General features: G+C 43.0%; 6 protein-coding genes across 24 annotated transcripts in view; 1 reads left to right on the top strand and 5 right to left on the bottom strand.

Annotated features, from left to right (window-relative positions):
* jam2a (junctional adhesion molecule 2a) overlaps window positions 1–9,270 on the bottom strand; it is a 10,112-nt gene extending 842 nt beyond the window's left edge. Inside the window, 11 exon segments of the mRNA XM_051065972.1 lie at window positions 192–225; window positions 778–849; window positions 1,772–1,787; window positions 1,941–2,048; window positions 2,524–2,626; window positions 2,738–2,925; window positions 3,011–3,160; window positions 3,743–3,853; window positions 3,996–4,061; window positions 8,726–8,819; window positions 8,821–9,270. Of these exon segments, the coding sequence (XP_050921929.1) occupies window positions 192–225; window positions 778–849; window positions 1,772–1,787; window positions 1,941–2,048; window positions 2,524–2,626; window positions 2,738–2,925; window positions 3,011–3,160; window positions 3,743–3,853; window positions 3,996–4,061; window positions 8,726–8,819; window positions 8,821–8,883 (1,005 nt within the window). The 5' untranslated portion in view covers window positions 8,884–9,270.
* A 2,781-nt stretch (window positions 9,271–12,051) lies between these two features.
* On the bottom strand, window positions 12,052–19,929 carry mrpl39 (mitochondrial ribosomal protein L39). Of its 2 annotated transcripts, none has more exons than XM_018660900.2 (10): window positions 19,739–19,929; window positions 18,408–18,614; window positions 18,110–18,249; window positions 17,094–17,193; window positions 16,672–16,739; window positions 16,125–16,237; window positions 15,880–15,945; window positions 15,609–15,762; window positions 14,975–15,022; window positions 12,052–12,239 (listed from the first exon to the last, which is right to left on the bottom strand). In XM_018660900.2, exons 1-10 carry the CDS (start codon window positions 19,773–19,775, stop codon window positions 12,147–12,149), a joined length of 1,026 nt encoding a protein of 341 aa, XP_018516416.1. In that variant the 5' UTR covers window positions 19,776–19,929; the 3' UTR covers window positions 12,052–12,146. The 2 variants fall into 2 exon arrangements, with proteins under 2 accessions (XP_018516416.1, XP_018516417.1); XM_018660901.2 differs by lacking the exon at window positions 19,739–19,929 and adding an exon at window positions 19,425–19,557.
* An 809-nt stretch (window positions 19,930–20,738) lies between these two features.
* Window positions 20,739–34,828, bottom strand: LOC108872959 (ras-related protein Rap-2a). Its single transcript, XM_018660905.2, has 2 exons — window positions 32,831–34,828; window positions 20,739–21,961 (listed from the first exon to the last, which is right to left on the bottom strand). Exons 1-2 carry the CDS (start codon window positions 33,142–33,144, stop codon window positions 21,724–21,726), a joined length of 552 nt encoding a protein of 183 aa, XP_018516421.1. The 5' UTR covers window positions 33,145–34,828; the 3' UTR covers window positions 20,739–21,723.
* A 171-nt stretch (window positions 34,829–34,999) lies between these two features.
* mbnl2 (muscleblind-like splicing regulator 2) lies at window positions 35,000–85,483 on the bottom strand. Of its 17 annotated transcripts, none has more exons than XM_051065963.1 (10): window positions 85,213–85,481; window positions 74,614–75,516; window positions 53,762–53,926; window positions 52,602–52,805; window positions 50,380–50,640; window positions 46,895–46,948; window positions 46,313–46,463; window positions 44,374–44,409; window positions 43,099–43,193; window positions 35,000–38,911 (listed from the first exon to the last, which is right to left on the bottom strand). In XM_051065963.1, the coding sequence occupies exons 2-10, from the start codon at window positions 74,785–74,787 to the stop codon at window positions 38,897–38,899; spliced, it is 1,155 nt and encodes a 384-aa protein (XP_050921920.1). In that variant the 5' UTR covers window positions 74,788–75,516; window positions 85,213–85,481; the 3' UTR covers window positions 35,000–38,896. The 17 variants fall into 17 exon arrangements, with proteins under 17 accessions (XP_050921920.1, XP_050921924.1, XP_050921917.1 ...); XM_051065967.1 differs by having other exon boundaries at window positions 43,099–43,151; XM_051065960.1 differs by lacking the exon at window positions 43,099–43,193 and having other exon boundaries at window positions 74,614–74,853; window positions 75,304–75,516.
* Window positions 85,484–100,957: 15,474 nt separating this feature from the next.
* Window positions 100,958–106,103, bottom strand: LOC108872946 (zona pellucida sperm-binding protein 3). The gene is made up of 11 exons (XM_018660875.2): window positions 105,599–106,103; window positions 105,398–105,500; window positions 104,821–104,939; window positions 104,626–104,744; window positions 104,332–104,435; window positions 103,448–103,625; window positions 103,109–103,226; window positions 102,159–102,250; window positions 101,862–101,959; window positions 101,239–101,379; window positions 100,958–101,110 (listed from the first exon to the last, which is right to left on the bottom strand). Exons 1-11 carry the CDS (start codon window positions 106,007–106,009, stop codon window positions 100,983–100,985), a joined length of 1,611 nt encoding a protein of 536 aa, XP_018516391.1. The 5' UTR covers window positions 106,010–106,103; the 3' UTR covers window positions 100,958–100,982.
* Window positions 106,104–132,462: 26,359 nt separating this feature from the next.
* On the top strand, window positions 132,463–274,171 carry pard3ba (par-3 family cell polarity regulator beta a). 2 transcript variants are annotated; one of them, XM_018660981.2, is made up of 24 exons: window positions 132,463–132,913; window positions 140,525–140,626; window positions 158,454–158,631; window positions 167,691–167,794; window positions 173,203–173,285; window positions 177,642–177,728; window positions 177,968–178,093; window positions 178,960–179,405; window positions 180,999–181,138; window positions 181,682–181,810; window positions 190,119–190,304; window positions 193,540–193,701; window positions 194,897–194,974; window positions 200,910–201,042; window positions 202,316–202,466; window positions 203,588–203,685; window positions 207,443–207,487; window positions 218,732–218,947; window positions 219,693–219,894; window positions 235,633–235,743; window positions 236,065–236,355; window positions 246,089–246,200; window positions 260,985–261,061; window positions 272,806–274,171. In XM_018660981.2, exons 1-24 carry the CDS (start codon window positions 132,797–132,799, stop codon window positions 273,203–273,205), a joined length of 3,774 nt encoding a protein of 1,257 aa, XP_018516497.1. In that variant the 5' UTR covers window positions 132,463–132,796; the 3' UTR covers window positions 273,206–274,171. The 2 variants fall into 2 exon arrangements, with proteins under 2 accessions (XP_018516497.1, XP_018516496.1); XM_018660980.2 differs by having other exon boundaries at window positions 193,540–193,710.
* The last annotated feature ends 14,187 nt before the right edge of the window (window positions 274,172–288,358 follow it).

Raw genomic sequence — 288,358 nt, 5'->3', positions numbered from 1 at the left:
TTCTATTGGTTTCAGAATTCTGGCCTCCTCACTGACGCCCTGAAGCGACTGCCTTTCAATGATTTCATCCAACAGAGCAACATTCATTAGGTAAGTGTGACACGCTTGTGCTCTAATCAGCATTTTGCCCTTGTCACCACTCCAGTACTCAACAGGAGTAGGAGACGTAGGGAGGAAAAAAAAAGACTTACTTCTTGGGGCGGGGGGATGTAGTTGACATTGGACCTGAAAGACAAAGGCATTGTAAGTGCATCGGACAGTTTGACACAGTCACAGAGCAAAGAAGAAACTCGAGGCAGACAGCTGTATCCTGAGTCATATCTTGCCCTGCATAAATAATGCACAGCATACACGGCAAACCTCCCTTTGGGTAAAAAGGAAAGTCTGAGCAGTGTTTAAGATGGGATATTTGGGGGGGAAAAAAAAAAAAAAAACTGTCACTCATGTTTCCTATTCTCTTCTAGATCAGTCTGACTTCAGGAAATCCCAGCAGTCCATCCAGAAACAGGTAAATACAAGCCCTGTAAAGCTGCAATTTGTACGCGGGCTGTAGAGAATCTATTAGATTCTCGATCCACAAAGTTTGACTGCTCACTAATGGACACTGTTGTTTTGTGGTTTTACAGGTTGCGATGTGCTGAAGTGTCTCCAAGTTGGGTGCCTGACAGGATAGCGTCCCACAACTGTCCTTGTAAGTATTGAGTAGCTTATAGACTGAAATCATTCCAAATGTTATTTGCTGTCATGTGTCTGTTGCCTCATCTATATCACACTCACGTTTCATCTGTTCTGTGCAGGGTTTGGCTGCTGATGTGGGCTGCACCATGACACTGGGAGATCCAAAAGGACCTGCGGGGGTCATTAGTTTTGAAAAAAATGTCGACAACACAGTGCGACTTGGAACTCACTGCACACCATGCTTTTGTGAGGTAAGGGTAATTGTAGTGATGCAGTGTGCTGTAAGACTTAAGTTTGTATTGTACATTTGCTTTGTATTAAAGGGCACGAAGAAGTCAATGTTTGAAGTGTAACTTTATTCAGACATGCAACAATGTTATGGTGAGCCACACATGCCAACAACAAACAACAACAACAACAACAACAACAACAACAACAACAACAACAACAACAACAACAACAAACAACAACAACAACAACAACAACAACAACAACAACAACAACAACAACAAACAACAACAACAACAACAACAACAACAACAACAACAACAACAACAACAACAACAACAACAACAACAACAACAACAAACAACAACAACAACAACAACAACAACAACAACAACAACAACAACAACAACAACAACAACAACAACAACAACAACAACAACAACAACAACAACAACAACAACAACAACAACAACAACAACAACAACAACAACAACAACAACAACAACAACAACAACAACAACAACAACAACAACAACAACAACAACAACAACAACAACAACAAACAACAACAACAACAACAACAACAACAACAACAACAACAACAACAACAACAACAACAACAACAACAACAACAACAACAACAACAACAACAACAACAACAACAACAACAACAACAACAACAACAACAACAACAACAACAACAACAACAACAACAACAACAACAACAACAACAATACTTATACTTATACTTATACTTATACTTATACTTATACTTATACTTATACTTATACTTATACTTATACTTATACTTATACTTATACTTATACTTATACTTATAATGTTAATGCAATCACAGAGCTCTTACCTTCCTCTGTGTCCTGCTGACAGATGACCCACGAAGACCATGAAAGAGGAGAGACGGGGGGGGGGGGGGAAAGTCAGTCACTTTTTTGGACACAATCAAAATGAGGTCTCTATCAATTGATGTGAGAACACACAGACATTATTACATTGAATGAAAAAGATGAACTTACGGCTGAAGAAACCGTTGCGGTGTAAGACGAGCCCTCCGCAGCCGCAGATCACGACGACCAGGCAGACCACTACCACCGCTGCCACTATTGCTGTGATGTTGATGTCCTCTGTGAATAGGAAAAGGACAAGTTGTGATGCATTTCCCATATAAAGTGGTAAACGCTCAATAAACACTTCAAATGGGAAAATCGCTAAACATCAACACAAGTGGCAGGGCCATATTTAATGCATCTCATTCTAATGCCTCTCTCTGTACTCTAGCAATATTTCCTATGATTTATTAAGTACATAAAATGCTTGCTTGCATTAACCTAGGCCACCTTATATAATTTATTGCTAAGCTGAAGGCCTGGCCTGGCCATACACAACTGTGTCGTTTTATACCGTGTAATTTGTCCTGAATTGTCACACTTTAAATACTTTGTGAAGGTGTTTCACATTTTGAGAGGCAGGGTGAAGTAAATTTAGTGTGCTCTTCCTCTCCACTGCACCTCTGATTTTCTCCTGTGCTGAAAGCTGTGGGGGAAGGCTAGGCAGGATGAAGTGTGGAGGGGACAGAAAAAAAAAAGCATGCACACACACCTATTGTCATGTGCTTGCCCTCGCACGTCTTCGCCGGCCCCACCCCGTTCGATGCCCGGCAGCTGTACCGACCCGTGTCCTCTTTGGCTACAGCTTTGAACTCCTGCAGAAGACACGGAGAAGAACAAGAAAACTTTATTAACTGTTATTAGAAACCCTGCTTTGTTCAAATGTCCTTGACTGATTCTAAGATTTGCCTTATCTTCTCTCTCACCAGCACTCCTGTGTACGAGTTGATGAAATAGGTGGCGTTGGCATATCGGGGCTGGCTGATTGGCTGGCTGTCCTTGAACCAGGAATAAGTAGCCGGCGGAATGCTCTGCTGGTCCCTACAGCGCAGCTGCACCACAGAGCCCGTCACTGCGGAACTGGGGATCTCGCAGGACGGGGTGTGGGGGGGCACTAGATTAAAGGAGGAAGCGAGAATTAGACACGCTTATGAGAAACATTGCCACTCTTTTTCCATCACACGTGTTCTCAGACGTACCCAGGACTTTGAGCGTCACGTTGGTCTCGCCGAGGCTGACAGAGTCAAGAGGAGCGCTGATCTCGCAGCGGTACTCCCCGGCGTCCTCCTGAGTCACCCTATGCAGCGTCACCGTGGCCCCTTCGATGCTCGCCCGGCCTTCAAAGGGACCTAGAGGGACAGAACAAAAGGTCAGGAAGGAGGGAAATGTCTTCTCTTGCTGATGGCTACAGCCAATATGACTAGACTGTTATGTGATTAACGCAACTTCAAGTTTTTGTTTGTGACAAAATAAGACAGCTGGTGTGTTTTAGGCCTCTGCCAGGGTACAGGTACAGTTACAGCGTGCTGCCTCAGAGCATCCTAACTGGTTAATGTGGCAGAGACACAATACAATTTGTGGCCTCACATTGTGAAGGCAGTAACTCTCTATTTAGGTCACCTTTTAAGCTGCGAGGTGGAGCTGCCAATGAAGAGGAGGCGACAGGTCAGAGGCACCTCAAAGCCTTGACGCATTTGACAAAAATGTAGCAGAAACTGCCCACGTGAAAGCTACCGCTACGTTCGTTATTTATCTCACCCATTAAATCCCCACTCCAAACCACAAAAGGTGAAAGATCCAGGATGAAAGACGGGTTAAGATTTTACACCTTGACTCAGGGTGGTGTTTTCTCCAGCTGGTGCTGCAAGCTGATTAAAACAAATGCCCTGTTTGTCACCTGGGGGATAAAGAGAGACAGGCGGCTTTCTCACCTCTGAAGTGTCCATCAAAGTACACAAAAGAGACATCTTTCCCCTTCTTCTTCCACTCGATGCGGGGGTTCGAGTCTCGCTCTGTGTGGAACATGCAGGACAGTATTGCATCTAGAAATGGGGGGAGAATGTGACAAGGGAGTTATTTATGGCACGAAAACCTTCTGTACTGTGTTTTAACTGCTCAGTCTATTTATAGCCTTCTTGTTTATTCTGTCAGGAAGAAGCACGTGGCTGCTTTTTCCCACCTCACCTGAGAACTCGCGCACCTCCACCTTGTGGTTCTTGGTCGATACTGTGACGGGAACAGAGGAAGAACCTGGTGACAGAGGAGATTGGGGGGTGGGGGGGTGAGTGTGGTTAAAAATGCAATATCTCTTGTCATCCGTTAGGGGGCGAGGTCATTTGGGCAAACTGCTCACCAACTGCAAGAGGAGAATGCTTAATGGCCATCTTTAGTCTCTCTTGCTCTACTGTCTGACGCTTCCTAGAGCAGATCTGAGGCAAAGGAAGGATTACTCCCTCCTCTGCTTTAATCCCACCGGGGGAGTTAAGGAGCAGCCCGCCGTATGTTTGTTTAAGCGCAGGTTAGGACAAGGTCACCGGCAGCCTGTCCAGATTAACCTGATGTATGAGGGGCATTAGCGAGAGGCAGACGGCAAGGCATCCTTCTTTGTTTCACCCCCCCAACAGACTGTCTGTGTATCAGCGATAACCTCATCCAAACAGGAAGAGGAAACGGCCTTTCCTGCCCTCTGATTGGTTTAAGGGGCAGATTATTGTCTGGTTGTCCTGTTTTTAAGCACAGGTGAAGGTTACCTGAGGGAGAGATGGGTTAGAAACAAACACATTAAATGCTCTCGCGCAGAGAGCCTGACATCTCCAGAAAGTCTGTAAATTAAGAAAAGGGAACATTTTAAAATTACGCGATAAATGTTGAATGGACCTCAGGGATACTGACTCAGAACATTAAGGGCGATGAAAAACTTTGAGAGAACTTCCAAACTTTCCACAACAAGCTTAATAAACGTGTCACCTTCGCGCACACGCATTTACCCACCGTTGTTTCTGGAAATGGAACAACACAGATTAAAATCTCACAAGCGAACAAAGGGGGAGAGAGATAAAAGGTAGTCAGATTCCAGTTTGTCAGTAACTTCCTGAGCGCACCCATTGTTACTGCATTGCTACGAGTTGCGGAAGAATGACGAGCAGGCCGGGACAAAGGGCAGGAAGTGTGAAAAAGAACAGGAAGGCCGTCATGTTGGATGGCCATTCAAACTGTGGAGTTCACGAGCAGACCCAAAGGTTTCCACGACAGCTGCTATTTTTGATTTGCCTGTACAATAATAATGTCATCTGCCAAATGCAGCATAAAGAACGCCCAGGTTTTTTTAAAAGCTTCTCTTCGAGTTGGCTCGATTTACACCAGCTTCGCTCGGTCAAACTTTGAGCTAAGTGAATTAAAACTGCACGCGCTCTCCCTCCAGACGCCCTCTCTTCCCCTCGCCTTGCCGTGCGTCGACTTGCGGCACTGTAACAGGATTATCGTGGCAGCCTTGGATTGCGTACCTCGACACCCTCCAAAGAGCATTGTCTCGCTAAAGGATGAACAAGGCGAGGGAGGAAGATACAATGAGATTAAAAAGAGGACAAGAAGAAGCGACAAAGGAGAGATGAGCAGGGCCCTAAGAATAGAATACAAATGAAATGGAGTGGAGGAGAGTGAGGCGGGGGGGGCGAGAGACCCGCAGAAGCATGAATAAAAGAGAGAGTGGGATTGAAGGCAAGGGAGATCCTCTCAGACAGTGGAACTGTGAATGGGAGAAGCTCTTGTCACAGTAGTGTGAGACCAGGCCTGCCGCCACCTTGAAGGGTGTCTCTTTGAGAAAAAGGAAATGTAACAGGGCTGACAACATGCCTGCACTTAACCGCTGCAACTGACTGACACACACGCACGCACATAAAAGCACACACGCATCAAAAAAATGAGCAAAGAGGCCCTGCGCGCAAGGTCCCACTGCCCACTCGTCTCGCTTCGCTACTATGAGCGCTGTCAGCTTCAATGGCCTCAATTAACTACAAAGGCGTCGAGGCAGATGACGAACACATGGCCCGTTCGGATCGCTTCACGACTGCGTGGTGGCTAATGTTCACACGGTGTAACGCTTTCCAAATAAAAGGCCTGCTGTCCGAGAAGGCAGCAAGAGATGTTAATCACATTTAGAGACAAATGTCTCGTAAGCGAAAGCTGACACGCGGAGCACTGGGATGTCACTTCGGTGTTGTTGCTTGGTTTTCCGTATCTATACTGCCCACTAAATACAGTACGTGGATTTAAACAACACATACGCAGCTGTATAAATATGCACGAGACCTCCAAATGTCAAATATAAGCCTACAAGACTTATACCCTAAGGCTGGATGATGGGCGATCGTAGGAGCCCATGGGCACTCTTGACTAATCTCAAGAATTAATTGCGTTGACCTGAGTGACAAGCAAGAGGACTGGTTGATCGAACTCACGCTGACAGGTGAGTTCGTAACAGAACAGACCGAACGTGTAAATAACACAGACTCTGTACTGAATAGAAGAAACAGACAGCGCTTGTGGCCGAAAGCTGCCTGTTCCAGCCTTGAGATGTAGATCTCGGGGAAAATGTTGTTCATTTTAAAGGGGGCATTTGTGACTTTTTTGTGGCAATGGTTGCCCAGAAGCTTCAGCCACTGTCTGGTTTACAACACAAAGGGTTAGACTACATCCACTGAGCAGCGCTACTTCTTCGGGGCAATCTGGACGCAACGGTGCGTTGCTATCGGAAAGTGACGGGACAGGCTGGCCCCTAACCCTAACCCTAGCTCTTGGACACTAAGTAAACAGTTAAAGCTCATGTTGGCTATGTAGCGATAGCAAAACTTACAAATGGCTCCCTTGAGCCTCATTGTGGTCAAGATGTCTACCGGCCGACTGGAGGCCAACGCTGGCGTACTCTTGGCTGTAAAGACCGATCGTGAGCCGGACCTGGCCCGCGCGCGGCATAGCTGTCAGATTTGATCAGGTGCCAGTAGTGTGGACCGATTTGGCCTAACAAGCAGCACCCAGGTCAGAGTTGGGATGTGGAATAAGCCCAAGATTCTGGTGCATCTCCCATCAGGATGCTGGACTTAGGCCACCGGCAGGCAAAACATTCTAGCCAAATACCTAATCAAGTTGCGTAACATTACTTTTGTTAGGTTTAACGCACTGAACAGTATGAGTATGAATCACAAACTGAACTCTTCATGTGTCTTGCCACAGCAGGCATTTGGTGGTCCTCCAATACAGCATCAGATATGGCCACTGTGCTAATTATCATGCTTCTGCTAGGGAGCTTGTTGTGCCTCTGACAGACAGAGACATGTAAGACAAAGGCGTCAACACAGACAAGCAGACACAAACACGCACGCACACATCTTGTGCGTGGCACCAACATCAAGCAAACACTGCGACAGCTTAAACTCACAGAGGGACGGCCACCCCCTTGCCTGAGCAAAAATAGAAAGATGGCACGCTCGCTCCTTGGCACGCAGCTTTACTCTCATTACGTGGTCCGTACAGAGTGTTACAGAGACTGGGGTGGGTGTTGCCAGGGCTGTGCCGAGGTCAAAAGCACAGCGCAGTCATAATTAAGGCACTTATTCAAATTAACAGGGAACAAATGAAAGAGGAAGGAAGATGGACCCATAGGAAATGTCCTGTCTGGCTGTGTGTATAGATAACGTGGACAGCACACACGTTTCAAGGCTGTGGGGGCACAGAGAAAAACAGGGCGAGGAGGGGGTGAGTGTGTGTCCTCTGTTTGAACAAAGCCTCTCTGTATGACTGTAACCCTGTGAGCAACAGCTGTCTCAGTCAGACACGGTGTATGTGTGTTTGTGAGAGAGACTGGATGGGGGATGTTGGCTTTCTTACCATCAGACCCACCCAAAACATTTCCTCCTGGACATTTCTCTTAAACAATACAGTCCACAGGCGTGTAAGGGAGCATATAAGATGCTGCTCCCCTCAACTGTTAACATCTATCAATGGGCCGATGAGTGATTTCTGTCAGGTTGTCCACAGTGGGACTGGAGACACACACACACAAACCTCTGTGAACCCGTGACCTGGTGGGCTTGACAGGTGGCAAAATGTGGACAACACAGAGTAAAATGTGCGTCACTCACTCTCACTGTCTCATCACATCCATCTAACACTGCTACTGCTGCTCCCCTGGTGTCCTAACAGCACTTATCCTGCTCTCTTTTCCCACATGTCACACAAGTTTCCGTGCAGGGTAATCCGGGAATGTTATGTGTATTTTCCTGTTTTGTTCGCAACCTTTTGCTCTCCTGCTACGAAAACACCTCATCACGACAGAAAACAGTTTGAAGTTTCTGGTGGTATTCCAACAGCTGACCTCACGCGCGGCTCTAAAACCTCCTCTGCCAAAACGGGCGGCCACCCGCCACCACTGTGCCGCCTACACCCTTTTAGGTGGCGGCCTGCCAAGTACAACTTTTGGGCCAACTTGTAGGAACCCAGCCTGGCTGCAGCCTTCAACCCACTCTCACGGAGGGGCTTTAACTAACACTCCACAACAAAATACAACCAGAAAACAGATCCCTTTGCTTTATATACTGAACTTTAACATTTATAATAAGCAACTCAAACTTCCAATGGACATATTTTTCAACCAACAAGAAGAACAAGAAGAACAACTAAGCTCTAAAGAGTCAACAGTAGTGAATTAAAAGTAAGAAACTTTTTGCAGATTCTGGGACAACCACGAGCAGTAACTGTAAGAAATCAAACACCATAAATAAAAAGTAACAAGATCTGTTCAAATATATTAAAGCTCAAACTCAAATCAGCCGTTTCCCGAGTGTAATCTGAAAAAAAACAACACATACAAACAGCAAATGTTGGTTGTTCTGAATGAATAGTTTCAATTTGCCACTTACATTGCATCAGTAAAATAACAATAGGAAGATACAGTGACGTCCCCTCCATTATTGTCCACAACTCTGGCTGAGTCTTGTCTTCCCTGGACGCAGCGAGGAGGCAGATCCCGAGCCTCAGCTTTCTTCTCGCACTTGTTCGCAACTCTCCTATAATTCATCCAGCTTCCAGGGAATAAACTGCTCTCCGGGGGGGGGGGGGCGAGGAATGCGACCGGACCGGCCCGGCGCGGAGCTGAGCGATACTACACGGAACGGAGTGGCTGGCGGGCGAGCTGATGAGCGGGACGCGCGGACGGGGTTGGGGGGGGCTAATAGGCTACAGAGGAACCGGTGTCCCGGGCTGATAAGAAGTCTGGGCTGGGGTGGACGGCGTGCCTCGGTTGCTACGAAAGGTAGCGGATGAACGTCCTCTCTCCCTCTGGTTGTGCGATTTTTCGGCGCTGAGTGAGGTGGAGATGGAGATGGAGGTGGAGGGGAGGGCGGGGTGTGCTTTCAGAGGAAGAGAGCGGCGGAGCGCCGAGAGCGCAGCGCCGTGTCCAAGACGCGCACTGCACTGCCAAATGGCCACATAACGGGAGTCAACTGGGTTTGGCAACAAGGTGTGACAAACGTCATACCTTAGCTGGAGCGAGACCCGGTATGACCCCAGGGGTTTTTTCGGTATTACTGGAGGGCACCGATTGAGCCCAGATGTTGTTTTGACTGACATCTGGAGCATTAAGCCCACAGTTCATCACTGCATGTAAACACTAGTTGTCTCCTTGTGAATCTGGCCATACAGTATGCCTGTATTCCACCATCTCAAATTTTAAAGAACAAAAAATTGACAAAAACACGTTTAGCCTTGGATCAAAATGAGGTGCTTAGAGCAAAAAACATCAGAGGTGCAGTCCACAAGAATTAAAGGCTCACGAGATGAAGCTAAGGCTCGACACGCTCTCAAGGCCAAAAACAGAAAATGTATTCAGCGCCTGATCTGTCTCCCGATAAATGTGGGAGACTAATGATAATTGCTTGCAAAGAAATGGATTCCGTATCTGGTCGTGGGAGGAAGAAGAAGTTATTCGCTGAACAGTTATCACAATTGTTCCAGGAGCAGATAATACGTGAAGAGATGTGAAGCCGTGGGTGTGTTTTGGGCAGATCTTAGACACGTGTTTTTTGTGTATCCAGGTGTGATGGTGATTCCTTAATTTCTTGATTATTTCTCAACCTATGGATGCCTTTTGATATTTTTCCTTATTTTGTGTTATTGTTATTTTTACCATGTATTTCTTTAAGGTATGGACTGCAGTGGACACTTTGATATATTTGTGGTTGCTGCTATTTGGTTTGACTTTGTATCCGGATGACGCACAACTTGTCCATTATACATGTTGAAGATGGGTGTAGTCATAAAATGTGGAATTGTGACCAAAAAAAGCACATGAATCTGTGCTTTCAGGGATTTCAAATGAGAAGGAGCTCAGTGCTGATTAATGGGAGTTATGGCAGACTAATTGTTGAATTACTTCAGCACAGAGATAAGTGAAACACACCACCAACCGTTTCATTAACCCAAGTCCTGCACATCAGTGACTCCCAAGTCAATTATTATTGACTAAGCAAGCGCTGGACTGAACGCTGGGTTGGCCGCATCAACACCTGACGAATTCTTTCACTTCTTCTGATATGAAATAAAATGAGGGAGCCTCTGGGGTAAACGCACTGCAGGCCTAGTGCCGCACGAGCTCTTTGGTATAAAGTTGAGAACAGAAACACATTATAAATTCATTTCTACGGAATGCATTATTCCAGAGTGTTTTAGTAGCTATTCAAGTTTAATCACATTTGAGCAGCAGCGTCACAGACGCAGCAGTCGTTCCTGAACATCTTTCAAGCGCTACGGCTGCGAGGAATTTGGGGCAGTGATTCAAACATCTCAATCTGCGCCGGTGGTGTGTCTGGCTGCGAGGCCGGGGCATATGTGCTTGGGTGTGTCTCACGCGTTGTCGGTGTGTGTTGGGGTGGGGGGTGGTGGTGGTATTGGGATGCTTGAGTGGGAGCAACAGCTGCAGGTCAGCTAACTTTTCTGACCTGAGGGTTTGCTCAAACTTCAGTGGTCTGCTGATGCTGACTGATGGAGTTAAAGTGTGATTACGTGCAGGGAAAAAAGTACACATTACAACACAGTATCTGAACAGAAAAAGGTTTCACACTCCCTTTTATGCTACCTGCCTGTCACTTTCCTTGTTCATCTAAAGGCTGGCAGGTCAAACAGGGATCTGGAACATAAACATGGGGGAGGGGAAAGGTCTGCGGGAGCCGCTCAGTTTTCTTTATGTCGTTGGTGGTCATTAAACATTAGCAGCTGTCCGTTACCACCTGTACGACGACACAAATGGTGAGCGTGACATCAAAACTAATGGTTGACACTAATGCTTTGCAAATTGTTGAAAGAACAGTCAGACGTTTTGGGAAACACACTTATTCGCTGGAACTAGGAGTCGGTTAGCATAAAGACTGGAAACACAGAGAGACAGCCAACGCAACAGACATTCAGACATTTAAAAACAATGATCATTGGGCAATTATGTGTTGTAACTATTTCTTGGGTAACGGTGCCTGGGTGAAAGGCCTAGGTCTAATTATGTAGCTTATAAAGATGTGAGAAAGCAGAAAAAAGAACGCTGACGGTGTCAATTGTGTATTTTTAGTCTGAATTAACAGTGAGATATCAAAGATATTCAGCGTACTATCACTCAAGGTTAAAAAAGCCATAAACAAATCCCAAAGAGTGTATATTTAGAAAGTGGTACAAAACAATTTTAGCCTGTGAGTCAAGGTTGCAATTGCAGCATCTCAATACACTAAAGATGTACAGTAGCAGGGATGTGGTAAGAAGAGCAAGGGGTGATCTCTGGCAGAAACTGTTGCCACTAACGTGTCAAAAAGAAACCTTGAATCCTCAGGCTCGCTCACACTTTCTCCCACTTGCCTCCGAACACACTCTGAGGATTGAGAGCCACCTGTTTGTCGAGTGACAGACGCAACAGCTGCACTGCTGCCTGACCTTCAGCCAACACACACTCGCGCCGTTTTTTTTCTTAAGCAAACTGCTGACGTGCACACAAACGCGTCGACACATTTCCTTTTTCACTCCTACGTATCCACAATCAGCTGAACAGTTAGAAACCCGGGCGGCCCCACCCCCCACTCAAGGAAGTGTTCAAATCTTTCTTTTAACACACACAAGAGAGACATCTGTGTTTTGTATAATAACGGGGTCAAGATAAATGATTCCCTTCAATGTGTTACGCTTTCTAGAAGAAAGAGATAAGTGGAAGTGATTTGTCACATATTTTTACACATTTATTGAACAAATAACACAATCAGATACATGGCAAAGTGTGTATGTGTGTGTGTGTGTGTGTGTGGAAGGTTACACAGAGGTTGTTACTGGCTGGTCGGAGGTGGAGTCGGGAAGAGCAGGCGGAGAGGGTGGAGTTGCTACCTCTGGTCTCGGCACCTCCACCTGTGGAAAAAACAAGAGAAAATCCACGCGTTAATCAGTTAAACAGTTATTTTAATCGTCGTTACGCCCTCTCTCAAACCTCTCTTTTGTCTTTCCTGGCTTACAAATTAAAGGCAGAGATGTTAGAGGGGTGTGGGGGCACGATGATCCCCACAGGGAAAATTTGGGAGAATCTGTTTGCAGTGTGGGCGGCCGCGTTTGAGCGCCAGCTGGAGGCAGATGGGGGACATGCTTCCCTACTGCCTGCAGCCGGCTCAAAAACGCGCCCGCCCACGCCTCGCTGCTTTAATAAACCTGTTTCTGGTGAGGTCTGTACGGTGGCACAAAAGAACACACACTGAATTACACAGTGGACAAGAAAACACAATTTTAACTATTTAACTTTAACAGTTCAATGCATTTCAACATCACAGGCTTAAAAACAGAAAGCTGAATAAATAGCTATTTAAAACTGTCTCATACTGTACAGAACTGCATTAGATTGTGAGGTGTTGCTGTTATTCTGTTGAGTCCCTAGATCTAAACAAGCTGGGGAAACGCGTTATATGTAATCCAGTTTTAAAAACTGCTGACGCAGTAAGGCATTTTGCAACTTTGAAACATCTTATTCAACTTCTGGGAAAACAAACATTCTCTCTTTTTTGTGCAAACTAACAGTGTTTCTCTATTCAGTCACTTCATTAAGATGAACCAGCTGTGCTGATATTCAAAACTGTTACGCTTCTTTGATATTTCTCTCTCTCTTCTAAACTTACTTGGAGTAGGAAGCAAACTCTGTAATTATAAGTTTACACACTGACTGCATGGTTCAATTTGGGCCTACTGTTCACACCATACTTTCGCACGCGGTTTTCTTGGACAATTTATTGCTGACATTTTGGAATGGCTACACTTCTGGTTTGTTTATGACCCGTCTGATTGTCCGACTGCTGAGGTTTCTTGCCCAGTTGAACTGTGAAATTATATAACAGTTTACACACTGCCTGCACGGTTAATTTCGGCCTACCGTTCATACCGCACTTTCCCTCCCTCAGTATTGGTATTTTACTGATACTCCATACATACTTAATAATTACAGTGTGCTGCGTGGGTTGAGATCTAAAGCGTTACCAGACGTTTTTGGAATACAGCGTTTGAATAGGTGACATCGCAGCAGGCTTTTCAAATTAAGTTTATTTACTCCAGGTTCAGGGTGCACAATACAAGAATGTAGCTTTTAAAAGTTCAGAACAAATTCACCAATAATGGGTTTCAACACGTGCGGGCAGAATGTTAATCTTCCTCTGCGATTTCAGTCGAACGATGGCCGATACGAGAGCAAGGCTCAAGCTGTAATAACCTAAAACTTTCCTGTGTGAAAACTCTCATATGAAATAAATATGAGCCCCAGTTACAAAGTGTGTTTTCAATCCAGCCCCCGTGGCTGATTGATACTGCAGCTTGATGTCTGCCACAAGACAGACAGTTATCTGAAAACGCAACACTCTGCATGACAAGACAAACCAGCCTGCGGTTTTATAAGAAGATTGAAAACATTCATGTAAGTTTGAATGATCTCTGTCTGCCAGAGTGTGCTGTGCTTTCAGGGGAAAGCACTAGGCTTGGTTTTCCTACACGTACTGCAAACGCTGCTGTATAAATGTCCTTCAGATGGGTTCTACGTCCGTTGGGGTTTATTGCTCCTCTCCTAATCAGTAGTCGCGATGTTCGGTAAACACGTGGGACGAAAGGGACAAGACAGCTGCCCTCTGTACACATTGTGTGCGCGCTCAACGTGGCAAACGCTATCGTGTCAGGTGATATGGAAGAGTGTCCTCTCAGGCCATAAAACTGATGTCCAGTCGCCGCTGCAGCAGCTCTGCATGCTAATTCTGTGCTTGTAAAAACTCCAGAAAGACACGATCCAAATATTCTACACTTTTAATGTCGTTCCAACTCTGACGTCCATACTTTTGTTTTAAATAAAGTGCTGTTTCAATTCCCTGAATAACTGAATCCCTGAAAATAAAATGTAGGCCACAGAGCACAGTATGTCATCAGTTGCCAAATCAAGTGTGTCTATTAATGAGTACATCTTTCTTTTTTTTTTTTATTACGCAATCAGTGATGCACAGAGGATGCCAGAAAGGCTGCAGCAAAATATATTTCGCCTAGATGGCTCCATCCAAAATTAACTCGTAGCCTAGTTTGAATTTGAAGAATTTATGCTTCTCCTTTAGAGCCTGAGTCAAACTTGGTTATGCTCAGACAGAGCGGATTCAACTTTGCATCAATCACAGCGTCTAGAATAAGAGCCTTGAACCTGGAGAGATTTAAAAATACTTCTTCCTTGGATCTTGAGTTAGTATCTGTGTCTTTGATGTCGAGTTCAGAAAACAGCGGTTTGTCCTTCATGAGGAGGATGAGACCTGCGTTTTACTGAAGACTACAGCCCACGCTGCATCTCCTCTCTGTTTTTTGCCAAAATATAAATGCAAAGCAATAAAAATAGCCGTGTTAAATCCTAACCTCTGGCTACTTTGTACAATCTGAAGCGATGGCTGCAGCCAGGGAGCGGGGCTGGCTGAATGTGGAACAGACAGTAATTTGGACAAGTTTCCAGCATCTAGACCGGACCAATGCCCCAAAACGCTAACAGCCCTCCCTCTGTGAGCTGGCCTCGGCGCTTCAGCTTTGATGCCGCTGCTGTTGGATGAGTGTGTGTGGTAGAAAACTGAGATATTTGTTTTTCTTACCAGTTTCTCTGCCCGCTGCCTCAGTTTCCTCCAGACTGTGTGGTGTGCCTGCAGAGAGAAAGAGAAAACGTGACTTGGAGGCACATGTAGAGACCAATAAAGAACTTTTACTGCACCACACACTTCTGTGTGATAATGAAAGCACAAGCACTGATATTAGAACAACCATTAAACGTCACATATGGCCTATTTTTTGTGTCAGGCAACATTGATTTTAGTAATAATCTCAAAGGAAACCACCGCAGAAACCACTGCGTCACTTTGTGTTTGTAAAATAAACTGACTTTTTTCAGTGACAATGAAATCTGTATCTTCTTAAACTGAAGGTGACAGCAGATGGCATTTAAACTACTGTTCACCTTTAAATTTGACCTTTTTTTTTTTAATCACAGACACCTAGGTATAATCATAGTCTTCCATAAAAATCTAGATCACTGTGGGACAAAATTTGGTCCCTGCCCAATAAAACTCATGATCAAACTGAGTCATGAGTTTTTTCAGTAGACTGTCACGTAGGCAGACAAAAGGATGAGGAAAAAAAGAGGAAAAAACCAAACACAGAGTGCGTCAGCTGAACTTCCTGAGCAATTCCCAAGAACCGTTATGTCATCTTATTCCACACGCACGTCCCTACCTGCAGCTGCAGAGGCAGGGAGAGGCCCTGTGCGCGACGGCGGAGGCCCCAGGGTCCCTGTCCCAGGCTGTGGAGGGCCGTCACCTCATACTGGGAGCACAGGCCTGTCCTGGCCACCAGAGGGCCCCCACTCAGCAGCACATGATCACCACATCTACAAAAAAAGGTATGCGGTTATGGGAAGTTAGGCGAGAGATACATACATACATATGTGTGATAAGAAACTGACACTACGCTAGTTCTAAAACAAAACGTATGGATGTTATGTCACCTGTAAAGCATCACTGTGCCTTTGGGACTTTGTGCTGCCTTCTGTTCCACCTCTTCCTGTTTAAACCTGGAGGAGACAGAGAGATTTCAATGCTGTGTTCGACAACAGCGTGTTTAAAAAGGTTATACTGGGGAGGGAGAAAGAGAAGAACGCGCAGAAAGAAAGACAGTAGGCCTGAGGTATGAAGCAAGTACAAAGAGCAGTGAAAAGAGATGAACAGTACTGAGCAAGACCAGTGAGTTTACCTGCTGTGTGAAAAGACCTCCAGCGCCACAGAGGGCGCCACTTCCAGAGGCTCCCAGATCAGGTCCTGGTGGATCAGCTGCTGGGCCCCTCGCGTCAGAGAGCGCAACGATTCCTGGAGAGAAAAACAGCCGCGCTGCTTTGCAAACACATTTCTCATACACACGCATAAGACCAGGTAGATTAAGACATTTAAGAGTCCCGGAATCAAAGATTAAAAAAAACAACAAAAGCTCTGAGTCATTCCTCCTCTGCAACTGCTGGAGACAAAGCTTCACTTCAAAGGTGATAACAAAAATTCACACTGCAATACATCACCAGCTTTCTATCTTTCTCACACATAAATGCATGTAAATAAATACACAAACTTATATAAGAGATACTTTAAAAACTCATCTACATGCAGACACTCCTATTTTTGGCCCTAATACCGACAGACTGATTAGACGAGGTTTAGAAGAAGACGTTAGTGCAACAAGACGGCCGCAACTATTTAGGCCAAACGATGACTGCAGAAGCTTAACTGAGCTTTTGACTGTGCGCACACACCTCAGAGGGAGTCCACGAATCCAGCTGAGGGTCGAGTGCCACGTCACAGCAGAAAGCTCCTAAAGTGACTGCAGGGAAAACACATGAAGTGGAAACAAATTAGCACAACACAACAGCATCTCAAAAACGCTTATTTTTCAATTACGTAAACAAAAAACAAAAATACCTGCCAGGAGTTAATGTCTAAACAATAACATTTAAATAATGTTTCAATGTCTATTGAAACAGTAACACAATATTTTTCATTATGTTGCTTTTAGTCTGAGAACAGGCCAGACCGCACACTACATCCACCTGAGGCTTTCAGTTCAGTCTGAAAAAGGTCCTGGCAGCGTAGCGACCAACTCTGACTGATTTACTGAACAAAGACAAATTCTACAGTTCTCTGACGTCTGCTCTGATTTGAAGAGGAACTCCTCTACCTGGCACCTCTGGTGTACTGAGCAGCTCCACAGTATAATCGTCCTTGAAGGCAGTCTCCAGCACCTGACCCAGCAGGGCAGCACAGGACCGCCAATAGGCCTGAGAGGACGAGACAAGAGGACTTAATTATTGTCCAAACAGGTTAAAACAGATTTTTACATAAACATAAACACAAAAATGTAGTTTTTGCATACTCTATTCCTTTTTGTCTTTTGTCTAAATAATGCATAGCTTTACCTTTTCATGATGAAATAAAACAATCTCAGGAGGTAAAATAACACTGGTTGACTAACAAACTTAAGATAAGCGGTCACATATGGATGTTGTTTCCTGTTAAGCAGAGACAAATCTAACAAATGTTGATAACAAATGATCAACAGTATACTGATTGCAAGAATACATACGAGAAGGAACTTAGGTATGGACTTAACACGAAGGGGCTTTAAAGAAGCATTTCTAATCTTCTGCATGTGTATTTGTTGAAACTGAGACTGGACAGACAAATGGACAGTTTCAGTCAGTTTCCTAGTTCATATGGGATGTCATACCATGTGAATTTATGATGCAGATGGTGGCCTAAACACCTTTTACTGCATTCATCCATATATGCTTGGATTTCAGCCATGTAGCACAGATGCTCCACTCCAGAACGACTGTATTTCAGGTGCATTTCAACAGGACACATGCTGTGTGTTTTTCCATCAGTTACCAAGACTTTTCGTAACTAAATCAGAAGATTTTTATTACCCAAAAACCCAATTCCCTCCTGGCTGGTTGATGTTTTCAGATCAGACATTTCTATTTCTTACATTACTGTTAAGTGGCCACGCTATCTTAAAACACACTACAATGTACAGGCATGTGGAGGAAACTGTAAAATATGGCAATTACCTAATTCTAAAATTCCCTTATTAAATTTTTTGACTTTTTTTTTTTTAAATGTTTTATTTCTCAAATAAACTGAAGATAAATACACGCAACCAGCAATTCTATTAAACAAAAGAACAATTTGTACCTGGTTGACCAGCGTTGGGTCGCTGTCTTTAAACGTGAGCAGGGTAAGTGAGCACGACTGCGTGAGGGGCTGGTGGAGAGGCCATAGTTCCCCATCTACCAGGGCCAGAGCTGAGTTGGTCACGTGATGCTCTGTCAAGTCTAAGGGAAGAACAAAAGACTTAATTTACATAAGTGCAAAACAATTCATTTATAATTAAACATTTAGCTATACTTTATCAATATATGCAAATGGAACTGAGGCATTTCACTTGTCACAAATTGAGGACCGTGTTTACATAAGAACACTTTTCACTCACGTCTGGCGCAGCTCAGTGGAGTAGACATCCCTCTGTTCATGATGAGCAGCATACCATCCAGCCCCGGGCCCCGCACGGACACCTCTATCTTCTCGATGCGAGGGTACAGAGCTCTCTGCCTGGCCTGCTCTCTGGAGAAGACGGCGTTGCGCTGGCTGCGGACCTCAGCCACTGGTGGACGCGCAGCAGCTGCAGCAGATGCATAGCCTGCGCAGGAGAGGGGAGGGGGTCCCAGGAACCAAAATGAACCAAACAGGCAGCAGAGGATTCACTAATGTCTGAATATATAATGTTTGTATAGATTCCCAGCAAAGGAACAGACACAAGCTCAAAACTATGACACCTGTTTAATTGTCACTATTTTCTCGAGGGGGCCTTTTACTCATTTTACATGTAGATACAGCTGTATAGTAGTAGTTGCAGATGCCACCATATCAATGTCAATAGGGTTCTGGGCTTGAGGCAGCAGGTTGGAAATCTGTATTTTTGGGGTGTGGAGTTTGAAAGATGTGGGAACTTATGGGCACCAAACAAGGTACTAAGTTGCGTTATGGGAAATGTAGGCTCCAGTGTTTTCAGACGTATTAGGGGCCAAAAGGGATATGTAATTGCTTCAACTTCCTAATTAATGTCACCAGCCTATATCATTGTACCACACACTGAATAGAAAGGTCAACCATCAAGAGAAACGAAGTGCATTCACAACCTTGTTTAGCTAATTTTGGGGACATGATGTGTGTAAATCTTTATTACTGTCACGCTATCAAAGGTCAAGCTAGTGATAGCCTGGTAGTTAAGTTGAAGTTGAGGCTTTGTGGATAATTTTACTGCACATTTAAACAACAGTTTACGTTGGTTAACGTATTTAACACCGGAAATATCGGAGAACACTTCTAAGATAAATACGAAATTACGAAGCAGCTAACTCGAAGTGTGTTAACTTAGCGACATTTGGGACCAAAATCCCTGAGTTTATAAATCATATAATTTTCAAATCTTAACCAACTTCTACACTACCTTAGCTGGGGAACAGAGCGTTTTCGAGGCAGATATTTTCACATGTCGCAGCAGGAAAATGCACAGGTGCGTTTAGTCTCGTTAATTAGCGGAGCTCCAGGTGTTGTGTGCCAGCTCATCAAGAATAGCTAACACTTAAAAGTTAATGAAAATAAAGATTATTTATTACAAACGTTCTTTCCCGCTGTGTCAAGGCAAAATGTGAAACATTTCTTTTACCACACTGATACAATGTGAAGCTACAAACTGTCATTGCAACCTCGCTACCTCACATGCTAATACTACCCGGTTAACGTTGGCTAACAGCTACTTACGGCGCTGGAAAACTTGACACAGGGTCCTAGTCGCCATGGTGACAAATATTTCTACAGCTACATAAAAAAAAAACAAACTAAAATGGATACAGAAGCTCAACTGGATAAATGTCTGCTACAAAATCCAGTGAGTGAAGGACGCCATGCCTGCTTCGTGTGCAACGGTTTTTTCGTCCGGACGGAAACCACAGTCAGAGGGTGAAAAGTTCCACGTGACCTACAAAATTAACTGCGGATTCTAGTTTATAACAGCAGGGGGCGCTGTTGGTAGTCATTTCAATGGGGATTATGTAAAGGAAACCCTGCAATAATTGTTGTATTTTGCAGAAAGAAAAAAAATCGTGATGTGTATCACCACCGTTTTCATCAAGACAGTTCCTAACAACATATCACTGAATAATACTTCTTTATATTACTATAGGCACTTCTAATAAAGTTTTCATATTTATGGTGTGCCTCCTCAATTTATTTCTGAATTACCTCAGTCTCTTTTCTTTTCTTCGTAAGTGTTGAAAGACTGCTGCTCTTATGCTAATTGGATGGAATCCAAAATTATGATCTTGGCTCTAAAGTCTCACATGTCCCCAATTTCATCCTCTAATGGACTCTAATGGCACTCAGAATTTAACAAATGCTTGTTGGATTTTTCAGGACCAGAATCAGCACTAAGTGTTGGCACTAATGGCTGGAGTGGGAGCAGCGGGACACCGGGCCAGAGAACACAACCGCAGGACCAAAACATCATAAATCATCTCGACGCAGGCCAGAGATGGAGCCAGATTGCTGCTAAATAGCAAAGCTGAAAGGCTGTTTTCACAATGACTGCATATCTCGTGACCTACGGAGGTCAAAGTGAAATGAGCGAGGTGACTTCAAAGTTGTAAATGGCATTTAGGAGGCAAATGCTTTTGTAAAACAACTCAAATTAAGGGAAGTAAAAGGAGTTTCTTTCCCTCGAGATTCAACGAATGATTGTACAACAAGAAAAAAGCGTGACACATTTGTGCATAAAGATTTATTTTTGTTGAAAATAAGTGTTTCTGACATTGAACCGCTAACATATCTGACGTGATTTAAGATAAATGAACTACACACTGACACTGATGTTCACTTCATACAATGTAACAAGGCATTTGTATCATCTGTAAGGTGTAAAGACAGTTGTCTGATTGACTGATTGACTGATAGGTTGATTGACTGATGGTGTCTCTTTGGGTGAGATTGATTGTACTCAGTGTCAGCGTGACAGCACAACTTCATGCACACATCATCCACAGTATGTCAACATTTGGGATCTTCTGAATGAATTTCCCCAAAGGTGCAGTTTCCTTTTTAGACATTCGTTCATCTGTTCATTCATTCGTAGTTAGGTGGGCCTGCATTTTAACCGACTTCTTCACAGTGGTGACATCCCCTCAGATACTCGGTGATTGGTCTTGCACTGTCAAAAAAGTCTCGAAAGTGCTAAAGGAAAAACACAAGCAGAAGAAAACGGGACCGATAACACTGCTGAGCGCACTGCCATCCCTGCTTAGACCTATGGCTGGTTTCCCAAAAGCATTTAGCGCTATGATCCGCTTTGTCAATGGCTTTTGAGATGGTTTTGGCACCGTGCTGCCTTTGGGAAACCCCGAAAATTCAATCTCGTTAATCAAGGAGGGTGGTGATAGACGTGGGAGGTCAAGTGTTGTTTTTTTTTTTCTTTGAAGGGAAAATCCACCTTTGTCGGAGGAGCGATGAATGTTAAATTTCCCTTAATCTGCGCTGTATGCTTCTGCTACGTGATTTCCTACATTTCCCAGAATGCTTCTTAACCAACTCAAAGGCCTGAACTGTTAGACGCAGAAAGCAGGTAGAAATAGTGAAAGCAAAAGTGGATGTTTGCTTTAAACCCCTCCATCTTCAATCTATCTAACATGAATTAATCTGCATTCTAATCTCTACCCTCCTCCCATCCATCACCCCTCCAGCAGACCGATCGACTGCTACTGTATGCTGCAGGCGGGGCAGCAGGTCTCTCTCCGGTCCGGCAGAGGGCAGAAGTCCATCTGCCGGACGATCTCGGCGAAAAGCTCATCCACCATGGTCTTGCTCTTGGCCGATGTCTCCATGAAAGGGCAGCCCCAGTCCTCGGCCAGCGCCTGGCCCTCGCTGGGGGACACTTCCCTCTCCTCCTCCAGGTCCACCTTGTTACCCACGAGCACCACCGGCACCTGCTGGTACCTGGAAATAAGAAAGAGAAGACATATCAGAGGAGTGTACGTCTGAAATTTGCTGCCTTCTCCCCCGCTGGGTGTGTTTTGTTACAGCCTGAGACTACAGGAACTTCCTGATATCTAAGGGAGTAAATGGGAGAGAAAAACTCAGTGACAGCCAGTGTGCGTGTGTGCATTGTTGGCCTACATACTGTATTTGTTAGATGCTGAAACAATAAGGGTTTGAACAATGCACAATGGAGCGGGAGGAGGGGGATAAACACAGCTACGTTCAGTCCCAGCTTCCCAGGAGGCCTCCATCACTCCCTGGGTGTCTAATATCAGTAGGCGGTCCCATTAGAAAACTGTCACTTTAAAATCAAAAGAAAAACACCTCTTTTGATGCTCTATTTATTCCTGGATACATTATACATGTGTTAGCGAGGCATGCGAGCTGTACAGTTAATGGTTTCCAATTCTTGTTTAAAATCGGTAGCTCTCCACTTTGCATCATTTCCATCATGCACTAAGCATGTCTTAACGGATCAAAAGCTTTCTTCCCCAGCGTGTGGCTGACGATCCCAGTCCTCTTCCCTGTGAGCCATCAATACAAGGAAACCAGGCTGGGGAGAGTAATGGAACAGGTTATTGAATAATTGAATAAAGCTAATGTGCTGCTCTCACATGGGGGGGACGTGAACGTTGGCCTCGAACCTTGGAAACAACCATTTTTTACTTCATATTTAGATTTGGCTACTGCGTGCTACTACATTTAAAACTCTACAGTGCTTTAGTTGACACAGAGACTTTCATCCCAAAATATCATCAGAGCATCTATTTATTTTGAGGAAGAGCAAACACCCGCAGTTCAGTAATAAGAAACTTAAACTCTCTGATTCACTCACATACACACATGAAGTGAGGTGAAGTTTTTTCTCAATTGGTGTTTTCATGACAAAGTTAGCAACTATGGAGCATTTAGCACCAAAGATATATCAGATACGTTTTCTCAGGAGCTGGTGGAGACCAAAAACAGAGCTAAAAAGAGAGCTAATGCTGGACTTAGACTCATCAGGTGGCCAGAAATACAACTCGAAATAAATGTTAATGTTGCTTCATAACTGCTGGATGTATAAGTAAGCAACTGTTAGTTAAAAGGTTTACAATGATGAGTCGAAGCTGTGTTAACGGCTTGTTTCCACTGCCCCCAAGTGGCCAAAAGAAATTTGTTATCGCAGGTTTAATACAACAACATACACTGATATTTTGGACGTTGGTTTGGACGGAAATGGTTTTCTGGCCCACAGCCCTGATCTCAACTCCAGCCAACACCTTTGGGTTGAACTCCAACGCCAATTGCAAGCTAAACCTTATCACGCAGCACCAGACAGGTTTTTTTTTCTCTTGTGGGAAAACCTTTCCAGAAGGGTGGGGGGGTGTTATAGCGGCAGATTAATGCCCATAGTTTTGGAATCAGACGCTTATAGGTGTAGTCTTTGGGTGTCCGCACAGTTTTAACCAAGTAGTGTTCGTCTTCTTGTAACTCAAGATCCCACTTTGTCCAGTACAATATACTGTATTTCATTTCAGTTATTCACCCTTCATGTTTTCTCTGATTAAATAACTGCAGAATGTCAATTACAGAGGGTATATATTCTCACTACAGGTAATGGCACAGACCATCTAATAGCCTCCACCATCAGTCATTCGTAAATGCATTCCGAGCCCGGCTTATCGATCTGCTGGTGCTATTGAGAAATGGGCTCTTATCTACAAATTGGTGGCCTGCTGCCACGCTGCTCAGCTGGGAGAAGAACTGAGGCGTGGAAAAGAGCTGGCAACCATCTCACTGAGCTAAAGAGGGCCAGAGAGCTGGAGGCAATGAGTGCAGGAAGCAGAGAGGTGGAGAAATGAGCATGGAGAGCGTCCTATAGAGGGAGGACCCGGTATGAAGGGGCACAGAAGCACCTGCTGGACCCGCTGAAGGACACTTCAGTGGGACAGCGAGAGCCTACAAGTTTCGAGGGTGCTGCTCTGCGGCTGAGCTTGACCTCTGACCCCCCTCTAGAGGAATTCAGCACAGAGGGAAAGCTTCCCAAAAAGTGCAAATGATTAAATATCATGTCAGCGATTTCTGCCCTAATTGGTCGACGAACACGACCGACTGTCAAGCAGGGAAAACTTGCTCACAAAGGCTCAAATGTCTTCCCTGCAGCTTGACATTTTCCCTCACAGCCACCGCACTTCACAACACACACACACACACACACACACACACACACACACACACACACACACACACACACATACATACACACACACATACATACAAACAGCAGCTGACCTCAGCAGGACAAACATCTCGCATGGCCTGTGTGTTTGGAAAGCTGGAGTCTAGGGGGTGTGAAGTGTGAACAAGGAGAGCACCATGCAGACAAATGCAAACTGACAGCCTTGCAGGAGAAACTCTATATATAACTACAAAGACGCAGGGAGAGCCAGCGTCTCTAGGGCGGGGTGGGAGTTTGTGTAGAGATCGTTTGTTGCGGCATCAAACTACCGCTCGCTCCTCGCCAGATGGGGAGAAACTGAACCTGCTCTACACAGCACGAGGAAAAGTCGCCCCACAGGGATTTATAGACTGATATCGTGTATCATTGAAGAATATGTCAGTCAAGTCAGTGTTTGGGGTTAAACATGGGGTGCTCAGCATCTCTTATGACTGAAATGTTCTTTTTTTCACCTTTTTTTTTTACTCTGTCATCTTTTGGATAAGAAATAAAATTCTAATTTATGCAGTTGAAGAGGATTTTCCAGTTCTTTGTCAGCTGTTTTTTTCTTTATTTCTGTAAGTTGATTTACTTGGTAGAATTTCCATTTTCTACAACTATGTACCTCCATTTTGGAGGAAAACATTGTACTTTTTACTCCATTAAACTTCTTAACAGTACAGTATGCAGAATTAGCTCAGTCACGACCAGCTACAACATTACAATACTGTTTACATAAATAAAAACTATGTGTACTATGAAAATGGTCACTCATGGAAACAAACCCACAGCTCTGTGCTGCTTTAAAAACTACCCCTTTAGCCTTTTGCAGCTTGTTGTTTTGGTTTTATGGCCCACTGCTGCTTGGTTGACACTAACTGCTCTCATCAGCTTCACCTGTCACAGCAGCAGGCGACAAAAAAGCTCTGATAAACCCACTGTTCCCCACCTGAACAGCACCAAATTAGAGACAGACAAAGCCAAACATTTAGCATTTTACTAGGGAGTTGGTGGAGACAAAAACAAAACAAACAAAGCTAAAAGGAGAGTAATTACAGGGCCTGAATACGTCAGGTGGCTAGAAACATGACCTCAAATAAATGCTAATGCTGCTTCACGTCTGCCAGATGTGTAAATTAGCAACTGTTTGTTAGCGTGTTCACCGAATCAAGTTAAAAGGTGTTAATAAGCCAATGTTGTGTTTTCATCTTGTTCTGCTGCCCCCAAGTGGCCAAAAATGGCAACTTTAAGTCCTTTATGGTAATAATACAAGACATAAAGTCAATGGTATGAATACTTACTTTCACCAAACCGAGTCCTCGCTGTTATACCCATATTCACAGTAAAATGTGCCCTCGTGGCTGTTGTGGCTTTTCAACTATTGGTTACCAGTGTTTATACTCTGCCTGTAGTGTTTTTACTGTATGAATATAAAGCAGGGGAAAATGAGAAACATTTCTAACTTGTTATTGGTCCAACACCAGAGTTGGCAACCGTGCACCATGGGAATTATCAGCACACTTGGAATGTGTTTGGATTGCTTGGCTGAAACCACCAGCTGTATGAATATGCAGCTTTTTGTTCTCAAAATGCAGTGGGAGAGAAGTCGCGTTGGATTTATGGGACAGAAAACAGCAGGTGGCTGACAGCTTATGAAATTATACAGAGATGTGGATATTAAAATCTGTAGTGATTCCTAAAATATTGCCGTAAAAAAACTCTCAGAATGATACATGTGCTCAGCTGCAGTACTTTAACACTGCAAAATGCTGAGCTCTGCTGTTTTGATGCCATCATCTGCACCCCCCAAATGTGAAAATCCACAGCTCGAAATGCTGCATCCTCCTAATGCATGTGAAACCTTGAATAACATTTGGCCATTAGAGCACACAGAAAGTAGTTACTGTCATTTGCCTCTGCAGGGTGTTATTCCAGCTGCTGGGAAAAAGGCAAACACACAAACCCTCCCACATACGGAGGATCAGTGTTTAGAACTCACAAAAAAAGATGGCCTCAACATTTTCCACTTATCCTCAGGCTACAACAGCCTTATTAAGGCTACCTGCTGCGCTAAATAGCTACAGTGACTTCACTCACCTATTTTCACGAGCCCCACAGCACCGACAAACACGCACACAAATTACAAAAGATCAGTCGGGCATCTCCAAGGCGAAGCCCTCCAACCCTGCAGCCGCCTCTGCTCTCTGCATCTGCTGTTAATTAGCAGTTGGAGCAGCTACATTGTGTGACACAGCTTAACGCGTGTATCTGCTTGTATGACCAGAAAGAAAAATCACAGAACCTATAGCGCCTACACTGTGTTAACTCCCAGAGGGTGTTACTGCTGGAGAACAAAGCTTCTAGAGCCCAGCTAATGTTTCTGTGGCGCCTTGGCATCCCGGCTACATGAAGAAGAAAGCGAGGAAACAAAATAACTGACCGCAAACATTCCTCTGATAAACAGACAAAGAGAGGGCCTGCATAGCAGATGGAGAAGTTTTTTTCTTTTTTATGATGAAACCCCTAGCTTCATCTTTAATGGTGCAGCCCAACTCCTCCACATTATCTCATTTTCTTTACTTCAGATGCAAACACTGTATAGGGAGTATGGCAGTAAAGTCCTCATTAGTTTTATTATTCCCGCTGTTGTAAGCAGTTAAAGAAAGACAAAAATCCAAAGAGAGATAAAAAGGTGAGTTTTGCACTGGTTTCACAAAAAATAACACACTCAAATGGGATTTTGACAAAACTTAAATGTTATTAATGTTCTAAAATGTATTCCCTAGTGTGTTTTAAGTGGAGATTGGGAATTAAAGATTTCTCCGCAGAGAGAAATGCTATCCTAACTTCTGATTTATCACTTTTGGCAAGGATCTCAGACAGGATGAGAATTTTATTTGGCCAATGTGTATGGATCTGCACTGTCTTGTTGAAAGATGGTGTTGTTTCTTACCAAATATACCTTTAAAAACTGCATTACTTTTAATATTTTAAATCTTGCATTATTGCTAAGTGGCTGTCTTCTTCTTCCTTACCTTTCCTGCCGTTTTGCTACATTTCTTGGCACATTATCACCACCCACTCTGAAACTGGCAGCAGGAATGTGTCAAATCGAGCAAAATACAAACAAAACAATCATTAAAATATCTCTCCATAGCATTTCTAGAGGTTAAAAAACTCAACAAGGTGACTTTAAATTTTGTCACGTCAACCGACCAAATACTGTATAATGATTTTAAGAGTTATCTCTGTAAGTCAGCTTACAACAGCTTGGACCGCTGCCATTTCCATCGCAATTTTTTGTCACCATTTACCATTTGGCTCTGGAGAGGAGGAAGACAAACTCGTCATTCTTTTTTCCCTACAAAGCTCTCATTGATTTGATTGTTTTTCCAACCAAACCAACGTTTTCACCACACCAAGCCTACTTCATGTGCTGAGAAAGAAAAAAAAAACAAACTGGAGCTGTGAGCAGCAATGTTAGACTGCAAACTAATTGTGCAGTTGTGCAGAAAATACAGCCACTTCTGTCCTCTGAAAAACTCTGTCAACTTCCTGTTATACCAAAATACATTTCTAACTGATGTTGTCACTCTCTAAATGTCCCCTTGGGATCTGGAATCTACAAGTGATATTCATCTTCATGTGGGAAACCCCAGATACAGATCAAAGTAAAGCAGTTTTTTCCTATAAGGGCTCCTGAGGGGTTGATGGAGGGGATGAGAAACATGCTAGGTAAAAAGAACACTTCTGACTTTCCTCTGATCTTTGCTTTTTATAGTGATATATTTACCTTTCTTGTCTTCTGAAAAAGTCTGGGATAGGAACACACCTCTTTGGCTGAACTACTTGCAACTCAGTGACATATTCACCCTGTGATAAAGGGGTGGCAAGAAAACATTACGTCACTTTTAACACCTCGAAAAGGCTGGGAATGACTGTCCTAGTGCACATTAGGTTGGACAGGAACAACACACAGATGTGTTTTCAGATACTTGAGAGCAGCTACATGTCAGTTCTGAATGTGATAAATGGCAGTCTGGTGAAAACACTTACAGGAGCATAGTGCGGTAAATATGTTAAGTCCAAGCACTTTACGCACCAACAACGAGCACTTTGCTGGTGGCTCCCCTTAGCTCACATTTTCAACCAAGCAGGCTGCTTTAACAACTCTCTTCTTCCTGATGGCAAACACTAAAAGCCTGAGGTCAGGAAGTTGCTTTATGCCCACACCAAATTGCCCCCTGGGAAACGTAGTTTTGGTCTCTCCACCCTATTCCCACTCAGCAGTGCGTGATGCTCACCGCCTGCTATTAGACACAGCATCAGTGCAGCGTGAAAACGCAGCTCGAGCACTTTGAACGTGCCTCCTCCTCCTGGGCCGACAGAACTCTAAACCTTTACATGCGGGCGAGGGGAATATTGGACTACACCCAGATGTTGTTTTCACTGATAGCAATTGGCATGGGGTTTATATGGTGAGTTTGTGAGGTGCTGGCATCTATGGAGAGTAAAACAGATGGTGTATTTTTGCACAAATATGCACAAATTGTACACAAATATAATGAAAAGCAAAATGTGATCACAGCAGAACATCTAATACAGGTTCCCTTTAACATTACTCTGCTTAATGAAAAATAATGATTAATAATAATGATTATTTGAGCAATTAACAATCAATTTAGTATAGCAGGGTTGTTCTTATTAAGCTCGTATCAACTGCCCAAAACTATTAAAAGCGTTACATGTGGAGTTAAATTCATTTGCACAGTAAGGTCGATCACACTTGGGACAAAAGTGCTGACATTTATGACGGGGTAAATGCTAACCATGTTAGAAGAACAGGTTGACATTTTGTGAAATACACTTAAGTGCTTTGTTCAAGACATATGTAGCTGGAGCTAGCTGTTGGTTAGCTTAGCTTAGCAGAAAGACTGGAAACAGGGGGAAGCAGCTTGCCTTACTATTTCCTTGCCAAGAAACAGTCTGGCACATAACCCCTAGTAAAACAGGGCATTGTCATATTTACTCTTTTGTTTTTGTACAGATTGTTGATGCTCGTAGGCAGAATTAGTTTCCTTTGGACAGGACCATGCTAACTGTTTCCCCTTTATGGTAGGCTAAGCTAACTGGCTGTTTGCTACATATCCATCATACAGACATATCGGTGGTTTTAATCTCATATAACTGTCGGCAAGACAGCTAATTAGCACATTTCCCAAATATTTCAACTATTTTCCTGCTTCTCTCCACACCTCCTGCCTGGAAGTCAACACAGTGGAGCTGTATGTGGACTCCTGCACAGCAGGGTTAGCCATCGCAGCAGGAGACGATGGCCTCGGAGCCACCTGCACCACACACGACACAGTAACATATAGGATCTCGCTTCTTTCCTATGCTTCCCCCACAAAGAGCCCTGCATAAGCATTCTGGTTTATATGACTCCCTAATGGAGGCCTGATGTCTTCTTGGCTTCCAACCCAACACAATCCCATTAAGTTCTAGTGAGTGGGCACATGCTATATCTCTTTGTGGTTCTCGTTGCTGCTGCTGCCGCTGCTGTTGCTGGATCAGCAAGAAGTTTGGGAGGAGGGAGGCTGATCTCCTGGAGACGGCTAATGGAGACCAGGAGTTGATTGTGTTGCTCGTTTTATTAAAGACGGGCACTGAGTGGATGCGGTCTGCATGTGTTTAAATGGCCTATTCTTTCTATCCTCAAATGAACTGACATTACACGCATGTGTTTTCACTGTGCGGGAATTCTTGAAGCCATGTGTGACAATACAATTTGTTAAATGAGCTGTACAAGCTAAAGCATAATAATATGCAGCAAAGACTGAGAAAGGAAGAAAAATGTTTTAGTTTAACCAATGAATGAGGCCGAGGCGTCAATTTAAATGTGAGCATAGACGTTACAGCGCCGAAAGTAGTTGAAGTGTAAACACTAAAGGGAGAAAAAGGAGATGAAAGCACTAACGACTGAAAGCAACTCAACTGGTGTTTGAAAGGCAGATGAAGTGTGTATGTAATGTAAGCACATCAATTAGATTTTGTAGATAAATTATTAACATTCAAAAATTGAATTAATTTGATACATTAACCCTCTTCTCCAAATTTAAAATGTGTATGCTACACTATTTGGCACTCGCTGCAATCATTTGCAATTAAAGTGCTGCCTTGGCCTAATGAGGAACTGATGAGTAATTGATCGCAGAATTGTGACACCATTTCAGAGAGAGAGAGTTTTTATTTTGTTAAAAGCTCATGGATGTCGCAAACTAGCTCAGACTATAAATGTGGTGGTACGTGGCATTGTTTTATGTGTGTATGTATATATGTCTGTTTCCTGTATTTTTCCATGGACACGCTGTCTGTTTGGCAAACACAGCAAGTCAAACTGAGTGAGCGAGGTTATTATTGTACACTTATGTAGATAATAGCAAATGGAAATAGCTCAAATACTGTTATTCTTAGTGTGATAATATTTTTTTTCTGAAAACTATTGCTGCTGCAGAGTCCAAGAGTGATATCTTGAAATTACTTCAAAAAGTCCAAAGTCCAAAAATATTCAATTTAAGGTTACATAACAGAGAAAAGCACCAAATCCTCAAAGTTGAGAGGCTGTAACCAGAGCAGGTTTGGTATATTTTGCTTGGCAAGAAACCAAAGATAATGACCTAATTATCGAACTTTCTGTCCAGACTTATGAATGTATTCTTAAGATGCTTGTATAGTAATCAATGACAGGAACTTTTGTGAGACGATAACATGGGTTTCGGTCACTGTATGTGTTTAAGAGCATTTCCTTACTTGCACATACAGTAACAATCCCTACTTCAAACGCAGAGCAGTGTGAAATAAAAGTATGAATTATTTATAGATATACACTTGAGGACAGCAGTGGCTGGCGCAGTGTAGGCAGCTGCTTTGGGTGGCGGCTGACTAGAGGCGACAGAACGCAGTTTTACCCGTCATTATATTATTCATTTCAAAGGAGTTCCCTCGTGCATTCGTCCCTGCCGTGCCTCGTCAGCCGTGACGCTCTCCTGCTTCCCCTCGGCCTGTGACGTCTGTGCCACGGGAGCATTCGCCTCACTCCGGGAGATGGAGCTGGAAAGCACTGCACCAAACTCCGCAGAGTCAATTATAAATTATTATAACACGGTGTGCAGTTAGGTAAATAAATGTGGCACGGCCTTGTCGTGTGAGGTTGACAAGTGTACTTTCTCAGCTGCACCAGAGAGACAAGGGGCAATTTTTCCTAAATTACACATGAGCCATCACATGATTTTTTCCTAATGAAGTCCGTATTCTTTTTATTTTTGAATACGACGACCCAGACCAACTTCAGATCTGATTCTGCCGCACTAATCTGCAGCTGTGTGCTCACATTTTTTCCTAAGTACTAAAACTGAATTATCCTTTAAATTTGTCACAAATGTGGAGAGAATGCAGACTCTCCTCACAGTGGCTGTGAACTGCGGTCATTTCAGTGTGAGTGAGAAAATACTCCAGGACCAGAAAACACATTGTATTCCAGATACTTTGAGGATCTGGGAGTTTGTTGTGGGGCCCTGAAGGGTCAAGCATGTCCTCGTAGAACACCCGTGTAACCTTATAGAAAATCAAATGCACCCTTCAATACTTACTTGATCCTTTTTAGTGTTTTATGTTGAAGTATTCTGGATTTTATTTTGAAAGCTGACAGTAGAGAGATGAGGCTATGGCATGCAACACAGGTCCCCAGCTGGACTTAAACTGTGGATGCTGTGGTCACATGGTCACAATAAAAAATGAAAAATGAAATTTAACAGCATAAATCAGAGACATAAATGTCTCAACACAAGTGATTTCTAAAGCAAACATTCCTTGGCGTTTGTCAGTGGTGTGACTTCATCATATTTGTCCTGCAGTGTCTTGACATGGCACCAAAACTATCCCATGACATCAACTCAAGCCCTCATCATGTTAATTGTTAACTAAAAGATTCTCGACTTGCAGCCTGCAGTCAGTCAGTCAGTGTCATTAAAGAAATTAAGAAAGGCTCAAAGCCAACAAAAACCAATATGTCACTACCAGAAAGGAAAGATCACAGCTTTTCTTCCACCCTCACTCTCTCCAGGCCATGAGATGAGCTCAGTGGATTTGTTGAGTAATGGACCGAACTGATCAAAGCCGTCCAGGGTTAGTCATGTGTGAGAGACAGGGAATATCAAACCCAGCGGAGAGTTCAGCGGGTTGATATATGGCAGGTGAGCCGCAGCTGGGCTCTTTATGAAGAACATATGAGCCGGTTCTCACGAGGAGGAGTGGAGGAGAACGAGGGAGAGGAGGGAGAGGAGAGGATGAGAGTTTGGAAGAAGAAGAAAAAAAAAACAGACTGTTTTTGGTGCTTTCCAAATTGACTATTACGGGCTCTTGAAGGGTTCCAGGGTGCACTCCAGAAAGATTAGGAACACTTAACTGCACTGACATTTCATGATTAAATGAAAGCGAAATAACTTCACAACCAACTGATGGGGTTTGGGATGTGACTATTTCAGGGGCCTAAAACATTACCAATCACCTCCCGTCTATTGCATCAGACTACAATGGTGGTTTATACACGAACGTGGACTGTATCTCACCTTTTGACCCTGATGATCTGGTCTCTCATGGGCTTGATGTCCTGAAAACTTTGCTGATTGACCAGACTGTAGACCAGGATGAAGCCTTGGCCGTTCCTGATGTAAAGGTCCCTCATTGAGGCGAACTGCTCGGTGCCGGCCGTGTCGAGGATCTCCAGCACCGACGGCGAGGAGTCCACCTCGATCTCCTTCCTGTAGAAATCTTCAATGGTGGGGTCGTACTTCTCTATAAATGTCCCGGTGACAAACTGGACCGTCAGCGCGGACTTCCCCACCCCGCCGCTGCCCAGCACCACCACCTTGTACTCCCGCATTAGCGCTCCCGTGGAGTTAAATCCGGCATGCAGAAAATAAAGTCTTCAGCAGCGGATAAAACAAACGCATCCCCGTGCACAGGAGCCTGGACTCAGACTACGGGCATGGCACAGTAACAGCCTCCGGTAAATGAGATGCTCTTGCAGTTATAGGCGGGCAAACTGAGATGATGCTGGAGCATTTAGCCCTGAGATGCACGGCCACAGCCTCTACTGAAATATTCCCACGCTATCTCGAAGGGACACCATTCCAGAGGCATCCATAATGCAATAAGGCGTCGATGTGGTAAAAATAAGATTGGCTATAATTAGAAACAACTACACGGCACATCTTTTTGTGTGCCGACAAAACAGGAGGCTAGCACTACATTTCTCTGCACAGTGGGGTACAGTGGAGTTAAAGGCAAACAGCCTATTTATCCTTAAGGAGACAACAGTGCTGGGAATCCACGCCTCTGGAATCGGTGCATGCACTGGATGCTACTATTTCCTGGAATGTATGGGAGGTGATTAGTGCCACACAGAACCAAACAAAGAGAATCACCATGGAAGTAAAATAAAAAACATTAACTAATAAACTAATTAAAAGAATAATAGTAAAAGACATAAGCATTAAAGCATCTTATTTTTTTAAGTAAGATATCAAATGACAAAAATTACACAGGAAAACTATGCTACAAAACCATACACATTTGAAGCATGTCCCAAGTATGCTAGCAAAGATTGTAATTTGAGTTCAAATCACAACTTGGCACTGGTTAGTGAGTGGTCATGGTCATGGTCATGGCTAAACGACACCAATGTTGACAAATCTGGACCAGTGTCCTGTGTTCGAGTGTCACCCACTCATCCACCCTAACCTCCACCCTCTGTGAGCTATGTGGGTCTGTAATAAGGTCATGCTATTTCTTCCTTTGCTCCCGATCGACAGGAGTCATACTCGCTATGGCTGCTAGCTAGAGGTCTTTGTCACTCAAGCGTAAACGTGTTGTTTTTGGGTATTTGCCGACTCGGCTAATGATGTCATTTTTCTTGGGAGGATAGTCTCTGCAGTTGCCGTGGAAACTAGGTTAGGCATCCATTAGATGATGGGAGTTGTTCCAGACAAGTCTCCTGCATCTGCACACCAGCAAGGTCATTAGGAGTCTCTACACGCCTTCGCCTGGAGATTTTAGTCATTGTTTTCTTGAGCAAAAGGGTTATATTTTTCTGTTAAGTTGTGTGATTAGTCAGTTGGGAGGTTTGAAAAATGAAAACAGAATTAGAGCAGCGATCTTCAAAATGTGCAACCATGTGTCTGCAAATCTGCTGTTGTATTGTCTATATCCTAATCAGGATCATAAATACTTTATAAACATACAGAACAATGAAAGGGTGAGAAACACAGTGTTCATTAATCTCATCTGGCATTTCTAGGAGCGCTGAAGTTAAATGATAACGGTGGATTTACACACCGCAGCTGTTCGTTAATAAGATAATGTTCAACATAGTGAAGAAAATGACAAACGCAGTGGCTAAACCTGTAACAGGCAAGTGGACAGACATTTACGTTGTGGTATTAATGACCCCTCATATGTTTTTTTTAACTTAACTTCATAAAATGCCTCACTGCAGTGACAGGAAATGACATAGAAAATAAATATTGGGCAACGTTTACTTGTCCCAGTCTTTAGTTCTTATCACCATGTTTATCATCTGTGGCAAAAACGTAAGTCTGAAAGACTTAAATACAAGCAGGATTTAAATCCTGCCATATATCTTTGTGTATTTGAGTTTTCAGATGCACATTTCCATATAAATGATATAAAATGCTATTCCTATATGTTACATAAATAAAAGGTCCAGACATAAAACATTCCTTTGATTTTCTTTATTTCTTTCTTTCAATAGATTTTACACTATCTTGCTGGAACCAAAGAAACATTTGACTATAGAAACATAAAATAGCACAAAATATATGCAAAAAGAATACATTTAAAAATGATTACATTGAAACTATAAATTCGATGAGGGTCTTCTTATCAATTTATCTTAATGTTTTTACTTTGTTGGTAGGGTATGCTGCAACAAACGATGGCACAAGCAGTCACAATTCACAACCTGCAGTCTCCAGTGTAGTGCCCTCTGCTGGCTAAAGCTGTGAATTACACACTCTGAACGGTTCCATTGTAAGGCAATGGGACGAAAAGATCTCACTACAGATTTGGGAGACCGGAAGTAAATATTGGTGACTGTTCACTCCGTTGCAGTCACCCCTTTTGGCCTTGTGATGCGCACGTGAAAACCTTAAAAAATGATTTAGATATAAAGATATATATTTGAAATGAAACTGAGGAGGGATTTGAGAAGAGAGACCCGTTCAAGTCTCTTTAATAAATTTTCATAAGAGCTCTTAAAAACATAAAACCTTAAGCACGATGGACTCAAGATAAGGCAAAGTGTTTGGATAAGCTGAGTCTGCTCAGTCTGACCAACTGCTCAGAAAGTGCTTACATTTTTCTTTTTACCATCGGTCAATCATTGCCAACACATTTCAAAAAACATTACATTTCAAGAGGATTCCATACACAAGGGCATCGTGGGTCACCAAATGAGGACATTTTGTGTACAGACTTTTTTTTCACTAGAAACATTCAGTACGTTATCATTTAGTAAGAAAAGAAAATATTGTTTTCCCATGCAACATGTTGAATTAAAGTTATTTACCGGTAGTATCTGCTTTTGATTGATAAACAGATTTACTGTACTAGCAGGAAATGAAAAACAGATCACATCTTTAAACAATATGAAAAGTGCAATCCTTAACTCTAGTGATACATACGCCTCGAATAAAATGTCTCAGTGTGGAACCTAAAGGTCCTTTGTCAGGGGAAGAGTTGTACATCTCAACTTATTAATTTATAGATTATTTAGTTCTTATATATATTTATATATAATCTATGTAACATTGATGACTTTAAATCTATTGAAGTGTTACAGTCACAGCACTATAGAGGCTGTTATTTGCTAATGAAAATATTAGGTCATTGTCATAATCTCAGTGAAGAATAAGAAATGTTCATATCTTCTTTACAATCTACCTTGTGTACAGTGTTCTAGCAAAAAGAAACAAAAATCAACTTAACAATGTCATTTACAAAAATACCGAACTTTAGTAATTGCAACATTTGGTTGCCACAGCAACAACTTAATATTGTTATGAAATACTATTATACTAGTGTGAAAAGTACATCTTTTTTGAAATTTTCTTCTCTTTTTTTGGTAAAATGTCATCTATACAATAAACATTTTTTTCCAACAACACAAGCAACTCTATAACTATGCTCATTACTGCAACACCGTGATCTTTTTATCGATGAGAAGGCAAGAAAGATCCAGTAGCTTTCTGTTGGTGGGTCGACTTTGAAACCCCACCCCTCAGACATGTGCGACTTCTCATACGCTGACCTGACAGGTTAGACCTTGAAATGACCAACCGTGCAGAATGTAGCACAGCTCAATAAATTACATTCATTTCAAAATAGAATAGTTTACAACATTGTTTCTGACTAAAATTTGACCAAGAGTAACATAAGATAAATTACAACAAAATAGAACTTTTACCACCATCCACAAATATTACATACAAATCATAATGCATGTGAAGACAATCATAGTGAGTGAAACCAAAATGTGAAACCAGAGTGATGAAGCACTCTTGTTCCAAAAGGTATGATTGTGGATTGTCAATGTTAATCAAGCACCATGAAATTACATCAGAATTTTGAAAAAATGGAAAATAAGATTTAGTATCATGAGTTAAAAGTCGTAAAATGCAAAAACTGAAGAGGGATGGGCTAAAATAATAAAATAACCTTTTATGATCTTGCCTAAAAAAAACAAATGATTGTTCTGGGAGGTGGAGGTGGAGGTGGTTGAGGAGTTTTGGGGGGATTCAAACATACCTTGATAGTAGACAACACAAAATTTAAATAACTTTGAATACATTTCTAGAACCATGAATAGAAACTCTCAAAATAAGAGACACTTTACATACATTACACAGTTTACAATACATTTTTTTTTCTCACTCACGTTCCTCATGTAAACTACTCAAACCATGGTAGGAAACAATGGTACACCATGAAAGTCACCAAACATTCTACAAAGCTATTTTTGATTTGTCGTTTCTTTAACTTCTTTTTGTTTCGATAAAGTCACTTGTGATGTTAATGAACTGTTGCCGGAAAACTGTTTCCGGTAACGATTCGCAAAATGTGATGTCTTTTCCAAAAAGTCCACGTAGCTTCTGACAGCCAGTGTGTTGTGTCTGTGACTTTTAGTGATACACTCTGGATGCATGTGTTGTTGATGAGCATTTTTTAGGCACTTCTACAGTTTTCTAAAATGGAACAGGATTATCGGTGATAGTAGGGTTGGACAGGACAACCGACGGTCACAGATAGCCCTCCAGTCAAAGTTCAAGTTATCTTTTTGCTTGACGAGCGTCGTCAAATGCACCGTTTTTTTTTTTGTTTGTTTGTTTTGTTTTGTTTTTTTTGTTTGTTTAGTCTTAGCACTTAAATCCCTCATCCAACCCCTCAAAAGAAATCTCCTACCAGGCCTGGTGTTGTCGTCACCTGCTAGACCTTGCTTCAAGTCCCAGTCTGCCGGCAGACCATCAGTCTCCAGATACAAACACACATGCACACACACACACACAAGGCTTGGTATGTCTGGAACGAACCCTCAAGCTTTGTAAAGCCCTTGGCACAGACCCGAGCCTTTAGGCTTTACGGTAATGGCCACGACTATCTTCTGTCAACACTGGGCACTGTCTTCCCCTGTCCCGACTGCATGCAAAAATCCGTGCACAATCTATCCCGCCGCTCCTCCTAAACAAAAACCTGAACCCAGCACCACGACAAATAGAGGGTACGTTCTGAGCAGTTTTCGCAATGGCAAAAGAGAAAGGAAAGAATTTATCTGGGTGTTAAAATGTGGTCCTGCTTCCCGGCAGGTTGATTCCATCGACCTCTTCCAAGCCGTAACTTTGGCAAGATGTTTCCGGAGGTGAAAAAGTTGGCAGGGAGGTGAGGGGGTGGGAGGGGGAGGATAAGTTTCATCATGGCATCTTAATAGCATCTGGGGCAGATGAGGGTCACAGAGGAACCCTCACAGTAGGGGTGGGGGGCAGTCACATTCAGAAAACATGAGCCATGTCTGCCCCAAGGACATTCAACTTTGCAGAGAGAAAAAGCAAAAGACCGCGAGACGAAACCCCTCTTGAAAGCGCTGAGTGCGTTGGTGTGGTTGTGCACGGGTTTTCTGTGACTCTTCCTGTTTTCCCACTTCCACATTAAGCACTATATTTCTCATATAGTGCAAATCAAGCATCTTTTTTTACGAACCAAAGGGATGAACGTTGTGCAGAGGTTTTTAGAATAAATATGAAAGAGGGGAGATCCACGGTACTTTGGGAGAACAGTTGTTAAAATGACCTCTATAGTGTGTCTGCTATGTATGTAGTACTATACATAAGAATATTTTTGACTTTTTCATGTTAATAGTTTTTTTCTAGCAATACATACAGGATATATCTTTTTTGTGTGTGTGTTACACCGGCACTGCAGTTCTTACGGTTAAATTGAAGTGTTACACTCTTAGCATGCAGGTTGCTGGACCTCTATGGGAGAGGTAAGGTAGTATTTACACAGGGGCTGTTTTGGGTTTCCTAGTGCAGCTTCGTGACACTCCGTTCCCTTCCTGACACTTACTTCAGGATGATCTGGAGGAGAGAGACAGAGAGATGGAAAGAAGAAAAGGAAGGGGAGACAAATTTAGTTTACCTGTTAGAGAGACACTTTATTTACTTACATGTATAATGTAAAGTAATATACAGGGTTACAATCTGCATTACCACAAGTGTGTGACATTTCAACTGATTTTGGTTAATGGAAACGTGTGAGTATACGTAACGTAAGTAGACGAAACTGATGCTTTTGTTGTGTTTGGCGTCTCCTTAAGGTCTGGGTCAAATAATATTTGCCATTTTCCTGCCTATTTAAGACCTCAGTATGCTTCAAACAAATGTGCAGTCATTTCTGTAACTTTTTAAAACACAAAATCCAAAGTAAGCAGAATTCCAATCTTTCTAAGGATGTTTTCAAACCTACAGTTTGTTTCCATTGGTCTGAACGAGGGGATGAGTTGGTTCACTTTGTGCTGTGCTTTCCTGTTGATTTGGTTTCTTTTCACACGGAAAGAAATTCAAGCGATGCATCGTTAAAAGCCACATGAGAATGTTTATTCCACACTGAGGAAGATGCTGTCTGCCCATTTATGAAGAAGGCAGTGTACTTTGTAAGTAGTTCTGATGAGACCTTGATTCCTTCTCCAGTTAGCTGTTGGCAAGGATTTTGCTAGTGACGATGGCAGCTATTTAGCTCAAACTTGCAGAGAACGGCTTGTAGTTGAATTAGAGGTTGGACTTAGTATGCAACTGGACTGAGACAACTTCATCTAAAAGCTTCAATCGACCAGACTGCAGATATGAAAATGTCCTAAAGCTCTCTTTGTACGTTCTTCACATATCTGCTTCAGTATTTCTTTAATATGTACGACCTTGAACGCCTTCGAAGAAACGCAAATTAGTATTTGTAGAGAAATTGGGGATGCGGTATGAAGCAGCAAGGAGAAATCTATGACCACATGCTTTTTGCAACAAATAAGGCCATTTAATAAAAGTTACAAAGACCTTTGCTTTTGGTCAGACAACACATGATATAGCCTAGTTGGTTTGAAGCATACTGAGATCTTTAGGCCTTTGATAGGAGGGCTTTACCACAACAACCACGTCCCAGAAAGCTGAGACAATCACAGGTAAATATTTGTCAATCAACGTCTGTCTTGTTGAGTTGTGGCAATACCACCTGTCTGGCATTTCATGCTGAAAAGAGGAAAAACTTTGTCTAATAGCATTTCACCCAGGTCTGGTCACCTCTGTGTGTACTCTCCCTTTAGGAGATAAAGACTATTCCACCACACAACAAAGAGAGAGAGAGAGAGAAAGAAAAAGAAGAAGAGGAGGAGAGAGGTTTTCTATAGAGGGGAAGACAGGTAGAAGAGCTGCTGGCTGGTATCATGTGGTTGCCACTGGCAGCAAGCCAACGCAGAACAAAGCCGCATGGTGCTTGTTAACGGACAATAGACAGCCAGCAAAGGACAGAAGCCACTGGTCACATCGCACATCACAGAAGGTCACCACAGGTGGAGAGGGCGTGATGTGCAGGGCCTGAGAGGACAGTCCGTTCCATAGTGGAGTATGGAAATAGGAGCAGAGTAAATATACGTATTATTGGTGTGCCAGACGGGTGGGATCATACAGACAGGACGGTACATCCCTCCCGTCTGGTACCACAGGTGGATAAAAACAAACTCCAAGAATTGTCTGCAGGTCCTATTTGTCTAAGATTTGGTGCAGCGATACTTGGCAAGCATGTTTCAGCCCAGAGCAAGTCAGGAAGATAGCACTTAATTAAATGTGATTAAGTGTGCGTTACAGACTGATGGTGGAGGTTTGAACTTTTTTTTTTTTTTTACAAATTAATATCAGATATTATTCTAATTACGCTGGATCTTAGTGACCCGGTCTGTTAATTTTAATAACTGTGATAAGAATAATGACAGGTTTCCTCCACAGGGGTTGAAGAGATTGAACTCTTGGTCTTCTAGCTGAAGAGCTACTCAAAATAACAATCTCTAATTCTATTCAACTCTAACAAGTCATCTTCCCATCACTTCAGTAACCAGGACTGTTCACATAGACCCTGTAGAGTATGTAATGTAAGGCCACATTCAGACAGTAGAGGGCACTGCGACTTTACAATCTCCATGAAAAGCAGTGACGTTACCAGACACCCCAGCTCCGTTAGCACATGGTTAATATGGGCCGGGACATGGAATGATGTGATTGGTTACTGCTTGTCATGTCACAGTGACAGTTCAGAGGGTCATGAGTTGACCAGACTCTGAACCTATCAACATGTCTGGAATATCCTGTCCCTCCGTGCATGTGCATTATCCTCTTTTTATTTCATTTTATCTGAAGAAACAGATGCCTACCACTGGCAGGTTTAATTCTTTTGGCTCAGGATACGATAGAGGTATATCATTTCTAACATTATGATGTCCAGTTAATTCTCCAGTTCTGTCCAACTTGTTTTGCAGCTCAAACAGTGACATCAGCTGCATGTGGCCATAAATGAAATCAGAATAAAATCATGGCCTGGGTGTTTATCCTGAAAAACCATACGATGGGGATGACTGTACTAAATGAGGCATGTACTGTATGCAGTACAGCTGGATATTATACAGTTAAGCGTTAACTGTGTCCTAGCTGGTGGGATCTTAATGCAGGGCGAGGAGGGGGGAGAAAGAAAGAGAGGAGGAGGGGTGGGGTGTGGGGGGCAGACGGAGACAGACAGCGAGGGGCTGACGTCAGTGTTTCTCTGGCTCCTTGTCCCACATGCATCTTTAAAGAGCAGCTCTGCTTCCTGCTGCTACTGCTGCTGCATGCCAATTACAGGAAGAGACAGTGACTCACAGGAAGTGCATACACTGCCGGCCTATGAGGGGCAATAAAGCACAAGGTACTGGGGTTGGATCTCTGGTTAATGATGGAAGGGGTATCACTGAGAAATGATTAATCTTCTTCTTTTAATTATACTCCAAACCGGATATACAAACTGGTTTTAAAGGTATTCTTAGACACTTAAATTGTCACTCTCTAACTTAAGCTGGTATTCATATATTTTCTCTGGACACAGATGCAGTAAGATGAAAGAATAAAAGAAAAGCAGTGAGAAGAGGAAGTACAAAAAGCTGGAAAATTAGGATACTGGTCCCTGTTACTGGCACAAGCCAACTAATAATTACTTTGTTTTAAACAGTAAATTTTAAACTGCACATTTATTTGCACTTCCTTACAAAAAGCAAAGAAACACATACAAAGAGACTTTGATGAACGTCCTCATACTACACGCTCTGTTGTGGATGACTTTGCACTTGTTGGCAAGTTACATTTCCACTTTTATCTGTGTGTCCTCAAGGCACCTCTATACAGGACTACCAGTAAATGATTGCCAGCTGCGTGAGGCCAGGGTGCCAGCATTGTGCTGAAATTTCCAGGTTTAAAATGGGGCACACATGCGTCACTCTGGCATTCAAACCTGGCCCCGCTTCCCTGGCTCCTGCTGACACACGGCAACAGGAGAGCCGCCGATCAGAGGCCATTTTTAGACAACTTCTGTGATCAGTTTTCCTGTCTCTGTCTCTCCCTGACCAAGCCCGGCTCGTAACTCACATTTATTCTCCCTTTTATCCTACTAGTGGTAAAAAGGTAAAAAGGTGAAACTGGGAGGAGTGGAAACAGGAAAAGGTCCAACATGGTGGCTGTTATGAATCAGCTGCAAGTGCTGGAGAAACTGTCTGTGTGTATTTGCTTGAATGTGTGTGTTTGCATAGCACACAAGCAGTACAGATGATGCCCCTACTGCAGATGGAGAGGCTTATTTGACAACAACAAGAAAAGTGGAAAATAAAACTTAAAACAGAACATGCAAAACAAAACCAGGAAGTAGTGCAACACAACACAACTACTATTTTGCAAATGTGGGAGCTCTGAAGAAGTGCTTGTTTGGGAGCCCCTAATGGGGCTGTTTTACAAGTAATGCGATACACTGCGCTGGCACCGGCTCGCTCAGGTAGCCCCCTCTGCTTTCGATTCTCTGGAAAACGCCCACTTACAGGCTTTTCATGCTGGTGTGAGCTTGCCCAGTGCAGGCGCGAGGATGGATGGGGAGGGGCTGGGCGTGGGCTATGGCTCAGCTGCAGGTTATTGCAGCTCACTATTAGAAGGCAGTACTTATTCAGAGCTCCAGGGACTGATGAAAGAAAGCTTTAAAAGGAGCAAACCTGATTGGCTGGTGCTGTTGCTGCGTAGGGGACACTTGTGGCAGGAGTTGTTGCTGCAGAGACAGTAGCAGGCGTAGCACTGTACATCATTGGGACTTTGTTTTGAGGGTGGGAGAGGGGAGTCGGGGGTGGGGGTAAGAGGGGAGGGGGGTAGGGGAGAGGGAGGAGGAGGAATGGGGGAGAGGGGAAGGAGGTGGTAGCAATGGACAGGTAGGTGGAGCGTTATGGTAACCATGGCAACAGTTGTGGTGTGTGTGTGTCGACGGTATTCGTTTGTTGTTGTTGTTGTTGTTGTTGTTGTTGTTGATGGTGGTGGTGGTGGTGGCGGCGGATGTTACAGAGAGCCAGCAAGCCATCGTTAGGGTTACACCGGCAGATGGCATGCAACCATTCACAATGCAAAGCAAGGAGGACAGAAAGAAAGAAAGAAAAAGAGAGCATGGGAGAAAAAAAAAAAACAAGAGGAGAGAAGCTGATTACAATCACAAGTAAGGAAATTTATACGGAAAATCAGTTTGCTGTTTTTCCCAGAGAAGTTAAGGGGCACAAGACACCAATTACAATGAATCAATGACATTTTTGGCAGCAGGGATGGGAATTTTATTTTTTTTAATCCATGTGGGCTGACAAGATGAACAGAAGGAGGATGCCAAAACCCAGGCGACTACTTCACTGTGAACACCAAAAACATGCAACTCTCATGGATTGCGGTAATACTGTGTTGAAAATCTTAGTCTTTATTTCACTGATGTGGAACCTGCTGTTAAGCTGACTGGGACTTTTTGTAATTCCCATCCCTTTTTTTTTGCAAGAGACAAAAGCTCCAGTTACATGTAATTTCTCTGGGAAACTGATTTAAATTTCCTGATCAACACAGCACAGCAAACAGACAGTAGCTATCCTACGACTTAAGAACAAACAGATCAGTCTGCAGTACTTTATCTACGCTAACATTTTAATCATTAACAGTCATTAGCAAGAAAGTCAGTAGGGAAACAAGAACTGAAAGTCACAACTCTTTCAGGTGACACAAAATGGACATGAAAAGTAAATGTGTTTCATATCATATCTCAGCCTAGAGAAATGGACAGTTTAATGAGAATTTCCTAGAGCACATTTTAAAAAGTTTCATCACTGCCTGTCACAGGAGGTGATGCGGTGACCTTTTGTCTCACCTGCAAGGGTTGCAGATATTGCCCACTCATCCCACCCCCCCACACTCCCACCTACATCAAACAGTGTGTGCGAGAGAGCAAAGGGAAGGTCGGGACCTACCAAGACTGCTAGCAGGAGTCATGCACAAGACTGACCCTGTTGTGTTCATGCAGAGAAAGACAGAGAGAGGGGGGGAGGGAGACAGAGAGGGAGAGAGAGGAGGAAATAAATGGGTTAATTGAGAGGGAGGAGAACAACAAGGTTATACCAGACAAAAAAAAAAAAAAAAAAAAGAGACTTGAGGACAGCTCAGGTGCTACTGTTACTAGTGGTGCTGTCAGCCAGGTATGAATGCAGTAAACAGTAGCAAGCAGAGGAAGTCCCTTCATCAATTATGGTATTAGTGCGAAAGTACTGTTTATATACAGCTGCAGCTAATAGCTGTAGTTATACATTATGAGGCTGTGGCCAGGTGTAGCATGTAGCAAAGCTGGTTCTGTGAGTTCACTGGTTATTGTTTGCAGACGTGAATGAGGGAGATGACGAATAATGAGTTACCTATTTGCTTCATGCTTACTTTATATTACATGTCATTCTGTTTCTCCATATTTCGTTTCTCAGTTTCACTAACTCGACCATGTCGATATCTGAGATCCGGATATAGCTGCTACACGTTTTCCACTGGTCCTCGAGCAGCCAAGCTCAGCTTTTAACACTTGTTTGGATCCAAAAATTCTTAAAATACTCCCAAGTGTTTGCTTTCCCATAACTTTTTTTAGCTTTTCTGTGGCCACAAAACTATCTGCAACTAAGTATATTTATATGCACGTACTATAAACAAATGAGGAAAAATAATTTAACAAAATCTAAATGTGTAATTTTTAGAAAAAATGAGGGAAGACTAAATAGGAGAGGAGAGATGACAGAGCCACAGAGCAGCATCATGCAGGGTCAGTACAATGATGTGCACAGGCTTCCATCCAGAGCTGAGTAAAATGGCGATGGGTGGAGTTTACTGCAAGTTGTCATCACAGATTTATTACAGTAAACTTTAAATGCTCTCTTATGTGTAATGTATTTGGCACACATTAAACATAATACAGAAACCCCACCCATCTGAAATGCTGCAGATTAGTGAGGAAAAAAACTGCAAACTTTGACCCAAGGCTACTTCCCACAGATACGAAGGGAGAGAGGGATGAGGGGCTGTCAGGCATCTCACACCACACGGAAACGAAAAGAGCAGGTAGAAAAGAAGAGCGAGGGATAGGAGTCTCATCTTCATGAGTCACAAATGTGGCTACAGGCTACTGTATTAGCTGCGGTTAACTCGTTTAGCAGGTGACCTGAGGGGGCTTGAGTTTCTGTGTGAGGAGTGCGCAGAGTGTGTGTTTTGTTTGGGGGCAAAGAACTGAAGAGGAATAAGGGAGCAGACCTGAATTAATCTGAGAAAATTGGAACAAAATTGCTTTTTTAAAATGGATTTTTTTCTCCCCAATATCGATGCCACTCAAGACAGATTAAATACACACTGAATAGGCTGCGTTTACTCAAAAAATAAAGCCATTATTTTCTTTTAAAGGTTTACAGTTCTTCTTTATTTTATTCTTATCCTCAAATTGGACGCTAAACAAAGTTACAGAGCCTTTGTGTTGGAAACAACCGGGCTTGTTTTGCTCTTTTGTATGCTCGGGTCTTGGACTGACAGGTGTATCATATTCAGGTGGTAATCTATCATATCTTTTATTGTTCTGATCAAAGCCTGCGCTGCCCTTCCACCTGGCAGCAATTACGTGTTTATACACACCAACAATGCATACCTCTTTATGTGTGTCACTCGAACTAATCCCTTTCAAAAGAAAAAGCAGGACTTCACAGATGTAACTGATCATGAGAGAATCTCTCTTTCTAACATGTGAAACCAAAAAGATATGTTTGTGATAGATAAAGGGTTAGCTGAGCACGTTCAGTGAGCGTATCTGTGTGCTCGCATGCTCGGCATACCTACAAGGGCTTCTATCTGCATCTGTGTGCCGTGTGTATCGCTGGGAGCTCTTACCTGTGGGAAAGAAAGCGGGCTGCTGGAGCTGTGCGTTGGCCAGCGCCTGCTGGTAGTGCAAAACACTGGGGTTGAACAGGGAGCTCGCTCCGTTGCTCTTCTCAAGTGCTGGTCTCTTTGGTAGGGGCTGGAGGACGCCGTGGGGGAACGCCTAGCCACCGGAAAACACACACACAACAAAAGACACAGCAGATTGGCACTGGATACTTACACAAGTCAACACTGGTATTTTCTACATCTGTTATTTGTCTATGCACAGCACAACAAGGCAAAAATGGAAACTTGCTGTAACTATCACAAGGACAATGAGAAACTACACCATAGCAAGGCAATCATCAACAGCACATTAAAGAAAACAGTGTGATAACTGGAATTATTTTAACATTACATTGTAGTTTGTTCATTTAATTAACGTACAGTACAATCTAGAATTGCCACTGGTGATCATAAATGATAAATATTTATACTTTAAAGAGTTTTACAGGGTTTCACAAAAACAAAAGAGCCAACTTAAATTTTGTGAGTGGCTACAGTACAATTAAAGAAGCTACATGCAAAGCAAAAGGTGAAAGGTCAAAGTACCAGGTCTACAGTTGCCTCGAGGGGTCGCTTCATTGCTTTGGCAGTCGACTGAGTCTTTAATTAGCAGGCAGCGAGCACATGATGGCAGTGGGCCAATGGGATTCAAGCGTATTAACATACAGGTAACAGCAAGCAGAGGTGCGTCATGGGGGACAGCATTGCATTGTGGATAGGTGAGAAGGAAAAAAACAAAAACAAAAATAATCTGAATGCAAGTATACCACATACAAAACAATAGGCATGCACATAAACAAAAAATTGTTTTGTTTACTTTAAAGAAACATTGCTACTTTTTGAATTAGTACAAAAGCAAAAAAAAGCATCTACATTAACCTTTGGTTAAAAAAGCAAGATTCTACGATGTACTTCAAAACTACTGGGAGAGCATTTAGTAGTAACGTCAACTATTTCTGAACAAATCAACTTATTTAACATCTACGCAAGAACAAAATGCAGTAAAGTAAACACAACTGATTCAGACTACAAATACTGGGCTGACACTTTATGTGAGATCTGAACACAGGTTCACTACAGATTTCTAAGTAGGATACTACAGTCCTACACACACAGTAATTACAGTGCTCCTGGATTACTCTGCTTGATGGTGTGAGGTGCTTTTGGGCCTGAAAATTGTCTAAAACACCCACAACAGATTGGGATGTGAGTGAGCTCTGGTCAAAGCCCCTCAAATTATTCACCTCGGCCCTCACTACTGGCACCGACATCTGGACACGTTTGTGTGATCAGATTTCAAACTATAGATAAACACTATTACTAGCAAGAGGCTGTTGAGGTGCTGTCACCCGATAAGTCGTCGAGACAATGCTAACGAGAAGGAGTTTAACAATCAGATCTTTTTCTGTAGTGGTGTCAATTCAACTCTAATTGAAAAAATGAGACAAATCCTAAACTAAATCTGCGTCATGAGGGCATGTGGCCTGTTAGTGTGATCGATGAACTTGGGGAGGTGACACAATGTGAGGCGCGGTTATAGTTCAATCACAGAATGTGGAGCTCTGTTTATTCTTACATTCCTTCTAAATAAAACAAAAAACGTCTGAAAATCTAGAAGCAATTAAACCGCAAAAACATTAGTGTAAAGAGGTAATAATACAGCTTTATTTCAAGTTGTTGCTTTGGTTAATTTAATAAAAACGACCTTACATTTGGTGTCACTGCTGAGAGGAAAAAAAGATGACATGGATGTGATGAGCACAGCACTTAAGGGGTCCATGCACAAGCCTCTTGCTTTCGTGTATGTGGATTTTATAATAGCATATAACGGTATATATTCTATTAAAGACTGACAATGCGCTGTAGTGTTAACAGACTTAAACATCGTGGTTAGTTAAAATGGAAGATGGACTAATAAAGTGACATGAAAAGCAAAGATGACTGCATTCGACTTGCAATGAGGAAGAAGATCACAGCATGGCAAGCAACACGTAATGTGGCACAGTAAAACAACATAATCTCAATAATAGGATATTCTTACTGTAACTGTATCTGTTAATGTGTAACCTTATCTACAGTCCACTTTAGCCTATTTGCTTTAGATTAAAAAAAAGTGAATTATGGATAATGATATTACCTATTTGCAGCAGTGCAGCAATACAGGTTTTATGGGTCTCTGCTTCAATAAAAGTGCTTCAGCTTTAGGCTAAGAGCTAAAAGAAAATTGGATTAAAGGTGCTGACTAAACAAGTCATTGTCCTAAGGTTAACCCTCCTCACCTCTAGCACAGCTTGTAACCGCTGATGGTACGCTGGGAATTGGGTCATAAAGTTGATAAACTGGGGCATATGAGCGCACAGGAGGAGTATGAAACATTGGATTCTGAGGAGAACAAAACACTAGCAACATAAACTAAATCTTCCTTGATGATGCATTGTGTACCTTATGGAGAAGTTGTTGAGCTAAGGTACTTGGTGTACCATTAAGAAAACAGTGCTGACAGGTAAAGATCAGGTTATATTGCCTTGGGGGCTCACTTTTATTTATACATGTTTTAATTCCTCGTTTTTTCCTGCTTTAATGCAGCTGCTACCAGACGAAACTAACCTGCGCTCACGGTCACCTTATCATCCACACTGTGGACTCGTGGAGGAAGGACAGGTAGAGCAAGCAGCGATGGAGCCAGCCAATGAGAGAGGTAGGTGCAACGCGTAAAGCATGCCCATGCCATGGAGGAAACAAGTCAGTCAGCACACTGGCGCAGTACAAGGTGTGTGCGAGTGCAGCAGCCAAAAGGACCATTCAAAAGAAAGCCACTCAAGAGCCTGGAGGAAGGTGGGGCACAGCCAAGACACACTGCCAAACCCCTTCTCGCTGTCTGTCTGTCTGCCTGCATTTCCCTCTGTCTGTCTACCTGCCTGTCTCTTCCTCAGCCTGTTGGGGGATTTTTCCAACTAAAGGCAAAGGAGGGTAAACCCCCACCCGTGATGTTACATCCTCATCCATCCCTGATTCAATTTGCACTGATCTGCAGAGAGCCGCACTTATCATTGAGAGCAGGGGGGGTGGTGGGATGGGGGGTGAGCCAGCACATTGTCTCTGTATGAACCAAGGGCATTGGAAAATAAAAAGCGTACTGCAGTGAGATAATAACAGATTGTTCTTGCGGCATTATACTGATGCATTTAGGTCTCACTAAACCCTGTTTATTGTATACAATGGCCTCACTTTGGGATGACTGTAGTTGGTGAATTGTACACTGGAGTCCACTAGAATAAACCAGCAGAGATGAGTATGTTTTTTTTTTTTGTTTTACAGTAATAAAGCAGTGCTCCACATTTTATGTTACTGTATGTGGGTGTCATCATCAACAGCATGTGTTTACATGTTGTGTTACTCAAGATGATTTGTCATGATGTGATGTGTATACAGTTAGCCTGTGTGTGCTTATGTGTATTTTAACTGGTGTTTAATTACTCAAAAGTGATCATTTAAAAACAACAAAAACAAAGCACAGTAACTCCAAAAAACAGGAATTGTTATTGTGTTTTATAGAAAGTGTAAGGCTGTGCAGCTAACTGCTACAGTGCAACATACAACAGTCTGTGCTTTGTATAAAGTTAGATAGCCCTGCCTGGGCACAGCAGCTTTGTATCAGAACCCCTGTGCTAGTATTTTAATTTTATTTCAGTGTGAATAATACTTTATCTATTGTGTTTACTTGCTCTTCCACAACTGTAAAACCTCCAATAATAACTTGTTTATTTGAAGCCCTATAAAAGCCTCCCATGACATTATAATAGGCTAAGCTCTTACTGGAGGGTTGAAGGTATCCTGTATACAGGTGCTATAAAATGGCCTTATTGTCCCATCCAGACCTTACAAGTTCTTGCTCTGAAAGTACTCTAAGCAAGCAGAAACCTTGCGAGATTTACTTGGTTACTACAAGGACAAGTATGTTTGTGTGTCTCCTGCTCTACCACTGTGTAGGTACAAAGTACAGTGGTTAGGCTGTAGTGCTGTGCTCTCACCATGGCTGCAGCTGTGGCAGCGGCTTGCGCAGCCACAGCTGTCTGGTTGGCCTGGTGTTGGGCGGCCTTAATCTTGGCCTGCAGGTGGGCCGGGGGGTGGAAGTACTTGCACTTCTCGCGGGAGCAGCGGCTCTTGATGTAGTCCATGCAGACGGTGACCGTGTTGTCGCTGGTGTCGATCATGGGGCTGTCGCTCGGGTGCGCGAAGCGGCAGTCGGTCTCGCCCCGAGCGCAGTTGCCCCGCTGGAACTCGCGGCACACCTGGGAGCAGGAGAGGCGGGTGGATGAACACACACGCACAGATACACGAGCACGCAGACGTACGAGCGCACAGATGTGGACAGACACACAGATGTGAGCATGCAAAAAGAGAAAACAAAGAAATACACACTGAAACATACTGTGAATGCGTGAGCTTTCAGGAAGCAACATCAGTCAGAATCACTGTATTCACCAAAAACAGCAAAATATTCATTGCACTGACTGAATCCAATTCCATTTATTTCTTATCATCCTCTGACTGTACTGCATGATCACCCAACTAGCACAGTAACTCAGACAGGCATCAAAAATCTTGATGACAATGTTAGATTTCTTGATAATATTTGACGTTTTGGTGTATGACTGTTTTGAAAATGAGAACCCTTATACATATTTTATTACAAGCCCTCAGGCCTTTTCACACCAAGTCTGACATTTTTGTAAAATAAACATATTATGTTAAAACATATATACGTTTCACACACAGTCTCCTGAAAAACTTTATATTCTTAAAGATGAGAAGCCAGTTCATTCTCTACACTCCTCTTTTGTGTGAAGTACCATAAAATTTTCATTGCCGCTGTTATGCAAAAGGAGTAGACTGACAAGCAGGACAGCAGGTTCATAACTAAAAGATAACAAATGGCATAAAAAGTAAAGACAGCTTGTGACAACCTGAATGGACATTTGGTTTGTTATCAGTCTCTGTTGATACATATTCTACTCTCCATCAATCTCTATTTAGAGTGGAGGAGGTTAAAAGAACACATACATCAGGAGAAAAATAAACTATGTGATATTAAAAGCAGGCAGAGGCTTGGAAAAAAACCCAATATAAACATATCCACAACAGAGAAAGAGGTATGTTCAAAGGTTTTACTTTATTCTGCTGCAAATCTTTTCTGAGGGGAAAAAAAGAAACCAGACTTGTGTGAAACGTTCATGTGCATAAAAATTGAACTTTTTTTTTTTTTTAATAACAGACTATAAATTAGCCTAAATTAGACTCGGTATGAAAAAGCCTTAACACAATGTAACAAAACTACAACGTGTGTCACTGTGGAATCACTGAACCAGTCAGTGTTCAACTGCTCAAAGTCCTAGGCAGAATCACAGGGGGATCTGCTTTTGACTAGCACGCACACACACACACACACACACACACACACACACACACACACACACACACACACACACACACACATAACAATCACATGCAACATTAAAGCAACACATACACATATGCAAAAACACTGGTGCATACACACACGTGTGCACACACATGCTGGCAGTGTGTGGGAGTGTATACGTGTCTCAGAGGGATACTGTTTCATTAGAGCCAACTTCATTCAGTTGCTAAGTGATAGCACTCCGAGAGAAAAACACATACAGGCACACACCTACGCATCACCTCCAGGTATTGGGGAGATTATTGTTTATCTTTATAAATGTAGTAGAAAAAAAACTCCCCTCTTGTGCACTGTTTCACAATCATCAAGCTATTCCCATTCAGAGTAGTTTGGCAAACTAAACAACATGGAGATGGTTGAAGTAATTGTCCCAGTCTAACTGCAGATGTCTGGCCAAGTACTAGTTTGTGTTGAGCTAATCACAGTTTTTTCACATCATATTTCTGATACAAGCCTTATTTATTTCTGTAACTGTTTACACAATCAGGTAAGTATCTCCTGTGGTAACCAAGGAGAAACTACACATACTGTATAATTGTAACTACTATATCAAAACTATTATATCCATGAACTTGACTGGTAAATTCTCTGTAGACATAAATGATACTCATTAGCACCACATATCTATTGCATCTCTCTCACAACCATAATCACAGTAAGATGTTACCATAATTACACTTCATGACCTCAAAGAGAACATTAGCTATGATTAGCTGTCATGCTCGTTGTGTCTGAGAGACAAAGGGGGAGGACTGTGATTGGGTGGGTCACCTCCAGCTTGTCGGTACGCAGCAGTTTCTGGCTGGAGGAAGAGCCGGCGGTCACGGAGACAGGCGGGCTGCCGGGGACGATAACGGGGGTGCTGGGCAGGATGTCGGTGGGCACCAGGCCCATGCTGTGGGACATGGGAGTCAGGTAGGGTGTGTAGCTCAGACCTGCGCTGGAGCCCAGGCCCTGGCTGACTGGAAACGTCTGCTGTAGATGGAAAAGAAAACCAATGTTTATTTGAGCAGCTCCTTTAATGTTGTCTTTAATATATTCTAAATTTCTTGTCTTGTTTTAGCTATTTTTCTAATCTTAATTAAAATGGTCAGGATAGGAATGAAAGATATTGTAGAAAAACAAAGTAAAATGTAAAATAATGGATGTAGGGACAGCAAAAAGGGGGGGCGAAAGGCAGGAAGAGGGTATAGAGATGGAGAAGAGGGAGAAAAAAATAGAGGAAGGAGACACTGGAGACAAATGAACGCAGAGTGGTGGGTGAGAAAGATGAGAGGGAGAGCTGGGGGAACAGAGAGGAATAGGTTTATGAGAAAAAAAAAGTGGAGCGAGAGAGGGAAGTGAGGGTAGAAACAAGAGAGGAGTGTTTTTTTTTTTTAACCTCTATGTATCCTGGGAAGATTTTGCTGAGCGTGCATGTTCTTTTGCAAGCTACGCCTAGCCTTACGTCGATGCAGTTAAACACGTTTGCACCTGGCAGCTGCCCAGTGCAACCACAGTCTACCGCTGACTGCTGAGCAACTCCCAGAGAGCAGCTGGAGAGTCTTGTGCTTTGCTCAAGGGCATTTCGACAACAATTGTGAGAAGAAATTCACGAGGTCCTAGCTTGAAATGCAATCTGAGAACAGGCTGATAAGGGAGGATGGATGACAGAAAAGTATCCATTAGAAGCCTGTATAAATGTACTGTAACAGACTGCATATTTTCTAAATGAATCACGCCCCGCCTAGAAGTTAAAGATGATACCAACACCACAACACTGAGCGAAATTATATTGGCATGAGTAACTTCATGTGTTTTTTTAAGATTTTTAAGATTTTAACAGGAGTAGAGACAAATTTTTTACAGTGCAACATAACAACGCCGCTATTTTCGCAGTGAGTCATGCTGGATTGCCAGTCAATTCCCATGGCAGCGAAGCCAGCACTAACCACAGGTTGCATGGTGGTGCCGGGGATCATGAACTGCATCTGCTGAGCCAACATGGCCGCCGCTGTCTTCTGCTGGATCAGGTTGTTTCGCCCGTTGATCTCCAGTTGGGTCTTCAGGTGAGCGGGTGGGTGGAGGTATTTGCAGTTCTCTCGCGTGCAACGGCCCTGAGCGATGATAACACAAGGTGGAGAGGGGGGAGAGAGGGAGAGAGAGACAAATAGGGTCATTAACAGTCTTGTCTGAAAACTTGAAGTCTCTGATCAACAGAATGAATTGAAAGCAGCGATCTTTTGATAATAAACCTGACTGTGAGCAGGTTGTGTGTCTGCCTGAGGACGTGGCAGATACGTGGGCATTGATTTCAACACAGACTCCAAAACATCGAGTGCTTGAAGGCAGCATACATATTCATACTTAGAGAGTGTGAAACATATAAAATTATGAGAGCTACACATTGAGGAATGCTTGTGCTCGTCCGGTGGGGGTAGCGAGTAGCTCTCGGCTCTGAGTAGAAACATTGTTATGAAAGATGATTATCAATTTCTGACTTTGCTAGCTTGTTAATTCTGGCAGGTCTTGGTCTTACCTGCACCATGGACACTCTGAAAAGCCTGTGTTCATTGCAGACATGGAAATGAGGAAGGTAATTGTAGACAAAGGCTAGAGTGGTAGTTCTGAGTCTAGCTATCTAGCCATCATGACTAAATCTCTGTAGCTTTTTGATGGACGGGTCATCCAGTACTCTCTGTGGAAATGCAAATGCAGGGACGGTGGGGTCGGACTTACTGAGACCCTGGTGGATGAAGGCAATTACACTGTCAACCCAGAGGCTAATGGCAAACACAATAATCCAATATGGATCCTCACTGCAGAGCTTATTGCGAGGAGAGTGGGTGGAAGAAAGGAGGGAGGTCAGGAGGGAGTGACAAAGTGAAGGGTAGAATACAGCGGTGGGGACGATGGAAAGGAAAGGTTAAGGAGAGGAATGGTGGAAAAGATGTGGGCAGAGTGGAGTAATATGAATTAGCACAGAGCGGAAAGGGGGAGATAACCGAAGGAGGGCCGAGAAGACAGAGGGGGAGGACGTGACATGGCGGCACGTCTTGGTGAGTGTGAAAGAGGGCAGAGGGAAGTGAGCTAAATTAGACCCAGTCTGACACGAGGAGGTCCAAACACCCCTTAACTCCATGACACAGAAGAGCCACATCACAGTGGCCTGATTAAGTTCCTCTTCCACAGAAAACTGACAGCTCTGCCACCACAAAGTGAGTGGCTATGACCGAGTTTAATAACTCAAATGCTATTTCAAGTCCTGAATCGAACAGACCAAATGACAACATGTCACCAGACAGACACTTACATATGTCTCATATACTGTGGATGCAGTGACCTGTCTTGTATTTGACAGGATGTGGGACCTTGGCTGTATGGTGCAGAGATTTGAGGCAACTGACAATGAACCAGAAGCTCAAGTCAAGCAGGAGGATATATCAATAATATATCAATATCCTGATATGATTGTAACTATTGTCTCAACAGTTGCTTATATTGTGTGTTAATATGTTCGAAAGCACACACACACACTAAAACAACAAAATATTGATATTGATAGTCATGGTGAAATATTTAGTGGTATTTGGTTTCGTCAGTACAGCAAGTTGAACCAAACTTCTGGAGGCATCCAGTAAAAGAAAAAAAAAACATCAATAAAACAATACATTATTCTTATTCTCTATTCTTAGTAAAGCACATAACTGGAACACATCCCATGAGTCATGATGCAAATGAACAAAAGTATGATATGGATTATTTCTGTTAACAAAAAGGCTTGAAAGCCCAAAGTGTTACTCAACGTGCTACAGGAATTTGAAGTAGCTACTCAACCAGTTCACCTCTATACGGCCACGCTGACAGCTTTGCTTTTCTACGTTAAGTGGGCAGGCGAATGGAGAAGAACTTTTAATCAAGCACAGCTGAAGGTATAAGCTTGGCTCCCAGTGTAAATAACCAGTAATCTTCGAATCTCATCAAAGGAAAAACTAATAAAACCGAACAATCCTTTTCTCCTTGACAGATATTAAAGACGCCCCACAGAGAATCAAAACCACTGTTGGTATTGTCAGGATTACTCTTCTTTCAACTGATTTAAAGCTGCCTCAAGGGATATTACATCTGTAGACACGACACGCTTCTTTGCTATTGTTGGTTTCACACTGATAAACACATAGATATGTTTTCCTTGTGAGAGACATACGCTGGTGGCACAGGTATCAGATAACGGGTTCGACATTCACATAGACACTGGAGCGGCTCTGTAATGGTGAGAGTCACGAGTCAGACAGGACTGACCTCCACACCCCGCTGTTAACGCTGCAGCGAGCCACTCATAACCACCCCCCCTTAAGCCCACCCCACCCACACACACACACACACACACACACACACACACAAACACACACACACCCTCCTTTGCAGTTCACATGCACAAAATCACACCTGCCCACACATATGCATACTAAAATCGCAGGATCACAACAAGCACCGCCCACACACACATGCACACCGACACAAGCATACATGCGCACAGAAACACGCACTGATGCACACAAACACGCTAACAGATCTGCTAAGCCCCGTCCAGACCAGAGGAATAATGTTAGCTCTGAGCCCCGCAACCAAAAACCTCAGAGGTATCAGTACTAATTGGAGCTTTATGCACTGCCTCCAACACTGGCAAAAGGTGTGTGTGTGTGCTATATGTGTGTCTTGTGTATCTGCATCCATGAGGGAGAGAGAATGCGTAGGCAGGTGTAACAGTGCATGTGTGTGTGCAGGAGAAACTGTGTGGGCGGGTGTGACTCTGTGTGTGTCAGAGAAAGGGAGCTGGTGCTGAAGCTGTGCTCTGGACGGCGTCCCAAACTGAGTCTGCGGGGAAGCGCAGCGTCACCATAGCGCCCTGCGGAGATCACAGACTCGGACGGACACAAATAAAGGCGCACGCACGCACGCACGCACGCACGCACACACACACACACACACACACACACACACACACACACACACACACACTCCACAGACCCTCGCTACTCACTCTGTCAGTTATGCAGACTTTAAGTGAAGCCATTAAGTCCCTTCTTGCTCCATATTCAGTTCATCTACAGCCTGTGAGGGACACATGCTTTTTGCAATTGCTCATCATTATTCCCCATTTAAAGTGATGAGGTAAATGGTGGTGAAGCTACTTGGGAGAGTGTTTCATAACGCACAGGCGCTGTCGCACTAAGTGCAGGCCTTGGACTCGTAAAACCTTCTCCTTTCATCCTGTCAAACTTTGTTTGAGAGCCTTTTCTCGCTGATGTATTCATGATCTATCACAGCATTGTGCCTGGTCTTCGCATAAATTAGGTTTGATTTGTCTTCTGTCTTCTTTTGTGTCTAGTTTGGAGGTGGAAGAAGCACATAAATGAAGTACCTTCGCTAGAGCTGTCATGCTAATGGAAATTCCAACACTATTTAAAAACTGTGAAAAAATTCAATGCAGCATCCAATTATATAAACAATAATTATTGCAGTAATCAGAATGACTTCAAAAGGTCATATACACATACAGAGGTGTCCACACATCTACAATGCTGTTGAAATCTGAAATTGTAACATGTCACACTGTGATTTGCCCTGTTTGTTCATTAGTGCTAATACTGAAGTCAAACTTTTCAGCACTGGTGTGTGTGTGTGGGTGTGTGTTGCTACAAAGGCCACAGGAAAACCACTGGCTTGTGGGCACCTTTTCATGGTATCCAGTTTTCTTGACAGAGCCATGATCACTAGTAGGTACAGGTAAGAAGATGAAATACAAGCCAGGAAGATGAGTTTGAGGACACCAAATCAGACACTAAGGTACAGAGTATGAACATGCTTTCCAAGACTTAGCTTCATTTAGACTCCTGGCAGTCTCAGTGCCTAATAGTGAAGAGGATATGGATTGCTATAAATATGGCTAAAGCACATCTAAATGGCTGATGCCCTTTGGGGGATGTTAAAATGGTAAAACACAAAAGAGGAGATCAGTTCATTTAGAGGAGTTCCAGCTTAGTTTAGACTGGAGATATGAGGTCAGGTAGTCCAAGGCTATATTCTGTGATAATCCTCTTCTGGAAAAAGGCGTTCCAGGCATTCACAGCTGTCATCAAGTAACAATGTTGATAAAAAAGCTACACCCCCGCGCACACAGAAAAATAATGACACATTCATTAAACTCAGGGAAGTGTTAATTTATTGGAACTGTGCACAGCAGTTAAAAAGCTTTCACCCACATCACGTCTCTCTGATTAGCTCCGAGTAAGGGTGAAAATCTAACATCTGCTTGATGGCAGAAGTAATTCTTGCTTTAATAAAACATGGTACAGCCAACTGCAAAAACTGCCTAGTGATGGCTATACATAGCAATTACAGTACATTTGAAGCATGCGATTAATGCTAATGATCGTCAATGAGTGGTCCAGGCTGCAGTTTGAGATAACATTTCCCTGCCACACTTGTGGATTCAAGGCACATAAGATGAGGTAAGCTTTGTGGAGACGCAGCACAGCATCACATATAAAAAAGAGAAGTGCTTATGGCTCATGGTTTAAGCAGTGAGGTTGTCCACCGACGCCACAATGACTGTGCTAAAAGGCAGCTTGCGTGGCTGATGACAATGCTGTGCCATCATCTGGTTTCAGACCTCTATCTTTTTGAGAGGGTGGCAGACACACACACACACACACACACACACAAACACCCACGCACACACACACATGCAGAGTGAGCGCTCTGTGCCTTCTGTCTAAGCCACCCACTCGGAGCAGAGCAGAAATCCATTCATTGCGGGCATTGCCTCCGAGCAGCCGTCTATGAAAAGGATCTTTGAAAGCACCAAGGCACCTCTGTGATTCACGCACCAGCCGCCGGTGTGTAGCCATAGCTACACGGTGAAATTATACCTTTCAGTAGGGTCGCTCACATGGCAACCTCTTATTGTAGCCTGCACCGTTGCCCTTGTGTGTATGAAATGCTATGATCCATGCTTTGGGATATACTAATAACTGCTTTGATTCAGATTGGATAATTATCTCCTTGCGTCGCAGTGAAAAACGAACAACGGCGGAGGAGAGATCAAAGATAAATTATCGGTTGTTTTCACTTGACACAGATCCTCAGTCCAAGAGCTTAAAAAATGAGACATTACTGCTGGCACGTTCTTCAAATCCCCACGGCCATCGCCAACAAGAACCCACTGATTGTTTGCCAAGATTCCATATAGTAGTAATATCAATAAAAATGTGTTCCACATTAGGGTTGATCCAGGGGGGGAGGGGATAAAGGCAGCTAATTTCATAAACAGATTAGGATTACATTCACCCCTCCCACTGAGACTCCTTCAATTGTTTTTAGTTCTTGTAATTGGGGCCCATTAATTACATCTAGCAACCTTTTCTGGAGGAAAACGTCTTCATTTTTTAATCAAATTTTTCCTTTTACCAACACTGTACAGAGACTTTTATTTTGCCATGCGCATTCCTTGATATTGGCTGCCACTGATATTGATGATATGTGAACCTTATTCTGCTGCTTTTAGTCAATTTGGATCATATGCTAGATGTCAGTTAGTCCATTAATATTATGGAAAAACAATCAATTAATGTTTAAGTTTGTTGAATATCTTTGCATTTTGAGCTATTAATTGGGATTAAACAAGCAGTCAACTTGGGCACTGATTTTTCCCCCGACATTCATAGCCTAAATCGCGACTATATTAATCAAAAAATAATCTACAGATTAATCTATAATGAAAATATTCGCTAGGCGCAACCTTCAGCTATTTATTCTTGTTGTCATGCTTGGCATCAAACAGAAGAAAAACTCATTTCTCTCAGCACTCCGCTGATCATGCTCCAAATCAGACACAGGCACACAATGTTCAGCTGACAAAACTTTAGCGAAAGGAGAGAAAAAACAAGGCAAACATTTACCGCAGTAAACACACAGGCATGAGAACACAAAAAACCCAATTCACCCAAACAAAGTGGCGGGTTCGGTTGCTGAGGAGGGTACAGCATTTCTCCTGCCCAAACACGACAGAGCTATCGCGCTGCAACACTCCAGCTACTGCCCACAGATACACGGAGGGAGGGCTAAACAGACAGAGAAACACTTCAAGGGAAAACATCCTTTCACCATATACATTTTAAACTCACAGTGACCTACTTCTTTCTTTGTACTTTTGTTCTCATCTAATAATCTTTTCTGTGTCTGCTTTGGATGTCTGGATATCTTTCCACTGTCAACAGACGTCATTTAAGAATGAAAAAATTCATAATGGCAACCAGACACAGATGGACAAGGAGTATCTGGCTATCTTGTGAGTCAGCTGTACCCTGTGAGTGCCTGATTCATTGCTAATGTTAAAATTATTTACTACTGTTGCCCCCCCAAAGCTGTGATAAATCCCTTAAAGCAAGAAAAATCTGCCTGAAAGTGAAATCAAAAGCATTTTCCCTGCAATTCCTACAACGGTTACTAATGCAATTACAGCAGGATAATCAATATATTGAAACAAGAGCTATTATTAACTTACAACCCCTCCTGGAACTGGCCCTGAGTCTTAGAGACATAATTAGCCCCACCCTCCATGAAATAACATAAATTCACAGGGAACACTGGCCCAAATGGTCCATGTATAACTGGCATTAGCATCCCCTGCCTGGGCTTTACCCTGCCAGCTTCATCAGCGGCAGAAACCCTTTTCCCCGACCCCCCACCTCCTTCATCAGTCCGGCTGAATGGTCAGAGTGATGACTGTTGTGTGTCTGTGGGTGGCACAGACACAGAGAGCCAGTCTTCCACCCCCTCGGCAGAATAGCGCTTCAGTTGTGGGCCCCTCCGTTCACCACTGTAACATTTGCATTTTGCCCTCAATGGGCGCTCTATCCTCGGGCCTGCTGGAGACAGAGAGTGGCTGCCTATAGGCTGCAGTCGACAGAAGAGCTGTAAATGTCCTCGTAAAGGCAACTGGAAACGCGCCTTTATATTACACCCCCGTGGTTCCAATCGCCCTTAATAGGGAAGCTAGCGCCCTGGTGCTTATCCAAGATGGATACACTCGAAATGAGCCATTGCTTTTCTTTCCCACATCAACACTTCAACCCAGGAAACAATATTGATGATTTACGTAGTGTCGAATCTAGGGAATCTGGGATGTGTGTGTGCATGCGTTCCTCCATTAGGCCTCCTTTTCTTCAGCGGCACAGAGAAGCTGGGAGGGCTTTACATGTCTGATCCCCCGTGATGTCTTTCTAACGCTAGCACAGCACTCAGTGACGTGAATGGTGGCAGTGTGACTGGCAGTATTGGCAGACTGCGATCCAGAAAAACCAATCAGGGAGGGAGATAATGGGAAAAACAGCTTAAAAGATGTAGAATCAGCACTACACAGTGCAGTGGCTACTTGTGACAGCTGACTGCACCATCAAGGCTTTGGCAGTGGAACCCTAAAGGTCAGAGAAATGGGATTGTGAGTACAAGTGTTGCTGGTCCAAACCTTCAGGCAGATCTAGCTGATTCTAGTAAAAAACACAGCATGCTGTAAATTCCAAGTAAAATACCCACATAGGCAACTACTGCAGATCTTGTTTGTAGTGCTAAAATTTGACTGGTACAGCATATCCCAAAGCATCTAGTTTTTGGATGGCTGTACCCTACAGAGGCACTGTAAAAAAAAAAAATCTTCTTCCCCCCCTGTTTATCCGATTGTCCTTCTCAGTGCAGAGAGGAGGAGGGCCTCTGTGAGAAACTGACACTAATTTTTCTGACACGAAGCCTGTGATATGTGTAATCCCCTTAGAGCATAGTCGAAGAACCTGTTGTATCCCTGCTGACCAGCGAAGGAGGGGAGAGGACGGTGGGGGTAGGGGGGGACAGACGCTTACTCGTTCTCCTTGTCTTTCAGTGTCCCCTCATATCTCTTTCTGTTCTATCTCCCTCCCTGCCTTGTCCTCACAGTGTGGCATTTACATCCTGCCATTAACGCTATGTCATTTGCATTGTTGAGAAACATGCACGACTCATGCTCGTCCTGTAGCTGGGTGTTTTGTTTACAGATATTTGTGGCTATAAATATCCAAATAAGAGAATTTCTTGGCCCACATCACCTACTGGAGCTGATCCTGAAATCATCACTTTCAGGAAGTTATGCCTCACCTCCACAATCCGAAAAGAAGAAACATAAAAATTGGCTTTTCCATTTTCACTACTTTTTTTTTTTATCTTAACATTTTAGTTTTGACCCCAAATCCTCTGCATATTATGCCTCTCCATTGGAGGTCGCTATTAAAAAGAACTAGTCTTCTTGTTGATAATGTCTGCCTCTTTTTCCCTCCTTTCTCAGTTTCCTCTGAAAGAATCTCTTTTCCAGGGGCACTAACAGCTGGTTATGGGTCAGCCTGTAACAGGTCACAAGGAAACCACTTTGGTGAAAGCCCCTCAGCTACGAGACACCAGCAGGACGGGCACTCCAGTGCTCAGAAGACCGAAAAAACAGCACAACCAATGATCCCAGCACCCGGTAGAGTAGCGAGGCGATGGATGCACATGGACAGGGCTTCCCTTCATCCTCACACACACAGAATGCTCCCTCTTAAGGATCCTGTTTTGTTTTTTGGGGCTCTAATGGATCCGTTTGGACTAATGGATCTGTTTGAAGCTGCGAGGCTCCAGGACACCAGGAAACACTGAAAATCCATTATAAAATGATAGCCAAAGGCTTTTTGCTTACATTTGGGCTGGTAATGGAGAACAGGAATCAATGGTGAACAGTGGATAAGAACAAGTCATTTAAATGTAAAACCGTGGTGGTGCTTCATCTCATATTTCCTTCCCAGCTCTGATTAGACTGTGATCAGCTATATTTGGCCTAGCTATTAAACTACAGTACAATTAACAATAATGTGAGTGAATACAAACAAGAAAATACCCTTAGTGCAAAGGACAGAGACCAGGTAATTTGGAAACAATAGTCTACACACACACACACCCACACACCCAGACACACACACACCCACACACACACACACACACACACACACACACACACAGACACACATAAGACTATGTTGCCTCAGCAGTAATTAAGTGCCTTTGTTTCTCCAGCTGTAATCCCACAGATGGAGGAGTGGTACTGCTGCTGACACGCCTGAGATTACCCAAGGAGAGAGAGAGGAGGAGAGCTAGGGAAGAGATACACACAGACGGGGGGAGAGTGGGATAAAGGTGAGATAAAAATGTGTTTTTTCCCTCGCTTGTTTGTCCTGGGATGCTCGGATCACAGGAATCTTTCTCCCACAGGCTGCTAAAGCAAACACTCCCACCTCCGATGTAAGACGGGTAATAAAGTGCTGATCGTGTGTCCACACCCAAGTATCTAAAGCAATGACTGTGTCCATTTATCTTGTTTTATATAACATCATTTTAACATTTCATTAAAAACCACTTCGTCAACAGAGAGGGCACTCTGTAAAAAGCCACTCTTCATTAAGTTCCTTAAAGTGATTTTATATACTAGTGTGCCTAAATTGTCTGCAGGGTGCACAAGATATTCTTTTAAGAGCTGTGATACATGCTTAGTGCAGGTTATGAAACAACTTTTTGTTCATCTGTCACAGCAGTTGACGGATTTCAACAAAGGAGCTTTCATGCAGTCGTGCAGTAGAAAAAAGGCAAAGGCAATTTAAAAGTACAAGCCAAAAAATAAGGTTATCAGCTTTCAGGTGAATGCTGTGGTAACTACCCACACTGGATGTGCGTGTTTCATTGCTATAAAAGATTTTTTCTTTTCAGGGAGGTGATGGTCAAAGTGCGTCTGCGGTGGCACTGCTGTGGGGCACCTGCAGAGTCCAGGTCCCCGCTGCTAATCCAACTGGAGGCTGGAGCCCTGCTTCGGTTAATCTGATCATCTGTGACCTGCTGAGACATGAAACCCACCCTCTAGAGCTCCTCTAATCTGCGCACACACACACACACACACACACACACACACATCCACATAAACACATTTAGGGGTGCAGGCATGCAGCTGACAGGTACGCACATAAACACCCATGACACATGCGTACAGCATATTTGAAGTGAAGCAACTGTCTCGCTTTCCCACACTTCTACAAATACACACCCTCAAGAAAGGCTCAGCTATGACAATGCCACCTCTCAGGCTGTTGATAGGTGAGTCATAGCTAAAAGACTGAGGCATTAGCCTGCTTTCACAAGCTGTCACTTCCCTATGCTGAGAAGATAGATCTTGCCAGCTTTACACCGATATGACAGCAGGCTTACAGCCAACTTTAACTAGCCACAACTGAAAGATTTCATAGAAATAGGTTACATGATGTTGATGCCCTAGTTTGAAAGGAACTGTGCCACAGCCCCAAGAGGAAGCAGCAGAAAGCCAGTGGGCCTTATTTTAATTTCCTAATTTTACATTTGTTCACAGATACCTCAATTTCAATCACTCTCCAGCGATCAAAGTCGCCACAGCTCTGCGGCGTTCCAAAAATAACACGAATCCACTACAAATGCTAATGAGAGAAATTAAACAAAACAATGCGAGAAACTAAAGGAAAAAAGGCTAGCCTACATCTTCTTTCCCCCGCTGACACTATCGACCGCGTGTCAGAGCGTGTTGAGGAGTTGTGTAAATCCATAAAACAGATAAAGGAGGATAATGAGATGGAAGGGAGAGAGCAGATCTATTCATCAAAGCCTCTTTCTAACACACTCAGCAGATAGGGGCAGAAATGTTGTATGGCTGCTTACTCTCCAGTTTGGAGATTAAAGCTTTGGTTGCTGAAAAAAAAAAAAGAAAAAAGTTGAGAGGTACAGGTTTATAATTCAAACGACACAGATTCTGGAAAGCTCAGTTACTCAACTAAGAAATTACAAGCACACTAGTATTCCAGTTATGAATCTTATCTTGTATCTTTGATCATATTCCAGATATAACACCTCACAGTTATTAAAATCCCTGTCTACGGTTTTTAAACAGGCTTGTGCAATTTCATTTTGCTATATGCAACCGAAGGGGAATAAGGTGCACCGTGGCCTGGATCGGCATGTTGTTTGTTGGTTGTGATGATGAGGCCTCCAAGGACGCTCGCTCCCAGTGGGCTGAAGAGACTCTAAACCCACATGGAGATGATGAAAACAGTCCTCATAAGGTTGAGAACACTGAGGTAGAGAGGGCTGAATGAGTGCTCATACTTGGTTATTGTAATAAGTGCCCTTTGGTCAAAGATGAGATCAATAAACCAGGATACAGTGATTCAAACACTCTTTGAGCTGCAGGGTGTGTTTTATCCTTAAATCGTCTGATGCAGGTAAACATATTGATCACACTGTTCACCCATCTCATCATCCTGTTCTTTTTCCTGTTTTCTCTAAGGTAAGCCACGGCTCTGTGGAGTGAATGAGTCAAAAAGGCAGAGAGAGAAAGAGGAAGACTGAGTCCCAGTCATAGCTATGGAAATGCAAACAGAACAGGATTAAGGAACATTTTTTTGAAGCAACATCTGTTTGTTGATCAACCATGAAATACCTTTTTTGGTCAGAAGAAAGCAAGAATCACTGACTACCAGTATTAAGTGTGTCTGAGCCATGCAGACATTACACCTGACGTTTTTCCTGCCTTGGTTGTTTTAATGGTTTGCAACAGCAAATGCAGTGCCAAATTATGCCCCCCATTGGTGCCACTTCTCTTTCCCTCTCATCCTCCTCTCCCTCCTCTCCTCTTCATTCCCTCGCCCGCCATGGGTCCTCCCCCGCTCTGTGATGGTGCGCTCTGCCAATTAGTGTCCCCCACCTGTCGCCGCGGGTCACTGGTGCAGGCATCTGCTGGGTGCGAAATTGGCCATCTCACTTTCGTCCATGAACTTTGCATGGCCCCCCCTGCCGGGCCCAAACACACACATAGATACACTGCCATGACCTGAAGTTGACCTTAATGGTATGGCCACCCCGTGTGGTAGGGGGAAAGGGGGGAGGGGTGTGACACAAGTAATACCTCTAGCTTGGACTGGGCATTAAAAACTGTCCCTACTGGAATAGTACACATTACCATGCATGCTTCAACAGCTTGTATTCTTATTCTCAGTGACGACGTCACCATGTTCCCAGATCTCGGAAATAACCTTGGTGAGTACAGTGTTATTATTCCTTGCAGCCAAAGCTACACAAATAACATCTAAGTATCCTTTAATAACAGACATCAAGTTTTATAGTTGTTGTGGGAATTTATACTGAGCTCAGCTAAACAATAGAGGCATCAATAGAGCATCATTTAAGAAGTGGTATCAAATCGGAATTAGCAGAGCCTGTATTGTTGTGAATGTATGAAAAACATTTACAACAATACCCAGCTTTCCCTCTAACTAGACAGCTGTAAGCCTTTCATTCACTAATACAAGAGCCATTTACACTGACTCCAAGACTTTGATCCAGACAAGCTCTATCAAATTACTCCAATTTGGAACAGCTACGCTGTAGCCTATTAAGCCTGATGTTTTTTGAGGAAAGTTAGACTGTAATAACCTCATGGCACCGACTGCAACGGCAAGTATTGTTTTGGGTAATCAGTCATTTTATGCCAGACACACCTACATTATCTTATCAGTCAATAATCAAATGAGATAAATGACTGCCTCTTCATTATGTGTATGGTGAGGGAGTAGATCAGAATTTAAAGTTAGTGCTCAGGAGGAAAGCACCAGCTTTTAAGAGCTATTTTTTGCAACGGTGGTCTCCATTCAGCTCGTCAGTACCTGCAGCACGGCAGACAGCATAGGGAGCATTTCGCAAGGAATTATGGCAGGTCCCGCTTTTATAGCGCAGTCCATCACTGCCACTCGTCAAGCCTGAATGGGATATGAGTCAGAGCACTTCTAAAAGAAAGAAAGAGTTCACATAATGCACACTCCATTGTCACTTCCACATGCTTTTTAGCAGGCAAGCCCATGTCAATCACTGTCAGTGCAGTTTATACTCCTCACTTTATTAACACAGAATAATTTTGATACTGACATACCGACATACTGTATAGTCTTAGATGTTTTCGGCACTGACACGTCCTCACAGGGGACTTGGATGTCATGCTAGGCCTGGTTCACAACAGCCTGTTTGACACAGACCAATAGTCATTTAGACAAAAAAGTGGAGGGAACCCATTCTGGTGTAGGGCCCCTAAAGATTGCATTTCTGTTGCCTCATTAGATGGAGCCAATTAAGAAGATCTCTGTCTCATTATAAAGGCTGGCCCCTGGGAGACAGCTGGGCCTGTCTGTCTAACTGTTTGTAGCTCCCTAGGTGTGTGTGTGTGAGTGTGTGTATGTGTGTGTGAGAGCTGGGGGTGGCTGGCTGGGAATTGTGGAGCATCCTGAGCTGTGTGTCTTTGTACGTTTGTCCATTTTATAATCAGAGGAGAATTAAAAGAAGCCTGGGGAGCAGTCAAGACATTTCCTAAGCAACTATTAATTTCTATGTTTAATATGGGCCAAAGCAAACGCCATATGCTACTCTACACTGGCAATATGACAGACATATAGTGGCAAGTAGTAGTAGTACTCTCTAGGCCTTCAAAGGGAAAAAAAACACAAGGCTTGAGCTTATTGTTTTACAAAAATGATGCATTTTTTAATGCAAGGTGGAATTCGTCTGAAAAAAAGCAGACAAATGAATGCTCCTCTCAGTAGAAATTAGATTAGAACAACCTGAGTATGTCTCTGATGAGTGATGATGAAACTACTATCAATAATTAATGAGACCAATACTAAAGGTCAAGCACACAGCAAGCCTCCTGCCTGACTCGCCATAGATCTGCCTTCAGTTTTACTGCAGAGGTGCTCACAACAGCAGTGACTACTGCAGCAGTAAGGGAGTTTGAGTCCAGCTGGCTTTGAAATCACCAAATGTGAGGATGGCATTGATTCTGCAGCACTGATTTAAGTTGCTGTTTTTTTACAGAGAGAGACAAAAAAAATTGCAGAGAATCTTGTACTTTATCAGCACTGTAGGCAGCAGAGCGAGATGGGAAAAAAAGGATGACTCAGAGGTAGTGGGTGGATTGAGACCAGGTGAGACACTGGTACAGCAGATGGGCAGATTTTCAGGGCTCAGTCTCTTCATCATGTTGCGGGCGGCTCATTGGGTGACAAACACCTACTTTTCAATCTGATATTAGACAACAGTAGTGCCATACATTTTCTGTTTTATAGAGTAGAACAAATGGAGTGAAAGTTCAAACCTGGACCTCCATTATAAGATTAAACAAAGGCTGCAAATTAGCAAAACTGCTGCAGCATCTCTGATCAATACACTGAAAGGGCTGGTATTCTGTTACTAAACCTATGTTTTGACTTGCATGACATGAGTCATTCAATATTATTAGCATGGGAAATGTAACACAGTTGTACATTTTTGTACACACACACACACACACACACACACACATATATATATATATATACACGTAATAACAATGATCTCTAAATGCAGTTTAACATGTAAGTTAACGCCTGATATTTTGGTCTATTAAAGCTAAACTCTGCTTGTTCTCCTCTTTCTGATGTCTAGAATTTTCTCCCTTGATGTTAGACACAAAAGTGCCTTCGCATCTAGCACTACGCAACTATTTTCAGTTGGCTCTGTGTAGTATTTTAGTTTGGTTGCCCACGTTAAAGAGCAAAAAATGTTCACCAAAATCCCTGTTGGTAGAGGACAACATTTGCTACCAAAACAGAGTCTAAACATTGTGAACCAGCCGCACAGACGGCACTCCCAAGTGAATAAACTGAGGTTTCACACATTCTCAATAAAGCAGTTTAAAAGACAAAAACAAGAAATATACAAAAGGAGTATTATGGTAGTGCTGCGTTTTCCTGTAATATTTGAATATTCTAAGAATTGTGTCGACAGTTGTTTTTGACCAGCTCTGCAGCTAGACCCAGAGGGCGACAGTGAAATGTGGGGATCACAGCAGACTCTCTCACTCCCACACACATACACATACAGACACACAGATGTGGGTCAGAGCAGTGGCCCAATTAAAATGTCAACCCTACAGCATCAACCTCTCTGATCAACAGCAGCACAGCGCAGTACTGCAGTGACACCAATAACCTTTGTAAATGTTTATCACAGGTTAAATCAGTTTATACAAAATGATACGATATGACAACACATGACCTGTCAAAGTGATCAGACTAATAAGAAATACTAAATATGGAACGTGAAAGTCTGACAGAGAAAAAATATGAAATATGAATGGCAATTTAGTGATGAAACTCAGCTCTTCATGGCTCAAGAGCAACTATTACAAATGATGTTGACACACTGGTCTATTACTGAGGTTCAATGGTGGTTAACATGCTTTCATTTAGACAGCATAAATGTTTTTGTGGTTTTTCTTATTGGTGTGACAAATTTCCAGTGACTACATAGGACTGACTGACTAACTGGGCCTGGGTCATGAGACTTTTAACAGTGATTTAACTTCCTCCTCCTCCTCTCTTATCTCTTCCTATCCCCGACCTTTTTTCAGATCAGTTAGACTGGGGCTGTAGTGGGTGAAATCACATGGATCAAATGAAATTTGGAACGGTTTGAACTGAGAGGACAGCGAGCGTGCGTGTGTCTGCGTACGAGGAGGCCTGTGTGAGGAATGGTAGCGGTGGGGGTCTCCCAGGGGCTCATCAAAGCATGCCGCGTCCACTGCAGCCCCTCACGTTAAGCTCAAGTCAGTGCCTCATTGTGTCTGTGTGAATGACCCTGGGGGAACACCAACTCCCCGCTGCGCCGCATACATTCCCCTCCACGTTTGCTCTGCCCAGGGTGTGGCCCAGTTCGAGAGGATTACGCAGAGGAATGCGGCCGAGCCCATCTTTTAAAACAAGAGAGGAGAAGGGGGCTGAGGCCATGGGCATAAAGTTCATGTGCGCTGAGGCTTCCTAAAGATCAAAAAAAAAAATGCAAATGCAATAAGCCCTGAGGGAGGAAGTTACAGTTAAGTCGGAGGAATCTCTCAACTTTAAAAAAGCGGCCTTTGGTAACCATTAGCATTTCACTTCACTGTCTGGTGTCTGTCTGGAGTGGCGGCTACAGAGTAACAAATTAACTCAAGGTCAAAGACACTTTCCCACTGAGTCACAATACACTGACAGTTATTTAAAATATGTTGCTCTGACTCCCTGCTTGGCTAGATCTGCCACCTGCAGACAGGAAAACCCTCTTGCCCCCACCTTTATTTCTTTACACCATTGGCTGAATCACTGCTTCTCAATTTCATTATTCGCTAAGCCATTCAAATATTACCACCTTCCCTTCTTTCCATGTTCCCTCGCTTCTTTATTTACTAGTTTCAGCCATCCCACGACCCCAAAAAACACTTTTGCTCTTTTGAAGCAGAGTCCGGATTAAGATGTTCTTACCAAGAGAGGGAAACCAGGGCACCTCGCCCCCAGGGAGACTGCACAGAGTCTGTGATACAAATGAGAAAACACCACACACCTGAAAGTAGCTTCTATTGTTTCTCCGGCTTCACCACTTTCTCTTTGACACACCGCAACATGATGGAATGTGATAGTGCCAGGATGGACCAGACTATCCCCCACCTCTCAGACTATTGAAGCTCAGTCAGGCGTGGAGGTCACCTGGTAAAAACTGACTGGTGCAAAGAAAAACGTGGAGAACAAAATTTAAACAGCCCATCTTATCAAGCATCTGATCTGCTCTGTAAAGAAACCTTGACACATTCGTGTGTCTAAAAACTCTCTCTACTATGTGACGTGATTTGAATGACAATCCCTCCATGAGCTGCTTATTTTTAGTCTCATTTTCTGCTTTATTTACAATCTTCCTACGTGTATTATGTCATATTTATGTGATGACAAGCAGTCACAAACATAAACTGAGACAAACACTCTGGACGTGAGCAGTCCTGTACTGCAGAGGGAAGAAATATAACCCAGCCGGCTTGGTCAGAGACAGCACTAAAGAGAAAGAACTGGAAAAGTGGTTAAATAAGCATTAACAAAAGGCCACTGTCAGAGGCACGGCCAATGTGACATCATCACATGACTGGTATGATTGCATTTACTCCATTACCGTAGGTATTCTCGCTCCTTTTCCACAGCCCCCTTCACCACTCATCCCAGGTTTCTATGATCACAGTGCAACAAGTATCAAAGAGCTTAAATTAAATGGCTTCAACCATGACACATCATCTGCTGGAGACTCAGTGCTGCCTGTATTGATCATCTGACACCTTCTGCATTAAACAATGTCTAATTAACTCATGATAATATATTTCTACATTCAAACCATCTCCCTGTATGGAGGTCACTTAATGTTGCCAGAACTACAATCTACTTCCTGACATTTAAATGCCACATTGTGCCTGGCAGCCACCGTACCTGTCTGCACATGTTTGCTTTGCATGCAATTTCCCTAATTCAAAAGATAAAGCAGAGACAACCCTCAAATGTATTAGAAAGTCACAAAATAAACATACCCGAACACTACTGATTTGGACTACTCTAGAGCAGAGCTGCACGATGACAGGCTCCATTGAAAAACTGTTGACATATCTGTACAATTCCCACTGCTCCTCCTGTTGTTGAGGTCACCACTGTCAAATTTTCATGTCATATCTCAATGGAAATGGATGATACCTGGTAAGCTGTCTCATGTCTACCAACCAAATGTGACTACAGCATTAGTTGGACAGAGATGAAGCAGCTTGTCCTATTTTGAGAGATGACAAATGTAGCATAGAGAGACTATTTCTAAAGCCTTCAGTGCGGAGCAGGGGCACAAAAAATAATCCCCCAGACATTACAGTATAGAAACACTGAAAGCAGCACAGTGGAGTTAGGATGCTGTAAGCCTTATGATCGAGAAACAAGAATGATTCCGTGTCATCATTCGTCCCAGGCAAAGCGCGCAAACAGAAAATGCAAAACCGGGTACTTCAGTTGCCGTTGTCTTCTCAGGTCATTCGTCTGCTCCAGACGAATGGAACTTGTGCAAATGACTGTTTGGCTACCTCCCAACCGTTTGACTGTTTGGCTACCTCCCTACACCTATCTTTGTCCTTATCAGAAATCTGAAAGGCCTGGTTGTTCTCTGGGTCTCATCAGTAAGGATGTATGCACACACAGGAGCAATAACTGAATTATGCTCTCAAATGTAATTCATACCCAAAAATATATGAGGCGCTTATCTCCCCTCTACTTCTTGCCACCAGCAATGACAGCAGCCTCTCTGAGTAGTACCACTGCATTGTGTTTAAAATTAATAACACCTTTTAAAAGCTGCGTTGCAGAAGATGATTGCCAAGAGTTTGCCCGTTGGAGACACCTGTAATTTACATAATCTCATCTAAACGATTTTCTTTTTAAATGTGCAGCCCAAACACTCAGGAAATCATGGGCCAAAAATCTAACTCACAAGTGATTATGTGGCTCTTCTTGGCACAGCGTACTTCCAAAATAAACCTCTCTGTGAAGACGAGAAGGAAATTCTTTTATTTTGGCAGTGGGCAGGAAAATTTGAGACCTTGCTATATGGGAGTTCAGCAAGGAGCCAATGTCATCACAGGGGTGTTTTTACAGACTCAGTCTGAAAACAACAACCAGAACGGTCAAATTCTCCTCTGAATCGGCATGTTTGCCTGACAAGTGCAACCACAGGGTTACTCCGCTCCTCTCCTGAGCCATACCTTTCACGTGTTTATGAAAAGAACCCCTTCTGATCATTGGCCAAGTCACGCCTGGCAGCACACAACCCATGGCATGATAACCCTATCAGATGAGAAGACCCTGGAAGACGATACGGGCGTAATTGGGTGGAAATCAGCCTGCCGTGGAGCAAAACACTTTTCCTAATGCATAATAAAGCATTCATTCTCTTAGCTGTCACGAGGAGAGTCTTTGTGAGAGAGGGGGCGAGTTGGAGTTAAAAGTACAGAGAATCCTGTATTCTCGTTTTGTCACTGGGTCGGGTGGTGAAAACAGGGGGTTGGGGGAGGGGGAGAGAAAGAGAAGCTGCAGTTACCGTAGGGATGCGTCTATCTATATATTTAACAATTTAGCTGACTAAGTTGCCTGGCGCAACCTTTAATGGCACCAACAAAATTCCTAGATCAAATCAAATCATGAAAGGGATAACTGTTTGGAGTTTTCAAGGACCTGCAAAATCATGTCAAGTGCAAGGGGCCTTTCCTTGCATGGTTCAACAATAAATCGATTCCGATTGGAGTCAGCTGTTTGCTCATTAAACCATTATGGTATAACAGCTCGCAAACACTGGCAGCTGGGAAGGAACGTCACTCAGTGGTTGACTGCGAGCAATAACTCAGCAAGCCATACCATGAGTTAAGTCTTATTCGAGAAAACAGCTGATACATAAACGCAGCTTGTTTTCATAGTGTTGGGCAACTTGTAATGAAGAGGGATTTTACACACTCTGGAAACCTTGACATGTCTTACAGGAGGGATAAGGTCACAAGTCTTCACAGACAACCTTGAAAACTGTGAAATTCACTCTCAACACCCTGTGCTGCTGTACATGTGAAATGCAGCTACAGTGTATACTTAAAAAAAGACAACCTCCTCACAGTTACAGTGTTCTGCTCTAGTTTCTGTGGCTATTTATCATTGTCACAGCTGTTTTTTTATTGTTTTTTTTCCACTCAGCTTGAAAATAATAGGTTGCTCTTGGATGCAGTCATCTTATTTGCAGCATGTGGGGGCTTGTGTGAAGCGACCTTGTTATAATTGGGGAGACTTTTAAAGTGTTAGTTGTGTTAAACTAATTTAAGATATTTTATCACTATGAAAAAGCAAACTGTGCAATAATAAATGTATTGAGCTTACCAATATAACAGCAACATAACTCCTGATAAGAGGGGTCAATAGATTAACTACAGGCCTTTATGAAGAAATAAATACTTCTGCATGGCATTAAGTACTCATATCAACCCAATGTAGGCGATAATAACAAGACTATCCATTTAAAATTAAGATTCTGGTCTTTGTTCAATAAAAAAGCACATTAACCACATCTTGAAGAGGTGATGTCTCTACCTATTCTTGGATCTGTGAGAAACACACATTACAAAACAAGCTCTGGCTGCTGATGTTGTTTGTTGCTTGTGTGTAACAGCTGACATGCACCCAGGAATAGAAGCCCTGGAACGACTTAAGGCGATCAGATGTTCCCCCACAAGTAAAGATGATGGACAAGGCATGGTAACATTAGAAGAACTTACCGTATAAAAAACCAAATACACACATGTACTTACACACACACCTGTGGTGACAGTGAACATGACAACAGACCTCTCTGGCCTTTAGCTTCATAGGTCAGAACAGTCCTCTAACGACAGCACAGCATGGAGACCTGACACACATGCTAATTTGAGCAGACAACCTACACCCACCAACCATTAGGAACCACAAAGCTGTAACATTTTACGTTAGCTGCTATATTGGTACTGCAGAGATGTAATCCAATTACTCATATGTGCTTTACATCATTTGACAGTTCCAGGTTGTGGCTGTGTAGAGAGAAATAAACTAGCAAGTAGAAACCATGGTGATTTCTGCAGTGTTACTTGTACACCAGGAAATCATGGCAACAAATTACCCTCATGAAAAGGTATAAATGGTAGGTACAGATTCTACAATCAATTTGGATTTAACACTAAGTAGAGTAAAATTCGTAACGTCCCAACAGACCACATCAGTTACCTTTAGTATTTAAAGGTCCTTACCTTTAACGAGTCAAAACAGGCGATCACCCTTCCGTTCTCCACCTGGCAACTTTTGGGTGGGTGGGCAAATTTGCATTCCTCATCACTGCGTGAACAAGTCCCTCTCTGAAACTGCCGGCACACTTCCAGGGTCAGCCATTTTGTGTCCCGTATCGAGGCAATGTTTAGAGCCATGTCAGCAGAGCTGGCTGTGGAGCTGGGGTGGAGTGGAGCCACTTGGTGTAAGGAGGAGTTTATCCTCTGAGGAGATGTTTCAGTGTTCCAATAAAAAAAACAAAACACACAACAACTAAAACTAATGGAACATGTAGCTATAAATGATCTGCTTCAGGTCAGTGGATGACGTTTGTCCTTGCGGACAGGAAAGTGGAGGTAATGGACTGGCAAAGTCTCTGTGACTGGAGCATGGGACTGCACTGCTGTTGCAGAGTTTGTCAGTCAAACAGCTAATTGTTCATCAATCAGTAAGTCTCAGGTGCAGACCTCTGACAGGGCAGAGGGGGCATGCTCGAAGACAAGCTCTACTGGTTGTACCAATGTCCCCAAAATGTCCTTAGTGTGAATGATGATATCTGTGTAGAGGGGTGGATGATTGGGAGCAAAAGTGGTGCTATTTTGAGGTGCAATGGCACAGTTTAGGACAGTTTTAATAAAGTTTGTGGCTTTCTAGTGTTTAAATGTCTTCAGTACCTACTCTCTCTGAGCTTTTGCACCTTGGCCAGCAGTGCAGTAGCTCCACCTCTTCACTTCCCGCACAGGTAAGGATGACCCGAGAGGTCAGGGGTGTTTGCTTCTGAGCTATATCCTGTCACGACTGCAGAGGGAGAAATCTGGAGCTCTTTAGAAACGCCCTGGGATCTTCAAGTAGGGATGTTGTCTCACAAGGCACTTTCTGTCAGCGATCTGAAATGGAGAAGAGAAAGAGACAGAAAGAGAGACAAGAAATAAAAGATTGAGGTTATTTTCAGAGTGAGAAAATTGCTTGCTAAATATGAGGAGCAACCATTTATCTAATAGGATTCAGCAGGCATTAACAGTGTTTGTGCATGCACGTCAATCTGAATTTGGGTGCATACTGCCCCAGAGGGGTGCAAGCTCTAAAGGGTATGGGGCTGATGAACCAGAGAAAAGGCAGTTGTGAGGTTATTCAGAAGCCACTTGAGTTTAAGTCCCCCAGTAACTGCTGTGTGTGATTGTGCGGGGTGACTACAAGCCCACTGGCTCTCCAACATATTGCATACAAAGCGGTGAATGGCAAAAGCCTCTGTGCTATGAGACAGTGGACAAGAGCATCGACTCAGAACAGAGATAGAAAAAAGCCCCAGGGTGCAACCCGCCCTGTAGAGCCATGCACGGAGGGATGGTGCAGCCAATAGAAAACCGCGCAGCGCAGCACTATTCCGGGCAGCCGTCCAGCAGCCAGAGAGGGACCGAGACAGATGCATATGCCAGTGCCAGACACGATTATGACGCTGCCCAGTGTCCTGCAATATTCACTGGTCTCCCACCGTCCAAATTAGATACCGGCTCATTGACAGCGGCCTGTCAATTTACATTCATGGGGGAATGTGTGTATATGCGTCTTGCCTTGTCCTGTAAAGGCACTGTTCTCTCTGTCTGGTTGTTGCCGTCTAGGGAGGGGGAGGGGGGAACAATTGGAGGAGCAACAATCTGAGGAAGTGACCTTTAGTTGAGCGTACGAGATCCATTACTAAGCTACTGCGCAGGGAGCTCTTTCCTTGGCACATCTGGAAATGTTTTTCTGCTAACTGGGGGCGGGAAAAGGGGGCTGAGGACACCAGACCGAGGGAGGACATGGAGAAGGGTTGTAAAAACCTACAACTCTGGTTAAAAGATCCCCCCTCTATGGAAAACACCAAGAAACTGTTAAATACCATGAGAACAATATCTTGAACAGCCTCTAAAGGCATATGACAAGCTCCACTTGGTGTTAATGAAGGCGAGTTGAGACTTGTAGTTGAAATATCTATGCTACAATTAAGGGAAGGAGAATTCCCTGCACAGGCAGAAACCCTTACACAGCTGTCATATGGGTGAACAGTCGTTCAGGTCTACTCAGATCAGGGTTGAGCACAGTATTTTTATCCTGCTGTCCAGCAGACCTAAACATCTTCCTTCATCTTGGTCTGTAAGTTGAACTTGTGCTCTTTAATTGGAGACTTGTGAATTCTGTTTGTAGTTTTGTTTGAAGTCTGAAATTTCAAACGGAGAAATTCAAAAAGCAAAAGCGGCATAAGGATCAGACTATGTATCCAAAAAGAATACATGGCCAAAATCTTCCAGACTGTGCCTGTTTTTTTGTCATTGTTGACAGGTAAACTTTCCACCAGAAAGATGCTTCCCCTTGAAATCACCCACCAGCCTTACACCGTTCCAAGCCTATGAATCCAGAGCATTGTCTAGCTAATCATATTGTCCCACTTTAGTGCTGATCATGTGAAATGAGATGAGAAGCTTCCTCGCCCGATCGTACTGACGCCCAGGCTCCACTCTCCAAGGCAGGATTTAATTTCACACCATCTCCCCAGGGAGAGAGCCAATCGCTGCAGAAGAGACAGTCAGGTAAGAATCATGTCAGATCTGACCTTTAACAATTAATCCCTTCTTATTTTTAGAAGCCATAAGAAGTCTGTGATCAAGCTAACCTACTTTGTCAGAATGTGTGAAGGGACGACGGCGCCATTTCTCTATAAACTGACTTGGCCACAAATGGAGCAAGTTGTGCTAAAATGGTCGGAGAGCACAGACATCAGTCACTCCACAGAAAGTGGAGATTTACAGTACTAAAAGCTTTCATATTATCGAGTAGGCCGACAGTGTGGATAAGGGGTTGGCTGGGGTCATCTGAAAAGCTTGTGAGGGACTCAACAGGCTGCATTCACACAATGTTTGTCATGATAGATATTCAAAACAAATGGTGTGGACTGAAGATCAAAAGGACCCTCATGTGGGTGCTGGCATGATAAAAATCATGCAGGAACATGACCACACATCTGTTCCCACATATTACTGTATGTTTGTGCTGTATGCCAAGAGATTTTAACTGCTGGCCAAGCCAATATTCTTATTATGGGTGCTATGATGCACAAAATCGGCATTGAAACTAGACTCAAAGCGATTCTTCAATTAACTGATTAGACAATAAATAAAAATGGATAAATGTCAAATCTTCTAAGAATATTGTGACATAAATACTTTATTAAGTGTTTCTGGCATTAAAAAAAACTTCAGTAATTTATATGCTAAAAGCTATAAACTGTCAATAGATTAATCAATACTGGAGAATTATCATAAGCCGCAGTAGATTTCAAAGAGCAAAAACTTGAGGACGAGGACCATTTATAATTTACAGTTTGTTACATGTGCTTCACCCAACTAGCTTTAAAGAGATGGATGTGCTTGCCATAGCATGTGTATCTGGAGCTCGCCTCTAGAAACACAGCACAGCTCCTGCTGGAAAGCAAACTGCCATCCTGGGGGGAAAACTGTTACCTCTGTCCTGTAACAACATCCCATCCTAAGAGCATGAGAAACTCGCAGTGGAAGAAAACTGTTTTGAAATAATGACTGCTTTGGAAAACTGAGGTTAGAGGCAGCGCATGCAGTTTTTGGTTTAGTCTGGTTCGACGTGTCCTTGGACGGCGTGGCTCTGGCTTGGGTTAGGCTAGCTTAGCTTCTGCTACATGCAACCTGGCTTAGTTTACACTAAGCTTAGCAGTCACGCTTCGAGGACAATGCAACTGATATGAAGGGGCAGAAAGACAGATGGTTGGCAAGAACAGACCATACAGCACCCTATGTTTTTCCCTCAGAGATTAGCCCTCCTGTTTACCCTCATGGCTGAACCAGGCTCTGTTTCTGCAGTTTTGAGGATAAAAATGTGAAGATTAGCATTTTACACAAATAGAGCCTGAGTGAAGGGCTAGTCTTGACAAAACAGGAATATACTGTGTTTCAAAGGTATTATAATGAAAGAGGAGGTATACTAGAAGCCCTGGGTTTATGGATGTTAATAACACCGTTCACTGAATCTTTAATCCTAACAGTGTCATCCTTTATGTTTTCAGCAAGTCAGCACCACATGTTGAATGAAACCTAAAAAGCCAAATCCTGCACATCAGTATATATCCCATTTATCTTTAAATCCTGAGTTCCTGCAAGAAGGCCATGTCCCCTCTGTGTCTTCAGTACAAACAGTGGACAGACAGGGTGACCTGATAAAGCAGGGCAGAGATGTGAAGAAAAGAACCACAGTACTAGACTTTATGGATTACTGACGCTTACTAAGGCCAGCTGGCAGGGGCATTATCTTGGTCAGTCTGCTTAATTGAATGAGAGTCAGCGGGACTGGGGCGTCTCGAGTGAAAGTCATTGGCTTGACCTCTGAATACCACGTATGTAACCCATTAGTCTGGTATCTGTGTGCTCTGGCTGTGTGGTGCAGTTTATCTTAGCTGCTTGTATTTGTTCAGCACAGACGATAAGCTACCTGGTTTCCATTGGTCGTGAGCCTTGGGACAACGTTTGCTGTGGCATCAGCCAGGTGTTGCCAGTAAAATAAAACAGAAATACAAATGACTATGACAGACAAGCGCATGAGCAGGGTACCTGAGTGGCTACATTTCCATTTATTACCATTTTATGCTGGCAAACCACAGTTGTGTGGTCATTTGCATGGTCGAGAGGAACAAGTGGTCAATGTTTTTCAAGGCTGTGGAGAGAGGGCCTCATTGTAGAGGGGAAATAGGAAAATGTTGAGTTTCCAGTGAGTAATGGAAAATGAGTGAGCCTCATAGTGCAGGTTTTATCAAAATGTCCTCCATCCCTAACAAACCTAACCTAGCTTTCAGTGTGACATCACCAGCTTGCTCACATGCAAAATGTTCCTTTGTATCTTCCAGAGAGGATCAGAGCAGGGCTACAATACAGCCTCCTGCAGCCTAATTCGTATTTAATACTATAGACTAGCTGTGATGCTTATGAAATTGTCTTTGGCATAAGCTACAGCTCCTCGAGTTCAATATTATCAAGTACCATTAGCGATAAGGACGAGTGAGTGAGCTCAGCAGAGGCTGTACCAGGACTAAGCTACTGTTCAGAGGCAACGCAAGAAGCATTTCACAGAGTCAGCAGATAGGTGTGCCCCATATCATAATAGCCTTAACTAAACCACAGTGACCCAAATGGCCCTGCTTATGATATAGGACCAGGCTTTCCTCTCCTGATCAGTGCCCCATTTCGTAACACAGAGCACACGATGTACCTTTTCCATCAAGCACTAAAACAGGCAGCAGAAAGCCTCAGCATCTTTGATTGATATCAACCCCTGCACTCAGTAAATGGACTTGTTTTCCTGTGTAAGTGTTCTTGTCTTCTCCCTGCTTAGCCACAGGACTCAGGCAAGTCATCAGCTAATTACAGTACAGTTGGCAGCCAGAGGTGAACGGTGCTGTTCAGATAAACATGATGATTAACAGGATACTCCAGCTTACTGAATGTAAAAGTCTGAAGAGAAAATTGTAGATGCCTTATAGGTTCAGTGTTACTGTTGTGATAAGTTCCACTGACACTTTATACTCTGTATCCAAAAATCATGGATAGAAAATACTAGATTAGATTCAAGCTCTCGTGCATTGAAATATTAAGTATTACACATCAAATGAATGGAAATCTTAAGCCTTCAAATTACAGCACTTGAAAACATAAGAGCTGAATGATTCAGCAAACTCACCCTTGTGTCACAGAGCAATCAGTCTCCTTCTTTCATGCAGAAGATGTCTGAAAAACCTACTAACCACTAAATCCTTTTAATACCATCTCGAGGTACAATTTGCATGAGAGTCAATTTCGGAGAAGGGGATATCTGGCGGACAGGGTCTTGTGGTAAGGACTTGGTGCTTGTCTGAGACTTATCCTATTCTTTTCTCAACAGGAAGGGCTGAGCTGATGTTCCATTTTAGAAAACACCCACTTCCCCTTGATCCATGGCCAGACGTATGACACCACCCGTGGCCTTTTCCATGCGGCCGACAATGTTCACTGCTTGAGCGCGCCAACACGAGCAACTAACACAAAGCTAAATCTAGATAGGCAGCGGAAAGCTAGGGACACGTCAACCATGCCCAATCTAACTCGAAAGGTTAATTATGATGTGGGCCTTATTAGAACTGTGAAGTTCCAGCTCATTCAGTCCATCGGCTATTTATGTCCATCTACATAAAGAGTGTTGAAACATCAGATCCTGCTCAGTACAAACAACCTTTGCCTCTAGCTAGCCCTTGTTATTTGGAAAATTTGCACCCTAAGAGTTACAAGGAAAAAGTTTGTGAGAGCCACACAAAGCAAGCAGTGACGGGGCAGCTGCCACACAACACGACAAGTTTTTCTCTAGAGAGTGAAAAATACGTTGCCCATGTGGCAAAAAACAGAGCTCCTGACATTCGCACTGAGGAGGGAGCAAGTCAACTGCTGTGATAATGCCTCTCCCCTGAGGAGTCGAAAGAGAAAGTCCATTACAGCGCTGGAAACTGCAATAAGAATAGTTACTGCGTGGCTGCAAGCTCCCATTGCTCTTTTGCATTTATCCCACTCTGTCTATATTTTCTTCCCTCGTTTTCAGCTTCACGCGCTTTCTCTCGCACAGATAAAACATTCCCTCTCCTCCCTCCCCACCCAGACTGGTATGCAGCACACTGCAGCAAAACTCCAGAAAAAATCTTTAAAAAAAAAAGAGAGAGAGAGAAAAGGCCAGCCAATATGACGGTTCTTTCCCACCTCATTTCACTGGGTCCCGTAGCTCTGCTGTGTGCCTCTCTGTGTCTGCTGTCCCGGGCATAGGAGGCACCCGGTGCTTCTGTGACACTGAGCTACAACGCAGCTCTCCCTTCAGCCTCAGCGACTGGAGTTAATGACCATGTGAAGTGTTGTCATTCCTCGCGAGCTGCCGACTGCTGCAGCCGGAGGTCCATGCCTAGACAGGGATTTTCTCTCGATGTCTCTCTCTCTCTCTCTCTCTCTCTCTCTCTCTCTCTCTCTCTCCTCCTCCTCTCAACCACGGAGCAAGCGAGCGAGGCAGGCAAGCAGGCAGGAAGCAGAAGAGTGTCTACTCCAACTATCTGGCTGAAACACTTCCAGCCAACCCACCCCCCCACATACACACATGCACACACACCCCTAAAGCCAACCCCTTCCTGTCCACCAGCTTGTGACAAGGCCCTGCCCCTTAACAGCTCCGACCAATGGAAGGACTGCTTCTCTGAAGCTCAGCTCTCCATTGGAACGGAGAAGCCTAACTGAAGGGACAAAACTGCACTTACAGTAACAACCTCTGAATGCTGAGCTTAAAGGTATTTCCCCAATTTCATGCCCTGTTAAACGAGCTATCACATTATTTATTCTTTCTATTCTTCTTCCATTCTTCTCCTCTACTTAAATTCACATCAGCGACACATGAACTGTTTCCTAATGAGCTCAAAAATATGATTTCTATTTGTCAAACAACAAAGTAATACCAGTAAGCAATAATCAAGGAGTTGCTGCAGTGGCATAATGAAGATCAGCCCTGTCCTTGTCTATGTTCTATCATCACATTTAACACCATCCCCCCAGGAAACGGGAGCAGCACACCACCTCTCCCCCTCCCAACTCCTCTACCTCCCCTCAGCATCCGTCCTCTAAACTCATCTCCCCCGCCATCCAGACACCCCTCTCTCCCCCCTTCTCTCACATATCTTGTCTTCTCCTTCCCTGACCTCTCCTCACCCCTCACCTGTACCCCCCCCCAGTCTGTGTAAGTTACTATATCTTTCAAGCTCTATTTCAATCTAATTCCTTAGTTTACTGGACTGGAAAATTGCACAGTAGTGAACATTTCTGTTATTGTTATTGCATCAGAATGTGCTTGAAAAAAAATTAAAAAGACGGGTTGTGACTGGGGTTTGGAAGTCTTGGTCTGTCTCCTACCCCACCCATCCTCTCTCCCCTCTCCTCCACCCAGCTGATGACATACTGGTTGGCATCATATGAGCCGTGAAACCGGAGCGTCACAGAACTGATGAGTCAGAGATCCAGCTTCATGACTTTTCGATCCAGATTCAATAGAACAGCTGTACCGTCTGTCTCTCTCTCTCTGTCTGTCTCTCTCTCTTGCTCTCTCTCTCTCTCTGCCTCTGTCTCATACAAAGGCCTGTGAATGACGCGGCAGCCTGGGTGTTTCGTTGACATCAGTGAGGCTAAACATGAATTACAGCTCAGTGATAAACAAACCTATTTATTGTCTGATTATGCTTTGGTAGCTATATATAATCTGATGCTCCACAGGCAATAGATTTGTCAAATGTTTTTGGGGAAGATGGGGGTTGGGGGGGGGTTAATCTCACTAGCATGAAAAATTGTCTACCTCAGCAAATGACACTGAATACAGACATCATCTTAGGCATCAGGGCACCTGTAGGGAAATAACACAGTCAAGCGCTCTGTCATTAGATTAACCATGAACAGGCGGGCGGGAGGTAGCAGCCTTTGTCAAAAAGAAAGTGTCAATTTACACCTTTCGTCAATGTATTCTCACTACACTATATCATGTAAACAATGGAAGAGAGATGCTCCTATACAGCAGCAGCTAAATATTACAGCAGGAGGAAACTTGACTTGTATGATTGCAAAAAACGGCTCAATATCTTGTCATTCATCCACAACAATAGCAATTGTACAGGTCAGGCCGCGCCATCACTGCTGATGGATGAGACTTATCAATCCCTCATTTGGCTGCAACTTCTCAGTAACCACGTTACTGAATAACTGTCAATAACTGTATAACAAGCCCTGCTTGTTGTAGCTAATTTCCACCGGCAGACCTCAGATAGCCTACCTCCTAAATAGATTTGTCCGACAGGAAAACAAACAAAAGCCTGGCAGACAAACAAGCTGAGCCACTTCCTTCCCACATGGTATCCCCTCCCCTCTTATTATCCCTGTCCTGTTTGACCCCAAATGGCTTGGCTCACTCACACACAACCAGATTTAGGATTCTGTGGCCCAAAGCAACTTCATTATCAAACACAAAAGGAGTATTTTGAAACAATGGCTAATTACAGCAAATGAGGACTGACAGGTGAAAACTGTGTTTGAAAATGCACCCCTGCCCAGCACAGGATATTTTATGTATTCTCTGTTATTACCACTGGATAGTTTAACATGATAGAGTGAGAGAGAGGGAAAAAAAACAGGGCTCAGAAATAGGGCACCGAAGACAGATCAATGAAAAGGCAGCTGTCTTTTTCTATTATTAGCCGTAATCAAATATCAAGCGGGAGAGAGTTGGGCTTCCTTCCGTTTGTAGCTCATTCTGGTAAGTCTGTCGCACACTAAGTCCACATGATGATTGAGAACAAGCAAGTACTGAATGGATGCGTAGGCAAGTGGTCAACCAGCGTGTTTTGGAGCAGGTTCAAGGCTGTGTATTGAGGCTGTTCAAAAGTAAAGATAAACAAAGAGAAGAACGCTGGATACTCTGCCTTAAAATTCCTGCTGGCTTAGAATCAAACATTATCTATTTTCTATAGGATAATCTGATGCCAATTTGACCCTATATTAACACTGTTGGCTAATTTTTTTGTACTTCTAATTATACTAAGCCTGTTTCCTTACAATTATAGTGTCCAGTGGATTGTTGTGTCTTCCTCCACCATTGCTGTAATGGCCTTAATGAACACAATATATTCCACATAAATGGCAAGCCAAGGTCCACTTTACAGTATTGTACTGATAGCTCATTTGAACTTAATGCCCGCTGCTTGCCTCACTGAGCTTCCACTGGTGCAATTCTGCTCTGAGATGCCAATTTGTATTTACAGAAGGACAAATTACTGTACATGACCTCGCAGCTAGCCTGATAAAAACTTATTAACCTTACCCAGGTGTAAAGGCTATTGCTCAGCCAGTCAGCAGTGGATGAAAATGTGGCTCATCTTATGTCTCATTAGAGCTGCTTTATTTTTTCTCGTACACAGCAATTAAATCTAACAACCCATTAATCAAGGTGCCTTGGTAGTTATTGTGTTTATACATTTGCATTTGAAAGTAATTACATACCACAGTTAGTTCGTTGTAGACTGTTATATGCATGCACCCTATGACAATGATGCCAACGTCATTGGTTAATACTGGTGACTGCCCATCATATGTGCGATTAATAAGTAGTTACCATCAAATCACAGCCCCAACAGATTTCTATAGGTCATTAGCTACTTCACTAACAGCAAACAGCATGCCCCAGAAAGCATTACGCTGAACCATGTAGGAGAGACACGGGACCACGACGACGTAACGCATACTGATTTAATTGTTGTTTTTATGGAGCAGCTTTCACTTGTTTTCACTAGCAACCTAGGCAGTGATTAGGAACTAGCATAGCAAACCAGCCATCAGCGAACAATGTTACAACAACATGAGGAACATTTTCAGGCACCTCTACTGACCACAACAGCCGCTATATTCACCTTAACCGCCGTAACAAGTGGGTAAAGAAATGCCAGAGCCAAGGGGCGCTAGCTGCTAAGCTAACTACCTGCAGCTTACCTGATGACGAACCTGTCACATCCAGCTGCACTTCAGCCGCCGCCGCCGCCGCTTCTCGAGAGCGCTATTTCGGTTGGTTGGAGCAGGGAACCACGGTTCGGCAACAGGACGGCAAAGAAAAATGGACTTCGAATGAGACCTTTCACTATTTCTTTTCAGCAGCAAACTTTTCCACTTTCGAAATGTATTTCACTGAAATGCTGAAGCACGCTATCACTCACTACACGCTAGCTCGCTAACTACTTTTAAGGCTAGGGTAGGAAGCAACAAGCGATTTTGACAGTTCGAGGAAATGTTGAATGAGCTTCGCTAGGGGGTTAGTACGAAGGTCTAAACGGTAATAACGCATTTATTATGAAATATTTGAGCTACTTTAAACTGAAACTAAAAGATAAATTATCTCCAGTTATAATATATCGCTACATGTCGTTCATTTAAATCAAGGAATTCTACTTCTTTTCGATAAACAACACATTTCACACCCTACAGTAAACGTGGTACAGTCCAGAGGAACCAAGGGTAAAGGGAGGGGGGTGCTTGTTACCTAGGAAACAACAGTGAATCTCCCTCGGGGAAAAGATGTGGCCACTGATTTATGAACCGGTGCCTGTCTGTCTGTCAAACTAGCCTGCCATCGACAAGATGAAAACATTAAAGACATTTGACAAAATCTATTGTGATGTAGTCTGTGAGATACTGCAGGTCTATGCAGGTTCTAACACTTTTATGTGACCTATGTACAGTAAGTCAGGATATCCTAGATAGTATACTGGTATATTTATATTATTCTAATCAAGAGGTAATGATGCAAGAGTGATTCATTGATTTGACAAAGATATTTTTTGTGAATATACAAGTAGATTTATTCTTTGACACAATCTAAACCAGCCATAACACAGAGGATATGTCTTAATATTTATAACAATCATAACACAAATATATTGTGATGTCTTGATTTACTGTATGTTGTTATTGCTATTTCAAACTTGTCAAAACAAATGTAACAGCAAAAATGACAGAAAAGAGATTTAATTAGATATTTTTGCTAATCATACACTGTAAATCAGCACGTTGTCACCACTTGATGCTTTGCACAGGAGCATGAATTTTGCAGCCTAATTGCATACAGCTGGGCTGGATTTAGCAGCCTGTGACATACAGAGACCCGTTGTCAGCAAGGAGCGCAACGAGTCAACAAGGAGCAAGTCACAAATATCCCCGGAATGAGCAGAGAGGCACAAATTTAGCCCCACTGACTGCTGCCCACGCCATGTGCTGCCTATTGAGCGCATGAACAATGAACATAGCCATCATAGACTGCTCTGCCAGGGCCAAGGCCTGCTTCAGTGGAATACTACTGGAAATGAAGGCATCACCAGTCTGTGAGGACACGGGCCTTTGGCAGTGTCAGGGATGAAGGTGTTATTAAGTCAAAGGGGGATGCTGTAAATTATACTGTCTCATCAAGCACAACAGTTTGAAGCACAGACATTTATGGACTCAGTTTACCATTTATCATGTTGAAATTCAAAAATGGAGAATTAACCTGGTGAAGGTAACTGCTGACATATGTTATTGTCACCTCTCGTCTGACTCGGTCATAACGTAATTCATTGTGACATTTGACACCCATTATACTGGTGTCTGCGTCAAAGTTCATATTTACTAAACATGAGCTCAGGCAGACCAACAGAAAAGGTCTTGAAGAGAACCAATAAAGAAAAAAATCATTTAGTTTTTTCCTATATTATCCCAGCCTGCATATGCTCCTCTTTCGTAGCATTTATTAATCGAAAAATGTCAGAACCATTAGTCATTTTTTATCTTTCTATATAGGATGCAAGTCTTTCCGCCGAATACAGCAAGTGGAAAAGTAAAATCCAACACAGCCAAAGGCAGCACCAGAGCTATGGAGGAAAAACAGTATTTTCAAGACGTAAGTGATTATGAAAAACTGCTCACACAGGTCAAGCTCATCCCCCCAAGGCCTAACGTATTGATCCCAATGCAGAGGAGGCATTTGTAAAAACGCTGCTGCCGGCATACTTCTCTAAAAGTCCCTGAACGCCCACACACTTGCAAACAACAAATGCACAAGCGCACACTGGTGCTCACACTCATAAAAAAAAAACACACACACACTCAAATACATACAGAACAAGCAGCGAGAAAATATCAATTTAACAAGACATTTTCTTTATTTGACTTGTTTGAAGTGAAGTTTGAGACTTATGCGCTGAGGTAGGCGTAGGGTTGAAGCAGTTTCTTCCTTGTTTTATGCAAGGCAAGGCAATTAAGTTGGAAGACTGTGTTTTGAGTACAAATAGCATACTTATTTTGGACATGATTTCTAAAAAGTTCATCTAGAAACAGGTGGCAGTGTCTGGAAGGACACACAGATCCTCTCTGCTTCTGCAGAATCATAACGAGCCTTAAAACAAGTTGATTTGCATAGGGAACAAATACACTTACTGTCATCTCAACGGCAAAGTGATCACTTCTTTAGAGGAAAATGCAATTTTAGGTCTGAATACCACACTTATAACTGATGAGGATGGATATAAGAGAGTCACAAGCACAAAAAATATTTAAAAATTACAGACACAAGCAAGGGAAAACGAACCAAAGCAGATGTCTGTGTGTGCGTTGTGCTCATTAATGGGCTTTGACTGTGCATTTGTTGCAGTAGCAGTCTGCAGAGTGGACCTCAGGATCAGCTGAGGGGGCGTCAGGCAGAAAAACAACCGCAGCATCTACAGAACACTGCCGGTGGTTTCTCTCAAAACGCAGAATGAAGAGGTCACAATAGGAAACAGTTTGCCCCCGCAGACAGGAGACAGTAAACAGACATGCAGGTGGGCAAATGCATGACATATACACACATGCAGTGGGGGCTAACGCTTTGACTCTGAGGCAGTTTTTGCATACACACACACACCTACACACAGTGGGCAAAGCTCTCACGTCAAGGACAGTATTGATCTTGGAATTCTCTGTACACTAAATGAGAACACACCTGATTATGAAAGCTTTTAACCCAAATGCTTAATGCAGCGCAGGTTTAATGGAAAGAGCTTACGGCTGACACAAAGCTCAGTAGAGAGGGAGGGAGAGAGAGCATGTGCATGTGTGTGTGTGTGTGTGTGTGTGTGACCACTTTTGCTGTGGTTCAGTCAATTTGATTGATTGTGGGGAGATCACCTGGGCATTTTTTACTCCCACCCTGACTTTGATGAGCATTTTACTAATCACAAGGCCTAAGTAATGATGGATTGAAGATGGTCCTGCTGTCATTAAACAAACTGATCCCCAAATACACGCATGCTGCACCCGGGTGAGCTTATTTAAAATGCTGAGAGGATCCGTTTTTAGGCAGACTCATTTGTCCGCCGAGAAAAGACTAGTTATGCATCATCATAAATCATCTGCTGCAGCTATTTGTTCATATTGCTTCATCCATTCCACCAGGATCCATATCAGCATAAAGGAAGATACTATATAATCCATACTGGATCATACATGAGTCAATTCAAAAGGGGCAATTGTATAAAAATGTATCTGCTGTTCAGAAATAAGAATGTTGTGTTTTTTCGGTAGCGTACACTGGGGTTTTAGATTACTTTCATTACAAAAGCTGCCTGCTGTGAAAACAAACATAATATGAGACTGAACCACAACAGTGAAGTTGCAGATCAGTCAGCTAGACAGTGACCTCTTTTCACACTGTCATATTGTTTTCCCATTGTCATTGGATGTATTGTTATTATTAAAAAAAAAAGAAGCCATAGACAGGAGCTTGTTAGCTTAGCTTAGCTTAAAGACTGGAAACAGAGGGAAACTGCTAGCCTGGCTGTGTCCACCTTCCAGCACCTCTTAGAGTAACAAGATGGACAGAGGAGATGCTAAGTCCAATATTCACTCTCTTCAGCTCTGTTTTGTCCTCCACCAAATCCTGACAGGAATATCTGGCTTATTAGCTGCTAAGTGCTCCACCAGCTAGTCACTAACATGGTGTGTTGTTTGGCACAACATCAGGTAATGTATAGTTGGCTCATCAGAGATAATTCTTAGGCATTTGATCTGGTATCACTGGTATTGTGACAATCTTGATTAATGCTTTAGCTTTATATGCAGTAAATGTAACAAACTTAGTTTCTTCCTCGACAGACAGTGGGTTATTTAAAACTCGAACCCTGTGACATCCATCCATTAGCTGTACCCACTTATCTACAAGGGCCATGGGGGCTCGAGTCTGTCCCAGCTGACATCAGGTGAGAGGTGGGGTATGCCAGCAGACATGTAGAGACAGATAACCATGCACGCTCGTATTCACACCTATGGGCAATTTAAAGTTGCCAATTAACCTAACCTGCATGTCTTAGACCTGTGGGAGGAAGCCCACACAGGCACGAGGAGAACATAACTGCAGCGCAGTCAGAGACACGTGTTTTACGTGTTTTTTAAATCATCTAATAAATTCATTCATTTAACATTCAAATTCCTCACATAAAGCCTCCGACCAGCTCCTTCGTTTGAACCCACAACCTGGGTGAGGTGACAGTACTAACCACTGCACCGCCATGCTGCCCATCCCCAACACAGAGATAATATAACACATACAAATGATGCATGCTCTACCTGTGCAAGTTCATTAACAAAATACAGGGTGTAGATTTTAGGGAAAACATATATCAGTGTTTCAGAAATATTTGTTCCATGTGTGTCCTAACTTTTAAAATGTTATAACTACATTTACTTGTGTAGTTTTAATCATTTAGTTTGAGTTGTTACTGCCATTTCAAACAGGTACCTCCTTCATAAACTCACAGTAATAATGAGAGGAGGCTTTGCATTAATTTTTACTCCTATGTTTTAGGTGTTTTGCAATTTCAATATACAATAATAAATGGTGGCATTTCAGAAAAGAAAACATACTGGTAATAATTGTGGGAGATGAGAATCTTGGAAATGTCAGGAGAAATGGCATATTACCATGACAACACAGCTATTGTCTTGTCAAGGTTGCAGCGAGTGGAGTTCAGCTGCGACAAAACGTGACCCTGGTTGTTGTTCTCCATCAAGGAGAATTGAAATAAATCTTCTGTTTTCTGTGAGCCCATTATTCACCAGTTAAAACTGAATTGACTCGTTCCCTGAAGTAGCACAGGCCAGAAATCAATGTGGCGTCATCAGCTTCTCCCTCTACGGCCCAAAGTGCTTCCAAATACAGTAAAGGAATTTATATTATTCATGAGCTGCGGGTTCACACAAGGCCAGTGGCTCAGCCCAGACTCCTTAATGGCTGAACCGCCCTTCATCATGGCCGAACCCGCCCTGTGATCCCGACTTGGCAGTCACTTAGCCCAAAGGATTGAGACTCCTTTGAAATATTCAATAATGCATTAAGGATCAGAGAGAAGTCAGCTAATTACGTTCACACACACATACACTCACTCTCTCTGTCTCTCTCTCTCACACACAAACACTCATAAACACATAGTGAATTTGGAGGTAGTAATTAAGTATTTTGCATTCTGACAAGCTGTAATGATGTGAGGATTTTTGTGAATGAAAAATGAATGAGCACTTGGATATAGCCTGCGGTGACACGTTATTCAATGTTTGTGTCTTCCAGTGTGTCTGTGTCAAGGCTGGTGGATGTAAAAATGTTTGTGTATACGTGTTTGTGTGTATGTGTTTCCCTCGGTGTATGAGACAATAATAACCTATCTCAAGGCGACCCATCAGCTTGAAATATTGATGCCTCTGCTGCAAGGCTGCTGGCTGCTGCAGCAGGTTACAAGGACACTTCCAATGCCTCATAGAAGAGCAGGCAACCCCCTCCATTAGTAAAAAAGATGCTGACCTCCTAGACTGTGTAACCATGGATGTCCCTGTTCCGTCCTGGCCTGTCTCTGGTTCTGTCTGACCGTCTGGCTTCTTCAAGAGTACAGTGGGAAAATATGACTAAATTGAAAGTTTAGTCATTCCATTTCATTTTAGGCTGATGGTGCGTTCAGGTGCTCTTCAAAAAATTGGAAATTTTACACAGGAAGATGAATAGGCTTATCAACAAAGATAGAAGATGATGGTGCAGCCTATAATGGCATGTCTTCAAAATATAAACAAAACTAAAATAAAGCCCCCAAAAACAACAACAACAACAAACAAATACAAACACAATCCTGCCTTTACCATTTAGAACAATGCCCTATACACTGCACTAACTCCACATCCTCCTTTAAAGGTGCTATATGTATGTTCTGCTGTTGCCAACATTAGCATTTACAGCTGTTTACCAATCTAGAAGAACCTTTGCAAATTCAGCATCAAACTTCATTCCTTTACTCTGCAAAAGCTGTCTCCAGCAGTGGAAAGCAACACTAAAGTTAACTATTGTGAGGCCTAAAGATGGGCTAATAATGCAGGTGCCATTTTGCCCCCCCCTCCCTTTTTTGGAGAAGTCTGGTTTGTAAAGCAGCTTCTAATAGATTGACAACATGATGCACATAACACTGACATGGAAATCCTCAGAATTAACCACAATCCAGTGATTATGTGAGCTGAGAAGAGCAATAAACACACAAATGCCAGTCTTATTTCCTGACTTTCATGTCTTCTCGCTCTGTTTTTCCACACTCCATCCAGCTCAGTGGATCAAACATGGCATTCAAACATTCACTCTGCTGCTAACTGAATCGCTCACACCATATTTTCTCTGTAATTATCGATTTCTAAGTGGCCTTGCAAGCATCATCAGTCAGATCCTCCTTCAAGTACAGCAATTATTATATTACTGTAACCATGGTGATTTATTTGCTGTGTGATTTGCAGTGGAAATGTATTTAGGGATGAGAGTGGGCGGAGGATCAGCGAGTGTGCATTTGTGAGTGAGTGTGTTTGTGCACGAGTTCGGTGCCAAGGGCTAAATCAATTAAATACCTTGCCAACACACCCTTGCACACTCGCATACATGCAGTATATGCCTTGACCTCTGAGCTATCGGCACTGACCTGACTATAATCCAAATAAGACAGTTGAAGAATACTCATTGAGGGCCTGGCTGTGCTCAGTATTCAACATGCTGTAAAACAATAATGTAATTGCTATTGCCAGGTATTTAATTTAGAAGTAAAGGTTAAGTTGTTTTTTTCTGCTAATAAAAGCAGCTCTGTTTATTCAAGTATAGACAAACACTCAGATATTGAAATGCTCTTACTGAATTATTCTGTTAAATTCTCTGCTTTTATTCTGTTAAATGTTCTGCATCACTGGTGCAAAAGCTGTCAACCATTGCAGTTGGTAAACTCCAATAATGGCTTGACTGCTCCACCTAGTGGCCATGGCTGGTAGAGCAATTTGGGCCTGTAAGTCTGATTCTCCAGCCACACAGCGCATGTGAGAGCTCTCAACTGTGATTTTAGAATAAAGAGAAGTCAGTGTTACATATTTTCAATAGCTGACAGCCTAAACTTATATCCACTGTGCTCATGTTATGCACACACAACACCTTTACAACTTGATGAATGATAACTGAGGCAATAAAGGCTGAGATGTCTGGATCACTAGTGTCTAGCATAAGTCAAACTTCAAAAATACCTGTCATAAAACACACAAGACATAAAAAACACACAAAAGCACAGCTAACAAAAAGCACAACGCCAAATATTATATTAAACAACATTAATGTGTCCTACCATAGACTGCCACAAGAGTGCAGCATAGGGAAGGGAAAAGCTTCCATCTTGCACAGTCATAGTAGAAAGAAAAAGGATGTAAGACAGAAACAAACTTAACCATTTTAGTATGGCTGACATGACTGGCAGCACATCAATGGATATTAACAGCTCTATAGTTTTATCTATAGCTATATTTCATGAGGCCAATAGGGAGGATGAAGCAACACTGTCATTTTATGTAACAGTTTCATCTTGGTGATACATGTGACTTGAAGATGATCCTTTCTGTATCGTCCTCAGAGGTCACATGTTGCTGAAAAATGCCAATTTTAGCAAAAATAAAAATGCACACAATGAAATAAACAATCAATAAAAAGGTCTCTTTTAAAGAATATACAGTCCTTTTCTGTTAACATCCACTATTTACACAATGACAAAAACTAGATGACCCCTCACTCAAGCTACCAGGTTAGAGATCTCGCCTCCTGGATCCCCTCCTATCATCCAAAATACCTCATCTGTGTTTGATTGAACATGCCTGATAAGCTATGCGAAAGTCCCCTTTAGTAGTTTATTTACTTCTCTTGGCTGCAGGTGGCAATGTTGCTCTGTGAGAAACCTGAACAACACACTGTACTGTACAGCCTTCCCTTTGTGAGCTTTTTTTTTTTTGCTTCTTTTGTTCTTTTGATGAATGGAAAAACCTGTATAATAGAGACTTTATAGAGGAACACATCATCAAAGGCTAACAGTGATTACTCCTGACAAATTGCTCCTGCCCTGTGTGGACTAGAAATAATAACCGTGAAATAACTCACAAGAAATGTTGGAAATTTGGAATTTATCAAGATGTATATATATATTTGTCTTTGTGCATTATTTCTAAGCCATGCGTCCAGGGTGTTACAGTGTTTGTTGATAAAACAAAGTAAATCTAAGGCTCTCAGGTGCATGAAAACATTATAAATCATCAGAGTTTAATACCAAGCTCTGTGTTCTTGAAATTGGGTTACAGATAAATCTAGTGCCCCCTGCCCACAGCATCTACAGGTGTCAAAACAGACACAAAAAATGCACATGGGTGTGATATAGGAAGGCAATGGTGGTGGGATGAGTAATGGCAAATATATCTTGCAAAACAGGTTTAAAGGCTGACAGCGCGGAAAATCCCGTTTTCTTTCTTCCTTACGTGGAAATTTCTGCAACATTCTGGGATTTATCGACCGCTGAAAGATATAGGCCCCGGCGCCGAAGATAAGCAGGAAAGAGGGATCATGTATGGATGGTGTGGTGGGGACACACACACATCTCACGCACATGGAGGGAAATGACTCTCCGGGGATTGAAAACCAGGAGGATGGATTGGAGAGAAAAACAGGATTCTGTCTCTGTATGAGGCAAAGGCAAACCAAAATAGAGGTGCTGACAGCTTCCTCCATCCAGACCCGGTGGGAGCGCTTATCCAGTTTTGCGTTGTGAGATAAGAGGGGGATTTATTTATTCAGGTTGATAGCTCTGGCACACTTTGAATGATAAAGGAGTGTGTTTGCATGCTGTGTGCTCATCCACTTTCTGTGTGCCAATCAGGATTAAAGGTCGTGGTCTGTAGGACAAATATGTGTGTATTAGAATCTATACATGAGAGGTGTGAGTGTCTAGATTTTTATGATCCCTTTGTCTGTGGCCTTGTTCCTCTTTTATGTGTCTGAGAGCTGCGATCAAACATTGTTCAGCACATTCCCATAAATGCACATGAAAAACACAAGTCCACATCAAACACTAAGGACAGAACATTTTCATCCATTGTCTACCGAAAAAACCCACATCTAAAGCTGGAATAAACGGAAGGAGGGGGGGTGGCCTTTTGTTGTGGTTATCCTCCTGGTAGTTAAAAGGAAGGTGTTGGGTTCACTATGGGATGGATATTGATGTTATTTCAGTCAGAAAAGACATCTGTTCTGCAGTAAGTCACATCCGTGTTAACTTCCCTGGTGCAGATGCTTCCCAGCATGGTGATTTATTTGTCTCATACGGTGGGTGTTTGGGTCGGAGAGGTTCCACACGGCGCTGTTGGCACAGCTGATGAGGAACCATGGGAGCGCAGGCCTCCAAGAAACACTTTATTTTCATTTTGGGAGCTGTTGCGTTTGGCTCATGAGGACACATCTACATACGGTTAAGAAGAATGCTGTTTTGGAACAAGTTAACTTGTGAGAAAGGGAACCGCAGCTTTGAGAAAAGGCTTCAGTGAATTAATCCTTCCTGAGCTCTCTGAATTTTTGCAATCTTTAGCTGTGAAAGGTCGTCCAGAGGTAGAACACTGACATTATAAGATCTGCAGGCAGACAGCAGTTTTCTTATGAATCAAATCCAGTATGCACTGAGGCCAAATCAATGTTTTTCTAGGTGTTTTTTCATGCACAGTGGTTCAGCTTTGTTCTCATTTCTCAAGCATTAGTCCCACACCAAAGAGCACCTTCCATTACTAACAGCATGCATCATATGTAATATAGAAATAGGCTGCCCAGAGTTTTTCTGTTTGCTACTGTATCCAGTTTCTTTAGCACACCTTCATGAAGGGCTAGATAATATGGCCACAATCATCCAGAGGGAGGCCTGTGCTCCCATGAATCAAGGGCAAATGGCCTTGGTTGTAGATACTTGAAGATGATGTCATTAATGTCACTTTGTTCACTGACATTAATGGACTTGATAATGACCCAGAGAGGTTAAATAAGAGGTGAAATGTCTGCAAGCATTCACAGCTCAGCCCAGTTGAGCTTGAAGACTGCAAAAACCTCATAGATCTCATTACATTACTGCCAGCATGGAGTTTGAAAGATGTAGGTAGTCACCAGACAGGGAAAGTCCAATGAACGAATGCTAAAAATCTTGACTCAAAGGCTCACTTTCAAGTTTTCTCTATCACACTTACTTCAACTGCCATCTGCTGAGGAAAACCATGACATACAAATAAAAGTATGCCAAAAAATTTTGTTCATTCCTGACCTTGGAATTAGAATTATGGACCTTGTTTCAAGGTCCACTTACTAGCTTTAGCTGGAGCAGCTAAGAGCTCTGGGAAAAGCAGTAAGTGGACCTTTAGTTGCGATTATTTTGTAAAACAAGATTCTTCCTTTAAAATGCAATGAGTCATGTTCCATTGTTACACATTACATCAGATACAGCTCTTCAAAAATAACAAAAACATTAACAAAGTAATTTTAATAGTTTTTGATTCATTTGGAAAACAGAATTTTGCAAAAATATAATTTTATGTTAAAGTCATCACAGCAAATATGATACCTGAATAAAGTCTGTAAGCAATAGTGGTGAATTACTGTCCTGCTCTACCTACATGACAGGTTGGTGACTTCTGCTACACAGAACAATATGATTCCATCAAGTTTTAAAAAGGAAAGAGGCTGGTAACCAAACAAAGGTCTGTCTGTCAGCTCCACAGGTGGCCCCATGAGGCCCCCAGAACCTAGATGAAAAACAAATCTCACAATAGCATCAACTGGAAAACAGTGGAGATCAGACAGAGCATGGCAGCCCCCATAGGAGGTGTTTGGGGATGCGGTATGGGGGTGGTGGGGGTGTGAGGGTGTGGCTGCACAGGTCAAGCTACCGCCTTCCTCTCTCCTCCTCTGGGAGGGACCCCAGTGTCTGTTACAACAGGAAGAGACTGAAGGTCAAAGCACAGACCTATTGTCTTCCTGCCTGTGTGACAGACGCCTGTCTATCTTACTTTACTGTCTGTCTAACGCACACACATACACACACCTCAACGCATGTGGTGTAGAAGAGAAAGAGAGGTAGGAAAGAGAGCGATAAATGGATCTATCTATCTATCTATCTATCTATCTATCTATCTATCTATCTATCTATCTATCTATATCTTGAATATTTTGAGTTTGAACTATGAAATGAAAACATGAAACTAAATTGAAAATTTGACATAAGACTAGATGAAAAGTCAAAGGATCTCATAAGACTTAAGGAGTCATCATCTGGTTACAATCAATGTCTGTTTTTGTTGCAGGTCTGTTGAATTACATCATCCCAGTATTTCTATTTCTCTGACCAATCATTGTTCAACTTTTGCAGTCATCAATGAAACATCACCCAGCACTGCTGTTAGCTCAAATACATGCAAGCACACATTCCTGGAGGATTACTTTGTAACATGGGCAGCATCATTCTACTGTTTACTTTGCAATCATGGAGCAGAGAATGCTTCTCCAGAGGTGTAAAATCCTGTCTGGTTGTATTATACAGCACCATGTAGCGTTTTGACATTTAATAAGCCTAATGGATGTGTTACTCAAGCTGGCCTTGAGCTTTTTGCTTTTAATGCAGGGCTATTTCAGGTCTGAGGCTGGTGTAAAGTCTACTTAAATGTACAGGTATATATCAAAATAATGTAAGTGAAAAGATGATAAGATAATAGAGAAACAGAGATGAACAGATTGCAGACCAAGAGTTCCACAGGGAGGCAGGAACTTATTTGACTGGAAGCCAGCAGGGGTTGGTGGCGCACAATCAGACAAGCAGACAGATCTACAGCCCTACAGTCACCGTCACTCCTCAGACTATTATCTCGCCCCCATAAAACCCTCAACAGTACAACTTCATAGGCATTTCCTCCCTGTGAAAGACACACGTGGCCTCTTTGATAAGATAAACTGCAGAAAATAAAGACACGGCAAAGCGTAGCCTCTTTTAGTTTCTCCAGCCAAACAATTCAAACGTCTATTTCAGCAGATAAGGTTGTGCAGACAGACCGCCCCACCCCTGAAACCTCAGAGACACACACTCGTCCCTTTGTGCCCTGATAAAGGAGACCGGTGGATGCATGTAATCAGCATATTATTGATAGTCTTAATGAGAAAGGCTCTGAGTCACTGAAGCCATTAGCCAGGATAAAAGAGGCTTAATTGTTTTGTGTGCGCGTGTGGGTGCACGTGTGTGTGTTTTACGGCGCGCACATGTGCCTGGGCTAAGACCAGGCTAATTAAATCCATTTCCTTCGTTAGCAACTTTTTTCTCTCTTAATTAAGAGGGTTAATTATGGGCCTGGACAGAGGTCACATGCATGTTTGTGTGCATGTGCTTTCTCCAGATCAGACCCTTATGTATTATTACAATCTGTATCAGAGGCGTATAATAACACAATGAGCATTCATAGCTTAAATTAAACAGGCTTCGATATTTATTTAAATTCAAAGGAGTGAATATTTCAAGTCGGATAGTAAGCCTATCAAGTGAATGATAGAGTTGTCTGCCTTGAATTTCAAAAGCTCAGAGTAATAACATAGCACCATCTCTTTATAATGGTCCCCCATGTCTGTCTTTGTTAAAAAAAGAAGCACATAAATCCAGTCTCCAGTTGAAAATAACAGCAGTTTTCTTGTCTCCAGGAGGAATCCACATGTTGTGGTTTCTTGTCCAAAGCGTCAACCAACAGGTCTGGTGTTAATACCAACTTCTGTCATCACCACCAGTGTGTGGTACGAGTGGACGTCTGCTGCATACCAATGGTGTGGAACAATATTTCCCAGCACGCTCCATCTACAGCAATAATATCGTTAAGGCTGCCAGACATGAGAGGACTCTCCCTGCCTGCCACTGGACACACACCATTACTTTTGATGGTCTGTGTGTGTGTGCGTGTGTGTGTGTGTGTGTGTGTGTGTGTTCGCTGTGTGTATATGAGTGTGTGCTCGCGCCCTCAGGGTCACACATCCTGTCGGGGAAAATGGCTGATTCAGGACTCTGCCATTTTGCTTGTCAACTTGGGTCCATGCTGCCATAACTGTTAGACATCTGTGGGCGGGCGATCATCTCCAGTGTGATGATGATGATGATGATCCTCCATGGCCATAACAAGACATTAACACCTTTTACACTCTGTTGGCTCCTTGTAAAGCTGCAGGCAAGTTTTGGATGTAAGAGAAAAACAGACTAGTCTTAGCTGCCTGCATCTGAAGGTTGGGACAGAGAAAAGTGCTTTAACCCCTCTGAGTGAAACATTGCAGATCATTTGCAAAAAAATAAAAATGTGTGGTAAATTGCACAGGGGAATAGCTAAAGTTTATTTTCCCTTTGATGATATGATACTGAGGCCTCACAGGTGTCCGAGTCCACCTCTTACCCTAGTGCCCCCTTGATTTCCTTTAGTATGAAGGTAACATATTTGTGAGTCTGTGTACTGTGCCATCTCTTCAAATATATGTCTTTGTAATTATCACCTCTACAGAGTGTTTTAGCATCTTTCAGTTTATTGTCTTGGTTTTACAGCCTGCACACATTCAGTCTCACTGCTCTTATCAACATCAGTGCCAGCTGCAGCAGGCAGCTGTTTTGATCAAAAAAGCTTTTGTAAACCTGCCGTACACTACTTCCCCAGCACCAAATAGCTAAAAGACAATGTTAGGAACTAACTTGTTCATGTATTGGAGCATTTAGCAGATGTTTCCCTCTGGTGTTGGTGGAGAGCAAAACAGAGCAAAAAGGTGAGTACATATTAGAGATTCATCAGATGGCCATAAACACAACTAATGAATGCATGACAACATATCAATGTAAACCCAAAAAATCAATTAATATTGCTTTGTACCGATGTGTTCACCAGTGTATGGAACAGAAACAGCAAATTGTGCTTCCTCATACTGCAAGAGTAACCCATTTGGACATCACCTAGCAAGCAATAATTTCTTGTTCTCTTCTCTTTGTTGTCCTCTGTTTGTTCTCCTCTATCTAAAAACCACAAAAAGGTCCTTTCTCCACATCCTCAGTGAGGGAGAGGTTTGTGGGTGTGTGTCTATCACTGTGCCTTTGAGTGTGCATGCTTGTCGCTGTCATGTGTCCTGCTGGTGCATCATTAGGTATGGCTTTTTATTAGCCTCTGGTGTGTTGGAGATGGGAGGGGGTCAGCATCACTCCGGTAGTAAACTAGCGCAGCCGTCAGCCCTGCACACGGGAACAAACACCCCATTAAACCGAGGCCTCCACATATTACTGTAATAAAAGCCCCTGCTCTTGCCTTTATGGGCTTTTTAATTATGTCTATTCGTCTTCCTGGGCTTGTGAGCAACAGTTCATGATGAGCCCCATTTCACGAATACTCCGCCACTGGCAGAAAGCTGGAGGGGGTGAATTAAAGGGAGTAGCCGAAAATGGCCCGAAGCTAAAATATGACTATTGTTACTGGGATGGTACTTTATGTTTCACCTCGCAGTGTGGAGCCAACGTCGCCGCTTTTCATCTCTTCTGTTTTTTTTTTTTGTTGAGCAGTTTCTTTGTTTTACGTGTGGATTAGTATAAAGATGGTAAAATCTCACACAGCTCAAGTGAATTACATGGCAGCTCAGTAGTAATGGTGTGTATTAAATTATCTCCCCGAGTTCAGGGCAATGGCTGGACTAGCTGCAGGCACCCTAAACATTAACCAAACAAATCATCCATGCATGAATTAAGCATAAAGGGAAACACTGTGGGTCATTTTATACATTGTACACTTGCCTTTCTTGTCATGTGCATGTACAGTACTTATATATTCACGCTAATATGTGTATAGAGAGGTCACACAGAGGCCACCCCCACCTGGCCCCCTATTTTAAATGTTCTAGACACACCCCTGCTGTTTTGAAAACCATATTTAATGAGACATTTCTTGCATCATGCCTTAAAAAAAAAAAAAAGTCTAAAACCCTGCCTGGCATTAAAACATGTGGACTGATAGAGCAATATACAGCGCCTTGTGTACACAGCATACACTTTATGACCAGGTCATTTTCTGCAAGGCTGGACATCACAGTTTAACCCCTCTTTAACCCTAGCAAGCAAACAGAACACCCGAGGCAACAGACTGTACTACCAAATAGAGCCATCTTCTGCAGAGAAATACTGTAAGTTTAACTCTAAAAACAGTCCACAGAGGTTGAGAATATCTTGTTGGGTGAAGTCAAGTTTGAGGTGGTCGATTTCAGCTGTGGAAGAAAAAACCAAAACAGTGTTCCTTTGGTTGTATACAAAAGAGAAAGAAAGAAAAATAAGGCTGGGTTATAAATGTTTTATTGTCTTAAATCAGGTACAGACAGTGTGTCCAGAGGGTTTGTGTAGTCTGCTGCAACTGATGGCACCCATGAAAACTAGTAACACAACAGCCAGCACTGCACCCACTCCACACAGCAGGGCTATCGACGGATAAGAGGCTAAGGGAGGAGGAGGAAAAATGTTATCGGTTCTATTCGTTACAGCGTTTAGCATCAGTAATTAAGAGACAACAAAACAAGAAACAGAAAAAGTGAATTTGTGTGAGAACCACCACTGGTGTCTTAACCTGCTCGATTCACTCCATGTGTTTGGACCAGGGAGGCCGGCCTCGGAGGAAGCTCGAACGTGACGGTCAGCTCCTCTTGTAGGATGTTCTCCTCCAGCAGCAGGATGGGGCCCAGAGCAGCCATCCCCTCCCACTGCAGAGCTAAAGGAAGACCAACGGGGGGAGAGGATGGAGGTGGGAAAAAAAAAACAACTACTCTGCATTTAGCCAGCTGAGTCAACCATTCACGATACGACTGATTGGTTGGACAATTAAAAGGGATTAGCTCAAAATCAAATCCTCCTAAGATGCATAAACTGAGTGTGTGCCAAATGAAAGCAAGTAAGCTTGTCTAAACATGGGGGGAACCTCTGCTTGTCTATTAGTCTGGGGATGATTTTATTTCACCGTTTGGGGTTCTTTTCTAACATAATTGGTGAGGTTTGCTACAAAAGATAACAACGATAAAAAAGCCAAACGCACATAAAAATAATTTTTTTGTGACCGATTTTTAATACCTACTAAACGTAAAAGCTGATCTCATAAAGGCATGGGGGAAGGTATCAAAATATCACCCCCTGGGTTATTATCAAAAGCTCAGGATCCATCTGAGTGTGATGTTGTGTTGTCTTTGTAAACTGTACCAGCATCTGCTTCTGTAAGGCTTCTTTTCCACCTCTGCTCACTGCAGTTGTTTTCACAGCAGCTACACACCTCATTGTCTCCACCTGATGCCACCCATCTGTCCAGAGCCAAAGGATTTACTCTGTTAGAGAGGCTGAGCAAAGCTTCTGATAGCATTAAAGTCAGGGTAATGCAGGAAAAAAAAACAAAAAAAACAAACAACTTTTGCTTGTTACAGGATTAGAGATGAGTTCTTGCAAATATCATTTAAACAGACCAGGAAATCAAACACCTATCGAGTACAGGGGGGAACTAACCTGTCAGCTTCGGTCAGGAATGAACACGCTTTGTGTTGCGAGTCGATGGGAACGGAGACTGTTGTCGCTTTCAGATGACATGTGATATAGAGCTATGAAGTTACATACATTAAAGGACATTTAGATACAGTACGTACAGACTTAATCATGGATCGCTACAACTCAAAATATCACATGTGGCATCTCATCAGTGTAACTTGACGTATTTTGTAACAAAGGAACAGGAACCCACCTAGGCCCATTGAAAGATGTGATCCAACACCTCAAGTCGGGCAAAGTTACATATATCTGAGAGGGAATTTAAGCTGAAATGGTTTCACTTTGCATCCTTTTACAATAAGGCTAGTCTATGGTCTACTGCTGAAAATATAGTAGTATATGATATCCCTTTTTCCTTTCCTTTCGGGTCCAATGTATGCTTATATAACCATTAGATGTATATTTATACGAGTTCTGTCTTTTGTATAATACCTGCATACTGCACCTCAATTAAAGGCACTGACAGATTTTAAAGCCGTCAGTTGCATTTGGGAGTAGAACTTCCTGTTTGGCTGAGATTCATCCTAAGCACTAATATACGATGCACCAAGGCTTTTCCGAGTTGACACCGGCTCATATTAATGGATATTTTGGCTTCCTTGGTCTACTGAGTTTAATGTTACCTGAGAGGGCACTCATTTCCTCAGTTGGAGAGTATTCTGAGGATAGCACGGCCTTCAAACAACACCTCAAAATGTATATATTACGTGCCAACTTAGCACGTAAGAGACCGGGGAAAAAAAAGGTTAAAGACACTTTAACTGCTGCAAAACACACCTTTCTCGTGTTACCAGATGGCTCAAAGAAAATCTGCCTTAAAAGTCAAATATCTGACTACATGATACACAATCTGTAAATTTAAAACTGTATTAAAAAAAAAAAAAAACCCATCTTGCACTAGCTGTACTTACCGAATTCCTGTGATCTTGGTGGAACCTGAAGGCTTTCAGCATGAGGTGAAGTTTATCCTCCTGGCGCCTCTGCATGAAGTAAGACTTGGCTCCTGTCAGCTTAGCATCAGTTAAACACCTTATATGGCAAAATACAGGCACAGGATTCATATTCATAAACACAGAACCAGCCACACATTCCAACTCTTTACAGGACAATAAATGCTTTTATATGATATGCAACTGTATTTTTCAAACATATAATCTTGATTGTTATGGCTACCTGTCTCTTTTTGGCAAACACACTCACTTTAGAATTAATTTCTGGCCTGTTCAAATTCCTAATCCCCAGCTTCTCACCCATGGTTGCTGATGAAGGGGTATCTGGGTTGGGAACTGGGGTCTGGGCTCGCCGTGGCCACGCAGCTGTCCACGTAGACCCTCAACGGTACGTGGTGACCCCGGAGCACCGCCGCCTCGATGTGCATCACGTCACTCAGGAAGTAAACACTGGACGGCCTCTGCAACTGCCAGTCCTCTAATCAAATACAGGAGGAAAAACATATAAGTGGAAAAGTAATGCTGGGGCCATCAATCGGATTAGAAGGAACCTAAATGATGCCCATGGGGGGAGAGCAGGTCAGGGCAGCAGCAGAGAGTAGGATATAGATACTGAAACAATAGGAGAAAAGTACTTTAAAGAAGGGAATAAAAGGATTACATCATCATGAATCTGGATCTGCGCCTGCAAAAACTCATTTAAAACTTTTGTAATTTCCTTCATCCAGTCCATGCAAATCTTACAATAAGTAAATCACAGGAGATGTGGTGAGGTTCAGTTAGGGCCAACGTTTTCAGATGAATGGTTTGGTGCAGTCGCTGTCTGCAGCACGTAGCTTGGAATTAATTAGAAAACATAATCAGCTGTTTATTGATCGCTTTATTGTGCTGGTGACCCTGCTGGGTCAGCTGCAGCACTACGAGGCATGTAATTTCAGCTCATCACCATGCATCAAAAGTTGGACTCCTGTTTATCAAGTCGCTGTTTAGCATCTTTAACAGTCACGGCAAAAGTCTGCAAAGGCCTTGAGTGATTGCAATTACGCCCCTTCGCTGGGGAAATTAGCCAAGCCGCCTGCCGCAAAGCAGAGTTTGTGTGTGTTTTTATTTCCCCACCACCATCACCATCACCACCGCAGAATATCAGCTCTAGGTTTGTTGCTTTTCATTTGACGTGTCCCCACCTGTCATGAGACGCAGGGAGAAGCGCAGCTGCTGTTCCGCCGGCGCGACGGAGGCAAACTGCTTCCAGGTAGGCCTCACGGCGTTGCTGCTCACGTAATGCCTCCTGTGAGGACAATTAAAGGAAGGGCGGGCATTTCGCTAGAGAGGGGGGCTCATTGAGGAAGAAGAATGTGTGCAGCAGAGGCAGGATAACATAACACAGAGGTAAACATGACAATAACAAGGTGTCTGTAGGTCTTTTGTTGAGAGAACGGAATTACAAGCTGCAGAAATGCCAAATAATAAGGCTTTACCTTTGATAGTGGCATTCAATTACCACCTCAGCAGGGTTAGTCTTTAGAATGAAGGTGTTGCCGATGGGTGTTGGAGAGTACAGCAGGGAGAAGGAGTAGATGAGGGCTTCTTTGGTCATCTAAAGAGAGCAGAAGACAGTTAAAGCGGCTTCAAATACACAAAAACGGATGGACAGGAAGCAGAAAGCCACACACGGTCATTGTGCTACCACAGCCCTGTAACTCAGTCTGGAACTGCAGGATGTGGTCAGCAGCGTCCAGGGCGGCGCAGCCTCCTAAGGTCAGATCACTCGGGCGGATCAACTGACCGTTCCCTAAGAACAAAGAGGAAAAGGCACAGCTTAAATCGAGACCATTACCTGGGACCATTTCTTTTCCCCCGGCCCAGTCAATAACACTCACAGGCAAGTGGAGGTTCAGCTACAGGACAAATAAAAAGGTTTCTTAATGCGTCGCTGTAAAGTCAGCGTTTGAGCACCGAGAAGCCCCCTTCTCTCGGAGTGAAGAAATAAGAGGAAACATAGTATTGATCGGCAAGTCCATAGTCTGTGCCATTTGCAGTAATCAGCGCTGAGTGTCCCATCTTCACCGTTCCATTCAATTTTCCAATTCAGGCCTCTGACTTCGCCCTTTCTTTTTCAGACATCAGAGCAAAAGACATGCTAAATGGATCTGTGCTGGTGCCATCCCCTCCCTCCCAAACACACACACACACACACACACACACACACACACGGTTGATCAATTTAAATAACTAACTGGCAGCCATTACCTAGGAAGTTCTGTTTGACCTCTACGGTGACTTCTGCCTCATCACAGCGCACAGCCACGCTGTCAGCCGGCACAGGCACCCTCTGCTCTAACTTCAACAGCACCTAGAAAGTCATTCACACTCATTTACACTGAACTTAATGGGTGCATAGATCAAAAATACTGCATAGAAATCATAGAGATAAGAAAGTTTTTATAGTACTTTTGATTCCTGCTTGACAGGTGGGTTCAGATCTGGGCCTTTTATCAGCTCCTTCTGAGCAAGGATGGCTTCCCTCGGCTCCAGCTGCTCCGAGGTCAGCTCTCTGGCCTCTGATCCCTCAGGGGTTTGAAAAGGTCGCACCTGCTCCGCAAGAGGCCCGGCTGGTTTCTGCCTGAGCCGGTAGCTCCTGAGCCGGTAGCTGACGGGAGAGTGGACCGGATGACTTTCCTCCGTCCGGTTTGACTGATGATCCTCTGCCTGCAGCTGGGAGCTCGCTGTCACTTGCTCTCGGGGGGTTTGGATCAGAGTCTCATTGGTGCTAGAGTTAAACAAGTTTTGTGAGGCAACACAAAGATTTCCACATGAGAAGAGAAGTACAAACCCTAACAAAACTGCTTCTCTGAGCCCCATTACAACAGTTTTCAGGGAGAACTGCTGCTTGTCTTTTGACCAAAACTCAGGAATGGGAACTTGGCTCTGACTCCACCTACTCCTAATGACTTGATTGGTTTCCAGCCTAGAGGATTCAGTCTTCAAAGCTTTCCTCTCCTGTCTTGCTGATGGCTGCCTTTGGAGCCTTTATAGCCTTTAATTAAAATAATCGTGTACATTTCTAGTGTGGAAAACACTGGAAAAAGCAGACGTATTGCAGATTCCTTAAATGTTTTAAGGGTAATCACTGCCATCTGCCAAATCTCCAGTTGTCACAATGGTAATGCACAAAGACTTTTATAAACAGAAAGTGGCCCTACCCTCACAGTGAGTGGCTTTCACTGCCCTCATGAGACAAATCAATCAAAACTCTGCAGGGTTTTTTTTGCACGTGTTTTTGTACGTGGTCTTGAATGTCAAGGCGATGCGGTCAAACAGTTCGACAGAGTTCAACAGAGCTGCTCATAAAAACTGAGATTTATGATCATCTGTGAGACTTCACAAATGTCACCACCACCAAATGTATATGAGTGTGTGCGTGACATGAGACAGGAAGCGAGGGGCGTGTCTTGAACCTGTGCCAGCAGGCGTGTCAATCACACATTTGGGTTGAGATGCCCTGTTTTTCTTTTATTCGACCTGTTATAAATCTGACACTGTTGAGACATCCAGTAATGACAGCACAGAGGTGTTTGAGGTCTGCTTAACCTCTCAATCTCTTAATTTTTTCACTCAAAACTCAACTTAGTTTTTTTAAAGTAGGACATACACTCTATATATTGTAGATGTGCTTGCTCTGACACTGAAACTACAGTATATGATGCTATTGGGTGAAATAGCCAAGATTTTTAGCCTCAGTTGTAAATATTCTAGATGGACTGTGCATCATTTTTATGTACTTTTCAAAATTCAGTCTGATATAATTATATATATATATATATATATATATATATATATATATATATATATATATATATATATAAACATTTGGATCTCCACAAGAATTTAAAGCTGGTGTTAGATAGATTTTTTTTATGTTAGATAAATTTTGTTTTGTTTTCGCAAAGTGTGCAGAGCATAAATACATGCACACAGTGCATGAAACAAATGTTCATCAGTTCTTTCCAACTTTCCTACTTTGTGTGTTGAACCACATTTAATCATTAGAAATACATTCTAACTCCATAAAAGACTCACTATCTTTCTAATTCAGCTGGGAACTGTAGTTCTTAGTAAATGTTACTCTAGTGAAGTAATAGTGTGTTGGATAGGCACTATTTACAGTGGTGGATGAATACACATTAGGTGTATTTCCATCAGGAGGATGGTGTATGTGGGACTCAACATGTTTATGTTAATGAGGAACTTGTCATCCAGTTTTAAATAAAAATAATAATTAAGTTAAATAAAATAATAAAAGAAAGCCAGTGTGGGAATACTGTGTGCAAACTTGTAACTTCCCCCCTCAACTCTCTCTGTTTAAATTTCATATGGAAAAATTGTGACTTTTCCTTTTAGTTTCTGCTTAATTTCTTTGAATGATATTTCTGTTATTCATTTTACAGACATAAAATAAATTAACCCTAAAAACATAAAAATCATCATTTCTCATCATTTACATCCATACTTGTGGAACTTTTTCCGGTAAGAGCATATGAGTAAAAGCAATAATAAGATTTCATTGAGAGAAACTCCTGTTCTAAACGCTAAATGAGCTTAAATCACTTCCCCTTGATACAGACACACTAATCTAGGCTGACCTGCAGGAATACATTACAGCTCTTCCTCTCTGTCAGGATCTCCCCTGCAGACTCCCCAACAGAGAGGCTGCTATTGTCAGGAACTGGCTTTTATCTTCTGCTGATCAGCTGCAAAACAAAGAGAGGTGTGTGTGTGTGTGTGTGTGTGTTTTAGTTCAGAAGGCTGGAGCGAAATCAGTCCATCCCTGCCAGTCAGGCGCCCCCCTCTGCTGCTGATCTCTAACTTGGTTAGTGGCCTCTAATTTGGCCCCTGGAGGGCCCTAATGTGGGACCCATGGGGGTTTCTGAAAGGGGCCTGGCAGCTTCTACCTCCACTCCCACACACACACACACACACTCCCGCCACTCCCATCAGCTTCTGTTTCCTATAATCCAAGGATAGGATGATGCAGGTAAATAGACAGATCCTCTGTTTAGACAATAACTACACACACACACACACACACACACATTCTACCTCCACCAGATGGAAAATTGTCAACCAGGATGGCACACCGACGACGCAGATGCTCAGTGACAGTAAAAAACACACATGCGTGCATAAATACACACACACACGTCCCTCATCAGGTTTTGCTGACAGCACAAAGTCATGGAAACAGCTCGATTTGGCCCTCACCGCACTGCGCCATACGGATTACGGTTATGGAGGCTCATTAAAAACATGTAGTGGGAGATGGATTAGTTATAGCCTGCTGTTGTGGTGGGCGAGCAGCGTTCAAGATCAGCGGATTTCTATGCGTTTTGTCAGCGTGCACACAGCACTGAATGGATTTGCGTGGGACAGGGAGATATTTCTGAGGGAAATTTTTGCCTTCCAACATGTACTGCCATGTGTTTTTAAAGGTTGGCATCAGTTCTGGTGCCACTGCTTAAAACCATCTCGGTACAATTTTTAAAAGAGAGCAAATATGTGGATCTGTCAGGAGGGTGAAGCTGAAGCTGGAGATGAAATATGGGTTAGCAAAAAGAAGCAGGAGAATAAGTGTGAGAGTGAGAAGAGAAAGTGAGAAGGCCTTGAAGAAGGAGCAGTTATGTGGGGGGAGGGAAGGGAATGTGCAAACAAAGGAGGGAAAGAGGAAAAATATGGTTGGGGTCAGTGAACCTCGGGGTGAGGGATAACAGACAGCAGCCCGGCTGGTGCTCGGCCAGTCCCGGTGGGAGCGACGTGAAATAACAGCACGCCGGGTCCTTTGATTCATGGCCCATCGGCGGCCATTTCCAACACTTCTCCGCCACACACATTCTGTTCGCACGCGCTCACTGGGACACGGACACACACACCCGGGAACATGCACTAACACACACACAAGCACAGGCACAAGCCCACATACAGTACAAAGGAAACTCACACAAACACACACGCAGAGAGAGCTAATGGACTGTTATTAAAGACATGTATCACACCACGTCACCTACTGACCACACACATAGCCACACACACACACATCTGCACATTACTTACACACACACACACACACACATCAGTGGGGTAATGATCTCCCAGCACTGCAATAACAGCTGATGTATCACTGAGCAAAAAGCAGCAGTGGCATGGCAAGGCGACAGTGTCACGCTCCGACTCTGGAGTTCTGACATGAGCCAAAAAACTATTTTCAGGCCGCTCATGCTCCACACACGGCTGACCTCATTTTTATCACAACATTCATGACATTTCTCATGAAGGGATCCTTGTCTCGCTCAATAGGCCTGCGAATGGCCTTTGTCATGGTATAAAGGTCCTCAGCGCTTAGTTGATTGACAGGTGTCATTGCCCCATGTAGGGGAACAATACAGCAGCAGGAGAATCGGGAGTTGACCTTTAGTCTCCTACTCCGCCCTACGTCCTGAGTCCTGAAGTTTCTCTCAAGGGAGCTACTTGATTTTTTCCTGTTATCTGATTGGATTTGTGTGCTATGGAAGAGCGCAACTGATGATATTTAGCTGTTTGTTACCTGTATAACTTTTCTTATTTCTTGTATTGTGAAATCTGCAAACTCTCAGATGTCATGTGTCATAACAATAAAGAGCTTGAATCTCTATGCCATGAGTGGCAGTGCATATTTTTATGTTTAAACTTAAAGGGGCTATTTGTAAGTTTACTCTGCCACTGAGCGTGATTTCTTGCTAAGAGCTTCAGCCATAGCTGCGTTTACTAGACGAGAAGTTAGAATACAAAAAATTGGTATTGCTTTCCACTGCTGGAGACAAAAGGTAGCAAATAAGACAGACATGGGTGTAACAAACTATCCAGACAGTAACACAACACAACACAAAAGACTTTGGAACAGGTGTATGTTAACAGGAGAACAAAATATAGACATTGAATATTTCTATGTGTTTCTGTGCATGTGTGTAAATGTGTTGTGTGTTCCTGTGTAATTTTCTAGCCATGCTGAGTACAAAGAGTGTCTCTTTATGTCCTTATTTACAGTCTTTCTTCACTCAAAAATGTGTTTTGCTTATTGTCACTTCACTTGCATGTTTGAGCTTCACTGTGCATAATTACATATGTGTAGGAGTCTAACACTAGACCTGTTTTCACACTCATCTGCTGACAGAGAAAAGTTTTTCTGTGCATCTTAAATCTCAGTTAGATATGAGCAGAATTTTGTGACACTGCAACATACACAAACGTGACGTAGAAACTAGAAACCTTTCCAGGAAAGTAGGAGATATCTTGAGTCCAGTAGGTAAATGTTTGAAACTTAAAAAGAACATTTTGCTAAAAATCAACTTTTTTTTTTAGCAGCAAACATTAATGTCCCAGATTTCAAAGGCAGAACTGACCCCATTATCACAAACGTTACAGCAGATTTCAGTGGAGACAGTGAGTCATGGGTAAAAAATGTTTCAAGACATTAAAATGTCTGTCAAACCACTCCCATTGCCAATAAATTTCTAAATAGTCTACCTCCAGTGGAGCTTTGGAGCTATCAGGAGGCAATTGCACAACGCAGAGGTAGTTATGTAGCCAAGGAAATATTAACATACTGAACATGAGAGTCAAACATCATAAATTTTGACATGCTTGTTTTGACTCTGACTTTCCATGCAGCACAGTCCATTTCTACTGTCTCCAGCTGGAGTGGTTTGGGAAGTTTCTTTGGATGTTTTATGATATTTTCACACATTCTTGAACTTTGTTTGACATGATTTTGATGTTTAGCACCTTTGGAAACCATTGCAGCTGCTGTTAATTTGGAAAGGGATGGCATAAGCTTTGTCTTTTCAGAGCCACCTTTCAAGCCTGGTTAGATTTTTGGTGGAGTATTCCTTTAAAATATCCAGACATTCATTCTATTGTAATACTCTCTCAGAGAGGGAATCTGAAGCGTTCCATGTTTGCATAATGTCACTTCAAAATGCCTGCTGTAGAATAACATATATGAATTATTCCTCTATATGACCTTTAGGCGCCTCACTTATAAATGCAGGAGGTGACAGGAAACAAATGATCTGAGCACATTATGGTACTATGTGGTGGGTGCTTTTAACCAAAGTGCTTCACAGTGCCACATGAACGTGGGTGGCCCCACTGGGAATCAAACAGTGCTAACAGTGTTAGTTCCATGCCCTACTCACGACCTCATTGACACTGTTTTATTCCAGTGTTTATGTCCTCACAGTGTATTTTAAATGATAGGCTCCCATTATAGTAAAGGACATAAATGGTGTGTTTGTGCGAATGAGGGCAACATGGAAACCTGTCTTCCTTACATGGGCATATACTGTAATATGTACACGCAGTCACACACACACATGAAAGTCTCGCAGCCCCCTCTTCTCTCACTGTCTCCTGAATCTTTCTCAGTTATGCTGCAATTCAAGCCTTTTGTTTAATAAACAATTTGTCAGTGATGTATCGAACGCCAGCTCTAATTTGATTGCCTGTGAAATGTGTATGGAGGTGGCTGTCTGCTCTCCCTCTCTCTGCCTCTGCACAACCACCAGTGATATTCTACCCTCTCTCTCCCCTGCAGGTGTGTGTGTGTGTGTGTGTGTGTGTGTGTTTGCCGTGTCGGCTGCACGCACTTGTGTGTCTGCGTGTGCACAGATGAGGATGGAAGAGCCGATCCTTAAGGGTTTGCAATTACATCTAAACGGCATAATCGGACATGATGGATGGCTGTTGCCTTTCCACAATGTCTAGACCTCAGCTCCACCAGCGCAACAAGGTTATAGGAGAGTGGGAAATGATGAAAGATTTAATAGTTTTGTTCTGCTTCTCTCTGACCTGAGTCCCTTTTTTCTCCCTTGAAGTCCCCCTCTGGTGACCTCAGCAACATTTGGACATTTTCATCACAGACAAATCGGCTCGTTTTCTGAGCAAAATGGCCTGAATAACTTAATTCTGCCATTTTACAGCAAATAGGGAGAGGTTTAGATGATATTTAATATCTTGTTTTTTATTGTTTTGTGGTTTAATCTTCTTTTTTTTCCCCTCTAGAAAGGAAATAGTTCAAGAATTAACTTTGAGTTGCAAACATATCAAATATTAACCAGACTAATTTGGCAATCAAAAGCTTGAAAATGGGCTAAAATGACCCATTGCATATCATACTGTGAGTCCCTGAATTGGTTTTTGTCAGTAGGTGGCACTGTGGGACCAAAAGTTCACCCCCACAGCACCTGCTTAAGGCTGCAGCAGTTTAGATAAGAACAAACCACAAGTACAACCCGGTAAGTACAGGGTGGTAGGTACAATGAGGTGTGTTGTCCTGGTTCTCGAAGCTTGGCTCCTTCTCATCCCCGCTCAGTGGCTCTTCAGTGCTGAGCCAGGAGGAGACAGAAAGACACGGTTTACTCCAGGCCTGGAAGATGCCAAAAAGGATCAGTTTGGGATCTGAGGTAAGATGTTAAACGGGCAGAATAATTGGGAGAGGTTCTTGCAATTATAAAGGGCGACTGCCTTCTTTGACTGGCCAGGTGTTTTAATTGAAATGAGAGCAGCCGCCATGCAAGAGCGTGATTACAGCATGCATGGGAAATACTCATCTGTGGCAGTGTAGCTGCTGAAAGCTAGTGACTGTAAAGTAGATGCAGACACAGAACTTGTCTGTGCTGTCAACAAGCTGAGTGGTAAATAAAAAAGGAGAGGTAGCTTTGTCAGCCATGCCTCGTAATTACCCAGATGGCCCGTGTGTGTGTGTGTGTGTGGCAAGAAAAAATGAAAAACTGTGGCGGGCGAAGCAGCTGGTAAATCTGAGGCAAAGACGGGAGGTTGTCAGACACGGAAAACAGACATCTTTCTCGCAGAGGCAGCGATGAATGAGGTCGGTCAGGAGCTGTCGCCACTCTTGTTGTCACCAACGAAGAAGACAGGAAGGGGAGATATTGCAGAGAGGCGGCAACCACACTCCTTCCTTGCTTCCTGTCAAATGAATCTTTGATTGTGCTTGTTCATCTCGGCAAAGTGACATCACCAAGCTGGCTCCCCCACCCCCCTACCCCCCGAGAGCCTCATTACCCACAATCCCAGAGGTTGACGAAGATGTTGTCATCACCTGAAACGCCGCCATTTCTCTGTCTCCCCTCCTCTCTCTTTCTCTCTCTCTCTATCTTCCCGCTCTCTTCCTCTCTCCTTCCTCGTCTTTCTGCTTGGCTGATCAGGCAGGCGAAGCTGTCGCTCGGGAGCATCACACAGATGTTCAGTCAGGAAAGAAAAAAGAAAAGAGAAACCAAACAACACAAAAATAGACATGATCCCTGGTAGAAATACACATTTCACGTCTTGGGTGAGGCTGTTGTTGTTGTCACCGCTGATGCGTGACACAAGAGAAGAGAAGAGAGAAGAGTGAGAGAAGAGAGTCCGACTCTCATTCTCCTCTGATCAACAGGCCCCTCGTGCAGCTGAGCCCACCTCAAATCACTTGAAAAGAGTTCTAACCCGGCCTCCGAACCTGCCACGATTGCCTCCTATACCTGCAGGCCAGCAACTGTTTATCTCAGTCCTCTGATCAGATCAATATGTTCCAAGACACGACTGTCATCCACTTGATTTAGAGATGAGAAAGACGTGCGTGAGGCAATGTGTAGATGGAAAAAGAGGTTGCCTCAATCGGATCATTTCAACATTTCAGCGAAGGGGCTGCGAGGAGGAAGTTCTCTACAGGCAGTTGTTGTGAACATGTGCAAAAGTCCAGTCACACACATGCACTAGCCCCCCCCTCCTGTCTGACCTGCTAGTATTTATCTTAAAGGTTAGTTTAGCATTAAAAGCTAGCAGCTCCCCCTCTGCGGCAGCCTCTGCAGCCCGTCCATTAAAATGCAAACACCCACGCCAACATGATCATCGAAAACACGGCAGAAACAAACGACTTTGTGAAATAGCCGCCGGCAGAGAAATCATTCTCGCCCTAATGTCGGCAGCTCGCAGCTCTGACAGTGAAAAACAGAGCAGAGAAGAAAAGTAGTTTCACCCCCCACCTCCCCCTCCTCGACTCTCCCTGTGACATTCTGAGAGATATTTACCTTGTAAAGATCTTGACATTTCGCTGTGCGCTCTAATAACATCCTGAAATATGAATAAGAGTGCATAGAGTGGAGAGGAGCCCCGCGGAGCTTTTGTTAACAGGTATTGATTGATGCTGAGGGGGGGTGAGGAAGGAAGAAGCAGGGTCCACGTAAGGGCCACAGGGAGCCACTCTTCACTGATCGTCTGTTAACCTTGTCAAAAGATCTCGCCTTGCTACCTCACGCTGGCCGGGGGGGGGGGGGGGGCTTCCACCAGTGGTCATCACCGAGTCTGTGATTTCCTTATCAAAGCAAAAATCCAGCCCAGAGCATAATTCGTGTCAGGCCGATGATGTTAGACAGCTGAATCAATATTTGGATGCAACAGCTAGCAGCAGCAGTGACGTTATTGGTGTGAGACAGGAGCAACTAACTGAAATCTTTGGAGAAAAGGCTGATGGCTCTTTCATCTGCACAGGTCAACCACTTTAAAAGCAGTATGAACTGATTATTCAAACAGCAAGGGGCTCATTACTGCAGCAAAAAATGCGATTTCTTATGCTTATATAAGAACCCCGCATTGACACGATTAGACTTGTTGTGCTTATCAGCAGTCGTTTTATGTTGTGGTGATTTGACATACACTTTGATTATAGGTTTTCACTGTCAATCTGTCTTCAAAGCAAACCAAATGGCCTTTTCACGGAGCAACATTTTGAAGTGAATTGAGCTAAATTGAATTGGTTTTGAATTGAGTTTATCTGAGAGCCAGACGCCAGTGTCTGATGGCATCAGGAGGTCAAACCAGGAAATGACAGACCTTTGTTTGACTATGAAATTATTTGCCACTGTCCTCAAACATTGTGCTCTTGATTATATTCAGGACAATTGTGGAACTGCTCATAACTTGAAAATAGAGTTCTGTACCTCTTATATTAGTTTTATTTGGACAAAGTTTGTACCTGTTTTGAAAGTTTGTCAGGTCTGTGTTTCCAGGCTTGAAAGTCTGAGCATTTAATTTTCTATCCTAAAACTTTACAGATTTGCCATTCAGTTTCAATAAACTTAATATTGCAAGCTGTAAGGCAGGAAATCATGCAAGGGTGACATTTGATATAGAAATAGCCGTAATTGTGTAACATTAGCTAAAGATAACACAGATCATGCTCACACATATACGCAGGCAGCTACATGAGGCTGTATTATTTACTGAAGTGCTTTGAGCTAAATGCTCACACCAGCATGCTAAAATGCTGCAGTAACAATGACAACATGCTGATGTTTAGCAAGTATAATATTTACCCACTTTACAATGTTCATCACCTCAGTTTAGCGTGTTAGCATGCTAAATCTTGCCAATTAGCACTCAACACAAAGTACAGCTGAGGATGTATTTATGTCTAATGCACTAATGCAATTAGTTTTGCAGGGATTTGGCCATAAAGCAAAGTAGTGGTTAATAGAAATTTGGACCTGGTGAGAAATTAAAAATTTAATTTCATTATAAGTCAATAATTCCATTAAGAAAATACACTCTGGGCACCAAGAACAAGATTTTGTGTGGGAACGGGAGTAGGTTGACCTCAGGTCTCCCCACTGGAGCGGATATAGGGTACCTATACCTGCATTAGGTGGTGAGGCTTTTATTTTCACTTTTGGTTGTATTTAGAATTCTAATTTTTAGAACAATCTTTTGGTTATATTTATTTCTTATCTTATTATGATACTAATACTGGTATTTGGTGTCTGGCTCAATGGCACTTCAACAGAACAGATTCCTGCTGTTGAGTGAGCGCAGGGCTTGAACTAATACGCACTGCAGTCCAACTCTAACAGCTGATCTTACTGTGATCAAGAAGAACCGCAGGGAATTCAAAACGAGTGCATACATTACTGTATTTTATTCAAAACCTCCAGGAGCTCAAGATGAGTGCATACATTATTATATTTTACTTTAATGACATGTAATTTGTTGCTCACAGTAGCTCCGGTTAATTTCTCCTTCCATGACACAAAAAAGCAGTTTGAGGTAATTACAAGAGATTGTTTTTAATGGAAGATAAATGGCTTACTGCAGGCTACAACTGAATCAATACTTTACTACAGTTTGAAACAGTGCTGCATCATTTGCTGAAATTACCACCATTGATTGGTTGCTATCAGTCATTTTAATTCAATTTTAAATGACTGTAAGGAAAGATGAAAACTGACTGGGACATTTCTTTGTTTTACTGTATATTGCTTTTCTTCTGAGGGATGTTGGAGAGGTGCAACAGAAAAACAAAGTAAATTTCCTCCCTGAAGCAACACTGAATAAACCAGAGAAATAAGTGAGCTTCAATTTAGTTTTATCCACTGTAATGCAATGACAATAGTGTTTGTTTTTTGTGTTGTCTTTGAAGTCTGTTCGGGTTTGATTTGCTATACTGCAGCTGGATGTGTCAAAAACTGCCTTAATTAACAGATGAGTCCGCTCAGCTGAACAATTTCTGCATAGCTCATTATCTGTCAGAAGTTCTACCATGCAGGCTAAAAACTGTGAGAGTGGGTTGGTCGGGTATGAGGTCAAACACTTAAGTCAAACGCTGTGCTAATGAGCTTGAATCATGCCACTGACCACCCACACGCTGTTGACTCTCAAGCACTTATTGATTTTTTTTGGCATGGACTAGCTGTTCCTCCTCTGCCCACTCAACGACCTCCCATACTCATCTTTTCCTTGATCGTTCTCTTATCTTCTAATGCGCTCGCTGACCTTTCTCTCTTTCAACTCTAAACTTTCTCGAACGTGACAGGTCTTTGATTTCTTGAGTTGAGAGGACAGCAGACAAGCCAAAAAAGCTGCTGATTCTGTCCTTGGCACCAACAATGTGTTCAGTGTCAATCTAGGATCACCTGGAGGGCAGCTGCTCTTACCACTGTATTGCTGAGGTAATCAAGCAAAGCACTGACTGTTCCACTGGAGCCTGAGTGACAGTATGAACGCTGACCTCTGGTCAAATGCATATTTGTGGAGTGGATGGCATTTACAGTGCAGGCTAACTGTAATTTACATGCAGTCAGATAAAACTGTATAGCTCAGTCTAGAGTGTAATGTGTCTTAGCATGATTTATTGGACAGTTCCTGATGCACCTATGATAACCTGGGTTCAGTGACTCATGCTTAAGTATTTCTCAAATATTTACTGAATTGTTTTTGTTGCCTGACTGTAAACCTTAAAGGTGCTACATGTATGTTTTTGCTGTTGCTACATAGCCATTGTTGGCATTAATAGCTGTTTACTTACAGGTCTAGGGGAAACGTTGTGAGTTCAAACTTCATTCCTTTACTCACCAAGAGTAAACAGCTGCTAATACTAATATTGGCTATGTAGCGATAGCAAAAACATACATATAGCACCTTTAAAGTGTTGTTATTATCCTTTGCTAATGCGATGTATAATACAATATAATGTTTGTGTTAGTTGTGTATGTCTTACATGTATAATGTTATACATAGAACATTTATATTGAATATATTTTCATTATAAAAACTTCTTAAACTTGTTAGCATATAACTTTGTCAACTCCCCTATTTCATGTTATTATCTGTCACTGGACCTTGTGGATGTATGTTTGTGTGTGTGTGTGTGTGTTTATGTTTATGATGCGTGTTGCTCTGACAGTCTTATTTACAGGCCATTGGTGTGTTTAATGGAGCCGATGAAGCAATGATCGCTCATCCAGTCCGTTTACCTTTTCTGCCTGGGCCTAATACTACCAGCCATCTCTTAACGCACACACACACACACACATATACACACACACATTTGACATCTATGTGATGCAAGAAGATGGTCACACATATACCCTAAAGTCTACCCACACGTACGCACACACAAATCCTGCTTTATAGGGGATAATCCAATGACAGCCAATTTGCTGGAAGGATATACTTTTTTTTATTTCATTCTTTATTTATCCATTGCTTCTGCTTTTACAAGGCAATTTGTTAGGTGGCCAGCTGGAGGAGGGAAGTATTAACCTAGACTTCCATTACCATGCCTCGCCCCCTCTCCTCCCACTCTCCCCCATCCCCTGCATCCCCCCTCGCCCGCTCATCCTTTTAAGATTAAACCGGCCCCCCAAAAAAGGGGGTCCAGTGTAATCATGAAAGTGTCAAATTTTAGCTGAGAGAAGAGGAAACGGTGGCTCTGGGGTCACTCTAAAATTCTCCACTCTTCACTCTCACTGCTATTCTTTTTTTTTTTTCTCTATCTCTCTCTCTGCCACTCTCACCCACCCACACTCTCTCTATCTCTTTATCTCCTTACCCTCCCTCCCTCGCTTCTGTTCTTTATTTATTTATCTGCATTGCTTCTCTTTGCTCTTGTTACTCATCATTTTTCTCTTGATTTGTCCTCTTTTTCCTGTCTGTCTTCCCGTCTCTCTGTCTTCCCCTCCATTCCTCTCCAGTCTTGTTATGCCTCCTCCTCCTCTCCCTCTCCCCTCTCCCCCTCTCCCCCCCCTCTGTGACAGTGGTTCAATAAGCAGTGCCTCCAGAGTGGTCTTGCTCAGTCAGTGGCCAATTACCCAGTCACACTGCCTGTCCTCTGGGACGGACAGGATTAGCAGGATCTGTCGTTTGACCAGACACACACACTCACACACACATACACACACACTCAGCCTTGGACACCTGTCACTTAGACATGGACAGACAACCTGTGGGTTCTTTTTTGTCTGTTTTTTTCTGAAAAAAAAAAAAAAAAAAAAAAAAAAGCTCAGGCTCTACCATCTTTTTCTCCAACGGGCAATTTGACAGGCCAGTGAAGAGAGACACAGAGAGGCTGTGGAGAGGGGGAAATGTATGCTGCATCAAATGCATAAAAGCACAGTACAAGCTCCACTGGTGCAGGCGGTCAGTGTGTAGTGTGGTAACCAGTAGAGCAACACTGAGGGATCAGGCCTCACCTGGAGCGGGGTTTTTTTGCTTAAGGGCAGCTAGCTCAGGGCAACTTGAATTTGCAACTTGATGGCCACTGCAGTGCAGCCAGTGAAAGCAGCAACAGGAAGCTAATGTCACTCACCCACCCCAAGGTTCAGCTTCTTCCCTGTTTTAAGCATTTCACTTCTGCACAGCCCTTTCACTGTCGGGATGTCGGCTGTACACACTCGTGAACATCGAACACTGAACAACCACAATCATATACTTAGCTTCATGCTGGGTTCACTCACATTACAGTGACGTGACAGCAGTTGATAGTTGACAACAACTTATTTGCGTTTAGGGAAAGATCATGGTTTGTTTTAAAGTAAATATATAATCAAGGTTAGGAGACCTGTGTTGTCATGGTTACTATAGTAAGGTTCAGGAACCAGTGTTCACTGATGGTTGGGAATGGGAAACAAACAGTGGCCACGTATCCAAAGTTTGTTAGACTCATCCACCCCCCCCGACCTCCTCTCTCTACTGTTGCTACACCTGTCAGGCTCTCCATGCTTTCTATGGTGTTTACAAGATGACACTTTATAATATAGTCTGTGATTTACAGTGTAACTCCTCATAGTCATATTTTCTTTCACTGTACTCACATTTGAGTACCAGTAAGAATTTATTAGTGATTCAGGCAACAAAATTACACTGCAGTAGCACGTTTACCGCTCCAAGTTCGTGGTGATTTTTGAAACAATGGCTCTCTGATTTCACACAGAAATAAGCAAAAGCAGGCTTCTCATCTCTAGCCAACTACTTTGGCTCTCGTAAGCAGAGATGATGCCTGTTAGTGAGTAATCAGTGTCACTGTAATGCAGGGAAACCTTAACGCCACAAAATGAGATATCTAAATGACTCAGGATACCAGCTCTGGTTTGTCATTTACGTTCACTATACCAGTGACAGTCAACCACTGCCCAAACAGATGAAACCCACACTTTGGAATTCACGCTGTATAATGTGCATCCAATTAAAGTACATTGGGTTAATTCAACAGTAATTACTGCATGTGGTTCACAGGGTGCACTTACTGTAAGTGAAGAAACTGGATCTACTGTAAGAGTTTGGAATGAATACACCCTGCATATCTAACCATGGAGATTGTCCTGAGCACTGAAATATAACACGCTGTTTGTTTGACAGAAAGTAATTCTAACAGGGGAGTAACAGGGATGTTTTTTCTGGGAAGAGATGATCCCACTGAATTGAATTAAAGCCTATTCATCCCCATTGTACTGGGTTGGAGGTGGAAGATGGATATCTCAAAACCTGGACAAATAACGCCAAAACTATCTGCACTAGACACCAGAGGTAAATGTATTTTTTAAAAATGTATTTTTTAAAAATGTATTTTATTGCCAAGGGTGCAAATGTTTTTTAATGAATGACAACTATAAGCTATTCATGTCCTGTAGAAAGTGTGGTATCTCCTTTTTATCTGAAAGAGGACTGTTTCTTTGAATAATAGTCCATGCTTTTGTGGTTGATACAATACCAAAGGCCATTCTTCATCACAGATATAATCGCTGTCCTGTCTCCAGTATGAACCGGGGCTTTAGTCAGGGCTCACGCATTATTCATGCGTCTAAACCTTCCCAAAAACAACACTTATGATTATTGTAACTCTTTGTTTCCAGTAAAGAAGAATTGCCAGCTTGGCTGTGGCTTAACAACCTCTGCAACCCACACAGATCCTCCGGTGGGTCCGTCATTCAAGCATGTGCTGCACAGCCAAGATTTGTTCAAACCCGCTGAACTTCATTTTGAATTCTAGTCAAGATCCTGAAATTTCCAATGATACCAAACATGTCACACTGAATTACAGTGAAGAGTGTGTACAATGATCCGCAAGACGAGCAGAATTTTCCATTTTACCAGACATGTGTACGTTGGTCTCCGGGGTTTTTAATATTTCACTAACCTTTTTGTGATATGCAGCACATACAGAAAATGTTTTTCTAACTTTGAGGGGAAACTGAAAACTATTTTCAGCCAGTTGAGCTTGTCCAGACCCTGGCGGGACTGTTTGGCGCTGAAAACATGGCTGGCATGGTGACTTCTTGGCTCCCTGAGGTGAAGGTCAGAGTCAAGTTTGTCCTCTTTGGACCTGATCGTCTCAGCGCTGTGAGAACACAGTTTCGGGTCCATTGGTTCTTTGAATGTCAGTACTTTCTGCACTGTTTGAGAGCTGAACAATAACAGCAGTATGATGTGGCATGAAGGGCTTGATGGGATGGGAAAATTCCTGTTTTGCGACTTTGGTCTGACTGAAATATCTCAACAGATACTGGATGGAATCCCATGAAATTTTGCACAGAAACTCATGGCCCCCAGAGTTTGTCTCCTACTGATATTGATGATCTTTTAACAATTCTTCCATCAGCACCACCAGCAGATAAAACTTGAAATATCACAACATCCTCTTGATGGATTAGCCATTTTCCCAAGTTTGAAAATAGATTGGTTGTCCTGCACCTCCTGGTATGAAGCCAAGATGGCAACCACTGAAGGTGAGAAGTGTCCAACATTTCACACTTTTTGACCATTGCATGTTGCCATAATTGTCAGTGTGAATGCACATATTAACTCATAATGTCATTGTTGTAATGTAATGTAATTGCTAGCTGCTAACTATCTGTCTTTCTGAATCAAAGAAACAGAGATGTAAAATTGTAGAGACTGTTCAGAGATTTGTCTGTCCTTCCCTTTTCTTTCCACCCTGCCCTCCCACAATGAAGTGACACACATTCCTGAGTCGCTCAGTCGCCTGAAAACCTTCCAGGATTTTTTTTTCTTCTTTCCCTCTCTCAGGCTGTTCGCTGACACGGTGAGAAATGAGGCTGGAAATGATCTGAGGAAGAGCCGGATTCCTTCCTCTGTTTCACAATCCCTCTGTGGGGCTTTTTGAACTCGCCAGCGTCCAAGGTCGGCTTATCCAGCCACTTCAAAGGACGCTGGAGACCGCGTGTTACATCAGGGCTGCGGTGACCACTTACGTGCTCCCTACACGGGTGGAAACAGAGAGGAATGTCCTGTAATCTCGGCCCTGCAGAGAGAGGCTTTCAAGTAAGGCCTGGCGCGTTCCCTCTCTGGTTAGGGGTGGTGGTGGGGTACTCGCAGGATTTCCAGCAGGTAAGTGGCACCCCGCCTTTTGTCGCCTCAAGGATCTTATAGAGAGGTCTTACAAATCCCTAAGGTTCAGTGAACTGTGGTGAGGGTGTTCTGGGATGTTTTTTTGTCTGTGTGTGGAGCAAGGGTGGGTGGATTTCACTTTCAACTCGAGCTTGTTTTCCTTAGACTTCAAGAACTTGATGTTCTATAAAAGCATTATCATTGTCTGTGAGAATAAAGCAGTGTCTCTACTGTTTGAATTTCACTACCAATTTACCATTTGAATCAAATGAATTTAGAAGTAAATTGCACCCATCTCAGGTCTACACAATAGTTGGATATTAGGCAGACAGAAAGATGGGATCAATATTAGCTATTTCTACTATTATGGGATTTAAAGTGTACTTTTACTGAAGTCCTCACTCTTAAATCACTCTGTCACCTAGTGAAAAAGGCACAACAGTTGCATCTGACAACCTCTCATCTATAATCAGTTTATTGCCCACAAGAAAAAAATGCAGTGCTCCTTACAGCAGCGAATAGGAGCCAAACAGCCTCAAAATTACTGTCATTCCCTACCTCTCCTCCAAAAAGCTCTTTTTGATATTGACTGAATCAAAGAGGCGTCTCTGAGTAATTAAGTAAATTATGGCTCGGCAGAATTGTAGACTTGCTTGAGAAACTACGGCGTATGGATTCCTCTCTAATTACAAAGCAGGGCTGGACAGAAATAGCTCTTCCTTTCATCCTCAACCTTGGTGTAGTCTAGATGAAGGAGCTGTAAGCCTGGACTTAGCCCCCGTGATCGACCTGAGAGCCGAGAGACAGGGCCGCGAGTTTATTTCCATGCTCTGGCTGCTTCACTCCATTCATATTTATACAATTTCCTTGGGAAAGTGCAGTTTGGATTTAGTGAGATGAGGAAAAGAAGACAGAAGACGTTCTATTATTGAATTAATGGAGATACATGTACCCAGGATTAGAGGAAATTGATAGTCAAGAGGGAACTTGTGGCCTTGACTTTAAGGCCTTGCCCTCATTTTTAAAAATTATTTGAATTTCTCACATTTCATTGATTTAGTTTTTAGATTTTATTTCCCCACATGAAGAGCTAAATTCAAGTTTCAAAGCCCCCTTCATGCTGCTGATGGAGAAATACAGGCTCCTTTATTCACTTATTTATCTCTATCATTCTGAATAAGGTCAAAGTTAGATATATATTCAGTCTGAGCGGTCAAATATATTTCTTTTCCTCCCTTCAACAGTATCCGCTCATAAAAACTAAAGCATGAGCCATGTTTTTATGGTTATGTCCTGGCACTCACAGCACTCTACTGAAGTTACAGTTCAGGAAAGATCATTGTTAAATATTGAAAGTATTGAAAAAACCAACACCAAGTTGAAACACAAGACAGGAAAGGTTTACTTTTTAAATATTTAACAAAAACCACAATCTGTCCTTATCCTCGACCAGTTTTTTAAAAGTTAAACAGAAAAAAAAAAAACTTGTCTTCTGTCTGATACAAGAATTTCCTTCAGAATACATTTGCAAATTAATTGTAGCATATAAAAGTGATTTCTAACTCCCTACCAGGTTGCTGAAACCCCCAAAGAATACAGAACTCAGTGTCCTCAGTAGCTTTGGTCCTGAACAAAATGTCCCTGAGGAGATTATTTGCAGAAAAGCATAAATAACAAACTTAATACATCAAAAAGACAAACTGATTAATTAATAAGCACAAATTCACATGTAAATTCAATCAATATGTTCATTTTGATTCACTTCCCCATTAAATTAGCTTCACAGTGTATGAGCCTCTTTGGTATTAAATAACCAGAATCAGGGAAATACTGTATGTAAATCAACTCCCCCCTAAAAGCAGGGCGCCAATCAAATAGTGCGGTCTCCATAGCAACAGTTATCCCAAATCAAATGGTGGAGCATCTAGTTATGTTGCTGCTGCTGGGTGGTGTCTGTCAAAACCACACAGTCATTACCTGTACCCCTTCCTTTTGTATCACAGGCAATCACAGCCTATTCACAGCCTGCAGAAAGCAGGGCGCCTTTTCTCTCCCAGAAAGTGATCGAGCCTGGATTTTGAAAGAAACCCAGCGTGACGCTTTCCTTGTGACAAGTTCAGACCGCTTTCTTCCCCCCTCCCCACCTTCTCCTCGTCATTGATCGGGAGGGCCCCTTTCACCACACCGAGCGGCTCCCCTCGCCACAGAATCAGGTCCAGGCTGGTCAAGTGAATAACAGCCTCTGTCTCGCAATCAAGCACTGCAGCTAGTCGGCTCTGTAACGATGGTAGAGGCACCCTCATCACCAAAATCTTCACTTATGGAGAAAAATTCAAATTGGGGGCATTTAGGTTAAAAGGAGTTTCATCGCTCCATACTGTGCCAGCTGAAGGGATACAAAAGTAATTTCTCCACTCCCTGATCCTCCATCTTCCCCCCAGAAGTACGAGGCAGCGCAAAAGTTCCAATAACCTGTATAACAGGGGTGATGGAGCTCACTTTTTTGAGCAAGACATTTTTCTCACCGTGTCATTTTTGCCTTGTTGAACTGCTCCTTTCTCGGACACTTACACCCATTCCTCAGTCTCCAGCACAGCCTGAGCTTCAGCCGGCATGATGGGAACATCTTGTAGATGCTCAAAGCCAGGCTTTTCTCCGACCCATTTCTGCATGCAAATCAAAGTTGGATCAATCTGGGATTGTCTGATGAACTAATTATGCAGTAATTGTTCTGGTCTAGACCACTGATCCATTGTATGAGAGCGGCTCTTTGTGTCTTTCCAGTGCTGATTGAGAACGATAATTGGGTTTTTTGATTGGCAGAGGGGCAATTTTGATCTCTCTTTTCTTCTTTGCCCCTGCACATGTACATGCAGAGAGAGACACACACACACACCCTCCTCCCTTCCCACACTTGCTTCCTACCCAACCCACCCTCTATTCATCCTGTATTGAATGCCAGAGACAAATCCATCCTGCAAGCGGAACTGTAAGCTGGTATGGAAACCTTTAAACAGGTTACTGTGGGTTAAGTGGTGAGGCAGGGCTGCTATGCATTTACAATTAGTGCATTTGCATAACTTAATTGAGTATGTTTGGTCCATGGATTGTCATTAGTTCTCCCATCACAGCCAGCACATGCAGGGAAGTGTTGTGATGACAGTGTCCTCGCACACCTACGCCCACAAAGGAGAACCAGTGGACATGCATGCATGCACAAACACAACACAGCAGCTCAGTGTGTCTGGGTTTTATGTCTCCTTTTCTCTCCTCTGCTGACTTAACCTCCCTATGTTCCTCTCAGTATCAGCCCAGTCATAATCACCATTACCCACAATCCATACAATTTGAGCAGGGTCACATAACAGCAACAGAACTTGACCGTGGCTCTTTGAAGCCAGGTCAGCCAAAACAAATGTCTGACCCTGTGGAGAAGGTAATGATACCTGATAATGAGGGTGGTGTTATTACAGTGAAGTCTTTCTCAACTTTTTAACCCTCTGACCTTTGACCTCTGCGGCATGAACCAATTGAACAGCTCCTCCTGCTTGTAATAAAATCCAGGTTGTTTGGGGTTCAGTGTTGTCACCAGCAACTAAAGCTTGAGGCCAAGCTTAAAGGGTCAGTTCACCCAAATCACACATTTTCTCATTTACCTCTTGTAGTATGTAGCCATGCAGAGAGTTTCTGTTTAATTGCAAATCTTCCACTGCCCCAATGGAACTTCACTTCTTGTGCTCAAAGAATAGAAAAATTCGTTTTGGAAAAATTCATGTAAACAAAGACTGGTCCAATTTTCCACTTGAACTGCTTTTATTTATTAATTTATTTTATCATTTACGTACAGCATTTTGGAGTACAAATAGTCTGCAAGAATGATTATTTTGAAAGGCTTTAAAGGTATGATATGTAGGTTTTTGCTATTTACCCTCAATCCAACATGAGAGGATAAAGACATCCTGACACAATACTTACGATCTGCATACCTACATGTGTCAGAAATTGGTGACAAGTAATGGTATGGTCTGGACAGAAATCCAGTCCAGTACCCTTAAGTCTTCTAGCTGCCTAATGGTAAACATACTCCAACCTCAATCTCAATTCAAGTGTTTTTATTGCGTACAGTAACACTAACTATGCTCCGTACCAGTGAGTACTGTCTCAATTCAATTTGCTTTTGCCCAGGAAAATGTCCCTAAAAGTATTTGAATGGCAGCAGAAATCTCTGCAGTGGACACATCATGACCTCAGCAGCTTAAATGGAAACACGGCTATTTACTTGTTACAGTAGGTGATTTAGATGAAGTGACCGTTCAGAAGCAGAACTACATAAACAACAGTGTGTAATTCTGGTTATGCAGGAGGTGATCATGGAAATAGCCAATGAAAATGTGGTGGTGCCTGCTGTAAATAGAAATGTGCTCTTGGTCAAATTACCAGGTTGAACAAGCACAGAAGATAAGTTCATAAGGCAGGGCGGCGTAGATGAGCTACAGGATGTGAGTCAGACTGAAAAGAATGACATCACCGGGACATTTATGTGCTGCAGACAGAGAAAAAGGTGCCATTTTAGAGCCATTAAACTATTTAGATATGTAGCCTCCCCATCGCTGCCCCCTCTCCTGTGCTCTCTCTTTCATTTCCCCTGTAAGCACTTAAGTCTCACTCGGCCCCCCCTCCTCACTTCACCTTTCCCAACCATTGCCTCTGCCTTGTTTGCTTTTGTTGCAAATGTAGCACCATAATTGTCCAAATCAGTGTTCGGCAGTCTCTCTCGTTGTGATTAGGCGGAAAATTAGGTTATGCGGCAGTTGCCATGGTTTCAAGGCAGCGGATTTCTTAAAAAAGATCTCCCGCCAAGCCAGAGATTGGCACGGTATAATGAACTTAAATTAAAGCAACTTTTGTCTCAATGTAGATTTTAATTACCCGGCGACTGTCTCTGACAGAAGGAACGAGGAAGAAAAGGGGAAGAAAACGGAGAACAAGTGAGGGGAGGGTGAAAGAACGGGTAGAAAACAGGGTTTATGTGCCAGAGCGCTAATTTGATCCATTAAGGGATGTGTGTGTGTGTGAGAGAGAGTGTGTGATGTGCTACCTGACTAGTGAATATAAAGTCTCATTCTCACCCATCAAGAAGCATGGTGCAAAGGGCGAGAGTTGTGTCTTGTTAAACTCCAGGCTTCAGCTGAGAAAAATCTAATTAGTCTAATTAGGTGTGTGCAACAGTCAAAGATGGAATGACTTCTCCTTTGTGGCTTCCTCGTGGAGAAAAGTGAGAAAATATGTTTCTTCTGTGAAAAGAGTGTGAAAATATGTGAAGATGCGTTGCTGTAATCGACAAATCCACATCCTACCTCTGACTGTGATCACCTGTAGCCTGATTTCTTCCTTCCTAACCTGCTCTATGATCTTTTATGCTGCTGCAAATACAACAACTCACTCCTGGTTTCTGGCCAATCGAGATGCTCCAAGAGTAAATGATTAAGAGAAAACCTAACTCATCTGCTCACATAACAGGATACATTCAGTCAGCCTCTGGCACTTCAACAGCAGGTTTCCTTGGAGTGTTCGATCAAAGAAGAGGATGCATTTCTTCAAATATGTGTGTGGCATTTAACAGCCGAGGGCTCTGTATACACCATCCAAAAAAAATGTCATACAACCACACACACACACACAAACACACACCAGTGGTTAGATCACAGATGTTTCTAATGTATTACAGGGATGGTGACATGCAACTGAACTTGTACAACACGCAAAGGATGAAGTCTTCATCTTAGATTTTGGGAATATACTGCAACTGAAGCTCTTATTTTGAAGGGCTTAGAATGTATATGGTAGGATAGGACTTCCTGATTTGACAGCATCAGTAAGGGTCCACACTTTTTTTTTTTTTTACATAAAATCAAAACATGGCCTACAATACATATTTATTCAGTTCCTGGCTTACCATGGCCTTTCCAAACATTTCATTGTGTGCCCCACAAAATAAAAGCCTGATAAGCTTTTCTCAGTTTTCTGGCTTTATCTCACACTGGAGGTCCTTGTGTGTAAAAGCTAGAAACTCTATGTGACCGGGGGATTCATCCAAAAAAATCCAGCAGGGCGTTTTCAAGTGCTACATAAATCACACAGGGTAAACTCGGACTAGACGCTGCATCTGAATGAGAGGCAGTGCAAAAAAATCACTGTGTGTTGCTGCTGTTAGACTGCCTGCCTATGCAATGGTCGGCTGTAAACCAGTGCATTCTGGGAATGATAAAGTGTGGATGAAATGCATTTAACATCCTAAATTGATAATAGGTAAAGGTGTAAGAGTATCCAAAGGTGGAGTTTCCCTTTTAAAATCCTTGCTCTAATCTGTGTTAAACATGGGTGGATGGCAGATTGACTGACATACAGTTGACATCTGAGCTGGAAATACCTTATAGGGCTCTGTATGTTCACTATGTTGGTTTATAGGATTGAAGTACATCAAAGCCTCAAACTTCCTCTTCCTCTTACTTTTACAATTCTGCACACTTCTCCTTATACTGTACCTGTAGTAGGAAGTGGACTGCCAGCAGAGCTTCACAAAGATCCTCCTAAGTTGTAGAAGTGTAATAAGCTCCAAAGTACAATATGTACTATGTGTGTCCATAGATCATGGTGCCTGATGATAGCTGTTTTGCTTTGAATAACTGTGATTATTCCAGACAACAATTCGTGTAACTTTGGCAACACTTGTAATTCACAGGCGAGCGCCTTTAGCTATTCGATTGGAGCTTTTCAGCAGTGGCACACAAAAGAAATGCAATTTTGCAGCATGAATATTATACCTGAGGTCTGAAATGAAATCCTCATGCTGAATGAAAGTCATATTTTGTGATTGCGAACGCTATCTCTCCTGCCCTACTTGCACAGCTACACACACACACACACACACACTAACAGAGCAGGTTTTTATGAGTAATCCTCGCTACTGATTCAGGGCCTGTAATTGTAAGCAGCGCAGCAGGAAGTGAAGCAAGTCTCTGCTATTGACCGGCTTCAGTCTCACACTGAGCTAAAACACAGGGGTGGTGGCATTGCTGCTGAGAACATGTCAATTTTGCTCTTTAGAAAAGGGGCACTGCTTGAAGACTGAAAGCAAATCAACACAGCTATCGACCCAGACAAGCCAACCCTGTAAATTGCACTCAGAGAGACGAACAAAACAACAAAAACCATCACTGGGCTTTTATTGATGGGCAACACTTTGGGTAGCAGGCCTCACTTCCAGACGAGGATAAGATTGAAAAGACTCAAAAGAGAGATTTGATAGAGCGTTCGAGCACAGACTGTATGCACTTGTAGGAGCAGATTAGCTCAGAGACGACTGTAAACCTGAGCTTTTTAAATCCAGATAAACATCAGCAACAAACTCCTCACAACTCTCAGCCCTGCTTCTGCATCACATATTGCTCAACACTGGTACAAGTTAGGGCGTGGTAAAGAGCATGCCGCTCTGTTAAAAAAGGAAGTGACATCAGTAGAGTCAACAACTGACAGCTGTTATGCAAACACTGCAGAGCAGCATTGTTGTCAAACTTGTCTCTGCTCAGGTCAAGACAACAGCCCAGATAAAATCAAATTCTCACTGCGAGCATGTGTGTTCTGTTACAACACTTGACATCTCTGACACTGACATCTCGTTGTTGTGTTCTTTCACATGGTACGACAAGGAGACTCTGTCGTGTCATGTCCAAAAAAGTCCATTGTTTTTCTCAAACATAAACGGGAACTGTGCAGACAGGTAGCCACCTTCAACAAACAGAAAAGCTTCTCTATGCAGCCAAAACCCTGTGTGTTAGTGTGCCTGGGTGTGTGTACATGAATGCCTATTAGAGTGCTGAAGCAAGTAGTTTAATACATCTGTGGGAAAATATTCTGAACTCAAGCATCACTTACACTTCTTCAGAAGTCTGTGAACATGAGAACAAAAATCTGTCAGTCATTCACATTCGGTGCCAGAGACCTTATCTAAACAGCTAGATCTCCCCTCATCTGACCTCTGACACGACCTTTCACTAACACAGGCTGTGTGACGTGTCAAAAGCACTGGAAAAGGTGAGTAAACCTTGAGTCTTGATTTTGTTGTCATTTGAGCCACAAACAAATACAACTTCTTCTACTACTTCTTCAAGATAAAAAAAGAAAATAAAAACGTGTCTAGTTCAGATGTGTACCATATTACCACAACATTCAGGATCTGGTTGGTCTGTTTTTGTTGCATTTCCTGTGTAAAGCCAATACTCCCCCAAAATAATCTTAGAGAAGAAGAAAAGAAAAAAATAGAAAAAGAGAATAAAAGCCTGATTGCACTGAGAGTGTTGTGTGTTCTCCTGCACAAGCACTCCATTCACAATTAGGACTCACCAACATCATACAAATTTTTTTTTACATTTTTTCAGTCTCTACACCTGCTGTTGTAAAGAATGCATTTACCTCAGACAAGAGTGTGCCGTTTACTGGTGCCACTTTGCATGATTTTTGGGTTATGAAGTCCTCCAAACTTTCAAATTTTCCACCGGCAATCTCATGTTGCCACTTGGAGCTGCTGAAGTTGCAGAGTGCAGCTCTGAGGAAGTGACTGAGTATATGCATCGTCTGAACCAGCTGAGAACAGGTGAGTGTGGTAAGTAAAGACAACAGCTAAGCTGTCTCTGTTCTCAGCTTCCAGCTGGTTTAAATAATGCTATATAGAAACACATTTTCTGCTGCTGACTGACTGTGACTGTGAGCCAAGTGCTGGCAACAACAAAGTTGCAGTGACTGATGAGTCAGCAGCTGCCATAATCACACTGGGGGAACATAACCAGCATCAGTATACTCTCAATGGCTCTACAAACACAGTGTTAAACCAGGTATGAAATTATGTTCTGTCTTAAAAATCAGAGCCCAGGGATTATGGATGAAGGATGCAGTCACTGTGGGATTTGCTAATTAGGGATCATCTCTTTCTCCTTTTCCATCTCTCTATCTTGCTTTCTGTCCTCTTATGTTGCCCCCCCCAAAAAAAGGTACTCACCTTGTCTTTTGGATATGAGACGAATGAGAAGAAACAAGAGGCACAGGAGGTCGTCAGCCCTCCATTGTCCCGTTCGGTACATTTCGGATGAATTACAGTGGCAGTGGAAATAATTGCTTGTCCCAATTATGAATCCATCTGCCGCAGTGGCTTTATGATTTGATGGGGAGGAAATTCCTGAGAGCAAAGCCAAACAATGCGCAGGAATAAGGCACAGGAGCGTGTCAGCAGCCATTAATATCCATAAAGGCAATTTCATAACACACCTAATGACATAAAATGACAGACAATAACGATTAGGTAATTAGTATGTGAGATGTGTGTGAGAGTATAGGTGTGGTGGTCTGGTGTGTGTGTGTGTGTGTGTGTGTGTGTGTGTGTGTGTGTGTGTGTGTGTGTGTGTGTGTGCAGAGGGATTAAAGTAAGGGAGGGAGTGAGACTCATATTTCTCTACAAATTCATGTTTACCTCATAGTCATTCTGTTTCTTATGAAATAATATGGCTTTATAGGAGAACACAGGCACACAAAATAAGGCATTTAGAAGAATCAGTCATGATGGAGCCATAGGACTCAAATATATCTATCTATCTATCTATCTATCTATCTATATATATATATATATATATATATATATATATATGAATTTTAATTAGAGAATTAGAAAATGATATGAGCTCAACTGCAAGTTTTAGTCACTTACTTACTAATAATATTTCAAATACATATTGGTTTAAACATAAATGTCAAATAAAAAACAGCTGAAAGTATTATTGATTTTGATTATTTATTTATTGAAATTAGTAAAATGAGTTGTAATAACTATATCACCTGTATATAAAATATATATATTTATAATATTATAAATAGAATTGTTTAACATATGTGACAACTACATTAGCTATTAAAACTATATGAAACTTTATAGTAGATAATGAAATAGACATTAATAAAGCTAAATAAAGTATTATTACCACTGGAGTGGTTGGAGTCAGTGGGAATGTAGTTTCCTGGAGTGCCAGACTCGCTGTGATTTCTTCCGGGTTCCTGTCTCAGTTTGTTTTGTTTGGGTGGATCAGCGGACAGCTCAACATGACACAAAGTCACACTCCGCGGCCGTAATTACCGCTTTTCCTTCGACTTACCTGCCGGCTCGGCTGAAAATAAGATGTTCTCTGAGGTTTTACACTACAGTTTATCTCGGTAAAGGCAGAGAAGCGACTTCACCGTGATTTCATCCTGACCTGAGACACCTGTTGCTCCAGTTTCGACAGTCAGGTGCCACTTTCTTCAACACGGGAGCAACTCCGGGTCGAGAGACAACCGAAACTTGGATTTATCTCTTAATTCTTCGTCCTAATTTATCTGAATTTGTATCTGGTATCTAGTATGAAAGTCACAGTGACTTTCGGGGACACCGCGGTGGTGGTTCCCTGTAAACCTGCCTGGACCGTTCGGGACTTAGTCGACCAAGCCACGCGGAGGTACCGCAGGATTTTGGAGCAGGTAAACACTCTTTAAAAACCCGTCATTTAGCTCATTACCTCGGGACTTTACTATTACACGTTGTTCCTACAGCTAATGTTATTTCATTCCACTCATTCTTCACATTTTGTGAGAGCTAGCTAACCATAACTTGGCTGAGGTGTGGGTCACGTGACGTATTTAATTGCGTGATGATTTTAGTAATATTAAGCTAGCTGCTAGCTTAAACGAGACAGGAGGGGTGTTATTTTTTGCCTTGAAATAATGATTTATTATGTCTAAATAACTGAATAGAGTTTGGTTTACAAAACTTTTACGTATCATGTAACTCCAAGTTTTATTCATTAAGAGTTTGACTCCCATTTAAGGGTTTTCTTAAGGGCCTGAAACTTTTTAATGTAGATGGGTTGACCTTAACTTTTAGAGGTGGTAAAATTTCCTATATATAGTCAGTAAAACGTATTATTTATTGATTAAACTTATTTATATTAAAGCATTAATACACCTTAAACATTTAAAATCTGTCATAAAATAGGTAATGAGAATGTACCTTGCATTTGTGGGTTTGTTTTATTGTGGAGGTGCAGCCACAATTGAGTGTTATTGAAAGTAAGCATTTCCCCTGTCAACATAAGTGGCTGATGATTTATTAAATGAGAGAAAAGGAACTAATGTTCTGCACAGTAAGAAATACATTACAATGGATGGGCCTGCTTGCCTCAATAGACCACAATGCAGTGCAGCCATAGCACATTTTGGATTATGAGTGTGGGGTGTGACTGTCACATGCCTCAGCTCCAAAAACGTGATCACAAAATGTCCACTGGCATGCACTGAACACCCCCCAAACCAGACTCATAATAACACCTGGGGTAATAAGAGTTAAGGAACCACTGTTGCAGAGTGTTGTTTCCCTGTGACTTGTGTTGCCATGAATGTCCCACATGTACACAAAGATATGAGCCCCCTCCTCCTCCAGCTTTCTGCTCCCTAATGTTGTAATCACTTGAACATTAATCATTCTGCCAAACTGACCTTTTATTAATCAGCAGCGTTGTATGTGAATGCTGTCCCAGCGTGATAGGGTGCTGATGTGTGTTTGGTCTCTGCGAGGGTGTGAGTGGCGCTGGCTGCATCCTTGGCTGTCTACCTATACAATGGCTCCCTGTTTAAGCTCTGGTATCTCAGCGGGCAGGTGGAAGTTTACTGTTTGATGTCCTCAGTGTGGCCACAGTCGGGGACGTGCGTGGTGGACAGGAGGCTTTGTCCCGTGAGTGATTGGGGATTAGGATTGGTGACAGGCCTCGGTCTTATCGGTTGGCTGGTCCCCCTCCCCACTCAGCCCGCCCACGCACCCTCCTCCCCTGAGGTGAGCAGAGAGGCTGGCTTGCGGGGATGCGAGAGGCCGCAGAAGCAGGGATGGAGGGGAATGGCTGGGTGGCTAGATGGATTGCTTCCACTCTCACACACACACACACACACACACACACACACTCACTCACAGAGGAGCTCATCTTGCTCAGTGTCCCCTGAGCTGTCACGCCTCTGCTTCACTGACAGCCACAGCCATGCTCACTCTGCCCAGCGGCCCCTGTTGATTCTCACTGAGACGCTGGTGGTGCACAAGCTGACGTAGGCTAAATGTGAGCGTGTGATTAAAATGCACCCAAGCCTTGATTGCTTTTCACAGGGCATATTAATTAGGAGCTGTTACCAGACGCTGACTCAGCAGTCCGTTGCCTTCTCTTAATAGAGGCAGAGCATCACGAGGACTGTCCAGCTCTGACTAAATAGATCTGACCGGACGAGCCGGGTACTCCTGCCAGCAGAGTCCACTTATCGCCCACATTAGCCACACATTTCTCCACTCACCGCTGACAGCAGGGACACTGTCAAAAACCTGGGTTTAATCACTGAGCTGGTGTGTTTGTGTGTGTTGGTTTATGGCCATGCGCGCGGCGAACAGGATTCTGCACAGTCTCACCGTGCATCGCAGCGATGGCATGTAGACCCGCTTAATTAGCAGTTTATTTTAATGTGATCTCAGCTGTGACTCTGTACATGTTCAGCCGCCCTCCTCTCCTCTGTTGAGAAAACAGTTATGTTAACTGACAAAGCCTCTCACTAACTGCACGCAGAAAATTACTTCTCATTATATGGTGTGTATGAGTGTATACGTGTGATCAAAGATTTTCCCATTAGTTTCCACACATTGTGTGAGCACTGCTAATACAGGATGTGATGAAGAAAGTAGAGGATTGTGGGAGTTGTGTAAAGATTTGCACCTTAGGTGTTATTGAAGTTATTGAAAATTAAATAAATGAAATCTTAACTTACTTCCATCTGTCATCCATATAATTACACAATAAACAATGAGGCTTGATTTGTAGAAAGTTATTGCCTGTTTCTATAAAAATGAGCATCTCCTTTAGGGCTGCAACACACTTATTTATCATTTGAGATTTAGTGTATAGGAATGCAAACAAATAGAGAACCTGTTTATCTCAGTTTCCTTAAATGAAATCTCACATAACTTGTCTGATGGAGGAAAAGGTCCAAAGTTGCATGAGAGAGGAGTCTTAATAAGAGCTGACTGACCTCCGTTTCTCTCGATTACAGTATTAGTGTAGGCTTTTAGCCTGGGGGACCAGCATGTAGAGTGCGAGTAATGTGCGTTCTCAGGGGAAATCGCCAGGTACTGTAGCTGTCTCTCTCTATCTCATGGTCTGTTTGTACAGGTTCAGTTCAGATTACAGCCCCTATTCTGACTCTGTGCTGACACCTGACAGCACCCTAAACAAGCTGAGAGCACTTAGCGTTTCTTCTCATGTATGTAGGAGTGAGAGGAGTTGTCCAGTGTGGGTTGGTGCATCAGAGCTCAGCTATGCAAAAGGTATTTTTAAAGTTTAATGTAACTGTTCAATCCTGCTGTTTCTCCTCCTTAGGGTGTTTGTGGTATTGGAATCCAGATCATGTCAGCTGTCAGATGTGTTGAGGGAAATAGTCATAGTTACCTTTATCAATCCCTGAAGGGAAATACTCCTCCAGTTCAAAGAACTATATAGCTACATCTCACCATCCTGAGACTAGAGGGTGTTTGTGTTTGGCTGAAGGGCACTTTAGCAGGACAGACACCTGCTGGCATGTGAGTTTAAACTTGGGCATCCCAGACATCTTGACATTAAAAAGCAGATGTGATTGTGTATCAGTTCTCTGAAAACATTTTTAGAATGGAAATGTCATTGTCTGGTTTCAGTGTGTGTAGCATGTTCAGCAAGAATAGATCAAATTAACTTATAAGCAGTATATAAACATTCAAGATGATAAATAGATGGTGAATTAGTGCTGGTAAACTCCATTTGTTCTTTTATTTGTCTATCATAAGTTCCTCAACTGTAGGAATATGCATTTGTAAATTGGCAGAATGGCCCTTTATCGTTCATTTTAACATTATTTAAAAAGTGAATACAGTTCTGGTCACAATTTTTTAATCATCAAATGTAAGAGACCCAAATCTAAAATTTTAGTTTATTAAATAAATGTATGTAAAAAATGAAATGCTAATTTATTATACTATATTAGTGGTTTATATGCTGCTTATAAATGCTGAAATACAGATGATGCAAATAAAGTTCAATATTAGGGATGCACCAATTCAACTTTTGTCACATTCCAATACCTCAGCCCAGGATTTCTGCAGATATCAAGTACTGATCTGAAGCCAGTGCTCTCTTTTCCCCCAAATTTAACTTCTGTATTTGTCAGGGCATGGAAGTTATTGGGCTCAGTTGTATTCAGGGTGATGTGAACTGTGAGCAGCCTGCCTGACCTAATGATTGTAACTGAATAGCGGGAACACAATTGTGTAACAGTAACAGTAAAAAAGTGGGTCTGTTATGTCATTGTGACATTGGATCACTGCATCCCTACGTAATATACTTCTGTTGTGCTCAGGAGTAATTTGGCACCTGATTGCAGTAGAATGTAGGCGACTGCAAAGGTCAAGTTGTCTCTGTTTCTTGCTCTCCACAGCTTTCCTCTCTCTTTCCTCTCACTCACGCTGATGGACCCAACTCAAAGACAGCTCCTCATCGACTTGTTCATTCAAGACAATTTTTTTTTGTCACAGCTAAATCCACACCGTCCTCCTGCAGCTGTGTAATTACACATTCTTCAGAGGATCAAAGTGTGAAATAGCAGCCCCAACCACCTCCACCACTGCCACAGCTTCAGTGAATTTAGCTTCACTAATCGCCCTGGTGCTTCACCGTGCTAAAGTGGTGTAGTGTTTGCTCACCGGAGAGGGGGGAGAGGGAGAAGAAGGAGTGATATCGCTTTAAATGGCAGGGGGACTTAATAGTGTAATTTGCAGGGAATTTACTCCTCTAACTGTCACGGTAATTCTCCTTTGCTGTTGACTGACTGACTCCTGAGTCCTTTTGTTTTTCACTTCATGGGAAGAGTTCAGGATACAAAGGGGAATTACCAGGGATTGACAATGAGGGACTTCAGAAGAGGTTTTTTTATTCTTGTCTTTCCCCTGTATAGATTACTTTCCCTCTGAAGTGTCATACATTCACCCCTTTTCATCATAAGGTAGAAAGTAAGGAAAGTGTGTTTCCTAGAGGAAAAAAAGCACAAGCATGTCAGATGTGCTTAAGCACGGCCTGCAGAGGTGACGCTAATTAACACTCGGGCATTGTTGTGCTCTAATCCACTGATGTGAATTAAATCCCTCACCCCAAAAATCACACTCGTGCCGCTTATTTTATTAAGGTGTGTGTCTTAATGCTGGTGATGTGATGTAAGCACAGAAAGAGCCAATTACCACCCTTCCCTTGTTTGCTGTTCCTATCATATTCAAATGCACACACATACACACTCTCTCTCACATAACGTCAGTCAGAGCCAGAAGAATGCCGGCAGTCGTTCAGGTTGGACCAGTTTTTCTGGCGAGGTGTAAATGCTTCAGCCCTGATGTCTTGGCTACACCTGGGCTCCGCCGGTTTCAACATCTCCATCCAACATGTGCTGCCCTGTAGTAAACAATTCAAAATAAAGCACAAGAAATGATCAATAAACACGCCAGGGACTGCTACGACATGCTAGCAGCCATCTTTACTGGCGCTGATCACAGTGTAAGTAACGTTAGCCTAGCTATCAGGTTACATAAAGTAGTCTACGGAACAGATGTCCTACACTGTTTCTGTCGTTCTCACGACCCTGGACTTGCATGTTGTAGTGGTCCTTTGAGATTATTCCACTTCCCTTTAACTAAGATTCACAGTCTGCATGTTGAGTATGCAGGCAGGATTTGACATAACAAGGACACTGATGTGAAAGCACATGCTTATGATCAGATTATCCAGATAATGTTTCCAGATCTAGATTACATGTTAATTCTAGTTGTAAACAGGGCCATGAGTTAAAGTTAACTTACTTCCCAGCATGTATCGTGTTTGGTTTGAAATTCTAATTTGCAGGAAGTCATTGTGAAGGTTTGTTATATGTCCTTTTTTTACATTTCTCAGATGAGTCACTTGCTCGCTGATCAAAATTGAAACAATGCAAACTATGAAGAACTACGAGAGAGGATGGCCCTCACTTACATTTCACACTGAATCTTTTTACTCTGACAGGATGCTTTTGGGTTCTGGCTCATTGGATTGCATGCCTGTTTGCATATCACACAATGCCGTTGCATTGTGTGAAAACTGCAGTGTATTTGTATGCTAGTTGTAGTTGCAGGATTACTTGCTGCTCTGTCTATCAGAGCCCTGGTGTTGGTATTATGGGCACTTCTGAAGAAAGGGAAGTTCTGGCTTTATTCCTGTGATTGAAATCCCAGGCTCTCCCAACCATTTGTTTTAAGAGAATGGACTTGGCCCATTGTGAAAGGCAGACACCCTCTTTTTTTGTGGCCCATAATTCACATTCGGATGCAGCGAAGCAAGAGCAAGCCCATTCACAACAGGGCTCAGTGATACAGCAGAAGCTGCTTGCTGGGTCTTAGCCAAACTCATTCCAGCCTCTGAGGCTTATAGCCTATAGCTGTTAATTTAACTGGTAATGTAGTCTTGTGTTTCTCTGGACAGATTGCTTATTGGTATGGGCAGGTCTTATTGGGCCATTTTCTACTGCACACATTGTTAGAAAAGATAAGGCTTGTCAAAGATTTATTTTTTAAGTCCAGGAATTCCCTTTAATGTGGAAAAACAGCAGATATTTAATCCATCCAGAAGGTTAGAATTACATCCTGTTTCAATTTGTGTTCATAATTTAGGTAATTTAGCATCACCACAATCGATGTGAATACTGGGTCACAAAAAGGGGAAGGTGCTATTGTTTGTGTACTTCTCATTTGCTTTTGTTGGGTAAACAGTGCACAGATTTCAGATTGCAGCTCAGTCGAAAGTCCTTGTTCGCCGTGTCAATGGATGAAGCACCAGGCCAAGCGTGTTTCCTGCTCTGTGGGGTGTGTTCACTTCACTTTGACCTCTGTCTTCATGGTGACAGTGAAACTGGCCTGGAATGTGCCCACCACCGCTCCCCTGCAGAGCAGCAAAACTGGAAAAGTTCCTATTCCTCCTCCACCTCACTCTCACATTCTTCAGTACAAACTGTACTTTTAAAACCAAGTGTTGTGCATGTACAGTGTAATGTAGGTCATGTCAAACAAAGAGGGATACCTGCTGTGATGCGTGGATAAATGTGCGATTATTATGTTGAGTGACTGTCAGTATTTTGTCACACATAGTTGCTGTAAACACGGCTTTCATAGTGGAATAAATAGCTTAGCTGAGTTACTTTTTTTGACATACTTCACACTGAGACAGTGACTAAAATCTTCAAACCTTGGTCTGTTATAGGCAGAAAAGGTTGAGTGAGAAGGTCAAGTATTTTTTGTAATGCTGCAAGTTTGTGCCAAGACATTGTTACTGTGCACACAACTGGGGTATTTCTTGGCAGTCACTTTTATGACAGTTTTTACAAGCATTGTGTGATAAATATAGCTATTGTTTCTATTGTGGTTGTACACATGTTGCACTAATAACTGCTAATTAGCCCCCTCAGGACTTCCTGGAATTTAAAGTTTCTTTAACATTTGTTAAAATGTCTGTTTGTGGTCTTACTGTCAGTATAATACCTTTGTAATTAACCACGGTTTAGATTAATTTATGTGTTACTGTGACATTATGGCTGCCTCACTTCTGATGTTTGTCATAATTTATTACAGAATGAACAGTTAAAGATTGAGCTAGACTGTGAGCTGATTGGTTGGTCAAACTGGTTGGTTGTTGCAGCTGTTTTAATTGCAGGTATTTGCTGTTGCTACAAAGCCAACATTAGCATTAACAGCCCACTAGTTGAGAAGAAACATTGTGACTTAAGCATGAGTGGTAGAAAGCAATTCTAACCTCTTGTCTTGGCTGCAGTTAATGCTAATGTTGGCTTTGTAGCAAAAACTTGGTTGGTTAATTGCAGAGGATTCTGATAATTTATTATATGAATGGATTTTTAGAATCGTTACGTCTGTAAATATCCTGTATATTAGTAATTCAGACTGTTATTTTATTTTCCAATCTCAATGCAAATGCAGTTATTTTTGCTAACTTGTGTCTTTGCGTCCAGGATGGGGAGAGTGCAGTGAAAACCCACCACTTGGAGTACACTGAAGGAGGGATCCTTGACATGGACGACCTGCTGAGTGATCTAGTGGAAGACAGAGACAAGGTGAGGAGGGGTTGGGTGGACATGTGTATGTGTGGTGCGCTGTGCTTTGTTGTTATTTTCTTTGATTCAGCTTAATTTATCTAGGCTCACATAGTTCTGTCCTTAACATGAAGGCATGTTGACATACTGTACGATAGATAGCTATGGTGAGCAGTAAATTACAGCAGGGAATCCATCATTCTTAGCCATGCTTAGAGTCTGGTAGGGGATTTGTTTTGACTGCCTACTAAAGTCTCCAGCCTGGCAGGATGACAGGGTGTCCAATAAACAAGGTATTTGTAAATCCAAACCTTGGTTAGCTTGTCACTGGTTGTTAGGAGTTTAAACCAACTGAATGTGACAAAAACATTTTTTCCGCTATGGTTCTGACCAAAGAAAATAAAGTCTGATTGCATTTTAATTTGCTCCATACATGCACGGAAGGGAAGTCAACTTATTTCCTCCCCTCCTCTCCTCTTCCCAAACCTCCCTCCCTCCCTCCGGTACCTCAGGAAGCAAAGCAGCAGGAGTGGTGACGGCGCTGTGTGATTTAGCTGTCATGTTCATTTGTACTGAGACAGATAAAAAGGACACCATTTCAGATCTAAAACAAATCAGCCATGTGAGGGAAGTTCCGAAACAGCAGTGATGTAACTTTGCAGGAGATGGATTGGGAGTTGAAGGTTTTTTTGTTTTTTTTTGATATACACACACAAACACACACACACACACATGCATACAGACGGTGGCCCAATTTCTATAAAGAATAAATTTCATTCCTCTTGCTAATTTCCCATAATGCATTCCTAAGATGTGCTAATAAACAGCCCCGAAATCCATATTCATAAGCCCCTGGCCCAGACGAATGATGAATTACCAACACTTAGTCAGCAAGAAGGCCAAATGAAATGGAAATGGAATATTCAGCCGACCCTGTACCATGCAATAACAATCAGTGTTTTAAGCTGCATGAACAATAGAGTGTGTGCGTGTGTGTGTGCAGCATCACGACGACCGCAAGTTTGGCAAAATACTCTTTGTGGAAAAAGGGGGACAGAACTAAATAATAGATGTGTAAACTCAGTGGGAATCTTCAATGGCGGGGGGAAAAATGTTTTTGCAATCACAGAGAACAGAGGCCTCATTTTCCCGGATGATGGATTTATAATCATAAGATCTGCATCTTATTTGTGCTTAAGTGGGTGAGTCATAGATTTTAATGACTCATTTTTCCAAACCTTAACCCGCTTTCTCTCAGCCTCCTCAAAGTGATGATGAAGTGTCACAGATCAAATCCCACTCTGGCATTTGATCAGATTCTTTTCACTAACAAGTTAACCTGACGTCGGCTCTCTTCTCCAAACCGCAGTGACTTTTTTTTTTTTGGTGATTACGGGCTCTGCTGAGCAGACGCTTTACTCGAACCATGCAGGAACTGTCCTATTTACCTTTGTTTCTTTACTCTCGCCACTTTCACCCAATTCTCCAAACGCCCTCGCTGCTTTCATCTCGCTTCTCATTTTATTCTTTTGTTTTTGCAGCTGATGAAAAGATAGCAGACGGAATAGGACGAGAGCACATGATCTTCATAACGTGCCAGTCATCCGACTTATCTCCGGGCTTCCAAACAGTGTCGGCTCTCATAGATTAATGAGCTGTGCCTGGCATTCTTGATTAGTCTGACTTCCTTTTGTTTGTCTACGTTTTTATTACCTCGCCGCAGCCGACAGATTCTATCTTTAATGCTTTTCTTTTTGTTCTGTTATTGTGGCTGATGCTGTTTCACCATCAATCATACTGGAGTGGTCCCATTGTGAGGGCCCTCCACTGCACAGCATGGGCCCTGTGTTAGCCACGGATGCTAATGAGAGATAATGGCTAGCTATTTGTACGCCTAGTGGTTAACTTAGCCGCGAGTCCAGACCTCTTTATCTGGACCAGTCCCTGACTATTATTCAACACACACACACACACACACACACACAGTAATACACACACACCTCTGCTGTCCCTGCTGCCTGCGCCAAACCACAGGAAAGCAAGTTGTGTAGCATGTTAGCATTAGCGTGCACGGAAGTGGCGCCACTGGTGGTTGATGAGGGCGGAGATGAGGGAGCGGCTGTGATTTGATTACAGTTCTGCCCCCCGCATCTGTGACATGTGCGCACACACATACACACCAACATGCAAACACGCTCCGTTCATTAGCCCCCCATCTCGAGACACCGGCCACCAGCCTCCTCATGAATATTAATACCAATCTGATGAATGTGCAGAAGGCCATGGGGTTTTGGCTTAGGTGTGACCACGTATTCACAGTGCACACTCACAGACAAAGGACCGCAGTATAAAGAGACCTCTGCAGGTCATGGTTCAGTCAATCATACTCTATGAAGCTTCCCTCTTCTTTGACTCTTTCCACTGGGTTTCTTACATGTGCATGTGTGCCCTGCAGCTCTCAGATGACAGTTGGAGGCATGGCAGTTGGAGTCATTGACCTGTCAGATACCCCACTACTTTGTTAATGGTGAAGAGAAGTGGGCAGACACAAAAGCCTTTCGATCTCTCCCTCTTTTGTCACACTGCGCCGGTCAAATCACTGCACTTTAGAGAGTAGTTAACCTGTTTTTTCCTCTTTATCCTCCATCAGTCCATGTCTGTCTTTTTCAGTCATGTAGTTGTTCATTCACACATGTGGCGCGATGAAGTATCTCGATTTGTCAGGTATTGATTCAGCCAAAAACTATCTGTTGTTTTTTCTTTCCCCTTTAGGGCTGTTGAATTTGGTATTTGGTACCAATACTACTGAAATTTCACAACTCTCAATTCCACACACACACACAGGCCTCTTTGTAGTAAGCGTGCAAGCAGTAGATTCACTTAACTAACATGATGAGCAATAGTGTGAAAATATTAATTAAAAATGTTATATTTTGACAGCCTGAAAAGTAATGCTGTAGGCCAGCTTTATAAAGTGAGATCACTTTATAAATCACCACGTCTTGTGGTTAGATAAGTTTGAAGTGCTTCCTCCTTTCATTTGAAGTGCTCTGTAACAGTACACTGCCATTTGTTTTTTTTAGAACTTCCTCCTGATGATTCACCTCAAACGCAGCAACTCTTGTTGTGTTTTTTCTACAAGTTGCCTCGCACCTGTTGCTCCTCCTGCACTTGCCACCACCATTTCATGTGTTGATATTCTTACTGTGTCTGCCTTCCTTTTTCTTCTTCCTTTTGTGTTCGATGTCAGACGATAACACTTTTAGGGTTATAATGCTGCCTTGTCAGTCTCGGAAAAATGACCTACATCTCCTGTACCTATGACATCTGTGGCACTGTAGAAAAACAAGCACCGTATAGCTTTCCTTTCCTTTCCTTTCTTTTCCTCTTAAGTTCCCCATCTCGCCCCCGCTCCTCCATCTCCTCCCTCTCCCTCTTTTCAAAAGCAGTTATTAGCAGATGTAGTGCTTTACCTCTACACATTCGCTCATTTACCGCTGCCGGAGCTGTCATTTTCTCCCATTCACAGTCCTTTGGGATGCTGCATTAGCCGCGGCCATTACTCCCATACGTCTCCACGGTACACAGGAGCTGTCTGGCAGGCTGTCCAATGCCTGCATTCCATTAGCATACAAGCAATACACCAGGTTCCTGTTAGCGAGCCCTCCCATATATACACACACATACACACATATGTATAATACGAGAGCTGAGGTTTTGGAGCGATGTTACTTTGTCCAAAATGATGCTAGGTGCCACAAAAACGAAACTCCATATAGATCCTGCTTGATTATACGTCTCTCATCATTCCTGTCCTTCACCCACATGCAGCTGAAATTTGAATGTTTAACATGTGTGACTGTCCTCTCGTCATGCCGATCGCCTCCAGAATGGGAATTAAACTCAGGGAGCATAACATCTCCTCATAAGTGGACTGTCACTCCTCATTCCATGTGCACGAACACACATACACATTACCCAACGCGGACCTTGTTTTCCAGGGGAAAAACACATAAAAACTCAACCTTCCATCCAGTGCAGCCAATGAGAAATCTAATTTCATGGGAAATTTAATTAAAAAAAATGGGAATGATTTCCTTCATCTCTCTTTAATTAGCCCTTTTTAATCACTACGCCTACAGGGCCCCCATGAACCTCCTGTGCAGTCTCTGGTTGCCTGAATGTAAATGGTAAGGGTGCAACATCCCAGCTGATCTCACTCCGAAATGTCAATTGCTTGATTACGAGGCCATCTCCCATCATCCATCTCTCCTGCTTGCATGTCACAGTGGAGGATGCTATGCTAGAAAATGAATCTGTCACCTGGAAATGTTATGATATTTAAAGTAGGTCTGTGGTCATGGGCATCTTTTATATCTGAACTGACTATCTAGAAAATGACAATTTCTTTGGGGAACATGTAAGGAATCATTCACACTCTTCAGTTTGCAGATTAAAGAGATATGCATGAAGGTCTTGTGTTTCTAAGATATATAATGAGTCATGAAAAAAGTTATGATGTCCACTCGAGAGTGTAGCTGCAAAGTTTTTACATGATGCCATACTTATGTTAATTTAGCTCTGGTCAAGCTAAACCTGACATACATCTGTTATTGCTAAAGCTAATTGATTGACCTGGAAAGTTTTGATAAAATTAGTATGTCAGGTTTAGCTTGACCAGAGCTAAATTTTTGACGTTGACACCGATATCAATATTTGAAAGTTCGAAAAATATGATAGATTGTTTAGAGACGCTATTTTGAAATGACCTCAAACATGTATTCTGTATTTCTGTGCAATACTTTCTCTCTTGCTTACATATATGTCGATCTGTATCAGCGTATTCATCAGTCAGGTTGGATTATTTAATTTAGTGCAGCCAATAAAAGTAATCATGTAGTCTAGAGGCCCCTGGCAACAATATTTAGATGAAGGCATGATGGTTTTGTTTGTATCTCTCGCTCTATTTACACACATGAAAATGTATGGTACACTCATGAGCTCCTTTCGACTCCAGAGTGTGTTAATGCAAATGTTTATTGTATGCAAGTTACTTTATACAAATGATCAGCAACTGATATTGGTAACATGCCAAGAAAAGGCAGGTAAGGAGAAAACAACTAATCTCCATACTGTTTGACCATGTGACAGTGTGTCTGTATCAAAAAAAGAAAAGCTGTTATGAACTTATTTTCAAAAGTGTCTTGTGGAAAAACATATTCTCTCAAACTAAGGTATTAAGAAAAATTAAATTGGCAGCTAGTAATGAAAAATATCAAACTTTAGAAACTTCCAGTGGCTGATGTAAACAATGAGATTTCAGATAATTGGTTTCAGAAATGGTTTGTAATAAAGGAAATGCATTTAACATTTAATTTGTTCAAGCTCAACGATGAAAACAATACAAGAAGCAGAAACTTTAAGTTGGAAGAGCCTTTTGTAAGCCTGCATCATCTCAACACAAATTGATATCAGTCATGTATGCTTAACAGTCATAAGCTTCAGATCTCAAAACTCACAATGAAGTGAAATAATGCTGTTGTAAATTTATTTCCACGAGTTCCAGGAGAACTCTGCTCTAAGTTATGTCGGGTGATTTGCCGGAAGTCATTTATTAGATGTCAGATGTCAGCCCCTCTGACAGGCGACAATAAGGCATTACTTAAAACGTGCTAACCCCGCCAGAGAATAAGTTCAGTGAATGGGACGTGATTGCGAGGCACCGACGTGCTGATTAGCCTTTGACGCTCCGTGACACCTCGCTCCCTCACCTCCATTCCCCTCATTCAGTGTCAGAGCCGTGTTTGATTGGCATCTGAATAGTCACATAACTCTGCACACTGTCTGAATGGCCAGTGATGAGCAGGAGCATGAGGTTCAAGTGCGTTGATTAGAAAATGTCATGCATGCCAGCCTAATCATAATCTATACCCTCTTCACATTCTAATCATGATCCATACATGCTTACCTGTGAAGATGGAGTGCTTTCAACACCATGTCTGTCATACACATTTGAATATTGATTAGAAACCTTGCATGGATTCTTAACACAACCAGGGTATAAAGTAAATCAGCTGCAGTTCACCTGTAGCTACTCATCATGTTCCCTCTTTTGTGTGCTTAATTGATTTTAGTCTTCCTTTTTTTTCTACAAAAACAACATTTATTTCGTAAGGTCGCCATCACTGCTGAAGCCCAGAGGCTCCAGACATGTTGAACATTGTAGATTTGATTGTCTGAAACTAAATTGCATAATGGAAAATGAGTATTTTAAATGTTCAGTGTGAAGGTTCTGTTTTTCAGTCTTGGCTCCAGTATTCTCTTGATTTGAAATCATATTTCGAAAATGTTGTTTGTCCATTTTGCAAGAGTGCTGTTTCAAAATTATACAACAAACTATGTTGATTTGAGACGCATGATTCAGACGTGGACTCTCTACCTGATGAAGGTCATGCACACCAAAAAGTCACAAATAAGTATACCAGACAGGTTGAGTTTTTCACTTTGTTTGTGTTATGCTGCCCTCTGATATAAGTCATTTATTTCTTAAAACATGAAGTTTAAAGGATAGCTCAGGTAAATCTTGGTGTACCCAGCAACCACAACCAGCTGCTCAAGTGTAATCCAACTTGGTATTTGTCCATGCCAAAGAGCATCCTTTAAAGTGCTTGTTTTTGCCACTGACAGGCTTAGATTGGTTTTATAAGTGTGTGACAACATTATGGATAGGATTCCTACAGAGATAGACCTTTTAGAGTAAGATCCTTTTGTTTAATCAGAAACATCACTATATATCACTACCAGAATCCATTGACACATACAACAACATAAATGAACTAACAGATCCAGGCAGCCGTTGCCCAGCAGCTCCCCATGTTCTGCTCGATTTTTTTTTTTCAAAGGAGTCTGGTAGTGTTTTTGCTCAATACTGCACTGCACTGTCCCTATCAGTCATTTACACCCAAAAAGTTGTCCTATAAGACTTGGGGCCTAGCTGTGACTTTCACAGGTGGGTCAAGATAATGTATGTATGCTTTTTCAGTGTAAACTTCATAAAGATAGGATTTGTTCCAGACCTGTTGTATTGCTGTTGCCACGTCCGCACCCTGTATTTATTATTCATTCCTCAATGACACCTTAATATTCAAATCTTCAGTAAACATACAGTATATTGAATAAAGTTAGATTATCTCAGTGTCAGGCTGTTACCTGCAGATCAGATCAGATCAGACCGGAGCGGCTGAATGTTTTGCCCGGCGGGATTCGGTCACTTGAGCTGATTTGATCATATCTCATCAGTCCCGACCTTGATTCAACCCCCCCACCCCACCCCTTTCAATCTGAGCATCACAACAGCTCTTCATCTGATTATATTCAATTAACAATACCCCCTACACACACTCACACACACACATTCACCAGAGCCTGTTTGATTGTAATTACGATGAGAGAACTCGAGGAAGGCTTAAGGAGAGCTAATTCTTGCTGTGCCTGTCTTTTCATTTAGCTGCACGCATGTTGAGTTTTCTCATAAAGTTGCACTTTGGAATTTTAATTCCTTTAGATGATCCATTGCTCTACCTTTTGACTTTGAATGATGGCACCTCTCCAAAGTGATTTATCAGTTCACTGAAGCAAAAGAGCGGGATTCAGTCAGGATAAGGCCTGTATCTGTTTTCTTTGCATAGGTATGTGTGACTTATAGAGGCGAGGTTAGGTCATGACACCCTCAGATCGCGTCCTATGGTGCCTCTCCTTCTGTTAATCACACCGACTCTGTGTTGCCCTCTGTGTCACCATCACACCACCCATTAGCTCCTAATGGAGCGAGACAGTCAGCTGTAACCTGACCCGCCTGCGCCTGCTGCTCTGGCAGGAGTTACCTGGGGGGCGGGGGGAGTGACCATGCAGAGGCCAGAGGGCACTGTGCTACATGGACTCACTTTTCTCATGACACGTGTGCATAATCAGTGTGGTAGGTGAAGACGAGACATGAGGATGTGGCGGAGGTGTTCTTTGTCATGGTCTGTGTGTCAAATTATGTGTGTAATCCAGTGCTGCAGCTACATGACTTGAAACATGAATTTCTGCATGAAAAGTAGTTGCATTCAGATTCGGTTACATGTATTGCTGTGAAGCTTCAGCTCGTGTTGTGTTTGTTGTCAGTATTAGCTTTATCAGTTAACAGCGATTTTGGCAGAGCAGCCTGCAGAGGAGCTAATCACATCCAGCTAATGATCTATTATAGATCAACTTGTTTACAGCAAATCTACTCTCTGACCTAACCAGCCTCACGCCATCTGTTTTCCTAGATGACATTGCCCCAGACTAGAGTATATGTGTGTGTGTTGTCTCGAGGGTGTGTGAAAGTGTGGGGTGTCTGCTCACAGAGTCTCCACTCACTCCAACTGCTAATAACTCAAATCAGCAGAAAGTCACACTCCCGGACGTGTGTGTGCACACGTGCATGTTAGTGTGTAGCAGTGTGTCCTCTCACAGCAACAAGAGGATAAATGCTTGTAATACTGAATCCAACTCATTTACGTTAAATATTTAATGATATCTGGTGCAATTACACAGCTGAAACCGCATCTGTGTCCATCGTGTTGCATGCATGCATGCAAACACACACATTATTATTGTTATTATTCTTTTTTCCCTGCCTCTCACCCCCATCACCTAAATGATTGGCTTAATGAATGGTGCTCAGTGGATGGTAATGTGTCTGAATAGGCAACTCGAATTATTAGCCAACACCCATCTGATATAGGAGAGACATATGGAAAGGAGGAGTGGCTGTTTCACACGCACATGTAGAGTTTTAGATTTAAAATGAATCTGCTTTAAAAGGAAAATGATTGATAGTACTTTTTAAAATACAAGTAACAAGTTAACTACCAAAAAGCATCTTTTAAAAAGAGAAATGCTTCAGTATACATATATGAGATATCTGTTTTCAGTTTAATTTTACAGAAAGGTAGTGGGAGTTCCAGCCCTCCGACATTCATATATATATGGATGGATGGTGCTGTCAGGTGGTGTTTTGTTCTTGTGGGTCTTGCAGACGTGTAATGCAGTACAAATCCCCTCCAGGCTTTGATGTTGAGTCAATAACTATATAATAAGGTGTGTTGGTGGGAACACGTATGTTGATGGGTGTTAAAAAAAAAAAAAAAAAAAAAAACTGCAGGTGAGGCTTTTTTCCCCTTCAAAACACCTTCAGGCTGTGAGTGATGCTGGCTCTCCATGGCAACGGCAAGTACTGAACGTCAGTAATGCATAGTTCATATATATATATGCTGTATATCAGCAAGCTCTTCTGTGAGGGAAACTATAATGTTTACCCCTAAAGAAGCAATCTGAGCTGAGGAATAGTACTTTCAGGGCATGGAAGCACTATGACCCAGAAATGGAAAATCACAGAAAAGAATTTACATCATGGCCACAGTGGAAAACCAATTACATTATTAATAATTTATTGAATAATAATAATGAAAAAGACAGATTTTCCCTTAACCATGCTAAACATCATCGTAAAGCCATGCCCACACAAAGAGCAGGGCAAAAAGGCAGAAAGAAAGAGGTGACATATAGTATGAAAGCCTAATGTTAAAGAGAGGGCAGATGGAGGGGAATGGAGGAGGTGGAGGAGGAGGTGGAGGGAGGGGCAGCCTGTGGAGGAGAGAGCCACAGGTGAGAGGGCGGCAGCCTCGCAGCTCTGAGTTAATCACTCCTTCTATTTCTCTGTCAGATCCCGGGAGGAAGCAGGGAGGCAGGGAGGAGGGGGAGGGAGGGATGTTGGAGGGAGCAGCTGGCCCTGTGACGGCCACCGGGAAAAGAAAGCTGATTATTAGACTCTGGCTCTGACTGCCGGAAAACGTGTGATTCCTCTCTGTGTTTGTGTGAATATGGGAATGTGTGTTTGTGCGTATTTATACACATTTATGAAAAAGAGGTTATGACTTTCTGTGCGCCAAAGGAGTTCATGTCCCTCTGCGTGTTTGCAAGCGAAAGAGTGAGTATGTACTCTGAGTGTGTGTGTATCAGTGTGTCATGTCCACAGATGCGGAACAGGACCAGTGTAACCACCACCAATGTGTTTGCACTGCAGGAATGATGAACGAGCCAGTTTGATATTTGTGTTGCCGGCCTGAGAAATACGAGGCCTGGAGCTCTCCTGTCACCCACATCCCTCCTTCTCCTCATCCCTCTTTCTCCCTCTCTCAGGCCTCTCGGGCATGTGTGATTTATGAAGAGTTTACCCTCTCCCTTTATGAGTGTGCATAAATAATAATGTGGCCCGTCACTGAGCATAGCCAGCACCGCAATACCTCAGCTGGTGGCTCGCTTTGTGTATGTATGTGTGTGTGTTAATGGGTGTGTGTACTCTCAGCGGGCGCATATGTGCTCCATCACTGTGGCTGATGCGACAGATGTGTGTGTGTGTGTGTGTGTGTGTGAACACAGTGAGAGAGAGAGAGAGGAGAGAGAGAGGAGAATGATAACTCAAACCTTTTACCTTTTTGGTAAATACATATCTAAAAATGTTTCTTTTCTCCACAACCTTTGTCCAAGTTTTTTCTTTGCCTATGTGTGTCAGTGTGTGGTCTGTTGGTGTAGGTAGACTATAGTTCAGTGTTATCCTTGTAATATTTAACTCTTTTCCTGGGAAAACTGAGATTTATCCCCACTGCCTGACCAGTCAGTGCTGATTCAATCTTACATATGAGGTGTGATCAAAAAATTCGACATGTTTTTGCAATCGTTTGCAGGTGCATATTTATGATCTCACCCTCCACCTGATGCATGTTGATCTGCATTCTAATATGTGAATGGAGGTATGAGTGTCTCATTGAGCCACTTTTACCTGGCTGGATTTGCTCTCCACTTCATTCACACTTATTTACATAAAATGTTTTGCCACACAGCTGAAAGTCACCATTTTAGTATGAGATGTAACTAGAAGAACTTATGTGTGTTCTTACAACAGTTGTATGGTAGCATTGATGAAGTTTGGAGACGATGTCAACTGCATGTTTCATTTTAGTAAGGATTTCCAGGATCAAAATTTTTGGCATGAGACCATAATGTCGCTTTTATATTCCCAGTGATTCTGATCTCATCCTGGTCCTGATGTAAATCCTGATGTAATGAGGATTTGCCACTGCAAAGCTTGTGTTAATATGTGACACGGTAGTAAAGGCTTGGTAACTAAAATCGAGTTAGGTTTGACCCAGCTGGAAATTACTGTATAACCTGCGTCATTACTTCTCCTGGTGGATTCCTTATCTATCTTATGATTTAATATGGTGTCCCATTGTACTTTGTATAATATCTGGAGAGATCCCGTTGTGTCAGGAAGGAGATTCAAAATGAAACAAGGTTGGACAATGATGTGCTTTTTTAAATTCAAGATTCCTCTATGCTATTTTTACATTTTAGTAGCATGAGATCTGGGTCATCATTTGCTAAATTTGCATGATGTAAATGCTTAGACCGCTGCACCAACAGAGAGAGGAATTTACTGTAGTGTGCCTCTGTTTAGATCAGTCTGTCAGAAGCATCAAAGAGATGTTATGTTCAATGTGGAAGTACTAGCTGCTATTTGGAACTACTGGCTTCTCTTCAAACAGAAAGAAAGAAAGATTTAGAGGTTCAAGTAGCGATGTCTCAGTATATGATTAATTATTTTTAAGGAGTCCCTTACCACCAGCAGACAAGTTGGAGTGTGCATCTGTTTGTGTGCTTCAGTTCATGAGTGGGAGACAGTGTGTGCCTCTCATCGCCCTCCTTTGTGTCTTTGTGGTTGCTTCTCTGATCTTATACACTGCCTGTGTGTGCAATCATTTGAGTGTGTTTGTGTGTGCAGGCCCAGAGCCAGGTGTGTGTGTTCCTGAGAGGTAATCCCCCACATCTGGTAGTGTGCTGTATAGATTCAGGCTGGAATAGAAGCAGGATTAGCCCTGCTCTCACCGGTAATACAACCAATTTTCTACTAGTTTAAATAACACAGGCCAAACATTCCTCTGATGGCTCCTGTGGTGCCCTGAAAATGTGTGTATTTGTGTTTGTGTAGTCTGAGTGTGTACAGTATGTGCTCTTGAACATGGATTAGTTTTTGGTACATGCCTTGTGCATGTGGATGTATTGTTGTATTGGATGTTTGCATGCAGTCTTGTTTGTAGTATGTGCACAGTGAGTAGGTGCTTCTCTGTGAATTGTTAGGCATTTATTATATATATATATATGTATATATATATATATATAACATATAAACAATGTTATCACATTGAGACCTTTCCAAACAGCCCCAGTTATCTTAATTGTCAAATGGCAAGTGTCTTTCTCAAAATCGATCTTTTGTCTGTGATATTTGTACGTTTTTGCTGTGGCTACATAGGCTATGTTAGCATTAACAGCTGTTTACTTACCAAGAGCTTCAGCCAGATATTAATTTATAAAATCTATCATCTCTAATCCTTGTAGTATTTCTCTTGGTATGAACTGAATATGACACATTGATAATATACAGTAATGTATGTTTCTCACATTATCCAACCTGCAGCTGCAACCTCCGTATCACTGCTCTCCTACTGAAGAGTATCACTAATTACAATTACCTGCTAGTCGATTTAAAAGGGCAAAAAACTGTCTACACCTTGTTTCATATTGATTGCCATTGCTCACATGATGCCATGGATATCAAGAGCCAAATTTCTGCTCAGTCAGGGTGAGATACTTTACCTCACCCCTCTGTACCTGTGCACTGTCAATATTCATCACGCTTTACAGCCGTGGAGAAACTCATTCTCTACACATCACGTCTCGCTCTTTGTTGAGCAGCATCTAATTCACATATGGAGGGGGAATTTCTGCGAACGCTCGACTTTCAAGAATCTTCACACCTCAGCCGCGTGAGATTCAGAGAATGGAAAAACAACACCAGATACACAAATGCACAGTTAGGAGCCATATGGAGAAAGAATTTGCTTTTGTGCACAGTTTCCGTCAGTTGACCGTAAACTACAGTTTGAATCCTTTCAGCTATGGTGCGATCATAAATATATACATATAAGTCAGATTGTCAGGTAGTGCAGGCTTTCATTTTCTGCAGTCAAGTCAAGACACTGCGAGTAGGAGGTTTATTCTCTGTGATTCACATTTTAGCAGTTGAAAAAGCAGATGTCTAAAATAGTCTTTGTAAACCTGTACTTTAGTGAACAAAGTGTGTGAGTCAGAAGCTTCCTCTCCCTGTATGTGTGTACTGTATATTATGATTGTGTGTGTGAGAGAGAGAGATGATTGGGTTACCATACTACTGTCAGGATGCCGTGCGCTCCTTCTGAATTATGCATTTCTCGTTCAAAGAAAGAATGAAGAATAGCATGAGAGGGAGAAAACGGAGAAGAGGGGGGCAGTCATAAGATAAATGACAACAGCACAAAAGCAGAGCATCTCAATAGACTGGTACCACACACACATGCACGCACACACAGACACACACAGCAGTGGTAGACAGGGAAGAGAGAGGAGAAGAAAAATGGGTTGATTAGTACCAACGGATGAAATAGGGAAGTGTGTATGTTTGTTTGTAAGGTTGTATGTGTGTGTGTGTTCCTGATTCTTATGTAAAGGCTAGAGGCTTGAGTGGTACCAGTGTGCAGTAGTGTTTGACCAAAGCAAGGTGGCACTGTTCATCCTCTAACTGCGAAAAGTGTGTATGTTAGATTGTGTCCACAGTTGTGTTTTTGTGGTGTGTATTTTTAAATAATGCCTTTATACAGCATGTGAACACAACTAATTGCATATATTTATGTGTGTATCTGTGTGTGTGTGTGTATTCCCATATTTATCATACTGCCCCCCCACCCCCTTGTGTGTTCCGTACAGGACGTGCCGCATTTGGCTAATTAATTCTTAGCAAGTACATCAATTATTAAAAACACTCAACTGTTCCATCTGTGACTTCCACCATGTAAACACCATATACTGTTTACAGCAGCTGGGATAATTTCATATCCTGAATATTAAAAATTCAAAAGTGGTAACCATGATTTTAAACTATGTGTCTGATTGGCTGACACAGCCTGTGTGTAGCAGTAATCATAATAATGTGTAAGTGTATTGATCACAGTAAAGAAATCCTGTTTTTCTTGCCCTCTTGTAGCAGGGAGGTCAAAGGTCAAGCTTAGATACAGCACAGTCAGTGTAATGCACAAGGTCACTTCATCAGGGAGGAGGGTTGCTGTTGTGAACTATGCCTTTAAAGCACCCTGCTGAATGAAAAGAGACATTTTAATAATCAGAATGTCTTGCCTTAGCAGTGACAGTGATATTGTGTTTCTAGTGCAGTTTGACATTACATCATGAAACTAACTAACTAACTAACTGTCAATATTCTCCCAGCTTGCACTGACTGTCCTCAAATAATTGTTGAAATGCATTCTTGGAAATGTAGATTACTTCCATTTGAGCAAAGTCATTTAAATCTACTTTGGTGAAGTAGACAGTCGATTGATGTAAAGTGGTTAAAACAAAAAGGAAATCACAAGGCTTGATACAGTCTGAATAAGAGCACCAGGTTTTCAAAATAAAGCATAAAAATGTGTTAAAATAATTTAGAATATGTGTGGGTAGGTGTATGCTTGCTTTTCTATGAAATTGAGTAAATTAAGTGTGTGTTTGTCAGCTGTAGGCCACATATATTGCAATATTTTATACCTCTGAGCTCTAGGCAGTGTGTATGGACAGGAATACACACAGACACAGTGTTTATCTCTCTCTCTGCTTCACGCATGGTATTGTATATGGCTTTCATGTATGTCATGATAATCGCTTTGGCTGTGCAACACAGACACACACACACAAATACGTAGTCCTCCCAGCTAGTCTGGTCACGTTGGATACACACGCCACGTTGTGATTTACAGACGATTGTAACATGACAATATAAAGGGTTCGGCGATTTGTATTTGGCCCGGGTATCAGTGTGTGTTTGTGAGCATGCGCTCGTTTGTGTGTGTTATGGAAATGAGACAAAGGGGTCACATTATTCAGCAGTAGTTGACATGCAGGCTCCCCAGGTCCATATCAATATCCCCCCACGGCCACAGCAGGAAAAATAAGGCGATTTGTTTCCAAGAATACTAATCACAGTCAGGAGGGACTGAGAGAAACCTGTGTGTTAAGAAAATACACTGTAACTATTCAAGGTATTGTTTTTCATCCTGGGGCCTGGAGTCCTCCAGAAGAGCATGTTGGTGCTGTATTTGAAGGACTGAATTTCAAACCACTTGGTGCTTTTGGAAAGTAACCTTTTCCCAAGTTTCCTTTCCTGGTATTTTACAGTATCAGTGATTGTTATCTCTTCTGCAAGCTATGGCTGACTGATAGCTTGAACATAATCTGTAACGTCTGAAAACCTTTTGTAGTACATTAAAGGTGCTGTATGTTTTTGCTATTGCTACATGGCCAAAGTTAGCATTAAAGGCTGTTAATTTATTTACTAGCTTTTGGACTGAGATGCCTGGATGCCACAGTGACTCACGATTGTCTCTTGAGTGATAAAGTGGTATTATGAGACAGGACAGGCTGGTGCTAGCTGGTTAGCATGCTGACTTCAATGGAAGAGAAGAAGAGATAGAAATAGGAGCAAAACAACAGTTAAAATTTTAAACAAAGCTTTTCCATAATTATGAGGGAAAAACTTGCACAATATAAAAGGATTAGATTACTTAAATATGGAAAAATGACCAGATGACACACACAAAAAAACTCCATACAATTTCACTTAACCCTGTGTGGTATCTAGCCATACTGTATTGCTTTGTACTCTAACTCCAGCTTGTCAGAAAGTGACTCTTGCTTAAAGTAATGGAATCAGTGAAGATCCGCCAACAGCATTTTAACATGCTGACACATTTTTTCTCACCTCAGTTTGACCCTCATCAGCACCCATCAGCTGTCAACTATGTTGGCACCCTGTTAGTCTGCATGAGCCTGGGTCCGTTCAACACTTACCAGTTTAATTTTTCATTTAAAGAATTGATTTTGTCCGGCAAATTGTGCTTTTTATTTGATTTTGGACTAAATGTAGACGCCCCTGATCAGATTTAACTTTGATCAAATAGGGTTAAGTCAATGGTTATGGGTTATGTAAAGGATATGATAAATAGAAAGTCCTCATGTAATACAGTGCCTCAAAAAGTCAGCTTTTCTATGCTCCAGCTTGTTCCAAATGAAGTAATACATGATTCATTTTGTTGACACTTTGTGTTTGATTGAGTGATGAGTGGAAGCAGCAGGGCGGCCTTCATCAGCATCACTCCCCGCCTGTGTCAGCCATAAAAAATAAACTCCCCGAAAAGCAAATCATCATCACCCCTCCACACATTAAAAGAAGTTGTTGTTGTTCAAAACGAATAAATCGTTTCTGAGGGTAGCTCGCCGCGGTGTCTTCGTACGCGCTCACCGGCTCATCGGCGTGCATGCTCGCCCATCACATTACGCTCCGAGACTTCTTCTTTTGATTGATGCTGTCAGCGAGTTTGGAGAAAGAGACGGCGGCTCGGGAGGGAGGGAGATAAGAAGAGAAAGAGGAAAGCAGATAAAGAAGAGAGAAAGAGCTCGAGAAGCATCCATCAAGCGGCGCAATCAGATTGTTTTCCTGGCGTTCGGTCTTTTCTCTCTCTTCTCTGCATCTGCCAGCCCCTCGATTCCTCATCTTTTCTTTTCACTCACTCTCTATAATGCTCACACACACACATTCTCACACACACACAAACGCAGTAGATGTATCTCCTTTGCATGTCGTCGGCCAGGTGTCATGAGGATATTGAATCACGGGAGGTTGAGGTGAGAGGCGGCGTCACAGTGTGATGGATGATGCATATCTCGCCTCCTTCTCCGAGCTTATTGTTTACACACACTTACACACACACACACACACACACACACACACACACACACACACACACACTTAGCTTCTGCACACCTTTGTTGTTAATTGACGTCCTCCACTCGTCTGTTGTTTTATTTCCATCCCTTGTTCCATTGCGGTTATTGCTTTTCATTAAGTGGTCATTTCCTTCGCCAGTGCCGTCTAATGAGAGCGTCACGCCGCCACGCGCCCATTTATCAAACCATGAAGCGATGGCACGGCCCTGCAGTCAACACACACACACACACACACACACACACACACACACACACACACACTCACTCACACATTCCCCTATGCTCTATCTGCCATCATGTCCCTGTCTCAATTAGGATTGTTTGTCGTTCTCCTGCCCTCCATCCCCTGTTCATTTGGCTGCCCCCTTCTCTTCCTGTCGTCTCATTGTGGCAGCCGTGTCATTGTGTTTGACAGCTTCTCATTCTCGTGTCAGATCTCATTTGACTGCTAATTTCATACATACACACCTCGCCTCGCCTTGCTGTGCATGTTAGCTCCTACAAACCGGCCCTCCGCTCCATCGCCGGTCAGATTTTCTCCTTTGTTCAGAGAGAAATAAGTTACTGTGTCCCTGAAGCGGCATCTGCCGGTGTGTTATGCACTGTAAGAGGGAGATGAGCTGTGAATGAGCTGTGAATCCAGCTCTGTTTGCTTTCACACACACACATCTGCACACTTGGCAGAATATTGCAGGTTGCATCCCCACTGTTGGCAAGATAAATCACATAAAAGCCTCACTGTGATCATGGCTCAGCGGAGACACTATATAACCTGGCAGCTTGTTTCCAGCTTCTTCATATGCCAGAAGTCAGAGCAAATCTCCATTTCAGATCAAGTGCACATGCTTAATATTTTAGGACACACTTGTGACTCTGTGTGTGTCTCTTCCAGCTGGTTGCTGTGTTCGATGAAGGCCAGCGCATGAGGACAGACAGTCCCAGAGAGACGGCGTCCAACGGCTACTCCAGCGCCGCCCCCAGTCCCGAACCACTCCACTACTATCCCCATCTGCAGTACCAGGAACCAGGCAGAGGAGAGATTGAAGTCAACGAGGCTATCCTCAAAGCCAGTATGTCACATCTTTAATAAATGTTTTCTTATGCGTGCGTTTGTCAGATAAAGAGTCCAGCTTCATCTCAAGAAAGTAGCTCAATGACAGCAGATTTTAAAAGATTCAGTATCCCCCCTATTTTTGATACAAAATATTATATTTCAGTTATAAATCTAAGAGAAGTTTCTGCAACAAACACCTAAGAAACTAAAGCAATGCTCAATCAACACTTTCACATTTTTTATGTGTGTGAAAAAGTGAATGTCGGTGAGGCAGCAGGAGGTGAGTGTGTGTGCGTAGGTGTGTGACTGTAAGTGAGAGAGAGAGAATCAGAAAATACATTTCTGGAACAGCTGTAAGCTGAGCCCAGTGTGTAAAAAAGAGATTTCTTCTTGTAACTTCATGGCGTGTGAAAACAGATGCAGTGTTGACGCAGCGTTCTCTCCTGTCGTCCTCACTTAACGTTCTTTACTAAGTTTGTTCTTGTTTTCACACGTTGCTCAGGCTGAGAGCCACCGAGGCAACGCTTGGGGGTATTTTTTATACTCAGAGATTTAAGTATAGGCTATTTAACTGGGGCATTAAAGACTTTCACTGAACATCATGATGAATTTGATATTAATAAGCGCCATGCTGCTCCTTGATTTTGTCTTTATTCTTCCTACTGACAAAAGCTTCCCTCTGTGCACCATTAAGGTGATGGATTTATACATGGTGTAGTGCTCTACTGCCAATCACTGTCTCTCTGACAGTGAGATAGTGTAGCCATGACAGTGCTGTGAGACCTCTGGATGGACAACAAGCACACAGGTAGGAGAGAGAAGAGAGGGATGATAAATGAAGTTGCAAAAAATGAGAAAAGTTGACCCTGATCAAAGACGACTGCTGACTTAACTTAGTTCAGAATATCTTCAGGATTATGTCATTTCTCCCACTGAAAGGTAGAATTGGGGGGGGGGGGGTAAAATTATATACATGGTTGCAGATCTCATTGAATGCATTGAAACCTCCTAATTTCAGAAATGTGTGGTTGCTAATTTGAGGAAAAAAGCTGCCAGAAAACAGATTTTTTTAAGACGCAAAGCTTTCATCCTGCTGCTCTGCATTTTTTCACCCTCTTCTCTGTTTTCCCTCTCATCCACCATCACCATCCTTGTCTCAACAGTTTTACATTTTCTCTCATTCTTCTACTCTCTCTCTCTTTTTTTAAAGCCCGCCTCCTCCCTGTTCTGTGTTTGCCTTGCATTTGCATTTATATTTTTGATATTTAGCTGTTGTTATCCAGAGCAGTGTTAACCCGAGAGCAACAGCTTGAAATTCCAGTGTCAGGGAGTTTTGTTTACGAAGTGTGTTCATGCCCCAACGGCCAAATACATGTAACAAATTGTTCCTTGTTCTTTATGTTTCATAGAGAAGTATTGTCTTTGTCTGGTGAACTCCTGCAGGGAAATTCTGTGTTTGCTTGTGAGGTCTGGGGTCAGCGTAAAAAAAAAAAAAAAAAAAAGGTTGGTTCAGTAACTTGATGGAGGTCCATTCAGCAGAGGACAAGAGCAGGTGGTAAAAGGTAAGTGAGAATGACAGTTTGACAAACAGTGTATGTGCAGATGGTGATATATAAATGTGCCTTTTAAGTGAGCCAAGAGTGGCATTTTTACTTTTTTGCAGTCAGGAAATAGAGTGAACAAGTTAGTGGGTCATGGTGCATCTCCAGAGGGAGACATCATCACAGTCAGTCAGAAGCCTAAGGGAGCCTCTGGGGAAATGTCTGCTCTGTCTGGGCTGCAGCCTGTTCTAGTATAGATACATTTTACTGTAAATAATCTAGATCCTGATTTTTATCTATACATTGTTTTTTTCTATTCCAGTGCTTTCCATTTATCAGTTTTTAATGACGAAAGAAAGATGTAGGACATGATAAAAGATTAAATGAGCCTGGATCCGTCTAATCGCTGGGCTGTTACCCTTTTTATTTTCCTCTCTCCATCTGTTGGCTGTAGAGAAACAGTGTGACACCCCCATACGCACATACACACACCTGCCCTTTGCCATCGCTTTCTCCCTCTGCCCACTTTTGCCCTGCACCCCATTATCTGCCGCCTCCCCACTCCGGCCAGCCATTTCTGCCCCACTCAACTGTTCAGCTTCAACCACCTGCCGTCCACAGGCTCAGCACCCGGGCCCCCGAGACCCTGACCCCCCACCCCCAAAAGATACCTCCTGTATCCACACCCTCCCATCCTGTCCTGCTCTCCCAGTCTCTGCATGGCTTCCACCTCTAACTAGATTAGCACAGTAGCCTGTTAGCATGCTCAGGGTCCAGCCGAGCGTGAATGGACTAATTCTAGCCCCCCACCCACCACCACCACACACACCCGTTCCACCCTGTCTTTAACCCAGTGGGACCTCTTCCTACCCCCACCCCCCAACCCGCTCCCCAGCCCTGTTGAACCCTGACTAACTTAGTTATGATGTGACCCTGTGACGCCCCTCACATAGAGCCAGACCGATGCAATAAGGCTGCTTTTGTCATCCGGACGTGCATGCACACACACACACACACACACAAATACATATGACAAAAGAACCCCAGCATGCAAGTTAAACAACTCTACACACTCGAAGCAGTCACCCGTCCACTGCTGGGAAGGTCTTAGGGGAGTGTGTGTCTGTGTGTGTTTGCTCTCCCCTTCGCTATAACAAGATTGGTTGTTAACTGGCTGTTACATCACATCTTGTATGCAGACCATTTGTAGTAACATCAGTTATTGAAGTCGCTGAGAAAGTGATGGGTTGTCAGACCCAACAGAGAGATGTTGAATTCACAAGAATCTATTTTTTTAGTGCTGAAATTTCAAGATATATTATATAGCCCTTTATATGTATATCTTTTAATCCTCTTTATCTTTTTCTCGTAATGATTAGCATTCATGCATGCTGATAATTTTACCCTCATAACCTGATGAACCTCTTTGTCTTCTCAGTCAAACCATAAGGCTTCATACACAGAATGCCTGAATTAGCACAACTTACTCTTTCAAGTGCCGGCACTTTCTCTAGGGTCTGTCAAGGACAAACATCCGTTCATTCTCTTTGAATTATATAGATCTTGCCTGATGACTAGCTAATTAGAGCTTGTTTTTCAGTATCAAAAGAAATGGGATTATTAATTCAGGACGACTTCCCATGATGCATACTGAGATGTGAGGAAATGTAGGCATGAAAGGAGGGCAGCTCAGGTGTAGTTTACAGGTAACTCACTGACTCCATGGCAACCTTATACTGTACTCCCTGTTTACATCACCTACACCACGATGGGATGATGGCAAAAACTCCACCTATTCCACTCCAATGGAAAAAAGAAAAATCATCAGGAATGGCAAAATACCAATACTTTTTTAACATTACTGAAGCACAGAATGCCCCATCAACAAAATCCTTACATCCTTAGAACATTGCCACTCTCCTCTATCTGCTCGTATAAGCATCTGCTAGAAATCTGACTGCTTTAAACTTGCACAAAACCTTTTGTTTCCCTAAAACATGTGCAGTAACACTGACATGCCAAATGACAGAATGTGGCTGAGACGTGTAGTGACAGTTCCATTAGCAGAAAACAGGGATAAACAAGATTATGTTAAAGCAATGCAGGCTGGTCGAATACTGTAATGAAGCTGTCAGGTTACCATAGGCAAAACCTATGTAAACATAACCTGTTTAACTGTTGTTACTGTTACTATATGGTGCTCATGTGCCAACAAAAGTGAGAGTTAAATAGATGCAGTGTGACTAGCAGCTGTGGGATAATAAGAGGTGTCACATAGGCAACAACACATCCTCTCAGACATTAACCGATTTATCAACAAATCATGTAAACTGGGGTTACTGTGAGAATTAGGTTACTTTAATACTTTAATCAGACTATTACCTTAATCTGATTATTAACAATAATCTGGTTATAGTGTGCATGTAGCCGCACTGAGTGGTGGAGGACAGGACAAGAAGTAATTCAGTAATCAGTCAGGCTTCAAAGTGTTTGTGTGTCAGGTGGGGCCGCTTGTTTGAACAGGGTGATTGGACTTCACACTGCCCCAGTGGGATGATTAGACCTGCATTGATCTGCTGCTACACTGACACACACACACACACACACACACACACACACACACACTTCTAGGAAGAGAGTCCTTATCGCATCATCCCATGAGCAGCCTGAGCCTGAGCTGCTCTATTGATTGCCAGAGAAACAAGACCACCCTGGCCCATGGCATGAACACATACACACACTCTAAAGTGTAAATATAAATACACACAGAAGCAAACAACACCGTCTCTGTTGGTAATAGATGTACATACAGCACATATGCTTGCACATGCAAACTCAAAGTCAAACAAAGGCACACACTCTGATAAATGTGACACACATACAGTACGTACACACACACAGTCGCACACATTCAGCCAGAAACATGATGCATCCTTGTTTTCATCCTGCCCCGACAGTGAACTAGCACTGCAGCATCATAGAACTTTCTCAGAACTGAAAACAAGAGGAAATTCTTAAAATAAACCACTGTGTTCTCAGAATTGCATAAGCAGCCTAGTTAGGCAGAGAGCCACAGATGGAGAGTCAGAAGCAGATAAACACAGAGCTGGCAAAGTTCACAAGGCCTCTCCAGGTCTCTCCAATTACACAAATCTCAAGGGAAAGATAAGTGAAGAGCATAACTTGGGTGTGTTTCAATGTGTTACCATTTGTTTTTCCTGGCATTGAAGTGGCCACTGAGATGAGTTTAGTGGGTGGGGTCTATTTAAAGTTGCAGGGTACCTTGTGGTTGTGGGTGCACAGTTGCGTTAAATTGGCTAACCTAAAATACATCTCGAGTTTTAGTGCTTCCACCTCTTCTCCACCCTTTTGGCAGGAGACTGCATGTTTAAGTCAGAAAATGTCTGTGATCTTAAAATAAATGAAAACTCAGCTCAAATTTCACAGAGGGCATGAGTGATGTTCAGCTCCTGAGGGCTACAGATGCCACGCTGCTGTTTCAAGACTGACTTTTAGACCATGTCTCTCTCCATTCCACAGAAGGTTTTGATTTGATTTAAATCATCTGATCAAATGTGTTTCAGATCAGAAACAATTTGGTTGAATAGATTCAGTAACATGTACTTTAAAGTAAATGATTTCTTCACTGTGAATGTGTAATATTTCATTTTTAAGGATTCTGTCTGCAACAGAAGTGTTTCTAATTACTAGGTTTTCATAAGTGGGAACTCTGACCTTAATGCTGCAAAGCCTCAGGACGCTTGTTTGATGAGAGATCATTTTATCCAAGGAAATCTCATGCTCATTTCTCGCTGTGTAAAAACTGGCACAAACAGGAGCAAACCCAGTGTTACATCTCATCCCATTATTTAATGAACACTAATTAATGATTAATCAACGCTAGCAATTAATAGTGCTGTAATCATGGAGATACTGTGTACATTACATGGGACCAGAGTTTTGATTAAAGGTGCTATATACAGGGTCTTGCTATCACTACACAGCTAACATTAGCATTAACCACTGTTCACTTCACCAGCTAGCCCCAGCCTATCCTTTCTTATAACACCAGTTTGCGATAGTGAGTCATCACAGCAGCCTTTCTAGCCTCAGTCCAACATGAGAGGATGAAGAAGTAGAGCTGCTCAGGGGGCATATTCTAACCTCTTATTTCTTGCCTCTTGGTAGGTAAACAGATGTTAATGCCAATGGTGGCAATGTAGTGAAAATAAAAACTTCCATGTAGCACCTTTAAAGTAGGCTAAATTTGTTGAGTTCACAAGGCAGTGAATTGAACTAAACAGAATCAGGTAGGATTTGTTTGAACCCAAGATGGTCTGTGCCATCACTGATCCTTATGCGGGTTTAATTCTACCAAAAGGACACATTTGACCATCTAATCGTGTGATTGATCAGATGAAAGCTGCAGCAGGCTGTGGTGTTTACCATAGCTGCATTAGCTAATTAAGAAATAGAAAGGTCTCATAGTGAAGCTGAAGTCATTGATATGGAAGAGCAGTGCAGACACATTAGTGCAGCCACTTGGTGTATTTATGATTTAGAATTAATTTTTTTTGCTTAAATTACCCCGTCATTGTAGCAGGGATTGTTCACCATGGGCCCGTTTCAACAAATTTGCAACATGCATGCTGAGATTTGGCAACATGAAATGATCTCCTTTTGTGTTCATTGTGACAGGTTTCAGTTATTAAAACAACAGCACACTTACAACTGATGCATGAGTACTCAAGAGCTCTATAGGCCTCACAAATGTATCTGTGTTTATCTATGTTCATTACTAAAGCCCCTCTCCACCAGCCCAGTCACCCTTAATTAGTAATTCCTCAGAGGCAATCTTGTTTATGACCATCCAAACGGTGGCTGACCTGAGAGAGCTCCAACTGTCACTCTCATCAATATCCCTAACCCTCTGTGACACTGCTTGACCCTACAGAGGTCACCTCAGGTCAGAGGTCAAAGCTAGTGACCCTCGGGTTCCTTCACATAGCTGGGCTGGGCTCCGGGGTCTAAGTGGTGGGAGGATTGATGGAGGCAGATTTGACTCCGATGGATAAACGGAGGAGGATTTATGGGGCTGACCGCTGGGTAATGGACCCTGACTGTGACCATGGAGCGGCCTTGGTCTCTCCAGAAAGCTGCGTCATTGACATTGTGGTTGAGGTGATGTAGCCTATATGTGTGGAGCTTATTTTGAAAATCCATTATTGCTATTCTGGAAATAAGCCATTGCTTACAGTTCATCATTCAGTGTCTGTAAAATCCAGTCTTCAAAAGTCCTCTCGTTAGGTTCAGCTGTCCTTGCACTAGTAAAGGTATTTTGGTACTTAATGTACTTTTTGTCCTCGTGGTTTGAAGACAAAAGAGCAGGTGTCAGCTTTTTTTCTACACGGTGGGAAAAGTATTACCTTAGCAGACCTGGCTTAAAACAAATTTGCAAGTGTTCACCTTTTAAAAATCTGATACATGCTTTTTGTTCAGTGTGTGCGTGTATTTTTATCTGCATTCACTTTCCATGAATGCACCAGACAGGTGGGTACAAGGGAAAGAGGGCAAACAACCATCCATTAAAGTTTACTGCTTTCTATCCATGGCCTTCTAAACTTGTAAAATTGTACCATGTGTGAGTCTGGAAAATATAAAGAAGTACAAATCGTGCTTTATGACATTACACGGTTGCTGTGAATGCCTTTAAAAATTCACTTTGTGTTTAGTCTGAACACACCTTAACAAAAGACTAATTTAACATGGTTGCAAAGTATCTGCAGAAAGTGTGTGACCTATTTTAGATGCACACAGATGCCATTGATAAGTTGGAGCGCTGTCTGCTGTAATTTTCTGATGCCTTGTTTACCTGTTCTGAGATGTTTCTGTGTTAAATCAAAGCAGATTTCATTAATGCAAATCATACTCTTTTCTCTGGAGTTCCTGCCTAACACTTCAACATGAAGTCTGCTTTTCTAAATAGAATAAATTGCACCACATTGTGTTTATTTCCTCAGTGACATGAAAAATAAGAACCTGGAAGCTGGAGGAAAAAACAGACAAAAACTTGAACCCTAATTAAAAGAAACCAGCATTTTGTGGAACTTTTCAACACCTTTAAATTCCCCACATAAGTGTAAGTGAGTCAGCATTGTGTCTAACACTCACTGTTGTTAAGGGTAGAGAGAAAGGGGAGGATAAGACTGGGATTTATGATAATTGATAAAAATGATTTGAGAAACCCGGACTCATCATCGGATGACCGAACATGTGGTTCGGTGTGTTTGAGGCCGAAAAGGATATTTGTGTGTGTCTGAGGTGGTTGGAATGACCATTTTTCATCTGTTCACAATCACAAACCACAAACACACACACTCTCACACGCACACTGTGACCCCTGCCAGCTCCTTCTTTCCCACTTGTTCTCCTCCTCTGCTCTCTCTATTCTGACCACGTTAGACCAGGACCCTGTCACTGACCCTCCAAAGAGAGATTGATTACAGGAAAGAAGAGAATTTTGTTTGCCTTCCCTTTTCTGCGTCTCTCAGTTTTCAAGGTTTTTCTCTCTCCCTCTTTCTCTGTCACTATCTCTCGCCTCTCTCCTTCTCTTTTTGTTTATCTCACACTCTCGCTTTTTTCCCTCCCCTGTCTTTATTTTCTCCTCTGTCGAGTTAAATTTGAAAACAAACCCCGCTGTGGGTTTTGCTTCCACAAATACCAGCCTGCTCCCTTTGGGGTGGATATTAAAAGCAAGAGGCAACACAAAGGTCCAAATTAGATCCTTTTGAATTGTTTTATTGTGGATTCAGACCTGCCCATGTTACCTCTCCCTCTCTCGTCTCCTTTGGGTTAAGTGTGTGTGAATATGTGTGTGTTTATGGGGCGTGGAGGCAACAGCTGGTCGTGTGAAAATGTACACGGTGGGTGGGTGTGGGGTTTGGGCGTATTGCTGGGAGGATGGGGTGGTTGGTGGTCCTCTCTCTGCCTTTGTGAGTCATCCTAAAATAAATCTGAGCTCTTCAAAAGGGGTTAGTGTCTTGTAAACAATTCAAGTCAATCTTCATTTTCTTGCTGTGTTTTTTTAGTTTTCTGAGCTATTTACAATATGCTCAATCTGGGATCAGTTACTCCATCTTTTTCCTTTATTTCTGTTGATAAGTGTTTATCTTCAAGGTGGTAACAAAGATACTGCAATTTCCTTTTTTCACTGCTTTCGTGTCGATTGCTTTTAGAGCGTGCAGAGAGCCTCAGGGGTGCGCCTAACACCCTGAGCTACCCTGATGCTCCTTTCAACAAGACGGCCAGCTGCTTAGTGTGAAAGTTGCCAAAAAATGAAAAATAGCTGTGTTTCCTCCTCTGTCCTCCTCCCCTCTCCTCTTTCTGTTTCCTCCAGTGATCCTCAGTGTGTTTGGAGTTTCGAGAAATCAAATATAAGGCGATTAATTTTCAGTGGTCTGGAAAATACAAGATAGTTTCAGGTGCAGCCGACTGGCATTCAGCATCTCTAACTTTTTAATCTTTCATTCACCAGATACACCTTTGTTGGTGAGGAGCAGCAGTGACTCAGCCTTAGCCCCGCCCCATGAGAAGACAGCCACGCCACCTGATCACGGCAACAGTGGAACTCCTGAACTGGTGAGCAGTGTCACGGCAGCGTTATATTAAAGGAGGAAAGACAGGGAAACTGAATTAGTGCCATTAGTTAGGAGCTGGTTAAAAATACCACTCAAGTAAATCTGCTGTTTTTATAAATTTTTATTAAGAGAGCATTGATTTCCTCCCTTATGTAATTGCTTTTTGAGGAAAAGAAGACACAAAGAGGCAAAGTGTTTCAGCAAAAATCTGGCGAAATGTTCAATTTCTTCTGTGACTGAACTCCTACAGTTCAAATTAGCTGTTCAGGAGAAGCAAAATGTTCTAACCAAAAGCAAAAGCCAGTGAAAAAGAGATGACAAATGTCAAAAGAATGAAGTAAATGACAGTGGGATGAGCAAATTATAGTTTCCGTTATGTCCCTGGTGTGTGCCATTCCCTCACTGAAGACAAAGAGAGAAAGCCAGTGAATATTCCTCTTGTGGTCCAGCTCCAAGCCTCAGGCTGTACTTTGAAAGGGTCGGGGCTTTTCAAGTGCTCTCTGTCTTTTCCAAACAGGCCGCCATTAAGAAGAACTTTGCTGCCTTTTCTCGTCCCTGTGTGGGTGACTGTGTGTGTGTGTGTGGTGGGCAGGACGGAGGCTGCGTGAGGTCGCACTGCTATGTGTGTGTGTGTGTATATGAGAGGGAAATTCAGGTAGAGAGAAGGAGGAGAGAGAGAGAGTGAGAGGGAATCCTGTTGTTTACCCCCGCCGTGTTCCACACAGCGGTGACTAAGCAGAACCCAGGCATCAGCGGGCGGCGAGTTAACACGATGACAAAGCCCATATTTCCTGTCCAAAAAATGTCAGGCCTCATACCCTTCAAACTGCGCAGCCAGGCCAGAGTGAACAGGCTCATTATAGGTGATTTGAAATATCCTTACAACTGTTTACAAAAAGCTACATCCCTCAGCTTCCTGACAGATGAAGCCCTGCTTCAGACCTCCACAACCTTAATTAAACCCCGACAGCTGCTTTAGCTCACTGACACATGTTGGCATCTCACACTTTTTGTCGTTTGACAATCTTTTAAAAGAGATGCTTTTATTGCATTTATGCATTCATAGACTTCTAGAGCTCCTTCATAATCTTACTGATCACTCACATCTTAACCTGCATATATAATTAGAATGATTAAAAAGCATTTAAGTTAAATTAATTGCATCAGACTTCACTTGTAAAGCCCATGAATCAAATTTGAGTATTTACTATGCTGCTTACCATGTAATTAGTTGAAGGATTACACGATCTCCCACCTGTTGGGAAAAACTTCCACCCTTGAGCTCCATATCAACATGGTAATATCAGAGAACTTAATGTTTCAGCAGATACTGTGAGCCTTAAAGGATAACTCTGGTAATTTTGAACCTGGGCCTTATCTTGCTATATTTTTGACTGTAAATGATTGATAGGAACAGATTGCAAAGATTTTTGTCATTTATACCCTAAAATAAGGCCCAGATCAGTCAGTAAGTGCTAATTGTTTGTTCATAAGCACAGTAATCTGAACAGTCTGATTGAGACTGTAGGGATGCAGACAGTATAATAAATGTATGACAGAGGCAGCTCACAAAGGAGAACAAAGAATGTTTGTAACCCTGTGGTGTGTGAGTTTCTGAGCGTGCATCTGTGTGTGTGTGTGTGTGTGTGTGTGTGTGTGTGTGTGTGTGTGTGTGTGTGTGTGTGTGTAATAGGCGAGGAGGCCGTCACAGCTCTTGGACATATTGAGTCCAAGGCCTGATGGACTTCCATAGATCAATACACTATCACTTCATCCTCACTCATCCACTGTATCGCCCCTCCGCAAACCTTCACACACTCACTTACTCATGCAAACACACACTTAAACACTTTCCAACTAACACACACACACACACACACACACACACACACACCCCTTTTTGTCTTGGAGGAGCTATTGAAAGCTAGATGAAGTGTAATTAAGGCTGATAAAGTGATAAATGTGCAGCCTGCCCCTTTAATTGATTATACAGTCTGCTATGTTGAAGGCCAAGGTTGGCCCACTTCTCTCTGCCTTTGATTCACATGTAGTCTATGCACATAGCTCTTGTGGTCTTTCTTTCTCTCTTTATCAGACAAGGTAATGAAATTGGCAAAAGGCTGAGCAGTGCTAAACATGCAGTCAGCCCTTTAATTGGTTTGGACTTCCTGCGATGTTCGAAAGCTAATAAATGAGACGTCTAATGTTACCTGCTAACAGAAGTAGCCGCTGAGTTCTTTGTCTCTCACCTCCCATCACTTTCTCTTTTCTAATCCTCGTTATGTTTCTTCACCCTCCTCTCCCTCCCCCTCCGCCGTGCTTCCCACATTTTTGGCTGGTTTTCAGCACCTCGAGGTGCAGTGATGCAATACGTGTTAACACAGCAGAAAGTCAGACTTTAATATGTTGCACTCTGTCCGGTGTAGATGTTTCCTTCAGTCGTGATGTAAAAAGCTGACACCTTAACTAGCTAAACTAAATTCTGCTGTTTCGCGCTAGCAGCTGGATATTGGGTGTTTGTCCCTCTGCAATTGCACTGCATTTGCGTGTGTGCAAGAGCCACGTATGTGAAAGTGTGAGCACGCCAGTTGATGTGATGGATATGTTGAGGGGTCAGGTAGCACCGGCTAGTAGACTGAAGCTGTGATCCCGCAGTGTGTATACATACACACACTCTCAGACACGCTATTTCTCAGTCGCCTGACGTGTAGCAGACGACTACAGCACTCAGAGGAAATACACAAAAGAAACACACACCTCATTACTCATCCATCTGACAACAACCACACACACAGCAACATGCTTGCTCACACGCAAACACCTCATCTCTCATATGCTTGCACACCCACCCTGTCACTCACACATACCTCAAGACTACAAACAGCACCCAAAACACAAAAACATGGATGGCAGTGAGCAACACAATAACAGAGCAGACAACCTGTTAGTTGTGCTTAGACAGGTTTTCAGATGGGTTTCACAAATTACTTGAGCATTCATCCTGGGACCACAAAGCCTGCCACATTCAAATCACTCTGTGAAGGAAATACAGTATGTTTATATAAAAAGAAACTGTTACAAACTATGATTTCTGAGGGTTAATTTAGATGCACTCACTTGTATTAAAAAATGAGAGTTGAAATATTTGTAAGATTTGGGAGCTTGTGAAATGTGAAAGTCGTTTCAGTTGTAGTTAAAGTGGCCGCTGAAGTGAAAGTGCAGAAAGGAGTTGAAGTGTCAGCACTGATAGAAGCTGAAGTGTCAGTTGATGTGTAAGGACAGCTGGGAATTAAAGTGTCAGTTGAAGTGGTAGAGCAAGGCGTTATTATGGTATTTTTCAACACCAGAGCCAGCATAATACCTGGGTTTCAGTATCACTACTGTGCCAACTGTGCCACTCAGAGGAATATAACCACAGTGCCATTTATAATATAGCAAAAATGCCAAAGTTCTCAAATATGAAATGTTGAAATAGAAGCAGTTGCACAAGAATCTTTGCGTAAATTAAATTTAAATCAGAAATTATTATTAATATCAGACGATAAATTATACCAAACATTTAATGCCAGCTTTCTGTACTTGTCAGTTTTTGATTCTCTCTGTGCTATGGTCACATTTCATTAACTACACTGATAGCACTACTTATGCTTGTAATAATAACAGCAGTACCAGTAGTACTCATACAGTTAGTACTAGTAGTGCTAGTAGTAGTAATGTGAGTTACACAGGTTGCTGTATTATTGCTAGTGGTGAATGAAAGCATCCATAATAATCATAATACTAATGACCATAAAGATGAAAATAAAAGTGTAAGTGTGTTTTCATGTTTTCATGAAAGCAATAACACATTTATACACAATGCTACAAATGTAATCTACTTTACTCTTATCACTTAAAGGTTACAAACACACAGACAATAGCAACATGACATACTCACGGGGACTGGGATAGCACAACTGTTCCTCCTTAGAGTGTCGAGATGCGAGCAGTGAGCGGGGCAAGCTGATTGGCTGAGCACAGCAGGGCTTCTAAAGAGGAGAGCTGCTGTTTTTATGTCTACATAAACCAGGAGTGCTCTCAATCAGGGATTAGATTCACACTGGGCATTATGGCGTGATCCCTTAATTTGAAAGCGTCAAACAAAGGCAGGTTTGTGTGTGTGGTATGTGTGTGTGCATGTGAATATATGTGTGCATCCCCATGTGCCATACCTTACATAATACATGTTCTGTACTTGCTGTGAAGAAGACATACAAGGCTTTTCATGTTATTGTACCAGGCTTGTGTGTTACTTTAATTCTTGTAAACCTGGATGTACAGCAAGTGCAAGAGTGTTTTTGATGTGTGTATACACGTGTTCACCTGTGTTCCTGCCAAACTTGTGTTCCCAGAGGCTGTGTCAGTACCTCACCCTGTGATGAGGAGGATGTGTGTATGTACTGGAGGAGGAGAAGCCTGTGTTGCGCGCATGTGTGTGTGTGTGTGTGTGTGTGCTAGCTAATGGCGTTGTGGGAAGATGCACATCAACAATGGAGCCTCCAGCTCATCTTCCTGCCCCCGCACACACATGCGCTCTATTGTGGGGTAATCTCACACTGCCCAGATAAGTGGGTCACTATTTGTGCAGGCAGTGTACGTGTGTGTGTGTATATTCATAAATACACCATTTTTGCAGCCCTGCAGAGTCGATATGTGGAGGTAATATTTGCAGGAAATGTATGCGTGGGGGTGTGTGTGAGCGTTATAAAGCATATATTTACTCTGTGTGTGACAGAGGGTCCACTGGGGAGTTGGGTGTGGTGGTGGTGGTGGTGGGGGGGGGGTTGCTAAGGAGCTGGCTGGTGGGCGGGAGCTTTTTAGCCATTAGTACTGGTGACACAATGAAAGTGACAAGGCAGAAGGACCTAATTGCACCCTCCTTGTCTTTAGCGATTTGGGGCAATTTCTCTCTCCCACCCCTCGAGTGTGTTTAGGCGTCTCGCAACAGTTTGACGCTGTCTTTTTCCGTCTTTCCTCCGACATTTCTCTCTCCCTCTTTCCTTTTTATTTGTTTGCCCTGAGGTTGTTGATTTTTGCCGACTTAAAAATAGAGCCTTGCCTGACACTGGGCAGGGATGGAGGGAGGGGGGAGGGAGAGGTAGATAGATAGAAATATACATAGAGTGAGGGAAGGACAGCAGCGCACGGTAGGAGGCAAAGTGTCCGGCGGTTGTTCTCTCTTCGCTGTCTGCAAAGGTGATTGATGGCGGCGTTAGATTGTTAATAGGCAGCAGGCCTCTTCCTATTGGCTGACTGGCTACTGTTTGTTAAGTGTGTGTCTGTGTGTAAAGGTAGGAAAGTGTTTATTTGTCACTTCAGCTGTTCTCAACATGTTGACTGAATGGGTTTGTTTGTGTTTTTCTTTTACAGGAAATCAACCATGTACTGAAAGAAGCTTTGGACCGACTGTGCACAGACGACCCCCCTGCTAAGATGAACAAGGCTAACTTCAGGTTAGAGTGTGTGCTGCAGGTGTGAGCGCATTTGTTCATGTCCTTGTGACAGCAGACAGCTCGTAGCTACATGGTATCTGTGCATGCAGTGATGGAGACTAGGATTAACACCCCAGTCTTTGTTTGACAGCCTGACACTGGCACTGGATTAAACAGTCTCATGTGTGTGTGTGTGTGTGTGTGTGTGTGTGTGTGTGTGTGTGTGTGTGTTGATGTGTCCCATTACATGGTGGGTTAGATAGTGTCTCTTATCTGTATGGGCTCGAACACAGGTGAGTTTTGAACAGGAGTTGAAGGGAATTCCTCTACTTCCTTCACTCCCGTGGTTAAACATGAGGAGTAGTGTTTATTATTATCATTTTGAAAGTTGTTATTATTGCAACAAGGCAATTTATTTGTAGGGCAGACTAAAACAGAATTTCTTTGAGAGGATCTAAACATACAACCCTGATTCAGTTTAAAGCTGCAGTGAAAAGCCATGTTCTTAATTTACTGTAGATAATGTTTGGGGTTGGTTAGGAGCATTAATATTTCATTATCTATTAATATCTTGATTTTTCTTTTAATTATTCAAACTCTCAGTCTCACTGAGTGAGGCTTGTGCAAGACCTGATTGGTGTATCTCACTGTAAGTCAACATATAACTAGTTGTGTTCCTTATTTGCAAAATAAGATATTGTTTGTGGTTGTAACCCCTCTTTGTGTTCCAAGCAACTTTTGTACATCGGGTTCAGTTATGTCCCACTCTCCTGCAGTGAGGGAAGAGCTTGTGAAGAATTCACTGTTGCTGTTAGAAACATTTGCCTGTATTAGTTATTAGTTACTAAGTGAGAAAGGTTGACTGTTACTCAAGTCAAATCTCATCATAGCAACTTTGAGTCAAGGTTTGCTGTTGCATTTTATTGATTTTTACCTCTATTATTTATTGGTTATGTTGTTAGAAGCTCATAGATTCTGTCAGCTTCACTTAAAATCTCACAGACTTCACACATTAGCTGGATCAGTGTTGTGTAATAGCTAATCATATTTGACATGTTGACAATTGTGATAACTGCATTTTGTATCTGGATTTTTCCTCATTTTCATTATCAAATAACGCTGGTTAACCTGAGGAAGAAGGTGCAGTACACCTGTTTTTGAAATTGGTAAGAAAGTGTAAGAGGCATATAAATGGAAGAAGTACAAAAACAACATTTTAGGATGGAGACTTGTGTCTGAGAGAAAATGCCCAACATCAGTGTCTAGAGGCCATACTGATGTCTTCAACAGACTTGTGTTTTCTGATCAATTCCAAAACTCCACAGTGTTTACATTTGATAAATGACATAGACAATTAATCACTTAGAAAATCGTATTTGGTAATATTTAGTTTTCTGTCAACTACTCAGTCAACTGACTAATCACTCCAGCTGTAGCAAAGAGTTTTGTACATGTGCCTGTTAGTTATTGATTTGTGAGCTAAAAATAACACACCAGTGCTTCTTTGTGTATCAGCAGCATCAAACAGAAATCAGCTACTCCAGCAGTACCACTATCCAACCTGTTAAAGCTAAACTCACTTGTTAAGAGAGTGTGTGTGTGTGTGTGTACAGGTGGATGAGCGTGCGTGAGACCGTGGGCGTGCGCGTGCCATCTCACCATGGCAACCTCCACCTTTTGTTTTTTGGGCACGTCACTCGCAGACCTCTGGCACGATGGGAGTTTTATCTTCATTTCTCCAGGCTGTCAGTCACGCAGTAACCATGGCGACAATTAACCCCTCCATCGCAGCCCTTCACCTGTCTGGTCCAGCAAGGCCGTGAGAAGAGTACAGATGATTTTGCGACATCCTCTGCCAGCCGACAGATTTCCTGATTGGAAAATGGTTCTTTAAAAAAAAAAAGAGAATCACGGGGGCTCAGGAAAAGACTTGGCTGGAGTGACAGATGGTGATTTTTCAGCATTTTGCAGTACAGTGGTGTCTTGACAGCACTGTGATACAATAGAGGCACGGCTCTCACAGATAGTTTTCCATGGTAACAGATGGTTGGCGGTTGAAGAAGCCACGGTGAGCAGGCGAGGGCGCATTTTCAGCGAGTCCCGGCCGCGAGTTTGTTAGGCACTCGGCCTCCGTTGATGTAGAGGAAGTCAACCAAGAGTGGGAGCTCCATCTGTCTCACTCCTCGTTGCTCTTTTCATCCTCCACTGTCCCTCGCTTCTCTCTCTCCCCCCACCCACCCCACCCCAGTGGAACGACTGTTTGTTTGTGTTTGTGTCAGTGGGATACTAAAATGGGTGAGCGGCGCTATTCTGCATATTAGCGTGAAGCGCTAACAAGCTACGGCTGCCTCTGATGAGCTTGTTTGTGCCGCCGTTTGTTTTTTATATGAATGTAAATGGGCTGAGGCTGCATGTGTGCGTGAGTATGTGTGTGTTTGTTTGTAGCTCACACACTGTGTGAATACATCATTCAGGACTAGTACCTGTGTGTGTACCCTGTCCTGGCTTGATTGTTTACCATCATTGGAAGTAAATTCAAAGACTGTGTGTGATTATGTGTGTGTGTCTGTGTGGGTGCAATTCATTGGTTGTGCACATGTGTAATTTAGATGTAGCTGTGTTCCATAATAGATGTAAATTTGATGCATGTGTGTATCTGTGAATTCAATTTAGAGGAATGTGACTGATGGTGTTTGTGAGCATGCAATAGATGTAGCAATAAGAATGCAAATTGGATGTGTGTGTGTGTGTGTGTGGAGATGTGTGTACAGTACGTGCGTGACCCTGGCAGAGGTTAACGAGAGCAGGGTGACAGTGACAGAGGAGTGTGTTATAATGATCCCAGCTAGTCCTTGGGCCTGTGTACGTGGAGGAAGCACATAAACCTTCAACTTCACTGCTTTTGTTCTCAGACTTGTTTGCTGTTTTTTTTAAACTCACACACGCGCCTCATACACATGCCCTTTATAAAGGATGTGCACTACCTCTTCGGAATCCTTGTGTCTGCCACCAGACCTTTGCAGCGGTTAGTCCAGGGTGCTGCTGCAGGACTGGTGTTCAGTGTCTTTCAGTTTATCTGCACCACTTTTCTGCTGCCTGTTGCAGCTCATATTGCATTCATGTGGCATCGAAATAATCAGAAAAATGAGTTGGAACAACGACTCAGAAATTAATGTATTTCATATCAATATTCATATTTCATATCAAGCCTGCAAAATGAGACCGTCCAAGGAACACTTGAATGCAGCACTAACCATGGTCAGACCCTTCATGCTTCTCCTTCTGGATGATTTTTGCTACATCATTCTGAGCACCCAGGGGTCACTTAGCCTTGGTCAAAGCTATCCTCTGTCCTGGAGCCAGAGTGGAGGAATGAACTCCCAACTGGAGTCAGAGCAGCAGGACCACTGCCCATCTTCTGCTGCAGGCTGAAAACTCACCTTATCAGACTATACTTCGACAACCCATGGTCCTATTCTCTAGAAAAAAAGCACCGTACAACTAAATACTCTCTTAGATGCTTGTTATAAGCTGCTCTAGACAGAAGCAAATGCTTTGAAGATTTGAATGAATTTTTGCTTCTTTTTTGGAAAGAAATGAGTAAGAAATGTATCTGGAGGCCAAATGCAAAATCGATGACTTGAGAAAAGTTTTTACATTCGCAATCTAGTGTCAGTGTTCTGACACTGTTCTGACAAAATATGGCACAATGGTACAAACACACTAGTAATAATACAGCTTCATTGATGCTATTCAGTACTACGAAACATGCAGTCAGAGATTGTCGTCTCCTGTGATCTTCTCCTAGTATGCCCCCATCATGCAGGTCCCCTCTCTTAGCCATCCAATATCAAAAGCAGCGCTCTTCCTGTTTATCTTGCAGCACTGTCCTTGTTTATCTGCTGTTAAAAGCCACAGTTCAGGCCTCTGCAGAGATTATTAGAGAAGCTCATTCTGTTTCATCTCTATCTGCTCTTCTATCTGCCTTCCTCTTTTATCTCCTGTTCTCTTCTTTTGTCCACCGGCTAGATTGGGTGGTTGAGAAGCAGGTAGATAAAGGTTGAAGTAGCCACCTGCGTCCCAGTCACACACACACACACACAGACACACTTTGTTCTGATGTTTGGCAGGACTACCTGTAAGTTAATTTGTATCCCTATCTATGTAGCCTGGAGGAAAATGCAAATGGCTTTTGAAGAGCTCGCACATAGAAAGGCAGGGAATGTGTATGTGTATGTGTGTGTGTGTGTTTGTGTGTGTGTGTGTGTGTGTGTGTGTGTGTGTGTGTGTAGCTGTGTATTGCTGTATCAGTAATTTTATGATTGTACATCCTGATTTTCAGTATCTTCAACGATACCTGTGTGTGTTTTTTGACAGCACCCTCACGAGGATGGTGGAGTTTCCGGGCGACCGGGGGCCCCTGGGTATCCATGTGATCCCCTACTGCTCCTCTCTCAGTGGACGGTAATATCACACACACACACACACACACACACACACACTCATATAGATGCACACATGTCGCACAAATACAGCCTCACACTCTCCACTGCATCCACTTGTAATCAATCAGACGTCCATAAGAAAAGGCAGATAGCAATGTTGACTCATAGAAATGCATAAAAGTTCAAGTGCTGGCATGTAATCATACATGTGTTTACCTTCATGAATTCATATTCGCTCTATGTCATGTGTGTTCTAAGGACCCTGGGCCTTCACATTAAAGGCATCGAGGAAAACAGCCGCTCCAAGAAGGAGAATATCTTCCAAGAGGATGAGTGCATCGTCCAAATCAACGACACACCACTCCAGGACAAGACCTTCGCGCAGTAAGTGTGCAAAGCACAGGGTGAGCTGGAGGGGTGTGTGTTTATGTCTGGAAATGCTAATATTTGATCAGAGCTGAATAGGGCTAGCCTTAAATAGCATTTTATCAAATCTGAATCCAGCAGTGGTCACTGATGTGATCTGGAATTGGAGCAGGAAAATAGCTTTTTTGCTATTTGTTTTTGTGTGTTTCTCCTCCCACTCACCCACCACTACTGTTGCAAGATATCCCACCTGTCACTCAGTTTGCCTTCTCTATCAGCCAAAGACAAATCCTCCCCACTCTCTACCCGTGCTATCTCTCCACTACATCTACTCTCACAAAAGAGTCTATCTCTGTTCCTAATTTTTGCTCCTCTCCAGCACACACACACCTCCAACCCCCTTTATTTCCTCCGTCCTCACTGAATAGGCCCATTTAACCGCATCCCACTGCGCCGCCTGTGTTGTGTGAATGTTGGGGCTGATAGTGGGCTATTAAAGCTGCAATAGGAGTTTGCTGTAAGGTCTCCCCCATCTGATAGGGACCACAGTGTCCCAAACCAGCTGGAAGAGTCACCCTGCACTCGATCCAAATTGATATACAGCTCCATTAACGACGCACAAGCCTCATTCACCCTCCTCATTCTCTGCTGTCCAATTGTCTGTGTTCTCGTTCTGTGTTCTGCTTGACTTTCTTGGGCTCTTTTGCTGTTTTTCAGTTTCATTGTGTTCCCCAAATTAGATTGGCTCTGAGTTTTGAACCATTATCTTATAATTTGAGTGGTCGCTGCCTCAGTCAGATGTCCCTCTCTGAGTTTTGCCGTTACTTTAAATCACATATCCAACGCCAAAAATGTTTTGCCACACTCACTTATTTTTCTTCTAGGTCACAGGAAGTGTTCCGCCAGGCCATGAGCTCCTCCACAGTCCGCCTGGAGGTCCTCCCCCTTGCCAACAAGCAGCGCTACGAGAAGAGCCTGATAGGCCAACTTTTCACGGGTGACGGCAAAGACTCCCCCATTAAAGGGAAGAGCCCAATGGTAGTCCGCTCCAAAACCAACCCCCAGCCAGAACTCAAACCGAACGCCAAACTGGAAGCGAGGAGACCAGACACACGCGCCAAGACCCCCGAGCCGGGTGCAGTGAACGTGGCACCGCCTGAGCTCCAGCCCAAGCATGGCTCCTTGGAAAGAGACTCTCCCACACCTTCCTCCCCGACACCTAGGACCCGAAGCCAGAGCCCCCTGGCCAGTAAGAGTCCTGCTGTGCCTGGTCTGGCGAACCTCACCAGCAAGAAGGCCGGCAAGCGGATAAAGATTGACCTGAAGAAAGGTAAATATACAGTTGAATAATTATTTAATTTTAATTTTTCTCAATTAGTCTCCTGTTTCTTGGGTGGAGAATTAGACCTGTGAGCCTTTCAAGTTGGAGAACTATTTACCATTTGAGTTTGGATCAGGTGTAGTCTATATTGAAAGTAACTTTGCAGTGTGAAGATATTTTTAATTTTTTTTATCTTGCAGGATAACCGTACACACCATCTACTTGTTTTGCTTTTAGATTTTAACCCAGACTGAATCAGCCCTGACATCTCCACCGCCTTATCTCTGATCCCTCTAAAACACACCAGTGCGGGAGCACTGATGTGTCGATAGCACAGGAATAGGTTCTTAGGACTGTGAATGGGCTCTGTTCTAGCAACCTGTAGTATTACGGGGCAGTGAAAGGATCCCTGTAATTGGGCTACATGCACACACACATGCTACAGGTACCCAGAGAAAGGCGAGAAGATACCGAGATGAAAGGATAGAAGAAATTGGGCTCCACACTCTTGGGCTCCAGCTCAAAGCCCCATTCACAGCTGTTTTATTGTTAGCTTCTCTCTTTTCCCAGCACCCTTTCATCCCTTCCGTTTTCTTCCTGTTCTCTCTCCATCCTTCTTTTGTTTGACTTTTTTTTCGCCCCCTTTTTCCCTCCATCCCTTTCACCTGATGCAAGATCAGAGCAGAGGGTATTATGGGGTTTCTAACACCCTCTCCCTTGGCAACAGGCTCTTTCTCTCTGTGATTGACAGGCGGTGAGGTTTAGGTGCGCTAATGTAGGGCAGGCAGAGGCTTAGCTTGGAGACCAGATAGCATCGCTTGCCGCCTTTAGTATGCCACGCCGGCTTTGCTCTCCTTGCACTCACACACACATACTGACACACACACACAGAGCGTGGCACATTTCACTCATGGCTTGGGGCTTGTGAGGCCGTGAAAAAGGGAGAGGGTGGAGGCTCAGGGGGTTGATGGCTCATGCATGTGTGTGTGTGTGTGTGTGGCCTCAGAAACACACAAACAATTGTAAATGTATACACACACAGATAAACGCAGGATCACACGCACAAGGAAAATCTTTGTGGAAATCACGTAGCCTCCCCAGGGAGGGAAGCTAGAGAAGGGAATAATATCTCTCAGGTTCTTCTCCCTCTCTCTCTCTCTCTCTCTTCCCGCCGCCCCCACCTTCCTTCCATCTTCTCCCTCTACCTCCCTTCATCAGCCACCGTTAGGCCTGCTCACACGTGAAATTAAAGGCAGAGTCTGTCTAATCCAGCTAGGAGAGAAGCCTTCTCCTGGCGGCTCAGAGGCTGAGCCAGGCAACTAACCCCCAGAGGAAAACAGGCACTTAACCAGTAGTTAATGTAGAGGACGATACTAAAACCACAGACTGGGTTCAGAAAGACAGGAGAAGAGGAGAGAGGGAAAACTCAGTGGCGAGTGGAGAAGGAGAAAGAAAGGAGAAAAGTGACAGAATAGGGGGACAAGAGGGAAAATTCAATTAAAACGAAATTAAAAAGTCATAAAATTCATAATTAAGTCTCGTCTGCAGGGGGATTGATGTCTCTAATGCACACCGTGACGCAGGCTGCTTTGTTCCCTGCAGGCACTGAGGGTCTGGGCTTCACCGTGGTAACCCGGGACTCCACAGTCCACGGGCCGGGGCCAATCCTGGTGAAGAACATCCTGCCACGAGGCGCAGCAATCAAAGATGGCCGCCTGCAGCCTGGAGACCGCATCTTGGAGGTAAGACAGGGCTAAGCCTGGTGGTCTCCCACTGAGTACAAAACCAACTGTCTCTTATCTGTCAGTATCAGGGACAGCATCATCACTAATAGCTGCAATTTGAACTGCCCTGCTGGATAAACTGAGTAATTACACTTCCCCAAGAAAATGTCCACATTTAAGGATGACACCTTGTACTAAATTACAAAAATATATTTTTTCTTTGACCTCAAGTGGTGTCTAATTTCTTTGTTTTAGCTTTACATTACAAGAACTATTAAAACAGGGGACGCTGCAACCACATAGTCTTGAACCCCTAGACCACCAGGATGACAGCTTCAAAAAATTACCAAACAAATAGCACCAAAACTTTATTTAGAGGTGTGTGGGGAAATATGTTTGTTCATCTTTTTGGGTGTAATGACCCTTTAAACACAGAAGCCTCTACGTCTGATCCTCTACTAGTGTTGTGGAACACTGCCAGTAGATAATACACTTCACTTTAATCTACTACTGTGTGTCTGTGCGCTTTCTTTTTGTGTGTGTGTGTGTGTGTATGTGTAGGTGAATGGAGTTGACATGACAGGCCGTAGCCAGGAGGAACTCGTGGCCATGCTGCGCAGCACCAAGCAGGGAGAGAGCGTGTGTGTGGTGGTGGCACGGCAGGAGGACATCTTCCTGCCGCGGGAGCTGGTAAGAGTGTGAATACACAAAAAAAACCAAAAAAAAACACAGCACCCATGTCCTCATGCAGCCTGCTGCACCTTTACACACTGTCCCCTTTTCTCCTTTGGTCAGTCACTCATTTGACTTCTGCAGTGGTCGTTGCTTTTGCTCTCCTTTTTCTTTCTCCTCCTCTTCATGTCTTCCATTTGCAGTCCTCTTTTTTAACATTTTCTGCACATTGTGCCACTTTTCCTTTTTTCCTCTCTCAAAGGAGCAAACTCCTTTTATGCCCTCTTGCCTATAAACACCCCACACGGACGAACACACAAACGCTCCCAGAGCACGCTCCGGCCTTCCTGTCCCTGCTTTGGTTTGTTGACACAGCGACGCCAGAGGAAGTCACGCGTGCGGGCCGCAGCGGGGCCCTCGCAGGAAGCGTGTGAGTGTGTCAACGCGTTGCAGGTGTTAAGTGACCGTTTACCTGTAGCGGCTGATGGGGTCACGGGTCTCCGTCAGGGGGTCGCGAAACCAACACAGTTCGACTTCTCCTCACAGGGAACCTTTTATCAATAAACACACGCTTTTTTAAACATACACACACACAGCCAGGTGGTTCCTTGAAAGAGTCCCGCTCTCTGTAAATGATGTTTTCGCCCGTGCACTTCTATTCTCTCCCCTCTGTCCTCTGTGGTTATTCTGATTATTCCCTTTCCTTTACTTCAAAGAGCTGTGAGAAAGGCGCGCAGGGCTTTGTAGTGACTGATGCATATTCACACCTAGAGTTCACACACATACACACGCACACATGCACACAAACTCCTAAACACCTAGTCCTTGATAAAAAAAAAAACTTGAACACGAGCTCTCTCTCTCACACACATGCATGCACACACAAACACATCACACAATCTTTAAACAGCCAAGTTACTGCTTCCGAAAATAGTTTGCCCTCATTAATGGCCCAGCAGTCTTGGCATAACAAGTGCACTTTGAAGAGCCTCTACAGTCTTCATCTAACACTTGCTTGTATTTGTGCATTAGAGAGAGACTTAAAGAGAGAGAGAGAGAGGAGTAGTGGGAAAGGAGAATGAGAGAGAGCTTTCACTCCTGTCTCTATCGAGGCTGTTGAAGTTGTTGGTGCCCCGCGAGATCTGGCCCTTATCTCCAGCACAGTCCTCCACCTCAAAGACGGTTTGATGTCCCCTAAGTACACACACTCTCACTCACATATTTATAGATACACACAGAAATGCCACAAGGATTACATAAACACACAGATGAAGAAACCACCACAGAGAAAAAGTTCATCATTAAAAGTAGCCAAATGAGCACATGCAAACACACAAGCACTTGACAAGAAGCGAACCCAAACAGAAACAAAGATGCAGCTAGACGACTGCTTCCAGCCGACAGTAAACAACATTTTTACCTTTCCAAAATCTACACTCTCCTCCAAAAAAAACAAATCAAAAAACAAAGAAAGATCAATTCCCTCCCTTTTCTCGCTCTTTGTCTTTCCTCTCTCCCTTCCCTCGCCTCGCCCGACTCTCTCCCCCGCCACTCTCAAGTAGTAAATTGTCGTGGAATTACACAGAGAACTTGGTGAGGAGCGGCTCTCGACGATTTGGTCACACAAAGAGATGTAATGATGATGGAGATGCATTAAGGCGACGTGGCCATCTGCCTCTTCTGTCGTAGGAGAATGTTTGTCTGCATGCCTGTCTAACTTAGTGTGGGGACTCATGAATATTTATGTTTCAGAGGCTGTAATATCTTGTAAAACCTGCCTTTATGTGTCCACAGAGATGCGGTCATATTTGTTAAAATAACTATCAGATGCAAATCAGTAGTTCATTATCCCAGTGTTACATCCAGTAGCTGCTGAGATTAATTGGCTGAATTACAATTTTAAGTTTTTCTTGACTAACCTCACTGTTGCTGCTGCAGATAATGACTCTACAATATCAGCTTGTTGCATATATCAAGGTTTAATTTGACTTTCTCTGGGAATGCACATGCACACAATAGTAGGTGTTTGTTTTTTATGAACATTAGATGAGATATTTTTGGACCATTTATGACACATTTTGATGATGTAATCAGGTTATTTACCTGTTGAAATTTACTTTATCCCTGACAGTGCCTACAGGTGGTACAGTACTATAGACCCCTACTTTTGCTCCAGGGTTTAATCCTGAAAAAGCCTCTTCTGTCCAGCTTTCTTGTAAGTGCTCAGTGGGTTTTTTGGGCCTGTGGACCACCTACAAAAAACTTGTTTACATACACTTAATTAACCCTGTTATAGTCTGGAACCTGAGTAACCATAAATAAGTTGAGGGATTATCAGAACCCTTGTAAAAACATCTCTCTCCTGAGAGCTGGTAAACTTGATTTCTTGGAGGCCATGACAAAGACTTCAGAAAGGGAAAGTATTGCTATCACAGAATAACAGAAAAATGAAAGGAAAGATCATTACTCACAACAATGTGTCCTTCTATCCACAGTAATTAAACAGAAAGTCCAACATAGACTGAAACTGACACTAAATTAAATAAGTCCAAGTAAGTCGGCTTTCATGGCTGAAGAATAGTCTATTTGTAAAGTTCAGACACATTTGCACTGTAAGGGAAAACTATGTGCTCCCACTACTGACCCTGTTCTCTCACAGCGCTGTTACTCTGAGAAAAAATGAAAAAGAGAAAAAAGCTCTGCAGACTGCAGCGTCTTTTATCACTGTTACATTCAAAATATGCCAGCCTTGCCTGAAAATTATAGCAGTTTGTAAGGGAGAAAGCTCATTATTGGCTAGTTGCAAGTAACCAGGGGTTTTGCAGTATCTGATCTCCTGACCACTTCTCCCACTAACCTAGTTTCTTGTGTGCATAAAAAGTATTCAACTCCAAACTCTAAACTCTAATTTACTGCAAAAGCAAAAAATATCTGAAAGATAAAGAAAGATCCAAAGATCTGAACATTTACCAACTGTTAAAAGTTGTTAATCAAGAGCCACACTGGCATGTTCAAAATACTGATTGTAGATACAGACAAACTGCTCAGGGACATAATAGGCACAATTCCCTCACTGACAGCTGTGATGTGTTGCTGTTAATACCTTTTAACACTGCAATTACCCACAAAAGTCTAAAAGCCATTTTTTCTAATGAAAATACAATTTGGTCAACTGATGGTATGACAGGATTAAGAGTACATTCATGCTAGCAGCTAAGTGAGGCTGTGCTTTTGTTCTTTTGTTGTTAATTTGCTCTAAACAAAGTACACAGTGGCAGATAGAAATGTCTTTAGTTTTTAGACACAAAGTCATAAAGCAAAGAACAAATTGTGATTTTGACTTGATTTTGACAGTGGGTGAATCATTAGGAGATTACCAGTTATTTCAGTTCAGTTTGTGGGTATTTGTTATTGCTGCTTTCCCAACACTAGTATTAATAGCTGTTTACTTACCAGTCTAAAAGAAACATTTCAATGTTCAATTTTAACATCAAACTTTATTCCTTTACTCACTAAGAGCTGCCTCCAGTGGTGGAAAGCAATGGCAATGTTTTGCTTCTAGTTCTTATCACTTTTCTTCTACTGAAGTTAGCAGGCCAACAAGCTAGCCCTGTCTCATCACTGATGCTCAGTAGGCATATTCTAACCTCCTGTATTGTAAATGCAATGATGGCCAAGCCCTTGGCAAGTGACCATCACCACCACCCACTCAAGGCAAAAAACCACATTCAGCAGCAGAGAAAACTTACACATAGCCCCTTTAATCTAAATAGCTGTAAAGTTATTTCACACTAAACCATGCAAATGTCAATGTCCTCCTTTTGTTTAAGGAGGTGAGAGGATCACCAAAGTCATTAACATTTATCCTCTCAGGAACAAGACTGCTTACAAAATTTCATTGCGATCGATCATGCAATCCATTCCATATTTCAGTCTGACTTTCCCATCCCTAGAGCTCTGAAGCTAATATGACTGCACTAGTATCAGCAGGAATCAACTTGATTAAGTAAAGTACTGCCCACTGACTGAGGGACGCTGAGAGGTCAGGGGTCAGCTGAGCTACAGAACAGCAGCCCTTGAGCTGGTCAGGGTTCGATGCTTTGCCAAAGGGCACTTCAGCAGAGCCGACACTTGCTGACACAGCAGTTTGAACCCAGGTCGTGCGGTTAAAAACGCTATTTGCTGTAGTTACTGCATCACCCTGCTGCCAACCTCTAGAAAACAAGTGAAGTAGACTTTTAGAGGAACTAGCTGAACTACTGATTGATTAGTTTCAATAGAGTGAGTATTGATGTTTCATGAGCAGTGAGTAGTTCTGTGACAGCGCTCGGCTGTGCTGGGAGGCCTACTGGTCTCTTTTAGTCAAAAGAATAACAATAAAGCCTTCGAATTAGCCTCATTATGAAGATACAAAAGGACGCCGATTTTTCTGCCCCTTCTCCTGTACTCTCACACACTCCCTAAGTAATTAAAAAGTGATAACTTCTAATCACAGTTTCACTCCTGTCAGCATTTCTGCGTCTCCATTCCTCGGCGCTCTCATTATTTCACAGGGCCTCGTTTTGTTTCAGGATGGAGATGGTGCTTTGAGTCAAAGAGAGTGTGTTTTTTTGGGTTTTTTTTTTTTTGGGTGGGGGTGGGGGGTTCAGCAGGAGTGTGATGAGTGTGTGTTTGTGTGAGTGAAAGTGTTGCAGAATTATGACTTTGCCAAGGACAGGATGGAGGGGTCACTCTGCACATGGTTGACCCTCAGTTGCCAGCAAGCCTAGTCCAGTTCACAGGAAAAGGGGTCGTCAGGCAGAAAGCGACTTTGTCGTGTTGCTTCTTCTCAACCATCTTGTCCTCTTTTTATTTATCTACCAATACTCTATGTCTATCCCTCTCTTCTTTGTTTCCCTTTCTGTCAGTCTCTCTTCAAGGCAGGGTTCTTCTTTCACTTTTCCCTTTTTATTATCCTCCATCCTCTTCCAGCGTGCGCCGGCATTATCCATCAATCAGTCATTTTACTTTCCTTTCTCTTCATTGTGAGGTAAAGGTGTAAAGCGGCGAAGAGGCAGACATTAAGGCGATTAATTGGCATCTCCATCGTCGCTGTGGAGCACGGCGAGATCTCATCTTAATTGAATGTCGCTCTCACCGCTAATCCCACCGCTTTGAAACCCCCCATTTAGAAATCCTCAGCGACAAAAGGCTCTGTGTGTAATCGCTGTGTATCACCCCCCCCCCCCCCTTCTCCTTGCCACCCACCCTGGGGTAAGAAAAAGCTCCTTTTGTCTCCTCATTTGGGTGTTGAAGAGGGTGGTCTCTCTCCTGGCTAAAAGCTTGTTAAAGAGCCATTGCTGAGGGGCTAACAGTGCAGGGAGGGGGGGTCAATGAGTGGAGCCAGGGGGTCTCAGCCACTCTGGGGACACAATCTGCCCCCAAGGAAAGGGCATTAGAGGGGATATTGGAGTGTGTGAAAGTGTGTGCCTGCTTTTGGACCACCACTGAGATTCAGGTGGTTGTGTAAATAGATTTAGATCAGCAGCGAGACACAGTAAACAAACATGTTCAGTCTGTGTGGCTTCTCATTTTAATAACTTTCCAATATCTTGGTTTGTTTCCAGAGCCTGCTGTGCTCTGATCTGGCCACCTTCACCTTGCGTGTTGTTGCAGCATAGATCACAGAGGTATTTAAAAACCTCCCAGGTTGCCATCTGAGCCTTCTCAAGTGTCTCTCAAGCAGGAAGTAGCGGGTCGTCTTTGTAATTCCTCTGGTTTTGAATAACAGCACTCTGAAATACCTTGCTGATAAAAATAAGCTCTGACTGAAAGTCTCCTGTTATAGTGAGGTAGAAAATAGAATCTGTGAATTTTGAAGGACACATTTTGCTTCATTTCTCTTGTTGTGATTTCAGTCACCACCTAATATCAGGTGTCACAGATGTATCAGTATTAGAGTCAATGCAGGAACAAACGCAAAAAGAACCTGCAATAATATGTTTTATTAACTTTTTTGTACATTTGACTCCACTCAAAATGAGTTCATTTTATTGTTACTTAACTTGAATGAATTTGAAGAATGATTTACATGCCAAGTCTGCTTTTCTCTGTGCAACCAGCAGGAATTTGTGACATCAAGACTGGTTTTGAAGTCAAATGTGATCCAGTATACAACCTAAAGTATAAAGTGGAAACCTGGAAGTCTTCAGGGCACATACACTGAGAGTGAAGTAGGAGACATCTTGTGTCCAGCAGTTACAGGGAGAAGGAGAAACCAAATCGGACACAGATTAGTATTCAGTTACTGTTCTGGAGGGGATTTTAACATTTTTCTGAATTCAGGTTTAAAATCACTGAAGTACTTTTTGTGGGTATTTCATGCCTTTTTAGTTTCACAGCAGAGAGACGACAGGAAACCTGGACAAGTTTATATACAGAGTGCTTTAAATTTCAGTGATGTGTGCTGTTCAAAGTGTAATTTTTATTCATGTTTACTGTCACTCTTACATTGCCATTCTCTAAATGCCTAATGTAATCTATACTTAGCTTTACCTGACAAACCAACTCTAGTGCCAGTTTGTTTCCTGTTTCCTGACACTGGTTTCTTTTAACCATGATATTGTTATTTCCAAGTAGTTCTGTTAGAAATACTACATTGGTCCTCTAATTCAAACCAAGTTGTTTCGTCTATAAATCTGCACATGACCTTCCAGGTTTAGCTCCTTTTACCTTTTACTGGGTAGAGAGCTCTGACTCACACTTTGGAACCGAGTAACTCTCCTCGAGGCTTTAGCAGGCTGTTGTTTTAATTAAGCACCTAGACGAGGCAGTGCAGAATAGTGCTGACAGAGGGAGACAGACTTTGGGGGACTGGAGGATCACAGTGAGGTTGAGAGTGAGCACCTACGTTGGTGAATTTTTGCAAAAATTACACTGGAGGACATATTTGCCTCCCACATCCTCCATCCTCGCGCCGTGATGAGAGAGGAAATGCGAACATGGATTCCTGATTCAGTTGAGGGAAAGGTGCCTGATGTAAGGCTCCTGCAATCCTGGCACGGGTACTCAGATCTTTAAATCCATGACAACTGGTATGGCTTCTATGATGTATATGCATACTCTTACAGGGTGCACTTTATGAGTGGCTGTTGTCTGAACTGAATGAACCCCGGAGCTACTTTCAGTCTCAGCCACAGCAACAAGAGCAGAGAGAAATGGATGTGAAGATGTGCGAACACATGCATACACACACACACACACACACACACACCCTCTTAACCTTCCATCCCTCCTCTTCAAAGAAAAATAAAGCTTGGGAGTGAGGTGGTGTAGAGGCGCCTCCCTTCCGCAGGCGCTCTTTTCCCTGGGTGACTGAACCTGGCGTTTTCTCCCCTCCCTGCTCTCCATTTTGCCATCCTCTAATGACAGACATTTTCCTTTTCTCTTTTGTTGCCCTTTTTTTTCCCCTCGTCTCCCTCCTCCATCTCATTTTCGTAGCAATGCCGCCATTGCCGCTGCCACGGTCATTTCCTTCAGATTAAATAGCAGTGGGTGGGTGGGTGCGAGATGTAGAGGGAGAGAGTAGGAAGTAGAGATGGAACAGAGAGTCTGGGGAGAAGGAGGAGAGGAGAAGTGGAGAAGGGAGAGATGTGCACTCAGATTGAGAGATTAGGTTTAAATGTAAAGAGTGGGGAGGGAGGGAGGGGTGTGAATGAAAGAAGTGTGTATACCTCAGGGACGGGTTATTACTTTTAAATGCCCCTCTGCGCCTCCATCCCCTCTCCTCCTCCCCCTCTTCTTTCCTCCCCCTTCCTCCCCCACTGTGCTCCAGGAGGAGGTATGAAAAGGTTATTATGTTTCCTTTAGAAATGGCTCGCTCTCCGTCTGCGCCTTTCATCTCCAAATGGAATAACCTCTCTACAGTAGCTTTCTTCTTTTTCTCACTGCACCTTCATCTCTCTGTCCAGTACACAACACCTGCTCCTCTCTCCCTCTTTCCCTTTCTCTTACTGACTTGCTTTTTTTCTTCCCTGCAGCCGTCTTCCATCTGACTCTTAAATCCATTTCTCTTCTCCTTCCTTTTATTCCTGGTTTTTGGTGTTGAGTATAATCAGTGTGATGTAGGAGCATGCATTATCAGCCGGTGCATTAGATATAGTGCTCCTACCTCAATCGTAAGCAATCATATACAACAGGTATTATATAGAGCAGGTATTAGGTGTATGTATGAGCAGGCCATTCCTGTTTAGAGTAGGAACTTTTCATGATAAGTGTCTGAACTTGAGGGAAAGTCTCAAATATTTATTTTAATTCTGCGTCCTCCTTCCTTCATTCTCTCTTTCAGAAAGGTGAGGAAGCCAGCAGTCTGGTGCTGGAGGACGGCAGGGAGCAGCTGATGTACGAGATCCCCCTCAACGAAACGGGTTCGGCCGGCCTCGGGGTCAGCCTGAAGGGCAACAAGTCCAGAGAGACAGGAGAAGATTTGGGCATCTTCATCAAGTCCATCATCCACGGAGGGGCAGCTTATAAGGTAGAGGACCCACATACCCAACACACCCACCATGTTATAACTGAGATCCGACAGCTTCACCCAGACAATCAGACAGGTTGTAAACAAACCTCCAGATTAGCCAAACTGATTTGGGAGCGAAGGTTGAACATTAAAATTGTTCCCCAAAGTCTCAATTATAAACAGACACCAGTTCATAAACCTGTCCACAAGTTTAACATACATCATTTTGTGCTAAGTGTTGGTCTGTTTACAACCTGTTGATTCTTCTGGCTGGTGTTTTGCCCCACTGGACTTCTTTTTAGAGATGTCTCTATATTCCCAAATTTGACCTTGGTGAATATAATGTTACCATAATCAATAGGAATGATGGCCACACTGTTCTGATAAAGTGGAATTTTTCCTTTAATTTCTCTAAATTACATTATAGCTGTAAGGTAACAGAGTGTAAAGTTTTTAAATCAGTGATGGATTATACAACTCAAGTTTCAAAGGTCTACTAATTGATTTTCATACTGTACAAAATGAATGGAAACTAGTGGCTGTCTGGACTGGAGGGAAAAATACATCCAAAAATGTAAAACCATACAGTGTGGTTAGCAAAAGTATACATGATAGTGGCTGTGGCCGTAACCAAAGATGGAAACAAAATAAAAGCAAAATATAAATGGAAAAATGAAAAGGCAGATTGATGTTTAGAAAATGTATAAATGTGGTTTCTCTGTGTGTTTCCTTCCTGTATTTTAATATAAAAGATTCTATATCATCCCAAAATGCCTCATTAGGCTTTTGCTGTCACAGAAGCCATTTGGTGCTTTAAAGAGCTCCTTAAAAATACATCAAACATGAGAAATGAGAAGCATTTCGAGAGCCGCATTGCTTTCTTTATTCAGATGTGTGTGTTTCTTGTAACTTTAACCAGAGGTTCTTTGAATTTTCATTTTATACAGGATCACCACTCGAATCAAACAGGTTTTTTTTTGTTTTTGTTCTTTCTTTCCCCAGCCTCATTGTAAGTGTGTGTCCACCCTCTTTCCTCTTCTTTCTGATGTCTTTCTCTGACGTTTCCTCTTATCTCCTCTTCCTTTGCACTTCTCGCCTCTCCGTCCCATTTCCTGTCTTTCTTCGAGGGCACAACCCTTCCCTTTCGCTCAGCTTCCCCGGACCTTTGACCCCCATCGACCCTCAATGGCCTCTTCACATCAGCACCACGTCTGTCTTATCTATATCACTCAGTACTCACTTGAAGTTGTGAGTGCATCAGGAAAAAAAACATCCCGTTTCAGCACTTTGGAGATTCCTCCACTTGGCCTCAATATCTATCCTCCCTCCACCCAGCACACCCCCTCTTCACATGTCACAGCTCCTCCTGCCCCTCGTCGCTGCTCCCAGATCTGCGCGGCACGACGAGGAGGCGCAGAGACGAGTGTGGCGTTGTAGATAAACGGCTGGTCTGGGATCAGGGCCGGCCAGACGGCGGCTCCCCGAAGTGCCTTCAGAAGTAGTTTTCAGACAGCTGCCGATGCGGATAGCGCTCCGACAGAATGGCCCAGTAAAGATCTGCCGGCTGGCTGCAAAACAGGTTTCTGGGACGAGATACAACATAAGAGGAAGAAAGACATGAAGGAAGAGAGACAGACAGTAGCGAGGGAGGGAGGAAGCCCATTGAAAGAAGACAGCGGGTGAACGAGTGCGAGAAGGGAGGGAATCTAAGACAGAAGAAATGAGCGGTATCGAACAATAGAGAGATGGAAAGAGGCGGTATAAGGGGAGAAAGAGAAAATTGAAAAGTGGAGACACTCAGCAGGAACACAATACATGAGGGTATGCATGCATGTGTGTGTGTGTGTGTGTGTGTGTGTGTGTGTGTCTCCCCTCCTCAATGTTGATGCATGCTAATGAAAAGCAGCTAAGGGGCCTGATGAGACTTTACAGCGCCAGGCCCCGTACAGAGGAGGGAACCCGGGCGTCCCCTGAGTCTGACTGACACATTCACACACACACACACACACACAAAGGCACGTCACGCACACACACACAGTCACACAGCAGGCAAAAAAAGGGAGGAGATGAGGAAGAGTCACAGAGAGATCTAACCTATTTAAAGAGTTTTGGCTGCTGTCAGAGCCCGGGGCCTCAATTATATTTTAAAAAAAGTTCATTGACTTTATCCCTGATCCTGTCATATGATCATTTCAAAGAGGCTGCTAAAGAAAACAAATTAAAATTACATGTAGCGTGCTGCTGCTGCTGCTTACATGGAGAATGAAGAAATTAATAGGGAATATCACAGACTCCCACTGATTTTGGCATAAACCTCAATTTTTGATGACATCCTGGGATTTGATGCAGCGTGTCTGTGTGTCTGTGTGTGTGTGTGTGTGTGTGTGTGTGTGTGTGTGTGTGTGTGTGTGTGTGTGTGTGTGTGTGTGTGTGTGTGTGGTTCCAGCCCAGTCAGCATTTAAGGTCAGGCTAGACGGTGCCTTGTTAATGAGACAGGGTCAAAGGGCACTGCTGACCATAATGGACCAATCATACACACACACACCAAAAGAGTCTTTGTGTGTGTGTCTCAAAGTATATTTATTTTTATTTTTATTTTTTTTGCCCTTTACATTGCTTTCCTCATTTGATCCCCCTCTCTCGGTCGCTCACTCGTCCACTCTCTCCCTATCTCACTCTCCCTCCAGGGCAATATTCTGTGTTGGCTCTCTACAAGAGGCTGCTATTTAAAACACTTAGAAGTGATTTAGTGCCCACAGAGGCTATTCCATTAGCTACTCTATGTATTTATCATGCCTCTCTCACTCTCAGTAGATTGCTAACTCTACAATTTTCTACTCTACTTTCTCTCTCTCTGTCATCCTCTCTTACTCTCGCTCTCTCTCAGTCACATTTCACACCTCTCCCAATTTATCTGCTCCATTCTCTTCTCCTAAAACTTTATGGGTGACCAGTCTTGTGTATCTTATTTTATGTGAGATTGTTCTTCTCTTTTTTTTTTCCACTCAAGCATTTCAGGATTAAAAGTTATTATTTGTAAGGCTTTTGAAAGTGACAAGACCAAACAAGAACATCCTCAGAATACTTCAAACTGCTGTTATTCCTGTGTTTTCTATGATGCTAGTTTAGATAAAACAAAAACAAAATACAGCCTTTATTTTGAAAATCTGGGGTCAGGTAAGCTGGCTGTTGGTGGTTTGCTCCTTTATTCAGATGCTAATAACAGCCTGGTGTGGTTATCTTCTCCTAACAGGACGGTCGTTTGAACATTAATGACCAGCTGATAGCAGTAAACGGCGAGTCGCTGCTCGGACGTTCCAACCATGCCGCCATGGAGACGCTGAGGCGCTCCATGTCGTCAGAGGGAAACGCCAGGGGCACCATCCAGCTCGTGGTGCTGAGAGTGCCCAGACAGGTACAGCAGGTATCACCTTTTATCTTACTGTAAACACTTCTGGAATACTGAGAGGCGTATTCCAGTCGTCACATTTCAGATTGGAGATCAAACTCTTGCTATTTGGAAAAACAACATTAACAAGAGGGCATGACATTTTTAGGTCATGGAAGTGCTTTATTTTGGAGAGTCTGGGAAAAGACGGAGATGGCGATGTTGGCAGGAACCCTGACTGTATCTTCTGAATTGGCAGAATGATTATGACAACATGCAATTTTTTGACCTTAAAAGTGCAGCACATGTAAATCTTAAGTGTTGTTTAATATTAAAATTTGTTTGGTCCAATACCCATCATATATTCAAGCAGAAATCAGAAATCTTTTTATAAAGAAAATGTCTCAAGATAGACAGATTCAAAAACCTATCAATCCCTTTAACGACAGGCTCTATCCCTGTTATTTACTGCAGTTATCAAAGCTTTGGTGGATGTGGGGCAACATGTTAAAATTTTAGATTCCCTGAGTTAAGGGATGCTTATGCATTATGAAATCCTACATGCAGCCTGATGCGTTCAAAGATTATTCATAAGTCTCTCTCACAGATTTGACAGCCAAATCAATGACATGTATCATTTGCAGAAGGATCATTTCCCTCCCCTGTAAAAACAGACTACTGTATGTACTGTAAGCAGCTGAACTAAATGTGGGTCAGCAATATAAAATCAGGTTGATGCTCTTCAACACTTTAAACCCAGTTAAACTGATTTTTAGTGTAATACAGATGGAGCTCTTTTTTCTGTTCCCACCACTCAAAGGGAATTCAGTCGATTTGTTGTTGTGAAGATTGTTAATGCAGCTTCTCACTTCTCATATCAACACAGTTGGATAGAAATAATGAAAACATCAGAGTAAAGGCTCCCTTTGTGACGGTGACTGTCATGCTGTATGATTTGTTTGGGTGTTAAGTTGGTGATTTAACAGTTGTGAGATTAAGTTGACACTTTATCAAGAAGAAGCAGGTAACAGCTCAGTTTCTTATTCAGGAGCTCTTTGATAAGGCATGTGGCTGTTAATTGACACAACAATGACTGTTGCAAAGGATGAAAACAGTTTCACAACTGAGAGAACAGCTGAAAAAGCTTCCACCACTCTATCTACTGGTTAATATCCAAGATAGTTTTAATTTTTTTTCATTCTTCAATTTACTTTTTCCACAGATGGGAAGTGCCAACCCTGCCGCTTCAAACGTCTCCTCCTCCCATCAATCCAACCTCCAACCAGGCTCCAGCAATCAGGTACGAGCAGGTGACGCCTGCCACCAGCAGCAGCCGCCCCCGCCTCACCGCTCCTCCTCCCTCCTCCCCGCACTGAGGAGGCGAGCGTCTGAGCCGCTGGCTCACAGCCACAGGCAGCGATACGCGCAACAGCGGCGGCCGGGGGAGACGCACACCAGATACACCTATGGGTTTAACCAAAGAGAGAGGCGTAGTGGTTACACATTTGGCTTGGCGCAAAGGGATGTAGAGTACAGTGATGATGAAGGGGGGTACGGGCAAAATGACGTGTACAGACCAATCACAATGTACGAGTTTGGGTTTGTCCCTCACAGCCAGACACTAGAGGGAAACTTAAACAGGGAAAGGTACGAATATGGACACACACACAGCCGAATGCTCGATAACACACACAGTCGCGCGGTAGTCAACACTCAGGACTGCAAGCCCAGGCACACACGCAGCCGCACACTGGACGCCATCCACAGCCAAGACACCTCCCAGGGTAACAGCTACACAGAAAACATTAGGGCCATGGCAGGGCAGATGTACGGAGACCCGCCCGTACACAGCAGGATACCCACCCACAGTCACACCAACAGAAACACACACAGACCTCCAGACGTGTATGTAGACGCACACTCGCATAACTACGCACACAACCGTGGTCTCACCAGGCAACACCACCTCCGGCTCTCTGGTGGACTCTGACAAAGTGTGTGTTTGTGTGAATGTGTGTGCGACTGAGTGTATATGTTGCAAAATAGGTGCAAGACATTTTGGCTGCAAATTAAACATGTTGTTGAGCTCTTGCAGGTGGCTAAAAGAGCACATTTGTAATTCTAAAACTAAAAAAATAGGATAAACCAAAAGACTCAAGTGAGATCCTGAATTAAAATTAGGGCAGAAAGATCAGTTTTATCATTCTGAAGTTCTGTTATGATATATTTTGAATGAAATCATGAAGAAAATGTAGCTTTTTCCTCATTTGCACCAAACCCTTGATGTGTAAATACAGGAAGTTTTTAGTGATTGATGGTGTGCAAGCATATTAATCTGGCTGAAAGCTTTCCCTTTGCCAACACCACTAATTGTCACACCATTAACTTTTAGCTCTCTTTTTAAAATATTACCCATTAACTCAACTCAGTGCAATACTAAATTCCTCACTGTATACATTCTCCTTCCTGTCACGTTGGTTTTAACTCACTAAAATTAGCTGTAACTTTGATTATTTTTCCATGGCTTCTCTTCAAACCACTGGGTTGTCTGCAAACTGTAAAGCCTGAATCTGCTCTTTCCTGTTTTGTCTATTTGTGTAAAGTTTTGTATTAACTTTTCCTCTTTAATTTCCTTTTTTTTGAGGGAATGTACTTTTGCTTTCCTGTCTCACCTGCCTGTTTCTCCTCTGTTAAATAAAGCTAATCTGAAGTCTCCTGCATGCCCGTCTATGTCTGTTTCTCTGTTCTCACCAGCTGCCTTCTCCTTTGCTTCACTGCCTGTTTATTAAATGAGATTCGGGTCCCTGTTCCCTCTGCTTTGGCCTCAGCGTCTCTTTTCTTTTCTGCCTTTGCTTTATCCCTTGTTACTCACCCCAGGCACAAACCAGGACACATTTCATAAAAGTTAAACACCCCTGCTAGGAAAACATTAAGATATACTACGTCCAGTCGTGATTTTAAAGATACTGAAATTGTAAATTAGCAGTTACACCAAGAGCCACACGTTCCCAGCAATACAGGGAATAATGAACATGTTTCAGGAATACTTAATGAAAACTGACACAAGAGTAGAATCAGTATTCATGAATCCTCCATGTAGCTGTGAAACACTCCCTCTCAGATGTGAGAAATGTGTTTAAAAAAAACCTGCATGGAATGTGTTAACCTTTGCTTATTTTTGTCTCTTTCTCATTTATGTGGAAGTGCTGCTCAAAAAAAAAAATGTTCCCATGAACGTCTTAATGTTCCCACCTCCCTCCCCCCCCCAAAAAAAATCCTTGCTTTTCTGTGGCTGCTCCTTTAATCCCTTGTGCTAAATTGTGCGAGCAACATTTGAATTAATCACAAAGTTACACAAGAAATTGTCTTCATCTTGCACAAAGCAGCAAGAACTCCTGGATGGACGGACTGATGGAGATATCAAGCATGACAGATGGAGACAAATAGCTGTTTCTCAGTTAAGTCTGTCTATTCAGCTCCATGTTGAACCATGACTGATTATTTCAAAAGCTTAAAAAGATGTTTCACAGCAGTTAATGCGCAGTGATAATGTGTCTGCGCATAAGAGAGGGAGTAAAAATAGGAGGGTTAGAGGGTTGACTGCCAGTTGACCTGCCCTTCATGGCGTTTCCATCTCATCTACGCTGTACTCCCATCAGTGTGTGTGTGCTTTAGTCATCCAAGCCTGCGGATAAATGCTATCAAACCCAGTTCAGTATATATCTGCATAGCTCTCCTCTCATCACTAAACAGACAGTCTGGTGACACCATGGGGCAGTGTGATAAAACAAGCGCTCCCTAAAGCAAAACTCCCTGAGCTTCCCTTCTTTCTCTTGTCTCTGTCTGGAGCTGGTTTTTCATCAGGCAAATGGCATAACCTTAAATCCTAATCATGATAAAAATCTCATTTACATTGATAAATGTAGTGAGTATTTTTTTTGTTTTAAATACATAAAGTATATACAGTATATTTCTTCTCTTGTGTTGGCCAACTCCTGCGGTTTTTACAAATTAATAACTGTTAAAGTTGCTATATGTTTTGTAAGTTTTTGGTATCACTACATATCCAACGTTAGCATAAGTATTTTTATACTCATCAGTCTAATAGACTGCTGCAAGTCCAGCATCAAACTCATCACCAGTGTTAACTCTGTTTCTATCACTTCTTTTCTTTGCCACTAAATGTTGTTTCTTACCAGATGACTTCAAAACTTCTGGTCAGATGTCACTAGTTGTTGTAGCTATTCTCAGTGTAATTACATGAGTTCACTAAATAACGCTTAACATCAGGATTTAAAAATCTGATGTTAAAATCTTGCCATCGTTTTCTAACACTGAAGACTATGAGGAACATATCCCATATCACCAAGCTCTTGAAAGAATAATCAGAACTGTTTATTTGCCTCCACACGTGGTGGAAAGTCACATTTTATTTTTGGCAAACACTTTCCTAGATTTTGCTGGAAGATAGGAAGGTAACAGCTTGCCTCTTTCTCTCTTTATTCCTCCCTTTCTCCTTTTTTGACTGCCACAATAACATCCTTAATGAAACATAATTGGAGCATTAAGCAGAGATGGCTTGAATGTCAATTATTACCTCTTTATCATTCAGTTGTCAGACTTTATTTGCGACACCTTTCATACAGGTTGAATTTTAGATACGTAACTGGTAACTGATCATTAAAAAAGACTAAGTACAAAGATGAAGAGTAAAAATAAAAGAAAGACTAATGCACCCAAAAACCTAAAAAGAGAGAGGTATAAATAATATTTGATTTTTTTCTGTGTTTGTTCTTTCTTTGCTCTCCATTCCGAGCCGTGTGATATGTGGGTGGGGTGGGTGGGTGAGGCAGGGCTAAGCCTCTCAGAAGCCTATTGTATGCAGCTGTAGGTTGGCGCTGGCTGGATAGATGGACCCCCCACCCCCCCGTTTACTTATTGTTGTGGGATTAAGATATCTGACTGCCTGTCTGCCAGGCTGCTTCAAAAGCCTCAGGCGAGACGTCAGTGTGTGGAGACTGAGGGATGGAGGGATGGATAGATGGACGGAGAGATGGATGGATTGGGGCTATGATGTGATTTATGTGTCGCTGGCATATGCAGAGCTGTCAGAACTTTGTGTGCTAATGCTTACGACACACATACATAAGCTCAAAGTGATTGACAGCTGTGATGTGGTGACATATTAAGATGTATAGTAGGTACTAATGATACCCCCGGGACTCCATGACATTGTGAATACACCCCACCCACTGCTTTGAAATGAGGAAGCTATGGGTACACCTTTCATTATTGTACGCTGCGTCTTAAGGGTTTATTTTTTGTCGCGCTTAAATAAGTGTGTGGTATAGGTGTGTATTTGTTTTTTGCTCGTTGTGTGTGTGTGTGACAGCTGTAGCTCCCGTCTCTTTGACCAGAAAAGGTTTCTTTTATCCTCCACCAGCACCGATTCCCACCAGTCCCTATCTCCATCTGTGGGATGGGGGGTCCTTTGTAGTGGCTGGATGGCTGTTCGATAACACGCTTGTCAGAACACTCAGGATTATCTTAATTACTGTATTTTCAGTGGAGCACATGAAGAGAATTGGCATCTATTTCCAGTTACAGGGTGTTGAAACCATTTTTCAAAAGGGTTGCCAAAGGCAAATCAAAAAATATATATATTTATGCTTTTTTCCAAATCTGTGATCTGGTTATAAGATTTTAAACCACTTCTTATAATCTATATTCCACAATATAGATTTTTCTCCTTCCTGGCTAGAGATTCAGGTTTGATCTTAAGAAGTCAGAACAGATGACACATTTCTTCCTCACTTACGATCAGCTCTGTTTTGTGATGTTTTGTTCATCACCCACACTGCATGTCTTGTCAAAATCCTCAGAGGTTTGCTCTAAATCTGCTCATATTTCCTCAAAGCTCTGCTCCCAAATCGCTATCTGAGGTGAATCATAATTGATTGGTTGCAAGATGTGACTGTGCTTCTACACAATTAATGTCAAATCCTCCTTTTTCACACAGTAGACATATGTTGGATGAAACTGCATCTCAAAGAAATGTCAAGTTTTACTTATTTATTTTTTTTTTTTGCTTTCATCAGAAGCTAATCTACCTGTAACATTGATTTAGAAAAAAACCAGGATACACTAAACGATGAAAATCAGTATTTTGTAAGCGTCACTTTATTACTAGAGTCCCATTCATAAAACTTATGCTTTCACATCTCACCTGTTTGGTGCAGTTTAACCAGACTATTGTGCATCTGTGTATTTGGTTTGGATCCTTTAGGGTTGTGTGAAAGCTGCTGAAACTCTGGTCAAGTTTGTTTTTGTTAGCTGGACGGATGATACCACTCTCCTGCAGCCTCCATGTTTCTCTGTCGGATGTGGTAGTTGTAGTCCTGGCTGGGTCCACCCCAAACATGTTGGTCTGGTTTTGTGCGTAATCGTCGTCTTCTTGAATGCTGTCCTTAGAGGGTGACTTCATGTAACATCCTTCACAGTGTCTGATCAGTCACTGCAGCACCAGTTTCCACAGCTACTCGTTTGCCAAGTCAGAGGCACTTAGCTGTATGGTTTTCAATGTAAGATTGCATAAATAGTGAATTGTGGCATCATTTCTCCAGCATGTCCTCTGTGCCGTCTGTTTTTGGCAGTATGGCTCTTCCTGTACATCCTAATCACTGCTGCTCATGTTCAGTCGCCTTCTGATGCCCTTGAACCCTCTCTCGTCTTTGTGAAGCCTCACAATCTGGTTTCTTACTCACTCAGACAGTTCCTTATGATGTGGAGCCACGTTGGATTAGACACAACCCAGGCCACATCTGAGAAAGCTGTGGTGGATGACAGTGACCAAAACTGTCCAATAAATGAGTCATCTCTGAGCCCACATGTCTCCACGTTTACAGCTCTTCCATTGTAGGAGGCCTTTGTGATCATAAAACAAATTAAACTGCATCAAACAAATTATTTTTGTCTTTGGTCTGGACCTGATGAACCAAACTACTTGGTTTGGTTTGGTTACTTTGTTGGCTTGGTGCCAGTTTGCTATGTGGTAAACAAATTAAATAAAAAAGACATTAGTCCAATCCTACTGGGTAATAAAAGAAATAACTTTAATCTTCTGATCTTCTGTGTCATCAATTTTTCATGAGTCACAACTATAACTGGGTTTGGTACCTTTTTTTTTGCTTTTCATCATTTTCATCACCCCTCTTGATCTCTTTCTCTGTTGACAGGAGCCCAGGGGCCATGACGCATACCAGAAGCCTTCAGGACCATCTAGACCCCCAACCACAGAGCCCGCCTCCAACACTGCCAGTCACATGCCAATGACGACCAACAACTACTCGTACAGCAACTCTGGAAGTGGTGAGCTCGCTGCCACACGCACTCCACAGTGTGCACAGTATTTGTCCATTTGAACTGTCAGATTGTCAACATTAGGCATGGAGTGTTTGTGTACTTATGTTATCTGCGACTGAGTGAGTACACACAGCATGTTTGTCAGCGTATGTGTGTTTGTGCGATCACTGCACAGAATGACACCCAACTAAACCAAAGCTCCTGACATTGCTCTGTTATATATATATTTTTTTAGGTCACTGGAGCAGCCACTCTAAGCATCTTATAGCATTGCATTACAAAATTGTCACATCTTTTCCAAGCTCTGTCTTTATATCTCCTTTCACTGCATATTTATAACCAGAGAAAGGAAAGTCATTAACTATGTTTTTCAGAACGCAACGCTCGCTTTTCATGTGCAAAAGATCTGACCCTGGAATCATTACGCTGATGAAACGGCTTCTAAGTGGGCCAGATTTGCATACAGGGCATTGTGCAGCGTGCGTACGGTTGTGTTAAAGAAAAAAAAAAAAGACTAACAAACTGTTTTAAATTCATTCTTTATTTCTCTCCCTCGTCTCCCACCTCCCATCACCCCCCTGGGAGCGGGGAGCTGGAGATGCTTTTCTCACTGAGACTCTGTCAGCTCTCCATCAGTGTGGCGCGACAGTACAGTTACAGTCATTTTGTATGTTTTGTGCGGAATGGGGAGAGGGGGGTTCAACACAAAGGCTTTAGAGTGGGGAAATGATGCGCTCTCTGGGTTTACAGTTTATGGAAATGTTGGAGGGAGAGTCACAGGGAAGTTAGAATAAGGCTTTTGTATGGAAATGATGATTTTTGTGTGTTTGTGGTTGAGTTTTGGGATGATTGTGTATCGGGTGTTTATTGAAGTGTGTGTTCTGTATGATTGTGTATTTGATGTTGAGCTTATGCTCTCTAAATGTCTGACCTTGCTAAGCTCTTTATTGACAGTATTGATTCTCAAATGAAGGACACACTGATTTAATTGTGTCTGTATTTAAATGTGTGTGCAGCGTCTTGTTATCTTGCAACCAATCAATATTAATAATTAACAACATTAAGAAAACATTTAAGACTGGATATCAAATTGTACACACCCTCTCAGTTTTTATTTAGCTTTGTTTTGATATTATAACCTGCAAAATCTAAGTGTAAATGTGTTAAAATTATCAAAAAAAGTCATCACCTTTTCTGTGTTCAAACTTCTCATCCTGATAAACAAAATCAAGTGTTTTTTTTTTTATTTTATTTTATTTTATGTTTTGTTTCTCCTCAGCTCCATATCCCGCTGCGACTGCCAATGGCAGCCGCGGTCACTACGGCAACGAGGATGAGGAGCTGGAGGAAGGCGGCTTCCCCCCGCCACCCTCCCCCGGCGCTGTGGAGGAAATGAACAGAGACTTGCGACTGACTCCCCCACACCATAGGTGCCCCCCCATCCTCCCTCAATAACATACACACATAACATACTGTACGCCATCAGCACTCTATTATACTACACACTGGGCCAGAGTTATTATATTCTAATGGCACTTAATGTGGGTTGCTGTGTTATGAGATAAAGAAGAGTCATTACACTAAATATTACAACGCATATGCATTATTTAGACTGCGGTCTAATTGCAATAGCCTATTTGCATTATGCATAAGTAATGATGGTGATAGCATACTGGAGTAAATTCTGTGGGAGTTTGAAGGGTTAGAAAACTGCTGTGATACTCGTGTTAGTCACGCTGACAACAGCAGGCAATGTACTGTATGTGTGACACTAACTAGTTCAGACATTGTCCTTGAAAATATTCACTCTTTTCTAGTTGGTAGACAAAAATCAACGTATGTTACAGGTTTATACTAACAGGAAATGATATGATACTTGGTTTGTCCAGTTGTGAGCGACACCTCCATTTTCTTTGTGCAGTGCACCGTGGGACAATATTGTATCAGCTACGCACTCAAAAACTCACAAGAGTTTTTAGTATGCCCAATTTGTAGAGTGAACATAATACCACACTCTGCACAGGCCCTGCTTAGAACTAATGTGAAGTATGGAACTGGGACACAGCTAAAAGTCTTGCAATTCACTGCAGACTCCCTGAATTTGATTCCCAGGTTGGTGTTGGCTCTGATGAATCATCACTCTCAGTCTTACAGCGTCATGCCAACTGTGAAGCACACCCTCACTCAAACGGAGTCACTAAAATCCTGATCATCAAGAAAATACTGAATGTGTTGGGTGAAAGATGATAAAGAAAATCTGTCGACAGTCTTCTGAATGAGTCTGTCTGAAAATCTGAAGTGTATGTGCACAGTATCTCATGTGGTCTGAGTCAGAATCTGGCAGTAATATACTTGTTTCCCTGTAAGTTTACTGAAGACAGTACGTGCTATTGTTCAACTGAATCACGCCATCTGGAATAGAGGAAATTGAATGATCTGAAGTCTCTATGTGTTTGTGAATTTAAATTTAATTTACTTGTTTTGGTGATGTAACCAACAAGAGTAAATACTGATCAATTGACTCTAAGTAATTGCGACTGTTGTTTTGCAGTGAGCTTCAGGTGCCGTCCCACATGGCTGCGGCTTTCTACAACATCAACGACAAGGACAACGTACCACGCAACCGAGCGTCCAAGAGCATGGACATGGGTGAGCACACACACACACCAACACACACCCTTCATCAGTGAAAGAAGCTGTTGTTTTCCTTCTCACTAGTCTACCACCAGTGAATGCATTTTCTGGGGCAACCGTACCGTACAAAACATATTGTTGTCTCAACCAACACAAACCAGCCAAACATACGAGTCCAATCACGGAGCCAGGCTACAAACACACACTCATACACTCATACACGCAGCCACAGCAGCGATCACATGCCTCTTATCAGTACATTTCTTTGTTGTGATATGTAGCCCTCTCCTATTATCCCCAGCCTGAGGGGATTTGACCTCCTGAACTCCTAAACCCAGGGGCTTTCCAACGGACTGGATGAACATGTCTGACGTGCATGTGTGTGTGTACACATCTGTGTGTGTGTCCTTTCTATTTGTGTTTGTGAACGAAAGGCGTGAGGTTTCCAATCTTGTGGCTTGCTGTGTGTGTGGAAGGCGAGAACGAAGGGGCTTATTTCCTTGTATTAACCCGGACTGACCCCTCCTTCCCTCCTCTCCTCTTTTTCTCTGTCTGTCTCTCCAATCTTTTCATCTCTTACTTTTCTCTTCGTGATACTTTTCTCCAATTTTCTTGTCATTCCTGTTTTCTGGACGAGATCAGTGTTCTTTTCCCCTCTCCACTCCTTATCTCTCTTTTTATTTCTATTTTCTAGCATTCCCTCCATCTTTGTTTATCTCTCCCTTCCCTTTCAGCACTTTTCTTTCTCAACCAAAAGCCGATGAGTTCATTGCTCTTGCTCTCTTCCATCTATCTCTCTTTCTTCTCTGCCTCTCTCTGATTTCCAATCCCGGTTCATTAGGTTCAGTGGATTGGCTTTCTTCCTGCAGCACACGCCTCTGCCACCCAAGCTGATTGGCTTTCATTATGGACAAGGGTGGTCTGCACACGCCGGGGCGCGCACACACTAACACACACACACATGCGCTCTGTGCTCTTTCCCACTGAGGACCCACTCCAATACCCACCGCTATCTGTCTCCCCTCTCTACCTTCTATCTCCATCTCTGGCCATCCTCCATTTCAATCTCTTTCTCTCCGGTTCTACATTCATCCCTTCCCTCTCCAAAGTCCTCAGGGCTGAAACAAGGTAGTTAGCAGAGCTGTGTGTGTGTATGTGTATGTGAGTGGGTGTGTGTACATGTGTAAAGACGGCAGGAGCCATGAACACATACAAGACCTCAGATGCTGACACTGTCTATACAATTTGTATTTAAAGAGTCAAACGCTTTTTTTTCTTCTTTTTTTTTACCCTGGAGAGTTTCCCACATGTCAGTCTTTAGCAGCGCAGCAGAGCAGGTTAGCTTTTATTAAACACCACTTCACAGAGAGAGGTGAGCTGCTTTTATTGACCTTGGATGCCTTAGCAAATACTCTGTTGACTCAGAGCTTTCCCGCTTACACAGAAATCCTCACACACTCTGCCTGCCCATGCTGAGATGAATAGCGGAGTCACTGACACTATAACTGCACCAAACTCTGAATTTTCTCCAAAAAGTGGTGTGGATTTGTTCCAAGACATCCTAAAACGATGAATTTTTTTCCATCTGTACTGCAAGCACCTGAAAGCACCAGAAAGAAGGGGTTTTACTCTCATTTGCATTCTCTTGCAGCTATAAAAGGGAAAACATAAAATAAAACAAGATGTAACCTTTTCAAGCAGTGATTCAGTAAGTAGATTTTTCTTTCACTGAATGAGCAATAATGGAAACTAATGCTTTTAAGCTGTGGTCTGCTTTGGAAAATGGCCTGTATGGATTGACTTTAAGTTGCTCAAAGTGCATTGAAACATCAGACCTTTTAGGAGATGTGTAGCCCATACACTACACTTTGCAATCCAAATTGTTTGGTGTGCAGTGAGTCAGGTCGAATTTTAAAAAATGGGAGACATTAACTGTACGGTGGCAGCGCTACCAGACTTCCACTGGAACTTCCCATCATTCATGTACTGACTAGTGTGTTACTTTGTGTTGACCTGTAATTAATGCACAGCACCTTCCTCACTCTTTGTAGTGTTTTGGTTGATTGGGGGACACCTGTGGTTACCATGGTGACAGCAAATGCCGTTTAATGCTGCAGCAAACACTTGTTGAGTCACTACAAGAGAGGAGCAACTAGTCTGTCTGTTAAGACATTATAAAACAATCCACTCAGCAGTCTTTGGAATATTATGTGAAATAGATCCATAACAGTACAAATGGGACTAATCCTAATAGTCCAACAGCCTGTAACGCTCATAGACTTTCATACTTTTAGAAGCCAGGAGGTCAAATCTGGATGTGAAGCATAACCCATGAAAAACCGATCCAACAGTTCCACCACATGCAGCTAGACTGACTCTCTCATTATCTCTCTTCCTTGCTCCTCTTACTCTCTCTGAATCTCTCTTTTTCCCCTCACACTCTCTCTCTTACACTCCTCGTTTTCTCTATTCTTTTTCCTCGCCTTCTCACCTCTCCTGCACCTTCTGTCTGTCCCTTGCTCTCTCTTCTCTGATTCATTTTTTGTCTTTGATGGTTCTTTCTGTCTCTATACTCCAGTGTTACACATTCTCTCTTTCAGTTACTTTTCCTCTTTTCTTTGCTACTTCTTTTTACCCTCTCTGTTCATCCTACTCTTTCCCTACCTCACTCAGATAGATGATATAACTAACAACATAGAGTAATAGCACGCTTCTGCAGGGTTGTATAAATACACTTGCAGTATGTAGTTAAGTTATCCAATGACAGAATAAATATATATAACACTCTAAGGTAGCTGACTGGAGGTTAAAAGAGGGGTTTTACTTTTTAGCCTTGGCAGGAGGAGACAAACTTGGCTGCTGGCCATGCAGACTTTTATCTTTCCTCCACAGAAAAGGAAGCTTTTATTATCTGGCAGGGTCATGTGGCCTGGAATAGTTCTTCCCCAAACTTTGAAAGTATTTAATTTTTATTTTATCTGGCACATGAAGAACAAGAAAGGTATTTCTGTTTCTTTGTCTTGCTGCTACAGATGTCCCTGCAGGATTTTTTGAAGCAACCCTTTTGAGCTTACTCTTGCCAATTGTGTTTTTTTCCTGGCCAACCTCTGTTTTGCCCAACACACCCTATCACCCTTCATCTGTCACTTTTTGCACTCTCTCTCTGCTGTTTATCACTTTTTCGGTCTGCCCTCTTTCACCGTCCCTCCAATATTCTCCCTTGCTCTCATTTTCTTTCTCCCTCGCCCATCTGTCCGCTGGGAAAATTGACCTCATAAAAAATGAAAAGGATTATTTAAGAGAAATAGCAGCGTAATGAAAACCTATTATTGTATCCCGTGGTGCACCGCCTGTGGTGGCCGCCATTGGCCAACCGCAATCCTGTTTAGTTAGAGTAGGTGGTGGTGGGTGGGTGGTGGTGGGGTTTCTCCTTGTTTTCTTCTTCTTCCCTTTATTATTTCTCTCATTGTCTCACCTCTATCTGTTCTCATTTTCTCTCAGGAATCGTAATATCTTGCTTTCCTCTGGTTTCCTTATATTTCTGCCTCTTTTTCATTTCCTTTTTCAGTCTGTGTCATTTTGTTCCTCACTCGTCCTCTGCTGTGTGATACTTCTGCAGGGAGTCATTTACAGTATGTGCCAGCACCAGAGGACACCAGTGCAACACAAAGCCACACAAAGCACTGGAATGATGTATATTCTGCTCTGTATTTTAGTATCATCGTTATAGTAACGTGTGGTATTTACTTCTGTCTGTTTTTTTGTGTTCTAGTGGCTGATGAGAGCAACATGGGATCACTGGTCGAGCAGAGGAATGGTGAGTGTTTTGATGTAATGGAAACACACATGCATACCCGCAGAGAAAACTCTCTGCTTTTCTGTTTTTGACCCACCACTCTGCCGCACCCCCCCCCCCCTTTCATACAGTGCAACAGCCCGTTCACACACAAAAACAAATTAACCCAGTGTGTGAAGATTCTCATCTATTCTCAAACATTTCTTTATTCCTCATTCTCTTCCGCCCCCGCTCCCTCCGCTTCTACTCCTCGACTGACAAAGTTGAGTTGTGAAGCACTTAGTGTCTGAGCTCTCGCTGCTTTATAGCCGTCCAGGTCAGCAGGCCCACGGCGTTCAATCCTCACCCAGTTGACAGCAGCCGTATTACATTACAATGGCGTCCGCTTCAGTTATTTCTCCTCACTCAGTTCCATCTTGTTTTATTTGAGGAAAGTCTTCTTAAAGGTAAAATATAAAGCCAGTTTTACTGTTTTCTTCCACTGTCATTACACTGTAGTGGTTCAAAGTGCTGTAAATCTAGTTCACTTAACATTTGCGACTGCGCCCTGACTAAAGCCCCTTGCAGACATATACCTTGTTACACAAAAATGTGACAGCAATTTAACATGTCAGTCTCATGTCTGAATAAGCGCCCGACATTAAAGTCCTGACGGCAATCTGACTCCATCAGACCTTGTAATATTTCAGCAAAACTTCTAACATGGCACAAATGTTAATTAAATGCCATCTGATTAATGTAAAGACCCCAGCAACACAAGGTAAAAAGATTAAATCTGTGTCACTTTAATTAAGTTATCACTATATTATCTTCTGTTATACACAAAGGAAATAAACTAACTTTAATAAACCACAAACCACAGGGAATGAGCTCATTTTAAGTTGCTGAGGAGATTCTTCTAATGTCAGTTCAGCCCATGAAAATGATTTTTCCCCTCGTGGTGCGATTGAAGATTAAAAAAACTTGTACAACCCAAGTAATAATCTATATTTTCAATTTTCATTCATGCCAACTCCATTGATGAATGAGTAAATATACAGCAAAATTCTTTACATATGGGAATTAACGTCACAACCTAATACAACGACTTGTATTGAATTAAATGATGAAATTGATGAGCACATACATCAGGGGAGTCACTGTAATAAGGGGGTGTGGTTGTGGTGGGGTGATCAAGCATCCCTCATGCTCCCTCTAGCCAATAATTAAGGCTTCAACGGGCAAGATAAGCTCTAAAAGCCATCAGTGGTGAGAAGACGGAGAACACTCTTCGCACACACACTCATCACTTTCGCATCACTGCTCCTGCAAGTGCACCAGGTGCCAGTATCTGAGAGAGAAAAAGCCATTTTCTTAACAAATACAGTAGATGAACCCAGCAATGTTATGTAGCCCATGTATGAAAGTGGCTAAATTGAGATTTGAGATAGAAAAAGACGTCATGGTTGAATCCACATTGGTGCCAGCATTAAACAAGGTGAAAAAATATCTTTTTCATGTGTGATCAGATCTACAGGGAGTGATTGGATGGTTAGCTTGTGATTAGCTTGGGCATTTTACATTTGAGAATTAATGGACTATAGTGAAAGCAATAGTAAAGGTGTGACATTAACAAAATAGACAACTGTAACTAATCAGTGTTAAATACACTCGAGATAATGACAGTAAAAAATGCCTTTAAAGTTATTGTGGCTTGTACACAGTAGCTCTGCTGTATGAAGGAACAGTCTGTGCTGTGATAGGAGCACACAGGGCAGCAGTGGGTTTCCACTGAGTCAGATATAACTGCTCCAGCACTGCTTCTCGGTGGCCAAGGCTGGAAGACCGTCCGTGGTTGTTCTGGGCATCGCCAGCATGAATATAAATCAGAGGGGCTGCTGACAGAGAGCGTGCACGCTCAGCTGGCCATCTCTAACTGGGCTGCAGAAGTCAGGATTTTAATTGTGGAGTTCAGCGGTGTAGATTCGTCGCATCTCATTTAGAGCACCCACTGCATTTAAAAATGGCAACAAGGGTTGCATAAGAGAAGAAGCATGACCAGCAATTTAGTTTTGATGTCAGGAGGCAGGCCTGGCTTCCTCCCTGTCTCTGTCTCTGTTACACACACACACACACACACCGATCTCTTAAATCCACCTGCAGCAACCAACTAAGCCTGTTGCCGGTGGAATACAAATGGCCTGAGCACCGTTGCTGACCCCAAAACCCCCACACTCAGCATTCCCACAAATGGCTTCACCTCCGCCCTCCTCCTCCTCCTCCTCTACCTGACCCCCCTCCTTCCTCTCTCCTCCCTCCTCCTCTCCTGTTGTGATTTTCTTGGCATTTCTGATCAGCACCCATAACCCTCACGGCCCCTGCGATAAATAAAGCGATCCACTTCTCCGTCGCAGCGCTCCTTTCTTCTCCTCCTTCTCCCTCTTCTTTCCATCTCCTCTCCAGTTGACGTCGCAGCTAATGCGTATTGACAGGGCTTTTGCGTGTTTTTCATTTTTGCTGACGCAGTGTATTTGCCTAGCTTCCTGCGCGCACCCCCCCAATCCACCCACCGCCCCACCCTCCCTCCTAAATGGCCTCAGTGTTTCTTTATGGGCTTTGACATATTTCATTAGGCGGATGGTCTTAAGAGGCCTGCCTGGCTTCTTTAATCTGGATAAAACCCTTTTTCTCTCTGGCTAGAGTCGCTGCGAGGAGCGCTTCACTCCTCTAACTCTCTCTCTCCTTCTTCTCCTTCCATCTTTCTCTCTGTCACTTACTCAAGCTGCCCCACTCTCCCTCTCTCTCTCTTTCTCTCTTGATTCTCCAGTCTTAGGAGTCTCCATCTTCAATAGAGCTTTTAGTTTTTTTTTTCTCTCTCTCTCGCTTTCATCTTTGCTACCACTTTCCCGCTTCTTCCCAATCGCTTCTCTCTTGATTATTCTCTGTCTCCTGCTCTCTGTCGCCAGGCTCATCCCCATTTTTAGTATCCTCTCGATCCCAAACCTTCATCTCTCTTTCTTCTTTTCTCTCTCTCCTCCTCTCCTACATCCGATTCTCTCTTTATGATCACTTTTCTCTCAACGGGCTGATCCTTTTTTATTCTCCCTCTGCCTCTGTTATCATCTTTCCCTCTCTCTTTCTCTCTCCCTCTCTCCATCCTCTGCAGCTGTATCTGTTCCAGCCTTATGTGATTATGTTGAACATACTCCAGTCTCTGAGTTTTCTCTACCAAGTCAGACCCAGCCCAGCATCACCTCAAGCCTGTGTGTCTTTTGTGTGTGTGTGTGCGTGCATGTGCATGCGCGTGCGTGTGAACACCCCGTAGACAGCCAAAAGAGTAATGGACAGATATCCCTTCATTCATCCCTCCATTTCTCTCCCTTAGAGCCTAACATCTCCCCTGGCAGCAGGCTGCCCTCTTACAACACACCTGGGAGCTCATCCAGCACTCTAACACACACACATTCACACACATTATACGCACACACACAAACAGTGGGGCTGTGCAGAGGATTATACTGCAATACTGCGTCTCAGCCTCCTGCACATCTGCTTACATTTGCTTGTGGCGGTGTTTGCTTTTGCTGCAATGTCTATTTTCCTATCTAGTTTCTGTCCATGTGTGTGTTTTCTGTTTTGTCTGGATGCTTCCTAGCTAACAGCTAGCCCTGCAGCACAGCTGATGGTGCCGTCGCTCTGCGCGCCCATTAGTCCCCGTTGTTTCTTCTCAGCACAATGAGACTTTAAAACCAGTCGGCGTCCTGCCAGCGCTGAAGCCCCGGCTTTGTTTTCACACTCTTTGTTTGGGTGCTGTGTAACTCTGCCTCTCGCTGTCATTGGCTCCTTATCCCACTTTCTTTTTCCCTCCTTCCCTCAGTCCTTTGCATCCGGCATATTGTTGTTGACTTAAGTTGAAAGTCACCATATTGCTCTCATTTGAATTGAATGATTATTCTGTGTCTACAAGGGACATCTGTGTGTATGTTTATCTTGTCTTTCTGTTCTTATAAGGGCCAGTCCTGCTCATGTGGAGGAAAAGATGAGTGAAAACTTTGCTTTATATGTGTTAGCGTTATATTGCCACATGTAATTAATGCCCATGTGGACTCGTGTGGATCCAAGTGGAGTCACTATCAGCTGGGATAATGGAGGGAGGAGAAAGTTATTCTCTGAGCATATCTTGTGGCAGGAAATGTGATGAAAGAAGGGAGACTACATGCAAAAAAGATTTACCACCAGACTCGTACAGGAGATGTCTCAATTACATGGTCAACCACCGAGTCTTAGGTCACAAGAATGCGCCGAAAAATGTGTTTTTTGAGGCGAGATGAAGAGCGTGAACTTTTAAATTCGGAAAAAAATGACGTGTTGCTGCTCTTTGTAACTGCTGCTGCTTTTAAATTGGTGGAACCGCATGCTGCTGCCAGCGTCGGCGCTCTCTCTCTCTCTCTGTCGGGGTCTGTTGGGGTCGACCACATTTTTGGATCCTGTCTAATTATCTTCTTTTTTTTCCCCACGGGTCAGTTTCGGGCCAGGTCGAAAATTTTCTACCTGTAAAAGCCTCTAATTCAGGAGGCCTCATGAAACCCCAACGATAAGACTGCCATGCTGAATTTTTTGCTTTGCCAACACCTGCAATAAGCTCTGCACCCGCTGCACATCATACAGGTTTTGAAGCACTGGAAGCTATTATTGGTCATGGCAGTGGCATAGTAAAAAATATAAATATCATGTATACAGATTCCTACATTAAAGTTAAACAGATGGTTTAGTAGTCAATGGAGGCCTCCACAAGTATAGCACCATGCAGATACGTGTATGTGTTTGTGTCTGAATTAATGCACTCTACAGTTCTCCCTCATTGCACAAGCACTTTTATCCGCTAGGCGTTTACAAATGGCACATGTCCCACTCTACACCGCTTGCTCCAACCCTCATCCGTACTCTGCCACCCCTGCCGCGCTGCTGTAATCCAGTAGAGGTAAGCAGTAATTATGAAATGGCCTTTTAAGTCCCCTCCAGTTATTAAAACCATTCATCTAGTTGGAGGCTAAATACATACAGCCCATATGTCCCCATTCCCTCATACATCTAAACAGCACAAACACAATTACTGCCAGGGCAGCGCCTCCGTCCAGCTTCATCCTCTGCCTCTGATATAGCTGAGTGCATTCAGACAGTGATGGGGGGATGCATAATGATTGGACATGTATTTAATTGGAGTGGAGTTTTGATTGGCCATAACATGAATTGGATTTGCTTTAAGTGGGTATACAGTTGTCTGAAGTGATTCAGTTTGAAGTCAGGTTTGTCATATAATTGGAAAATAGTTGCTGTGCCAAAACATTTACTTTTTAAAGGATAAGGCTGGTGATATTTAGCTTTTTTCTTACTGATCGTAAGCCCGATTGCCTGTATAGCCGAAGCCTGGTAACAGCTTTTAATTGTTCAGAAACTCTTAAAAACACGCCAAAGAACCATGCTGGGGTTAGGATAATTTTCCTTTATTACCATAAACTTGGGCACTGTAGTTTCTTTTAAGTCAGTGCCATGTGTACACCATTTACTTGCAGCTATAGGGTCTTGGAGACGAGAGCCACAGACAGAGTAGGGAAGTAGGAAAGTTTTAAAGACACTTACACACTCTTGGTTTAGGTCTTTTCATAGGGATTGTTTTCAGTTTAAGAAAAAGAGAATAATGTAAGCCTTATTCTTTAGAGCTGACATAGGCTTCATACCATTGTCATCATAGGGTTGAAGGTTTAAAGGCCTATATTCAGTACATTTAATCTAAGGTGTAGCCATGAAGAGTAGTGTCATGAGAAACCACTGGGTGTTCTGTCCATTGCTTTGTGCAGGCTAAAGAACTTAAATCCTGTTGTAAACATTTATTGAGATAGGATTGTTAATATCTGTTGTAATTCAGGATTATTTAAGGCTCTCTTTGAATTAAATAACTTTTATTGAAACAGTGTAACACAGGAAGGGGCCATTCTATTCCTTGTAACGGTGTATTTAATGCCTCTGGTGGGTTAAATTCAATAACCTTTATTGAGCAATATTAACACTGAGATCAGGCTTTCTTTTACAGGTGTGTAGTCAGTATGTGTATCTGTGTGTGTCATGTGTTTTTTTTTATTGTAAAGTGTAGGTCAGGGCCTGTTTTACTGGTCTCCAGAACGACAGCTCTGGGGTTTATTGGCCAGTCCTGAGATTGGATCCTTGATGGAAAAGTGTTTGTGTATGTGGTTCTGTGTCTTACATGTGTGTTTCTATAAGCAGATCTGTAGTGATTACTGTGTCTGTGTGTGCGTGTGTGCATCTTTGTGGTCTGTGCTCTCTGTACCTAATTTAAAGAAGTATGGCCAGGAGCAACAAGCCCCTTTTCACTGTTGGCTAAAGTGTCTCCTTGGCAACTCACCATCACCCCTCTCTCTCTCTCTCTCTCTCTCTCTCTCTCTCTCTCTCTCTCTCTCTCTCTCTCTCTCTCTCTCTCTCTCTCTCTCTCTCTCTCTCACACACACACACACACACACACACACCCCTACCATCCCTCTCCGTACCACCACCGCCACCCCCAGCAGTTTTGATGGAGGGGGCACTTTCTTGTAACCGTGGCAACCTTTCAGCCAGTCTGCTTCAAAGCTGCTTGCTGTGGAGCACATTGTTGTCCAGTTGATAGGTAAGTGTTAAGACCCTGCTGAGACACTGTGGGAGGGTCTAGTAGTGCCCAGGATTTATTTGACTCTGTGTGTGTGTGTGTGTCATTACTGAAACAATGTCAGCTTTAATATAAATAAGACAATATCCAGTTTAATAGTTTGGTGTTATCTACCCTCAGATTGGATATTGTAATGGTTAAGACAGGGTGGCAGGGATTAGCAGAGTGGTGTATTAAATTTGGACTCCAAACAGAGTCTGTATAGCAAAGCCTGTAATTTGGGCATTTTTGAGTTCATTTATTCTTGTGTTCATTGGATGAAATAATTAGAGATTTGTGCGCAGGCAACTTTTATACAGAACTGATATTTTGTGCCAGCTTTAGGAAAACACTTTTCAGAGCTAGACTGCAATTATTGTTGGAAATATTCAATAATTATTTACACAAAATATCATTATTGATGATGTGTTGACCCCTGTGACTTGAATGTGTAGCTTGAAACTAGTGAAGGAGTTGGTATCAGTATGGCTCAGTGACAGGTTGCAGGTGTGTCACCCTCACTTTTAAGGCTGACACTTTTTTAAGGTACAAAGCAGAGCCATGGAGCGGTGTTAGTCCTTGCAGGGCCTGTCAGCGCAGCGGGACCCCGAGGCTACGTTCCAGGCAAAAGGCTTCAGCCGCTGTCTGCTCAATACAGACAAGACAGCAGGCAACCTTTACAGAAGTCACAATATACATGTCACGTTTAGGTGTGTGTGGGTTAGGCAGGCGTGCTGGTGGATAGTGGCATGTGCACGTTGTGGTACAAGTGACTGCAGTATTCAGGCAGCTGTGGGCTCCTGGGTGGATGTTCGTGTGTTTAGTATGGGATGCTAGCACCATATTTCATACTACGTATTTTTTCTCCATTGTAAATTACCGTCATATTTTTTTCCTACATACTGCTTCACTGTCCTCACTGTTGTTTTATTCTGCTTCACTAAAATGAAGGGAAAAGTTGAACGTTATGCTCAACAACTTCCCAGTTCTCTACAGATTTCTACAAAGAGTAATCTTTATCTTAATTCAGCAGACGTTTAAGATCAGTAATTGGATGTTTCGTACTGAACTGCCTCTGAGTTCTACTTATCGTAAAGTTTTTATGAACACAAGCTTGTACCTTTGACTTGTTATCAAAGAACACAGTTACTCATCCTTCGTACTGGTGATCACTGGGTGTTCATGTTCATCCAAGCCTTTGAAGGCTTCACCTAACATGAGATGGGTTTACACCACCTTTTTTTGTGTGTGTATTTTCAATTTACACATACAACTCAAAAAAAGTTTCACAGAAAGGTTCATCAATCAAGAAAAATTTGAGATGGGGAAGGCACACAATGATCCAAGAATCCTGAATGAAACGGTTTCAAGAACCAGAACTAATTTGGTGGAAAAGAGTTGTAGCTGTATCTTCATGAACCGACTTCTGATATTCGCATAACATTTGTGGATCTGCTTCTGCAGATTTTGATGGATGAAAACCCACTTAGTATAACTCTGCCCACTTTACTACTCACTAATAGAATGTGATAAAAAAGTAGGAAAACAGAAAGTGAAAACGTGACATTAGTGTTTGATCTCAGGTGGAGGAGTGTTACAGCTGTGAAGGGCATCGCCCGTCGTCCTGGGCTGTTTGGCTGGTCGGCTGTTTGTCAAATATGTGCACCAGCTTGAACCAGTGGCAATCAGGCAGACATGATGCGAACGGATCCGTGAGAGCATCTGCTGGCACAGCGGGCAGCGATATGTGATAAACGCTGATTTCACCCTCCATTGGATCGAGCTGGCGATGATAGCCACCTCTCCCCCGCTCATCCATCCTATTAAACCCTCATTATTCATTTACCTCCAGCCTCAACCGCCTGACATGCATGGAATGAGTGCACTCACAGCCTCCACACACACACACACACACAAATACACACACTCTTGCAAAAGTGAATTGTGCTGATATTCCTTCTCCTATTTCATCTCAGGCGGTCAAGGACACACGCTGCTATCTCAAACAGGCAGTATCATGACTTTAATTTTTTATTTTTTTTAACTTGGAACAAAATTCTCACATTTTGTAGTAAACACACACGTGCCCACGCACTCAGACACACACACAGTTTCTCTGTGTATAGTGCAGCAGTGCGCTGGCAAGGAGCTTAATTCTATCAGGCTGCGAGCTGGACAGCCGTAATTACATTTGTGACACAAATCCTGCCTCTCAAATTGAGCGTTTTATTCCTGAGCGCTCCCCCCTCTCTATTTATAACCCCTTATTCCCCATAAATCCCACTTCCTCTCAGAAAGTCAATTTAGGACTTAAAAGGCAGCAACGCTCCGCTTACTTCCCCCCACTACCACCACCACCTCCTTCGACTCTATCGCCGCTTCAGTTTCACTTCCCCTTTTCCCTGCTCTACTTTGGCTCTTTGAAGCCTCTGAAATGACAAAAAATACGTCTTAAGCAGTGAGTGCCACGATGCGAGAAAAGTCATCCCTACAGGAAAGTTTGCAGAAGGAAAAAAAACAGCAGCTTGCAACCTGTCTGTAACTTCTTTGAGTACTTGTCACTGTTTCATTGTGATACACAGCTGGGAGGGGATGGTGTGAGGGCTAGTTGCTTTTCTGGCTTGGTCACCTGTCTTTCAATGTCTCCTGCAGCAGCCAGGTCTGCATGACATCTACTCTTTCCCCCCCTTTGTCTCACTTTTTCAATTTTTCTTCCAGCTCTGTATTTCCTCAAATCCTCCCAGCCTTCCTCACTTTCCCCCCGGTGCCGCCTCCTCCTCCTCCTCCTCCTCCGCTCTCCGTTCCCCCTGCTGAATCAGCTGTGGCCTTCATCACCTTCCAGTTACCTCCGTCTCCCCTTTCTTCCTCTCTCGAGTTGGAGGCCATACCTGAGTACAGTATGATGGCAGTTCATTTATCCCCCCCTCCTTTTGCTTATGCATGAGCCTGTCAGTTCCCACAGTGCCGCTCCTCACCTGTCCCTGTACCACTCCACCTCATTCGTTCCCTTTCCCCCCCTCCTTTATGTCTCTCCTATAGGTCTCTGACTCTCTCTCCCCATTCCTGTCAAGCCTGTTTTTCACCCTCTCTCCTCTACCTCTCTCTCTACATTTCATCTTCATAGCTTTATATTTCTGGGTTTTAACCTTTTTAAGCTTCATTCCAAAAAAGCTATATCCATTAGGGAGAAAGTGAGTGAGCTGATGCTTATTGCTCAGGTTAAAAGAAGGTGATCTTTCAAAGTTTGAAAAGCTGACTGAATCTACATCCAAGCCTTCAAAAGATATGAAGAGATTAGAATATAATTATAAATGTATGTATATTTTTCATCAACTGAAAAATATATGAACTGGTTCTAAGAAACCATTGAATTGTTCAAATCAATTCTGGTGACACAGACCACGCTCCTTAAGATGTATCCTATTCCTATAGTTGTTTTCCTTCATCTTTAATCCTGTTTTAATAAACACAGTGTTCATTTATAGTTTGAGAGTTAACAGTAGTCAGGGCTGCTGTTTCTTACCTCTTTTTAGGTATAAAAACAGTAACAAGATAAAGGAATTGCATTAAATTCAGCTGACTGTATAATTAAATACCAAACAAACAATCTTCCTGTAACAGATTTATAGAACCAAGAGAAACACTTCTGTTATAGTATTATATGTACTTATAAGTCAACTAATAGATTTGTGTGCAACATTAAAAATTAATTATGCACCCAATAGCAGAAGAAAGATAAGAAATACTGCCAGTCTGAATCTCCAGTTCTTTCTCTAGGTAACTGTGTTTCCACTTCCACCTCGTCTGAGGATAGTGTGGGTGCGTACACACTGTTCAATCAAGATGTGACCCTCTAGTTAGTTATGTTGTGTGTATTATGGATATGATGGCTTTATTGTTCTTATTGGTTCATGAAGTTCAGTTCAGTGTCCTCATGAATCCAGCACAGCTGCTCCCACCTTCAATCTGAGCAGAGGACTGATCAGTCACAATGATTGAGTGGCTCCAAATATTACAATAAGTAATAGTTTCCAAGGCATGATCGTGATTAAAACACGTGTGAAACATCTGTCAGAGAGACTGATCACACCTGATGCTGCCCGTAGAAGTGATTGACAATGTTACAATGAATAAAGATGAGTCTGGCACAAGTGGATAAAGTGTGGAGTTCAGATTCCAGCGCACCGTCACATAACTCATCGGAACTTTGTTGTCCCAGCTCCCTCTCCTGCAATTCTTACATAAACTTACCCTAAATTCAATTTCAAGCAGCATTAAGATTTTAAGAAGTTTAAAACAGATGTCCTTTAAACAAGGAAATATTACTGTAGTAGATGAACATTTTTTAAACAAGCATTGGGCTAAATTTTGCTAAAAGCTTAATACTAAGAGTCAATACTCAATACTAAGAGTCACTCACATTTTATCAGTGCATAAAATCATTTCCCGCCTCCTCCATCAGCCAGGCTTCTTTATTTTCCCTACCCTCGCCTACTCCCTGTCATCCTCTGTTTAACATCCGTCCACCTCCTCGCTAACGGGCCCTCCTCCCACCCTGTCTCTCGTCTCCCCCTTTTGTCTCTCAGAGCCTTCAGCCAGTGGCGCGCTGGGCCCGACCCTGGGCCTCTGGAAGTCCAGCTCCCTGGAGAGCCTCCAGACGGCTGTGTCGGAGGCCAAGCAGAGTCACATCCAAGCCCAGGTGCCCTTTCATCGCCCTCGGCCGCACATGGTCCGGGGGCGGGGATGCAACCAGAGCTTCCGAAACGCCATTGACAAGTCCTACGATGGACCTTCTGAAGATGGTAAGACTTTTCATCAGCATTTTAAAAATAGAAATACTAAGTTCAGGCTGTTGCTATTATATAGCATTCTTCCCTAGACATTGTATCCATTTTAAATTAGACACCACACTGCCAATGCACATCCCTTAGGCTTTATAACACACTGGCACTAAAAAAGAGCCAGGGGCCTGCCAAGGGACAGTGCTTAGCCTAAGTACCTTAATGAAATGCTACATGATTTTATCCACTCAGCAATTTTAGGAAGAGCAACTTTATATCTTACAGCAGCATATTTTTAATGCTCTACCTTGTGAACTCACAGACATGTGGGATGTTGAGTGTCTGTGTGTGATTACTTAGGAAATAACAATCCTCCATTTTAGCTAAAATTATTCTGAGTTACTGCTGAATGTTGACTAACCATGTTTGAAGTGCAAAAAATTACCCGTCTACTGTTGTATTAAAATTAGCATTTAATTTTAGTCTTTAGCAACTCAGCCAAATCTGTGTTCTGATACTTGAAATCAAACATTAAACAAAAAATGCGAATCATTTGCAGAAACTATCTGACCCAGTTATGTTTTGTTTTGGGTTGGTGTTTGCATTTTGGTGAAAATTTAGCATAAGAATGTGGACAAGACTGTTGTGTAGATGCTAAATGCAATGCATGCAGCCTCATTTCTGAGTGTGTAATGTCTCTGCATCTACTGCCACCTCTGCCCTCACCAGTCCGTGTCTAACCACACGAACCATTTACCCTCCTCAGACGACGACCTGTCAGAGCAGAGCTCCGGTCACGACACGCCCGCCAGCAGTTCCTCTCGCCAGGGCCTGGACGCAGAGGACGGGAAGAAGAAGAAGAAAACCAAAGCAAAGAAAGAGAAGAAAGTCAAAGGGAAGAAGAAATCAGATGATTCTGTGGAGGATCTGGACAAGAAGACCAAAAAAAAAGGATTCGGCCTCTTAAGGTAGGACATTAAATATCATTCAATGCTCCAATCTTGAGTCAGTAATATTACATTTTTATCTGAAACTTTAAGGCACTGAGGTGACTCCTTGCGATTGGTTAGTCAATGATAAATTAAGCAAAGTAGCTCCAGAGGCTGCCATGCCAGTACCTTGACTCTCTAAATTGAAAAGGTCACCTGCTTAACAAGAAAAATGTGAGCTAAAACAGAGCAGGTAATGAGGCTTGTATTTCATCACTACTCCAAAACCCCAAGGTCTCATTCGAAAGCATCAACAAGATGGTAATTACTTTTGCTTTTCTGGCCAAACTGCACTGACTTTCCCAGGAAAAATTGGTACTTTATATTTCTGTTTCTATCTTGGTGTGGCTCATGTTTCAGGTTCAGGCTGGGTCAGGTGTTTGTAAGCATTTTTGTAGCTGGGAAAGGAACAGCTGCATCCCTTCTGTAAACAATAGTGTACAATTTAGGATTTATGTAGAAATCGATGGACAACAGCAACACCCTGCCCTACTTTCCCCTGGTTTAGTTTCAACAAATTACCCACTGAGCACAGCAGGATTAAGGGATATTGGATTATTGGATATGAACACAACCTTCCTGGTAATGGAGGGTATCCATTATCTCTCAATCCAAGCAAAGTCCCACCGACACAGTACCAACCCAAACCGCTTGTCACCCCTTTATCAACGTGTCCCCATCGTGATTGTGGCGGTCCAATCCTCCAATGGCAATCCTTATCTATTGGCAGTGACACGGTGTGGTCAGTGTATCACCGCACTTCCAACACTTGAGATTCAATTAGGCTGTGGCGAGAGATAGCGCAGGCTCGAGCGTCGGGCCTACAGATGGCAGATAAGAATCCAATCGGCCACAGTGTCAAGGGCAGTAATGGAAGAGATGTTCACACGGTTGAGGCCGGTAGCGGAGAGTAGGGCAGGGATGGGAAGGGCAAGATGAAGGACACAAAGAGAGAGGCAGAGTTACACACAAGAATGAATGTCAGAGAGGTTGCAGTTGAGTGTAAACCCACTGAAAATCCAGTCTACCTGGCGTTTAATTTCCCTGCTAAAATGTTCTCACCTTTGTCCTCTGCTGTCTTACATAGTTCCATTTATTACACACCTCAAGCTTTGCCTGTTTCTCTGCAGCAGAAACAGGCAAATATGTAGAAGCTGACACTGCTAGCTGTGTGACAGATTGTGTTTATATGGAGTTTGGAAGGAAATCTGCATCTATACTCCACAAACATACAGTCCCATTTCCCTTTTTTCCCCCTCATTTCTCTGTTTACTGTATATGTTGGTGTTAGGATTTGTGTTTTTTTACACTCTTTCCATCTCCTTTTCTTTGAGTCTCCCTCTCCTGCTCATGCTGACTCTTATTGTGAAAGGGTTCCTCACTTTGACAATGATCAAAGAAATGGAGCGAAACTGTTTTCGTCATTAGGGCTGCCCCGTAAACGTCAAGTCATCAAACTTTTTGTGTGTGTGCTTCACATCAACACAGGGTAACAGTTCAGCAGCTGCACAGGGGGGATGCTCCACAGTGCCTTAGGCTTTTATGATTAGGATGTACTCTTTTTATTTTGTCCATTAGACAATCTGAAATCTTTTCCACTACAAAATCATCATCGTGTTAGATGCCAGTAAATGTGAGTCTTACAGATAAAATATGAGACTTCACATGTAGGAGTTTAGTCTGCGGCAGCTGGGCTGAGCTGAGGCAGTGAATAATGAATGAATATTATACAATTTCTCATAATGCAAGTATTTCTCATATCCATATAACCAAATTAAATAAAAATCAACAGGTTTACAAGATACAATAAAGGTGCCCCCCACCCACTCTATCTCATGCTTCTCTTAGCTCCTTGACACACACCTGTGCATATTGTTGCCCACCTTTTCTTCTCTTTCTCTCATTCTTTTTATTGGCAGACTCAGCCCTTTGATTCAACCACAATAGTCGGAAACACTCAAAACCAGCCCACTGTTCATCCAGGCAAAGACGCTGAGTGCTTCACTAACTCAACAATAGAACTGAGCATTGTAAAGAAAAAAATAAAAGCCTCCATATTGTTGCACCACACTAGCCTCTCTCTCCCTGGCCTTTATCTGGCCGACTTGATCGTTATTGAACTTGAAATATGACTTAATTAGCTGGAGTATTGCGCGGTTCAATCTAATTGCAGCTCTCAAATGTTATTTTACTCCAATGGCAGCATTAGGAAAAGGGCAAATTATAAACATATGACCTCAATTTACCTCGGCAATGAAAGTGTGCGCAACAGCAGCTAGCACAACAAATGTTGGAAGTCGGCCCTGTCCTTTCAGCGGCCATAAATATTTAGTTTATCTGCGCCAGTATTTGAAGAACAAGTTGTTTTTGGACGGCAGTTCGGTGCAAACAGCTGGGTATAAGGTGACCTTTGGAAATCACATATTTGTTATGGAAATATTTGTTTCTTGCTAAATCCACATGTGATTCTCTTTATATGAAGAGGTTCCATCTCAGTACAGCTGTACTGATTTCAAAGAAAGTTTCACTTATTTACATTATTGGACCTGTAGACCTAATGAAAGTAAAATGAAAGCAGTGTGTATTTTATGACATACTGTTCAGTCTGATTGACACCCAGGCTGCTATATTTATCCAGCTCTTCTTCTTCTTCTCAAAATTGCTCTAATTGGCCTTAATCGTGGGGCCAGTTCTGGTCATAATTCAATTGTGATTGCACTGGCAAAACTTTATCTGCTGATGAAGATCATGTGTTACAACTGAAAGCTCCCGAACAGCTACAAAATGGACCTTATGGTGAGGTTGTTTGTCCTGTCCTTTGTTTACCTGGAGGGTTGTAGTGGCGTGTGGAAATAAGAGTACTATAAAATTATATATATATATATATATAGTGTTACTGATTGGCTGAAAAGGTTCTGCATCATAAGATTTGAGATACAAATTTCAGTCCCTCACTCTGTACAGGTCCCTGTTTCCCTGGAGCTGGCCTCAGATGTAGCTTCTCCTCTTTGTCATCACCACGCTCTCGAAACCCCTGTTTCGCATCTTGTCTCCCTGATTGCCAAATAAGCCGAGACAAATGGCGGCGCCCTTCAGACCTTGCTCGGTAGAGGTTGACTGCTTGTCTTGTCTGTATTCAGCAGACGGCAGTGAAGTCTTTGCCTGGAACGTAGCCTCGGGGGCCGCGCCGCTGACAGACCGCAGAAAGACTAACACTGGAACTCGGGGCTGCTCTGATGTTTTTTCTCAACATCCGTGTTGAACAAAGAGCGTAACCTGGTCAGGGGTTTCAGATGTCTTGAACAAAAACAAAGATATTTACATTTACACTTCCTAATTTTGATAAAACTCTCGCCTCTTTAAAGCGAAGGCTTGAGTTTCCTCTACTCTTGAACACAAAATGATATTTTTACAAGTTTCTCAGCCTGGGGAAGTTGATGGTGGCGTTAATTCTAGTGTGTACAGCTTATGCTTGAGCTCATGCCCTGTCTTATTTTTGTGTGAGGATTAGACATGTTATCGTCTGATCCAGCATGACTTAATCAGGAGGTCAGGTTTTGAAGGATATAGCTTGTGACTAACATCCTCTGATTGTGTCATCAAGAGCCTCCCAAGTGACATGCGGCTGAATGATGAAGCAGTGTGTATATTTATTCTGTTTATTCTCCCCACACATGCACGTGACTCCCGTCTGCTTGAGCGCGTAACACCAATCACTGGGCTGCATCATTGCTCAACTGCCCCACTGGCCCCCGCCGGGCGGCCGACACGTCCCATCCATCCCCTCGCGTCCTGTCAGTCACTCAGCCAGCACAGGATCAATGTTCAGCCGTCACTACCACCGTGACAGCGCACCAACGCCTCTTCACCAATTTAAGGGACATGAAAGCCAGCGTTTTTTTTGATCCACTGTTTACAAATCCACATACAACATGATATATCCTCTCCCCCCACTTCTCTGTTTGCAGCGCCAGAGAAATCCGACAGGGAAGCAAGCCAATTAGCGCCGTCCGTTCCGCTCTTATCCTATCGCAGAGCTAGCAGGATGTGCGGGGTTGAAAGGTAGTCACTGGTGGGCTGTACTCTACAGAACCAAAGCCTTGTTGTCAAAGTGGAGGGGCCCGCTGCAAGATGATTTCTGATGGATTACTGCTGTTATCATGCACTCCACTTCCTCATTCCCTTCCTTGAGACCTTGCTCCCTTCCTTTTTTTTAGTTCCACAATAAGCCCTCTCTCCTCTCTCTTTTCTGAAATGTCTCTCGTTTCCTTTCTCTATCGTGCCCTTCTCTTTTTGTCCTGTTTAACCTCCTCCCTCTGTCTTTTCATCTCCTCACTCAGCCCTCTATGCTTGGGTGTTTCTTTCCCCAGCTCATCTCTCTTTGTCCTTGAGTGAACTGTTGATTTAACCAGGCTACATTAGACAAAATGAGCTCTCAGGTCCCGCTTGAATTCACACAAGTTCATGATTTTCTACAATTAAGTCTGCTAATATGAGCTCTGTGAGGTCCCAGAGACCTCCTGCCAATTAAACAAGCGCAAGACAGGTTGTTCCTCGGATTTTGTCTTTGTGAAGTTTCTTCTGTCTGTGCCCTTTTCTTTGCCTGTTCTGGCATGACGGCTGTCGATGCTTCAAACGCAGTAACCAGCCACTTCTCATTATGTTTATTCTAAACAAACAAGGAAAGTAAAACCTATTATTTCTTGTGCGTCACAGAAATTCCCAGGAAACACTTGATAATTGGTGTTTGGTATGGCAACTATAAAAGCTCTTGTTGACACTATGGAGATTGAAAGTGTCACAGGTTGTGGCTTTAAACATATAAGAGCAGCAGTAACACATAGAAAGGAAACGGGAGGAGAGAAGGAAGGACAGATGTAGACAAAGTATTTGAACGGGTCCTGGTTGTCAACAGTGTTGGGAGGCATACCAAAATCCCTCTGACATGTTTGTGTGGGTGTCTTAGCAGTGACTCTAAGCTGTGATGGGGGTAAATTGAAGGTGCATTACCTAATCCCAGCGTTGCTTAATGCACTGCAGGTGGATTTCTTTGATTCCACCATCTCATCTGGCATTTAAGGGCTGTTAGCTGCACTGATACAGAGTCTTCAAGAGAGTATTTATTAACGTTAGTATTCTCTTTTGTAAAATATGCATAAGGCCATACATTTTGCACACAGAACACATCTATCTCTTGTGGATAAGCATTCTCTTTCTCTCTCTCTCTCTCTCTCCTCATCTCCATTCATGTCTTTATCTTTCCATAAATAATGTATGCAAAACCACAGATCACTTTCCCTCGCAACAGTTGACATGTATGGAATACACCACTGTGGCTTGCTAATCATGGCTGCCTTAAATACATGTTCCCAGGAAGTGCGAAGCCCCGCAGAGTGTATTCTTCCACTTCTACATTGAAAATCTGCTGTATTTGTCAGGCAGAGGTTGCAATGATTGAAATGTATATGGCAATCATGCAAATCCCGCTGAGGGTTCATATCACCTCTCTTATCCGCTGTTGGTTTTAACCTGCAATTATAGGAACCTATTTGTATTTGCATGTGTGAAAATATATATAGATTAATAGCGCAGTGCTCACAGGTGTCTGTATATGTTTGTTGTATCAGTTTCTTTCTCACATTTTATTAAAGTCAGTGCCTATTATTTGAGGCCATTATGGTTCTCAAGCTTATCTGCCATTACAATTCCTAATGTGTTTGTCCCCTCAACCCCAAAAATGCAGTGTAACATTGAAATGCTGTTAACAGCAAGCAGGGACTCACCCTTCATAGAGGAAGAGTAGTCTTAAAATGACAGCTATTTCTTTTCATAATTCACATTTGTGCACAATTTGCTCCCTGTAAAGACTCCCGCCACCCTAAATATAAAAAGCTGCCAAGTATTTATACACTGTCGTTGAAAATGAGCTTTTGCACTGCAGAAGCAGCTTCCTGTACTCGCTGTTGAGGCACAATTCTAATTTACAACTTTGCCATGGAGGCAAACAGACGTGGACGCTATCACCGTCGGCAGCTGCCGGGAAAACAAATTAACTTTTTCCCTCCATTTCTACCCCTCCATTCAGCGCGATGGGCAGCTTTTTCCTGAAAATGATGTGCGGGTATATTGGCGTTGATGTGAGCTGTCAGTCAAATATCAGAGGGATGGGGAATTGACAGAGGAGATGATGAGGAAATCCTCATGCATATATATCAGCTGATAAAGGGGCAGTCGCAACAAGCCTCCGCCTTTTTTCCTTCCCCGCCCCTCCTCCTCCCTCTCCCGCTTGGTTTCTGCCGCTCCTGCTCATGCCTTCCCCTTGAAATTCCCTCCTCTCTTCTCACACGAAAGGCTTTTATGTTTCTTGTCTTTCATGCCCCAGCTACACCTGCCTCCCTTCCTCTCCTTCAACCGAGCGCCGTCTTATTTACAGCTACAGGGACGGGGAGGGGAGGGGTGAGGCAGGGATGCCGACTCACTCCTCTGCTGTTTGACCACGAACAAGCTCCACCAGAGCAGTTCAAGAATTAATTACTTTATTCATAGGCTCCTAAACAACTTGTTTACCTCCTCCCTCCAGAGTTTCCAAGGAAGTTTGGGGCCACAATGTCTGCACTGTTTAATTCTAAGCTCTCTAGCTTGAATCAGATTATCTACTGTACATCCGTTTTTTTACTTCTGATAAATGTTCTTTACTGATTTACATCCTCTGTTATGTAAAGAGCAATCTTCAGAAAGCTAATCACTCTGTAATGTTCTCTAGAGTTTTGCCAGCAATCATTGTACCAAAGTAACTGTCACATTTTTCAAATGGCAGAGATCTCATTAAGGAATCAAACTCTTCATTTTTATTTCTGCCGGTAACGTCAGTGACTCATCCAACTGTGGAACACGATACCCACATTTGTACAGTGAATTATTGCCCATAAGGTAATTATCAAATGGGACCGTGAGCCGAGACTTCCATTTGTGTTGATCAGCTTCACGATCCATCAGTTCCTATCGAGTTATGACATTTGGATTGACCCTGAGGGACGGACGGTTTGAAGTGCAGACACATCCGTATAAGGCCAGACAGCTCAGCGGCATTTCGGCAGCCGACTGCCCATCACTCACCGGCCAATTAAAGGTATTCATGTGGCCACAGGAAACAGTCACGACCAATTAGCATTTGATCTTATGCGCTCATACACACACATGCGCTCAAAAGCGCTAGGGCGCCAGGAAGCGATTACACCTCCAATGGCGGTTATGTCCCATCCAGTCATCTTCATGCCACGAGTGATGGATGGACTTCCTCTGTCATTTTAAGGTCTGCTAATGACACACACATCCAAGAACACACACACACACACACACACTCCTTCTCTCCACTGGCATCTTTTCCGTGCCCCCTCACGTATCTCCCTCTAAAACACACACAGAGCGTGACCTCTGCTCTCCAGACAGAGAAGGTTAAGTGTTTCTTGTCTGAGGATGTGTGGAAGGAGCTGGAGGAGCCAAGCGTCTAACCTTTCCCAGTCTGCCAGTGGCTCTCATCTGGAGCCGCAGTGACCTGGCCTTTTCTCCAGCCTACAGCTGGGAAAATGCTAAGAATTTAAAAAAAATAAAAGCACCAGAGTTCACAGGTCGTTCTCAGCAGTAAATATTCCAAGTCTTCGCTGAGGGGGAATCAAAACACTCACATACATTTGTATACCAGAACATGTGTATGTGGGGGTTGTAGTGCTGATACTGTCTTCCCTGGGTGTATTGTTTTCAGTGCAGACAATATCTACACCTGTTAAAAGCTTAATGTATAGAGGGTGGAGGTCACCAGTTCCCACCTGGCTGCTGTTTTTTGCACTGTACTTGCTGCCGATGCACAGAGAGACAACATACTGTACATACACCACCTTCCACAATGGCAGGGTGTGAGAATGAGGAGCGAAGCCCAGCAGTCCTCATTAAATATTAATGGCTTCCCTGACAGAAGTGTGAAGGGGAAGAGGAAAGACGAGACAAATTGCCGGGGGTGACGGATTTTGTGCGGAATTGCTAAAATATGCCACAAATCAGAATGCAAACAATTAAAGGGAAGCCCATATTTCACCAGGCGGCCCCTGGACGGCGCAGCACTCCGGCAGCCCCCCCCTTTTCTCCCTCACTTTGCTCGCCCCCCTGCGTCATTTTCTTCCCTCTCTCGCTCCCTCTGGTCCTTTTTTCTCACTTTCGCCCCTTTCTTCATCATTTATTACTTCCCTTTCTTGATCTCAATCATCCTCCCTTTCTCTTTACCTCTCCTCCTCCCTTTTTCATCTCTCCCTTCTTCCCTTAACTTTCCTGTTGTCTATCATACAGCCCCACATTTTCTCTCCCTGCCTCTCCTCTTCCTTTCCTTCCTCTATCCCCCCCTCCCTCTCTTTCCTCCATCACTCCATCTTTTGTCTGGCTGAAGTATCAGTACTCGAGGGACTGGCCAGGTGTTGATTAAGACAAGCCCTCCATATCTGCTCTCTGCTCCCCTGAGAACTACCTGCTGTGTATTCATACCTGTCTGTCTGCCTCCATCTTCCCTCCTCCAGGTGTTAAATTAAAGTCATTTAGAAAAAGAAATTAAAGTCTTTCTGCTCATTTTGACCAATGTATATTTGTAGCAGGGTTTTCGACTACACAGGCTGTGAAGTTGAGTTAACGTACATTCAAGAATTAGATATCAAAATAAGAGCCAACGGATGAATCCTCTGCACGTATCCTCCTCCCTGCATTATTAATATGCTCTAAGTGAAGCTGTTTTAACTACGATTAGCATCGGGTGGATCTTTCTTAGCTGCAATTTTATCTCCCACACGCTCTCTCCTTCTTTTTCAGTCCTGTCACTGCTAATATCAACCATTAATGGAAGCCGATTTGGGCAAGATTGCCGGTATGCAGCGCAGGGCATATGGAGAGGAAGTCAGATAAATAGATTTAATTATGCCCAGTGGGGAAAACTCAGGGCCTCCTGGCTGTTTTCATTATCGAACGAAGGCTTCCTTGCAAACAAGAAAGCCCAGGATTGGTCGAAGTTGTTGTCAGTTGAAAGCGGCTCTCTGTGGCCCCGTGTGACCTTGTTGTTGGGTGGCAGTCCACTTGTAGCCTGATCCTCATTTCCACTAGGAAACCACACCAATTTTAAAGAGCTCTTGTTGTCTATTTTTTGCTGCGAATGTTATTCTGTCTATTTCGAGCCTGAAATATTTTCCGAGCAGTCTCACCGCGAAGCAGCGTCGTGTTGCCAGAACAGGAGAAGGAGGCACCGAGTTACATCACAACCCTCTATAGTGTTAATCTCTCTCTCTCTCTCTCTCTTTCCTTTCTGTGTCTCCCATTTCCCTCTCCGTCTGCTCCCCAGTTTTTTCTCTTTCACCCTCCCTCTATCTGTCTCCCTCTTCTTCTCCCTTTACTGCAAACTCCACCGAGATATGCACGCTCCTCCACAAATACATACAGAGCAATCTAATTACTGCGATAACATTTCTGCTTGGCTGATTAACTGTTCTCCCTGCGCCTCTGAACGCAGCAGCATTGCTTCTATATATTCCTAAGCTCCTTATTCCTCCCCAGTCGAGCTGCACTTTCACAGGAGCTTTGGCTCACCCATCCATCTCTCTTCTTTTCTCTCACTTTTTCTTTCTTCCTCCCTTACTTCTCAGGCTGTTTCTTATGCTTAGTGTTTCTCGTTTAGTCTCCAAGGCAGATAGGCTATTTAGCCATCCCTCACTTTTTCTGGCTTGCTCATTTAATTCTTTTTTTCTTACTTGTTCATTCTTTTTCTGCCTTTCTCTTTCTTTCTTCTTTCTATCACCCACTCTGCTTCTTTTTTCTCTGTGTCTCATTCTCCCATTCATTCTCCAAGGATATTTGGCCAGTTTTCTTTCTCGCTCTGAGCTATTTGCTGCTTTCTTCTTCCTTAGAATGCTGTTTTCTGAATTCTGTTGAAAGAAATCTCTGTGTTTTGTTTAATAGTAACAGGAGTTTTTAGCAGTATCCCATGAGCCCTGTCCAGTCATGTTTTTTTATCGAAAGCAAGATATATTTCAGATGTTAGAGAAGCCTAAACTAATAATACATGCTGCAACCACAAGCGGTAATTACATTGATTTCTGTTGGTCTCTGAATCCAAGTGGGTACAGGTACTGGAAGCCATGTACCCCTACGAGCTTAACAGCTCACATACAGAAAAAAGCGCTAATCAATTCAATTCATCATCGAAGGGGATGATAAATGAAAGAAAGAATTATGGAGCTAGTTTCTTCTGTGTGTGACGTAGTGCTGGAAAGTGTTATGAAGTTCTCGCAGGAGATCCAACCCGTTCAACCCCGGTTACGTAGTGCAGAAACTTTGGGTATTTGGGGCACAGAGTGAGAATGACAGAGGTGTCACTCTCCCTATATCAAGTTGTGAATTTAAAGCTGTTATATTAAGGTATAATAGTTGCATAGTAGTGCTTTAACCAAAAGTATTCTTGACTGATTAGACTGTAGCAGCAACAAGTTTATTCAGAGTCTGTTGCAGTGTAACTACAATGATTTTAAGATGCTGCTGAATACTTTTAAGGCTCTTCATGGTCTGCACTTCTATTTTTATAAACTTTTATTTCATATGAGTTTGTATGAAAATCCTTGGCCAGAGGTCTTTTGGCAGTTTGAGAGTCCCGGCTTAAAACGAGAGGGGACAGAGTCTTTGCAGTCAGGCCCCCCCAGGGCTCTGGAATGAAGCGAGGGTGGCTGAATCATCTTGTAAATTTCCTCTAAAAACACATTTTAACGGATCGCTTCCGCTTTGGTGAAGTGCTTCATACCCTGATTTCTGAAAAGTGACCTACAAATAAGTATTACTCTTATTTTCCTTGCTTTTCTTTCCTCATATTTAGTTTCCTTGCTTCCTTGCTCCCTTCTTTCCTCTCTCTCCTAGGTAGACAGGATGTTAAACCAGCTTCTCTGCGGAGATGAGCTCTTCCTGCTCTGCTGTGCTGTTGCATGTTTCAGGTTGTGTATCCTTGCCTCACCTCAAACACTGTATGGCAAGGTGTTCACACGATTCATCAAGTCTGCGAGCGCGTGAGCTCGCACACACAATGTCCACATGCACACAACGTCAATTAAATGCTTGTCCTCATCCCGAAAAACACGACTCCCCCCTCCCAGCACGCGCACGCACACATCCACAGCGCCAGACAGCCTTCTCACATCGTTCTCCCTCGTTATGCCTGGCGATAACTAACCACCCACTGACTCCCTGCTGCACCAGATAGGAAAGCTTATTAAGACTATACACACTCAACTCACACTGCACACTGTCAGAGTTGTTGTCACAATTGCAGAAAACAAAGCGCCGCTAATGCCGAGAACGGAAGCGAAGAGATGATTTCTTGAAAGATTTATAGAGAAAAGCCCAAAACGACGCTGCAGAGAGGAGATATTTAGTTGAAGTTTTTCAGCAAAAGAAATCTGACGCACTTTGTTAAGACTATTATGTTTAATAGTTAAGTTTGTCTAACAGAGTGAGCTCCTTTGCTCCCTCTGACCTACTCCCTCCCTCCTTGGTGGGCTAATTGCACAGGTCAGGTTGGTGACATCACCGCGCTGGCTAGCTGTGATCTCCATGTTACATATAGGGGCCTCATTAGAGCACGGCTAACTGAGCGCATGCATGTCACCCCCCTCTCTCTCCCACAGTAATGAGAATGACAGTAGCTGTAGTAATTACAGTCAGTCCAGTTTCTCACCCGCCTGCTTACCTTGCAGCAAATTTCTTGTGCGACTGGCTGGCTGCATTTATCCAAATCAGGGTGTTGATTTTGTAAAGCGCAGTTGTCATTATAGATAATGGCTGACTTGGGCTTTTCACAGTAGACTCAGGCAAATGGCAAAAGGAAGGAGAAGAGGAGAGGTCATTGGTTAATCAAGAAGTATATGAATCATTTTCTTCCTAAGTACTTCTCTTAGAGAATGGTTGCAAACATATTTTATGATAATATCCATATAGTGATAAATATACTAGCAGGAACTCTCTTTCCCAGAGTTCAGTGCAAACCAAACAGTCCAGTCTCGTTTCCTGTCAGGATCCTGAGCCCGTCGAGGTGATGCCAAGGTGTCACAGGGGCGACGGCAGGAGTAGCGGGCTAATGATGGTAGCGAAGCACTAATAATGGTTCCCGGTAGCTCTCATGACAGTGGGGAGTGTATTAAATGGGACACCAAAGCAGTCCTGACTCACCCAGACCCCCTGCTTCCCCTTAATGAGAGTTTGATGGAGTGGTTGTGTAGGTAGATAATGCTAAGTTAATGAGATGTCCTATTCCATGAGACTGTTTGCAGTTCCCTACAGAGTTAGCGTGTGTGTTGCCTGCATTGATGTATATTGCTGTCTACTTGAGTGTGTGTGTGGCTGCTTACCTGTGTTTGTGAGCTATATATATATTGGTTTCTAGATTACTGTGTATGTGTCTGAGTTATTTGTGTTCAGAGAGTTGTTTTTCTGGCTGTGTGTGTGTTTGTTCATTTACTTACCTTGCTGCTGCTTGTGCTTGTAGAGTATAGATCTGTCATTTATTTTTTTATCCAGCAGCAGCCTAGCACTCAACAGGAAATTAAACGTCAAGTTTCTGAAAGAGTGACAGAGCAGAAAGAAGTGTCCTAAGAAGAGGCAGAATTAATAAAAAAGCAAAGAACAGTGGCAAGTAATGAAAAGAAAATAGAGAGAGCAATGAGACATTGTTAACAAACAGTTGGCTCACCACAACGGGAAAAGATGGTGGAGTTTTGGCGATGAAGAAGGGATAAGATAATGGGAGAGTGGGGGATAACCACCTCCCTCATGGCAGGTACATGTCTCTAATTGGGAGTCCCACCCCTGTTCCGCATCCCCCCTCCTTTCTTTTTCCTTCCATCTCCTTTCAGACAATGCAGTGAGAAAAAGAGGCTTTCCTAATTAATGCAGATATAATGATGGGTCCATCTGTGGACCTCTGCCCCCTTGGTATGTTGATTAAAGCGCTCTGTGTATGTGTGTGTGTGTGTGTGTGTGTGTGTGTGTGTGTGCACAGACGCGGGGTGAATCTACCAGACAGCTCAGCCAGATAAACCTGGGATTTTGGATAATCATATATTTATGTGTAATATAATTATATGTCTATTGATGCATACTAAGATGAATAGTGCTGATATTCCTTTTCCAACAATACTGAATTCTATATGCTTATCACTGAGGTAATTGGTAGTCTGCTTTTGGCTCCAGCATAATGTGGGAGTGCTTAGAAAATCAAAATAGTTCCAAGAAGAAGAAAAAAAGATGCTGCGGCAGCGCCCACACTGTTTCTGTGGCAAGTGATCTCTAGGAAGTGAGGTGGAAAAACATTACAGCAACAAGGGCTTAGCAGCAGTGATATCACCTGAAGAAAAAAATAAAAATAAAAAGAGGATGTTGCAGACGGCAGATTTAAACTTCCTAAAATGGCCCAAAAACACAGGGGGAACTGTTCTCGATGCCAGTTTTGCTTTAAGGGGCAATTTTACACATTACCAGTCATGGGTGGTGCTCGTCAGCCTACTCAGCCTGTGAGAACAGTTGTATAATGTGGCATAGAGGAACTAGGTCAAGTCTGAGAAAGTAACCCTGATGATGTCATAAGGGTCATCTCATGTTGGATCAGCAGGGACCCAGGCTTAGACCTGAGCACACTTGACCCCGAAATCCAGTTCATTTGACCAGTGTCAACACTGTGTACTGTAACTTGAAAGGACTGTTTCAAATGCAGCTTGTGCGTACTTTACTAATGGATCACAAACCAACCAGGTGCATACTCCACCTACTGTATCACAGTGTGTAGATACCTGACTGGTGGGGGAGTGGTAGGAACTAGCAAGATAAGAAATAATCTTACCTAATATGAAAACACCCTTAAAGGCCCTTCACACCCACACAGGTGTTTTCATTTATTCTGCCTGATGAGACCTCAGCTCAGGTTGAGCAGAGTGTTGTTACATAAGGTCACCTTGTATTAATAAGGGTGAATTGTTCACTGCTAAGTGCAGAGTATTTACCAGGAAGCGTGGCGGTGTTTAATAAAAATACTCCATTGACTTACATTAAGTATAGGATCCAGTGTTTTGGGAGCTTGACCCTTATACCTCCGCTGCTTTAATTTTGACCATTCTTCTTAATCTTTCTCTCATGACTCCTTCAACTTTATGAATGAATAGATGAAATATCATTTTAAAATGTCAGTACATTGGTGAAGCCTGAAGTCAGTTTTACAATAGTGCACTACCTAATTCCTATCCCTTACAGTGGAGTAGGCCTTTGAAGGGACACTATTAGTGATTAGATCTTTGCTCAGGTTGAATTTTACCAAAGCTTCGTTGAGAATTACCTGGAGTTCATGCACAAATGAAATACAACACACACCCGCGACCTCACAGAGTGAGAGGGCGTTTGACTGTATCAAAAGGAGATCATTTGATTGCCCTCTTCACAGCAAAACCCAAGCAACGTGAGTGTCTGACCCACTGTTGGCAACAGTAACCCACACAGGTATAAGTGAAGCGAGTAGATTTGCTAAAAACAACACTAATTGGTTTGTAGGATGGTGCCAAGCCAACGCGGCATCCCTGTCCAGGTTTGACGTGGACTCTGAAGCTGCGTTGCTGCTCTTGGCCAGGCCAGCAGGTTACCATTCAGGCCACGTATCTGCCTGTAGCAGTAATGAGAAGTGCCTCACTGTTAATGAGATAAACACAGACATTAGATTGGCTCAGCAGGAGCTGGAAGGAAAGGAGAGGGCGAGAGGAAAGAGAAGTAGGTTGGCGGGTGAGACTGAGGAGGCGAGAGAGAAAGAGCGGCATGCTTGAGAGAGAAAGGAGATGAGAGAGGGTGGTGGGCATGGTGAGAAAGATGATGTGAAGAAGAGATAGAAGAATATGAAATATTTAGAGAAAAAGCCTTGGTTAATTTCTTGAAAGTGTGAAGCAGCGCTTCATTATAACTGGAACAGAGGTGACGAGTATATTTCCCCCTGTAAAATGAGAGAAGAGCTCCACAATGATAATGATGATGATGGTCATAATGGCAGAGTTGATAAGAAAAACATAACACACTGTGGTGTAACAGCTATTTTATTGGATGAAATGTTAAAATATTCATGCTCCATATGCTGTGTGACAACTGTACCCCTTTTTCACGACACTCACTCTGTGGATTGTCAGTGCCTGCTGTGACATTATAACCTTATCTATCATTAAGCAAGTCTTTTTCCAGGCACAGCCGCTAATAAACGCACAAGAGTGTGAATGACTTTGTCTAGCAGTGGGCAAGTGTGTGTGTGTGTGTGTGTGTGTGTGTGTGTGTGTGTGTGTGTGTCAACATTTGGAGAGCTGATACAAGGTGGAGTGTGTGTAGTGTTTGTGTGTTGTGCGAGTTGTGCGAGTTGGAGAGCCTCTTTCATCAACTCGGCAAACCCTGTTGCGCGAGCAAGTTTATTGTTTCATCATAAAAGCCTCCAAACGGATCCTATTAAAGCACATAAACCGTACCTCCAAAATAAAAGCACAGTTGGCAGGCAGCCATGTTACCTACCTGAGGCTTTAAGATCAGTAAATTGAACTGGAAGTTGCAGGGATAAGCTCGCACAATCTCAGTACACCACAAAGATCAATTAAAATTCACCACATCTGTGTCTCTTCTTGTGCTGTCCAGGTTTGGCAAGAAGAAAGACGACAAGGGCAAGGACGCAGCAAAATCATCCAAAAGTAAGCTGGAGGCCCTGAGTGAAGAGGAACTGGACAGGATCCCTGACAACAGAGATGGGTATGAATCACAGAAAAAGTCTCTGTGTTGTTTTTCACAGTTATGAGTGTCAAAAACAGAGAGGTTTACCACACAGGAAAGTGCTGAGAGAGCCGGAAAGTTCACACAATCATAGAAAAGCATTTGTCAGTGTAGTAAAGTGCAGTGATTGACACCTTACCTGACAAGTTGTGAATCATCCTGATGCAGCAACATTCACCCTCCTGGTTCTCCACAACAACTGCACTTTTATGTGTAACACAGCTGTCTATCAGTCCACAGACTAAAGACAGGAGCTATTTGTTAAGTACTTGTACAGTACTCACCCTTCCTGTTTGACAGCTACGATCCGCGTTACGCTGAGATCCACTCCGGCCACGCCACCCCGGACCCGGCCTCCCTCCCCGACGTGGAGGACGACGACAGCGACCCCAACTACGCCCGCATCAACAACTTCCGCCAGCCTCCCTCGCCTCAGTCGTTCGTCAGCCGCACGCCCTCCCCCGCGGCGCAGATAGTGGGTCCTAACCTGCCTCAGGCCTCCGCTGAGGAGCTGGATGGGCTCTACGCCAAGGTCAACAAGTCCAGACCCCCGCCTGCTCTGCAGAACCAGCACCACGCACAAGCAGACAGGTGAGAGAAGGGAGGGGTCGAGCTTCAGGGAAAGAAAAGTGTTGCATTTATGTCTCTTAATTTTGCCTCTCAAATCCTGTAATGCCTATGTGTCTGTTTTTTAAATGTGTATACACCATTTGCATCTTTGCTCCTACGTAGGTACACAAACTTGTGCACGTAGGTGTGTACAGACAAGGTCACGAACCATGGCTTGACCGGCATGAGAAAGAGAGTATTTCCACATATCTACATTCACGGTCTGCCAAGCTGGAAAATGCATAAAACATGAATGCATGCTTACACTGTAGTAGCATCCTCACATATGCACCACACACACACACACATACAGAGCGGTGCCATGCATGATTCATGCAACTCTTTTGTTCCGTTTGCGATCATTTTGACCTCAGTAAATCTTTAAAATCTCTAAAAACACGATTTGAATCATTTCTATTTGATAATTATTTTTTCTGTAATATTCATGGAAGGAACTTGTTTGTATTAATCTGTACGTGATAATGTATTGGAAAAGTTTATTTGGGGTCAGTCTTACTGCCAAGCATAAAATATGGAGGAATATTAATGATTGGCATGTTGTGCTTTCCTTTGCTAAGGGCTCAGTTGGTGTTCTAAGACTGTACTCTACAAATAGTACGTCCTCTCTCACAAACACACACATACATATATAAAGAGTCCAGGTGCACCACAACACACCCCTGAAAGCACAAGGTTGCCTCTGCTCAGCCCTCTCTTCCATTTAAGAGAGGGTTGTTGACTTTCATGCCACTACACCCCTCAGCTCTATTCTTGTACAGATACAGCTGTGAATGCAAAATGAATACAACTGGAATCACTCAAGGTGTTCATGGATGCCATATGTTGACTAATATATAATATATGACGACACACACTGAAGTTAAAAAGGACCACAGCAGTGACGTGTTTTTGTTGTGTTGCTTCTGTACTCAAGAATATTGGATTTAGAAGTGGCAGTCAGGTTAAAGTGATAAATCTCAGTCCTCACATTTTCTGAGGCAAAAAGCTTACCAAAAAGAATAATGAAGAAATCATTTTTCATGTTTAGTGCAAATCATTTGCAGTCCCTGACTTAATTCTTTGACCAACAGCCATCACCAGACTCTTGGTATCTTTCCTGGTGATGCTCTGGCATGTTTATGCCATAGTCACACATGCTCATTTGGCCTCAGGTTAGGTGACTGAGTTGGCCAGTCAACAACATAATGTCTGGCAACAAAAAGCTTCTTGGTTGCTGTGTCTGTATGTTGTACTGTTGTACTGTTGTACTGTTGTACTGTTAATGCAGTATGGATGCAAACACCCTTGAACACCCTTGAGGCTGAGAGTCATAGTCTAGCCTAATAGGCATTGTTGAATTTTACACATCATTTTGGTATTTTATAACACAAATACACCTAAAGCCATGTGCAAAAAAAGAACAGTACAGGCTTTAAAGGGCAATTTATGGTAGTATAATGAAAAAATGTGCTTGCACTTGAGTAAAACGTATTATTTAGTATAATATTGGGGTGTCAGAGCCACTCACTTTCAGTATAACAGAGGGGTTAATGGTTGCAGAAGTTCAAGGCTTATCAGTGTTGTCATTCCTTCATGTTATATATCATTACTGCTGAAGTTTGAAACCTTAGAGTTTAACTTGCAGCCACTTTTGTATGTGAGAGAGAAAAAGGAGAAAATCGAGAGAGGATTCTAATGCAAATTTATCATTTCCCGTATGAAATAATACGGGCCACATTAAAACTTCCCTCAACTTAAACTCTGACAGAAATTACTATTGACTTGCAAATCAAAAACTAAGCCCCAGACACCCAATCTCATCCAGAGAAAGAGAGGATACAGAGAGGGAGAGGTTGGACATAGAAAGGAGACAGATGGGAATGGAAAGAAGTGACAGACGGAGGGAGAGAGAGAAAAGAGGAGGCAGGGAAAGAGTGTAGAGAAAGATTGAAGAAAGACAGAGCCAAAATGGAGAGGGAGAAAACGGAGAGATAGGCTGAGTAAATCCGAGAGAGAAGAAGTGACAGAGGAGAGGATGCAGACAAAAGAGGAGGAGGGATAATTAGCCACAGTCTAGCAGCCTGACAGATCTGTTAGACCACTTTAGCTCTCATCCACTAGTGGTGGGTACTTCATTACCAGCCTGTTTTCTCCCTCTCCTCACTTTCTCTCTCTGTCTCTGTGTCTCTTTCACTGGTCACTTGTCCATTCTCCCTCCCCCGTTTGCTCGTAATGTATATTAGATAGTCTTTAGCATTAGCATGATGGATGAGGAGCCTTCCTTGGCTTGTTAACTCTGTATGTAGGGGTGTCTCCAGAGACAAAGAAAGACAGAAATAAATGTCCAATAATGTTGTTAATGGGCGGTCATACTGCACATGTTGGTTTTCATGTGATGTCTTAGAGGAGACTGCACTCAAATAATTAAACAAACAAAACAAACAACAACTTATAATAAATTGATCCTACTGTGCTAACAAGGACTGGTTGTATAGCCAAAGCCTCTGTGCCATAGACTGTGCCATATGACAGGAAAGGAAGGGAGGGAGTTGGAGGACAAGCTGCTACCAAGGCCCCCAAGTTGGAGTCAAACCAGATTCATTGCTATCACATGGTCAGCCTCTTAGACCCTTAGACCAACACTTGACATCCTGATCTGAATAATCACTAATTCACAAAATGTGTATTAATTCACGGATTAAAGTAGTCCCTAATAAATGCACCGTTTTCTAATTATTACTAATAGCTACATTCCCTTGTTGTTAAAGGTCTTATGAGACAGGATGGGCCAGGTCCAGCTGGTTAGCATGCTAACTTCTGTAGAAGAAAAGAAGTGAAAAATAGAAGCAAAGCAAGAGATAACATTGGTGTTGTTTTCCATCACTCAAGACGACTCTTGGCAAGTAAACAGCTTTTAATGTTACCATTGGCTATTTAGCGATAGCAAAAACTTACGTATATACAGCACATTTAAAGATGGAACTGTATATGACTATGTGCCACAGCATGGTAAACCAACAAGGACAAAAAAATATGAGAGAAAATGAAGACAAAGAGTAAAATTATCACTCTCATCTCAAACACTTGCCTTGAAATACCACAGCTGGCCATGCTGGCTTACTTCAGGTGTCTTCCACGGTCACACCCATTCACACTCGCACATTCTCCCCTCATTACTGGCTATTTCCATTCACGTTCCACCACCTGCGGCTTGGACGAGGTGCACTCATTCACAAATTCTGTACATCTGTTAAAACACACACTGCCAACCGTGAGGTTGGAACCTCCTGTGCCTTTCATTCACACAGATATACACATGGTCAGAAATAGATGCACACACACAGCCACCCACATGTAATATTTCTGCAAGGAAGCCCAGCGTAACCTAGCAACAATGCTGTGTGTGTGGTCCGGTGAGTTTTATACCACTGCACAAAAATTATAGGTCTAAGCTTACTTGCTGTGTGTGACTGTGTGTGTGTATATATCTATAAGTTGAAGTGCAAACAAGCCTACTTTTCAATTCTCCAGTTTCAGAGTACCTTCTGTGCCTATAAAGCAACGTTTTATAGCAGTGGCATGTGAGATTTCATTGTTTCCAAGGGAACAACGTATCTGTTTCTTTCATCTTTTACATTACACAGTTTTAATGATGTTGAGGAAGAAATGTGCTGATTATACATGCGGGAGATGCTTCTAAAATCCCTAATGTTAATTTTGCTTTGTCCAAATGTTTTTGAAGGTAAGTGTGCATGCCTCTGCGTCGATGCATGTGTGTGTTTGCATAGTTTTGCCAACTGAGACACACTAGCCCCCCCCTCCCCTCCCCTCCTGTCAAGGCTCTCAACAGTGGACTCCTAGTGCTGTCTCCCTAATTTACTGTCGGACATTTTCATTAGGCCTTCAATGGCAGGTGTGTGCCGTGATGGGCGTCACATTTGATTAGAGCTATGCTAGAGGCTGACCTGTGGAGAAAAAAGGTTAGCTATGCTTGTCAAATTTTATTAGCCAGAAGGCACTCTTTGTGGCTGGAGCAAGAAACGGAGAGATGAGATGAAAGAGAAGTGAGAAAAAGAGAGAGGCCAAAGCAGAGAGATGTAAAGACTCGTGAGAGGTGTGTGTTTTTTTTTTTTAAATGCACCATTGTGCCAAGAGAAGGAAGAAGGAAGATGAAGGTGAGCTTGTAAGCTAAGACAAGTAAATGACACATCAGTGAACATGCTCCCAGTTTTCTACCGCGGTTCAAGCAGTGGCACGAGGAGTACATGCCTCTGAGTTTACCTGACACCGTGACAAAGTCCAATTCTCTAATCACACTAGACAGGTGTGACTAATTGTTGAAACATATTAGAAAGAAGCTACAATGTCCTCTTGGATGTAGATCAGGTGTAGTGTTGATTTTCTCCCCTTTCCCTTTTCTCTCATCCATTCAGAGTGCAACACTGAAGACACAGTTTCATTCCCCTATAGACAGAAAAGAGAAGAAGCAAGCAATGTGAAAGAAGTGCAAAGCTGGTATTATATAAGGAGACTTCCCATTAATGCAGATGCAAATTCACTTTTTCTGTATTGCAGGCAGAAAATACATCATCTTGTTTTCTGCTGTGGGTTTAGTTGTCAGGTAGCATCTGCCTGAGGAAGAGCTCAAAGAGAAAGAATCCTGTATGTTCCCTTGAAAACAACACATCATTAGTGTAGACTATGTATTAAGACATTTTTGTCTTCTTTGCCTTTTTATCATCTTTTATTGGTGCTCTATCTCAGCAATTAAAATGTATCCTTTTTGCATTCAGGCAGCTCCCTCGCTTTTCTTTTTGTTCATGGTCAGTTACACAGATGAAACTGGCTGTTACGGGAAGCTAGTGTTAGATTGTGAGTAAATCAAGTTTCATTTTTATGGCTGTGCATTTGTCTAACAACAGAAAACAGATACACGATGAAGTAATGTGTCTGTTGTATTAGATGCTGAGGTTCACAATGTTCAGTGAGGCAGTGGTGACCAACTTTTTCAGATCATCATTTACCCTTTAAAATGTAACTAATGTTTAAGTTTTGATCATTTTAAAACTAAAGAGAGATTTTTTCTTTTCTGTCTGTTTCACTTGATTTCATTGAATGTTTCATTTGAATGATATTTAGAGGCCCAAAGATGTTAAAGTATGAATTAATCCACATATTAAAAAAGCCTAATTATTTTTTTAGTGTCACAAATCAGAAAAATAGATAATTTTGTGATGGCTAATCTCTTGTGTGACTACATTAGTTATATGGCTGCAAACTAGGTTTCCCTTTTTTTTTTTTCATTTTTAGCCCATCAATTATTTTTTAACCCCCTCCATTTATCTTGGGACCTCTTGAGGGGCCCTGAACCCCAGACTGGCAATCACTGCGCTGAGGTAAAGCAAAATCCATCCAACATGTAAATCACAGCATTACATTTCTGCAGACATGTGGGGAGATAATTAGTGATAAATGACTACAGTATTGGGTCACTATGTTAAAGGGGCCATACACCAGTTTTACATATGGTGATCAGTTTGTTGGTGATGGAGTGGACTACTCAGCCAGTGGAAACAGCTGTGGCTCTGGAGGATAGTCTCTGAATGTTGTTTTTAAATTTTAAAGATATAGTTGCATTATGGGAAGTGTAGGATCCAGTGTTTGTGGAGCTTGACCCATTGTCAGGATATCACAGCCTCTGCCAGCATTGATTTTCAGTCTTTTTTTTAATTTGTCTTTTATAATTCCCCTAATTTTATGGAATTGCAAACTAATTTTCTAAGTAAACCGTTTAAATTATCAGAACATCATTATTCAGGCCTCCTCTGAAATTAATTCTTGATTTGGCTTCAAGTTAGAACTCTTGTTATCCTTGCATAAACTACAAGACCTATTCTGATTGGGTTAGATTCAAGTCTGCCATAGTACCTTTTCCTATAGGTTTCAGTAAGACTCAAAGGGACTGATAAAAGGCTAGAGTTCAGAGGGAGTATATAACAGCACACGTCTTTCAGTAAAAACCTCTTTGTCTTCCCATGGCTTCCATTATGGAGCTCCACTGTTTTCTGTTCGACTATTCCCAATATTACACTGGGAAGCCAACTATTGACCATGCACTTTGATGTGTGCTTACTGCCAGCACGCAGGCAGCAAAGAAAAACCTGCCTTCCTGAGCTTCTTTCCCCCCAGTGTGTTGTGTTTAAATCAGCTAGCCACAGCAAGAAGAAGTCGCCAAACCAGCCGGCGGCAGCACACACTTCCTAATTAGTCTGCCCTCACACTGGCTAACACCACGGGATAGTTGCTTTTCGCACACATGCTCTCCCGCTCTCTTTCATATGACAGTCGGTTTTGTTCTAACTCCAGTTTTCCTGCTTTTTCTTTCACTTTTTTTTCTAAGTTTCTATCTGTCTTTATGTTGCTGTTTGGCATTGCTCTCATTCTGTCTTCCAACGCGTCTTTCATTTCCTGCTCCTGTGTCTCATCTTCTCCCTCTCCTCCCTCAGTCTCCATCCTCCTCCAGTTTTCCTTTTCTCTGTGTGCCGTCAGATCAACCTGCATAGTCAGATACTCTGAAATATGGATGAAATGTGATACATGAAGGAATAACTGGTCTAACTTAAGTGGCTTAAGCTAATATAACAAAATAAGGCTTCATTGATTTATTGATTTCTTGTAGACTACAGTATTTACAAGTCAGGCACTCAGTCTGATGCCCCTGTGAGCGTGCATCTCTATGCATCACAAATAGAAACATTTGTGTAAAGAAAATGAAAGTATAGGGCTCTGGTTCCCTTCACAATCTAATTTAGAGGTTAAATCTGTCACTACATAGCCAACATTAGCATTAACAGCTGTTTACTTACCAAAAACTTTAGCCATCATCACGCTGGACACTACAATAACTCAATATCACAAAGTGGTATCACAAGATGCGACAGGATGGTCCCAGCTGATTAGCAAGCTAACTTCAGCAGAAAGAAATAAGTGATAGAAATAGAAGCAAAACAACAGTTAGCAATGCTTTCCACCACTGGAGACAGATCTTATGACAGAGATAGAAACCTAAAGTTTTTTCTGAACATCACGTCATCATCTGAGAAATGTCACCTATGTTTTTCATCTGTTAAGTACATTTGGACGGCAACTCACTCTCTTTAGTCTTATATCACACTGCTCTGTTGAGATAATTGTAGATCACTATAGCTCAGGTCTGTTGTGTTTATGCAACTGGTCCCAGGCCTATAGACAGGCAATCAGCAGTTATTAGATGCTGATGACAACAGGGGAGCCTACCTGTCTCTGTCTAAACACGCACCCACACATCCACACACACACACTCCTATAGGACAGGACATACAAATGTGTGTGCTTATACAGACACATACACACTTGTTTATCCCTCTCTCCCTCTTCTGTCACTGTTTGGAAAAGCAAAGCAACCTGCTGAATTGTCAACCCGTCAAACTGCTACTCAACAAACCTCAAGTCCCCCCCCGCCCTCCCCTCTCTCTAATGTTTTATCCAGAATCAGCCTCTGTCTTCAGCCATTAATATGATAATATTTGGCGTTGTCAGTGATGGAGGCCGTGGCATAATGAGATAATTACAGTGTTGTTTCATTTGGAGAGCGACACGCACGCTCAATCAAAATGGCAGCCCTAATTACGGGCCCAGGGATTGGCTAATGGGTTCGGTAGAAGAGGGGTGGCGTGAAAAAAAATCTCAACTTGGCTCTGTGCATCCGTTCTCTGAGGGTCTGTTTGTTTGTTTGTGTGTGGAGAGGGGCTGGTGGGCGGCAGAGGGTAAGTAAGTAATAAAAAGCAAGTAATAAGTGAATAAATAAATAATACAGGAGATTAAGTGTGAATATCTTAACAGCAAGGTTGTCTGCAGGACGCAGCACTTGGGGGAGAAACAGAGATTAGTATTGATTAGCTTTGTGTTGAAACCAGCCATTAAACCAATCTCAAGAAGCAACAATTAGCACAGTACCAGGCTTAATACCGTCTCAGATATCCATCTTTATAAAACAGAGGCATCTGCGCTGGCATTTCATTGCAGAACAGAAACTTTTGGAAAGTTCTTTTCCTCATGGCAGCAAATCAGGATTGAATATTGTGCCCTGAGCGCCGACAGGAACGCTGCAATGAGGAGCGTGCACACACACACATACACACAAACACACACACACACACACACACACAGACAGACATTTGTGTAGAATGATAGCAGCACTTTGCATATCAACATACTGGCACAGAAGTGTGTATGACTCAGCCCTCTGTCCCCAATGAGTTGGATAGAAGGCGGGCTGCATTAAATCAGGGTACATATACACAGGCACAGACACACTGCGAGTGTGTCCCACATTCCAAATTACAAGGACTAACTAAACTAAACAGAAATGCACACCTTTATACATTCCTGAGGTTTTCTTCATAAACACAAACATATACTCAGAGTCTGAGCCAGGTTTTCTAATTAAAGGCAGGGTCACAAGAGAGGTTTAAACATGTAAGCTATGTACTTCACTAATGAACTTCTCTATCTGGTCTGTGTCTCTCTCTCACTCTCTCTCCTTCGCTCCATTTCAGTCAATATCTGCCTGGAGGTCAGACCATTAGAATGTAAGGCACAACGCCTGTTTGATGAAGGCTGTGTGGGTGTTTTTATGTGTCGGACAAAGGCCTTCCTTGTGTGCAGTTGTTAAGGGTATTTGAGTTTTACAGATGCAGAGGACAGGGTGGAAAGTTTGCCTTTTTTCCTTGTATTACATTTTTTTTTTTTTTGCCTCTGAATATTTTTTATACAGCACGTATCTCCTGAGGACAAAATAGCAAACGAACAGCATATCAGTGTCAATATGAGATACCTGTTTCCAATGCAGCCGGTAAACACAGATAAACGACAGCACTATGTCGTACTTTGGTTGCACATCCTGAAGGATTGTGCTCACTCAGGTGCACGGTTTTTGTCTGTCACTTTTTGTGTGTGTGTATGTGTGTATCCATACCCTTGTTTATGTCTGCCCAGGTTTGTACTCTCAGGTGTGTGTAGCTTATCTAGCATTAAGGTCCAGTGAGCATGATCATGTCTTTAAGTTTTGGCCCCATTCTGTCCTGAGTTGTTATCTTTTCCCTGGCAGTTGCTGCCACTTTTTTCCTTCTTTTTTCTTTTTCTGATGTATTCTTCGTTTTCACCTTATGGTCACTTTGCAAAGGTCAGATTCAGCAGGATCATTAAGGTGTCGGCTTGTCAATCTGTCTTTCTGGAGTTCAGTCCTGGGTAGCTCCTCATTGCTCTATGTGACTTTCAAGTGAAAAGGCACATCCATCAAATGTTTTTATACCATTTCTGTTCAATTTCTTTTCCTTGGTTTTCTCTGTCAGCTGTAGAAAGTCTTCTCAGAGGCAGTACTTTGTGGATATTATCTGTCTGCTTGTCAGTCTTCCTGCGCTGTCAAGGGTTGTCACTGCGGAGCCGAAGAATACCAGTGAATTTAACAAAAGACGAAGTTGAATGTATCATGTTCCGCCAGCCTTTTTGTTCACTTTTTCTTCTGCAGCTGTGGTAAAAATTAGAGTGTTTATCCCTCAGAATGAACTAACAACATCTTAAGATCATGGAGCTTGTTCTTGAAAGTCTTTTTGCTCCTCTCTAACCACCATCTACCTTGCGCTTTTTTACAACTTTCATCTCTGTCTCTCTGCAGTGATCCACGTTTCCAGGGGTTGCGCAGGGAGTACCAGCAGGCCCGAGCCGCTCCAGTCTACGAGGAGCTAGACGCTGCGCGGCGCCGAGTTCTGGAGAACGACCCAAACCGGGTGAGTGTGCACACCTGTGGGAATGTAGCGGGCAGATGTCAGAATCAGGAAATAAGTTTAAGCATCCATAAAAATGCTATGTAGTGACATGCTCTATTGCAAGTCATAAACCCACACTGGACACTACAAAAGGCTGAGAGGGGATATGTGTGTATACTTGTCTCCAGAGCACGCCAGTGTTCCTGTGAGCCCAGCCTGTTTTCCCCTGAGCCTTTCTGAGGCTATTTTCAGCTCCCTTGTTAACATTTTGAGGTGCTGTGTGCCACCGAGGCGGCGCCCGCTCTCCTCCTCATTTAGTTTATGGAGAGATCTATTAGACCGGTGACATTTCCATCCACCCTCTCTTTCAGCCCTATATCTCAACCTTCTCTCTTTCTTTCTTCCTTCCTATTGCGTCTTCATTTTTCCTTTCCCTCTCTGATAGTGTTGTCTGCCCCTAACTGGCTCTACCTTCTGTCTTATTTTGGCAAGAGCAACAATGGTCTGAAATGCCTCACTGTAGTTGCCTCTCCTAACCAAGCTGCACTGCTAAATGTCCATGAACCTGTATTGATCCAGCCTGAGGAATCATTTCATTTACCTGCGTACACTCCCGAACTCAGCATACTCGCCATGGAAATCAATAACCATTTATCAGCCATTTTAAAATGGGATTTTTTTAATAGCGCGCCCAAGGATGCAGAAAATCACACTTTGATCCGAATCCGAATCACTGAATCTGGCTGCAGCGATTTGCGAAAGGCATTTCCTCAGAGCTAGATTTATTTTTCATTAAATGACACAACTGAGCAAAGAGAGAAGCAGAGGCATCTGGGAAATATGGGATGGATTTACTGGCAGCATCGGCGATACCCATTCACCTGACACAACCTGCCTCTTGCTGTGCCAGTTTCCTCACTTATTGTAGTCTCTGTTTATTGAGCAATGAAGCTCTGAGAACCAGTCTTCATTAGGCGCTCACAGACGCACACCACAACTGCTTTCTTTGAGGCCCGAAGGGCTTCGTCACTCATTACACATCCCTGTGCAGCATGTGTTTCTGCCTCAGTTTCTCCGTGACTCAGTCAGTACCAAGAACTCTGATGCAATTAAAGCGCAGCAAGTGTGAGGCGCAACCTCTGATCTGATTGTTATTTTTCTCCCCAAAAAAGACAGCGGTGTCCACGGAGAAAACCAGTGGTGGGTTCCTCTCCTGAGGAGCCTGATAATGAAACACCCCGCTCACAATCACACACGCACACATACATAGCAAGAATAGAAACAGTAAAACATCCGGGAAGTTATATGGGGTAGAAAAAAAGAGAGAAGATGATAATGGAATGTTGAAACGCAACATGATGGCTGACAAATGACTGGGAAAGAATATTTTTAGTCAACAATTGAAACTAGAAGAGAGAAACTATAATGTAAATAACATATTTGAAGCAAAAGGAAAGGACTGTAGCTAACTGTAAAGTGAGACTGCACTCACTTGTACAAAGCTTTTGCAGTCATACACACACACACACACCCGGTAGAGAGATGACCGCCAAAAGAATAAGCAGAGACATGAATAGATTTTCTGACCACAGTCTGAGCTTTTATCCTGGCTTTTGTTTATGTCAGCTAGGGTTCATGTGTTACCCAGAATCCTCTACCTTTTAAGATGAGGTGGGCAGGAACACACACATCGGGGCACACATGCAGCATTTCTTCAAGAATTACTTAACTTTTTAGGATTTTTTTCATGAAAATAAAACCTAATCCACTAAAATAACACATAAGTGAATTCTGTTGTTTTTATTTCGATGGTTGTTCCCATCCAGGTGCAGGCAAATCAGAGTTAACAGCGTCCACACCTTTTGATTCACGAGGACATTACTCCATACACATTTACCTATTTTTTTCTCAGTGTGGTATGAGGAGAGCGTAAATGCAGGCCACTTGAGTGCATCGCACACTCACTCCAGCCTTGTGTGATCAGCCTTTTAGCCGCCGCCGCCACCTCTGCCGCCACCATCATCACTGCGCCGCGCTGCTCTTTTATGCTCAGCCATTTCTGTAGCCTTGAATGGTTAAAAAGGTTTTCCAAGCTCTCCACACAAGGCCAGGAGCACCATTCTCCCTCTCTGAGTGGTTTCTGTTTGTTTGAAAGAGAAGACGAGAGTGTGTGTGTGTGTATGTGTGTGTGTCTCCATTTGCTCTCCTGAGCTGGAGGATGCTTTGTAACACACTAACCTAAGATGACATAAACAAAAGAAGGGATAAAAGACTGCGGTTACGATATCTATTTATGTCTCTGTTTATTCTCTGAGCGGTCGTCTATCTACATGATCTAGAGGTGGAGTTGTCTGTGTGGGTGTGTGTGTCAAGCCACATTTAAGTGGGTGTCAGTGTGTGTGTGTGCAGCTATATCTGGTCTTCAAAAAGGACTTCATGTCCCTTCTTCATTTTTTTTCTTCTAACCCCTCTCCCCCCGTGTCCCTGTCTGTCTTTCTGTCTCTAATTTGACCCCTCCACTATGTTCCCTGTCTGTGGATAGGTCACACTTGTAATTATGACAATCACACTGTCCCTCTCTCTCTGTCTGTTTTCTCTATATGCTAATGATAGGCTCTCTGTAATGTCTTGATGGCCAATTAAACCGTAAAAGTACATGAGCAGTTTCTTTTTATAGACGTCTTTGTTCCATAAGGTAAGTCAGGAATAACTTAAGAGACACCATATTGTTGCTGGAGAGACTGATCTTGATAAAACATTTTTACTCAACAGTTGAATAAATTAATGAAATCATTTTTGCATATTTATGCCACCTTTTAAAGAGCAAGAAGGCGGGTATCTATCCTCCCTACCAGGCACATGTATTTGGACTGGGTCTGGTCCCTTTAAGATTGGGGCTGTCTTTTAGAAAATGAGTCTATGCACTTTGATTTTCCATGGGTCTCTCAAGTGCAAAACATCAGGGTCTACATCAGGGTTTTCCCCCCAGACTTGACTGAGGACATTATCCTACTGATTTCACAGGCTGAGTGCTACTCCTCATGGCTGATCTTCCTGTGTGAAATTGATGGAGTTCCCCTTTGAAATTATTTCCAGTTTAAAATGTTTACACTATCTGCTGAGTAGAAAGATGTTAATTATCTTTTCAGACGAATAGTTACATGATTGGTGCAATTGTGCTTTAGTCATTTTACTTTTTTCTACTATTCCCTCTCAAACATTCATGATTTCATGATTTCATTCATTCACTGTTGGCCTATTTGCCCCCTAGTGGTTGTTATTGGACATCCCACTGTGTGCAGCTGATGCACTGACCACTGACTGACTGCTCTGTGGCACAGCTGGACATCCAGGAAGCTTCACATCAAACACACTCTGTGTCTTTGTTTCCTCTAGTCCTGATTGCGTGTTGTGACATGTTTATTATAATGTAAGTCCAGTGTGCGTGCATCACAGCTGACCATGCATAACATGGTCAACTGAAATGGGCGATGTCACAGTGAACCAGAGTCTTGCTTACCCAGTGTAACAAAGACACACAGGCACACAGTATAGGATTAACACACACATGAACTCATGCATCTTATCTTCAACTCATTACCCTGTGAATCATAAACAACACTGGCAGCACATGTGACACCTTAATGAACACAGAAGTCACAGAAAACCACACACACACTCGACTACACACTCAGAGTCATTATAAAACACACACGGAGAGACACTCACAAGTCCAGATACGACTTGTCATCCGTTGCGCAGCTGTTTTTTTGTACTTCTCTCTAATGTTGTGCGTGCGGACATCCATCACCTTGATGATATTTTAATGTCACATCCTCGGGCTGTCTCAATCTCTCCCCCTCTCTCACTTTTCCTCTCCCTCCCACACGTCGGCCATCACTTCATAAATAAACCCCCACATCATTAAGTAAACACGCACCAGCCTGTCACGGTGATAGATGGCCCTACACACACTCACAGACGTGCGCACACACACACACACACTCAGGCGGTGGTGGTCTGTGCGGGGTGCTTTATGCCCACAGGCAAAAGCCCCGATGGTTTTTTTGCGCCCACAGTCCTAATGAATGTGCACGTATTCATCTGTGAACTTGCAGTTGGAAAAACACCTCAGTGTTAGAAATAAATTTAAAGTTATTATCAGCAGCACATTTCCAAATGTGGTGGTAACACACTTAAAAATGTGTCTGCAGGCCCTCTGTGGTTAGATAGTGATATTTAGTTTTGTTTACTGGTGAGATTCGGTGGCGCCCACTATGCCCCAGTGACTGGCCATCACTGCTTTTACCTGACAAGTGCCTCCTCTTACCACACACCATCTACTGTGCACAATTCAAACTCGTTCACCGAAGACACACACTCACACAGAGCACAGGTGTAATGGATGCGCTGGCAGACTAGTCCCGCTGTGTGCCTACTGTTGGGGAAGCTGCCACAAAAGTAGTGTAGCCCAGCAGAAAGCTGCTTTCAAAGACAAGAGGGGGGGACCCGAGGGAGAAGAAAGGAAGAGAGGAATGAGGGAGCAAGTAAACGAGGGAGAGAATACGAGGGGAATAGGAAGCAGGGAAGGGGAGTGGCAGCGAGGCAGCCAGTGAGGAGAACAGAAAGTGAGAATGGGGGGAGAGGGAACATAGAGAGGACAAAAGAGAGAGAAACATGACAAAGCAACAGAGCAGAGTCGAAGCAAATAAGACTTAAAGAGGCGCCTTAGGGGGAAGATGGGAAGGATGAGAAATAGCACATTTAACAGGGGGAGCTGGATTGGCACGAGGAGGAGACAGATGGGATGGAGGAACTGACAGACACATGGAGGCATTGACATAAACGACTGAAGGAATGGAGCGGGGGAGGAAGAGAAAGAAGTGGTGGTAAAATGTAACTCAGGTGGTCTCAGACTGAAGCAAGCATCCATCCTGCTGGAGTGTCCTTGAGCATGACATTAAATCTCTACCTAAGGGGGCAAAGAGAGGGAAATTTCTCATTAGGGATTAGGGACAGTTTAATACTGGAAGTTTCATTTCCTTCATCAAGCTTTGTTTCTTTGTTTGCATCCTGTGTGTCCTTTCTCTCTTTGTCCTTCCACTCTGTGCTGTCTAGTTAATTAGAAACTTTATTCAAATAAACTGCTAAAAATGTAGATTTGTAAAGGAAATGACTTGGAGAGAGTGAGCATTGGAGGCCGAGATGCTAGTCTGTGCATATGGAGGAAGGTGAGAGAGAGGGAGCAGCTGGTCCGGGGGTGTTTCTCTGAAGGAGGCTGCACTAATGTTAGTCTAATGTTAGTGTTAATCAGGTTAGCATATGCCCTGTGTGTGTATGCGTGTGTGTGTAGATATGAGGTTTTACTGATGCACCTGCACCATTTTAATGAGCAACGAGAGAAGGATAACTGGCTAGCGCTCACCATCACTCAACATCGCTCTCTCTCTGTCTCCCTGACTTTATTCCTCTCTTACACACTTGCACAAATGCACACACACACACACACAATCCCCATGGGAAAAGCCGCATTTGAAGTACTTGGATCACCAAGCAAGTTGGATTAAGCCCTGCTTTCTATTTTTTCACAAACATGCTCGAAAATAGAAGTAAAATGTAGTCTGCACTGACTTAATACACACACACACAAACTACGCACAAACCAACATGCTCATGTGTGTGAACACCCGCACACACACACTTTATAACAGACTTTTAAGAGGTAACATACCACAAACACATAAAAACACACAATCCACAATCAAGCATGGAAAGGCAACATATACACACATGCACACACACACAGTCAGTCACCATCAAAGCGCTGTAAACCTCAGCTTTGGCCAAACTGAAGCTGTTTTCAGAGTTCATTTCTCTGCAGGAGGCTTCAGCCCAATCCATGCTGGCAGCACACACACACACACACACACACACACACACACACACACACTCACACGTAAAAAACTTTTTTGAGGAAAATCCCATAATTCAGTAATTACAAGAAAAGCAGTCTCCTGATCCTGGTTTCCTCCTGACCCCCTCTGAGATCACCCTCGCTCAGCACTCAGATGCAAAACACACATCCTAGACTTTCTGTCACACACACACACTCCCTTACCCACCAAACCTCGTGCAGCAGTCGAGGCCCGTGCTGATTAAAGGTCCCTGACTATCCGGACCGGGCTGAGCGCTATTCTGGCCCATCTAATTGCACAGGCCCCACCACAAGTTAGTGTTCGGATCATACACCCCAGAATAATCCTGAACAAGCTACTGTGACCAGCTACTGAAAAACAGGCTGCAGAGGAGGAAAATGACAGAGGAGGAATAAGGCAGGAGGTAGAGCTTACAGAGGACCGTTCTATGTTAATGTCGGGGTTAGGGCGATAATTATAAAATGAAACTCATGCTGCAAAGATTGTTCTTTCTTACAAGCCATTCAGTTTAGAATTCAGCCTTGCAAGCTCATTTCAGGTTACAGTATTTGCCAGTGAGGTGAGATAATTCCATGTTTTGCAATGCAAATTTAATTGAATTTTGTGCTAATACCTTTCAATGTTCCAGAATACTGCATTATCAGGAACTGATGCTTCATGAATATTCTGAAAACAAATTGATTTGCTTTTGAAACAGGTGAAATTACCACAAACTGTTATTATTGTTTGCTGATCAAAAACATGTATTACCACCCAGTATGTGTTGGAAATAATTCCAAAACAATTGCATACATCGGCCCATAAGCACAGCAGTGTGGACAATGGGTGCTTATATAGAGTTAGGGGTGTTAGTTTGAAATCAGTCAATGGAATCCAATCATGACTCAATTTCAGTGCATCAAAACATCCATAGAAACAGTCATCATTTTGTTAACAAGCAATACATCCACCAGCACTTTGGCTCTTCAGGAAGGCTGATATCATGCTGAAGTTGAGTATTTAGCCGTGTTTTGGTGTTCAGTAGTAGGAACATACTCAGCACATGGATGGACCAAAGAGTAGATTATGGTGAATATTTGGTCAAGGTTCAGGGACCACCACAGTCATCAAAAAGGTTAGGATAAGGCTGCAGGTTGCTGAGTCTGCCTTGCGTTTGGCCCTTAGCTGTTTCTCCAATCTTAGACTTGTTAGTTTGTAAAGTGTTTTGTCCTGGTCTTGTCTCAGTTTCAACCACTGGTTGTCAGTCAGCTTCCAGTCCCCCTTACAGAATCATGCCCTGTCATTCAGAAGTGGAAACAGTGCTGATTTTCCATTGTGCGTCTTTGACACGTAAGAACGTAGCATCGTAGTGTAGTCACATAATTTTATGGAAATATTTCTACACACTGCTAAAGAGTGTGGATACAAAGAGAACACAAATTCTTGCATAAGTTCAATTTTTGACCACCTATGTTGTTATACAGCATCTGCTCCTGGCCATTGGCTTTCATCTCATTGTTTTATTGAGCAGTTCCTTCACTGTCTCTAAAACACAGGCTCAGACACAGACTGAACTCTTGCTCGCACTCTTGGGAGACAAAGACAAGAGTGAACATCTCATTCCAGCATCATGTTTCTACCCACTGCTATCAAGAGTTTTCACACACATGTATAGCACCTTTCTCCCTCTTTTCTCTTTGCAAAGTCACAATGAGCGATTCCAGCCACGGACTCCTCCTCTCTGTCCTTGTCTCTCTGGCTCATCCCTGAGGCTCAACACACTCCTCTCCCTCTCCCCTCTCTTTTGTTTTAAGTCACTTCATTCCAATGCTGCACAGCAACCGGGTGAGATTTTTCTTTTTTTTTTTTTCCCCCTAACTCTTCTCCCTCCTCCCCATCTGGGCCGGCCAAGGCCTACAGGGACTTATTTGGTGTCTGTCTTTATCCCCACAGCTTGTCTCTGGCCTACGGGCAAACAGCAGAGTGTGATCTGTCTGCAAGTTGATAGAAATCTCCCATTCTCCTCCTCACTCGCACCCGCTCACACTTCAAAGCACGTCATCTGTGTTTGGATTGAAGAAGGGAGGGTTCGGTAGGGTAGTATACACGTGCATGTGTCTCTCCCTGCTGAGGTCTTACCAAAAATGTATGTAAGTTTTTGCATTTGCTACATAACCAACATTAGCATTAACAGCTGTTTACTTACCAAGAGCTTCAGCCATTGTTGTGTTGACGAGACAAGAGGTTTGAATGCTCTGGGCAGCGCTACTTCTTCATTGTCTCATTTTGGACACAGAGAAGGCTGGACGCTATAGTGACTCACTATAAAAAAATGGTACAATATCTTCACCATGAGAAGGAAAAGCAACAGAAGCTAAATCGAGTTACTACAGCAGGTGGAGGACTTGAAGACAATGGAATCTCATTAGCCATTAGACTTGGAGGCTAAATGGACTCTAAACAGGCCACTTCATCATCCAGAGAGGGAAACCCTGTGTGAGACAAACCTGGATATTTCCTCAAACTGACCCTTTAAATCCACCTCAGCTCACTCTGAGGTTCTGCAGTTGGCATGAGTTACATCAAAGCATCTGAAGGTCAAACAGATCAACCTCACAACATTTGCAGCAGGCCGTTGGAGGGCATGAGGAGCTGGATTCAGTCATCAAAGCCTCCGTCACGTGGTGGTGTCAACCCCCACATCCACAAATCTGTGAATAGAAGGAGGGGACAACAGAACACTGTTTAACCTGCGCTGTGGAGATGGAGCCATCGCAGACACATGACTTGAAAGAGCTGGAAGGGGTAGCTGTTGGAGGGTGTGATGACGTTTTTGCAGCATGTACTGTGTGTGTGGAAGACCCCAGCTCAAACATCAAGGCTGTGTTCAGGCTCATGCTCACACACACACACACACACACACACAGTATGACTGTATCACAGCTTCGTTAAAAAAAGAAAAAAAGAAAAAAGCTGAACACAACTCTCTCTTACTCACACACCCTATGACATACCTTTCAGGGCATCATGACTTGGAGAGGGAAGAACACACACACACACACACACACACACACACACACACACACTCACAGGGGTATTTGGATGTTATTTCAGTGAACAGTGGGGAGGCAAACAAACCCACAGAGGGAAAGAGGAACAGGGACACAGCCTCAGTAAATAAACAACACCCCATGGCCACTGCCATGGCCACACACATACACACACACAGACACACGTGGAACAGGTTTAGGATGCAAGTTGATTACAGATTGATGTGGTAACAAAATACACACATGTGCAGGTCAAAGGCAATTTTCTAGAAGATTTAAAAGCCACTAATTTAGTCTGACCCTTAATCAGAAGTTTGATTAACATCAAGCCTAATATACTATTAACAATCAGAATGACCTAATAAGAACACACATGCTTTATGTAACCACCCGAAGAGGAAAAGAGGAGCCCATTCAATGTGATATATCACTCTGAGGAGTGATATAAACCATCTAGTTCCAAAATGTTTGTGGCTAATAGCCACTTTCACTAAATCAAATACTCTCTTGGGCTGCAAACATATTTTTCTCTGTGTGTTTGTCAACTTGGAGCCCATGACATCAGTACATTTCCCAGAGAGTGTAAAAACATGCTTCTTGCTTGCACGCTTGCTCCAATACCTGTAAACACATTCAATTTATTTAGACTTCATATAAACAGTTTGAAAGTTTAATCCAGAGCAAATTTATACTCGGACAGATAAAGAGGTCTGCGTGCAGCCGCAGGAAGTGACAGAAATCAGTAATGTCATTGTGAGTCTTCTCAGCTAATGAGCTAAACATTCTCGTCACACTACCTGTTACACCCTCATAAGGGAAGATTAAACTGCACACACACACATCCCAGTCCAAGTCTGTATGCAACTGTATGTAAATGTAGAAAAAAAAGAAGCTCCTCTAAGGTCAAGAGTTGAGACCTAAACAAACACTAACAATGAAGACAATTACCAGCAGATTGGCCTATTACCAAAATAGACTACATTCCAGTCTGAGTGTGTGTAACCTTTGGTCTCCATGTGTGTGGGTGTGTGTGTGTGTGTGTGTGTACCATCTGCTGCTAACGAGCTCAGAGTGAGCAGGGTCCAGGTGTGGGAGTGTTTAGTGTACACTGGGGGGCAAGTGAGCCTCCTGTTTGAGATATACACACGCACACACAGCCTCCTAATACAGTATAATCCTGTGTGCCAACGGGCTAGACTTGACTAGCATGAAAGAGGTCCTTTGACCTTTCTGAGTTTTAGTTGGTTATTTGTTGGTAACTGTGCCAACAAGCTGGAGATCATTACAAATTCAGAATTTTGTTAAGAAACTTTCTAGTTTTAAAAAACACTGAGTCAAGCCAACGGCAATTTAACAAAGGCAAAATAGTCAAGTTTAATGACTGCACCTGAATCGAGTGATCAACCATACTGACTTTAAAATGAGTGATCGCTAAGAAAGTTAGAGTCGACAGAAGGTAATCCTCTTAACTGTCAATCTGCCCTCAGCCAGTGTTATGCTATTGTTTTCCAAAAGCTCTATTGTGCCTGCCTACACTAAAAAGCGTGGTCAAAATTTTAAGATGTAGCCACACTCTGTTTGAGTGAGGAAAACACCGGCTTTGTGTGGACTGAGGAAAAACAGAGAGAGAAAGGTGCATTTTCAGATTTAGCCATCTTAGTGTGGTTAAATTATTTTTCAGTAACTCTGCATGACAGTACCGGAGGGATGAGGGTGTCATCTATGCAACAGCTGCCTGCGACTCAACAGAATGCCAGTTTCTATGATATAACATATTTACTATATTTTCACTAACAAAAATAAGGATTGTATTGGATCTAAGTCAACTTTTTTTTTTACTTCAAATGTAACTTATGTGCTTGTAAACAAGCAGACTTGAATGTGAGTATGTGCGTGCATGTATGTGTGGGTGTGGTTTTTCCATATTTTGGCATTTCAAGTTCATACTCCCAGCTGTCAACAACTAGTGGCAGCAGTAGTTAGACTCTCAGTGCCTCACAGGTTCCTGCTATGGTTTGTTTTGCGTCCACCTACGCGCACACCGCATCTTTAACAAGTTCTCTGTCAGTTTCCCCTTCTCTGCCAGCTCAATTCTCTCCCTCTCTGTCTATCTGTTCCCTCTCTCCTCCCATGGGGGAGTCAGCAAAATCTCATCACAGTGATTTGTAGGGAGGAGGAGGGGGGAGGATGGATATCGGGCGTGTTCCACCTCATCGTGCCAGGGCATGGGGGTGAGGGTGCCAACAGGAGGTGGGCATGGGGTGCCAAGCAGAGGCTCCACACTGAGACACATGCTTAATTAGCATCCAAGATGGATGGAGGGGGGGAAGAAAAGGATGGATGGATGCAGGGGAGGAATAGATGGCAGTACAGGAGGCTAATTATGCCGTTTGAAAAGAGATGGCGGAGGAAAGCGGTTTGGAAAAGGCGAATCTGAGCATCTCAGTCACAGGATGAAAGCGCTGCTCAGGCATTGTGTCAAAGCACTTGGACTCTCATTTGAGGCTTATTGTATATATGAGCATCACAAATTTACAGCAAAGCCAAAAGTGCTCCAAGAAATTCATTTCCTGAGCTCCGGCAATACTTTCTGATGAATGCGACAGCTGTGCTGCTAGAGTTGATTGGTGTGCGAGTGTGTGTGTGTGTTGTGTTCCAATGCTTATCATCTGGCACTGTCAAGGCATAGCTTTCTAATTTGGAAAAATGGAAAAGTGACTTTCTGCTCATTCACACTCACACACGCGCCAACCATTCTGTCAGAGCGTTTGTCAGCTGCTGAATTGCAGCGTACGCAATGACTCCACAAAATTATACGCTTTATAAGAAAGATTGTTCTGATATGTTAAAGCTCATTTGCTTTCCCTGATGAGGAGGCACTGAGAGGCAGCCTGAAGATCTGCTGATTTTGAAAGGTTTGGGTTTAAATTACACACAAAATGCATGCACATGCACACAACCACACTGATCTCCAAGTTTAACAAAAGTCTTTTAGTTTTAGAGTTTTACCACCTGACACTCATGAGAAATAGGAAATTCCCCGTCATGTGTGTGTGTGTGTGTGGATGTGTTGTGGTCTGGCATGAAGTCCAAAGAGAATCTGGCTTTCTGTCAGCTACTGTCTGCACAACACATTAACTTTTCCACTGATAACCACACACACTCACATACTCGTATTGTAGATATACACAGCACTGTACCGATTTCACCAGGTCCACGATGGGGGACGTGAACTTGCGTGCGGTGTGCGAGGAATAGCAAAGCGCGTGTCAACGCTCTCCACCTTCCGTAGCTGTGAAGCCGAGGCTCTTTGCTCGCTGACCGCCTCCTCTGAAGTCTGACTGCTGCTTTTTCACTCCAACCTGGATGAATTTCATATTGCTGTTTTACCAGTTGCCATGGTGAGACTGAGACTTGTTTTGTGTGTTTGTTTACTCGTGTGTGTGTGTGTGTGTGTGTGAGAGCCACAGCAGTATTTCAAGGCATATCATCTGGCACTAACGCTGGCTGTCTAATTTGGGGAAATGGGCTTCCGCCTGAAAAGCATCCATATGACAGACATCCTTGATGTATGTGTGTGTGAGTTAATAAAGGGATCATCCAGACCAGTGGCTGCAGGCTATTATGTTAATACAATCAAAAGACAAATAATTTCACTCATTTTATCTAAACACACATTTCCTCCTTTCCTCATCATTCGCCTCCTCTCTCTTCTTTCTTCCCCACTTCCTGCACAGAAGATGTATTATCCCTTGTTCAGCACACACACACACACACACACACAGAGAAGGTCTTCCACCTGAGTCCCAGCTCCTTGCTGAGACTAATGCCCCCTTTACCTCACATTATGCATCTCTTTGCATAATGTCCCCAACGTAACACACTGCCATCCAAAGATGGAGCATTCACTTCCCGACATCATATTAAACCTGCACACAAAGACTCACATGCCCTCCCGGACTACCATAATATTAACATACACACACACACACACACACACACACACACACACACTAATAGGCACAAAGCCACTTCAGTGAATAGAGCAGCAGCCTTGCCCGAGTCATGGCTCTGATGTGCTTTCACTTCCTGGCTCCCATTCAGAGACATTAGAGCTCCCTACATTACAGAGACATGCTAATGATATCTGGTAATGTGCCACTGCTACATTGACATGCAGAATGAGTTTGAACTCATACATACATGAAAAACAGAGCAATAGACTGGTCCTGCATGAAGTCATTTAGACTCTTTATGGTGTGTGTGATATTTAATGTGTGTGTTTGTGGGGTTGTGTCACTTTGATAGCCTGGATCAAACGCATGACCGTTTGCCTCTTTAGATTTCCATGTGTGTCTCTGTCAAACCTGTGATTGCTTGTTTATGTACACATGCACATCAGTTATTGTACGTGCGGCTGCTGGTGTGTATTTGACCAACGTTCTGGTGTGTGCACGCTACGCTACAGCGGTGAATTGTGTGTTTGACCGATGAAATGTCCATTGAGTAAACAGCCTGTGTTTGTATGTGAAAACTCAGAGCCCAGAACCCAGATTACAGATAATTGAAACTGTATGCTCTCTCCCTCTCTGTCTTCCCCCCGCCTCCCCTCCTCTTCTGCCTTCGGGGGATAACTTGTTTAAACCCCCTTGTATTGTGTGAACTTCAGACCATGCCCACACTTGTGCAACTAAGTCTAAAACCACATCTTTTTCTCTGCATTTTGACCATCAATCCACATTAAATCAGTGTTTTCCACACCACAAAATGATGCTTTTTGAAAAGTGGATAGATCTGAAAACACTGATAAAATGCTGCCTTTTGAAAAAAATGGCATATATCTACACAAACAGCAGAAATGTTAAGAACTTTATTTTCCACCTGTGGCAGTTAGAACTGGTTAGTGAGCATCATTAATGAGCAAAATGAATCACTGTTTTGTATTAATGCAGTTGTTTGATGATGGAAACAGAAGGTTGATGCCATTAAGAACACCACACTCACAGATGGGCGTCAAATCTAATCTTAGTGAGGTATTAGATCACCAAGAGCCTCCAGAACAGCCTCAGTCCTCCTTCATGTGCCAGTTAAAATGAGAGTACGAGGTGACACAATAGAGGTTTATCCTGCTGAGACCAAGCTGGGTAACCTGGCTGTGACTGTCCACCTCCTCTAGTACATGATGCCTGTAATCCACAGTTGTGTTTGCCAACAGAAGAAGGGCAAAGAAGAAGAGATTTAACTGGTTGTCTGCTACTTTTGGCATTTCATGTAAAATGCCCAGTTGTTGTCAGCATTCCCAGATATGTTCACCCCAGTGTGGACATGGCTTTAATCAATCACTTCCTGGTGTGTGTGTGTGTGTGTGTGTGTGTGCCCAAAACCCACTCTAAATGTAATTCTTTTCATATGACTTGTGTGTTTGCATGAACTGTACATACACATGTGCATTGGAGGGGGCTCAGCACTTAAATGTGGTTGCATGTGTTTATGTTACCACATGTGGGGCATTCCATGACTTCTCCCTGTCGTGTTTTTTGTTTCCACTGAAACCACAAGGCTGCACACAAACACATACATGCTTTAAATACTTTATGTAGTATTTCAAGACTAAACATTACTGAGGTTAAACATATAGCCTGGGGACATGTGTGGCCTCCAACATAAGTTCTAGCTGCTGGAATAGGCCAAAATGAGCTTGTCTCTTTCGTCAAATCTCTACCTGAGTGACCTCCAGTGAGGGAGGTATGACTTCAGTGCCTTGCTCAAGGGTGTTTTGACTGAACTTCAGACTTTTTTAGGCTATATCCTTACATTCCTTCTGCTGTGCCTCCTCACAGATGGCACCAAGAGGAGCTGAATACCGACCTGCGCACCGCTACGAAGAGACAGACCGCCAGTACCACACACAGCCCAGGTGAGGCCGCCGCTTGCGTGCACGCGCACATGCATGTGCTTTATTCTTCAGTATGGGAAATGAAGGGATAACTTCTTGCCACTCCCTCCCTTTGTGTGTACCCCCACTTTCATAAGCACACACACACACACACACACACACACACACACGGCACAGACTAATCCTCTTTGGAGCTTATAATTAAATCTGGAGTGTTTGCCTTGGGAGTGTCTACTCATCCCAGGAACAGGAGTGATCAGCTCTCCGGAGAGCAGGGGCACAGGCAGGAGGATCTCACATACACGCTCACACACACGCTCACACACACATGCACGTACAGGGGAGGGTTTGCTCTTATGAAGGATGTATAACCTCTAGCGTGGGTTTAATGGAACTGCACATTTCTTTTGTTTGTTTAAATGTTCGCTCTTCATATTGCACACTTAGACTTCTTCTGTTTTCATAAGTCTTTCACAGCAGTGCTACAGCACATACAACCATACCAGAATATTCACAGTTTTGCGCGTGTGAGTGTGTGTACGCACATGCCGAGCAAAGCATTTTTTTATGATGTTCGCGCCCCAACAGCTAAGTGGAGCGTGGAGTGGCGTGGTGCGAGGAAAGTGAGAGGAGGAGAATGAGGAAAAGAGGGGACACCGGGATGGAGAGGAGGGGAGTGAGAAAAAGAGAACAGTCATTTCACGGGTTATTGCCCCTCCTGATATGACAGGCACCAGGGAGCGCAGACATCGACTCTGGCTCAGGGGGGACGAGACGTTCAGAGAATCTGGGAGAGAGAAGAAGGGAGAAGGAGGGACACAACAAAGCAGCAGAGGGACAGAGAGATTAGCCAACTGTAACTGAGACAAACCCAAATGGAGACAAGCCAGGCTGAGGGAGACTTAGATGATCATTGACAGCTCAGTCCAAACTGTGCAGTATTATTTATACAGTACAGCAACAGGGGGAAAAAAGTAATTCCACATACTTATCAAAACTTTCTCCATAATGAAACTGAAGCGTGTCCGTAAAATTGAAAACCTTCCCATCCTCTCAGACTGGCAGAAATGAACATTGCATTAGGCATTTTAGCTGGAATTTGTCAACAATGATTTTGTGATTTACCCTCTGAAATGTGAGGATTTAATATCATTTAATGTCATCTCTATATTATTGATCAGACAGCACGAGAAATCTAGTCATTTAAAGGAGCAATTTGTAAGTTTTGCTCTTGCTACATAGCCAGTGTTAGCATTAACAGCTGTTCACTTCTTTGTTTTACGTCATCGTAAATCAAATATGCCAGACAAATCGCACAATTTGACGATGTCACCTTGAGCTCTGGGACATAATGATTGGCATTTTTTCTCTTTTCTGACATTTTATAGAACAATAGGAAAAATAATCAGCGGATCAACTGCTAATGACAATCATCATTATTGCAGCCCTGCTGCAATCTCAGTACATTTCCAATGCTTAAACTGCGTATATCTGCATATTTAAAGGCTTTTATTAACACAAGTATCTTCGTGTTTCTGCTGGATTATAGATAAGAAACCATTTAAAAAAGACAATTCATCTTTAAACTATATAGGATGTCAGCAGATTTTGGCTGTAATACTGGACTATGGTATTAGTAATGACCGCTCAAATGTTCTAGATTTATGCAAAACATCCAAGTGGTAGCCACCATATTCTCTGTCTTATACATTTGGGAGTGAAGATGGCAAGTTAGGTTCAAATAATGTTCATTACCTCAAGAAATATTCTCATTGTTATTTAACTGTTGTTCATCTCCTCTTTGAAGTATTTTTAGTCCCAGGACCCATAGGATATCATCTGTTTGAAATGCATATGGTACAGTTAACATGCTTCTGGAGACATTTGCCTCAGCAAAAGAGTAAAAGCAAGAGCAACAAAAGGCAGAGGGAAAGTGCCAGATAGAGTGTGAACACTATTCAAACTCACATGTTTGTGTTCTTGTTTCTGATTTTTCTGTAAAGATAAATCTCGACTCCTCAGTCCCCAAAACTCCTCCGACTCCCCCTAGCATAAATACAGAGGCGAGAGGAGGAGGGGACGCAAATATATTCCGGGAATTTATTTTTTTTTTTTGCAACGAGCAGAGGGGAAAAAAAAACAGGAGAAAAAGAGAGAGCAGACACAGCAGTGAATTGAATGCATTTTTCAAAGTGGAGCTGAACTTTGTGCAAAATCCCCCCGGGGGCCGCCATTATTGAAAGCCATTTCCTCTCAAAATGAGTGCGGCTCCACCATTGGCCTGGCTCTCATTAGCATACATTTGGCCTGCCTTTGTGTGGAGCCGGCTGGGGCTGCAGCTGGAGGGGTGGGAGTGAAGGAGGTGAGTGTGTGCGTGTGTGAGTGCCTGTGTATGTGCATGGATATTACAGGAGATGTAGCAAAGCATCTCACAGATGGGAGCATATGGAGAGAGAGTAGAGGAGAGGTAAGAGAAGGATGGGGATAAAATGGAGGCAGAATCAAGACATCCACGCAAGCATTTAAATATTTTTCAATATTTCAAGTGTCATATTGTGCATTATAGCTTCCCTAATGAAACCACACAAGCATGGTCTATTAAATTTGTGGTTTTCAAAGACTGTGAAAACAAAGAATTGACCAGCAAGCCAGCATTTGCCCTGTTACCATCTTACTTTCTTCACTGTATTGAAAAACATTTCATTTCACAATCCTGCAGCCCAGATTGTGGGCTCATTATATAAAGATCTTTCTGGATGTAGCTATTCCCACCTCTCAAATCAAGAGTTTCTTTGGACCTGGAGGAGCGGCTGCCAGAGTTGCAGGGCTGATGGAAAGAAAGTGGACCTCAGTCTGGGACATAGCGCCGACGGGCTACTGCACGGCAGCCAACAAGAGAGGCTGAAGTCTGGGAAAGAGGATTTGGAAAGAGGGCTGAAAGTGGCAGCGTCGAGAGGTTTGCCCCAGGGAGGGTGATAGTGCAACTTTGGCTCTTACCTCCTTCTCTCCATTGGCCATTAATGCTGGGGTGCAGCTCAGCCTCCAGACAGGCTCTATGCTTGGGGACACACACAAATGTGCGCGCACACAGGGCCATATGGAGAATATTAACATCATTACCAATTCAAAGCAGCAGGTCATGGGCGCGGCGACCCAGCCTCAGGTTATCCAATCAGAGCACCCCCTGACCTACTTCCCCAAGGTGATTGGATTAGGGGGCCGGGTTGGCGCGGCAACGTTGCTGGCCGGGGCTGATAATTGGCTGATTAATGTGCAGCCGATGGCCAGTGAGTCAGGGAGCACAGGGCTCCAACTGAGGGGGCCACACTGGCTTCATGAAGCCCCTGTCACATCTGGACAATGGAAATGAGAAAGACATGAGAGAGCGCGTGTTTACGCGTGGTAATGGTCTTCACGGGTCCATTTGGTTCCTCGTAACCAAGAATTGAGATGGGACACGGGTCCAAATTATATTCAGACTAAGTGGGCTGGGTCCTAGGTCTGGCAGTAGGTGGATCCAAGCAGATTGGTTCTGATCACATGTTTCAAAAGTTTGGACTTGTGAAGCCCTCTAGCACTCCTGTGTGTGCACTCCATCACCCTAAGGAGCCTCTCGGGTTTGTCATTTGAGGGGCAACTGAACACTTTGTGTTCTTGTCAAGCGCTCTCTGCCCCTCCTTAAAAAACAGAAGGCGACTTCTTGATTGTCCTCGGCATGTTGAGTACCCTCTGGTTTGTTAGGAAAGTGTCCCTTAAGGACTCCTCATCTGACCTTCCTGAAAAGTGCCCACCCTTCACACACTCCCTACACTTTACAGCCACTTGGTTTTCTTCACCACGTCTCTGCACATGAACCTTTTCACCCCAGTTGTGTCTGCTCGGGCCCTAATGAGCCACGTCCAGACCGGACACACCTAGCAAAACTGAATAGGAAACAATAAATGACTCTGCCCCCCCTTGAGTGAAAGCAATCTGTTGATTAGAATAGGATGAATAAACATGGAAAGATGAGAGGAATATTAAAAATGAAAAACCCTTCTAAAATGCTCATATTTACTCTGTCATTTCTGCTTCACTGTCTGATTCTGTCAACTGGAAATAAGCTCCCCAAATTTCACTCCTACCTCGCACGGTTGGACGGCCATATTTATTGCAAAGGTCCGTTATCATTTTAGCGCAGTAATATTGTTAAGCTCTGTAGTTTGGAGCTCTCGATGAATTTGGATGGCTTTTTCAAGGTCAGTGGAGAAATCATATTTTCGCTGTATTCACCCTGTGTTTATTAAAGCACAATCCTGCTTCTCACAGCTTCACAAGTGATCAACTGTCCCCCCCACACACTCCTCCACCCACTGCTGTCCAGCTGTCGAATGATTCACTTTAAACTCACCCAATTCAGTTAGAGTTATTGTCTCCGTAACTCATTTAATTTCTGGGATCCTGGGGATTTTTTCTTTCACTATAGTTTTTCAACATTTGCCCCATAACAGCTGGTGATGTCTTTCCAGGACCCAACGTGATTGGTTTAAAAGGTGATGTGACCTCCCGCCCCTCCTCTTTTATTGTTAAATAAGCAAACCAAGAGCATCTGAAGCAATGTGCGGATTATTTTGTTTGATTTCCCGAGAGGTGCTGTGACCCTTTTCTTATTTGCGGGTCCTTTATGAAGGAACAGCCCCCCCGTCGGTGCGCGGAGGCAGCAATGTTTGTCCAGCTAACGGTGTTTGTGCTCAGACACAGGAGAATGTAATGGAATCAGCAGTAGGAAATGAAAAGGCTTTAGCCAGCTCTGTCACATGCACAGCTGAGGCACCAGTGGCTCTACCTGTTTACAATAACTTCTCCTTTTCTGTTCTCTGCATTTTTCCCCCTGATTCCATCAATCCTTTTGTCTGCATTTTTCTGTCGCTTCAGTTTATATCTCTCTTACGTCTCTTTGCATCTCGTCTTGCTCGCCGTCTTCCCCCCTTCCTCTCCATCCCTCTCTTTCTCTCTCTCTCACAGTCTCTCAGGTCTGTGTATGGGAAAATGAAATCATCGCTTTATAAATAAACCATAAGATATACACTTTGAGGCTGCGGCGCTCCCTGTGAGCTCAGCAAGAAATACAAAGACTGTCGTGTACAAGTCTACGTGACATCCAGTCCACAAATGCAGATGGACGGGCAGCTCAGTGGAGGAGTCGCAGGAGTCACCGTGAATTCAAATGCTCTCTTCTTTGCTCAGAATACAATAGAAAAGAATGGGCATACAGTGAACTTAATTTGAACTGCAAGAACCTCTGAGCCTAAAAGTTTCTGCATTTAGTGAAACAGGAATTCCATCTGTTTCCGTCATTAACTGTTACTTTACTGCTTTCCCCCCTGCATATCTCTGTTACATGATCACTCTCCCTCTTGGAGTATTGTCCAAAAGGGAAACCTCACCTTTTTCTTCCTTACTACTGCTGCATGGACTTCAGGTGACTCAGAAAAACAACTTTTTGTTTGTTTAATGGAAATTTTGTACAAATCACCAGAATAGAATGAAAAAAGAGGTTGAAGAGTTGAATAAATAGTTATTGATAGTCGTCTGAAGCATGGCATCACAATGATGATGAATGAGTCGTTAAATGTTCCTATGAGCTTTATGAGAAAATACCTATTTTTAGTTTACATCCAGACTGTTTGCCCCGGTGCCTCCCGTCTCTCCTCACCTTCTCATTTCGAACCCAAAGCGCCCATGTCGCAGTCGGACCCACGGCTACCTGCCACTGATACTGTACACATTCCCTGTCACTGCTGGGTATATAGTAGCAGAGAGTGTAAACACAAGCCCATTTAGATGAGGCATGTGCGTCTTAGGTGAGAGCCAATTTCCACCGCTGTTGTTGACATAGGCTGGTTTGATTAGCGGAGCTGCCTCCACGGCCAGGGCCAGAGTGGCTAATGGTTTCCTCTGCTGTGGAGCCAGCCAGGCCTGGTCTGTGTCTGTAGCACTCAGCTAGCACAGCACCATTAGAGCTATGACTTGTGTGTGATGTGTGTGGAGAGTTTGGACACGGATGAATTTAGAGAATCTGGAGAATGCATCATCCACTAATGAATATGTCAACTTGCTAAATATACTGTATTACATCTTTTAAATAAACATTTTTTAAAATAATTGATGACTACACAGTATCAAGCTATTTTTTTGTAGCACCACTGGTACCTCTGCAAATTATGACACATTAAACATTTTACTCAGACAAGTATGTGCACACATGCAGATGGATGTCTGTGTGCGTGGGAGCGTTTAACAGTGAGGTGCAGCAGCTGTTTTTTGCCGAGCAATTAATGCATTTTGCATGCAATGTGTGTCTGTTTGCCGTCAGTGGGCTAACAGGTGAGCACATAACTGGCAGATGTGCTTACATATGCATCTGTATGTTCTCTTCATCATTTGCAATCAGAACATTAATAAATTGAATGTGCTAATGTCATTTAGGGGAGTGCAGTTAAGTGTCGGAATATTTGGACTATTTTTTTATGCATGTGTGAGAACAAAAGAGGAAAAATATACATCTTTAAAATTTAAACAGAACACAGAGCAGTTAATTAGCAGTAAGTAAAGAATAATATATACAGTATAATGCAATTGGCTGCCTCCACATCTCCTGATTAATGCTTCATTTAATTTCATTGTTTATGTTTTCCTCCATTTAAGAGTTTAAAAAGTAATATGGAAAAGTACATAGATTAATATGGTCTGCCTATACTTTAACACTCTATTGCTTCAAAATTAAAGCACATTGCAAAAGCACACACACACATATTCAATGACAGTCTGCTAAACACACAGAAAATATTACTCATTCAGTGCTAACACATGGCTTTAAATCCCCCGATATAGCATTTATAATCAGTATATAAACATTTGATAACTTAATAACACACTATAATGTAATTGTAAATGCTTATTATAGTATTTGTACGTAATATTGGGGAATTCAAACTAAATGTTTAATTGGCCTTTTTATCTATAGTTTTAAAGATCTACATGTAAAATCTGTGAATAAAACAAATGTCACAGTGTACACAAGGGTGCTGTTTTTCCAGTTTAATCACATTCTGTCTTCCGGAGCGTGTGTGTGTGTGTGTGTTCCTGTCTAATGTAGACACATGGTTGTTTTCCAGCTGTTTAGTGTAAAGCACTTATGAGGGCTGAGGGTATTTGGGGAACCAGGATAGTGAGTGTGGGGGTCTAATAAGCAATTTGGGGGGGGGGCTAATTTCCTCCTTCCGTTTCCTAGGGGCAGGTGCAGCATAACCCTCCTCCCAACCCCATCTCCCACGCTATCACCATACACCCAAATTCCTCACTGTCATAAGGCGGAAGCTGCATCTAAATGGCAACACACACACATGCACTCCCCAGATGGAATCACACACACACACTTTTCTTTCACTGCTGAGTATGTAATCATATACACTCCCAACACACATTCACATGCATACAAATATGGAAGTAATATTCAGGTTGTTATTTGCATTCACCACACACACACACACACACACTCACACTTTCAGAGGGTGGCTGGGAGTGTGGTATATGGTGCTGATGTTCTGGAAGTGTGAGTCAGATGTATTACATGGCGTGTCATTACAGCTTTCCACTCTGGTTCGGTCCCTGTGGTTCACATCACACCCTGCGCTGCTGCTCCATATAGACCTCAGAGGGATAGATGAGCGTCTGCATCTGTCTCACTGCCTCTCTCCCACTAAACAGGGCTCATCTTTTTTTTCCTTCTCTGCCTCTCACTTGCTCAAATTGAACAATGTATGTGAAGAAACGCACCTAGTGGCATGTTATCTGTAAATTATCTCCTCCAGTAATGTCATACCTACTGTCACTCCCATATCTGTGACTTCAAATTATATTCTTATTAATAATAGCTCTATTACAATATCACTAGTACATTAAATAACACCATAGAGGAAAAGGCATCCTACCAAGTATCAATTCATTCTTGAGAGTCCTTCCATTTTTTTTCCCATTCCTTCCAACCTGTTTATTTGTCTCAACATTGCTCATGGGCACGTCTAATTTGCATTTGATTATTTTTTTTATAAATTTGATTGTTTTATTTTGACATTTCAAAACTGTGCGTAAAACTCATTTGACAGCTGAATGCAAACATACCTACTGTCTACATGTCTCTCGTTGTCATAAGGTCTTTTCAAACTAGATTAGTGGCGGCGGCGCGGCTCCTTTAATTGTCATCACCGACGGCGAGCGACATTTTAATCCGGCAGGAATCTGCCATGTTTGTCATGTTTTTTTGTACGTCAAAAGTAACAGCTCCCCCCCAGTATGTTGGAAACTGTGCAGTGCTTTTAGTGGCAGGCAGGTAAACTGGCACACGACGTGATTTTTAACATCTAGGTTAATAAATTGAAAAACTCCATTCTGTCCATTCTTTGTCCTTTCCTTTTTGTCTTTTGTTACTTTAATATCCTCGTGTTCCTCCTGCTCATTCCTCCTCTCTTTCCCATGCTCATAGAGTACACAAGCTCGCTGATGAAGTTACGTAAGTTACCAAGTAAACAGAGATCTCATTCTGACACTTACAATATACAAACACGGCTATGCACTCTACTCTGGCTCGCCCTCTAACTCACAGAGGCACTCAATACTGGAAATGTTTTATTTGTAACCGCCAAATTAAAATCATGATTTATGTAAAATTCAAGCGGACATTCAACTCGCTTTCAGGGAAATTTCAGGTTCGCAAAGCCCAGAGGGCACGCACACACACACACATACACATACACATACACAGAGAGTAAACACATTCACCTCCCTCCATCTTCCAACCAGGCTGAAGCCAGCTGTGTGACCCCAAGATGAGGAACTCCCCGTGGGTCACTGAGGCCCACGGACCCCCTAATCCCCTCAGCTGCTTGTCCGGACACACACATACAAACGCCATACTCTCATGTGGTTGCCTGCTGTCGTGCCATTACCCTCAATATCACAGAACTACTAGGACATTCACTCCCCCGCTTCTCTTCCCACAAACTGACATTTAGACTGTCAGACACTCGCCTCCCTGTAGAAACATAAGTACTCCCATATGAGGCAACCCCACAACCTATACACAGCTACTAGACTAAGGCTGCTTTGCCAGGTCATGCCAGGGTTAAAGGTCAACCAGACCTTAGTATCATGCTACTAAAGGAATTTATCCCACTTCATTTAACCCTTGGTTTCACACCCTAAATTGGGCAAATGCACCTAAGCCTGGTGATTATTATACTGGGGAAGCTAACAAAGAGGAGGATACATTTAAATAAGAGAGTGCATGAACAGATATTAAAGGGCGAGGTCACAAAGGGGATGGAGAAGGCACGGAAGATGAATATTCAAGTGGAAAAGATGTGCAAATTGAACATACAGCAGAGAGGGGAAAATGAGAAGAGCGATGACAGAAGAAAGGGGAAGGTGGGCGGAGGTTCCTGTCTGTTTGGGTGGCCCTGAGTAGGGCTTAGGACCCAGGTGTTCCCCCTCCTCTATCCCTATATCACCCCATCCCTCTTTCTTTCCTTCTCTTTGCCTCCCCTGGCGGCCTTCACCATTTAGTCTGGATTAATGAGGAGGTTGACCTTCGTCTCTCTCGCTAGCTCTTTCCACTCCTGGCTGAGCTTTACAGGGAGGAATATATTGTTTTTACCCAGACTCCCTCCACATCTGCTTCTGTGCCCTAACGTCTTCATTTCACATGAAATCCCTTTCTCAGATTCCTCTTCTCTTTTTTTGTTTTTCTGCCTCCTCAACCCATTTTCCTCCTTATCTCAAGTCTTGGCAGTGCGTGTGTGTACGGCTATCTGTGTGTGCAACTCCATCTTTCCTTGCTCTGCTGACTGACAAGGCAACGCTGTTCATTCTTGGGACCACCTGTGTATCCTGTCCCCACCGCTCTGTTTGGGTGGTCAGGCTGCTCTACACACTGATATCTGGGACACACACACACATTTAGAAGTCCACATCACCACAGTCCATGAATACCCTCAAGGGAAGTCTGCTTATGCACAGCACAAACACACACACACAACCAAGCTGTGTGCGACCTAATCTGCGGTGAGTGAGTCATTCTAATTGGCCAGTCAACAGGTGCTGAGCTCGACTCGGGGGACTGGACAGAGGAGACGCACGGATATGATTGCAGAACAAGGGAGAGGCTATAAGCTCAAGGCTTCTGTGTAATAACTACAGTGGGAGCCATTGTTGAAGGGTGGGAAGCAAATGTCTAAATCTGTTTGCCACTTTCTGCTGCTGATTGATGTAGCATTATAGCGATTTGAACCACAGCCAGTTACGCATTTGCTGTTTAGGCCTCGTTCTAACCAACAATAGCATTGCATCAGAAAATATGCATTTACATACACTCGAATAACCAGATTGCTGTCTGCTTTTTGTGGTAATCTGATTTCTTCTAAGTTATGTATACGAGAAAGCCATTTTCTGTAATGGGTAGGAAAATGGAGAAACCTGATTTCCACAGCTCAGGGAAAGCTGATTTCTTGACACACAGTTAGGTTTCTGAGTAGCTGTTTACCCATAAACATTTACATGACAGTAAAGATTTCATGAAAGGAAAGATCATTACATGTCGCCTTCTTATTTTCAATATAATGTAATTCAAAGCCTGCTGGATAGACAACTGTTCCAAGTATAATGAGGAAGCACATCCGTAATACACCCAAAATGCAAAGTGTACATTGTGCTCTGTACTCTCTGGCACGCCCTGTACTGTCTTGTGCATGTATTTATTATGTCGTATGTATCAGAATTGTAAGTTATGTGGTTGTATTCTATTTTTAAGGTGCCTTTTTAAACACGATAGTGACTTGTTTGTTTGTTTGGAAGTGGGCATGCTTAGTTTTATGAGACGGAAGACACTTCGTGCCAAAAGTTATCATTTATGATGCTGACTAGGCTCTTGCAGATCACCACTTTTAAAAATAGGCGAGTTTCCCTTACAGCTAGGCCAATGAAGACCTGACTTTCAGATTTGCTTACTCGCTCTAGCTCAGACTTGTGTGTCACTCAGCACTGGAAACAGCACATAAGATGGAAAACATTTGAATGGGCCTGTGAAAGGTGAGCAGCCCTCCCTGTTCTTTTCTCCCCTCTCTCTCACTCTCTCTCTCTCTCTTTCTCTCCAGGTTCCCCCTCTCTTCCAGTCTGTCCCTCTCTCCCTCTCTCTTTCTCCTTCCGTCACCCTGAGGCCCGCGTGTCGCCTTACCCAGGGGTTTAGCCCCCTAATCACCCAAAGCTAGTGGGAGGGAACCGGAGACTTCCAGCTGGCTGCCTCGTTACTGCAGACCCCCTGGACACACACACACACATTCCTACACACACACACACTAGCTAAACACACACACGACCTGATATATGCTTACCGAGGCATTTGGTGTTATCTCTTGGCATCTCTCCATCCACGTCCCCCCCACAACTCGATCCTGCCAAGGCCACAGCCTCACCACGTAAACTGAATAACAGGAGGAGGCTTACTGCAAGGGAGAGCCAAATCTCTGGCACGTCCTCTACTCCAAACCAGTCTAAACCAGTATCAAATATTGTCTTCAGCTATACTTTCAAGTATACATATATACAAGTGTGATTGTGTGTGTAACTTAACCAGTGATGTCTTTATTATGAGACAGTTCTACAGGCGTGCAAAAGGCTAAAGCTAGTAGCCAATAATTGCTATTTTCTAATTTCTCACCTTTCTCTTTTAGGAGGGATCCGTACGATTACCCCACCCACTCCAGGCCAGTGCCAAGAGAGTCAGCCCCCTACCCTGGCCGTGTACCGCTCCCCCAGTCGGGCACCCAGTCCCAGCAGATGTCCACCCATCCACGCTACTACCCTTCTTCTCCCCATGCAGGACAGCAGCACCGCACAGCTGTAAGGCAGGACGTCCCCCCTTCCCCCACCGCGGGCCACAGGGGGCGCCACTACTACGAAGCCGTCGGGGGGCGAGCTGACGGCTACCGAGACGCCAGCCCCGGCCGCTTCGCCAGCCCGGAGAGGTACCCCGCTGCCAGGGAGCGCTATACCAGCCCTGAGCGGTACAACTACAGAGACGAAAGACAGCCAGACCCAAGACGGAAGAACCCAGCGATAGGTGCGGTATGAAAGGTAGTCCCCCCATCCAACCTCTAGAAAGAGGTGAACCTAGCTGCCAGCGTGGATAAGTGTGAGTTCACCATCATAATTTATTTGATCAGGACCCTGAAGGTAAGAAGTGACAAGCTGAGAGGCTAAAATAGGGCTTATTTTCAGAACCATCTGGTCATAGCTGTCGTCACAGGCCAAGGCAGATTTAACAAGCATTAAGAACTCATACTTGGGTGTACATATATAATACACATGTTTGCAACTGCTTGTATATATTTGCAAATGTGTCGATATACACGCTTACAGATTATACTAAGTGGATCTTATTTTGACATATCATGTAGAAATTGAATTAAATTAAGGGAAATTAAATTAATTATATAAATATATAGATTAAACTTAGTGCCATATGTTGTATAGAATCAACTCTACTCCAGCAAACAGAGCATGAAGGCAGTGCTGACTAGCATTTTGCACAAGCTGATCAAACTGAAGGAAATAAAGAGGGATCACCTTGACCGGCCAGACTGTGATAACAGATGAGACACGGGAAGCTGAAGTCGACAAACAGGAAAAGGAAGCAACACTTTTTGTCCTTGATGTTTTGTCGCTTGAACTTCCTTTACATCCTGCTATCACACTTTGGGGGGGTTTTGTATTTTTGCCTTTGATTATTTGGATGTGGATTTACTGTATATTTTATAGCCATATGAATTTATTGCAATATATGGTATCTGTGCTATTTTTGTGATGCTTCAAATAAAATGTATCCATCTTGATCCGCACACACTCTAAAATCTTCAAACACCGTGCAGCTAATTTAGAGTTTAATAATATTATCCTTTAATATATCATTGCTAAAAGTCACTGCACTGAAATTCATTAAATGTGTCAATGGTGGTTTGAGTTAAACATGCTGTCAAATACGTGCATGAATTTTTTTTTTTACACAAATATTTTGCATTAAATGTTTTGAAATTCTCATCCTGTGCAGCACTAAATCGTTTCATCCTATTTCTGTCTCGTTTAACCAATTAGTCTGACTCGGCATATTTCAAATATCCAGTCAAACTATGACAACACCATGACTCATCACTTTAAAAATTCATTACAATATTCAGCTTAATTTCTCTGAGCACAATCTCCAGATAAATTTGCCCTGTGAGATGACTGATAAGAGTAGCCAGCGTTCTGATAATGACTAAATCATCTTCAACAATTAGAGTCAGGGAAATCTCCACTAGAAAATGATTACTGCCCAATTTGCTCTCAGAAATAAAGATGGCACTGATTGGTGAAATTAGACTTGAAATGGGGAATAATTAGAGTGTGGAGAAGGCTTTTTCTATCAGTTAGTGTTTAATTAGCGTCAAGGCCAGCAGGGACCGGGCCTCTGCTGATCCGTCTAGTCTCGGCACTGCTTTGACCCTCTTCTGTCTGAGCTGCAATAGACCTTTCAAACCAGCCAGCACAGGCAGATAAATGCTTGATCAATTGTTTTATTTAAACCAATTTTAAGCAAATGAACTCTTTCCCAGATAGAGTCAGGGAGCACATCAACGAGCCTAACCTGCTTCAGACAAGCCACAAGATACCTGACCAGCTAACAGTAATAAACAAAGGCTTATTATAACACATATCTATTTATGCATTACAATGCATTACACAAGCTAGAGCAGATAAAAGCTGGATAAACAAGAAAGGAGGAAAAACATCCTGTGACCATCCTGTGATAACAAAACAGCCTCACTTTTCTTGCTAATACCAGCGCAGTCTAAATAAGATGTAGAATCAAAATCTGATATAAAAATGTGATTTTGTTGCGAGAATATTGTCACATCATTATACATTCAATACATGACTGCAGCTCCGCAGTGGTTCAGCTCTGCTAATTTTAGCCTTTAGAGAGAAGTATTTTAGTCACGTTTCACACTTAAAAAGACACATGAAGGAGGTTTGCATGTTTTAGTTCATTAAGTATCACACAGACTGTGGCTTTACCATTATCATGCCTTAATAATACCATGACAATGGAATGGTAATGATACTATGCCATGGTAACACAGTTGCAAGCACGGAATATTTTTTAAGTTCTCTTTCTTTCGAGAGACATTCAAAGACACTCAATATCGGAAATTTGATTCTCAGCTTATGAAAACGTTGCATTTATGAGCTATTTTATTGTCTAGAAGACAAACATTAAGACGGCACTCAGACATACCAACAGGGAGAATGTTTCAAGTCCCACTTCGCAGAATTTCATAGGTCAAGAATAAACATTAAACATTGTACAATACGCTTGACCAAACATAAAAGGACAAAATATTTTCAGGAACTGTTTTAGGTTAAGTATACACCAGTAATTAAGAAGCACCATTTTCTGCATCACATCAGTCAGATGAAACCCACAATCCCTTGATTCCATCAGTAACTAGTGTAGAAATATTTCCTGTAGATCAGCAGGGGCTATGTCTTCAAAGCAACTTACAGCACTTAAGATGCCTTCACTGGCCATTCACTGTACTTTAAAGAATAACTACGCAGTAAACAGCCTCCTTCAAGTGCTTGTGGTCAGTTTGCTGCCAAAGACCATAAACAACAGCAACCGAACATCCAAGAATTAATTGCATTTAACGTCCATTACACAAAAGCTTTGAAATCTTGGCTGTAAAACCCATCTGACTGAAACGGCTCCTTACAGTTTATGTAATCAGTTACACTGTGTGTGTGTCTCATGAGTGTCTCGCCTTTGTTCATGGTCATCCAGAAGAGATTCTTTAACCAATCACATGACACATACACTCAGGCTGGACGCGGTCACGGCCGTTGATGCACTGACAGACATATTTTCATGCCTCACATCAGCTCACACACTCGCCATGTGAAGAAATTTCCCTCCCTCTACTGCGTGACCTTTAATCTCAAGGAAGGCCGTTCCTGTCCTTAAAGTCTGTTTGTCTGTTCTCTACACCCATCCTCCTTTTGTTGAGGTTCCTTGACAATTCTGCTCGGTTCATTTTTGGTTTTTGAAAAATTCACTTACATTTTCTTCTTGTGTTATGAGGTTTTTTTTTTCCTTGCGTGAATTAATTTGACACCTCATAAGCCCACATTTTTTTGCAGTTCCCGAAGAAGAAAAAAATTTGCAGAAGCACACACTGTTCCCCAGTCAATTGTCATGAACCACGGGGTTGTGGGAGAATTCCCTGGTTATGTTCTCTTAGCATTACCTATTCTGCCGGCGCCCCTGTCGAACACCTTAGCTTGTTAGCATGTGTCAATCAAAAGCCGTGCTCTGGGGAGGGCAAAGTGGAGAGCTGAAACAGTTATCTCTCTCCCACACAGCTCCCAAAAAAGACAGAGCTGCAAGAGATAGACAGAGTAAGATGGAGGAGTGTGTATACAGTAGATAGAGAGTGTACGCGGGAGCTATACACCATCGCACTGCAGGATGAGGCTACGGGTGAGCGCCTACCGTGACCCCGGCCTACTCTCACTCTTGCCCTCCCCCCTCCCTCCACCCTTTCATCCTCTTCATTAAAGGCACATTCCACCGCATTAGCCCGCTGTCCTTCTGTCCTTCACCTGCCGTCATTCATTTCAATTCAGCCCTCGTTAAGGTGTCGTGGTCTCAGAATCGAGAGTAGCCGTAGTGGGCCCGAGCGGAGCTTCTCATTTAATTATACAGTTCATTAGAAATCTGGCCCGCCCCCGGCGCCCAGGTCTGAGACAGGCCATGGGAATTGCTGGTGGCTAATGTGCGGTTTAAACTGCCTGAATATGGAGATTGGTGGAGTTATGGATTACCGTTACCCGTTAGCCTGCCCTTCACCCACCTCATTCTCTTTTATGTCTGCTGTGTAGCCTTTTGATACAGTATCACTCAAGTTGGAGTGTGCTCTTTCAGCCAGCATGTTTGTTTGATATTGTTCATGAGCTGTGAAATTGAATTTCCACAGCTGGGCTGATATTGGAAATAATTTCATATCCTGTGCAATATTCTTGCTTGGTTTCACCTTGTGCTGTGTTTAAGACATCCATTTTTACTTAATGTCTTTTTTCTTTTTCTCCTTCTTCTCCTTTTTTTATTTTGCAGAGTCGATACTGCAACACTGTTAATTTAGACCATATTTACCCTAAAAGCAATGTTGGCTTGCTGGCTGCTTCTCGTTCGCCCACACACCACAGCCCAAGCCACCAGCCATCATCTTTTACACCAACTGTCGCCATGGCAACGTGGCCCGCCGCTCCTGGCACAGCAGCCCCCTTTTTCAGAGCTGATGACATCGTCGTGGCAACAATGAAAGGTTCATACATCCCATTATGGCAAGAAGCAGGGGGGGGGGGTCGTCTTTTTGGGCAGTTTCTCTGACTCTACTGTAAAGTCCTTTATCAAAAACAGTAAAGCCCCTTTATTCTTTATACCAACACTGGTACCAAGTGATATATAGGGAGCAGGGAGCTGGAATGCCATCTGCACCACATTCAGCGCTGAAAGTGGGAATCACTTAAGTGTGGTAAGCTCTTGTGGGTGCAGCCCACCACTCTATTCAGTAAGCTGCACACAGCATGTCTTCCTGTACTTGTTGAGGTGCTTTTAAAGATATTTTTTCAGTGGAAATCAAAAACATGGCTGCATTCAGTGAGTCTTTTTTTAAACCTGTGGATGCAACATCAGGGTGAGACCTCTGAATGGTTTGCAGGCCTGTTCCCAGTGGGCTTCCACCTGAATAGAGCAGTGTGTTCCTCCCAGGATGAGGGGATTGCATTGTTAATCGAGAGCTGTTGGACTGGTCAGACCCCTTGCCTCTGCACTCTCTTACACCCCTGCCCGCCAGGCATCCAAAAAACCCTCCAGAATCTTCTCTTTATATATCTACCCCGCGACCCTCTCAGCTTTCCTATCACTCCGATTAAATGAAAAACACCAAAAAGTGCCTGTGCGCTCTGGTGCTAACCCAAGGCTAGCAGTGCGGTTCACTGAGTTGTGATGTGGCCAACAACAGCTGAAGTCCGTGACCCCTGGACCCCATCCATCAGGCTTTCAGCGCCGGCCCTGGCCTCTGACACACACAAAACTTCAGCCAGAGAATGGAAGCACGCAACAGACAAATGCATCAATGTCAGGGAGACACAGTGGAACCATATTAAATTATACAGTATGTATGCGCTTTGTCCAACACTTGACATGCATTCAGTACAAATGTGTCTGCATGCAAGTTAACACACACCAGTGAGGTTGTGTATGTGAATATAAAGTTCTAAATGTTTCCAGAGGCGCTGATGCTGCCAATCTATGGTTCTGTGTGTCCAGACTGAGCTGTCTGTCAGGCACACACTCATTTCTGTGTAGTTCTTATTCTGACATACTTCTTCGTATTCTCCTGCTGTTTACACACACACCTGCTCGCCGCTCAGAAACACACAGACAAGCTGCCTTTATACAGACACACAGCACATCCGTGTCGCTCTGCCCTCATACACACACACACATTACCAATATGTGTGTGTGGCAGAGGCTCAGCTGACCGCCTGGCAGTCACTGTGAAATTGGCGCCCTTCTCATACAGATGCCAGGTGTTTTGCTTGGCAGTCAGGGGTGCTGGGGGTAGGCTTGTGTCAGGAGTGTTGGGTTGCTGTGAACGGCAGGGAAAGGATGGGGGTAATATGCCGGGTGTCCCTGTTAGCCCGGCCGCTTTGGCTAAGATTCGAGCGCTGCCAGGCCCGAGAGGAATTAGAGGCCACAGTTTCCGTATGAGCTTGAAAACAGCGTGTGATATATCATCTTCACTATAAGCTGGAGGTGTCTCGGGTGATTTCCCAAACAACACTGAAACATCAATTAAGCATATTTTACCTGTGTATATTTATGTCAACTGTTATGTTCCTTACAAATGAGACTAATCAGTTTTTGATTAAACATATTTTATACAGTGGTTCTTCTGGAAAAAAAAATCTCTTATCTCATACAAACAAAATTAGAGAGATCTGGTGTACAGTTAGGGTTAGCCCTAGCATCTGCCCTCAGTCCAACATAAGAGGATGAGGAAGTAGAGCTACCTTCTTGTCGTAAACACAACAATAGCTACAACTGTTGGCAAGTGACCAATATAGCGATAGCAAAAATTTACACACAGCACCTTTAAAGTAAGAATTTGACATTTTGGGAAGAACACTTATTCACTTTGTTGCAGAGTTATATTTTCTAAAATGTCACCTTATTTTAGGACAGTCCCATAATGGAACATGATAATATCTTTTGTTACTGCCTCTGCTTGGTAAACAACTGCATCATTCAAACTCCACACACCCAGTTTGTGGCATACGCTTGCCATTAGATATCTGAAGTGTCGGGTTTGGCTGGTGGACTAAGGATTAAGGTGCCGTCCCTGATTCATGTCCCTTTGTCCCTTGCTGCTGTAAAGAAACCAAACCAAGCCCAGATATCCTGGTGATGTCATTAGGACACGGTATGTTCATACCAGTACACTTTCTTACACAGACTTCACTTTTTTGGACCAAGTTGACTTTAATTTCTTGAATCACATGTCCGTCCATGCAGCTGTAACAAACAAGCCGGTCATTTGATTTCCGGCCTCATTTTCATTTTGCAGAGATGGCCATTCCAGCGTGGATTAGATAAGGGTGAAGACAAAGTGGAGCCTCATTGGAAAGTCACTGTAGCAGCCAGCAGTGTAATCCATCCACGCATTCCTTCCAGAGAATGCCAAACAGCTCACTGAAAATGAGCTGCCGACCCGACTCCATTAGATCTCCACTCTGTCTCTCCACTTTCTATCTTTCAAAAACACACACACCTCACACTGCAGCTTGCGAGTGAGCGTGTATGCGCGCCTGCCACCAGCTTCATTAGTGCTAAGAAATGTCCTGCTCGTTAAGGCGAGGCAATTAGTTGCTAATTGAGAGGCTCTCTGCAGTGAAGACAAACTTGCTTCCTTGTGCTTCTCTTGTTCCAGCTTCCCCCGCAAGCGTGTGTGCACCTTGACCGGTTTGTACATCTGGATTCCACCTCTTGCTCATTTTCTCAAGGTGGTTGCTCACTACACAGCTGCAGCCCGAGGGAGATAAGGAGGAAAAACAGTGGGAGAAGTTTTCTAGCTTCTTGATGCAAGGCTTCTTTTTATGGCTGGAAAGAGTGTCTGGTGGCAAAAACATCTGACACATAATTTTTTTTATATAATTGTTTATTTATTCTAAGTGTTTTGCACTGTGCTCAGACAGTTTAGAGCTTCTCTTGCACGGCTGTGTCATGTGAAACAGAAAGAAAAGGAATAATAGGGATTTTCACTGAGTCATTTTAATGTGCCTTCCCCTTCATTATGCCTCCTTTCTAGACATAACAGTCGAGCTGCCACAACTACACTCGCTCACACACTCACACACTCATACACAAACACAAGTTACCAACTGCCTGCCCTTCTCACTCTGCAGCTTGACTTTCCATCCCTCCGTCTCTCTGTGTCTCTCCTCCATCTCCTCTTTCCATTCTGTCACTCCTCTCCCCCCAATTCTTTGCAGTCCATAGATAAGCTCTGTGATAGGGAGGAAATGAGAGTGACACACACACACACACAGCATGCCAGTCTCTTTCACTAGCTGCTTAGATAAAACTCCTTTTTGGCAGATAAGGCTGATAAAGCTACAAACATGCAAAAGAAAATGGGGAATTTTTCAGTTTTAATGTTCTCGCAGTGTACCATCGCCCTGAGTCATGGACAGTGTTTCCCTAACAAATGTAGATAAAAATGATGACTATCCAGAGTTTAGCAAATAATCCACACACACACACACACACACATGCTCATTGTGTCTCCTTGTACCCGCTCACATCGGTGGACTTCCCCTGTAAACATCAGAGCTATGTGACCTGCTTGCTCTGACCACCCTCTGAGAGAGAGTGTTTTTATAACACGCCTTATCTCAGCCCACCCTACTTCAGAGGGAGAAGGACAAGGGAGAGAGGGGGAAGTTTGGGGGGGGGGGAGCTGAGCCGGGAATTCCCTGTGTTTTTGCTTAATTCCCAGCCAGTACACACACATGCACATACGCAAACCCATTTTCATGTGTTGTAATGGAGCATTGTCACCAGTGCAGCATCAGCGTGTGTCGGGGAGTGGGGGGGTCACATGGACTCCATGCTATTAAAGGTGAAGGTCCTGCCACATGAAAGCCCAGGGGCTGACTTGTCTTGATAGGTGACTCATGAAAACACACATGTATAGTAGAGACACCCTGGAGGGCTGAAGGCCTACAGGGGCAAGTCACATCCTATTCTTCCTCCTGAGCAGAGAAGAAGTGAACAACAGCCCTATAGACACAAAGTCCTGTTATGCGTGTATGTGTGTTTACTGTCTGTGAGGAGATATGTTAGAAACTCATATGTTGATTTTGTCTGTGAAATGTCCGTGTCTAGGTGATTTCACAAAGTGCTTTCCCCATCCAGATCAATAATGATCATCTGCTGTGCTTTAAAGGTTCACGTAGCAGTTCTTGTGACACAGCTGCAGGCGTGACGACCCTCTCCCTGCGGGAGCCTGATGGGCAGAGTTAGGTCGTCAGGGATATTCAGCTCACCTGGTCACGTGTGGCATAAAAGCTGGTGACAGCCTTTAGTTACGTCCTGTGTGGCCTTCCCTCTGGGTGACAAAGGAACTTCTCTAAATCACAATATAAGACGCATATAAAACCCACTACACAATAAAAGCCAAGTCACTTTGATATCACTTCAGCTCACACATTCTCTTTGCTGCTGCTGGATTCATAATATTTCTCTTGCCACAAGCCACTTGCCAAACTAAACATTGATATTGGATGATTCTGCAAAATCCCAGATTAGGTTCAGCGCCATTGAATATAATGACAATATTACAGAAGCAACAGAAGAAGCTAAGAGTTTATATTTCTCACTGTAGTACAGTTAATTGTATTGTGTGATTACTGGTACATTTTTCATGTTACACTGCCAGCATACATAGAATTGATGCTGTTTACTCCTTTTCATTGCCTATCATAATGCCTACCATTGCTTTATATGATTTGTGAATGGTGGTTGTTACAATTACACAACTCCCACTGAACACACCATCAGTCTTGATTGCAGTGAGCTAATGCTAACTCAAACTGGTATAGGTAATGCCACCGTATACACAAGTATTAGGTTCCAGTGCAGTGTGACTAGTAGAAGTTTTAATTGCTTCTTGGCAGTGGCTCTAAGCGTGTGTGTGTGTGTGTGTGTGTGTGTGTGTGTGTGTGTGTGTGTGTGTGCATTCCCAGCATCTTGCAGCTACTACGTCAACTTTTACAATGAAGTAAGTGATGAAATTTTTATACCCAAGTGATAGCCAAGTTGGCAAACACTGGGAAAATAAGGCCCAGGTTGATATATTACATTAGTACTTTAATGCGTGTGACTGTTAAGAATGCCCAGCAGCATCCAGACACACCCCCACCCTCCTCATCGTCCTCCTCCTCCTCCTTCTCTCTCCGTTGAGGCATATTGATGCAGTGTAAGGAGGTTAAGCCCTCGGTTTAGTGTCCGGGCGGCCGTGACATTCTGTCTGCCTCGTCGGCCTGTAATTGACTCGTCGGTGTGTGTATCAGTTAAACCTCAGCTCACCTGCTCTGTGCTTGTCGGGTGAGCGGGAGGAGCTGGGTTGGGGGGGTCGTGATTGACAAGCTACTCTAATGCCCCGGCTCTGTAATTTGGTGCACACTGGGGGTTTCTTCCACTCTTGTTTTCTCTGGCAGGAATTCTTTTTTCCCTACATTTGATTTTTTGTTTCTCTTTTTGAGTCTTGCACTTGGCATTTCTCACACTTGTTTTGTTTTCATCTGTCTGCTGCTGTGTTTCTCCGTCTGTTTGGCTGTCAATCTGTCTCTCCCACTCCCTGTCTCCATCACTATCTCTTGTTTTCATCTTCCCTGAGTCCTACCCGGGCCTTCCGACTCTTGGATCCAGAGTGTCAGGTGGTGTTAAAGTTACGTCGCTCTGTAGAGACCAGCTGGTGGTCTCAGTTACTCTGGAAAGTTTGCTGCTCATGCTGCAGGCATGCCGTTCTGCCTTTGGCTTGGTTTCAGCTGTCTACTCCTGTACATGTACACACACACATGCACCCACTCACTCTCTCCCTCTCTCTCTCTTTCACACACACTCACATGGACCATATGTTCAGCCTCCCTAGTGACTGGACCCCAGCACAGGAGCATTATCTATTTAAGGCCACTAACTCTGCGGATTAGATCAAGATTCAGCCCCATAATGGCCAGTCTGGCACAGCACCCTGCTTCAATTAAGGCTTACTGCGACGTGTCACTCACACACGTTCACGTCAGAATAATGTGATCTCACTCACACCCAGATGTGATCTCACACACACAGTAAAAATGACACACATGCTTTTATTTTTTTAAATCTTCCATTGAGTTTAATTGGTTTCATTTTACCCCTTAGATTTCCTTCCAAAGCAACATTCACATCATTTGGAAAAATCTACGCCTACTCATTGCTGCCAGCAATGTAAAGCAGATTACAGGTCATTATTAGTATTATGAGACATATTAACAGCTTTTATTTTGAAGAAGTAATGATTTAGAGAATAGAGGCGTCTGTGTTGTCGAACTGTTAGAATCATAGAAGTCCATACAAACAAGCTATTTCTGTTGGAAACCTACGCAGAGTTTTATGCCTCTGGTGATGTCATAAACCTGTATTTATGTTAACGTTGTCATTTCTGCGTTCCATACTTGTGCAGTAGAACCATGTCGATGTATTTTGTGTATGCACTCCACAAATCAAACTGAAATGGCGACATCCATGCATGACAAAGAACAGCTGTTTTATCTGCTGTACTTTGCAAACAGTTGCATATTGCCTCGCGTACAGTCCTCTCATGTTGAGATTTACTTCACGCAGACACTAGCAGACCCTCATAGTAGACATAGTCTTAGACCCTGCACATGAGCAGCCAAATGAGGATCACACACACATGCATGCATGTATAAAAGTGGACACTTTTTCAATTACGGTCAGCCCCCTCACATTGTAACTTACTGTCTTCACATGCTGCCACACTCGTAAAAGTAATGTAAACCACACTCCCCCCCCACACAACCACACACCATCCTCCCATAATGATGAAGTTGGGCCATTTGCTATTCTGGGCTCCCGTTTTTATTTGTTTATATCATGGAAGCAGCTCTGCGGAGTACTTAGAGTTGGGAATGTTAGAATAATGAGGCGGGCCTGTAAATAATGAAACAAAGGATGTAGTGCATCAATTAAGAGCCATTTACTGCTTCGCATCCATCTCATCTCCATGTGCGTGTGTGTGTTTTTGTGTTTGTGCCTGTGTGTGATGTTGGATGTGTTTTCGTACGTGGGGTTTTTGCAAATACGTCCCGGCGCTGCGCTGCACACGTCCTTCTGAAAACACATTAATCAAATTGTGAAACATCAACGGTCTCCTCTGATATGAAAATGAGCCGTCCGGAACCACATTGAGGACATTGTCACCGTAATTGCTCTTTGACAGCTACACGCACGCACACACACATATAATCTTTAATTGCCTCCAAAATGTTTATGTCAAGATGGCGTTGCTAAGATAATGGCTGGGGACTGCCTGGCCCACACTAATGGCATCTCCATATTTAGCGCTTCACATCAGCAGAGAAATCGGCAGAGCCCATCAGATATTTAGTGGCGTGCAAGGGCTGCTATTGTTGGGGTAATATTGTGCTGCTGGATGCTGGCCAATTCATTAAAAAACTTATCGCACCAGAAGGAAATCTAGAGCACAGTGAGGCATAGCAGAAAGATTTTAATAAATATAGCTAATGTGACATTTTCAATACCCTGCTTTTCTTTTTACATACTGGAATTTTATTCTTCATGTCGCCTCAGCACCAAATTGTTTGGTACTGTGCAGCCACTTTCCTCTCCCAGTCTCCTGTATTTGTTACTTACATTCCAGAGTTCATTAAATCCAAACCTCTTTTTATGATCATTACAAAGACGCTGATAAAAAATTAAACAGCGTTGTTTGTTATTCATGAGTTGGGCTATAGTAGAAATGGGTATACCACTGAAAATAACAGCCCTGATCATGTCCAAGCAGATTGTAGAAATTTGTTAAGAGTGCAGTATGTAACTATAATAAATCATCTCGTCTCAATTTACCATATGCGTTTTTTAATTGGTGACCTTTTCACGTTTCTTCCAACTGCCTGAAACACACAGAGTTGGTGTAAACTGTTCATGTTGACTCATCATTTACAATTTTAGCATTTTAGCAATTTGTCACTGGATAAAAATGTGCGTAAGAGCTCTCTGATAATGACATTAATGACTTATCAACAAGGAACATACATCTGTTCCAGCCTTCATATACAACTGCATCCATAGGCCTTAAAGCTGTGGTAATCAATACTTTTATATTAACTGTGGATCAAATGACTATGTGTAATGTGAAAGTGATCGTCCGCAGAGAATTCTCTCCCAACTCTGCTGTTCTGGAAGCTATGTACATAGAACCAAATGGCAGACAGACAAAGCTAACAAATAGCCAGAGCACATAGCAGAGCATTTAGTTGCTAATTAGCCAAATGTTTATCAGGAGGTGGTGGAAACCAAAACAAAGCTAAAATAAAAGTGAATATTGAACTGGACAGAAATGAATGTGTCTGCCGGATGTAAAAATAGCCAACTGTTGGCTAAGACATTTGCTAACAACTGTACAAACTGCCCCCAAGTGGCAAATAAAGCAATCAGTGCAGCTTTAGGCAATGAGTTTTAATATAGCATTGAATACTGAAACATTATTTTATTTAAGGAGTACTATGAGGCTGGAAAATAAGTTTTACTAGTCTGTCAGGTTAAAGGTTTCAAGTCTTGTGTACTTTACATAGGTGGAGATACACGTGTGCTCTGCTGCACCTGTAACCACACCTAATCGTGATGTCACCATGCACAGATACACCCTGGAGTACACTTCTACATCACTGCAGCAAAGTGAGTGAGATGTTCAGCTGGTGTTGTGTTGCTCTTGGCACTGTGAAGGTACTATGCACAGCCAAGGATCCACCCACACAGGTGTTTTCACTTAATGTACCAATTGCTAGTGCAAAATGAGATGAGCTGATACTCTCAGTTTGTTTGCATTTCTCATTCACCAAACAGGGGACAGTGAAGTTAAGAGTCGACCTTCGGGGGGGTCAGAGTCTCCATCGCTGAGGATAAAACGACGGAATAACAGCGACTTCACTGTCTGTCAGAACCATCAGCTCACAGGTGCAGGCTGTTCCTCTGTTCATGCACACATCTCTCTTTTTTTCTCTGTTTCACACCCCACTCACACACTAGCCAGATTTCAAAGGATTTTTTTGCACATCATGAAGTGTCACATCAGAAAAAAAAAATTTAAAAAGAACAATTTCACTCCAAAAAAAATATTTCTTCAAGCTTTTTTTTCTATTGCCAGTGAAGAGTTTAAGCTTTGAATGGACAGCGAACAGACAAGTAACATGAATGATGAGCTGTTTTGGCTGTGATCCCAGATATCCTTATAACAGTCTCCAGACAACATTAAATACAACATGGCAACATGAAAAAGGAGAATTCAACAACTCTACCACTGTAGTTTCTTCCTCTATTTTTTTCTGTGTAGTTTTCTTTTGACTCATTTTTTTTTACTTCTTATTAGAGAGCTAAATGTAACAGCGCATTACCACCATCGACCTTAAACACCCACCATACATTTTGTGTAAGATATTTTATACGCTCTATTAAATTGCTGGAAATGCACTTCATTTGCATTTTATTAGGAAAGTTAGGAAAGTTGGGAAAGTGCTCTTAAAAACCTTTCACAAATGGATGGAAATGTAGCTGCACACACTTGCCAACTCTCTCTCCTCTCTCTCTCTGACTCTCCATCACGCACACACACACACACACGCACTCACTCTCAGTCCTGATCGAGCGGCTGCAGTAGTGATGACCTTGCTATCGTTTACAGCAGCTGCCAGTCCATTGTGTACTGTGGATCAGCTCAGTTACCCTCCCCACCACCACCACCATCACTGCCACTACATGTGCTCACACACACATGCAAACGCTGCAAATGGCACCCCAGTTTTAGCCTGCCTCTCCAACCTCGGCCTAATTATCATGGTACTGAAGCTGTCATAAAAAGCCTATTGTGGCCACGTGGAAGTAAGTCTCTTCACAAACCTCCAAGAGATTGACATTTACTAAGTCGGAAACTTGCGTCCGGATTTTCTATCACAGTCACAGAGAGCAGAAAAGGCGGCTATAATGTGGGATAGGAGGCTGTAAACTGCGATGCATTCGCCTCTTCCATATCTGGGTTGCAGAATAACAAGTGAATGATTTATGAACGCAAGCACTTTCCCACAGCGGCTGAGGATTTGAAGTGGAAGTGAAATGACAACAGGCTCAGGCAGATTGTTGTATTTACTCAGCAGGAATTCAGAATGTAAACTGAAACTGGCCTTTTCAAAGTAATGACTGGTTTCTTGCTGTCATTTATTTCTTCATAGCTTGAATATTAAAAACCTTGTAATCATAATCAGTTTCATAATAACTGTGCAGGGATTTGTCTTGGTGACACTGGAGCGAGAGGATTGGCAGCTAACTTATATATAACAACCAACAGCCAAGATGTATCTGTGATTACAAAACACAGCTCGTATCAAATCTTTCCTTTGCAAGTAAAATAATTACAGGGTTGTTACATTTAAACATCTATTTAACCTGATTTAGTCAAAACTTTCTTACAAGTTCTCTTGAAACTTTAAACTAAAAAACAAGGTTAGACTGGAGTTCCACAAGGCTCAATCCTTGGTCCTCTTCTATTTGCCCAAAAAAACATAATCTATCATGATGCAGACAACACCTAAATGTAGCTAATCTAGTTTCCATAGGTGCATTGATCAAAAAGTAATAGGATGTTGCTCACTTTCCCCAAGCAAACTAGACAAAACTAAGATAATCATGGTGCAAAAGACTGAACTCAACTCTCAAACTAAAAGCCAAGACAGAAATCTTGGTGCAGTCATGGACTCATGTATAAATTTTAATAGCCACTTCTTTTCTAGGTTCTCATCCAGAAACCCATCCCACTTATTTTCAAG

Source organism: Lates calcarifer, linkage group LG7_2 (assembly GCF_001640805.2).
Source record: "Lates calcarifer isolate ASB-BC8 linkage group LG7_2, TLL_Latcal_v3, whole genome shotgun sequence".
Classification (NCBI taxonomy): Eukaryota; Metazoa; Chordata; class Actinopteri; family Centropomidae; genus Lates; species Lates calcarifer.
The sequence above is the reverse complement of the archived record's forward strand: the minus strand, read 5'-3'. Positions and strand labels throughout refer to the sequence as shown.

Bases quoted from the DNA above. Each gene is read 5' to 3' on its own strand.
- mrpl39 (XM_018660900.2), bottom strand. From the start codon at position 19,775: ATGGCGACTAGGACCCTGTGTCAAGTTTTCCAGCGCC. The intron at 18,250-18,407 runs GTGAGTGAAAAG...TTCTTCCCTTAG, and splicing joins TCCACTGAGCTGCGCCAGAC to ACTTGACAGAGCATCACGTG. The intron at 15,763-15,879 runs GTGACATAACAT...CTTTTTTTGTAG, and splicing joins GGCACAGTGATGCTTTACAG to ATGTGGTGATCATGTGCTGC.
- LOC108872959 (XM_018660905.2), bottom strand. From the start codon at position 33,144: ATGCGGGAGTACAAGGTGGTGGTGCTGGGCAGCGGCGGGGTGGGGAAG. The intron at 21,962-32,830 runs GTGAGATACAGT...TCTTATTTCCAG, and splicing joins CAGATCATCAGGGTCAAAAG to GTACCAGCAGGTGCCGGTGG.
- mbnl2 (XM_051065960.1), bottom strand. From the start codon at position 74,787: ATGGCTCTAAACATTGCCTCGATACGGGACACAAAATGGCTGACCCTG. The intron at 53,927-74,613 runs GTAAGGACCTTT...ATCATCGCTCAG, and splicing joins CCTGTTTTGACTCGTTAAAG to GGCCGTTGCACGCGAGAGAA. The intron at 50,641-52,601 runs GTGACCCACCCA...TCCTGCTCCCAG, and splicing joins TGCGTACCGACAAGCTGGAG to GTGTGCCGCGAGTTCCAGCG.
- LOC108872946 (XM_018660875.2), bottom strand. From the start codon at position 106,009: ATGGGGCTCAGAGAAGCAGTTTTGTTAGGGTTTGTACTTCTCTTCTCA. The intron at 105,501-105,598 runs GTACTATAAAAA...ATGACTTTCTAG, and splicing joins CTGTCAAGCAGGAATCAAAA to GTGCTGTTGAAGTTAGAGCA. The intron at 103,227-103,447 runs GTGAGAAGCTGG...TTGCCATATAAG, and splicing joins CCCTTCATCAGCAACCATGG to GTGTTTAACTGATGCTAAGC.
- pard3ba (XM_018660980.2), top strand. From the start codon at position 132,797: ATGAAAGTCACAGTGACTTTCGGGGACACCGCGGTGGTGGTTCCCTGT. The intron at 203,686-207,442 runs GTGAGCACACAC...TTTGTGTTCTAG, and splicing joins GTCCAAGAGCATGGACATGG to TGGCTGATGAGAGCAACATG. The intron at 236,356-246,088 runs GTGAGAGAAGGG...GTCTCTCTGCAG, and splicing joins CACCACGCACAAGCAGACAG to TGATCCACGTTTCCAGGGGT.